General features: G+C 36.6%; 2 protein-coding genes across 2 annotated transcripts; both read right to left on the reverse strand.

The window, feature by feature from the left end:
- Positions 1-4,269: 4,269 nt before the first annotated feature.
- Positions 4,270-184,935, reverse strand: LOC128220330 (peripheral plasma membrane protein CASK-like). Its single transcript, XM_052928691.1, has 25 exons — positions 184,796-184,935; positions 182,308-182,370; positions 150,331-150,443; positions 134,147-134,252; positions 104,178-104,255; positions 101,389-101,564; positions 99,434-99,490; positions 96,559-96,734; positions 95,071-95,193; positions 93,516-93,596; positions 92,634-92,730; positions 86,146-86,267; positions 47,813-47,890; positions 41,346-41,423; positions 27,929-28,117; positions 27,271-27,435; positions 26,719-26,808; positions 20,816-20,914; positions 20,231-20,378; positions 19,718-19,858; positions 18,746-18,826; positions 16,433-16,635; positions 14,578-14,658; positions 12,473-12,574; positions 4,270-10,025 (listed from the first exon to the last, which is right to left on the reverse strand). The coding sequence occupies exons 2-25, from the start codon at positions 182,364-182,366 to the stop codon at positions 9,849-9,851; spliced, it is 2,820 nt and encodes a 939-aa protein (XP_052784651.1). The 5' UTR covers positions 182,367-182,370; positions 184,796-184,935; the 3' UTR covers positions 4,270-9,848.
- A 2,737-nt stretch (positions 184,936-187,672) lies between these two features.
- LOC128220274 (low-density lipoprotein receptor-related protein 4-like) lies at positions 187,673-217,599 on the reverse strand. The gene is made up of 23 exons (XM_052928607.1): positions 217,467-217,599; positions 215,279-215,378; positions 214,290-214,387; positions 212,057-212,219; positions 211,490-211,679; positions 210,473-210,731; positions 206,611-206,893; positions 205,173-205,323; positions 203,613-203,737; positions 203,105-203,264; positions 202,205-202,342; positions 201,623-201,740; positions 201,171-201,324; positions 200,464-200,817; positions 199,732-199,903; positions 199,245-199,381; positions 197,901-198,057; positions 197,553-197,653; positions 196,999-197,139; positions 195,352-195,528; positions 193,042-193,153; positions 192,533-192,682; positions 187,673-191,781 (listed from the first exon to the last, which is right to left on the reverse strand). Exons 2-23 carry the CDS (start codon positions 215,346-215,348, stop codon positions 191,211-191,213), a joined length of 3,981 nt encoding a protein of 1,326 aa, XP_052784567.1. The 5' UTR covers positions 215,349-215,378; positions 217,467-217,599; the 3' UTR covers positions 187,673-191,210.
- Positions 217,600-221,375: the final 3,776 nt, after the last annotated feature.

Raw genomic sequence — 221,375 nt, forward strand, 5'->3', positions numbered from 1 at the left:
TGAGACGAATATTTCATGTATGAATTTAAATAGTATGCTTTATGATATTAAATCTTATATTAAGCCTTTATTCATTAAATACACTTTCCTATCATTGTCATTACAAATGTTAAAATATGTTGATGATTCTTATTTAGGTACAGTGATGGTATTTATGTGAAATTGTGCAATTTGCATTTCTTTCTTCGCGAGATTGTGCAATGAAACATACCAAGCGATTCCACATAACAGTTGAGACACATACAAATCGTTATGATACACATAAGAACAATTGTATAAATTAGGCACACAATTGTTAGATATTCTTTTTCTTATGTACAAGTGATTCAAAGGTAATATTTCTACTATTGATACAACCTTATTCATTGTGATTTGACTATAATGTTTTCTGGCTTCATGTAAATGACCGCCCGATACTCGTATTGGGTATCATATGAATTGTAGTTAGAAATTTACATTATATCTGCCGCCAGGTATATATGTTTTGTATAGGACCTCATTTGCCATGTTTATGGTATGAGAGAATAAACCGTGTTTGACTTTGACTTGGAATATAATCAACTCCCGCTTGATACCAATTATTCACCTTTCTCGACACACAACTTGTTCACAATACGCAATTATTATTTATCGATTAACTTATACAGCACCATTTTTAACCACACGTTCAAAGGCGCTTTACAACGAAATAAACGGATAACTTATTACAGGAAATATCAATAACAAATAATACACCTTTAAAACATTCAATATACGATATACTTAAAATACGAATAGCAACCAAACACAATGAAATGTGATATTGAACTAGTCGTTAAAACATTAACATATATGAAATTAAAAGGACTTCCCGGGATTTAGCCATCCCCCTCGTCCGACTTCCACACACCCCTCCACCCACCAACAACTTTGGCATACAGGACGACCAAAATGAAGTATTAAATATCGGCGTACACACCCTCGCATACTTTTTTGTATACGGTAAGGTACGACCCTACCCTCCCTTACCTCTACAATTTGAAATGAGATATGTGAAAGTAGTATTTGAGACTTCTTCGTAGCCACCACCCCCTCCTCCGACTCCCCCACCACTCTCCAACCAACCTCAACCACGACATACAACCCACTTAAACACAATACAGTTTTAAACCATACTGCATACTCTTGTGTATGTACTTAGAAATATGAATGGGGTTCCCGGGGTTTAATCACTCCCTGCCCCACCCCAACTACTCCGACTCCCCCACCCCTCTCCAACCACCAAGTTATACAGCATACAACCCACTAAAACACAATGCAGTTTTGAAGGAACGGCGTAAGAACCTCCTCGCATACTCTTCTTTTGTACGAACTTTTGAAAATGAAAGGGGGTCCCGGGTTTTAGTCACCACGACCCCCATCCCCACCCTCCCCAGGCTTCCCCACCCCTCTCCAACCTCCAACAATTACGGCATACAACATTCGAACACAATAAAGTAGTAAATCCGGGCGTATTAAAGAAAACGCTATATACCTCAGAGAATGGAAGGGATTTTCGGTATTTACGGGGATTTTCGGTATTTACGGGGATTTTCGGGTTTTCGGTAATTCCACCGACCGCTAATTCATGTGATGTGTCATGTATACGGAAAAGTCGTCACCACTAGCGGATCCAGTTGAGCGGTGGGGGCACCCGGCGCGTACACCCTCACCTAAAAGCACGCGAGTTTACTTTTTATTTTAATACAAAAGAAAAAAGAGAAAAACAATACGCCCAAAATGCACTATTTCGAACTAAAAAGTATTTAAAAAAATGAGGGGAGTATCAACCCACTGGCAACATTTTCAAGCAAATAGATTTCTGTTCTGAGGGAGAGGCTCAAATCAACAGTTGCACCCTAACTTACGCCCCATTTACCATTAAATCCTGGGCTCGCCCCTGGTCAAAAAGCCATTTCGTTCCCCCGATTTTCGGTATTTCCGTACCGTTTATACAGGTATATCGTACCCGACATAAAACAGTTCGTAAACTGCATTTTTGTGTGTGTGTTTTTTAAAGCTGTTTTCCAGATGAAATATAATTATTAAGTGAATATCGAGTCATCAAGTGAATATATCTAATTATTTATGACCCCATCATGATCGTAGAAAGGCGCACATATGTTACTTGACTCGTGCTCTGTGTATTTTGGAACATTCTAGAGAGGTGACCGTTGCGTACATTAGTACTTGACTTGTGGATCCAAGGAGAGTGTCGTGTATAGCACGAAGTGGTTTAACTTTAATGCCTCTGTGGTTTAGCTTATGAATTAGATCGGAAATCCATACTTTGTCGAACGCGGCCTTGGTGTCCAGGTAACAGGCAAGAACGGGACTTTCTCTTTCTTCAATCATCTAGTTTTCTGATCGTCTTTCTGTCCACCACGGTTTCCAATCAATATCTGAAGAAAGGTTAGGCCATGGATACTTCAACTTTGTAGGCAGGTTGGTCATGACAAGCAGATACAGCTTATTGATCTTGAGGTCAGTTGATCAAAGGTCAATGTGGAGGTGACCTTAAGATTGCCTTCAGTTATATTGATTGTGAGTTCAGTGGGCAAAAGGTCAATGTTGTGGTCACCTTCATTTAAAAATCGGTTAACATTCAATATCCAAAGTATGCTTTGGCTCAGGGACCTCAATTTTGAACGTACGATTGGTCATGACCAGCAGCTTTAGATGACAATTGGTCTCTGATCAATATTTGAAGAACGCTATGACCCTGGGACTTTTTACTTTGTAGGCAGGTTGGTCATGACCAGCAGATGAACCATATTTCTTTTGAGGACAGTAGGCCGAGATAGTTGCGAACGTAAGCTGAAATAACGCAGTTTCATATCAATAATTGAAAAAACGCTTAGGCCTAGAGACTTGGAACTTGGTAGAAATCCTTCTAACATGATCAGCACCCTAACTTTTTTGACGTCAGTTAGTCAAAGTTCAAGGTCTTGGTTAGCTTGAGCTGAAAATACGATTTCGTTCAATAACTGAAGAACTCGTAGCCAGGTTCCTCAACTTGGTATGCCGGTGAACTGCATATGCTTACTCTTAGTCATGTTTCAAAAACATATGCGGCGTCTTTGAAGCGTTGCATCAAAATTAGTATTGTTTGGGATGTAAACATGCTGTGTGCTTTGGTTCGGTATCAGTGTGTGTATACCACGTGATAAATTACGTCATATATGCTACGTCGGAAGGCAACATTTTGCTTAAAAAACTTAAATCAAAGGTAACTTTTCCTTTACTACACCATTTTGAATAAAACAAAGGCCTAGTTTAAGGAATGTTTGGCATGATAATCCCCTGCTGTGCATTTTCTGCTAATTGAACTGGTGTCACATTAGGGGCCAATTTCCTGTGTATTCGTTTATTGGCTCATGGCCATTTAGGATCCATTTTTATAATAAAACATCCAAAACTACACAGCAGGATACTCAGATTGGAGATCTGATAAGACAATTAGGCAATAAGATTAAGATCAATTAACACAGAGGTTGAATGTGTACAAATACACGGCTTTGTGGGGTGGGGGGTCACTTATAGAAGGCTTAAACTAGGCCTTTAAATAACCCCGCCTTCGTTTTTATTACCGAAGTTTGATAAGGTGATTAGTTTCATCACACAATTCTACTTGTTTCTAAAATAATTTTTTGACAGTGCTGCGTCAGATGGCCGTATTGTGAAAAGTTTGTCGAAGTGTTTTAAGAAACTAAACTCTCAAACTCTGTAAAAATACCTATGGGGCTCCGTAAGCGGCATAGATGTTTCATTTAAAATGGAAAAGAAATAGTGAAGTTATCTTTGTTTAAAGTCTTCATTCAAACTTGGACCGATATTACTACTCCCAGATTCGAGGCAAAATATTGCCTTCCGGCATTCATTACGCAATTTATCATGTGATATACACACTGAATATGAGAGTTTTAGAATCTTTCAACTGACCAGCAGATTTTAGCTAAATAATGAAATGACTAAGACTTCTTAGAAAATTTGTCCATAAACACTGGAGGATGAATAAGGTCAAGCTACAAAGCGGACATAGCAATTAAGGGGCCATAACTTAAGAAACTGAGTAACTGAAACACTCCTGACTCCATTAACACTGTTTAACCAAGGCTGATAAAGATCTGCTCAAATAAGGTCACTGTTGATGGTGACAATTTTGGTGGACACTGCCTACTGACATGCATGATCCTATAATATGTGCTGTTAATTATCAGACTGGCAAATAAAACAGTAACCAACAACAAATCATTTTGCTTTGTATTTATTGATAAATTCATTATATTACATGTGTATCCTATCATTGGTCAAGTATGCAATAAGTACATATAATGATAAACTAATCTTACACTGGACATTCATAAATTTACAGAGTATGCTCTGTTTTCAACTACCAGGCTATTTACAAATTTTGATTTACTAAAAGCAAAGTTTCTTATTTAACAAAATTAAATGTAAAACTAGTTTCAAATCTTCATATGCAATATGTGTGAAATCATATTATGTTTGAAACATAGGCCATTTGGTATGACAGGTCAACCAAATTCCTAAGCACAAAGAACATTCTGAAGCCCCAAAAAGTCTTGGACTCTACAGTGCTAAATTATAAGTTCCCGACTAATTTGGGTCAAAAGTAACATAATGATTTAATTTTGGTTGGAACCGTTTCGTTTCGTTGAATCTTAGTCCCAGTTCAAAGATCAGGCCCCAATTTCTCAAAACAACTCCAGTCAGTTACAACTGGGGATCAAGCTCAGCACACTATTTTTGATTTGGTATAAATTGTGTAATATTCTATTTTTAAAGGGTTTTGATGCTTTTAAAGGAAATGATACTTGAGATTAATAAGATAAACTACTTTTTCATAATAGAAATCATATTCAAGTAAGTAATTTTGCTTAAAGAAATAAAATACTTCAGTGAGTAACCCTTATTAATTTTTGAGAAATTGGGGCTTGGAATCAGTAGGAACATGAAAGTAACAAATTTACTACATTGATATAATTTCAGCAACTAAGATCATTATTGAATGGGGCACAGGCCTGTGGGATTTTAAGAACAGACTGCACATATATCCTCCAGATTATTTATATAATATTGCTGGACTCTTAGTACGAGTTATTATATGCCTTTATTCAATAATGTATCTTAGTCGTATCCCTTAGTTGCAGCTTAAGAGTGCTTGGGACAGCCTTTAAGTTAAATCAATGCTATGTATGTGTTCTTATGATGTTTTTATTAGATGGGGTTTATGCCAAGAACAGGGTCATGCCTGAAAATTTAAGATCTTAAGCCTTACAATCTTGGTTGGAACGAGGCCCTGATAATGTTTTTAAATCTGTGTCATTTAAGGAAAATACAAAACTTGTGTTCATCTTCCAGCCACAATTCTGATAAAATATCACAAAAATAATGTCTGGACTTAAAATAGAAATAGTATTAGCTTTTATACACAAAAATGATACAATTATTCAATGCAAAGAAAAATTTAACAGAAAACAGTAAATGCAAAACGCCTGATGATTGACAATAGGAATGACACTTAACAAAATAAAGACAATTTATGATACCCTTTTCCTGTCTGCATTTCTATCTCTGTCTATATAAAAATAAAACTATGCAAACAAAACACACAACCATTTCAAAACGTTAAGTATTAGTAAGGTTTGCATATTTCTTTAATAAAAACAACTCCCAATACCGCAACTTCAAATAAGATAAAATAAAACTAAAAATCATAACAATTACATATTTGTACAGAAACAATACAAATATATATAAAATTTATGTATTATTCACTTCAGCACCTTAAGGTTAATGGATCTAGACCATCTCCTCGGTCCATATACACCTTCCAGGGGCTGACTGGCCGGTCCGTATAATGTCATGATGACCCTCAGTGCTGTGGAATATTTCTATAATTTAGTGCAAGCCTTCTATTTTTTTTATCCCAATCGCATATATAAGTCAAAAGTCAATGACTTCAATGAAAAGATTAAAAATTTCATAACAACTTATGACATGGTGCATTAGTTATCCGCAACTTGGTAATACTATGATAGGAAAATTTCCGGCAACAGTTGCCTTATACCAATCTAAGAGCCTGGGGCGGTATTTATAAAACATCTGAAGACATTTCCTAAGTTATTAGTACCGGTATTTCTCCAAACACTTTTCTTTTAATCTGATAATGAAAAATTTCGGAAATTGACTTAAATTAAAAATTGATTTAAAAGGTTTTATGTATACCGGCCCTGAGAACCGTTCAAGGTTCATCCCGCAAACAATTTACAAGAGACAGAGAAAAGAAAAGGTATATTCAAGTTAAAAAAGGAAAAATTGATATGGGAAAATATATGGAAAAAAATATAATGTATGAAATACAGAAATTCAATGTCAAATATATTAAATGTAAAAAAAATTGTACAAATGTTGTTCTAATTTAACTTCTTTTGACACTTCAGAAAAATAAGGCTATATATATATATTCCAGTATAGACTTAAGGTAAAATATAAATTGTAATACCATAATCTATAAATAACAATACAATAGATACTCAATTAAACCTTTAAAATGTAACTGTAACAGCAAGAAGACATCTTGAATCACAGCTATTTTTGTAATATGCGAGCTGTAGAATTTCGCATCCATTTGACCAGCAAAAACAACAACAACATAGGAAAATAAAAAAGGCGGAAATATAACACATTCGAGTTTTCATGATGAATGTATTCAGTTAACTCGTAACAAGATCTTCTTTGATTTAAAGTTGCTATGTCTCTGACTGTTATTGCTGACACTATTCTTAAATATCTTGACATATGTTATGAGATAATCGTTGCCGCTAAATGCTTCTATCAGCACATTCCAATTTTAAAAGTCTATGGTATAACATGTAAATCAATTGTATATACAACTAATACAATATAATAATTTAAAAGCTATATATTATAAATATAATACACGTCATTTCATTATTTATCTATCTATTTTCAACAGAATTCTGATTAATTATTACAGGAATCACTACTTAAATAGAGCTTCAGAAATTGTATTATCAACAGAAAAATAAGTGTATTTCACATGTAATTACACACATTGTATATTCACATGTATTTCATATGTAATTTATTCATGTAATATATTCACGTGTACTTCACATGTAATATATTTAATATGTGTATTTCACATGTAATTACATGTTGTATATTTATATGTATTTCACATGTAATTTCAAATGTTCTATATTTACATGTATTTCACATGTAATTACACATGTTCTATATTTACATGTATCTCATATGTGTTGTATATTAACATGTATAATTTCAAGTGTTATATATTTAAATGTATTTCACAATATGTGAATTAAATACACGTAAATATACAACATGTGTAGTTACATATTATGTAGTTACACATGTTGAATATTTATGTGTATTTCACATGTAATTACACACATATAACATTACATATGTTGTATATTAACATGTATTTTCAAATGTATTTACATATGTTGTATATTTTCTAAAGGATGTTATGTATCAAATACATGAAGATATTATTGCAAAAATAGAACATCACATACAACTTATAGCATTATACAAACATTCCAACATAGAATATTATCCAGGTTATAAAACAATTCTAGGGTTAATTGTTAGATTATAAGCAAACAAATAGAAACCACTTAAGGTGCTTGATGCACATTTTTTATGCCTTGTGACCCCATATCATTTGAAAGGGGTTTATGTATAGAGATAAAAATAAATAAACTTTCGGTAATTTGATCAAACAAATAGGCTTTATTGGTCTTCAACGATTGCCAAATATGTACATCTTAAGTGATCTTTTTAACATTTTAGTATCCAATACAGTAACTTATCTCTTTCAATTGATAACAGAATTCTATGGGGTCACCACTTTTCAAAAGTGTGTTAAATGCGCATTACTGCAGAGGTATTGGCACCATATTTAAGCCTACTCTTCTTACCAAGTGCACCTTTTCTGTGTTAAAAGCACATTCTTTTTGCATTTTAAGCCTATATTTTTTTTTTTGCATTTTAAGCGCATTTCGGTAAAAAGCATTTTCTTTTTTTGTACACCAGGCATTAATGAAAATAAACTGATAAGCAAATTTGTACATCTAATACCTATACCAGACTTATTTATTTATCATTTATTAATTGATGATTGGCTAAATTATGTGTTCTTCATTAATTATCTAAAAGTAACCTCCATGACCCAGGTTCATTTTATAGACATGAAAGTGCTTTGCCCTCCATTTTATGGTCGGCAAAATACACCTCAATATTCACTGGTCACACAGGTACTCAGGTTCCCTAATATCACAAACATATATAAGTAGTTTCTCAATCTCAACTCAATCAACCATGTAACAGCATAGCATGATAGAACTGTTTAAAGCAAACACATCTTCAATTGTTTTATGTATCATAAATGACTTAATTTGAATATAATATTACACACTTCATTGTAGAATATTGATAAACAAACAAATAAATCAATATTTTCAATAAAAATAATATTTCCTTTATTTTACTTTTCCGCTGTATACAATATTTTGTATACTGCATGAATTGGTTGGATAAATCTTAAGCATATTTGTGATTCAGGGGCCATTCTCATCAATGCATGTTTCATCACGATGATGATCGCTTTTTAAAATCTGTAATCCCTTGTAGGAATAATGCTTATTTCAGAAGCAATAATATAATAATGATAAGAATGAAAATGTGAGAAAACATTACTTGAATATGCAAGCTAAATTTTACATTCAATTTGTGCTGCTAATGAAAAATCCAATTAAAAATCATAATCTCACGATATTTTGACAGACGGTTCTTGATAAGGTGACCCCTTAAATGCCCTCAAAAGCCACTAAGTTCCAGCAAATGAGTTTTATCTTTGTTTTTGTTACAAGAATCTACCAATGTCAGCACCTCATCCCCTTGCTGTATTCTCCTTGTACAAGTAATAAATGACTGTGTAGCTGCATTTTAACATTAATTCCTTTTTTCACTATACAAATTCAAGGCGCCATTTGACGACAATGTTAAAAGTTCACCAATAGTGAAGATCACAACTTGCAACCAAACAGTAACACATGGTTTGATAAAGCATTTTTTATACAAACGATGTTGCCCATTGCTACCATGATTTAGCAAAAGTCAATTAATTAAAATTACTCCTTCAAACTTAAACATTCTCAATTGCATGCCTTTGGATTCATCAACCTTTTCACTTGACAACTAACCATTTCTTCTTATCATAGTGCAATGGTACTAGATCATGATAGCTGTGACTTAACAAGAGTCTTGCTTTTTATTTACAATTAAAACAACTTCTCTAAATTACAATCTAGACAAACACACAACTAAAGCTGCAATTTTGTCTTTCAGTAAACAATGAACATATCCCCTAGCTGCAATTTAACACTTGCTTTTCAATTCATACTTAAAACAATTCCTCCATGGTACAATCTTGATGACGGCATGGCTACTAAAACACCAGATGACTTCACGGATACCTGTGTATCTACGAGATGACTGGATGGCTACGTATATATACACAGATGATCACATGACTACTAATCCCCAGATGACTGCATGGCTACTAAAACACAGCCTCTAGTGTATCCACTTAAGATGAAAGCATGGCTATAAGCCTCAGATGACTGCATGGCTGCTAAAAAATGGCTTCTAGTGTAACGACTAAGATGACTGCATGGCTACTAATACCCCAAATGACAGCATGGCTACTAAAACACTGCTTCCTGTGTATCCACTAGATGCCAGCATGGCTACTAATACACCCAGCTAACAGGCACCCACTGGGGTGTGGAGCACACGTTGTCAATGGCACGTTCCAGCTTCTCTATAGTCTCAGATATATCGTTGTTCACTATTTTGTAGTCAAAGTAATGACCATAATGTTTTTCAAGCAGTTCACTTTCTTTGGCAAGACGTTCTAAACTCCCATCCTGAAATGATAACATGACAACGTATTAAACATTATAAATATGTCAAATATAAAGTCACTAATCATAATCTTTAAGTCTTAAAGGCTGTACCAATTATCCACAAATAAAATGTTTGTATCGATGTACAAAATTAATAAGCTGGTCATTTCATTGACCCATAGGTAACTATGTTGGATTTTGATGGCTGGTGACCCCTTATAATTTTGGTATTATTTTAAAGAAAGGGTATTCAGCTTACTTATTAAAGCAAAATAAATGACCGGAAAATCATTACAGATATTGTAATTGCAGTTTGTATTATGTTCTTTATTTCAACTGAAATCAGATGTGAACTGATCATTTCTCAAACATTCATGGCCAAAACGGCTTAATTGTAGTAAAGCTATCTATATTAGATTAACATATATTTCTCAACTCATAAAACCCTTTCAAGTAATATAAAAATAATTTGGGGTCACCAGAAATCACATAATTGAACATTATCAAAGAAATCAATACCATTAAAATGTTGACATTAAGTGTACCATAGATGTAAGGTATAGCTGTATATACTCTAGCAGTACTAATAACCTGACTTCAATACAAAATATCGAAGTAAATAGTGTACCAAATAAATTAAAATTATTTGAATGTTACAACTCATTTATTAAATATTCGATATCACTAATATCTAATATTCACTTATCATGCCATCACAAAGGATTCATTTCACAATATCACAAATGACCATTAGGATGTTTTGATGTTATGCCCATATCAATGTTTTGCCCAAATGTGTTGACCGGTGGATGGGGAAAGGCAATATGGCTTTAGACAGCAGGTGATGATTCCCAACAGGCAGGATTTTGACAGAAAGTCAAAGTGGCAAGACTTTTTTTTGAAGTTCTTAAGGCCTAGACCAACTCTGCCTGCTCTACAGTCGGAAATTTGACAAATTTCTCCACCTTTTCCCGCTCTGCAGTTGGTATTATGACAAATTTCACTACTTTACAGTCAGAATTTAGACGTTAAAGTTTGTGATTTGTTTAAATGCTGCGGGTGTACATTCCGCCTGCTGGAGGGGGAAAACATTGATAATTGCATAACCACAAGCTATGACAAGAACCATGGTTATTTATGCAGATGTAAATAACAATCACATCACATGCCATCAAACACACTTAGTTCAATCATAGACAGTTGACCAACTGTTCACTTACATAAACATGCACACGCGAGTTCACTTCTCCACAGTTGACAACACACTTAAAGATTGCGATTTTATGATTTTGGTGTTCCTCTTTCCCTTTAAATTATTTAGCGGTTGCTAGATTTGACTGTTATTCCTTCAGTATGTGTATACCACGTGATATATTACTTCATATATGCTACGTCGGAAGGCAACATTTTGCTCAAAATAAAGACTTAAATCAAAGATAACTTTTCTAATACTACACCATTTTAAATAAACAAAGGGGAGTGTATGCCCGGTCTTCGTTTTATTACCAAAGTTTCATAAGGTGATTAGTTTTATCAAACACTTCGACAAACCTGTTTCCGAAATAATGTTTTGACAGTGCTCCGTCAGAAAGCCGTATTGTGAAAAGGTTTTTCGAAGTGTTAAAATGAAACTCGCAATCAAACTCTGGTAAAAGACCGAAGGCGGGGCTCCATAAGCGGCGTAGACTGTGCTATGTTTCATTTAAAATGGTGAAAAAATAGTTATCTGTGTTTAAAGTCTTTTTTCGAAGCAAAATATTGCCTTCTGACGTAGCATTTATGACGCAATTCATCACAATGTATACACACACTGTCCTCGGCTTGTAAAAAACATTGTCAAGCTAAATGTGCCTCAGACTCAGCTGTTAGTTCTTATAAATCACTTGTCAGTATTTAAAATATTTTAGTATTATTGGTTTTGAATTAGGACACCATTTCTTTGTCTTATTCATGTCGTATTATGTATTATTCATGTCCTATTATGTCTTATTGATGCCATAATAATGTCTTATTCATGTCGTATTATGTATTATTCATGTCGTATTATGTCTTATTCATGTAATTTTATGTCTTATTCATGTCGTATTATGTATTATTCATGTCCTATTATGTCTTATTGATGCCATATTAATGTCTTATTCATGTCTTATTTATGCCATATTAATGTTGTATATATGACCCTATGAATGTTTTCATTATGCCTAATTCATGTCTAATTTATGCCATATTAATGTCTTCTTATGTCTTATTCATGCCACATTTACCGTATGTCTTATTCATGTCTAATTCTGTCTTATTCATGTCTTATTCCTGTCTACTTATGTCATATTCATGTATAATTATGTCATTATACATTGACTTCTTTGCTAACAAAAACAGATGACCAAATAAGATCTATTTTCTCAATAAATCCCATTTTCTCCCATTAATTCTTAGTCATTCTATGATACCTGACTATTTTAACTTACGTCAATTCCAGAAGATTTATCTAACTGAAGGTCGGCAGCTCGAGGGGCGGCAATAAACACAACAAAGGGGGCGTACTCTGCCGATCTCAACACTTTTAACGCCTGTAACAATCACAGTACAACACAATAATATAAGCATGCTGTATTAAAACTACAGTGGTAGAAGTTGAACAAAGAGTATACATACATGTACATACATGGTAAGGCAAATAAATTGTTTGTTTTGGGTTACATCTTCCTGTAGACAAGAAAAGATTTATCATGTCAGAAAATAGATCATTGAGCTAATGTTTCTTGTTATAATATACTGGTCTTTAAATAAAGATGCTTGTATCTTGTAGAACTGCAGCTTGAACAACAACGCTTGCTTATTGTTTACCAGTCAAACACTGCATAAGGCCTAAAAAAAAAATATGTCTGTTTCGGGTAACCCGACCCTACCTTTAAAAATGTGCCGACCCTAACTATTTTTTTCCATTTCTGAGCAAAAAAAATATTCGTTAGCGAATAGAGAGTTACGAAGGGTGGATAAATGCAGATTTTAATCAGAATTATTGTTTATATGATAAAACAAAGTCAGGCAATGACAGTAATGTAGGAAAGACTGCCATGTGCAAGAAAACACTCTGAACTTACGACAGATTTTGAAAAAAATAATATAAAAAAAATCAAAAAAAAATCCCTACCTACCCTACCTAGAAATTTTGGGAAGGTTACCCTAAACAAACAATATTTTTTTTTTGGCCTAACTTAACAATCATTACACTCAGATATAAGGGCTTTGTTGATCGTATGTGGATTGACAAAATTTCATTTGAATATCTTGAACAGTTTTTAAGTCATGGCCTAGGTTGAAGATTTTGCACATCAAAGCACTGATGTCGATGACAACAAAACCAAGACAATATATTTTTTCCCCTTAACAATAAATTATTAATGACTTGAGACAATTTTTTCTTTTTTCAAGAATTGTGGTCTCCTACACATGCAACATACACATGTAACTAACACATGTAACTTATACATTTAACCTACCGGGGTATTCATTTTAGACGTGTAACCCAAACAAACAATTTTAGAAGCCTTAAGTAACAAAACAAAATACACATACAGGATAGGGCACAAACATGGCAATGGTAGGTAAGTTTGGAGTTTTTAAAAGGGCATCCTGTACAAACATTTAACTTAAACCAGTAGAGCTTAAACTGCACATTCCCAAGAAGCACCAACCAAGACACTTGATGAAAATAGCTCCTGTTCTGTATTCATACAGCATAAACACAGGGGAAAATGTGAACAATCCTTAAACAAATTCATATGCATCATTAAATGCTGAAAACTCCCAATTTGGTGAGTTATTTTAATTAATTTGACAGCAATTTTTAACTATTTTTGCCAATTAATTATTTTTCTGTCCATTAATGCACTCAGGGATATACAGAATTCTCCTTTAAATGTCATTATAACTACTAAACATTGATTTCAAAACATCACTGAAATAAAAATATTCTGTTAATTCATGCTAAAAAAACTGAATAACAAATGTCACATTTACATATTACATTTAACAAATCAAACATCTGCAACTGTAGTTAAATCCCACATGAACCTTTTTTTTAAAACTCATTCTCAAGTTGAGAAAGTACCAATAGGCATGTCCTCATAGTTTCGATATGTTGCTTCTGTTATACGTGTACATGAGATGAAATTAAAGTGCTGAAGCATGTAGAAGCTATTTAACATCTTTTAAGTAAAATCTTAAGAGGTCAGATAGCACAAATGACCTCATTCATAAGGAGCTAATTTTTGAAGAGTCAGATTTCATGTTGGTGACATCTTGGGGGTTTATGACTGATGCCTCTATACTGAATGGTGACATCATACCATTGTTATATAATTAAGTTTTTTCACATTTAAAACACATTATTTTTTATGTTTAAACCTCTAAAATGTGATAAAGTCTCTTTGCAATTTGAACTGAGGCCAATATACTGAATAACACCCTTGGGAGAATGACAACTGACAACAACAAACATTCATAATGGTTTCAGGCATTCAAAGGGGGACAACCACTGTACAATCGGGCAACCTTTGGACAGAGTTACCTCCTGAGGTGGCCGTATGGTAGGTGCTGCTATAAATACTACAAACGGACAAAACTCTCTTGTCCGTAATACTTTTAGAGCCTGCAAAATTAACCAGACATTTTATATTATGAACTAGTTATTACAAATGACCATTAATGTATATTGAAATTAAAAATTTAGCAGTCAAAATCACACTTTGTCCAATTTCTCAAATCTCCCATACCTTTATTTTGCTAGATCAGCACTTAGCCATTATAAATTTTATTCAGGTGAATCAGTAGATTTAAACAAGCTGTGCCAGTAGACAAAATACAATCTTGACTACTAAGCTGGTTAAAGTATAATCAGTATGCCTTTACTAAAACAAGAGCCGTCGTAAGACAGCGCGCTCGACTACGCCGCTTTGACTTAGAATACAATAACGATGTAATAATATCAAGTTTGGTCTCTTTATGTCAAACCTAACTAAAATTATTCGATACATAAGGTGACTTTGATGCTGCCCTCCAACCAGCCTGCCCAAACAATGACGCAAGTCATTCAAAGAACTTGATTTCCCATTATGAAAATGTGGTTAAGAATATACAAATATGCCTTTCAAAGGAAATTTAAAAACAAATAAAAAAAATAATTCAAGGGCCATAATTTGTATTTAGGCTTAAAACGGAGTTATGCTTCTTTTTGTAAGTTGGTCGAAAATAATTTTGAATTTTATTAAGTGCATTTAATGAATGGTATAGAAGTTTTGTTTTATTAAAATCCCAACTTGCCCTTAACTTTTACTTGCCTAAAACTTTAACCTAAGTCAATCAGGGACCATAACTTGTATTAAGGATATGGAGTTATGTAACCTTGTTTGGTGATGGTCCTGAACAATTGTGTGAAGTATTAAGTCAATTGAATGAAGGGTATAAAAGTTATTAAACAATATCCCAACCTGCCCTAAAACTTTAACCTAAGTTCCATAGTCAATCAGGGGCCATAATTTGTATAAAAGATAATATGGAGTTATCTAACCTCATTATGTGATGGCTCTGAACATCTGTGTGAAGTATTAAGTCAATTGAATGAATGGTATTGGAGTTTTAAGTGAAAATCCCAACTTGCCCTAAAACTTTAACCTGCCCTAAAACTTTAACCTAAGTCAATCAGGGCCCATAACTTGTATAAGGATAATATGGAGTTATGTAACCTCATTGTGTGATGGTCCTGAACAACTGTGTGAAGTATTAAGTAAATTAAACAAAGGATATAGAAGTTATAAATAAATATTCCAACTTGCCCTAAAACTTTAACCTAAGTTCCATAGTCAATCAGGGGCCATAATCTGTGTAAAGAATGATATGGAGTTATCTAACCTCATCATGTGATGGCCCTGAACAACTGCGTGAAGTATTAAGTCAATTGAATGTAGGGTATTGGACTTCTAAGTGAAAATCCAAACTTGCCCTAAAACTTGAACCAGACGCCGACGCCGACGCTGGTGCGAGTAGTATAGCCCACCTATTCTTCGAATAGTCGAGCTAATAAATGGTTACCTGATGATATTTAGCCATTTATTTAGGTGAATACATACTAATAATCTTACTCAATGCACGTTTTTCATGATGTCCATGATACAATCTTTGAGATAAACTATATTTCTTATTTTGCCCATAACACCATCAAGGCTAGATTGTATCTCAATATTCATCCTGAAAAAAGGACAACCCAAAAAGTGATTCAAAAAGCATTCATATTTAACCAATTTTAATGGCAAAAATTCACCATAATGGTAGCATATCTCTAAATGAAGTCTGAAAACACAAATTAGACATGTATATTGATGATAAAAAATATGATATATTTCTTTAAATATGTGAAAGAATCCCACCTGTGGCTCGACATCCAGTATAGCCATAAGGCTGACCTCATGTATTTGTTTGATCGTCTCCAGCTTTGTGCCGTACATTGCGTCTTCATGAGTCCCGTATTCAAGGTACTGATTTGCTGCGATGTCCGCCATCATTTGCTCATGTGTCACAAAGAAGTAGTTCTTACCATCTTCTTCCGCTGGCTTTGGGGGACGAGTTGTGTCTTCAAGAAATAAAGTTTGAGCTTAAATGATTCAATTGTGCTCAATGATTTCGAAGATGGTGTTAATGGTGGCTGTTTAAATGATGATGATGATGATGATGATGATGGTGGTGGTGGTGGTGTTGGTGGTGATGATGATGATGATGATGATGATGATGATGATGATGATGATGATGATGATGATGAATGATGATGATGATAATGGTGATGATGGTGGTGGTGATGGTAGTGGTGATGGTGGTGGTGGTGATGGTGGTGGTGGTGGTGGTGGTAATGGTGATGATGATGATGATGATGATGATGATGATGATGATGATGATGATGATGATGATGATGATGATGAATGATGATGATGATGATGATGATCATGATGGTGGTGATGATGGTGGTGATGATGATTTTGGTGGTGGTAATGATGGTGGTGATGATGGTGGTGATGATGATGTTGGTGATGATGGTGGTGGTGATAATGGTGGTTGTGATGATGATGGTGGTGATGATGGTGGTGGTGGTGATGATGGTGGAGGTGATGATGGCCGTGGTGATGATGGTGGTGATGATGGTGGTGGTGGTGATGGTGACAGCGATGATGATATTTTGAGCTTTTTATTTTGAAAACTAAATTTTATATAAAGCCATTACACAAGCAAAACATAAAGTGAAGAAAGTCCAAAACATAAATGACAAGCTTAATGCAGTTCTACAACCACTCTGTCTACAGACTGGCGACGAGAAGGCAGTCTGGCTCTCCAATGACAAGAAACACTGCTCTCACTTACAAAATAAATAACAATTCTTTCAAAATAATGCCAGGAAAGTCCCCTTTCGTCCCAAAACATACAAATTATATTTTCTGTGAAATATAACTGACAACTGTAATAGACAGACAGACAATTGCTGAGTAAAATGTTACATATCCTAACTTCTCATGTCAAAAATGACATAAAACAGAATTAGAAACTTCATCATACTGTTCAAGTCTTGGCAAGGGATAATTCTGTCCATATTGATTTTGAAGAAAACCCCGAAAAATGTCCACATTCAAATGAAAGTTATAATAAACTGTGAAAAAAATATCAGCAGTGAATATACATTGCTTATTATTCAGTCTCCATCTTTAACCCTTAAATGAAATCTAAAATTATCACTATTTAAGTTTGTTAAATATATACACGCTTCCATTTATATATATATATATTTATTTTATTTTTTTCATATACATTAAATTAACTAAGATGTGAAAGCTTTCACTGCAGACTTTACCAAACTATCAAAATTAATGTTAAAAATCACAATACGTTTAAAGTAGTCATCGTAATTATGCAAGTTCCAATATAATCACTTGTACCATGTTCAAGGGGTGTTTTCTTTGTTTTCATAATTATATATATATTAACTCCAATATTTAAACAGTCACAAGCAGCCGGAGCTTAACCGTGCTATAACTATTGTGCAGATAAATCCCAACACCATTCACTGATACTGCACAGTCAGTATCTGCTGGATTGTAGCTGCTGTAAAGGTACCATGCTTTATAAAACAATAAAATGGTCTACTGAATACATGACTTCAATATCACAAATACACAAACTGTCATTGTGTAAAATAGGGTATGTTTTATTCCGCGTATGCGTGACGTCAGCAGGTGCTCCAAACTGGCAGCTGTATAAATACTTTTTATCAAAATTATCCCATATTTCGGAATTCATCACAGATTCGAAAAAAGGACCCCCAGCTTGTCTATTAGGGCATGCACATTTAATAATACAAAAAATGCACTATTATTTGTTATCTTTACATCATTTTAAATCATATAACATACTGTAGTACACTTCACTGCTCCTTCAAATATTATATAAGGATGAAGAATAAAATATATACTGTAGATCGCTTAAATCGCGTGTTCATTATTCACAATTTTTCTTGAAACAATCAGGAAACATAATCAAGGTCATGAGCTCAACAAGATATCAATTTAAAGATTTTTGCAATGAGTTAAACAAAGTAATTTTCACCAAGAAATCAAAAAATCATGAAAAATGGACATCGTAAAACTAAAACGATCTACAGTACCCTAGTACACCTTTCTTACCAGGCATATGCGACTTACGGGGGATGGGGTATGCATATCTGTCCGGGTGTGTAGTGATTAGTGTGTTCTTTATATGGCGGCGTCCCACCCCATGAGCACCTGTATGAACAACAAGATGACATTTATGTGGTTTATTCTTCTATCCAATTAAAACTTCATTCACAATATCATTAGGTATGGCTAGACGACAAATAAACAAAAAATTTAATGATCGTTCAGTAAAATATTCTCTATTTATCACACCTTTTAGAACCGATGCTCTAACAGTTATCGAGTATGAAATAAATATACAAAGAAACCATGATTTGACCTGAAAGCCCCCCACCCCAGTTTACCTCATTTACAAAATCCAAGTTTTATGTAAATATTGGATACATCACGAACATAGATATTATTATGATCTATTCACTTATTATTAAAAAAATACCATGATAATCTTTCCAGAAACTGTATGCTGGTATTTTTTATATTTGGAATCCGCAATCATAATCAAGTAGTGTATAAGTTTTCCTAACAACTAGGGTGGCAATCTTGCCACCTCCTGGCTTGCATGATATACTTATTCAAATTATTGCAAACCAGAAATTCAAGAAATGATGTAAAGAACGTATGAGCTTTATCATCATACTAGTTGTACAAAACCTATCCTCATAAATGCTAGCAATCTAACCAACTCCTTGTTAAAAGGTATTTGTTATCAGATATTCAAATACGAGTGCCGTGGAGCAAATACTCGTCTGTTGTTTTACACAGTCTAAAAAGGGGCATAACTGAAAAATGGTTAAAACCAGAGTTATAGATCTTGCTGTACATGTACATATTGTCTCCGGAAACATATGAATATCACCTTGAACAGTTTTAAAATTATGGCAACGTTCAAGTATTTGCCTTGTGGACACCCAAGACACCAAGGTAATCCCAATACCAATTCTTTTTCTCTTTGTAAAACAGATGTGCTAGTGTAATATAATATTGGCAGTATAAACTCACCAAGTAGAACCAGGGTTTTCCTAACAAAGGCGGGCAATCTGACCACCTCCTCGTAAGTGTTCACTTCCAACTGGTCAAAGACGGCGTTGTGTTTTGCCAAATACTTGTCCTTCTTCTTCTTACCAAACCACGAACAGTGCACTGTAATGGTGAACAAACATACATGGTTTATACATTCAGCAAGAGTTAGGAATGGTTCATGGCCTGGCAATTACCAGACATGACCTCAACTTACAAAAGGGCAATATGTACAGACCATATGATTAGATTTGATAATTACTATTTGTGGAATCTATTTATCAAAGAACCATATTGTAAGTTAACTCCAATTGGACGACCATTTTAAAGTCATCATATGAATCCTAGAATTGCAGGCAACTATAACTTATGTCACTTTGGCAACAAATCATGTAAGTCGTAAAGTGAAACTTGGTGGGATCAAGCCACAAGGAAGCCAACAGGCACGGTCAGACCTTTATAGACCCTATAAACCAACAACAACTATAAGTTTACCGGAGTGTTCTTGTCTTGCCCGTTCCTGTGCCAGAGTGGTGGCCCGACATTCCTGTAGCTCGGGGGAGGGGATGAGGCCCGCAGGCTCACTGGTGACCATCTCCACCCGCCGTGCTTGCCACCAGTTAGTGTCCTCCTTACTTATCACCTGGAAGGACAATGAAGCCATTCATATAATGATATGACTAGGTTTCTGACTTAGAGCCCAAACTCATGTGAAGCATCATGTTGAACATTTTTGCAGTTGTCCCCCTACAGTTACAGAGGGTGGTTTGCAGGTTTGGACCATATACATAATTATCATATCTTTTTTATTTATTTATTCAACTATTTCAGCATTCAGATTTATGGGAAAAGCTACAAAATTGCATCTTAATGAACATTTGTACCAAATTCTATAGTTATAAATGTCTTTGATGTTAATGAGTTATTGCTTAATGTTTAAGTTTTTTGCAAAACAGTAAAGATGATATAAAAGCTATTTGAAAATAACTTTTTCTTTGACAATGAATTAAAAATTGTAACGAAATTGAAAAAATACACTTAGAGAATTCATGAGTTACTGTGATAAAAAAAAATTACTACCCTGAGAACATCTCCAACACAGAACGAGATACCAGCTTGGGTACATGGGATCAGATCATCGTCATGGGGATTGTAGTCAAACAACGCCCGCACGTAAATCTGAAATTTAACAATAGCATCTCGAAATGTACCCAACTATAGTAATCAAGTGGAAATATTTGACAGTAAATATTGTTACATTTTGTTTAAATGAATTCACTTCGTATACTAACATTTCATAAAAATCATAGCAAAAATAGACAGAAGACAAAGGTCATACATGATTACAGCATAGTTAAGTCATTAGAAATATGAACGATTTCAACACTGAATTAATCTCAAACATATAATCTGCAAGTGAAGCTTACTGGAACAATTATTTGAAACTGTAAAGTTTATATTTTACTAACAATATTTCTAACTGTTTAAGTGCTTATAAGGGGACTTTCTCTTAGAATTGTGTTTAATACTTTCATTTTTTACTAATTTTTCATAGATTAATGGAGTGCCTTTTCTACAGGATTTCTGCAATTCTGCAGTGATTCTTCTCACTTGTCAATGGCCACAATCAGATGCCCATCAATAAATAATGCAATACAGATTTCATAATCCATATTTTCCCCATGATGGACTTCCATAATGTTTGTCATAGCTGATGGAATGTTTTCACTTTGAACAAAAGCAATTCTGACGCGTCATATTATATACATCTGTGATTGATGTTTTCTATATGAGATTAATTTCTCAATATTCAGTGAATCAATTATAGCTGTAATATTGACAGACATAAGAGTTCAAAATTTGAACAAAATTATCCAGTAAACAAGAGATCTCAAGAGATCTTAGGCAACCTATTAGCAACATAAAATAGCGCCATCTTCTCGTATGAGTTTTAACCAAACTGAATACTATATGGAACTGACAATTAACCACCCACTTTTAAGGTGATGCAACTCTAATGCACTAGTCATTTGTAACCACCCACCCCCCCACCTCCCCCTGAGGTCCGTGGATAGCGGGGACTTTGACTTTAGGTCCAGCAAGTCCAGGGTAAAATCCCGCCCTGAGGGAACCCCCGCATATTTTTGGAAGGTAAAAACACGGCCCATTTCCCCCACTATCCAGGTATACCCGGTAACCGGGGGGGGGGGGGGGGGGGGGGGGGGGGGTTTACAATTGACTGGTGCATAACTGACATGCCAAACCCATGGCATACTAATCCTATTCTCGCTTAAAATTTGCCCTCTTGTAAAAGGAACTCTGAAAAGCTCCATATGACTACAACCAACTAATTTGAATCCATTAATGTCTCATACAGATACATTTGCATTTCCGTGCAGAAAGAATATTGGAATAAACTTGTGCTGTAACACAATCACACACATGAACATAAAAACAAATAAATTATTCATAAAATAATACATGTTTTGGGGAGAATATAAGTATCTTCCATGGCCGAGAGTGTAAGAAAGGTTCATCACAACCCACGTGCACCGCAAAACACGGTGCGCGAGGGTTGGGCTGAACCTATCTTACATGAGCTGCTATGGTAGAAGCTTTTTCTTCCACCTCAGTTAAACAAAATAAAGTAAAAATGTATTTTTTGGCTGGAACTCTTGTGCGTAGTGAAAATGAATGCGTCTAGATATATGATAATTCGTGGTTGTCATGGATATGTGCGCAGTGATTAAGATTATGTAAATAGACAAATCTTTCTTTAAAAAGTTCTGAGGAGAGTGCAGCATTATTTCTTGAATGGAGCATGAAAAAAAAATTATGATGCCATTTGAAGTGAGAAATAATTGATTAGGATTCAAAATATTGCCACAAGACAAGGTTTCAATGATGCTACAGACGACAGTCCTCAACAAGGGAGGTAATTGTGTGATGACAATAAAAAAGGAGTTCCATACGAGTACTTGTTTTATCTTTGCCTGTGGGCAAGATAAGAATTTCTAGCATGGTCAAATTTTTGGATCTACTTATATGAGGTGGGAGAAAAGGTTATATTTTAATTCAAAAAAATATAATTATTTCTAAGAAACACGAAATTAAATGAAACAGATTTATCTCCATATCTTTGTAAATTAAAAAGCATGCTACAGGCAGTCAGGTTAAATTTAGGCTGTAGCATACATTTTGAAAATGGTTTATAATATAAGAAATAATTCTACAGCATCGCTTCATCAAAGCTTTACTATTATGTCTCAGCTCCCAATAAAAAGTACACTTTTTATCTAAGTAAGCCATACAAAAGAAAAATACATATTAAAATATATATATGAAATGATATACCGGTAAGTTTAATTTCAAATGAAAATTAAAAGGTCATTCATAATAATATCATCATTATTAATACCAGATGATGACCATCCAATTCTTGGGGCTATTCTCACTACAATTTTAATCCTGAAGCAGGCCATTGATGATCAATGTAATTGGACAATTATAATCTTTTTAGCTAAAAAATGCGCAATCATTTTACTAAATATTTTTATTCCTTTTATCTAATATAATTGATAATTATTTTCGGAAAAATTTGCACCCTATGATTTTGTCAATACAGTCAAAACCCGTTGGCCCGATATCGCTTGGCTCGATTTCCTGACATTGGCTTGAACTTGATGTAAAGGACCAATTTCTTTCACTTAATGCAAATATTCCTGCTTGGCTCGAAATTTGCTAAGCTAAAGTATTTTGGCCAGTCCGTGGGAGTTCCAGGCCAACAGGGTTCCTCTGTATACTGATCAGGATAACACGTACAACAGTCTCAAGTTCAATATTATTGTCAATTTCATTGATAGTGGATGGACTGCTTAAGACTAGTGTCAAAATGCATGAACAAAATGGGACATCACAAATACAACTAAAATGCTCAAGTTCACCAGGGTTAGTTTTTGGGTATATTCAGTACCTCGACTTGGGGTGTGCGACCCCTGAAACTAGGGGCCGCCTGCAGGGTACTTGACCTTGAATCACCCTGATGACAAAAATCATAGCTGTGAAAATTGCAATTAATTAATGTCGGGTTTTGGTGCTTACTATGGAAATTTTAATACAAATTAATGCTCAACAATAAAACACAGAATGGTTACACTCTAGTCTTGTCACACTGGCAGCACTCTATTAGTCTGAGGAGTGAAACTTGTACACTGGTAATATTCATTCTGCACATTTACAACAGTTCAATCAAATTAGACAATGATAGAACTATCAAGTTGATATTCGGAACAAGTTGATATCGGGAATTATACCATAGTACGATTTTCTTTTCTCCAACTTCAAGAAAGCACCCAGAGTTAAGTCATAAGAATAGTTCAACTATAAATTCTGCTTTTAAATTCTTGCATGAAAATTAATCAGTAATGACTTTACAGTACTGTGAAATCATTAAAGTTCGTGGGGCATTAATGTTCGTGGTTTTCGTCAGTTGGGTGATCCACGAATTCAAGATCTAACGAAATATAAACCCTTTATTCACTTTTTCAATTGCCATGTACATAGTCTAGTTTATTCGTTACAGAGGCCACATTATATAGCGTAAACATCCGTCTCACTGTATATCTTACTATCATGTTTTATTAATATATTATATCAGCCTTTATCAAATAAACCAAATCATTTTAAAGTGTTTTTATGAACCAAATAACTAAAGCATGTGCCAGGGTTCCCGCTGGCGATCGCCATTGTCGCCATTTGCGACAAAATCGCAAAAGTGGCGACAACTTTTCAAATTTGGCGAATTTATGGCGACAACGATTTTTTTCTAAAATATTTTCTTAAAATGACGTAAGTGGTGACCATGCGGCCTGCATGATAATCGATTCTGTCACTGTCATAAATCAAGCGCATCTGCTGGTGCGACAACAAAAATTAATCCGATAATTAGGGCAAGCAGTCACGGCCCAGTCAACACCTCGCTAATTAATGCAGAATTTTATTGCTTTCACGGATAAACAATGACATCCTTTAACTGATATGTCTCATATTAACAAACAATTTTAATATTTAGCTCAACAGCCTTGTTGTTGCGTAATTATTGTGTTAGTTTTAAATATGCAAATCATAGAATTGTCGGAAAGTCACGTGATATGCAAATTTCGTAATGACGTTTACGCGCTAAAAATAGACTTGCTTTCGGTTTTGTCGCAATTTGTAATTGCTATAAATGCAGCATTCTAAGAGTTCAAAAGGATTAACAGAAATCAAATAAATAGGATTAAACCCCATTTGATAAGGCTTCTAATATGTTGGCTGGAGTAAAGAGTAGGTAGACAAATTTCTATTAGGAAAGTTATGGCCCTAGTTTGACAATGTATATTTCTTTGAATTTCCATTTAATTTAAATTTATCTCATAATTTCACAAATGTATTCTTTTATTGTATGCAGGCATTAGACTGAAATCAACATATTGATGTTTATGTCACATTTTTTGCAATATTTTTTTATTTATATACTAGTCCATATACAATGAATTTTGTCAACAGAATAACAATTTGCTATTAATATCTTGTGCTTCATGTACAACAAAATGTTATGATTTGCACGACAATGTGCTAATTAAATGCAATTTAAGGCTCTTAAAATGCTTAAACCCCATGAGCTTCAGGGGGCTTCGCCCCCTTGGCCCCCACAAGGGCGCTGCCCTGGACCCGCGAAAAAGTGGCGACAACATTTTAGAACCCAGGGGGAACCCTGATGTGCCTAAACATGCGCTGTTCATAAAAATCTCCAAGTTAACAAGATGTGAGTGATGAGTGTCGGTTATCGATTTTTTTCTTTAATGAAATAATTAATTGATTACAATGGAGGTTACTGAGCTTTAAACGTGACAATGTAACCATACAACGCATTCAATATTAAACAAAAACGTGTGAATAGATATTGAAATGAGATCATATTCAAAAGTGATTGAATTTGTAGACATCAGCAATCTTAAGGGATTGTTTACTCAAATATACGGACCTTCTCGGTGTTTTTACAGTTTGCAAAATTCTTAATTGGCATTCAATGGCTTCGCCTATCTGTATTTATGATCAGGTAACATCTTCTTTTATGACCTTAATTTCCAATTAAATCGATAATTGACATGGGTATATGCACTAATTGGCATGTCAAACCACTTTAGCGAGTGTCATTAACCGAGTGACGTAGAAGACGGAAATCACGGGCCAGCGCATGGAGATAATGGAGAGGATATAGAACTATCACAGTTTCGATTATTTTTTTCAAAAACGAAAAACCATCAATTCAAGTACCAACGAAATTTCATGCCAACAAATATAAATGATTTCACAGTATCTGAAAATGCCAATGCCGTTAAGTTTTACAGAATGTATATACAATATACAATATGCATGTATGTGGCATTATAACAATACAGATATCCTGATTATATAAACTGTCACACAAACACACTATATTTAAGCACTTCAAACATAACATTCAGCTTCACACACATATGTAACAACATATCTAAGAGAATCTTATTATCATGTTGTGTTGAACACTTGTTTTATATTTGTATGAAAGAGAACAGCAGAAAAAGAATTGAAAGTTTTGAAATTGAAAATGGTTTACATCATCAAATAATGATCTTACCACTTACAAGAAATAGAGAGTGCATATTTTTAAGAATTATAAATGTTATGGTCATAATGGCCTCACACAACTTCCGTAACAATATAATCATTATCTTCATAGAAAACAGCAACACAACATTTTGAAGGCTCTAATTACAAAATACACAGTTATAAGGGTAAACTGGTGAAAAAAATATTATAATACAAGGACAAGACTAACTTTTACTTTTTCTACATTTTTCACCATTTACTCATAGTCCAATATTTTGTAATCAAGGTCTATAAATTGCTGTAAGCCCACAACAAAACTTGTTAAACGAAGAATTGCAACGCATAATTACCTCTTTGTGGTTGTTATTTTCGTATCTCTCTCGCGTCACGAGACCACGCTGGCTCGGTATCACCTTGAAACTCACAGTGCCTTGGACTTTCTGAAGTACAGGGAATAATAATAAAGAACACTGTTGTCATATTTTAAAACTTTTACATTAATGACTCTGTGTCATGAACCCATTGATAAGGAGGTCAACATCTGAAAAAAAATCAGTTTTCGAAAACTAAAATTGAAAAATGTCTAATTTAAATCAGTATTTTGGGTCACAATAAAACAGTATTGTTAATATTTATGCTTAAGGACAATTGCTTAATCCATGTAAGTTTAATTGCAATCTGACACAGATAATTAGAGAAAACCTACTTGTTTAAGTTATTTTGTGACAACCCTTATTTCAAACAGAATCAGAAAATGACAAATATAATTGTGAATTGATTAAAAAGTTAAAAGTAAAATCAGACCACATAATAGCATTAAAAGATTTGTAAAAGGTCTCATTAATAAGAATTGCTTTAGTTGCTATGGCTGCCTAAATATTTCCACTTGTTCATTAAATTACCAGCATTTTCTGCAGATTTTCCACGGTCTGATTGACGACGCTGATGCCGTTGATTTCCCGTATCTCGTCGCCGATGTGGAGCGTTCCCTGCCGATGTATCATTCCACCATGCATGATACGGGCAACCACACATCGTCCATCATCATTCAGCTTTAGCGTAATGCCCTGACAAAAGAAATAATTCCAGTTTTCACATTATACCCTAGCTGGCATTTTCATTGTAAATCATCGAAGTGTTGAACAACATTAACAGGAAATCTTATAACCTCATCATGAAGCCAAAATATTTCTGCAGTTGGTAAGGATGTTTAGTAAGATTCATGATTATCATCCCCAAATACTCAAGTTGCATCAGCAGATGTACGGCCATAGAGAATTTATTAAATAAGTTCCTAATATGATAAAAATTATCTTTGATGTAGTATGAATAAATACAACAATTTTATTTCATAATGGCGAAATTTATGAACTATAATGGACTATATTAGTAAGTCAATTACTCATTTTGGCAGAAAATAAGTTTTGCGTCAAAAACCCAATCATGCGAAAAGTATAAAAACAAAGTGATCTGTGTGTCCGCTTAATGCTTCAAAGTTGATACAAAAACAAGTAATTTGTTACTAAAGGGTCAACAACATAGGTAAAAACTGTATCCTACCATCGGCTCATCTGTAGATTTCTGGAACTGCACGAGGCGTACACGTGTAATTGTATCTGGTTCTGACATTTCTGGTGATTCCGGCTCAATAGTTCCGTTCAAGAAAGGCTGTACTGGGGACGGTGTTACTCTCAATGCTTCCTCCCCATATATCTCATGGGCCACAACATCATGTGCTTGGAGTAGGGCCTGTAAGAGCGAAAATACATATTGAGTTATTTCCCTTGTTTAACAAGAAAGGCTGTACTGGAGGGGAAGAGCGGCAAAACTCTCAAAGCTTCTTCCCCGTATATCTCATTGGCCACAACATCATGTGCTTGGAGTAGGGCCTGTAAGAGCGAAAATACATATTGAGTTATTTCCCTTGTTTAACAAGAAAGGCTGTACTGGAGGGGAAGAGGGGCAAAACTCTCAAAGCTTCTTCCCCGTATATCTCCTTGGCCACAACATCATGTGCTTGGAGTAGGGCCTGTAAGAGCGAAAATACATATCGAGTTATTTCCCTTGTTAAACAAGAAAGGCTGTACTGGAGGGGAAGAGGGGCAAAACTCTCAAAGCTTCTTCCCCGTATATCTCATTGGCCACAACATCATGTGCTTGGAGTAGGGCCTGTAATAACGAAAAGATATTGAGTTATTTCTCTTGTTTAACAATAAAGGCTTTACTGGGGCTATGGTAACTTGCTTTTTCCAGTATATTTTATGGACTAAAATGCCATGTGCTCAAAGATGGTCAGGTAAATACACATACACAAGGAGTTAGTTCCCCCTTTCATAAGTTATGTCTCTTCAAGTAAACTGTACACCAGGGTGGACAAAGATTTTTCTAAATAATATATTTTATTGGACACAACATCACATGAGTTAAGGGCCTGTTAATTATAGAGATTAACCATCACTATTTCGAAGTTCTTCAATATGTCTATGTATATCATAAATGTTGTTGTTATCATAAAATAATGTCGTTGTATATTTTTGATATATAACTAGTGTTATAACTATCCAGAAAGTGTCACACTACGTCATTTTTAAAAAAAACACATTGAAAACATTTTTATGTATTATGTTTAAGTGCTGCGTGTAAATTGGCACACAAGTTAAGCAAATACAAATTATAATGAATGTTGCTACAAGCCACATGCATGAACCACCAAATAACCCACCAAACAAAACATATTAATGACTAAATGCAATTTCAGCAGTTATTTTCATCTTTTGCTTTCTAAATGATTAAATCAGAAGTCGTCTAGCATGGACAAGAGGGGGTCTTGATCAAATTCTCCCCAAAACGCTCCAATAAATTAAAAAGCTTGTGGTGAATGAATTGAATCTCAAACAAGGATGAAGGCTGTTGCCTCAACTCTGGAAAGCAATTTATTTATTGTTGAAATTGAGAAATTTAAAAAAAATAACAAAAGCAATAAAAAAGGATATGATAAATGATCTCTTTGTGAAAGAAAGAAAAGCCTGGCCAATAATTCTTTCAAATCTATTTTTGGTGAAATATTGGAAAGAATATTACAAAAGCTATGCAAATTTGTAACAATGGCCATATCCAGAGAGAACAATTCGCATTTGAATCCGATGTGTTTACAAAATGTCCCCAGTGTCCAAATTTGGCGAGCATTGATAAATTGCTGCTTTCAATCCACAACAAGTATCAACATAAGCAGATGAATTACAAAATGAAGATCCATCTGCATCAATTGTAAATAATGTGAAATGATTGCAGACTGTGTTTCTAAAACATATTTTTGCTTTGAAAAAAACACCACACATGAAGTTTTAATGTTTTAATATATACATATATATATATAACATGGACGCATACTTAAGCCAGAATAACAAAACATTGATAAAATAAACCCTCTGCCTCTTACTATTATTAAAAAAAGTATATACATGTATGTACATAGCAGTTCTACATACAAAGCAGACCGATCATTTTTGTTCAGTTTTCACCCGGAACCAAACTATCTTTCTCTTTTTCTCCCATCTTTCTATAATTAACCTACCTTTAATATCTCTCTAACACTCTCCTCAACAGCATTAAATATTGTTAACATAACCTGTATATGTTTTTTGTAAATTGAATATATATATACATGGATATTAATAACATGTAACTTGTTCGACAGTATTATGTGTATGATATTTACTGATGTAATAATATATACAAAAGTTAATAAAAAAAAGAAGATAAAATGTTCATGCATTGTGTCTTCGATAAGATGTTTCCTCTAATGAAAGAAGTGTCATAAATAGAGAACTGACACCTATGAACTTTTTTATGGTGTTTAGGCTCATGTCTCTGCAAGTAGAAAATTGCCTGACTGATTCTGATGTAATCATTTAGAAAGCTTCCTAATGAAAACATTTAGAAAGCTTCCTATTGAAAACAAAGGGCATTTAAGTTCCATTCAGTCATTCTTGGTTTTATTTAAAGCATTTTATCCAGTGGTTCACGCATGCTAAATATAAATACATTCACACCAAAAAAAAGATCATTTATTGTTGCTTTACTTAACATTTAAATCGGCTGAAAATATCTATTTAATTGTTAATTGAAATTGATGTTTTTATTTGCAAAAATAGTTTACCTCATATAACCTTGAATTTGTCCTTCAAATTAAATTGTATCAAGTTCAAAACTCTCACAGATTGTTGATTGTTTTGTCTTGGAATGAGTCAATTTTTGCGTAAATGTCTGGAAACCAATGATATTTTTTCTAAAGACTGCTGATAAAAGGGTTGATCAAAGTTTTTTATATAAATGTTCGAAAATTGATGTTTTATGGCTATATATGAAACATTACTAGTGCTTTAAAAAAAGTGAAATTTACGGCAGTTTTCCACTTTATTGAGATCCGAGTTATCTTTTATGACTGAATGTAAGGCATTGATGCCGTAATCAGCTGATTCTGAGACAAAATAAATAAAAAAGGTCAGAACTGTCAATCTGTGAGAGTGCAGCGTACTTTAAAGGAACCTTAATGTTTTAAATATTAAGCAACACCATTAATAGAGAAAATTGAAATGATATATTCAGTTCCAAACCTGCATGAAGGCCATTTACAGAATCAGGCTTTTAAAGGGGCTGTACTCCATATGATGAAATAGCGAAAAAAAAGAAAAACTGACATAAACTTGGTATTGATGTGTACAATGCATTGAAACTTACTAACTGAAGTACCACATAGTTTACAATTAATTTAATTTTAGCAGTTATTTCGTATTTTTTCCATTAAAAAAGATTACTTAGGTATGTCTACCTAGTAGAATTCATTCCTTATGCGTGATTGGCTAGTCGATGTTATCACGTGATATTACCAAGTTAGGTATATAAAAATATATATATTAAATATTCCACTCTTTTATAGTAAGCCTTGGTAGCACAGTGGATACGACACTGGACTGCAATTTTGGCGACACGGGTTTGAACCCGGTCTCCGATTCAATTTTTTTTACATTTTGGTGTTTTTTTTTACAATTATGATATCAAAAAATAAAACATTCTATTAAATAATTGTCCTGAGATTCGTTACAGAAAAAAAACTATTTTTGGTGCCAATCTGGTGTACAGTCCCTTTAAGAGAAACCTTCATATCTTCTAATGCCACATGAAAAATTATTGAGCTAAATTCCTATCTCTGTAAGGTTTTGTCCATCACGATTTCCAGATCTTCTGGGATGGGTAATGGAATTGGAGCCAACATCTAATTAAAAGAACAGAAATTAAATTACCGACCCAAGCAACAAGGCCATTACGGAGGAAAAGAAAACTCCATTGCTTTTATTTCATTATTCTAAATGCTGACCTTTCTTCGAAAAATCCCCTTAGTTTGGCCATCAACATACGAATAAATATTCTCAAATTGTTCACGAAAAATATCCAAGAAATGACTACAGTAACATTTTGTTACATTGTTCATCATGCACATGGAACCAACGGAATGTGTTCTTTACTTACACACACAATATTTGAACATTTACCCAACACTCACAGATGGTTTCGTACCTTGGTTAGAATTTATTTCCCCAAATGAGGAACAAATTAAAGAAAAACAAATGTGGTTCAAACTCAATTTCTTATTTTAAACAGAAAATGGATCTTAAAACATTTCTTACTTTTGAAATGACCTACAAATATTATCAAGAATGTGGTGCCGATCATACAAAAATTTTACCAAGCATGTGATGCAGATAATATTTATAAGATATGTTTTTGCTGCTTTCTTAGAAACTGCCAATTTTAACAAGCATTATATGTGGTGCAGATTACGAAGGAAAACGGCCTTTAATTTCTGATTAACCTGCTGCTTTCTTAAAGTGGCACTTTCAAAGTACAAAAAGATACTTACTTTATTCTTTCTTTTGCAATAACTTCTTTAACACAATAAGAAAACACTACAAATTGTTGCTTTCATCACAGAAATCCCTACACAACAGTCCTTATATGGTCTTACCCAGCATTAAAGGCAATGAAACATGTCAGACACTAATCCCAAACATAGATCTATGACAGAACCCAGCAACTCTTCTTTTTTATCCTATAAACTGCTATGAAGATGTTATCTTCTGTTTTCCCGAAAATGGAAGTAGCTTGAAACTCCGGAAAAAAACTACTACATGCCGATACACTGGCACGAGCATTTATAGATCTTTCTGGGAGAGAAAGCAAAAGGCTCCGATGTTGTATTTTAAGCTTGCTTGCCTATCTGACAATAGCGCAAACCCGTAACTGATTTGTTTGTCTGTGGATTGGCTATAAGTGTACACTTGTAATTCATTGGCATCATGTCTCAGACGGCATCAGATAGAAATGTATTAAATATAAAGAAATCTTTTGTTTTAGGTCATGTTATCGACGAAATATTATGTTATTTTTATTGGCCTTTTAGTTTTTTATGGTGGTACATTGCTTCATAAAAGTTGAGTAGTGTTCACTATGCCGAGTTGAAATGACTTCACCAAAACGACGTCATGAAGTTATGTTTCACATGCGATTTCCCAATTAACATCAATCAAACTGACATTTTTCTTAAATTTTAACATGAAAGCTGGCAAGACCGACTCTCGCTGACCTGTTCATTTCCATGGCTATATGATTATGAATCCCATATGAGCAATTTTGATATGATTGTCTATGAAGAATATTTGTTGAATTTTGGTGCAAGATCAAAATTATCTTCAGTCACTTATGGCTATATGAAACTCGAGAATATATTTCTATTTGTGATTACATAGTCAAATAAAATGTTATCTTATAGTGAGTTAAATAAAGTGAAGGATCTCCCCTTATCATAATGTGGACAAACTGCACGAAATCTATTGAAAAACAACAACATTGTATCAATTATCATTATTCATAGGAGAAATCAATTGATGTCCTTTTGTAGAAATGTCACGTTTTCCCACTATAATCACCGGGGACATGTCATAATAATGTACAGCGTATATACTACTTTCAAAGTGTGAATATTCCATTTTATGGCGATACAATGATGTATATGAAAGAGACAAATAAATGACAACCAGTTCTCTGTTTTAATCCTGAGAGGATTGACCTCGTAAATATGATAGAAAATTGCAATTTAAGTTTGATATACTTCCATCTTTGATGCCAATGACAACACCACCAAGACAATCACATAACCTTGATACACTGTTATCTTTAATGTCAATGACAACACCACCAAGACAATAACATAACCTTGATACACTGTTATCTTTGATGTCAATGACAATACCACCAAGACAATAACATAACCTTGATACACTGTTATCTTTGATGTCAATGACAACACCACCAAGACAATCACATAACCTTGATGCACTGCTATCCTTGATGTCAATGACAGCCCCAACAAGACAATCACGTAACCTTGATACACTGCCATCCTTGATGTCAATGACAGTCCCACCAAGACAATCACGTAACCTTGATACACTGCCATCTTGATGTCAATGACAACACCACCAAGACAATGACATAACCTTGATACACTGCCATCTTTTATGTCAATGACAACAACACCAAGACAATGACATAACCTTGATACACTGTCATCTTTGATGCCAATGACAACAACACCAAGACAATGACATAACCTTGATACACTGTCATCTTGATGTCAATGACAACAACACCAAGACAATGACATAACCTTGATACACTGCCATCTTGATGTCAATGACAACAACACCAAGAAAATGACATAACCTTGATTCACTGCCATCTTGATGTCAATGACAACACCACCAAGATAATGACATAACCTTGATACACTGTCATCTTTGATGTCAATGACAACAACACCAAGACAATGACATAACCTTGATACACTGCCATCTTGATGTCAATGACAACAACACCAAGACAATGACATAACCTTGATACACTGCCATCCTTGATGTCAATGACAACAACACCAAGACAAATACACTGTCATCTTGATGTCAATGACAACAACACCAAGACAATGACATAACTTACACTGCCATCTTGATGTCAATGACAACACCACCAAGACAATGACATAACCTTGATACACTGTCATCTTTGATGTCAATGACAACAACACCAAGACAATGACATAACCTTGATACACTGCCATCTTGATGTCAATGACAACACCACCAAGACAATGACATAACCTTGATACACTGCCATCTTGATGTCAATGACAACACCACCAAGACAATGACATAACCTTGATACACTGTCATCTTTGATGTCAATGACAACAACACCAAGACAATGACATAACCTTGATACACTGCCATCTTGATGTCAATGACAACACCACCAAGATAATGACATAACTTGATACACTGTCATCTTTGATGTCAATGACAACAACACCAAGACAAATACACTGTCATCTTGATGTCAATGACAACAACACCAAGACAATGACATAACCTTGATACACTGTCATCTTTGATGTCAATGACAACAACACCAAGACAATGACATAACCTTGATACACTGCCATTTTGATGTCAATGACAACAACACCAAGACAAATACACTGTCATCTTGATGTCAATGACAACAACACCAAGACAATAACATAACCTTGATACACTGCCATCTTGATGTCAATGACAACACCACCAAGACAATGACATAACCTTGATACACTGTCATCTCAGATGTCAATGACAACAACACCAAGACAATGACATAACCTTGATACACTACCATCTTGATGTCAATGACAACAACACCAAGACAATGACATAACCTTGATACACTGCCATCTTGATGTCAATGACAACACCACCAAGACAATGACATAACCTTGATACACTGCCATCTTGATGTCAATGACAACACCACCAAGACAATCACATAACCTTGATACACTGCCATCTTGATGCCAATGACAGCCCCAACAAGACAATGACATAGCCTTGATACACTGCCATCTTGATGTCAATGACAACACCACCCAGACAATGACATAACCTTGATACACTGCCATCTTAATGTCAATGACAACAACACCAAGACAATGACATAACCTTGATACACTGCCATCTTGATGTCAATGACAACACCACCAAGACAATGACATAACCTTGATACACTGCCATCTTGATGTCAATGACAACAACACCAAGACAATGACATAACCTTGATACACTGCCATCTTTGATGTCAATGACAACAACACCAAGACAATGACATAACCTTGATACACTGTCATCTTTGATGTCAATGACAACACCACCAAGACAATGACATAACCTTGATACACTGCCATCTTGATGTCAATGACAACAATACCAAGACAATGACATAGCCTTGATACACTGCCATCTTGATGTCAATGACAACACCACCAAGACAATGACATAGCCTTGATACACTGCCATCCTTGATGCCAATGACAGCCCCACCAAGACAATGACATAGCCTTGGTACACTGCCACCCTTGATGTCAATGACAACACAACCATGATAATGATGTTACTTTGGTTTTTACCAATAATTTTGGTTGTGAATAATGTGAGGAAAGTTGATTACTTATAGAATTATGTTTAAATCAGTTTTTTGGGTAAAACCAGTATTGACAGGAATTGGCATATTGTAACTGTAATCATGTGTACTAAGCTCAAACTAATCCTCAGCTATAGGTATTTTCACAACTTGTTCAGACTATCAAAGGATATACCGTGTCAATTATTAAAGCCGGAGTTGTGGGCCTTGCTTAGCATGTACTTATTATTACAAGTAACATGTGAGTACTAATTCTTGTGTACAAGATTTTATGTCAATATCTTGAATGTTTTGTGAGTTGCGGCTAAAGTTAAAGGTTTTGGCATACAACAAAAAAGCTATGACAATTGCTCAACTTTTTTCTTCGAAAAACAGAAAAGCAAACCACTGTATCGCTTTTCAGTAACAAGATTCTAATCTACCCTAATCTTAAATTCATGAACTAAAACCACCATTGATGGAGATGTAGTAAAAGTTCACACGATCGAACCCAATTACACAACAATAAAACAGAAACCCTGTATTTGCAAGTGAAGCAGATTCCTATGCTTTTGCCTCGTGCAATTTGAAGTATCTGCACGTTTTATTTCATGTTAATATTTGCTTCCCCTGTTTTGAGCACTGCAAAGTAAATGAACATCCATAAAAGTCCTATTTCATGCAAATGTTTGCATGTCTGTTTATAGGGCACTACAATGTAAATGAACATCAATAGCAGTCTTATCCAATCTGCGTATCAATACGTCTCCCCTTTATGTGCAAGAAATCCAATTTTCCCCCAAAACTGAAAATTCTCTCAGAAAATAAACTTCAATCAAATTCTCTAGCTCCTTAAGGGAGAACTGGGGTAAATATTAGCTTGTCCAGATGCAGAAAATTTGGCTCATCCGAAACAACAGGTTCATTAACATACCAGTTCAGGTATAGGGCTACAAGAACTGCAAGTTGATGCCAAAATCATTGACCTGCAAATCGGTGCCAGACAAATTAACCAAGTCCTATAAGGGGCATAAATCATAAAATCGGGGGAGATGGAACATACACTATTATGCATAATGATAGTATTCAAATGAATACCAAGACTCTTGCCAACAGACACACCCAGATTCACATGCATATCAACATTAACTATCAACATGATCAACATGATAAATTGTCATTGTAAATATAAGTATCTAGATTTATTATCAGCATGAATATCAAAATTCATTGTCAACATAATTATATCAAGATTTGTTGCCAACATGTCATTGTCAATATGAATTCCAAGAGTCATTGTCAACATTAAAACTAAGAGTCATTGTCAACATGAATACTTAAGAGTCATTGTCAACATGAATACTAAGATTATTTGTCCTTGTAAACAATAATTCCAAAGGTCATTGTCATTGTCAACATGTATACCAAGAGTCATTGTCATTGTCAACATAAATACCAAGAGTCATTGTCATTGTCAACATGTATACCAAGAGTCATTGTCATTGTCAACATGAGTACCAAGAGTCATTGTCATTGTCAACATGTATACCAAGAGTCATTGTCAACATGAATACCAAGAGTAATTGTCATTGTCAACATGAATACCAAGAGTCATTGTCATTGTCAACATGTACACCAAGTCATTGTCATTGTCAACATGTATACCAAGAGTCATTGTCATTGTTAACATGTTTACCAAGAGTCATTGTCATTGTAAACATGAATACCAAGAGTCATTGTCATTGTTAACATGTATACAAAGAGTCATTGTCATTGTCAACATGAATACCAAGTCATTGCCATTGTTAACATGTACACCAAGAGTCATTGCCATTGTCAACATGTATACCAAGAGTCATTGTCATTGTCAACATGTATACCAAGAGTCATTGTCAACATGTACACCAAGAGTCATTGTCATTGTCAACATGAATACCAAGAGTCATTATCATTGTCAACATGTATACCAAGAGTCATTGTCATTGTAAACATGTATACCAGTCATTGTAATTTTTAATACCAAGAGTCATTGTCATTGTCAACATGAATACCAAGAGTCATTGTCAACATGAATACCAAGAGTCATTGTCTTTGTCAACATTAACACTCAGAGTCATTGTCATTGTCAACATTAATACCAAGAGTCATTGTCATTGTAAACATGAATACCAAGAGTCATTGTCATTGTAAACATGAATACCAAGAGTCATTGTCATTTTAAATATGAATACCAAGAGTCATTGTCATTGTAAATATGAATACCAAGAGTCATTGTCATTGTAAACATGAATACCAAGAGTCATTGTCAACATAAATACCAAAAGTCATTGTAAACATTAATACTAAGAGTCATTGTGATTGAAAACATGAATACCAAGAGTCATTGTCAACATGTATACCAAGAGTCATTGCCATTGAAAACATGAATACCAAGAGTCATTGTCATTGTAAACATGAATACCAAGAGTCATTGTCATTTTAAATATGAATACCAAGAGTCATTGTCATTGTAAATATGAATACCAAGAGTCATTGTCATTGTAAACATGAATACCAAGAGTCATTGTCAACATAAATACCAAAAGTCATTGTAAACATTAATACTAAGAGTCATTGTGATTGAAAACATGAATACCAAGAGTCATTGTCAACATGTATACCAAGAGTCATTGTCATTGAAAACATAAATACCAAGAGTCATTGTCATTGTAAATATGAATACCAAGAGTCATTGTCATTATAAATATGAATACCAAGAGTCATTGTCATTGTCAACATAAATACCAAGAGTCATTGTCATTGTAAATATGAATACCAAGAGTCATTGTCATTGAAAACATGACTGCCAAGAGTCATTGTCAACACGAATACCAAGAGTCATTGTCAACACGAATACCAAGAGTCAATGTCAACATGAATAACAAGAGTCAATGTCAACATGAATACCAAGAGATATTGTAAACATGAATACAAAGTGTCATTGTCAACATGAATACAAAGAGGCATTGTCAACATGAATACTAAGACTCATTGTCCTTGTAAACATGAATACCACTATGCAATGCCAAAATGACTACTAAAAGCCATTCCAACATCCAAAAGGTCATGGTTGAGTCCAACAAAAGCACTGGTTAAATTGAAGGCTACTGGGATTGTGTCTGTTGTTTTAGTGTTTTACAAATAAGAAGTGGGTTAATCTTGCTAGGGAAGCTCACCATTCTTGGCCTATTTCAAGGTTACACTCAAAGAGGACAATTTATCTGTTCCTGAATTGCTCTTGCTGTTTATTGGCAATACAAATATTGATCAATACCATACATTCTGTGATATTAAGTAATGTGACCATTTAAAGACACATTATTAGCAACAATTTCACTGTAATTGGTAATATTTCTCAGAAAATGCTTAAGATTTCTGAGATGTGAAGTGTTTCTCAGAAGATTCTCAGTAATTCTAATTACATTGTTGTAATTGTATATATGTACGCCCCACTACGAGAGTACAAAATTTAATGTACTATTGAAGAAAAAACTCAACCATTAATGTACAATAAACAGACATTTTCTTTATTTAGTTCATCCAAATTAATTTTAGCTTCACTATAAAGACAGTTGTAATCTACCAACATGGGCGCTGCACAGCTAATCGCACTTTTATCAGTTCAATCATGGGCATAACACAACAATCATTAAATCTAGAATTATGAGCCTTCCAGTTCATGTGCATTTTGCTCCTGGCAACACATGCCAAGTTTCGTTGGAATATCTTGAACACATTGCTAGTTATTGCCAATGTTCAAGTTTTTGCAAAATGACTCTGACACTGACAACCACACAAAGGCTACAACAATACCCCAAAAAGGCTACAACAATACCCCACAAAGCTACAACAATACCCCACAAAGGCTACAACAATACCACACAAAGGCTACAATAATACCCCACAAAGGCTACAACAATACCCCACAAAGGCTACAACAATACCCCACAAAGGCTACAACAATACCACACAAAGGCTACAACAATACCCCACAAAGGCTACAACAATACCACACAAAGGCTACAACAATACCCCAAACTGTTCAAACAGTCAAGCTAAAAATCATTCTCAAGTATGATTTTAATGCTAACAAATCACAGGCTTAGTACAAGATGGTTGCATCTCAATAGACAACTAAAAGTTGTTAAAAAACATTGTTGCGCTTAGCCCTAGAAGTCTCCTCTAATAGAAGCCAAGAGAATATGAGCCTGCCTGGGGCTTCAACACGCAGCCTCTTTGGTGAGAGCCGGAAACAATATCTGTGTCATTAGTTAATTAAGAGTTATTGGCTGATCACTGCCTGGCTGTGGGTTGTATATTAAAGGTAGACAACTTTACAACTGAAGGCAGTTTTTCTTCATGGAGTTAGTTCCCTTTTAAAATACTCCTTATTTGCATTCTCTTTCACAGATTCATAGAAAATGATAGAGAGGTTGAAAATGAGAATTGTATTGTGTGTATTTAAAAGTTGGAGTAGGGTTCAAATGTTGTTCACATTAAATTTGTACTTGTAGGCTTGCTGATACACTTTCCTCATGATTTTAGTGTCATTCTATGTGTACACTGTACACTTACCTTGATGATATAGTGCACAAAAAGCAGCCCACATGTACACATAACCGTTCAGGCAGTGTTTACAAACCATACAAATGTTTGTTACTTGCAAATTTTAACCAACAAAAAATACTCCAAATAAAAAAAGGACCTATGGGTGAATTTGGTTGCATTCCCCTGGATGATATGTCATTCAGGTATATAATTATATGCAATGATCTGATTTTGTTTGGCCGGTCAGTGCAGTGGTTAGTACACTTTCTTGTCACAAAAGTGTCACAGGTTTTATTCTCAGTCTGGGAGCATTAGAGTTTGTTTGGTGATCACCAAGCCTAACAAGTGGGTTTCTTGCGAATGCTCCATGTTTATGTCATGGCCATTGTTTGCCCAGTAAGCTCAATCACCTCCAACCAAGGTCTCCTTTGCTGGCTTGGTTCTGAACTTTATATATTTTACAACAATTGTGAACAAAGTTATGATTACTTACAATAATTCAACTCTTGGTGGCACAAATTTGGACAAGAGTGTAAGAGTGTGGTCTTGTGTTGTGGGGAAAAACTGAGTACTTAAATAAAACCCACTTGTCCGGCTTGGTGATCACAAACCAAGCTCACATGCGCCCAGGCCGGGAATCTTGACCTTGGCACATTTGAGTTTGGTAAGTGGTGACCAAGCTGGATTTCTCTGGGTTATACAGTTTCTCCCACAGCACAATACCATATTCATGTGAACCTCTGACAAACATTGTGTTAACAAGAATTATAGTATGATGTCAAGACATTATTTCTTGACAATCCCTGAATATGTTTTAAACTTTATGTCCCGTGTGACTGTGTACCTTAAGGTGTGGTTTATTGAGCAGGATACACAGTTCCTCAGACTCTGGTCCCTTCAATTGCTCCACAGTCGATATCACCTGGAAATACAAAACAGATACTGCTTATACTCGCACGATGACAATATATGGCTTGCACTTGCAACATGGCAATACACCACTTGCACTTACAACATGACACTAGATGATTCACACTTGCAACACGACACAACATGGCTAACACTTGCAACATGGCACTACACCACTTGCACTAACAACATGGCAATACATGGCTCACACTTGCAACATGGCACTACACCACTTGCACTAACGACATGGCAATACACCACTTGCACTAACAACATGGCAATACACGGCTCACACTTGCAACATGGCACTACACCACTTGCACTAACAACATGGCAATACATGACTAACACTTGCAACATGGCACTACACCACTTGCACTAACAACATGGCAATACATGGCTCACACTTGCAACATGGCACTACACCACTTGCACTAACGACATGGCAATACACCACTTGCACTAACAACATGGCAATACACGGCTCACACTTGCAACATGGCACTACACCACTTGCACTAACAACATGGCAATACACCACTTGCACTAACAACATCACAATACATGGCTAACACTTGCAACATAGCAATACACCACTTGCACTAACAACATGGCACTACATGGCTCACACTTGCAACATGGCAATACACACACTGCACTAACAACATGGCAATACATGGCTAACAATTGCAACATGGCAATACACCACTTCCACTAACAACATGGCAATACACCACTTGCACAAACAATATGGCAATACATGGCTAACATTTGCAACATGGCAATACACCACTTGCACTAACAACATGGCAATACATGGTTCACACTTGCAACATGACACTACATGGCTCACACTTGCAACATGACACTACACGGCTTACATTTGCAACATGACACTACATGGCTTACACTTGCAACATGACACATAACATGGCTTACACTTGCAACATGACACTACATGGCTTACACTTGCAACATTGCACTACATGGCTTACACTTGCAACATGACACTACATGGCTCACACTTGCAACATGGCAATACACACATTGCACTAACAACATGGCAATAAATGGCTAACAATTGCAACATGGCAATACACCACTTGCACTAACAACATGGCAATACACCACTTGCACTAACAATACATGCCTAACACTTGCAACATGGCAATACACCACTTGCACTAACAATACATGCCTAACACTTGCAACATGGCAATACATCACTTGCACTAACAACATGGCAATACATGGTTCACACTTGCAACATGACACTACATGGCTCACACTTGCAACATGACACTACATGGCTTACACTTGCAACATGGCAATACATGGCTTACACTTGCAACATTGCACCACATGGCTTACACTTGCAACATGATACTACATGGCTTACAATTGCAACATGACACTACATGGCTTACACTTGCAACATGACACTACATGGCTTACACTTGCAACATGATACTACATGGCTTACACTTGCAACATGATACTACATGGCTTACACTTGCAACATGATACTACATGGCTTACACTTGCAACATTGCACTACATGGCTTACACTTGCAACATTGCACTACATGGCTTACACTTGCAACATGATACTACATGGCTTACACTTGCAACATGATACTACATGGCTTACACTTGCAACATTGCACTACATGGCTTACACTTGCAACATGACACTACATGGCTTACACTTGCAACATGATACTACATGGCTTACACTTGCAACATGATACTACATGGCTTACACTTGCAACATGATACTACATGGCTTACACTTGCAACATTGCACTACATGGCTTACACTTGCAACATGACACTACATGGCTTACACTTGCAACATGACACTACATGCCTTACACTTGCAACATGATACTACATGGCTTACACTTGCAACATGACACTACATGGCTTACACTTGCAACATGACACTACATGGCTTACACTTGCAACATGACACTACATGGCTCACACTTGCAACATGACACTACATGGCTTACACTTGCAACATGACACTACATGGCTCACACTTGCAACATGACACTACATGGCTTACACTTGCAACATGGCAATACATGGCTTACACTTGCAACATTGCACCACATGGCTTACACTTGCAACATGATACTACATGGCTTACAATTGCAACATATCACATAACATGGCTTACACTTGCAACATTGCACTACATGGCTTACACTTGCAACATGACACTACATGGCTTACACTTGCAACATGGCAATACATGGCTTACACTTGCAACATGACACTACATGGCTTACACTTGCAACATGACACTACATGGCTTACACTTGCAACATGGCAATACATGGCTTACACTTGCAACATTGCACCACATGGCCTACACTTCCAACATGATACTACATGGCTTACAATTGCAACATATCACATAACATGGCTTACACTTGCAACATTGCACTACATGGCTTACACTTGCAACATGACACTACATGGCTTACACTTGCAACATGGCACCACATGGCTTACACTTGCAACATGGCACCACATGGCTTACACTTGCAACATGACACCACATGGCTTACACTTGCAACATGACACTACATGGCTTACACTTGCAACATGGCAATACATGGCTTACACTTGCAACATTGCACCACATGGCCTACACTTGCAACATGGCAATACATGGCTTACACTTGCAACATGACACATAACATGGCTTACACTTGCAACATGACACTACATGGCTTACACTTGCAACATGACACCACATGGCTTACACTTGCAACATGACACATAACATGGCTTACACTTGCAACATGACACTACATGGCTTACACTTGCAACATGACACCACATGGCTTACAATTGCAACATATCACATAACATGGCTTACACTTGCAACATTGCACTACATGGCTTACACTTGCAACATGGCACCACATGGCTTACACTTGCAACATGACACTACATGGCTTACACTTGCAACATGACACATAACATGGCTTACACTTGCAACATGACACTACATGGCTTACACTTGCAACATGACACATAACATGGCTTACACTTGAAACATGACACTACATGGCTTACACCTGCAACATGACACCACATGGCTTACACTTGCAACATGACACTACATGGCTTACACTTGCAACATGACACCACATGGCTTACACTTGCAACATGACACATAACATGGCTTACACTTGCAACATGACACTACATGGCTTACACTTGCAACATGACACCACATGGCTTACAATTGCAACATATCACATAACATGGCTTACACTTGCAACATTGCACTACATGGCTTACACTTGCAACATGGCACCACATGGCTTACACTTGCAACATGACACTACATGGCTTACACTTGCAACATGACACATAACATGGCTTACACTTGCAACATGACACTACATGGCTTACACTTGCAACATGACACTACATGGCTTACACTTGCAACATGACACTACATGGCTTACACTTGCAACATGACACTACATGGCTCACACTTGCAACATGACACTACATGGCTTACACTTGCAACATGACACTACATGGCTTACACTTGCAACATATCACATAACATGGCTTACACTTGCAACATGACACTACATGGCTTACACTTGACACATGGCACCACATGGCTTACACTTGCAACATGGCACCACATGGCTTACACTTGCAACATGACACTACATGGCTCACACTTGCAACATGACACTACATGGCTTACACTTGCAACATGGCACCACATTGCTTACACTTGCAACATGGCACCACATGGCTTACACTTGCAACATGACACTACATGGCTTACACTTGCAACATTGCACTACATTGCTTACACTTGCAACATGACACTACATGGCTTACACTTGCAACATGACACTACATGGCTTACACTTACAATATTGCACTACATGGCTTACACTTGCAACATTGCACTTCATTGCTTACACTTGCAACATGACACTACATGGCTTACACTTGCAACATGACACATAACATGGCTTACACTTGCAACATTGCACTACATGGCTTACACTTGCAACATGACACTACATGGCTTACACTTGAAACATGGCAATACATGGCTTACACTTGCAGCATGACACTACATGGCTTACATTTGCAACATGACACTTCATGGCTTACACTTGCAACATGACACTACATGGCTTACACTTGCAACATGACACTACATGGCTTACATTTGCAACATGACACTTCATGGCTTACACTTGCAACATGACACTACATGGCTTACACTTGCTACATGACACTTCATGGCTTACACTTGCAACATGGCAATACATGGCTTACACTTGCAACACATGGCTTACACTTGCAACATTGCACAACATGACTTACACTTGCAACATGGCAATACATGGCTTACACTTGCAACATGAAACTACATGGCTTACTTTTGCAACATGACACTACATGGCTTACACTTGAAACATGGCAATACATGGCTTACACTTGCAACATTGCACTACATGGCTTACACTTGCAACATGACACTACATGGCTTACACTTGAAACATGGCAATACATGGCTTACACTTGCAACATGACACTACAAGGCTTACATTTGCAACATGACACTTCATGGCTTACACTTGCAACATGACACTACATGGCTTACACTTGCTACATGACACTTCATGGCTTACACTTGCAACATGGCAATACATGGCTTACACATGCAACACATGGCTTACACTTGCAACATTGCACAACATGACTTACACTTGCAACATTGCACTACATTGCTTACACTTGCAACATGACACTACATGGCTTACACTTGCAACATGGCAGCACATGGCTTGCACTTGCAACATTGCACTACATGGCTTACACTTGCAACATGACACTACATGGCTTACACTTTACACTTGCAACATGACACTACATGGCTTACACTTGCAACATTGCACCACATGGCTTACATTTGCAACATGACACTATATGGCTTACACTTGCAACATGACACCACATGGCTTACACTTGCAACATGGCACTACATGGCTTACAATTGCAACATGACACATAACATGGCTTACACTTGCAACATGACACTACATGACTTACACTTGCAACATTGCACTACATTGCTTACACTTGCAACATGACACTACATGGCTTACACTTGCAACATGGCACCACATGGCTTACACTTGCAACATGGCACCACATGGCTTACAATTGCAACATGACACATAACATGGCTTACACTTTCAACATGACACTACATGACTTACACTTGCAACATTGCACTACATTGCTTACACTTGCAACATGACACTACATGGCTTACACTTGCAACATGGCACCACATGGCTTACACTTGCAACATGACACATAACATGGCTTACACTTGCAACATGACACTACATGGCTTACACTTGCAACATTGCACTACATTGCTTACACTTGCAACATGACACTACATGGCTTACACTTGCAACATGGCACCACATGGCTTACACTTGCAACATTGCACTACATGGCTTACACTTGCAACATGACACTACATGGCTTACACTTGCAACATTGCACCACATGGCTTACACTTGCAACATTGCACTACACCACTTGCACTAACAACATGGCAATACATGGCTCACACTTGCAACATGGCACTACACCACTTGCACTAACGACATGGCAATACACCACTTGCACTAACAACATGGCAATACACGGCTCACACTTGCAACATGGCACTACACCACTTGCACTAACAACATGGCAATACATGACTAACACTTGCAACATGGCACTACACCACTTGCACTAACAACATGGCAATACATGGCTCACACTTGCAACATGGCACTACACCACTTGCACTAACGACATGGCAATACACCACTTGCACTAACAACATGGCAATACACGGCTCACACTTGCAACATGGCACTACACCACTTGCACTAACAACATGGCAATACACCACTTGCACTAACAACATCACAATACATGGCTAACACTTGCAACATAGCAATACACCACTTGCACTAACAACATGGCACTACATGGCTCACACTTGCAACATGGCAATACACACACTGCACTAACAACATGGCAATACATGGCTAACAATTGCAACATGGCAATACACCACTTCCACTAACAACATGGCAATACACCACTTGCACAAACAATATGGCAATACATGGCTAACATTTGCAACATGGCAATACACCACTTGCACTAACAACATGGCAATACATGGTTCACACTTGCAACATGACACTACATGGCTCACACTTGCAACATGACACTACACGGCTTACATTTGCAACATGACACTACATGGCTTACACTTGCAACATGACACATAACATGGCTTACACTTGCAACATGACACTAGTTTACCTCTGTGGCCCTGGTGACAGCATCTGCAGGCGGGGGTTTGGCCGAGGCTACAGGTCTAGAACTGATCTTGTCATACAGCTGCAAATACATCAAGCAGTCATAAAGATTGATTAAATAGACAGGATGACACAACATCTAAGGAAACATGATCACCATAAAAATAATCGGCGTCCAAACTGATCTAGTGCCTTCATATCTACAGTTCTGTAAAACCTTATTCAGACCGCATGCTCAGAGAATAAGTGGGAAAAACACGCATACAAAATATATCAAAAGATATCATTTTCCTCTGGAATTTGATATAAAATTCTAAACCCTTATCCAGGTACTTTCACACTTAAAGCCTCTTATATCTACAAAGATCTGTTATCAGCTTCTTGCACTCAATTTGCTTATAGGCTCATCTCAAGTCAAAGACTTGTGCTATTTGAAACTCAACGCAGTTTTGTTCAAGTTCTTGACATGCTAGTTAAATTGAGTCTAGACGCCGTCATCAACAACAAAACACCACGGTTGAATTTGATAATACATTGACAAGTTAACATCTACAACAACAACAAGACTATGACAATACATCATGCTTTCTGTAGAAGACATTACCATAAGATTAAGCTAAAAATACCTTGTGACTGATTTCAATATTTGTACAACTGTGGTCTAGTCCTTCCACATGGTATAGTGTATCAGTCATGTCTCTTGTTTTAACAGAATTAACATCCCCTATGACATCATCACTGTCAACCTCAGTTTCAGTTACTGATATTCTATTTTTAGCATCATACGTACAGTGGTCACAGTCACTATTTTTATGTAGCTTCCTTTGTTGCCTTAGCAACATAATGTGTTGTTCATAATCGCTTTGTTGCAGTTTCATAATCCAAAGTAAAGCACAAATACGGAGCATTGACCTATCACTGCGCGCATGTAGGAACGACTGGACATGATCAGACATTGTCTATAATATATCATGGTGTGATATTGTCACAAATTGTATATCAACTAGCACACAAATACAGCATTTGTTCTAGTAAAAAGTGTCCTCATCAAAGTCTATAAGAATACAACCACAAAATAAGTAGAGAAGAACTCATTTCTATATTACTATAGTATTTGCTAGAAACATTCTTTATCCAAACATAGGAAACAAATTGTCATTTTATAATGTACTGCTCAGAAAGAACCAAAAGTCACAGAACATGTCAGTATTCCCAGGAAGACTTGGTTTGTAAAGAATCCTATTATGCCGTTTTTGTCACATACGTATTTAGCTGTCCAAAATCCCAGAGTTATTAAACAGACATCTGTCTCAAACTTTCCAATATTTTTCCTGTAAATCTTGTAATGTACACTGAATGACACGCACACTGAAACATCTGTTACATAAAAAACACCACTTATCTAATTTCAGACAATGTATAGACCTTAAACACAACAAATCCATGTTCAGCATCATTATATAACAATGCATTAAATTGTTGCCTGGAAATTCATACATTACGTCTACGTACTATGTCCAAGGTCAAATGTCACTAAAAACGTTTTCTGATATGAAAATCAAAGGCAGGAAAGTAAACACACAAATTTCACACGAGAAAATGCAGTTATTGATTAAGAAAGGGTGAGGGTTGGCGTTTGATTGTGGACAGGAGAAAAGTGGCTCAGATTCCCAGACTTTCAGGACAATGTATATAGTGGCGTCAAATGCATACAGAGAAGGTTTTAAGTGCTATATGTAGTATGAAAACATAGACAAACATTATTATTGTCATGACCATATCATTTAAGGAGAAATATCAGAGGTGCTCAAAACAAACAGCAATATGTGTATGTTTAGCCAGAAGAGGACAAATAATATCTTTAAGAACATAGGAATGTAATTTCGAGTAAACAGATAGAATCATCAAGCCATGATTGGTCATTGATAACATGTAATAACACTTGATCACAATGGGTGTCTTTGGATGCTTTACTTTAAATTGGGACCATATCCAGATGAGTCATGTCATTTGGGTAACTAGCCGTATGGGAACAGGAGGTGGGGCTGTATTACCATGGTAATGATCTCTTGTCTGTCCTCTTGGACACAGTGTGTAATTTTAAACAGACAACAGTTACTTTTGATAATGTTTTGGTGCTCATCTGGCTGCCAATCTAGCAAATGAAAAAGATGAAAAAGAACACAGCACTCTGAACAAGAAATCTGTTCCCAAGTTTCCATAGAACATGAAAATATTGTGTTCCAGTTAGAATGACCACAAAAAATGAATCTCTCACAAACACCCAATGTTGTTGAATGTGTCCTCTCATCCTTCAGCTTGATGCAGTGTATGGCATTCCAAGCCAGTGTATGGACAGTAAGCCGTTGGGAGAGCCTCAAAGCATGATCTAGAGTCGCTTGAGTGATCAATAAATATGGATGACACAGTGCTTCTTGACAAAGCTTACCGTACTTGTTCTAATGGACAAACATGGCGTGTGTCAAACTGAAATCACTGCAGGCTAATTATGAACTTACAATATACGGTATGCTATATGTGACTTTATTACCATCAATGTTCTAAAAGTGTAGCGAGTTTCTTACTTATCCAGCTTATCCCCTTATCAACAGCCAATAGCATACACTTGGATAAGTTGTCAACACTCTATCTATTGGCTAGTTTGCACATTCAAATTATTTTATTGGTTAACAGTTAGTTTTGGATAAATGTTGACTATCAGTTAGGTCTACTATGACCAAACCAAATAACTATTCAATTTTAAAGTATTGGCTGAAGGTAGGTGCCTCAGTCTGTTTTTTTCTGCAAGCTCCACGTTGAATGAATGCTGTGTGGGAGCTAAAGGCACCTTTTGATTCAATTTTTGGTTGTTCAGATATCAGTTCAAACATGAAATGCAATAGATCTTGTTCAGATTTTTTCATATAGTTGCTTCTTCAAATTTATCAACAGTTTATGTCCACAACAGAGAGTTGACTTGCAGAAAAGAAATGATCACAACAAGATGTATATTTATTATGTGTTTCACATGTTTTTGGGGCTGACTACTTGACTGGTCCCCGTGATTTTCATTGTATTAGTGATAATTTTAAGGATGCAATTCAAATCCAAACTCTTAAACACTTCAAATAATTTAAAAAATTGGAAATAATTTGGAGTAATTCTTGAACAGTGAGATATAAGAGAGCAACTTAAAACTTAAAGAATTATTAAGTTTAATGTATTGGAAGTACTTAGTAAATGATTCCTAACATCATATAAATGTCGACTCCGACATATACGTATACTTTCTCTGTCTTAAAATGAAAATGATATATATAATAATGATATATGTACCATAAAAGTAATTTAGCAGATAAGGGAGACAATTGGTCAATAGTTATTGGTTAATTTCCAAGAGTTGTCTGAAATTTCCACTATTTTCCATGTTCTTTGATTGCTAAATGATTAGTAAAGACATCATTTCAGGGATTTCATAAACACACCTGCATGGTATATTAAAATATAAAGGATTGTTCCTCATTTGCATTTCATAAGAATTAATGTGCAAAATAAGTATGAAATTTGACATTATTATTCCAGCATGTAGATGTTCATTTCGGGAGAATTTAATTTTAGCAGTTTCTGCCAATCAATCAAGAGCCAATTATATAACACTTTGGTTAAGTTGTCCAAAGGTAATATTTTAACCTTTTTGCACACTACAATGATTTGAATGGTAAATAGTATTTATTGGATAAATATTGACCAACCAATAAACAATTTGGCTAACTGACCAATGAGCTAAACCAGTTTTACTCGGCTGCAGGGTGTGATGGTTAAACCTGCAAAATTTGACCTTGCAAATTTGATAAAAACAAAACAAAAACAGAACCTCAGGGAATTAAGCAATCTACTGAGTATCTTTTTATTCACCAATTTTAACTACCTCCAAACTGCATATTTCTGGGTTTGAGGTTCTGATGTATGTTTTTTATAGTTCTCTGTGAAAAGCAACTACAATTGACTTCACTTTCAAAGAAATTCAGGAACACTAAAGACAGATGATCTTCAACAGTCTGCTTTTTTAATATTAAACCTATATATATATCGAGAGCTGAAAAAAGAGTGACCAATACCCTCCAAAACCACCTAGACACAAACATGTGAACCTCTGGCAATGTCAGAGAGGTCGATTTGAGTCTCCAAGGCAGTAGATTGGATTCAAAAGCGGAAGAATCTCTAAATTATAAATCTCTTGAATTTTAAGTAAAAAACAATGATGTAAGCAATGTGAACAATAATTCGATGGGTGTTACTATTTTTAGATTTTCAGAAAATAGGCCTAAATTACGTGATGGTTCAAACATTGGTGTTTTTGATTGAGAAAAAAGAAGGAACTATATGTCTGGCTTGTGAAAACTAAGGCTTGTTTTTAGTACAGCCGCTGATAAATCAGATCAGTACTGCCCAAACAGGTTTAGTGCAGAGTGTAAGTGCAGACGATTGCAGAATTGTGTTAATTTTCCCACCAAAATGTTGTAAAGTTTTATAAATTGAAGATAATTGATAACACTTTGGGAATTTTATTTTTATGTTTTGAATGCAATGTGTCTTGCCAATACAAGTAGATATCTATTACACTAAATATTAATTGATACTTAACCTTGAAACGTATTTGTCTCCATATTGAATTTCAGTGTCGTTATGATATGTATAAATTGACTATATCTGTAGTATGATTGATATTACCAAATATATGATTACCTTCACTTGTGTAACATGCAAATCTGATACTATTATCACTCTGTATAACATTGTACTTGCCAATGATATGTTTTCATGAAAAATTATATAGCCCGACAGAGCCCCTGGTGTTTTATACCGCGGTCTAAACAATGTAGTTGACACAGTGTGATTATGCCCCATTTTGTAGACGGGATAAAACAACAGTGGCCCTGCTAAGCTTTTATACATGTACATGTATATATGATTATTGTATTTCGTACTATTAATCAGTTATTTCGAATTCCTGTACCCGATTACCAATATTTTAACATGCGTTTTTTAGATATCCTATTCATGTCGTTGCATACACTGTAACCTGAATTAGTAAATAAAACGAGTTTTGAGTTGAGTTGAGTTGAGTTGTAATTTGTCTTTAAGATTAACAAAGAATGTAGGATGCCAATTAACAAAGAATGCTGGTTATCTAAGGATGCCAGTCTTGTTTATCACACCATTTTCTTTAAGGTGACAGATTATTGGATATTCTAGCATGGTTGATTGAATTTTGAGCGTTTTAAAATGAATTTTTTAGGTAAAAAAATGGTTTGGATTTTTATTCATGGGCGGTAGATTTCGTTGGAAGAGTGGTATGGTGGTCTCAAAAGCGGTAGATTTTACTACCACGGGCAGAGTTCACATGTCTGCTGGACACAAAAATGGTAACCAATTTTTTGAAAAGGGGATAATTATTAAACTCCCTCTTACATAAATGGATTGTAACCAAAGTTGAGCTTGATCTGTAGTTTATATTGTTAAACATGTGTACCAGAATTTGTTTAAATCCATTGTGCCTGTCATATGTGATTGTCAAAAAAACAAATTTTGCCAATACTACATTGAAAAATCCATAACTCCGTAAAAAAAGGTAGTTTGTAAACAATGTCAAATGTTGCCTTTATTTCATGAAGTTGAACATGTGCACAAATATTTATTCAAATATGTCAACCTGACACAAGTTATTGTCTAGTCCCTGCATAATTGACCAATTCTAAGTTGAAATATAGGGTCCATAACTCAGTCAAAAATTGGTGGTTTGTAACCAGCAAAGTCAAACTTGACAATAATTTTATGGTGTTATTCATGTACGTGTACCAAATATTATTTCAAACCGTCAACCTGTACACAAGTGAATGTTTGGACGTTTTTGGCAAATTCTAAGTTGAAAAGGGTAAACTACTCCATCCAAAATTGGTTTGTAACCAAAGCCAAACTTGATTTGCATTTTACTGTGATAAAATAATGTTCCAAAATGTTAAAATCTGACCACCCTTTCATTAGTTTTTGCCTGACAAGACGGTCGACAGACGGGGGCCGCCCCCACCCCAAACTTTGTTCAGTGGAGGTATATAATTATAACACAAAATTATCAGCACAGACTTGTAATACAGTTCCAAACAAGTGGTTTAAGAAATTTATGAAAATGGGAATTTTTTCTTGAGCTGCCAGACCATAATCAATCTACAAAAAATTGGCAGACTTTTGAAGTCTTAGGAAATATTACATGCCAAATCTTGCTCGGCCGGACAGAAGAAAATAATGACAGTTCCTTTTCTAAAGATCAATGCTCAAGTGAATAAAATTCCTATTTTTAACTCATAAAAACAATTATATATATCAAACTACGACAAAACTTCTCTTGACATTTAAGCAGGGAGAAAACAGCACTTAATTGATTATTGAATTATAACATTGCACTTTAAAGATTGACTAAGATTCTACAAACTGATTAATAAATGTTTTCAAAGTAGTGAAACACTTGCTTTTCCTGGTTGATAGAGTCTTGCAATAATCTCAATTTGTTAGATATACCAGTCATGGTCTCTGGAACTGAACATTGATAGAGACCAGTTGTGTTCTCTGGAACTGAACACTGATAGAGACCAGTTGTGTTCTCTGGAACTGAATATTGATAGAGAGACCAGCTGTGTTCTCTGGAACTGAATATTGATAGACAGACCAGTTGTGTTCTCTGGAACTGAACATTGAAAGAGACCAGTTGTGTTCTCTGGAACTGAACACTGATAGAGACCAGTTGTGTTCTCTGGAACTGAATATTGATAGAGAGACCAGCTGTGTTCTCTGGAACTGAACATTGAAAGAGACCAGTTGTGTTCTCTGGAACTGAACATTGATAGAGAGACCAGCTGTGTTCTCTGGAACTGAACATTGATAGAGACCAGCTGTATTCTCTGGAACTGAACATTGATAGAGACCAGCTGTGTTCTCTGGAACTGAACATTAATAGAGACCAGCTGTGTTCTCTGGAACTGAACATTGAAAGAGAGACCAGCTGTGTTTTCTGGAACTGAACATTGATAGAGACCAGCTGTGTTCTCTGGAACTGAACATTGAAAGAGACCAGTTGTGTTCTCTGGAACTGAACATTGATAGAGAGACCAGTCGTGTTCTCTGGAACTGAACATTGATAGAGAGACCAGCTGTGTTCTCTGGAACTGAACATTGATAGAGACCAGCTGTGTTCTCTGGAACTGAACATTGAAAGAGATCAGTTGTGTTCTGTGGAACTGAAAATTGATAGAGAGACCAGTCGTGTTCTCTGGAACTGAACATTGATAGAGAGACCAGCTGTGTTCTCTGGAACTGAACATTGATAGAGAGACCAGGTGTGGTCTATGGAACTGAACATTAATAGAGAGACCAGTTGTGTTCTCTGGAACTGAACATTGATAGAGACCAGCTGTGTTCTATGGAACTGAACATTGAAAGAGACCAGTTGTGTTCTCTGGAACTGAATATTGATAGAGAGACCAGCTGTGTTCTCTGGAACTGAACATTGAAAGAGACCAGTCGTGTTCTCTGGAACTGAATATTGATAGAGAGACCAGCTGTATTCTCTGGAACTGAACATTGATAGAGACCAGCTGTGTTCTCTGGAACTGAACATTAATAGAGACCAGCTGTGTTCTCTGGAACTGAACATTGAAAGAGAGACCAGCTGTGTTTTCTGGAACTGAACATTGATAGAGACCAGCTGTGTTCTCTGGAACTGAACATTGAAAGAGACCAGTTGTGTTCTCTGGAACTGAACATTGATAGAGAGACCAGTCGTGTTCTCTGGAACTGAACATTGATAGAGAGACCAGCTGTGTTCTCTGGAACTGAACATTGATAGAGACCAGCTGTGTTCTCTGGAACTGAACATTAAAAGAGACCAGTTGTGTTCTCTGGAACTGAACATTGATAGAGAGACCAGTCATGTTCTCTGGAACTGAACATTGATAGAGACCAGCTGTGTTCTCTGGAACTGAACATTGATAGAGAGACCAGCTGTGGTCTATGGAACTGAACATTGATAGAGAGACCAGTTGTGTTCTCTGGAACTGAACATTGATAGAGACCAGCTGTGTTCTATGGAACTGAACATTGATAGAGAGACCAGTTGTGTTCTCTGGAACTGAACATTGATAGAGACCAGTTGTGTTCTCTGGAACTGAACATTGATAGAGAGACCAGTTGTGTTCTCTGGAACTGAACATTGATAGAGACCAGTTGTGTTCTCTGGAACTGAACATTGATAGAGACCAGCTGTGTTCTCTGGAACTGAACATTGAAAGAGACCAGTTGTGTTCTCTGGAATTGAACATTGATAGAGAGACCAGTCGTGTTCTCTGGAACTGAACATTGATAAAGACCAGTTGTGTTCTCTGGAACTGAACAATGATAGACAGACCAGTTGTGTTCTCTGGAAGTGAACATTGAAAGAGACCAGTTGTGTTCTCTGGAACTGAACACTGATAGAGACCAGTTGTGTTCTCTGGAACTGAATATTGATAGAGAGACCAGCTGTGTTCTCTGGAATTGAACATTGAAAGAGACCAGTTGTGTTCTCTGGAACTGAACATTGATAGAGAGACCAGCTGTGTTCTCTGGAACTGAACATTGATAGAGACCAGCTGTGTTCTCTGGAACTGAACATTGATAGAGAGACCAGCTGTGTTCTCTGGAACTGAACATTGATAGAGAGACCAGTCATGTTTTCTGGAACTGAACATTGATCAAGACCAGTCATGTTCTCTGGAACTGAACATTGATAGAGAGGCCAGTTGTGTTCTCTGGAACTGAACATTGATAGAGACCAGCTGTGTTCTCTGGAACTGAACATTGATAGAGACCAGCTGTGTTCTCTGGAACTGAACATTGATAGAGACCAGTTGTGTTCTCTGGAACTGAACATTGATAGAGACCAGTTGTGTTCTCTGGAACTAAACACTGATAGAGACCAGTTGTGTTCTCTGGAACTGAACACTGATAGAGACCAGTTGTGTTCTCTGGAACTGAATATTGATAGAGAGACCAGCTGTGTTCTCTGGAACTGAATATTGATAGACAGACCAGTTGTGTTCTCTGGAACTGAACATTGAAAGAGACCAGTTGTGTTCTCTGGAACTGAACACTGATAGAGACCAGTTGTGTTCTCTGGAACTGAATATTGATAGAGAGACCAGCTGTGTTCTCTGGAACTGAACATTGAAAGAGACCAGTTGTGTTCTCTGGAACTGAACATTGATAGAGAGACCAGCTGTGTTCTCTGGAACTGAACATTGATAGAGACCAGCTGTATTCTCTGGAACTGAACATTGATAGAGACCAGCTGTGTTCTCTGGAACTGAACATTAATAGAGACCAGCTGTGTTCTCTGGAACTGAACATTGAAAGAGAGACCAGCTGTGTTTTCTGGAACTGAACATTGATAGAGACCAGCTGTGTTCTCTGGAACTGAACATTGAAAGAGACCAGTTGTGTTCTCTGGAACTGAACATTGATAGAGAGACCAGTCGTGTTCTCTGGAACTGAACATTGATAGAGAGACCAGCTGTGTTCTCTGGAACTGAACATTGATAGAGACCAGCTGTGTTCTCTGGAACTGAACATTGAAAGAGATCAGTTGTGTTCTGTGGAACTGAAAATTGATAGAGAGACCAGTCGTGTTCTCTGGAACTGAACATTGATAGAGAGACCAGCTGTGTTCTCTGGAACTGAACATTGATAGAGAGACCAGGTGTGGTCTATGGAACTGAACATTAATAGAGAGACCAGTTGTGTTCTCTGGAACTGAACATTGATAGAGACCAGCTGTGTTCTATGGAACTGAACATTGAAAGAGACCAGTTGTGTTCTCTGGAACTGAATATTGATAGAGAGACCAGCTGTGTTCTCTGGAACTGAACATTGAAAGAGACCAGTCGTGTTCTCTGGAACTGAATATTGATAGAGAGACCAGCTGTATTCTCTGGAACTGAACATTGATAGAGACCAGCTGTGTTCTCTGGAACTGAACATTAATAGAGACCAGCTGTGTTCTCTGGAACTGAACATTGAAAGAGAGACCAGCTGTGTTTTCTGGAACTGAACATTGATAGAGACCAGCTGTGTTCTCTGGAACTGAACATTGAAAGAGACCAGTTGTGTTCTCTGGAACTGAACATTGATAGAGAGACCAGTCGTGTTCTCTGGAACTGAACATTGATAGAGAGACCAGCTGTGTTCTCTGGAACTGAACATTGATAGAGACCAGCTGTGTTCTCTGGAACTGAACATTAAAAGAGACCAGTTGTGTTCTCTGGAACTGAACATTGATAGAGAGACCAGTCATGTTCTCTGGAACTGAACATTGATAGAGACCAGCTGTGTTCTCTGGAACTGAACATTGATAGAGAGACCAGCTGTGGTCTATGGAACTGAACATTGATAGAGAGACCAGTTGTGTTCTCTGGAACTGAACATTGATAGAGACCAGCTGTGTTCTATGGAACTGAACATTGATAGAGAGACCAGTTGTGTTCTCTGGAACTGAACATTGATAGAGACCAGTTGTGTTCTCTGGAACTGAACATTGATAGAGAGACCAGTTGTGTTCTCTGGAACTGAACATTGATAGAGACCAGTTGTGTTCTCTGGAACTGAACATTGATAGAGACCAGCTGTGTTCTCTGGAACTGAACATTGAAAGAGACCAGTTGTGTTCTCTGGAATTGAACATTGATAGAGAGACCAGTCGTGTTCTCTGGAACTGAACATTGATAAAGACCAGTTGTGTTCTCTGGAACTGAACAATGATAGACAGACCAGTTGTGTTCTCTGGAAGTGAACATTGAAAGAGACCAGTTGTGTTCTCTGGAACTGAACACTGATAGAGACCAGTTGTGTTCTCTGGAACTGAATATTGATAGAGAGACCAGCTGTGTTCTCTGGAATTGAACATTGAAAGAGACCAGTTGTGTTCTCTGGAACTGAACATTGATAGAGAGACCAGCTGTGTTCTCTGGAACTGAACATTGATAGAGACCAGCTGTGTTCTCTGGAACTGAACATTGATAGAGAGACCAGCTGTGTTCTCTGGAACTGAACATTGATAGAGAGACCAGTCATGTTTTCTGGAACTGAACATTGATCAAGACCAGTCATGTTCTCTGGAACTGAACATTGATAGAGAGGCCAGTTGTGTTCTCTGGAACTGAACATTGATAGAGACCAGCTGTGTTCTCTGGAACTGAACATTGATAGAGACCAGCTGTGTTCTCTGGAACTGAACATTGATAGAGACCAGTTGTGTTCTCTGGAACTGAACATTGATAGAGACCAGTTGTGTTCTCTGGAACTAAACACTGATAGAGACCAGTTGTGTTCTCTGGAACTGAACATTGATAGAGACTAGTTGTGTTCTCTGGAACTAAACACTGATAGAGACCAGTTGTGTTCTCTGGAACTGAATATTGATAGAGAGACCAGCTGTGTTCTCTGGAACTGAATATTGATAGAGACCAGTTGTGTTCTCTGGAACTGAACATTGATAGAGACCAGTTGTGTTCTCTGGAACTGAACATTGATAGAGACTAGTTGTGTTCTCTGGAACTAAACACTGATAGAGACCAGTTGTGTTCTCTGGAACTGAATATTGATAGAGAGACCAGCTGTGTTCTCTGGAACTGAACATTGATAGAGAGACCAGCTGTGTTTTTTGGAACTGAATATTGATAGAGAGACCAGCTGTGTTCTCTGGAACTGAACATTGATAGAGAGACCAGTTGTGTTCTCTGGAACTGAACATTGATAGAGACCAGTTGTGTTCTCTGGAACTGAACATTGATAGAGACCAGTTGTGTTCTCTGGAACTGAACATTGATAGAGACCAGCTGTGTTCTCTGGAACTGAACATTGAAAGAGACCAGTTGTGTTCTCTGGAACTGAACATTGATAGAGAGACCAGTCGTGTTCTCTGGAACTGAACATTGATAAAGACCAGTTGTGTTCTCTGGAACTGAACAATGATAGACAGACCAGTTGTGTTCTCTGGAACTGAACATTGAAAGAGACCAGTTGTGTTCTCTGGAACTGAACACTGATAGAGACCAGTTGTGTTCTCTGGAACTGAATATTGATAGAGAGACCAGCTGTGTTCTCTGGAACTGAACATTGAAAGAGACCAGTTGTGTTCTCTGGAACTGAACACTGATAGAGACCAGTTGTGTTCTCTGGAACTGAATATTGATAGAGAGACCAGCTGTGTTCTCTGGAACTGAACATTGAAAGAGACCAGTTGTGTTCTCTGGAACTGAACATTGATAGAGAGACCAGCTGTGTTCTCTGGAACTGAACATTGATAGAGACCAGCTGTGTTCTCTGGAACTGAACATTGATAGAGAGACCAGCTGTGTTCTCTGGAACTGAACATTGAAAGAGACCAGTTGTGTTCTCTGGAACTGAACACTGATAGAGACCAGTTGTGTTCTCTGGAACTGAATATTGATAGAGAGACCAGCTGTGTTCTCTGGAACTGAACATTGAAAGAGACCAGTTGTGTTCTCTGGAACTGAACATTGATAGAGAGACCAGCTGTGTTCTCTGGAACTGAACATTGATAGAGACCAGCTGTGTTCTCTGGAACTGAACATTGATAGAGAGACCAGCTGTGTTCTCTAGAACTGAACATTGATAGAGAGACCAGTCATGTTCTCTGGAACTGAACATTGATCGAGACCAGTCATGTTCTCTGGAACTGAACATTGATAGAGAGACCAGTTGTGTTCTCTGGAACTGAACATTGATAGAGACCAGCTGTGTTCTCTGGAACTGAACATTGATAGAGACCAGCTGTGTTCTCTGGAACTGAACATTGATAGAGACCAGTTGTGTTCTCTGGAACTGAACACTGATAGAGATCAGTTGTGTTCTCTGGAACTGAACATTTATAGAGACTAGTTGTGTTCTCTGGAACTAAACACTGATAGAGACCAGTTGTGTTCTCTGGAACTGAATATTGATAGAGAGACCAGCTGTGTTCTCTGGAACTGAATATTGATAGAGACCAGTTGTGTTCTCTGGAACTGAACATTGATAGAGAGACCAGTTGTGTTCTCTGGAACTGAACATTGATAGAGAGACCAGTTGTGTTCTCTGGAACTGAACATTAATAGAGAGACCAGCTGTGTTCTCTGGAACTGAACATTGATAGAGATCAGCTGTGTTCTCTGTAACTGAACATTGATAGAGACACGTTGTGTTCTCTGGAACTGAACATTGATAGAGACCAGTTGTGTTCTCTGGAACTGAACATTGATAGAGAGACCAGTTGTGTTCTCTGGAACTGAACATTGATAGAGAGACCAGTTGTGTTCTCTGGAACTGAATATTGATAGAGACCAGCTGTGTTCTCTGGAACTGAACATTGATAGAGACCAGCTGTGTTCTCTGGAACTGAACATTGATAGAGAGACCAGTCATGTTCTCTGGAACTGAACATTGATAGAGAGACCAGTTGTGTTCTCTGGAACTGAATATTGATAGAGACCAGCTGTGTTCTCTGGAACTGAACATTGATAGAGACCAGTTGTGTTCTCTGGAACTGAACATTGATAGAGACTAGTTGTGTTCTCTGGAACTAAACACTGATAGAGACCAGTTGTGTTCTCTGGAACTGAATATTGATAGAGAGACCAGCTGTGTTCTCTGGAACTGAACATTGATAGAGAGACCAGCTGTGGTCTATGGAACTGAACATTAATAGAGAGACCAGTTGTGTTCTCTGGAACTGAACATTGATAGAGAGACCAGTTGTGTTCTCTGGAACTGAACATTGATAGAGACCAGTTGTGTTCTCTGGAACTGAACATTGATAGAGACCAGCTGTGTTCTCTGGAACTGAACATTGAAAGAGACCAGTTGTGTTCTCTGGAACTGAACATTGATAGAGAGACCAGTCGTGTTCTCTGGAACTGAACATTGATAGAGAGACCAGCTGTGATCTCTGGAACTGAACATTGATAGAGACCAGCTGTGTTCTCTGGAACTGAACACTGATAGAGAGACCAGTCGTGTTCTCTGGAACTGAATATTGATAGAGAGACCAGCTGTGTTCTCTGGAACTGAACATTGATAGACAGACCAGCTGTGTTCTCTGGAACTGAACATTGATAGAGACCAGCTGTCTTCTATGGAACTGAATATTGATAGAGAGACCAGCTGTGTTCTCTGGAACTGAACATTGATAGAGAGACCAGTCGTGTTCTCTGGAACTGAATATTGATAGAGAGACCAGTCGTGTTCTCTGGAACTGAATATTGATAGAGACCAGCTGTGTTCTCTGAAACTGAACATTGATAGAGAGACCAGCTGTGTTCTCTGGAACTGAACATTTATAGAGAGACCAGCTGTATTCTCTGGAACTGAACATTGATAGAGAGACCAGCTGTGTTCTCTGGAACTGAACATTGAAAGAGACCAGTTGTGTTCTCTGGAACTGAACATTGATAGAGAGACCAGTCATGTTCTCTGGAACTGAACAATGATAGAGAGACCAGCTGTGTTCTCTGGAACTGAACATTAATAGAGACCAGCTGTGTTCTCTGGAACTGAACATTGATAGAGACCAGTTGTGTTCTCTGGAACTGAACATTGATAGAGAGACCAGTCGTGTTCTCTGGAACTGAATATTGATAGAGAGACCAGCTGTGTTCTCTGGAACTGAACATTGATAGAGACCAGCTGTGTTCTCTGGAACTGAACATTGAAAGAGACCAGTTGTGTTCTCTGGAACTGAACACTGATAGAGAGACCAGTCGTGTTCTCTGGAACTGAATTTTGATAGAGAGACCAGCTGTGTTCTCTGGAACTGAACATTGATAGACAGACCAGCTGTGTTCTCTGGAACTGAACATTGATAGAGAGACCAGTTGTGTTCTCTGGAACTGAACATTGATAGAGACCAGCTGTGTTCTCTGGAACTGAATATTGATAGAGAGACCAGCTGTGTTCTCTGGAACTGAACATTGATAGAGAGACCAGTCGTGTTCTCTGGAACTGAATATTGATAGAGAGACCAGTCGTGTTCTCTGGAACTGAATATTGATAGAGACCAGCTGTGTTCTCTGAAACTGAACATTGATAGAGAGACCAGCTGTGTTCTCTGGAACTGAACATTTATAGAGAGACCAGCTGTATTCTCTGGAACTGAACATTGATAGAGAGACCAGCTGTGTTCTCTAGAACTTAACATTGATAGAGAGACCAGTCGTGTTCTCTGGTTCAGAACATTGATAGATAGACCAATCAAGTTTTGACCACTAACAATGACACAAAGACTATCTGACTTCTCAGGCATTTTTAACTACAAATAAACAGCCCAGTTTAGTCAAAGTTAGTATTTATTTCTGGGCTTCTTAAGCATTAATTCGGAAGGCTGGCCAATTTAATGCTGTAGAAGACCCAAAATTACCAACAATTATCTTAGCGTTAATGCGAAAAGCCTCTTTACTATCCAGTGTGCATGCACGATCTCCTATATAACCCCCTCATTATAAACAATCAAAGGCTTAATGGAAATTTGGCAATTGTTATCATCATAGTCTAGTCGATGATATAATCAGAATACCTCCAGGATCCCATTTGTAAAGGCATAAGAGAAGACACCAACAAAAAGTAAGAGTTATATGTGTTTATATCCATATGGAAATCAGGATAACTCTACAATCATTAGGATGGTAGTTAAGGGACTTCTTCACATATTGTAACCAGTAACTTTTTGTGCGTACAATAAAAAAAATTGTGTGTGTTTGTGTGGGTCAAATTGTTTTAAAGTTATTAAATGATTCTGCAAGAGATTATAACTCAATGTATTTGTAATAAAATAGAGAAGATATAATATTTCCTTGTGTCTTGGGCCATTAAATATTCCAACCAGACTTAGTCTTCAAGCTTATGTCTCTGCCAATGGATCACCCGTAGGCTTCACGTTTAATTATTTACAAAACCTCTGACAAAACAACCGCCTTAAATTTCCAATTTAATCATTCATTGGTTTTATTAAGTCAGTTACGCAGAACGTTGTGCACGTGGGCCTGCTAGCATGGAGGCCTTTCTCACTGAACACTAAGAAAATTAGCATAAATGCTGGTCTCGTAAATGCTTTCCAACTTCAACATTTACAAGACAAAAAATACATCAACTATAATGAATTTTGATCTTCTGCCCAAAATAGCTGCAACTCAGGCCACACTGCAACTCAGGCCACATTTGCAATTATTACAGCACACACACAGTTTTTGGCAACCCAAAATGCAAACTGTGCTGGAAAAATTCACCCAATATTATCTTCTGGAGCAGACATGTTTATCTTTATGACATAAGATATAAGACATTAATTTACAGGAAACTGACTGTAACATGTAAATTCAGTAAATGGGCAATTTGAAAAAGTTGTTATGCCAAAAATATGGTAATAACACATTGCTTTATCCCAAAAAAGAAACAATCGCAGACTGATTAATGCATTTGATGTTCTTACACTTTTGGTTGGTTTCTCTAAACTACTTTTAAGCACCATACAAACAGAGCATATCTCTATGAACATGTGCTCAAACTAGCAGTTAAAGACCATGCTCTTAAAAGCAAAATGTTATCATTAAAACTAAATGGGCAAAAATAATGGTAAAAACAATATTTCCGAAGTGTTTTAGCTGTCAGCTTAAGATAGGTCTGTAGAAATTACGAGTTCTCAAGGGATGTACTGAAGCAATTTCGTGAACAATAAAAAAGATATAAACATGGACAAGGTTATAATTATAATGTTTCAGCCAAGAGAAATATCTGTCTGGCAGTAACTGTAGTCTATAGAGGAGACTGGATCAGGAAGAGACTGGAAGATGAAAGTCTAAACAAATCTGTAGACATGACCAGTGAAAGGGTAAAACTTTCTAGCTGCATATACGGTGGTGGTTGGTATGGTGTAAAAGGCTGGTTGTAAGTAAGAGGAGACTGAAGTTGGGGGGAAGAGCCAGTTGGAAAGTAAGGGGAGACCTTGGTAGGGTGTAAGGGGCAGGTGACCAGGAGGAGGAGACTGAAATAGAGAATTAGAGGCAGTTGGCCATCAAGAGGTGACTGAAGTAGGGAGTAAGGGGCAGGTGGCCAGGAAGAAGAGACTTAAGTAGGGGGTAAGGGTCAGTTGGCAAGGAGGATGAGACTGGGGTAGGGGGTAAGGGTAAAGTGGCCAGGAAGTTGAGACTGAAGTAGGGAGTAAGGGGCAGGTGGCCAGGAAGAGTAGACTTAAGTAGAGGGAATGGGGCAAGTATCAAGGAAGAGGAGACTGAGGTAGGGGGTAAAGGGAAGGTGTCAAGAGAGGGGAGACTGAGATAGAGAGTGAGGTGCAGGTGTCAAGAAAGATAAGACTGGGGTAAGGATAAGGGGCAGGTGGCAAGGAAGATGAGACTGAAGTAGGGGGTAAGAAGCAGGTGGCAAGGAAGATGAGACTGGGGTAAGGATAAGGGGCAGGTGGCAAGGAAGATGAGACTGAAGTAGGGGTATGGGGCAGGTGGCCAGGAAGAGGATACTTAAGTAGTAGGTGGTAAGGGGCAGGTGGCCAGGAAGTTGAGACTGAAGTAGGGGGTAAGGGCAGGTGGCCAGGAAGTTGAGACTAAAGTAGGTGGTAAGGGGCAGGTGGCCAGGAAGTTGAGACTAAAGTAGGTGGTAAGGGGCAGGTGGCCAGGAAGTTGAGACTAAAGTAGGGGGTAAGGACAGGTGGCCAGGAAGTTGAGACTGAAGTAGGGGGTAAGGGGCAGGTGGCCAGGAAGTTGAGACTAAAGTAGGTGGTAAGGGCAGGTGGCCAGGAAGTTGAGACTGAAGTAGGGGGTAAGGGCAGGTGGCCAGGAAGTTGAGACTAAAGTAGGGGGTAAGGGCAGGTGGCCAGGAAGTTGAGACTAAAGTAGGTGGTAAGGGGCAGGTGGCCAGGAAGTTGAGACTAAAGTAGGTGGTAAGGGCAGGTGGCCAGGAAGTTGAGACTAAAGTAGGGGGTAAGGGCAGGTGGCCAGGAAGTTGAGACTGAAGTAGGTGGTAAGGGGCAGGTGGCCAGGAAGTTGAGACTAAAGTAGGTGGTAAGGGCAGGTGGCCAGGAAGTTGAGACTGAAGTAGGGGGTAAGGGGCAGGTGGCCAGGAAGTTGAGACTGAAGTAGAGGATAAGGGACAGGTGGCCAGAAAGTTGAGACTGAAGTAGGGGGTAAGGGGCAGGTGGCAAGAAAGATGAGATGGGGGTAAGAATAAGGGCAAGATGGTAAGGAAGAGAAAACTGAAGCAGGGGTTAAGGGACAGGTGGCAAGAAAGAGGAGACTGAAGTAGGGGGTAAGGGGCAGGTCGCAAGGAAGAGGAGACTGAAGTAGGGGATAAGGGGCAGGCAGCCAGGATGAGGAGACTGAGGTAGGGAATAAGAGGCAGGTGGCAAGGAAGAGGAGACTGAGGTAAGGGGTAAGAGGCAGGTGGTCAGGAGGATGAGACTGAGGTAGGAGGTAAGAGGCAGGTGGTCAGGAGGATGAGACTGAAGTATGGGTAAGGGGCAGGTTGCCAGGAAAAGGAGAATGAGATCCAGGGTAAGGGGCAGGTGTGACATTAAGGTGAGGGGCAACTACAGCTTTAGCAAAAACAAGCCTAAAAATTAAAGCACGCAGTAACTGCATTCATTACACTGAAAGAATATGAAACCTGGCATTACATTGATATTTAAATGATTTTTTTTTATGTATTTTTTATAGCAAAAAAATAGTATATATTATCTAATGAAATCTTAAACTGATACTTCAGGTGGTATTGAACCTCTATTTGCAGCAGCTCAAAGGCTTATAATGGCCACTCAGGGATTAATCTGGTCCCAACACCACTAAAGCTTTTGACCTTTGATGTAAGCTCTTTTATGAGTGTATAAGAACATATAAATTGCTCCAATTTCCTTGATACCAGCAGTGTAAATTAGTTATTGATGTTGCATTTGTGATAGCATGGAACATGTCCACAGAGAAATAAGACAACCAATAATAGATCACACTTTCTCATCAAAGGTTTTTGTGCATCCCTGAAAGGCTTATAATTGGAAGTAAAAAAACACATTAATTAACTTTAGACTACCATGTTATGGTCTTTTCTAATACAAAATATTAATTTATACAGTTTCATGAAAACCTAAATAATAACCTGATCCTGTCTGAAATAGATTTTTTTTTTATTTAAGCAGCTCTTTGGATCACACAATTATTTATATCACCAAAAGTCTGGCAATTGCAAATCTTACAAAATGTCATTACAAAATGATGGATAGGCTCCTGGAGTAAATAATCTTAGTCTGTAATATAAAAAAAAAAAAAAAAAAATTATACTTAAGATGGAATACTGTCTCGAGAAATAAGAGCTATCACATGAGTGATGAATCATTTACCCAGACAGTGCATGGGCACAGGAACTGTTACATGTAGTGTTTTGGAAATAACAACTTGAATATTTGCTATAATTAAAACTGACCAACATTCCTACCAAGTTCCATGAGTGTACATGCAATACTTTTACATGCGACACCTGATTTTTCAGACAATGTTTACTACTTAAAAGGCCATTTTTAAAACAAGAAAAATGTTACAAAATCACAGGCGCAAAACTGCTTAACAAGATTCTATTAAGTTTCATGAGGGAAGGTGCAATTTATTGGTAACATGAATTTTGTTGCAAAACCTTTGGACAAACAGTATGTTTTTGTGACTTGACCGTTGCAACATCGATATTGGCCCCAGATATATCTTTCTTGCATACTGGTGAATTAGCTCATGCTCGAAAAAGACTGTCTGGCACCTCCCTCTTAATTAACAAGAGATGTTTGTCAAACATTATGCCCCCCCTGGGCGCCATGTTGTCAGGATTATATGGACAATTGAATGAAATATGCATGGACCGAAATGACAGCTGATTTGTCACTGACATTGGATGCTGTTGAGGCAGTTTTAAGATTATGACCATTCAATGTGTGAGGATAGTGTGTTATGACCTCGACCTTTGACGCTATGACCTCAAAATACATAGGAGTCATCAGCTGGTCACCAAAAATCTAAATGTCAAATTTGAGGGCCATGGGTGCATGAATTGACAAGTTATCACACAGACAACCTTTTACCATTCAAGGTCATTGTGACCTTGACCGTTGGCCTGATGACCCCCAAAAACAATAGGGGTCATCTACTGGTCAGGCCCAACCTCCAAGTCAAGTTTGAGAGCCATGGGTGCAGGCATTGTCGAGTTATCACACAGACAACCTTTTACCATTCAAGGTCACTGTGACCATGACCTTTGATCTGATGACTCCTTAAATCATTAAGGGTCATCTACTGGTCAGGCCCAACTTCCATGTGAAGTTTGATTATCATAGATTCAGGCATTGTTGAAATATCACTGGGAGACGATTTGTTAACTTTTTTGTGTTAAAGGTATCTGTGACCCTGATCTTGGCCTGATGACCCCCAAAGTCAAGAGGGGTCATCTACTGGTCAGGCCTAACCTTCATGTCAATTTTGATAACCATAGGTCCAGGAATTGTCAAGTTTGCTTTCAAGGTCACTGCGACCTTGACCTTTGACCACTAAAATCAAGAGGGGTCATCTACTGGGCAGGCCAAACCTCCAAGTCAAGTTTGAGGGCCATGGGTGCAGGCATTGTTGAGTTATCACTCGGACAACCTTTAACCATTCAAGGTCACTGTGACCTTGACCTTTGGCCCAATGACCCCCAAAAACAATAGGGGTCATCTACTGGTTCGGTCAAGTGTGAGGGCCATGACGGACAGACCCACCGACCGACCTACCAATTGAAATGTGAAGGGGGGCATAAAAATGAAAACAAGAGATGTATGTCAAACATTTTTCTCCACTGAGCACAATGTTGTCAGGAATATTTAGACAATTGAATAAAATATGCATGGATCGAAATGGCAGCTGATTTGTCATTTCACATGCCAATCAGGCAGTTTTAAGATTATGACATATTTTCATTCAAAATTTGAGGATAGTAGGTACAGTTCCTTACTACAGACAGCAGGGACGAAATACATATGATGTTAATTTGAATGTGACCTTGACATTTAGACCTGATGACCCCCCCAAAAAAATATGGGTCATCTACTGGTCTTACCCATCCAACCATTGTTTAAGGCATTGTCTTGTTATCAGTCAGAAAAGCTTTTCACATTCAAGGTCACTTTGACCTTGACATGATGACCTCAAAATCAATAGGGATATTCTACTAGTCATGCCAAGCCTATAAGTCAAGTTTGAGGACCAAAGGTTCAGGCATTGTCTAGTTATCACTCTGGCAAGCTTTTCTAATTCAATATCACTGTGACCTTTGACCAGACAACCTCAAAATCAATAGGGGTCATGTTCTGGTCAGGCCCAACCTCCATGACAAATTTGAGGGCCATAGGTCCAGGTATTGAAAAGTTATCACTCAGACAAGCTTTTTTTCATTCAAGGTCAATGACCTTGACATGCGGCCCAATGACCTCAAAATTAATTAGGGTCATTTTCTGGCCACACCCAACCTCAAAGTTTGATGACCATAGGTCCAGGTTGTTGTTTTTTATTTATCACTAGAACAAGCTTTTCATGTTCAAGGATATTGTGACCTTGAACTTGGCTCTAATAAGGGTCATATACTGTTCAAGCCCAACCTCAGAGTCAAGTCTGATGACCAAAGGGACGTTCACTTGCGACATAATTACCTTTAAATCAATTGGGGGTCCTCTACTGGTCATGCCCAACACACAAGTCAAGTTTGAGGACCTTAGGTCAAGTCATTGCTGAGTTATCACTAGAACAAGCTTTTTGTGTTCAAGGTCACTGTGATATTGACTCTGACCTCAGATGACCGCAACATCAATGGGGTCATCTACTGGTCAAGCAAAACCTTGAAGTAAAGTTTTAGGAACATAGGTCCAGGCACAGTCGAGTCATCACTCAAACAAGTTTTTATCTACTGAATGACCAACAGATAAGTGCAAAGCAATAAATGTGATTTTTAGCAACTATCTGGTGTGAACATAATGATGTGATATTAGTAATTGCCTCATGACACCAGATAACAACATGTGTACAAGCATTTTGTGAAATGTGCAAAAAATGTGTTTTCTACAAAAAAACAAATACAAATGAGATAATTTTAAGTATGCAAGAACAAAATCAGTCATGTGTTTCCGGTCCAGAGCATAACATTTGCATGGCTGGGAACTGTGCAAGCATCATTATCAGCTTAGCTGCATGCCCTCAGTCAGACTTTTCAATCCTGACAGGAAATACATGATTTATATAATAAATATGGGGGTTAATTGTGAATAATCAAAACATATTAGCAATACATTATTAAACTGCATCATAATCATTTGAAGATGCATCTGTGTCACCTAACAAGATGTTACCAAACTTAATAAACTTGTTTAATGGAAACATGTTAAAATTTGTGAATAAGTAATACATTGAAGTTTCTATCCAGCTCAGTGGCATGTTATCAATTCCAAGAATTCATAAATATTTCATAATATGAATATTTTAGTTTGAGGTGATAATGGTTGGGTAAAGGAAGATGTTAACATTCCACTACCTAGTGGGAGGCCTGACATATCTCTGTATGTCTAGTTATCTTTTATAAGGCTGGTAATCAGAACATCCCAATTATTGCAGCTCATATTGCTTTTCGGATCATCAATGACAGTTTACGTCTTTCAGTCTATACCATCAGCATTTAATAGAAATTAACAAGAAACAGTTTTGGTTATAAAACTCCTAGTAAACAAGACACGAGCAGGGACCAACTCTTCAATTGTTCTAGGTTGGTAAAGAGCCAGAAAACAAGACCATTCAAGCCTGAGTAATGGAGCTAATGTGTGTACAGTCATTGTGAACACGTGTACCAAGTTTCATGCAATATCTTTCATAGCTTTGTAGTAATGGCCAACCATTAAAGTACGCGTATGTCCACAATGGTTGCATCTAATGATGAGGGTATCATCCCACTCTCCCCTTGCGTACCAAATTCAGCTTCATTTTCTATCAATATATATTTTGTAATAAATTATACTGAACTTTTTAAAGGGTCTGCCAACCAAATAATGCCCAATTTTGAGTTTGTGCATACAGCATAGTGCTTGAAAATCAGACTCCATTTGCTATCAATAATGGAATCGAATCACACCAAGCAATTCGATTTACTATCGGATAATAATCGAAAGTTCATAATATCAGTAAGGAATACTTCTGTATACATAGTATCACCATGATCATTAAAATGATCAAACCTGGAATCAGTACGTGTGACGCTTAGTGGTCATGCATTTTGCAACAGTAAGTAAATTTCCATAACCTTTTTCTGTCTTTAATAACATAACAACACAACACAAACTTGATAGTTGCACATCAATAGCAAAATGATGCACACCGCATCCAGTAAGTTATCTTAGCATTTTATCCATTTAAAAGCATATTAAATAGTTGTGAACCAGCTCAACATTCAATACCCTGTTATATTGAACATTTCATTAGAATATCCTAATTCATAAAACTTTCACAAAAAAGTAAAAACAAGTTAATAACAAACGATACCAAAACAGGTTTCAAATACAGAATGCTTCGAGCCGGGATCCCCGGTATTTGCAGGTAAGACCGGACCCACTACACCATAGAGACAGGTTATTGAAAAAAGGCAAAAGCAAAAGTGTTCACATTCACCGCATTTATGTAAGAGAGTGACCCCACTTGTTAAAATGAACTCAACAAGAATCTACCGGAAAGAAAAAATGACATTTACTCAACTTTTACCACAAAACAAAAAAAATACGTAGTTACCGGAAGTAACATTAGCGACATCGATTTTGGACAACCACCATCGATTGTCGCCGACATAGCATCGTCAGCGACGATTTATCGATTGTACTTGATAATCATTTCATCACTAATACAGCATACATCAGAACAGACTCTTGACTCTTGAGTAATCAGTAAAAGCCCTTAAATACTGCATACCAAAAAGGGGTGTGATGAGGTTACTGAGCATGATGATCATACATCACATCCTCATTGTTTAGTTTTCTCTTTGAAATATATATCAATAAATAAACCAATTCTTAGCATAAAGTAACTGTTGTATGGAAAAACAATTATGTTTGAAATACATCATGGAAATTCCACCTATAATGAGAGTGTAATATTGTAGGTATGGTTAAAAAATGAAAATCCTTGGGTGAAATATACTGACTTAGAAAGAATAAAAAAATTATGCCAACCCTAAAGTATTATATAAGTGCAACAAAATTTATAAATCAGATCAAACAGACCATACCAGAAATTTTCCTGTTGATTTCAAACAAATAAATGTACATACCCAACAGTTATATGCATAGAGGTCATAGTTGAGCAGACGGGCCGGATTATTAGGCTTGACCCAGCCGCCTAGAACAATATCTTCCATCTTCTGTGTCCCAATCTCAAGACTAACATGTTCAGTCTCGAGACTTGCATCTCGAGGAGAATGTAAACTGATCCCTCCTCCCCCTTGAGAAGTGTGAGACCTCCTTGAAAACTGTGAACATTTTGACGTTGTTGAAGCACTGTGCCCGGTAATGTTTCGCTTCCATAGCAACGGTGATACTCCTATTGAAGGCTGTACTTGGTGACCTTGACCTTTCTTGTTCTTCACACTGCCTTTCAGCGACAATGCTGGTGACAACCCACCAGGCGAGAAGGTTTGTGACCTTGAACTTGACCTTGAAGCTGGTGTCACATGGCATGGTGATTCATGGGTTTGCCATGAAGGCCTAGAATGCACTTTCGTAACCATGGCAAGTTGGCAACTTTATCCAATGTTGTTTTTTTAAACTGAATCAAATTTTACGGCAGAAATTCCAATATTGATGCTTACAAATTCATTAGTGTAGCAGTAATGTAAAAACTGATTTTAATGAAATACAGTCCCATGGTGACACAATATACTCGTAGCTGATGTAGCTATCAATTTTCATCATAAATATGTCTGCTGTGCATGATTGTTGATATATGTCACCATCCTCCCCCGCAGACAATCTGTTCTGGAAACCCCCAAGTAGACTGCTTCCGTAAACTGGTAAACTGGCATTAAAACAACCCACCAGCACAGTCGGCTAAATGTCACATCTCACTGTTTTGCAGATATCATGGATTTAATTAATGAAAGCCATTCTGAGAACACATTATATTGCAACTTCTTAAATTGTATACTTGTCTTCACAGTTGCGATTCCACAGCCCTTATTTCTTAGATCTTGGTGGATCCAATCTCATTCAAGTTTTACCTTAATCATTTTTGTTGATATCTGTTGCCATGGTAACCTTTTGATTTATTTCCGTAACAATTGTGATCTCAAAACTTGTTTGTAATCCTACATGATTAAATTCACTATTGTTAAATGTCCTTTTCATAAAATCCTTCAACTAAGGCAACATTTTATGGAACCTGGCAAGAAACAAATAAATGTTGTGAAGAGTTCCATGTTAATGTTGATTCAAAGTCCATTAGAGTTCAATCAAAGTTTGTCTAGTCATTACAACATCTTTTATTCTGAATAAAGACCATACAACCTATTTCACACACAAAAAAGTGAAACAAAAGTAAAAGCCAGGCAATTGAATATCAATTTATGAAAATCCTGATATTTATATGCAGACTGCAGACAGAAGTTAGAATAAAGCTGAAAACCTTTGGTTTAAAGAAAAGAAACAGACAAGTAAAATCAGCCAGCCAGTTAGCTGTAACTCCTTCAGAGAGAAGCTAAGTTTCTCCAATACATACCAGTCTAGGGACTAATAGCCCTCCTTTGATATAGTATCTTTATCTCCTGTTTTATTGCAGGTCTTTGATATGACATACATTGTGATTAGAGGGTATATCCTATAAGATAAAATTCAAAGATCGATGATGAAATTATCTTTGTCATAACTTTGCTCTTTATAATTCATGGCAAGGGGTCTATGCTGAAACCACATTAAAACCATATTCTTGATTCTGACAATTTAAGTGGCAGGATGTTTGTTTATGGTGATAAAGTAAAAGCTGTTAACCCATATTCACACTCGTATGTTACCTAGTTTGGGGTTTTAGATGACTATGATAATCACCCTGGTCCTAAATATCATGCTAAGAAATATTTTGACTGAGTTTCTTGAAGATAAGATGAACACTGATGAATTTGGGAAAGGAATAAGAAACTTAATGTCACAAAATATTTGACCTAGTGACCTAGTTTATGACCACAGATGACCAATATTCACACAGGTCTTTATTATTTTACTGACAAAGATTCTGATCAAGTGTCATGACGATCAAATATAACTATTGTTTTAATGACAAAGCAATAAACTTTTGATACAAATTGTTAACAATTTCCTAGCCCATACTCCACTAGAAAATTCACAACTTTGAATGGAAAACATCTGTAAGTACAAGAAATATCTCCCAACATTTCATCAGTTGAAATTAGCAGGCATGTAAACAAGTAAGCTTTCCAAGAGAATCTATCTGAAAACTCAATTTCACTGGGATTTGAGCCTTTCTAAGGAGCACTCTTACTCCCAAGCATGATATACCACAAACATTATTATTTGTTTTAATATTCCAAAAACTTTAGGATGAATAAATGTCAAAAACAATTGTTTTTGTAAAGGATTATAACCGAGTTTAATTTCAAAGAAATGAGCATAAACACGGTATTTCTAGCTTATGAGACTATAGTAGACCACAGAAAATCTTTTAGCATATTTAATATTTTTGCGCTTTCTGCTATTAAATACAAGGTTACAATCTTGTTATCAGAAATTAATATTTTCCATAATTTAATATATTGCATTATTTAGTAAATAGTAAAATAGGTATTAGTTATCTGAATAGAGGTTATAATTGTTACATGAAGAATTATAAGATCTTTTAAAGACATCTCATATTTTCCCCACTTGAATATTATTGTCAATTCTTTCTGTGCCACCAAAACTATATGCATGCCACAAATAACCCTAGCTGGACTGTATGATATGAATATTGCCTCAGCAATGAAGTCAAAACCTATTAAAACTCGGCCATATTTGGTCCCATGCGAGCTGTCTAGAATTTCTTTCAAATCAAATCAATGAATACATAGCACATATATCCCGAGGGCTTTCCCCTCGAAATTGCATGCAAAACATATATTTTATTGGTCTGAATAATTGTATAAACCAAAGATGAAACAAAACATTGCTTCCATGTTGGTGCTATCTTTTGAATAACCATACAGTATCATTTAAGTGCAGCATAATTTCCTGATACAGACAGAAAAAAACAAACCAAATAACTTTAAGCAAACACAATCAGTTAGACAAAACAATACCGTAACAGCTTCAAGTAGAGGAAGCAACAGCAAGCAGCTTCATAGAAATTGCAGCCTTTAAATTTTATCTAAATATTTATTTATTTGCATTTTCAGGAAAATGTCCTCTCCTGAGATATATAGAGCACATAATAATCAAAACAGAACCTGCTTTTAAAGTAAAGGTAGCAGCTGAATAGAATTTGCAGCCATTTGTGCAGTAGAAGTAGCAGCAGCAAGTAGCTGAGTAGAATAAGCAGCCATAAATGGAGCAGAAGTAGCAGGCTGCAACAGAATAGAAAGCAACAGAGTAGAAGTCACAGCCATGAATTGACTAGAAGTAGCAGCTGCAAGCAACAGAGTAGAAGTCACATCCATTAATTGACTGGAGGTAGCAGCAACAACTGTAGCTGAGTAGAAGAAGCAGCCATAAATGGAGTAGAAGTAGCAAGCTGCAACAGAATAGAAAGCAACAGAGTAGAAGTCACAGCCATGACTTGACTAGAAGTAGCAGCTGCAAGCAACAGAGTATAAGTCACATTCATAAATTGACTGGAGGTAGCAGCAGCAAGTAGCTGAGTTGATGAAGCAGCCTTTAATGGAACAGCAGTAGCAGGCTGCAACAGAATAGAAAGCAACAGAGTAGAAGTCACAGCCATGAATAGACTAGAAGTAGCAGCTGCAAGAATACAGAGTATAAGTCACATCCATAAATTGACTGGAGGTAGCAGCAGCAAGTAGCTGAGTAGAGAAGCAGCCATAAATGGAGTAGAAGTTGCAGGCTGCAACAGAATAGAAAGTAACAGAGTAGAAGTCACAGCCATGAATTGACTAGAAGTAGCAGCAGAAAGCAGCTTAGTAGAAGTTGCAGACATTCATGGTAACAACAGCCAGCAACTGAGCAGAATAGCTACAGCAACCAACTAAGCACAAGAACTGAGCACAAGTATCAGACAGCAACCAACTGAGCACAAGTATCAGGCAGCAACCAACTGAACATAACAGCAGCAGCAAGGAACTGAGTAAAAGAAATAACAGCAAGCAACATTACTGAGCAGAATTAATTACAGCAACCAACTGATAAAAGTAGCAGACAGCCACCAAATAACAGGAAAAAGCAGCATCAAGTTATCAGCTAGATTAAAGAGCAGCAGCAACCAACTGATGGAAAAAGCAGCATCAAGTTATCAGCTAGATTAAAGAGCAGCGGCAACCAACTGATGGAAAAAGCAGCAGCAAGTTATCAGCTTGAAGAAGCAGCAGCAACCAACTGATGGAAAAAGCAGCAGCAAGTTATCAGCTAGAAGTAGCAGCAGCAACCAACTGATGGAAGAAGCAGCAGCAAGTTAACAGCTAGAAGTAGCAGCAGCAACCAACTGATGGAAGAAGCAGCAGCAAGTAAACAGCTAGAAGTAGCAGCAGCAACCAACTGATGGAAGAAGCAGCAGCAAGTAAACAGCTAGAAGTAGCAGCAGCAACCAACTGATGGAAGAAGCAGCAGCAAATAATCAGCTAGAAGTAGCAGCAACAACCAACTGATGGAAGAAGCAGCAGCAAGTTATCAGCTAGAAGTAGCAGCAGCAACCAACTGATGGAAGAAACAGCAGCAAGTTAACAGCTAGAAGTAGCAGCAGCAACCAACTGATGGAAGAAGCAGCAGTAAGTTAACAGCTAGAAGCAGCAGCAGCAACCAACTGATGGAAAAAGCAGCAGCAAGTAAACAGCTAGAAGAAGCAGCAGCAAGCAAATGAGTAAAATAGCAGCAGCAATAAATAACTGAGTAGTAGTAGTAGCAGCAGGAATCAACTGATGCAAGTAACAGCAGCAACATGCAACTAATTTGAAATTAACAGCGAAATCTTGCTGAATGGGCTTTGGTAGCAGTAGCAACCAACTAGGTGTAAGTTCACCGGCAACCAGCAACAAAGTTGATGTAACAGAAGTAACAAACTGGGTTGATGTAATAGAAAACAAATATGATAAAATGGCTATAATAATTTGATATATTAAACTCAACTCATATAACCACTTAAAAAAATAAGTCAAAACAGCACCCACTGCAACTGTGGCAACACTATAAAGTATTAAAGGATATTTAAAGATATATCAATAACAATTGAATGTGCTATATGTGTTAAATAGCAACAACCCAATTTAGGTGATAGCCATGGTGTAATAAGGCCAGGGCATGGATGATTGTTTGTGTCAATACTGGAACCAGGGGTCTAGACTCCAATAAATAATCAATGTCTAAGACAGCTACTTCCAGTGTTTTCCAAATTGTAGCATCAAATGTCTTTAACCATCCTTCAATAGGGAATTTCCATATGAAATTGCCCAATTTTCTCAGTAAATAGAGCCAATACAGACTTTTTTCTGTAAAACATGGTTGCACATAACCGCCATGCATGTTGTTAAGAAAGCTTGAAGGTTTAGAAATCAATGCACGGATATTCCAAATTGAGTTTAAAGCAATGAATATAATTAGAGCTATCTGCATATTTTATCCAATTTTCTTGCAGAAAACATTACATGTAGCCTTATTATATTCCAATTTATTTCTTCAACTTATTATATTCCAATTTATTTCTTTAACTTCAAATTCAGTCTCCGTAAATAAAACTTTAAGAAAACAAGAGCAGTCGTAAGACACTCGACTATAAGCCATGTCAAATACATATGGCAAGTTATTTTAAATTGCCTCTGAACATAAAAGAATACCACCCATACTTGACAACCTACACTGTTATGTCCTTATATTCAGAATTCCCTTGTGAATAAACACTGTATCTTTCACCTTAGAGGAAGGGACATGGGTCTTGCACAAGACATGTCGTCTTCGTATGTGGAACACATGTGGCAAGTGATTTTAAAATCTGTCCTTACAAGGGAAAGTTACAGCCTGGACACGACAACCTATACTCTATGTCCTTATATGCAGCACTCCATTGTGAATAAACACTAAGTGTGACCTTGACCTTTGAGGTAGGGACACGGGTCTTGCATGTGACACGTCGTCTTGGTATGTGGAACACATGTGGCAAGTTTTTTTAAAATCTGTCCATACAAGGGAAAGTTACAGCCCGGACACGACAACCTATACTCTATGTCCTTATATGCAGCACTCCATTGTGAATAAACACTAAGTGTGACCTTGACCTTTGAGGTAGGGACACGGGTCTTGAACTCGACACGTCGTCTTGGTATGTGGAACACATGTGGCAAGTGATTTTAAAATCTGTCCATACAAGGGAAAGTTACAGCCCGGACACGACAACCTATACTCTATGTCCTTATATGCAGCACTCCATTGTGAATAAACACTAAGTGTGACCTTGACCTTTGAGGTAGGGACACGGGTCTTGCACGCGACACGTCGTCTTGGTATGTGGAACACATGTGGCAAGTGATTTTAAAATCTGTCCATACAAGGGAAAGTTACAGCCCGGACACGACAACCTATACTCTATGTCCTTATATGCAGCACTCCATTGTGAATAAACACTAAGTGTGACCTTGACCTTTGAGGTAGGGACACGGGTCTTGCATGCGACACGTCGTCTTGGTATGTGGTACACATGTGGCAAGTTATTTTAAAATCTGTCTATACAAGAGAAAGTTACAGCCCGGACACGACAACCTATACTCTATGTCCTTATATGCAGCACTCCATTGTGAATAAACACTATGTGTGACCTTGACCTTTGAGGCAGGGACACGGGTCTTGCACACGACACGTCGTCTTGGTATGTGGAACACATGTGGCAAGTGATTTTAAAATCTGTCTATACAAGGGAAAGAAACAGCCCGGACCCGACAACCTATACTCTATGTCCTTATATGCAGCACTCCATTGTGAATAAACACTATGTGTGACCTTGACCTTTGAGGCAGGGACACGGGTCTTGCAGGCGACACGTCGTCTTGGTATGTGGAACACATGTGGCAAGTTATTTTAAAATCTGTCCATACAAGGGAAAGTAACAGATCGGACACGACAACCTATACTCTATGTCCTTATATGCAGCACTCCATTGTAAATAAACACTAAGTGTGATCTTGACCTTTGAGGTAGGGACACGGGTCTTGCACGCCACACGTCGTCTTGGTATGTGGAACACATGTGGCAAGTTATTTTAAAATCTGTCCATACAAGGGAAAGTTACAGAGCCGGCCGTCTGACCGGCCGGATGGACGGACGGACGGTGCGATTTTAATATGCCCACCTTTGGGGGCATAATAAAAAATTTAAACAATGAATCAAGGGCCATTATATGTATTTAGGGTTAAAATGGAGTTATGTGACCTTATTATAAGATGGTTGTCATTAATTGTGCAAAGTATGAAGTCCAATGAAAGAAGGATATAGAAGGGTTTTTTATTAAAATCCCAACTTGCCCTAAAACTTTAACTTTAACCTAAAACTTCCTAAGTCAATTAGGGGCCATTACTTGTATTAAGGATAATATGGAGTTAAGTAACATCACTGTGCAAGGGTCCTGAACAACTGTGTGAAGTATTAAGTGAATTAAATGAAGGGTATTAAAAATCCCAACTTGCCCTAAAACTTTAACCAGACAACAACACTGATGCTGGGGTGAGTAGTATAGTCTTCCTTATTCTTATAATAGTCAAGCTAAAAAGATTAAAAACATTTAAACAATCTGATCAAAAAACCCTGAATGTATTGACCAATTTGTATGATGTATGTGTGTATCAAAACAAGAGCACTACAAATGAATGCCAATCTTCTTTTCAACATTAAACCAAATTGCATAAATCAAACATGATAACACCCTTGCTTAACAAATACGCATTTTCACTGGTAACACAGGGTTACCCCATGCTACACATACGCATTGTCACTGGTAACATGGGGTTAAACCTTGCTACTCACATGACCATAGTCACTGGTAACATGGGGTTACACCTTGCTATACACATGACCTTGCTTAATAAATACGCATTGTCACTGGTAACATGGGGTTACACCTTGCTACACACACGCATTGTCACTGGTAACATCGGGTTACACCTTGCTACACATATGGGCATTGTCACTGGTAACATGGGGTTACACCTTGCTACACATATGCATTGTCACTGGTAACATGAGGGTTACACCATGCTATACACAGGCATTGTCACTGGTAACATGGGGTTACACCTTGCTACACACATGCATTGTCACTAGTAACATGGGGTTACACCTTGCTACACACACAAATTGTCACTTTTAACATGGGGTTACACCTTGCCACACACACTCATTGTCACTGGTAACATGGAGTTAAACCTTGCTACACATATGGGCATTGTCACTGGTAACATGGAGTTACACCTTGCTACACATATGGGCATTGTCACTGGTAACATGGGGTTACACCTTGCTACACCTATGGGCATTGTCACTGGTAACATTGAGTTACACCTTGCTACATCTATGGGCATTGTCACTGGTAACATGGAGTTACACCTTGCTACACATATGGGCATTGTCACTGGTAACATGGAGTTACACCTTGCTACACATATGGGCATCGTCACTGGTAACATGGAGTTACACCTTGCTACACATACCCATCGTCACTGGTAACATGGAGTTACACCTTGCTACACATATGGGCATCGTCACTGGTAACATGGAGTTACACCTTGCTACACCTATGGGCATTGTCACTGATAACATGGAGTTACACCTTGCTACACACATGGGCATTGTCACTGGTAACATGGGTTACACCTTGCTACACACATGGGCATTGTCACTGGTAACATGGAGTTACACCTTGCTACACATATGGGCATCGTCACTGGTAACATGGAGTTACACCTTGCTACACCTATGGGCATTGTCACTGATAACATGGAGTTACACCTTGCTACACACATGGGCATTGTCACTGGTAACATGGGTTACACCTTGCTACACACATGGGCATTGTCACTGGTAACATGGGGTTACACCTTGCTATACACATGGGCATTGTCACTGGTAACATGGGGTTACACCTTGCCACACACACTCATTGTCACTGGTAACACAGGGTTACACCTTGCTACTCACATGGGCATTGTCACTGGTAAAATGGGGTTACACCTTGCTACACACATGGGCATTGTCACTGGTAACATGGGGTTACACCTTGCTATACACAAGGGCATTGTCACTGGTAACACAGGGTTACACCTTGCTACACATATGGGCATTGTCACTGGTAACATGGGGTTACACCTTGCTACACCTATGGGCATTGTCACTGGTAATATGGAGTTACACCTTGCTACACCTATGGGCATTGTCACTGGTAACATGGAGTTAAACCTTGCTACACATATGGGCATTGTCACTGGTGAAATGTGGTTACACCTTGCTACACCTATGGGCATTGTCACTGGTAACATGGGGTTACACCTTGCTACACCTATGGGCATTGTCACTGGTAACATGGAGTTACACCTTGCTACATCTATGGGCATTGTCACTGGTAACATGGTGTAACACCTTGCTACACATACCCATTGTCACTGGTAACATGGAGTTACACCTTGCTACACTTATGAGCATCGTCACTGGTAACATGGAGTTACACCTTGCTACATCTATGGGCATTGTCACTGGTAACATGGTGTAACACCTTGCTACACATACCCATTGTCACTGGTAACATGGGGTTACACCTTGCTACACTTATGAGCATCGTCACTGGTAACATGGAGTTACACCTTGCTACACCTATGGGCATTGTCACTGGTAACATGGGGTTACACCTTGCTACACTTATGAGCATCGTCACTGGTAACATGGAGTTACACCTTGCTACACCTATGGGCATTGTCACTGGTAACATGGGGTTACACCTTGCTACACACATGGACATTGTCACTGGTAACATGGGATTACACCTTGCTATACACATGGGCATTGTCACTGGTAACATGGGGTTACACCTTGCTACACATATGCATTGTCACTGGTAACACAGGGTTACACCTTGCTACACACATGGGCATTGTCACTGGTAAAATGGGGTTACACCTTGCTACACACATGGGCATTGTCACTGGTAACATGGGGTTACACCTTGCTATACACATGGGCATTGTCACTGGTAATACAGGGTTACACCTTGCTACACACATGGGCATTGTCACTGGTGACATGGGGTTACATTTTGCTACACACATGGGCACTGACACTAATGACATAGGGTTACACCTTGCTACACACATGGGCATTGCCACTGTTGACATGGGGTAACACTTTGCTACACACATGGGCATTGTCACTGGTGACATGGGGTTACACCTTGCTACACACATGGGCATTGTCACTGTTGACATGGGGTTACACCTTGCTACATACATGGGCATTGTCACTGGTGACATGGGGTTACACCTTGCAATTCACATGACCATTGTCACTGGCAACATGGGTAGTTATTTTAAGTGTATATAATTATTAACACTCCTACAGATATGACATATTTCTTTGCACAATGTCGCTGTCACACTGAAACAGCATCAAGGCAAATTAACCCCTGCTTTTTTCTTTGAAAAAAGTCAAACTGTTAAAAGTGACAACTTCACAACATGAAAATAATAGTAACCATTATTCTTTCTTGTTAACAATTTCTGCATGTGGTGTCGAGTCTATGAGATAGATCAATTAGAATTTATCTTCATATACAGATGTTGTCACAAAATGTTTGGAAACCATGTGGCTAGTAAGACAATGAATAGAACTTGATGTCATTACCATTGACAACAAGCTTAACAAAATACCTTCAATTTCATTTCAAAAACCAGAGTTCTAAAGCCTTACATGCCATAAAGATAAAAAATAAACATTATACTTGTATCAACATGCCAGTATATCAAGCTGAGTGGGTGAAACTGCATGGTGAATGATTATTTCCCCCAGAACATGCTTGAAATGTGAAATCTTAATTACAGTATTTCTATTAGTGACTGATGAGACCAGAAGACAATCAATGATTTATGGAATACAAGAAGCTCCCAGTAGTAACAATGTTCAATGCATGAACATGCACCAGGAGGGCTACTGGGCCAATGTCACCTTTCAGCAGGAAACTATGACTTTTAAATTAAAAAAGATAGAAAAAATACATGGCACATGTTCAACAATGAATTTATCGAAACACAACCAACAAAATTCGGGTCAGGACTTTGGTTGCCTCGGATTACCAGGGACAAACCATTTTTCAATGCCTGTTGACATCTTGAAAACAAGAATGTTGGATTCAAATTCATGTTTTCATGTGAATCAACCTTATTTGCACAGTCTGTTACTATTTCCTGTCATACAAATTCTTGAAGGCAAATATCCCAGAGATTGTTTTGTCTTCTATATCTGATGAAATCAGTGAAGGACAATTGAGAGGATATTTGTCATTCTCAATATAAGATAACATATTTTCACCAGAGGCGAAGCATAAATATAGTTTTTCTATGATCACGAGTGAAAATAAATACTGCAATCAACAAACATTCGGTTTCTTTTATTTATGCTTATTTTAAGAGTTTTGTTGGTATTTTAATTTATTTTTCTGAATGCTTTTTTAAAAAAAGAGGCCCAAAAGGGCCTATGCTCTACTGGCATGGCTTTTGTGGTCATATCAATCTACAGCATGTATGTATGGGTAAAAGGCAACAGACATAATATAGTTTATGTTTTGTGTTTGGGTTACCTGAAAACGTAGCACGTTCAACATCTGAGCCCAGAAAGTATTGTAAGCAGATTAGTTGCATGAACTATTTTAATATGTGCCAAGTAAAAGTCATCTGACAAAAAAAAAATGCTTTCAAAACTGTACTCATAGTAAAAATTTCTGTAGTTTTAAAAGTTAAAAAAAGTTGGTCAAAAGGTCAAAGTCAAGGGCATCCTAGGACAACATTGATCAATTTGAACAAACGTTCACAATCAATTGTGCTGAGATGGATGCACGAACACACAAAAAGATTTTCAAACCTTTCCAGATTTTTGTGAACCCTGGGTGTGGCCAGTAATGACACCAGGTGCATAACTTAAACATTCACAACCAATTTTCTTAAGATGAATGCGCAAACTACAGAACTTAAAGCTAAAAAATGGCCTTTGGGCTTTCAACAAGAACAAGGCAGAGTAATTCACAAAATCAACTGTAGAAGCAAAAAGCAAATTGTCTCTCAAAATCCTAGACTTGCAACTTGTCTCCCTTAACTCTAGACTTGAATTTACATGTACATGTAAACTTGGCTAAAAATAGAATTCGCTCATGCAGACCTGGCTAAAAATAGAGTGCATTTTTTTAAAACTTTCATGGCCCATAATCTAGGCATTTATGGGCGGATCTGGCTGGTTTTCGAAAGGAACCGAGCTCTAATGGATATCTAGATACTGTACAAGTTTCATCAAGATACAATCAAAACTGAAGACTGTATAGTGTTCACAACCAATTGTTTACAGACGCACAAACGCACGACCGCACGGATGCACATACTACGTACACATTACCATCGCATAAGCTCTTCTGGCCTTTGGCCTGTAGAGCTAAAAAAAGAGTATTTGTTATTCCATTACCCTTGGGATGCCCATCACGCAAAGTTTTGACAGCTGATGATGTAGCTGTCTTTTCTATTTCTGGCTGGTGGAGAAATAGTTCTCTGGTTTTTGTTATTGTCTATCATTTACTTGTGTTTAAGTGTAAACATTTTATGATCATTCATCAATTAACTTTAATGAATGCATCTATGTTCAAAAAAAAATAACAGTTAATGCACAAAAGTATGTTTGAATAAATAGGGCATGAATACATGACTAAAATAACACTGGTTGACATTCACTGAATAAAAAAAAGATGGTTGAAGGCATAAATAATACAAATGTGAATAAACATTGGATATAAAATTATTGATGTTCTTTAAGGATACATGAATATTCAATCACTTACTGTTAGTGATCAATATGAGTCACATGAAGATTTTCCAGATAAAGAGCCATTACCATGCTTGGTTGTTGACAATTTTTGGGGGCGGTGGGGTAAAAAATAGATCAGTTAATTGTTGTGTGAACTTTGCGGCTTTTTTTTAATATCAAACTATTATTTAAGGCAACGTTTACTGTTTCAATATGTCGAGTTTAGTTTTGATCAAGGGGTTTTGATCAAGGGGAAATAACTAGACTTAATTTCAAAAGTAGTTCTTTAAGTTGATATTTCACTCCTTATTTTGCATTGGAAGTATCAAATTGATATTTTCATTGTTATTTCAACCCATATTTCATCAAAAAGCATCAAAGAAAAAGTGTTCGCTGTGTTCGATGCAAATTCCATGAACATGACATCATGTTTTTCTTGCCTGTTAATAAGAACCTCAGATATTTGTATCAGTGAAGAGTGAAAGTAACTTCTACAAGCCATGAGACATCCTTATTTCATATAATAGCAGGGATATTTGCCTTTAAAGCTGATGCCTGTAATCCATCCTTCCCAATGGTGTATAAAACATTATGTTCTGGAAATTACTCCTGTAATTACTGTACGGTTTAAATTTCTCAGCATGTTCTTATATAACAAACACATCACTCCTAAATCAGTTATATTTGAAAGGGAGACAAAAACAGTATTGCCATACAATAAAGAAACTGTAGTTAGCTTTTCTTGTTTGGCGAGGGAAATTCCTATGAAATCAATGCATTTATCCTTCAACCAAATGAAAGATATTTAGTATATGTGCAGATATGAAGGCACAGACCAATACATTGAACTCAAAGTGCATTAATATAGGTTTTAAAACTAACTTTTGATATTCCTTTTGTAATAATTCAATGTTAGTCGTGTAATGGTACTAGGGTAAAAAGTAAAAGTAACACAAGGATTTGTCACAACTTACATTTAGCAACAAGTGAAGTCTCGTGTCCTCGAGCACGTGCATCAGGAACTCCTCCTCGTTCCCCGCACAGTCGGTCAGGCACGTGATCTCCTCCAGTGAATCCAGCACGTGCGACACAGCTCCTTGGCGCAAAACAAAAGAAGAGTGCACATCTTAAACCTGAGGCATGCATCTAGCTATATGGCTTACATAGGCATGGGGGTAGTTAAGTCATTAGCACGGGCGCATGCACAATGATTAGCAATGGTTAATTAAGGATCAGGGTATATTCATATTGTATAAACTGGACTTACAAAAGATGCTTTTTACAGAGGTTAAGTAAGTTTAAACTTGAACTTATTTAATATCCAAGATTTTTCGGCGACACAAAAAGTAACTTAAACATAAATATTAACTTTAATAACCCATTTAAAAATGTGTGGAATTTATATCTATAAAAATAATTCTTTTTCTGGACCACGATAAGCCAGTTTTATATGGGGAAAATTATTACACAAGATGGAATACAACACATATGTGTAATGTAATGTAAATATAGTAATAATATCAGAATTTGCCATGGAGGTTGATTCTAAGCATATACTGTTAACCTGAGAAAGTTATTGTCAACCGAGGCGTTAGCATTAACACAACATTTTTCATTTCACAAGTCAACAAGAATATATCAACTACGAAGTGATTCAAATTTTCTCACATTATTACAACATCATCAGATAAACTGTTTTCGGTTTATCTAAATTTCTATTTTATATATTTTTTTTTAGATTTTTGTCTCTTCTAACACGTATCTTCAACAATATGTTTTAGGCGACTATTGCACCCAGGAGCAAGAAAGAGCAAGAAATCATAGACTGCATAAGAATACAACGGAAATATCTAATGATGGCTATAGGTGGTTTCATAAAGACAAGGTTACTTGAGGTATCATAATACCTTATATGCACTTATCTTAATGAAATCCCCTTTAAGTCCCTCAACTTTAGTATCTACATTTAATAAGTCAAATTTCAAACCTATTCAAGATTCTCTCCAACACTATTATCCGAATTTGACTGCAACCCAGAAATAGCACAAGTAAAATTTTGCTGATTACTCTGTTATGTAATTAAGCAAAATAAAACACTCATTCTAGGCCTAACATGACACTTGATATGTGAGAAACAGGCAATTGATAGGGAGGCATGCTTAGTGGGGCAACAGAAGGTTTTCAAATCAAAATCCTTAACAAAATGTTCAATCTCATAATTTAAACTTTCATTTAAAATATTATTAGAATACATGTGATATGGAAAGATTTTTTTTAACCGCAAAGCTGTCATTCTCCATTTTCTAAAGTGATACTGACTAGTGAAACTTGACCGAAATGTATATGAACAAGAGTGCTGCAGAGCATATGCCAACTCTTGTATATGTTACACTGCTCCAGCCAGGATTTGAAAAAGGCAGGGTGCTCCGCTGTTCCTGGTCCACCTCCAGGTCAGAAAGGGCACTTTTGATGTACATTGAATGAGTCTTAATGGGGCACTTGCAAGGACAAATGTTCACTTTCCATTGTGTATGTGTTGTAACTACTTTTAATACTACTAGTTTGTTGTGAATACTTAAGCTGTATCTTTACTTTAGTGTCAAAATTATGTATTTTTATTGTTCTTTTAGCAATTTTTGAAAATTGACTCTTTCAAACAAAAGGGCACAGCAGGGTGTAGTAAAAGGCAGCAGGGTGCTGGCAAATGGCAGCGGGGTGCCCAACCCTGCATTGCAGGGTTAGATGGAGCACTGCATATAGTTACACACATGTGCATATTGTCTCCGGCAACATGTGTACCGAGTTTCAGGTGACTCTCTTGAAAGGATATTGGGCTATGGCTATGGTAAATGTGTGTACACAACAAGGCTGATAATGACACCAAGGCAATGACGATACCTCATTTTTGTTCGTTTGAAAAACAGCGCAGCTAAAGAGTCGTGCCATTGCTGGACTGTCCCAGCTCATTTGTTGCAAGAATTTTCTTTGTTTTGACAGTAGACAGGTAGGAATTTGGGCTTCCACATCAAACAAGAGGGCCATGATGGCCCTGTATCGCTCACCTGTAGCTTTGCTAAATAAAGTGAACATTCTGACCTATCATCATAAAGATCCAATGAAAAGTATGGCCCCTAGAGGCCACTCTTTTATTTGTCCCACTGACCTAGTTTTTTACCCCACATGACCCTATCAGTAGGCAATGCTTCAAACCAAATATTTAAGACCTAGTCCTTGTGGCTTCAGACAAGAAAATTTTAAAGTTTTTTTCCTATATAAGCCTATGTAAAACTTGTGACACCCAGGGTGAGGCCTCTTTTCACCACAGGTGCACAAATTGAACAATCTTGGTAGCGGGCCACTAGGTTATGCCACATATAAAATGCCAATGTCTTGTTGGTTTAGACAAGAAGTTTTTTGTTCTATATAAGCCTATGCAAAACTTGTGACTCCCCCCAGGATAGGGCCTCTTCTCCCCAGGGGCATAAATTGAACAATCTTGGTAGAGGACCACTTGGTTATAGTGACCTAGTTATTGACCGCGGATGACCCAATATCGAACATGACCCAGATTTTATAGAGATGATCATTCTGACCAAGTTGCATTAACATTAGGCTAAAATTGTGACCTCTATTGTGTTCACAAGGTTTTTCTACTAACTGACCTAGTGACCTAGTTATTGACGGTAATTGACCCAATATCGAACTTGACCTAGATTTTATAGAGATGATCATTCTGACCAAGTAACATTAAAATTAGGCTTAAGTTGTGACCTCTGTTGTGTTCACAAGGTTTTTCTACTAATTGACCTAGTGACCTAGTTATTGACCGCGAACGACCCAATATCGAACTTGACCTATATTGTTCTAGAGATGATCATTCTGACCAAGTTGAATTGAGATAAGCCTAAAATTGTGACCTCTATTGTGTTCACAAGGTTTTTCTACTAATTTACCTAGTGACCTAGTTTTTGACCTGGGTTGACCCAATATGGAACTTGACCTAGCTTATGTTAAGATGATCATTCTGACCAAGTTTCATTAAGATTAGGCTAAAATTGTGACCTCTATTGTGTTCACAAGGTTTTTTTACTATCTGACCTAGTGACCTATTTATTGACCGCGGATGACCCAATGTGGAACTTGACCTAGATTTTATAAAGATGATCAGTCTGACCAAGTTTCATAAAGATTAGGCTAAAATTGTGACCTCTATTGTGTTCATAAGGTTTTTCTAATATCTGACCTAGTTGACTGCGGATGACCCAATATCGAACATGACCCAGATTTTATAGAGATGATCATTCTGACCAAGTTGCATTAACATTAGGCTAAAATTGTGACCTCTATTGTGTTCACAAGGTTTTTCTACTAATTGACCTATTGACCTAGTTATTGACGGTAAATGACCCAATATCGAACTTGACCTAGATTTTATAGAGATGATCATTCTGACCAAGTTACATTTAGATTAGGCTTAAGTTGTGACCTCTATTGTGTTCACAAGGTTTTTATACTAATTGACCTAGTGACCTAGTTATTGACCGCGAACGACCCAATATCGAACTTGACCTATATTTTTCTAGAGATGATCATTCTGACCAAGTTGAATTGAGTTAAGCCTAAAATTGTGACCTCTATTGTGTTCACAAGGTTTTTCTACTAATTGACCTAGTGACCTAGTTTTTGACCTGGGTTGACCCAATATGGAACTTGACCTAGCTTATGTTAAGATGATCATTCTGACCAAGTTTCATTAAGATAAGGCTAAAATTGTGACCTCTATTTTGTTCACAAGGTTTTTCTAATAATTGACCTAGTGACCTAGTTATTGACTGTGTATGACCCAATATCGAACTTGACCCAGATTTTATAGAGATGATCATTCTGACCAAGTTGCATTAAGATTAGCCTAAAATTGTGACCTCTATTGTGTTCACAAGGTTTTTGTACTAATTGACCTAGTGACCTTGTTATTGACCGCAGATGACCCAATATCGAACTTGACCTAGATTTTATAGAGATGATCATTCTGACCAAGTTGCATTGAGATTAGGCTAAAATTGTGACCTCTATTGTGTTCACAAGGTTTTTGTACTAATTGACCTAGTGACCTAGTTATTTACCGTGAATGACCCAATATCAAACTTGACCTACATTTTATAGCGATGATCATTCTGACCAAGTTGCATTGAGATTAGGCTAAAATTGTGACCTCTATTGTGTTCACAAGGTTTTTCTACTAATTGACCTAGTGACCTAGTTATTGACCGCGGATGACCCAATATCGAACTTGACCTAAATTTTATAGAGATGATCATTCTGACCAAGTTGCATTGAGATTAGGCTAAAATTGTGACCTCTAATGTGTTCACAAGGTATTTCTACTAATTGACCTACTGACCTAGTTTTTGACCCCAGATGACCCAATATCGAACTTGGCCTAGATTTCATAGAGATGATCAGTCTGACCAAGTTTCATAAAGATTAGGTCAAAATTGTGACCTCTGTTGTGTTCACAAGGTTTTTCTAATAATTGACCTAGTGACCTAGTTATTGACTGCAGATGACCCAATATCGAACTTGACCTAGATTTTATAGAGATGATTATTCTGACCAACTTGCATTGAGATTAGGCTAAAATTGTGACCTCTATTGTGTTCACAAGGTTTTTGTACTAATTGACCTAGTGACCTAGTTGTTGACCGCGGATGACCCAATATCGAACTTGACCTACATTTTATAGAGATGATCATTCTGACCAAGTTGCATTGAGATTAGGCTAAAATTGTGACCTCTATTGTGTTCACAAGGTTTTTCTACTAATTGACCTAGTGACCTAGTTTTTGACCTGGGTTGACCCAATATGGAACTTGACCTAGCTTATGTTCAGATGATCATTCTGACTAAGTTTCATTGAGATTAGGCTAAAATTGTGACCTCTATTTTGTTCACAAGGTTTTTCTAATAATTGACCTAGTGACCTAGTTATTGACTGCGTATGACCCAATATCGAACTTGACCCAGATTTTATAGAGATGATCATTCTGACCAAGTTGCATTAAGATTAGCCTAAAATTGTGACCTCTATTGTGTTCACAAGGTTTTTGTACTAATTGACCTAGTGACCTAGTTATTGACCACGGATGACCCAATATCGAACTTGACCTAGATTTTATAGAGATGATCATTCTGACCAAGTTGCATTGAGATTAGGCTAAAATTGTGACCTCTATTGTGTTCACAAGGTTTTTGTACTAATTGACCTAGTGACCTAGTTATTGACCGTGAATGACCCAATATCAAACTTGACCTACATTTTACAGCGATGATCATTCTGGCCAATTTGCATTGAGATTAGGCTAAAATTGTGACCTCTATTGTGTTCACAAGGTTTTTCTACTAATTGACCTAGTGACCTAGTTATTGACCGCGGATGACCCAATATCGAACTTGCCCTGATTTTATAGAGATGATCATTCTGACCAAGTTGCATTGAGATTAGGCTAAAATTGTGACCTCTAATGTGTTCACAAGGTATTTCTACTAATTGACCTACTGACCTAGTTTTTGACCCCAGATGACCCAATATCGAACTTGACCTAGATTTCATAGAGATGATCAGTCTGACCAAGTTTCATAAAGATTAGGTCAAAATTGTGACCTCTGTTGTGTTCACAAGGTTTTTCTAATAATTGACCTAGTGACCTAGTTATTGACTGCGGATGACCCAATATCGAACTTGACCTAGATTTTATAGAGATGATTATTCTGACCAACTTGCATTGAGATTAGGCTAAAATTGTGACCTCTATTGTGTTCACAAGGTTTTTGTACTAATTGACCTAGTGACCTAGTTGTTGACCGCGGATGACCCAATATCGAACTTGAGCTACATTTTATAGAGATGATCATTCTGACCAAGTTGCATTGAGATTAGGCTAAAATTGTGACCTCTATTGTGTTCACAAGGTTTTTCTACTAATTGACCTAGTGACCTAATTATTGACCGCGGATGACCCAATATCGAACTTGACCTAGATTTTATAGAGATGACCATTCCGACCAAGTTGCATTGAGATTAGGCTAAAATTGTGACCTCTATTGTGTTCACAAGGTTTTTCTACTAATTGACCTAGTGACCTAGTTTTTGACCCCAGATGACCCAATATCGAACTTGACCTAGATTTTATAGAGATGATCAGTCTGACCAAGTTTCATAAAGATTAGGTCAAAATTTTGACCTCTATTGTGTTCACAAGCAATTGTGAACGGACGGACGGACGGACGGACGGACGGACGGACGGACGGACGGACGACGGACGAAGAGTGATCACAAAAGCTCACCTTGTCACTACGTGACAGGTGAGCTAAAAATCGAATTCAGTATTGAACTTATATACTTCAATACTATATAAGCAAATGTTTCCTTGAATCCATCCTGTTAATCTATGGCAGATCTCACCAGTGCTGGTAACATCCTCGTCCATTGTCTCGTTCAGCGGAGGGTCATTGTAAAAACTGGTCCACTTCGAACTGGACACAGCAGCCATTATAGCACCCTACAATTTATTCAGAATTAAAGTTATTTATGAATCATCAATATTACAACTGTGACATGTACATTTTTTTTTTAAGGGAAAAAAGCTTTGACAGATTCTAGCTAGTAAGAGCAGGCAGAATAGGCATCGACTTATGGATGCTTGGAAGATACCTGGAAATAGAAGGCCATTCCATTAATTCAACAATTTCCTTTTAAAACTGTTCTCTTGAAGTGGTCTTCCTAGAAAGGGTTATGTTTAATAGCTTATTCTGTAATTAAAGGGCCTAGACACCAGATGGGTCCAAATTTGGCAATTACATTATTTCGTCAACACAGACAAGAATTGTCAATACGAGTTAGTTTGAGCTCATAATACATAAGTTTACATGATGAAAATAATATTTTGTCGCTGTCTAAGCTGAGTTTACCTGTTTAAAAATAGCGCATAATGGTTTCCCAGTTTATAGAGTGTATATTTAGCATTTGAAAGTATTGTGACTAGAACAAATAAATATACCTACGCTATTTTTAAATTAACTAGGATTTCAGTGGTTGACAAAAAATTGCCAAAAAAATCAAAAGATACATGTGTCATAAGGAATGTGATGCATCAGTAATTAAGAGAAAAAAAGTTAATTGTGCTTAAATCATAAAGAAAATTTCCATTAAATGTCGAAACTTTCTTCGAAATGTGGACATTACATGAATTATACCAATCCAAACATTAATATGCTCTGCTTGATCCTGCTATAATAGCCTAGATTGGTAGAGAAATTGGGGTCTCATTGGAGCTAGTATACACACTTTGAGTTTTCTCCTGGCATTGAATTTTCTCAGCTCTTCAACGCTTTCTGTGAGATGTGACTTTGACACTTTGGCCCGATCCTGAAATGACAAAAACAGATATTGACATGCAGCTAACAAGCCTTATTCATTATTAAACCAATCAAGGGGCATAACTCAAAATGAACATCATTTTAAACAAAAGATAATATTTTGATACTTTATTCAGTTTTTATAGTGTGTGTTTATTTCAATTATGAGCATAAAATGATCTTTTGGATGTGATATGTATATGTTGTAAACAATAATTTCATTATGATTCATCAATGAAATTTCCATGAATAAAATGTGGTTGTGGGCTTTACCAGAACATTATACAAGCCAGAGTTATGGGCCTTGCTACACCAAGGCTTAGTTGAAACATATTATTTTCAAGAAATATATCAAACATTGGAACATTGTATGTCATACTTTTATACACTTGAATAATTTAAACAGATTTTGACTTCTTTCCGGGAGGCTTATTGACACTGGTAACACATGGTTTAAGGTTTTGCAAAGCATCTGGCCCCAATTTCTTGAAACTTCTTAAGTCCCTTATAACAGGATTAAGCTAATCTCACTATTTTTGTTGTTCTATAAAATGTGTTATATTAACTTTTTCAAGAATTTTTAGAAATTATGTAGGAATAATCTGTATTATTATCAGAATAAACCATTTTTCATTTATCAAAATCCATTTTCAGTATGTAATTTGGCTAATTGAAATAAGCGACTTAAGCCTGTTAAACTTAAGAAGTTTCGAGAAATTGGGGCCTGTTTAACACAGAGTGAGCATCATCACCATATCCATCACATACTGCAATTTCTACCATGCATTAGACAAGCTATTGATGACAACAGATCTTGGAAAATCTAATTCAGTAAACTCCTTTCTAAAGTCTGGAACTTGGTACATAATGGAACTAATCTTGTCAGACATTTCCCAATAGGCCCAAACTAAACTTGTTTAAACTATTTCTACATAATGTCTAAGAAAATTATATACAACTTTAACTTAAAGTGAGATTACCCTCTTACCTGCTGGGAAAATGTTCGTGAGCTAATTTTTTACAGGAATGTTAACTTACAAATGGTGTAAAGTTGCTTTCATTTAAGAAAATCTTGTTTTGCTGTTTTCGATCTTTATAATAATTTAAATTCCACAAAATGCCAAAGTTTACAAAAGTCATTAAGATGGGGCTCCTGGGATGGTTGTGCAAATAATTTAAAACAGTTCCTTCTTTGAAAGCTCATCCTTTCTAATGTAAAATATTAAATTGAGTTTCCATTTTGTGATGAATTTTTTGAACGCTTACTGATTGGAACATTATGCTCCTTTAAAATCTTTATCTTAGAGGAATTTTCCTAAGGAATGAATCTACCATTAACATTCTGAAGTGTCAGAGGTAGGCTTTTACCTCAAATATCTTATTTGGGAATCTCACTCGACCATTCTCTAAATCCCAACCCCTATCTTTCAAAAACTTCCAATCATTGTAATTATATTATTCTCATCCCCTCATAGGGGCCTCACCCTGATCCAGGGGTGCTGCAGGGCCTCTTCCACAGTGATCCGCTGTTCCTGGTCTACCTCTAACATCCGTGACACGAGGTCCTTTGCCTCGGGGGAAATTGTGATCCACTGTTTCTCCCTCATCTGGAGGAAAAGGTTTTGTATTTCTTACATTTATTTAAAGATGCACTCTTACTACCAGATAAGATTAACCACAATTAAAGATGTACTATTACTCCCAAATAAAATTTAACACATTTAATAAAATTGTCTTAATACACCATAAAGGATGAACAAATGTCAACAAAATGATGCTTATGAAGGATACCGAGTTTTTAAAAGAAATGTGCAGAAAACACGGTATGTCTACCTTATGAGACCATAGTAGATCGCAGTAAATCTTTTAGCATTCACCAATCATTTAATATTTTTGCATTTTCATCTATTGAATGTTTCCTGCCTTTCTCTTAAACCGTTAGAAATGGTTCAAGCCATAAAACATTAATTTTCGAACGGAAATATGAAAATCTACGATCCGATTTTTTGTCAGCAATCTTATATCATTGGTTTGCAGATATTTACCCAAAAATTTGCTCTTAAATCCTAGACAAAAAATAAAAAAGTTGTTAAAATGGCCAATCTGTGAGAGTGCAGCTTTAAATACACTCTTATAATATTGTTAATACTAATAGTAATTGATATTTTCCATGAATGCATAATTTAGTAAGTAGTTGAGGGTGTATCACTCAAAAGTTACATTTGTTTTACATGACTGTGTATGTATTGATTTTGAATAACAGTGTCACTTTAAGGAACAAGAAATTCGAAACAATATTGCTGCCCTCCAACATCACCAGCAGATTTTTTAATTATTTCTGCTATTGTGCTAGAATCATTTCTGTTCCAAATAAATTTTGCTTTAATATCTATGCATTATATGTAAGGGCCCTGAATGTAAACACATTTGAAAGATGGAGACATTTGAAGGCATTTGAAAAACTTATTTAATGGTTTAAAATTATTAAGAAAATACCTTAAAAGTGTTGCCGGACTGACAGATGGACAGACTGGGTGATAACTATAATCCGCAAGGACATTTAGGGCAGTATTATTACTGTATTGCATTGAGAATTTCATAATTGCGAATCTAAGTAATAGTTTGAACTTAATGTGTAAAATCGTAATAATCAAGGAGGGCGGAGCAAGTGAAGTGATAACACAATATGTTCTGACTAAGTTTAGAACATGGTTTTGCACAGATGCAGCACCAAATTAAGACCTTCGTTATGTCTGTTAAGTTAAAACTGCTATTCTTAATAAATACTCGAGGTAGCTATTTGAGGGTAACAGGTGATCTCATTGGCTGTAAAGTAGGTCATAATCTCATGTACATTACATAAATGAACAAATGTTTCACTGTCTTTAATATGCACCTCAATGTTTTCATGTTGTAATTTAATTTGAGAGAATGAACATATTGACTTGACTTGACTAGAAAGGCACCCTTACATGGTATCTCCCCTGCACAATAAGTTCAATAAGGCGTTCCTTGGTTCCCATGAAGGGAGGATAACCACACAGCAGTATAAACAGCATGATGCCACACCCCCAGATGTCCACTGGCTTCCCGTAGGCTTCCCGGTTCACCACTTCAGGAGCCATGAACTGGGGAGTACCTATACGACCTGCAATGGAAGACACACAGCAGTATAAACAGCATGATGCCACACCCCCAGATGTCCACTGGCTTCCCGTAGGCTTCCCGGTTCACCACTTCAGGAGCCATGAACTGGGGAGTACCTATACGACCTGCAATGGAAGACACACATCAGTATTAACAGCATGATGTCACATCAACCGATGTCAACTGTTTTTTTCATAATATTGAATTTTGTGAGTATATTTATTTTGCTCCTGGTTCACCACTTCTGGGGCTAATGTGAACTGGAGAGTATCAATATCACCTGCAGTGGACAGGAATTGGTGACTGAATTTAAAAATGTTTATACTCCCTGTTCAACTCTCTGGGGAGCAAAACCTATACATGCAGTGGACGGGGAAAGTTCCTTCATTCACTGAGTATGTCAACTAAGCAAATTAGGCATGTCTATTTCTGTAATGCATCTATTCTCTATGTGCAATACACTAATAAGTTACGGCATTCTCTATGTGCAAGAAGACATGCATAATAAGTACAGGCATTCTTATAACAAAATCCTACAAATCAGTGAAAACCTAGTCCCCATGACAAATGAAAGGCATGATGCTGTTAGTAATAAGTATTATTCACTTTTGCTTTACTTAACCAGTAAATCAGCTATAGTCAGGCTAAGTCATTATACTGCCAATTTAATTTTTCAGTAAAAATATAATAACAATATAAAATAACTATCTAAAGTTTGGTGCGAATGTCTCTATACTTCAAAGCCAGCCCATGCATGCACAATCCATTTAAAACCCCACTTAGTATATTAACCATTGAATTTATGACTAAAGGGCACTTTCGTGGTGTTTTTTTTTGTCAAAAGTGTTCTTAAAATCCGAAGCACATTGGCGAACACATGAGCATGAACACATGAGCATGAACACATGAGCATGAACACTTAAGTTATGTAAAATGTTCTTAGGTTGCATCATTATCCAGCAAGATATGAAGAAAAAAAATCAAAATCTTTCAAAAATAATTCATTTTACCAAAGACTTACTTTATAGTCAATATTCTATAATCAATACAGAATCCTTTGTCATATCTGCCATGGACAAAGTTTATACATGACAGACGAGGATCAATAAACAAGGCCACATTACCAACATGAAGGTTTAACATGAAACATATTTCTAACATTTTACAACAGAATTAGTAAGCTTTCAAAACTTAAAGCATTAACAGGAATTTCAAAGCTTGGTAGCCCTGCAGAATTTTGAGAAAACCAGTAATGAATGTCAAAGCAGAAATCAACTCAATAAGTGAACTCAATTTATGTTAATCAAAATAATACTCTGCCACCAATCATTGGAAGAAAGTGTTAGGGGTTATATGAGGCCAAATAGACACTGAAAAGTGCTATCATAAATGCAGACAATGCCAACTGCATGCTTTAAAAGAAGAACTCCACTTCAGCCATTCATTTTGCAAGCACAAATAAAACTAAACATAAGACTGTTGGTATTTCATTTAAAACATGCCTTATGCAATTTTTAGAAAGTTTATATTTTTTTCAGAATCATTACGTTATCATAATTTATAATTAACTCTTTCTTATCATACTTTTTTTTCTCCAATTAATGGAAATAGTATAGTATCATTTAACATATAGGAAAATATAACAAGAATTATTGAAGAGCAAAAAGTAAGCTTTAGTAATGATACAGATACATGTACATGATAACATCCACTAATGACTTCCAGCTCATACATAACTCTTTTGAATGAATCATTGTCTTAACACCTTTTCAGAAACACAAAAACATGATAGAGAATTATAAAGAATGTGAACAAGCTGAATGAATCTGCATACATGTATATATTTAAAGGTTGACAGGAATCAGGAAGTAGTGGTGATGCAGTACTCTTGCTAGGTGCTAGTCCTATCAATGTTTTGCCACCCAGGGGCTAGGTGCTAGTCCTATCAATGTTTTGCCACCCAGGGGCTAGGTGCTAGTCCTATCAATGTTTTGCCGCCCAGGGGCTAGGTGCTAGTCCTATCAATGTTTTGCCACCCAGGGGCTAGGTGCTAGTCCTATCAATGTTTTGCCACCCAGGGGCTAGGTGCTAGTCCTATCAATGTTTTGCCACCCAAGGGCTAGGTGCAAGTCCTATCAATGTTTTGCCACCCAGGGGCTAGGTGCTAGTCCTATCAATGTTTTGCCGCCCAGGGGCTAGGTGCTAGTCCTATCAATGTTTTGCCACCCAGGGGCTAGGTGCTAGTCCTATCAATGTTTTGCCACCCAGGGGCTAGGTGCTAGTCCTATCAATGTTTTGCCACCCAGGGGCTAGGTGCTAGTCCTATCAATGTTTTGCCACCCAGGGGCTAGGTGCTAGTCCTATCAATGTTTTGCCGCCCAGGGGCTAGTTAGCAGAATTACTTTGTGGGCAGATTTAGACAAACTAACCATTTAATAAATGAATTGCTTGTAAATCCTATCCTTGATTGAGAATGTTCCAAGTATAAATAATCCTGAGATATTTGGTTGCAAAGACCATCGACTCTGTTGGTCAAGTCCTGCCCATCAGGTATAATCCACGGCCTAAAGTCCTCTCCATATCAGCCATGACCCCCTCGCAAAATGTTTAGCAAACTATTGATAAAGTTACTATTTGAGCAAAAGTGAAAAACAGTTCTTGGCATTGCCTGCTCCTCAACACTAAAGTGAAGCATCTTACCGACTCTGTCTGCACGAAACTCTACCAAGGGTTCAAGCCCATGCTTAAGGTCATAATCTGTAAACAATACACACCCACAACATTTAACATGCATGGTACAAACTGGGAATCTGTGTGATCGAAACAGTACTGGGATATAAGGATATTTTAAGACGTTTTCAATCATCTCATATACTGCACCATGAGGGGTAATAGAAGATTTTTAATCGTTTTTAATATGCTCATAAACTGAACCAGGGCCGTATGAGGATTATTTAAAAGTAAGTTTTTATATGCTGAATAAAATGTACCAGAGCAATATGAAGAGAATTAAATGACTTTTAGTATCCTCTTAAAAATGAACAGAGAATTTTTATTAAGTCAAAAGTATTCTTTAATTTAAACACACAAAAATGATATTTGTATAATTTTAATTGAAAACAAAGGGAAATGAATATAAGGCTCTGCTGGCCTGTTACAGTCTTGTTTCCACACCGACTACATTAAAAGTGTTGCATTAATTTTCAGTAATTACACTTTACACAAAACACATTCAAATAAATTTTTGTTCTTTAAATATCTTCAAATAACCCAGTTCTGTTTCATACATTTTATATCAACACCAAAAGCCAGAGAAAAATATTTTAAATTTTCATCCCACCTGCCTCTGCCCAAAAACCTGTCAGACAACAACGTTGTTTTCTTCTCCAAGGTATAATAAAAGTTCTACATCCCTTAAGCTAAATAAAATAATATATGTGCACTTTTAGCAGCCCCATTCAATATTTTTTTCAATTTGGATGAGAATCTAATTATTTTATCTGGCTTAACAACAAAAGCACGGGGAAATGGGAGTATAAAATGTATACAAGCGGCATTATAAATACAACAAAAATGTTTTGCAATAATAATGTGAAAAACATTCAGTTGATAAGGATAGTAAAAGTAACTGTACCCACTGCCAGATATTTGACATTGTACATGGTAAACAATTTAAAATACTATTAAAACAAAATTTTAACATTATCTTAAAACATTTCTTCTTTGTTTTCATCTTACAAATTTTTTATGATGGTTAGTAAATAGGCTCTTCAATCTTTCAAAATGATTTGTGCACTTGGATTTACCAGCCCTACATTTCTGTATTATCATGTTGTTCTCAACTGTTCTACAAATGATTTCTGACCATAAAAATACTAGACATCAAAAAGGTCAACTGTCAAGAGAAAGCTATTCTGCTAAAAGGCTTGTATGTGAGGAATGCTGTGTATATATTTTCTGGTTAATATATCATTATTAAGGATTGACATTTCTAAATAAAGATGAGAACTAGAGACATCACAGAAGCGATGACTACCCAGGCCATGACCACCAAGTTTTAGGCAGAATGTAACTAATATATATATTAATATTTACAATTTATGATTACAATAATGCAATACAGACGGACAGAAGATAAAAAGACTACCATACATCTTCAAAGATAAATGTTACAAGGGTATAATAATAATACATACTATTTCTTCTATACAACGTATGGTTATTCTCATTAAAAATGTATAAAAATTTATGTTACCATGAATTTTTGTTTATTTTTCTCGCAAGAATTTGTTGTAGGAACATTGTCACGGCAGACATAAAGATATAAATTTCAATTGTGCGCGCCGAGTCTGACCTTAAGATGGCTGCATGACACCCCCTTTCTTGGTATGCATTCAGGGGCTGTTTTCAGACTACTGCAGATTGAAGAGGCTGGTATGTGGTATGAAGAAACTCAAAATTTGGAATTATTCAGTATGCTGCCCTCATTCAATTAAATTTGTTACTTAGGGTTCTGGTAGGACTTAAAGTAGTACTTAGTACAGATCAGTGGAGAGGAAGGTAGGAGGGGTGGGGTTAAACCTGCCTTACGGCCATAGTTAATAATCCCAACACCTCTCATAGATTTCAAATTCCTATCCACAATTTGTCCGCACCTCCTGTGATTTTCCCTGTCTCCGGCAGCTGCACGGCCACGCCAAATCCCCCAATCTTCACAGGTGCGGAGTTTTCAGTGGACGCGAGAAGGACACAATGTGGCTTTAAGTCTCGATGTATGATGTTGTTGGCATGGCAATAGCGAACGGCCTCAAGGATCTGACGAATGTAGTGGCTGAAATAGAGAGGAATCTTTGCATTTATTTTGGATGGTATTTTGTAGTAGTTTTCTGCATCTTTCTAAAGGATAAGTTTTTGTTTTTATCTAAAATGGCTGATCAAACAATTAATATGGCCACATCATACGTGTAACACTTCCAAGGATCATTGCTTGTATTGAGTTTCTTTTAAAACAGTTACTATCCTGGCTACCTTTTTTAATCTCAATATCCATACACACACTTCGTCTTGACATTACAAGAGACAAACTTTCTAACAAACAGTTTCATGAGAATAAAAATTGGGCAAAAACATGAGGTCTGACTTGACTATGATAACAGTTTTTTCAAATATTGACCAACTTTTTAACTTAATTGACACACAATCAAACTTCACCTCAACTTCATATAGACACCCTGGATAATGATTTTGACAAAATTTCATACAGATTATTGCAACACAAATATATCCATATTGTCACTGTTAACATGTGTACTAAGTTGTCAATATTTTTTTTTAATTTATGGCCAAGGGGAATTACTGTAAAATCATAAATATTAGTCGAGATTAATTGACGTGGATTTCCTGGGTTGGCTTATCCATGAATTCAAGATCCCGACAAAAACTTGACCTTTAATTCTGAAAACATACTGGCTATGCAAAAGGGTATACATGTATTCACAGAATATACATGGTCGCGGTTTACAACTTGTAAGTACCTTAATCATTGTTTATTTTACTGTTAATATGGTTTATATTATATATTATTTACCCTCAATGATAAATTAATGTCAATTATTAGTACTTCCATTCATTTTTTTTGTATGACATTGCTGGAACATTAAAATAAGCTGATTGTCAACCTCCTATATGACACATGTAAAACGTGCTGATTATTAACCTTGTTTGTGTGTTGAGCGTTGCCACTTGATTTTGTCTCTTTGATAAAATATTTAATCGACTTTTTAATTAAAAACCCTTACTTTGTTTTCACAGTTTGCAAACGCACTTAATTGATATTCAATGAATTCACTATTGTATATCCCTGATATGTTGCATCTTTATTTATGACCTTTGAATTGTCGATGAAGCGATAATTCACATGGGTATCTGCGCTAACTGGAATATTTTCTGATTGTAGAAACTGCGTGACGTAGATGATACATAGCACAAGATCGGTGCATAGTGAATTCTGACAGACAATTTAGGATTGCAGATTTGATTATTTATTTAAACAAGAGCTGTCACAGTATGTGACGAATGCCCCCGAATGTGACATTGACCTACGAACAAGGTCAGTACATGAAAAGTTGATCTTGCCTTTACGTGTCAAATACATATGGCAAGTTATTTTAAATTGCCTCTGAACATAAAAAAATACCACCCATACTTGACAACCTACACTGTTAGGTCCTTATATTCAGAATTTCCTTGTGAATAAACACTTAGTGTATCTTTCACCTTAGAGGTAGGGACATGGGTCTTGCACACGACACGTCGTCTTGGTATGTGGAACACATGTGGCAAGTTATTTTAAAATCTGTCCATACAAGAGAAAGTTACAGCCTGGACACGACAACCTATACTCTATGTCCTTATATGCAGCACTCCATTGTGAACAAACACTAAGTGTGACCTTGACCTTTGAGGTAGGGACACGGGTCTTGCACGCGACACGTCGTCTTGGTATGTGGAACACATGTGGCAAGTGATTTTAAAATCTGTCCATACAAGGGAAAGTTACAGCCCGGACACGACAACCTATACTCTATGTCCTTATATGCAGCACTCCATTGTGAACAAACACTAAGTGTGACCTTGACCTTTGAGGTAGGGACACGGGTCTTGCACGCGACACGTCGTCTTGGTATGTGGAACACATGTGGCAAGTGATTTTAAAATCTGTCCATACAAGGGAAAGTTACAGCCCGGACACGACAACCTATACTCTATGTCCTTATATGCAGCACTCCATTGTGAATAAACACTAAGTGTGACCTTGACCTTTGAGGTAGGGACACGGGTCTTGCACGCGACATGTCGTCTTGGTATGTGGAGCACATGTGGCAAGTGATTTTAAAATCTGTCCATACAAGGGAAAGTTACAGCCCAGACACGACCACCTATACTCTATGTCCTTATATTCAGCACTCCATTGTGAATAAACACTAAGTGTGACCTTGACCTTTGAGGTAGGGGCACAGTCTTGCACGCCACACGTCGACTTGGTATGTGGAACACATGTGGCAAGTTATTTTAAAATCTGTCCATACAAGGGAAAGTTACAGAGCCGGCCGGACGGACGGATGGACGGTGCGATTTTAATATGCCCACCTTCGGGGGCATAAAAAATAAAAGAAAATCCAGGAATTAAAGTACACACAAAATTTTCCTTTTTCAACAAACCAAAAAATTTCAAGCCCTCGAATATAAATGATTTCACAGAAGTTGCACAAAAGGACATTGCAAAGGCTTTGACAGTACCTTGACAATTTGTAACAAACGACAATGCGAAGGCTCTGACAATACCTTGACTTGAAGACAATACAAAGGACAACAAAAAATCTGTGAAAATACCTAGATTTTCATTTGCCAAACAACAAAATGACTGGCATTTTACAAATAATACCTGGCTACAGCCTCACTGTAGACGAACCCCTGGTTTGCTCGTTTGACGATCTCAAAACACAAGTCTGCCCCATCCATACTGAAACAGAAATACATTGTAGAGGTGAAACATGCTAACATACAAGATGTTTTGATATTGTTGATGGTTTTCAAGCTCATAAAGGCCATAAAAAATAACAAACACAGTCAAACCTAAAAGGCCACTTGCCTTATCAGACCAAATTCCGCCATACATTTTTACTAGTAAACTGTCTACAGCAGCAGTGTTCATTATTTTTTTTACCCCAATGAAGCCATATAAACACTAATTAGTGGCCACTAATACCGTGCTACTGACGCTTCAGCTAAGAAATTTCCCATTACAGTCTGCTTTCAATATATATTGAAGTTAACAAAAAAATAACTTGGCCTTGGAATTTTCCGGCATCAAATCGAAATGCATATTACTGAACACGATTGCCCTGTATTTTTAAAAGTTACATGAAAAGAGGAACTCATTGAACTTGTGTATTCATGGTTTATGGACACGTGTGTACGTCTTGTTTAACTGTTTCTGGACCGTTAGTTGTAACTGTGTATATATTTCTGCACTTGTTTATTTAATGTTTTGCCCTTAATTTTATACATGTTTGATTAACATTTATCTACTGTAAAAAAAAATCTATTCATACTTTTGGAATAATTTTACCTACATTTGTATTTTAACTTCCTTAATGATGATGGCAATGATGGTGATGGTAAAGCTGGCCAGTTGTCATTTTAATGATATGCATGTATAATAGACCTCTGTTTAACAAAGCTTAAGTGGCAGCAGTTTCCAACCTGCATTAAGTGGCCACCTGTCTTAGGCAGCCAATATGACCTTTTCCTAATGGTGGCCACTTAATACAGGTTTGCCTGTTATTTGTTTAATGTCTCCGAACTGACTCACAATATTACCAATGACCAGGATTCTTTTCCAGCCTCTCTGGTGGTCATGATTGTTTCTTTTGTCTTCTTTTCCTTAATAATTTCATTATACATTCATGTAGTTAGAAAGTAAAACTACACTTTCATTGGTCAATAATGTCTCATTCATTAGAATAGACACCTAATATCCCTGAGACTTTAGAATATGATAGTTTATTCTTTCTTATACATTATCCATCCAGATGTTCTCACTAGGAATACAGTACTGATCTAAGATTGCAGAAGTCATCAGGAATACTGAGTACTGTTCTAATTTTGCAGAAGTATTAGAATGCCAGAAAAATATCCTCAATAAACAGGAAGGAGAAAAATTGACTTTTACCCTGCAACTCTGATAATAATCCTTCATAATGTTCATCGGAAATTATTTTAATTAACAAGGACAGCAGATGGATTAAGAGATCAAGGATATGAGGACAATGACAAACAAAAGCCATATTAATGCTCTTCCGCTTATCAACTCAGTGGAATTACTTGACAATTATCAAAGCCAGTGTTATGGGCCTTGCAAGCTACATGTATGTGTAATGCGTGACAGGTTCACTTTATTATGTGTGAATGTCTTTAATGTTGTTGTTTTTAAGATTATGGCCATGGTGAAATTTACAAACCCTTAATTTATGAAATGACACCAAGTCGAAAAAATTAGGCTGATTGTTTTGAACTTTGTTGAAGTCAACAACACTGTTAACATCATCGTTGTTAACTTTTATCTCTTAACCATTCTGGAAGTTCAATGGATAAACTTGTGATCCGCAGTACAGTCGAACCCCAGAGGCTCAAAAACGCTTAGCTCGAATTCCTCATTGGCTAAAACTGGATTGATTTCTTTATACTGAAGTAAGCATTCCCGCTCGGCTCGAGGTATTTCGCCGCTTCCAAGGAGTTTGAGCCAACAAGGTTTGACTGTATTAGTCACAAGCTTTGAGGCAGATGTTTTATCTGTATTTGTTTAATTTAAATAAATGAGCACTTTATAGAATATTTCACCTTAAAAAGTTAACGAGGATATCGTTAAGCTTGTTGTTACATTCAACAAAGTTATAAACAATCGGCCAAATACCTCCTTTTTTCCTTCGAAAAAAATAGACAAGCTAAAATCACTTACTGTTTGATTACATTTTTGTAAAAAACACGTACATTACAGATTTGATTGTAAAAAATTGTCAGGATAGACCAAATTACCACATCCACGTTTGTTTTGAAAACTATAATGGAACTCCATCCATTAGCATGTCACTGTCACCAGACTAAAATGTCACTGTCACCAGACTAAGGAGATTTCTTCATATCATTAAATTTGAGGTCCCCAGGTACCTTTCTGAATAATCATCTCAAAATAATAAAATTTACCAGAGACTGACTTAACTTTAGCTAATGGACTCATTTGCAAGTACATAGAGAAATGGAGTTAGAACTCAGAGAAGCCAGAAAATGACATATTACTTATATTATGCAAGAGAATTAAAACCTTTGGCAGAAACCTGACATTCATTAAGTTAGGATATGATCGATATGTTTATTTTGAGGCCTATTTAAAAACTAACAAATGAATTAATTTTCATAAAGACCTCGATCCCTATAAATGAGGGTGTTTTTAATGGTAAAAAAAAAAATGTAACTGAAAATTAAAGTCATTTTTATACTTTGCTAATATCTCTAAACATGTGTTTGTGCATAAGAAACCATATATATGCAACAAATCAAATGTAAATATTCTAATTGTCAATTAAAAATATCACTGGTCTTTCACATGATAATCATCTTCAACAATACAGAATTTCCCCATATACTTCCTAGCACTATGATATATATGTATTTCCGCCGCAAACTGTAACAGTGTCTGATTGTATGATATTGTTTAAAAACAAACACAAATTTATTAAAATATCTCATTGTATGATACTCATTTAAAATCACAAATTAATTAAAACAAACTATACACCGCGCAGTTACATTTTGCTTAAGAACTCCCAATATGTTGTTGAATCAAGTATGAAAAACATTGATCAATATAAATATTAAAATACTGTTGTCCTGTGGTCCAAAAACAATACAAACCATTAACATAATTATGTAATGGACGTATTTGCAAGAAGACAGAGAAATGAAATATAGATTTAACTGAGGGAAGCCATAAAATGACACTGTCAAAAAAAAAAAAAAAATTAGAATGCAAGAGAATAAGAGACACCTTTGGCAGAAACTTAAATATAGGTTTCCGAAATTCAAAATATAATTCAGTAGGAAACATCAGGAACATATTTGAAATTTAAGAGCACTATAATAAACCGGCAATTGATAATGTCCCTTCATCTCATTGCTGGACAAGCATAATTCAACAAATAACCTCAGCCAGAGTGATGGGACTTGATGCATAAAAGGTCATAATTATAATAAATAATATTTTGTCATTATGTACTCAAGAGCTGTACCTAGTTTTATGAAAATAACATCATTTACAGTTTTCCAGCCATGTATGAAAACATGCAATTAAGTTTGTTTTTGCTCATATTTGTGTTTGAAGCAGCAAAACATTCTGTAAAATTCTTTCATTGAAATCGATGAATTATAAATAAGAATTTAGAGATTTTCTGTGCCTCCTGTCTTTAAAACATACAAAAATAGGTATGATTGAGCACAATTTGAGACAAACCGTTCCCACGATGAAAGAAATCTGGGGCATGCAGACAGAATTCCTCCAATATGTCACCCTATGAAATGCTTGCATCCCTTGGGTGGGCGAAAATTCAATTATGCTGACAATTTTCAGCAGTAAATAGACGACTTAGCCCCAAAGGTAATATTAAAAGATGGCATTCTGTGGAAGCTGGGCTTTTCTCAACACTTTCTCTTTAGATTCATAACACCCAAAGCCAAGTAAATTCTACACATGTTTTGGTGTATTAAAGTTGCTTTTGGTTATAAACTGCAGTATTGCAATCTCAGAGTTAAAACAGTAATTATTTAAGACTTCAACATTAATCGTATCAACTGATAAAAGTATAGCAGTATTGGCAAACAATGCATAGCAGTTATTTTTATTCAATATTCAAACTGAATTACTTCTGGAAAACAATTAAATGTCCAATGATCCTTCGAACAAACAGCTAGCTTCCACAAAGCTAGATAAACTGTAATTCCTTGGTGCAGAGAAAACATTATCGATGTTATTAAAGGGTGTTGGCCTGAATGTGCCATAATTGCCCTATTTAAGTTCAAGATAATTATCAAGTCCCAGCTGGTGATTTTATTCTAGCTGCTGTAGCTTTTTAGTATAATACCAATAATGTTCATTTCAGCTGGAAAGTGAGCATCACTCTTATTCACTAGAGGTGCAACGATTCGCTCAAATGTATCGAAAAACCGGTTTAAAACTCGCCGAATCGATTTGATACAGATAAGCATGCATGCCACAAAATGACCTGTTATATACGCATTCTAAACATGTTGACTTTTCATACGTGGTGTACGATTGGTTAATTATGAGTTAATCTGGCATCCAATCAAAAAAAATTAATAGAGTTTCATTCTTACTAGTCTGTTAACATGGCGTCTCCCTCATTTAAAAGATGCTTCTAAAAAAATACAAGAGGGCCATTATGGCCCTAAAACGCTCACCTAAGCAAAGGGCCACAACTTTGTGATAAAGCATTAATAAAAATGTTGCAATTTAAACATATCTTTACTGATGACAATGACTTGTTTTATTTGTAAAGGGTCACACAATGAAGCTATCTGTAAAGTTTCATTGAATTTGGCCTGGAAGTTTTAGAGATTTTTTTTTAAAGCAAATCCGGTAGTCAGCCATTATGTTGTTGTTGATCAATCTCAATGCCTTGTTGTATTATTGTAGAGGGTCATGCAATGAAGCTTCCTGTAAAGTTTCAGTGAATTTGGCCTGGTTGTTTCAGAGATGTTTTTAAAGCAAAACACGAAGTTGGCCAGATTACTGCTGTGGTTGATCAATCGCGACCCCTTGTTGTATTTTTGTAGAAGGTAAACCAAGAAGCTTCCTGTAAAGTTGCATTGAATTTGGAGTGGTAGTTTTAGAGGAGATATTTGTTTTAAAGCAAAACAGGAAGTGATCAGCCATTTTGTTGTTGTTGCTGTTGTTGTTGTTGTTGATCAATGGTGACCTCTTGTATTTCTGTAGAAGGTTACCCAAGGAAGCTTAGCCATTATTTTGAGGCCAAATAACCTTTAGATTTATTAAAGCCCGCCAATACACCGTTTTAACAGGTTATCTTTAAGTCAAATAACTTTAAATAAAAGCTTATTAAGCCAACACCAAGTTTGATCAGGTAATCATAAAACAAACAACCTTTAGTTCTAAGCTCGCCAACACCCAGTTTTGTCAAGTAACTTACAGGACACCTTTAGATCTAAGCATAACAACATACAGTTTTATCTGGACCTTTAGATAGATATAAGCTTGCCAACAACCAGTTTGATAAGGTTATAGTTAGGACAAATAACATTTATATCTAAGCTTATTAGCACCATTTTATCAGGTAATGCCTACCAGCCAAATCCCCTTTAAATCTAAGCTAGCCCAAACCCAGTTTTAACAGGTAATTTTAAGGCCAAATAACTTTATATCTAACCTTGCCAACATCAATCTTTACCAGGTAATCTTTAGGCCAAATAACTTTAAATCTAAGCTTGCCACCACCCAGTTTTCAAGGTAATCTGTCGGCCAAATACTCTTTATATCTAAGCTAGGCAAAACCCAGTTTAAACAGGTAATTTTTAGGCCAAATGACCATAAATCTATTAGCTTAATTGCCCAGTTTTACCAGGTAAATTTTAGGCCAAATACCTTTTCTATTTTAGCTTGCCTACATCAAGTTTTCATGCCGGAAAATTTTGAAAACCATGTTGCAATCTGGTGCATTCTGGGCGTTCTGAGGTGCTTTATTTAGTACTAAAAATTGGAAAGTTTTAGGATCATGTAGTCAAATACGCATACTGCAACTTTGGCTGTTTTTTTGTCAGAATCATATGGATTCAGCACTACCTGCTTATGGGCAGCTAAGCGCCTTGTTTTGTTAATTGAGTTACCTTAAAGCTTGCACATGTGGCTAAGTACCTATAGGCCTTTGTGAGTACTTTCTGCTGAACACTGAGGAAGTTACATATTTGCCCAGCTCAGGCAACTTAATTGCCCAGAAAATCCAAATTAAACACTTTTACTAGGTATTATATATATGAGGGAAAAAAGTAGCAGATAAACTCTCATCCATGTACGATTTATACCAAAATTATATTGCCTAATGCACCTTATCTGATGTGACGACCTCACTTCTTATTTCTTGTAAGTTACAAACAAGACGCCAATGCGGCAACGCCGCATTAAAGCCGGATTTTTTCTTTGACGATGCAAACCTAGGATTTGAGGTAGTGACCTAGTATTTTTAATCAAAAAGACCCATATTTATACTTATCGGAGATATCCTTCATACAAATAACCTGATCAACAGAAACTATTCCATTTGTGTGTGGAAAAATCAACATTCTATAATTACGTCAGCTTTTCTAATAAGATCTGTTCCAGAGACCTAGTTTATGACTCTAGATGACACACTTTATCATCTAAGATTTCATTTTTTTATGACATCAGGGAAATAATTTCTAAGATTTGACCTAGTGACCTAGTTTTTTTATCTGCGGTGACCCATATTCAAAAATGTTTAAGACAACATGTAGACAAATATTCTGACCAAGTTTCAAAAAGATTTGACAAATATTAATGAATTTTAATGACCGTGGAATTCTTTATCCTAAGATTTGAACTTGTGACCTAGATTTTGACTGGGGATGACCCATATTAAAGAACTTAAAAGATATTATGCAGACAAAAAATTTGACCAAGATTCATAAAGAATATACAAAAATTGTTGAATTTATAACGTGGAAAAATTTTCCTAAGATTTGACCTAGTGACCTTGAATTTGACCCGGGATGACCGATATACAAAATAAGCAAGATACTATGCAGACAAATACTCTGACCAAGTTTCATCAAGATATGAAAAAAAATGTTGAATTTATTACCTTGAAATATTTCTTCTAAAGATTTGACCTAGTGACCTAGTTTTTGACCCAAGATGATCCATATTCATATATATTCAAGATAACATGCCAACAAATAATCTGACCAAGTCTGATAACCATTGGATAAAAACTCTTGATATTATTACATAAAATTAAAACTTTAACGCAGAATTGTTAACACCCGTTCGAAAAAAAAACGCCCGCCCGCCCGGTTAACGCCAGTCTATAACCCGTAATTTTTCATTGAAAAATCTGCCTAAAAATAAGTTCAACACTATTTTTCATTTTGCTAATTCTAGATCATAATAGAACAAAGTGCCAGGTGATCATCCTGTCCAAAATTTATCCAAATACTAAAAGGAACAGTTATTATAGAATTCTACAAACTTCTTGAGCAGCTTTCTTATACTATCTTAAAGTAAAATGATAGGTCGTCAATATGAAATCGTATATATGAAGGAGCCATCAAAGGCATTGAAACAGGCTTGGGCATTTATTTATTTTAATGGATATATAACCTTCAGAATTAAATGAATATGAATTCATAATTATTACTAAGCATGGTCAACTAGCAGTCATACAGAAATCCAGATTTAATCATCTTTACCTGTTGTGTTTTATATCCATGACAGCTTTGTAAAACTCAAAAGTCACATCCTCTACATTTCCTTTAATCCATTTTATATGTCTACAAACAGTTGGAACATAGTTGACTCTTTCATACATGCAACAAACGCTTTATATATACACATCAATAATGATGACAATCAATAGTTTTAACTGCAGATCTATCTATTCCGGGAGGATCATAGTTTGATAAATCACATATTTTCTGGCAAAACACACTGTTTCAGTAAATGGTAATTTTGCGACATTCTTTATAATTCCCAATATAGACATCAACCTTACAGTGACTGGCGCTATCAGCGTACTTCCAACAGGCCAGTAATTCCCAATGTCTCGGAATTATCAACATAAAAACAATAGCTGTCTTTTGTGTTAGGGATTAACATGTACTGTCGCTTTTTGTCCCTACCAATAATAACAATGGGGAATTAGCCCATGTGATGACAGACAAAATGCTGAGTACATTTCCCTATTTACATCCAAGCCTTTTTATTTATGGAAATCAATACTATGATACCACTGTCAACTGTAGTATAACATAGTTTTTCCCAATGGCATATAATTCATACTCATTCACTATAAAATTCCTTTTCTTTTAAACTTGACTAGATTGTATGAAAGTTTCTATTCCTGAATAAAACATTAGGTCTGAAATGGCAATGAGCTTTGGGCTTGATAAAATATTAAACACCACTGCCAGTAAAGCCTCTGTCACAGTTATTCAAATATTTAAGGACATCAAATGCACCATAATTATTCTCTTGAGCATTGACCTTCTAATTAATCCGATGCAGATGTCTTAAATCAACCCTTTAACTATCATTGTTCCTAGTAGTTTAATAAGTGCAGTTTCATTTAGCCAAGTAAATTCAAAAGTCATATGAGTTTAATGTAGTTACCATTTTGGCCAGTAAATATGCCAGCCACATAGTTACCATTTTGGCCAGTAAATATGCCAGCCACATAGTTACCATTTTGGCCAAGTTAATATGCCAGCCACATAGTTACCATTTTGGCCAAGTTAATATGCCAGCCACATAGTTACCATTTTGGCCAAGTTAATATGCCAGCCACATAGTTACCATTTTGGCCAAGTTAATATGCCAGCCACATAGTTACCATTTTGGCCAAGTTAATATGCCAGCCACATAGTTACCATTTTGGCCAAGTTAATATGCCAGCCACATAGTTACCATTTTGGCCAAGTTAATATGCCAGCCACATAGTTACCATTTTGGCCAAGTTAATATGCCAGCCACATAGTTACCACTTTGGCCAAGTTAATATGCCAGCCACATAGTTACCATTTTGGCCAAGTTAATATGCCAGCCACATAGTTACCACTTTGGCCAAGTTAATATGCCAGCCACATAGTTACCACTTTGGCCAAGTTAATATGCCAGCCACATAGTTACCACTTTGGCCAAGTTAATATGCCAGCCACATAGTTACCATTTTGGCCAAGTTAATATGCCAGCCACATAGTTACCATTTTCTAGCCCAATTAGAACAGTGCACATAGTTACCATTTTGGCCAAGTTAATATGCCAGCCACATAGTTACCATTTTCTAGCCCAATTAGAACAGTGCAGGGACTATATAAAAAAAGTATCTTGACGCCCTCGTACATTTCCAAGTTATAAGGTAGGTTCGCCTACGAAAGCCAATTGAAGTTTAAATTAAATTTCTCAAAAGCTCTAATAAAGGTATCATAATTTGTGTTTTACAGTTCCATCTGGCCAAGTAAATCATAAGTTATATAAGTTTAATGCAGTAACAATTTGGTCAAGTAAATACCCTGCCAGTCACATAAGTTTGATGCTATACTGTGTTGCTAAGGAAGTGTCAGAGCCACATTGATTAGTTTAATCCAATCACCGTTTGGCCAAGTAAATGCACTGGCCATATACGTTTAATGTAACAACCATTTGGCCAGGTCAATGTCACAGTCACATAAGTTTAATGTAACAAGTTTATCTTAGCCAAGTGGCCTTGACCCTAGGGGCTCCCAACACACACACACATGTACAGTCTCCATAAACTCTTCCCATATACCAAGTTTGGTCACAATATGTCAACCTTAACCAAGGTATTTAGTACCAACCATTTTTCTATTTTTACTAACAGTGACCGTAGGGGCCACAAAAGCAATCCCATGAATGGTGTTGATAAACTCTTCCTATGTACCAAGTTTGGTCGCAATATGTCAACCCCAACTTAAGTTATTCAGTACATAGCATTTTACTCTTTTTTAGTAACATTGTGACCTTGACCTTCACCATGACTCTCAGGGCCCCAAACACAATTCCATGAAAGGTCTTAATTTGTTTTAAGAATAATTTGGAATTAATTGTTACCTCATTGTGTGATGATCCTCAGAACAACTGTGTGAATTTAGTATTAAGTGAATGAAATAGGATCTTGTTATAAGTAAAAATGCCAACTTGCCCTAGAACTTTAACCAGATGGCAATGCAGATGCTGTGTGCCAACAAAAGGGTGTGTTTGTAAAGCTTGACCAGCTAGAAATCATTGACAGAACTCTTTAAGATAAGCAAAAATCTTGAATACAATCTTAAGGTTTTCACAAATACTCAAGGAAACCATAAAGTCTAGCATTCATTCACTTTATTATAGCATGCCATAAAAGTGTTAGCAGGAATATTTACAAATCATGTTCCAGAACAGAGCCTAGGATTTTTTTTGTAATTTCCAATCAAGCCAGCAGGCTGTTAATCAAATATGTAGGAAGTTGAGCTGACAGGTCACTGGAGCCAAATAGCATAATTAAGTCATCCTTAATAGGCTGCAGTTTCCTGTAAAATGCCTCAGGCATAGAGAGCTACCAAGCTTTAAACAGGGCAATGTTTAAACATGGACACGAAATTTTACAGTCACAATAATGTTTCATATGATCATATATAATGCACCAGTCAATTGTAACCACTGCCCCCTTGGTTCGGCCCGGAAATAGCAGGGACTTTGACTTTCGGTCCAGCCAATCCCGGGTAAAATCCCCGCTCTGCGAGGACAAACTGCTGGTAAAATCCCCGCCAAATGCTCCTGCCCCCCTTTTGGCACTGAAACATAACCCCTGACCACTACCTCCCCCCCCCCCCCGCGCTATTCATGGTATACCCCCTGAGCTGCTGACCTGTGGTTACAATTGACTGGTACATCACTTCAAATGAACTTTGTCAACACAAGGTTGGCATGGATGACATAATTAACACATTACGAAATACATATGCAAAAGGATATTTCAATCAAAAACTTGTCTTTTGAGCTTTTTCCTTTTTCTTTCATGATTAAAACACATACTTACAATGCTTACATGCAAAACCCTAACCAGAGTTTTTAAGTAAAAAAATAAAGGGCAATTCTTTGCATTAATTCATAGTTATCTATCTTTATTAAGTGGGTTGGGTAGCTGGGGACCCATAACCATGGGAAACATAATTCAGTTGTAAAACTTATGATTAGGTAAAATCCTAACAACGCTTAGCGACATTAGTCAGACCGTCACAGAGAGCACCAAAAACATGCAATATAAGAGATTCAGAGACAAAACTGCAATAAACCAGCATTAGAACAGTTATCTCTGCACTTTGAACATTCTGGACCCTAGATTATAGGTTTTCCTGCAACATTGTCCATTATTTCTCTCCTTTTTCCGGAACAACTGGTGGCACCAAAGCTCTGTTAAAAAACACATTCCGTATCTTAATTGACATCTTTTGGCAAAGCCAACATTTATTATCAACTTGCTGTCTCCTGTATGGACGTTTGTCTGTCACCATAAACCAACACTGATCAGTTTTGATAGCAATCTTCAATTAAGAAGAAAGAATCATTACTTTCTACATAGAACCTTTCAACATACAACCTTATTATGACTACAAATCTTCTGAAATAATGATCCCTAACAATTAACTGTGAGGCATTATTTTGAAATGCATTTTCCGTAATCTTCCGGTTTTAGTTTGTTATATGCCCTAACTGTCGGGCAGCGTTACACTTAGTGATTTGTTTTAGTAAAACTTAGGGCTACATTTTCAGTGTGTTCTTTCTGCCAGGCATTCCTGAGAGGCAAATTGTGGGCTGCCTTTTATGTTCTTTCCAAGATCTGAACTGTTGACTGAATTTTCAGCGGCGTCTTTCTGAAAAGCTAGTTCTTTGTGCGAGGCAAATTGTTGGCTGCATTTTAAGTGGCGTCTTTCTGAGAAGCTAGTTATTAGTGCGAGGCAAGTTTTTGGCTGCATTTTTAGTTAAGTTCTTTATGATAGCAGAGTTGTGGGCTGCATTTTAAGTATGTTCTTTAGCCAAGGCAAATCGATGGCTTCATTTTATGAGGTCTTTGTGAGGGGCCAACAGTTGAGGAGTGTATGCGAAAAAGTTCAAAGTGACTTTAAATAAAGTAGCATATAGAACCTTTTCGCTTTCATCCCTCAATTTTACTGTTGACTGCCTTTTCAATGAAGTCCCTCTAAGAGGCAAACCATTGGCTGCATTTTCAGTGAGGTCTTTCTATGAGTCCAACCATTGGCTGCATTTTAAGTGGTCTCTCTGAGAGGCAAATCATTGGCTGCATTTTCAGTAAGGTCTTTGTGAGAGGCCAACTGTTGGCTGCATTTTTAGTGAAGACTTTGTGAGAGGCAAACTGTTGGCAGCATTTTCAGTGAGGTCTTTCTGAGAAGCCAACTGTTGGCAGCATTTTCAGTCTTTCTGAGTGGCCAACTGTTGGCAGCATTATCAGTGAAGTCTTTGTGAGAGGCCAACTGTTGGCTGCATTATCAGTGAAGTCTTTGTGAGAGGCCAACTGTTGGCTGCATTATCAGTGAAGTCTTTGTGAAATGCCAACTGTTGGCTGCATTATCAGTGAAGTCTTTGTGAGAGGCCAACTGTTGGAAGCATTTTCAGTGAAGTCTTTGTGAGAGGCAAACTGTTGGAAGCATTTTCAGTGAAGTCTTTGTGAGAGGCAAACTGTTGGCAGCATTTTCAGTGAGGTCTTTGTAAGAGGCCAACTGTTGGCAGCATTTCCAGCGAAGTCTTTCTGAGAGGCAAATCATTGGCTGCATTTTCAGTGAAGTCTTTGTGAGAGGCAAATCATTGGCTGCATTTTCAGTAAAGTCTTTCTGAGAGGCCAACTGTTGGCAGCATTTTTAGTGAAGTCTTTGTGAGGGGCCAATTAGGCTTTTTTTCAGTGAAGTCTTTGTGAGAGGCCAACTGTTGGCAGCATTTTCAGCGAAGTCTTTGTGAGAGGCCAAATGTTGGCAGCAGTTTCATTGTGTTCATTCTGGGCTGCATTTTCAGTAAAGCCTTTGTGAGAGGCTAATAATTGGCTGCATTTCACTGAGGCCTTTCTGAGAGGCCAACTGTTGGCAGTACCTTCAGTGAGGTGTTTCTTAGAGGCCAACTGTTGGCTGCATATTCGGTGAGGACCTTGTGAGAGGCCAACCATTGGCAGCATTTTCAGTGAGGTCTTTCTGAGAGGCCAACTGTTGGCTGCATTTTCAATGAAGTATTTTAGAGGGCCAACTGTTGGATGCATTTTCAGTGAGGTCTTGCTGAGAGGCCAAATTTTGGCTGCATTTTCAGTGGGGACCTTGTGAGAAACAAACTGTTGGCAATACTTTCAGTGAGGCCTTTCTGCGGGGCCAAATGTTGGCTGTATTTTCAGTGAGGTCTTTCTGAAAGGCCAACTAGTTGGCTGTATTTTCAGTGAGGTATTTCTGAGGAGCCAAATGTTGGCTGTACTTTCAGTGAGATTTTTCTGAGGAGCCAAATATTGGCTGTATTTTCAGTGAGATATTTCTGAGGAGCCAAATGTTGGCTGTATTTTCAGTGAGGTTTTTCTGAGGAGCCAAATGTTGGCTGTATTTTCAGTGAGGTCTTTCTGAAAGGCCAACTAGTTGGCTGTATTTTCAGTTAGGTATTTGTGAGGGGCATACTGGTGGCAGTATTTTCAGTGAGGTCTTTCTGAGGGGCCAACTGTTGGCTGCATTTTCAGTGAAGTCTTTCTGAAAGGCCAACTAGTTGGCTGTATTTTCAGTTAAGTTATTGTGAGGGGCATATTAGTGGCAGTATTTTCAGTGAGGTCTTTCTGAGGGGCCAAATGTTGGCTGTATTTTCAGTGAGGTCTTTCTGAGGGGCCAAATGTTGGCTGTATTTTCAGTGAGGTCTTTCTGAGGGGCCAAATGTTGGCTGTATTTTCAGTGAAGTCTTTGTGAGAGGCCAACTAGTTGGCTGTATGTTCAGTGAGGTTTTTCTGAGGGGCCAAATGTTGGCTGTATTTTCAGTGAGGTATTTCTGAGGGGCCAAATCTTGGCTGTATTTTCAGTGAGGTATTTCTGAGGGGCCAAATGGTGGCTTCATTTTCAGTGAGGTATTTGTGAGAGGTCAACTGTTGGCTGTATTTTCAGTGAAGTCTTTCTGAGGGGCCAAATGTTGGCTGTATTTTCAGTGAGGTATTTCTGAGGAGCCAACTAGTTGGCTATATTTTCAGTGAGGTTTATATGAGGAGCCAACTGTTGGCTGTATTTTCAGTGAGGTCTTTCTGAGGGGCCAAATGTTAGCTGTATTTTCAGTGAAGTCTTTCTGTGGGGCCAAATGTTGGCTGTATTTTCAGCTTGGCCTTTACTGTTGGCTGCATTTTCAGTGAGGCCTTTCTGAAAGGTCAACTAGTTGGCTGCATTTTCAGTGAGGTATTTCTGAAAGGCAAATGGATGGCTGCATTTTAAGTAAGTAAAGAACTTACTTGCAGAGGTAATCTGTGCGCAACTTTTTCAGTAAGTTCTTTTAATTTGAGCTTCATTTTCCATAAAATGAAATTGAGGCTAATTTTTGGCTGTGTCTACAACAAGTTCTTTTCTCCTGATTCAGGGCTGATCATTCTTGTCTTACAGTGAGTTAAATCCTATTGAAAAGCTCTATACCTCAATACTTTGAAGCATTTGAACTGGTCTCCATGGCTATTTATAGACAAATCCAGTGTAAGATCCATGACTGTGCCTTGCTGATTGATATAAAAAAATGTATTTCCTGCATTTGACCATGGTTTACTGAAATGTAATGATTGTTGTGGTGTACCTGACACATGAGAGACCTTAATCTTTAAAGACAGTTTCTAATTACAAGTGACCCCCAATGATGCTAAGGTAATGTCAAACATTCTCGTTTCCTTTTCCTGCACATAAAGCACTATTGATTTCCCTGATAGGGAACGTTGACAAACAGAATTTATATGTAGCATTAATGAAGCATGAAGGAGACCTTAGTTAGGATGTACAAGGCAAATTACTAATGGCAACATTCTAACAAAGTATTAAATCCTCCGTGTCACATGCCTGACATGCAGAAATGCTTTTTTTATCATACTGTATTGCAATATATTTGTAACAGATCACAAGATGTTTATAATTAGCTGCCTGTCATTTTGCTTTTCTAATGTTGCTGATCCAGAACTTCGAATAAAATATCGAAGAATTTAAAGTCTCATTTTCTCTTTCATTAAATAAATAATTCAATTGGCATAACTCAGGTGAAACGAACTATAACTCGTTGATTTAGATTTTCACCAAAGAACAATATAAAATACTTCACGACCTTATGAATTCTTTAGTTTAAACTTAATTTATTCTGCAAAAATTGTGAAGAATTGACTAATACTAAGTCACTTATGTTAAATGCATGATGTTGGGCGAGCGTGTGGTCTTGCATTATAGTGGGGAAACAGGAGAACCCAGAGAAAACCCACCTGTCGGGCTTAGTGACACCAACCAGACTCACATGCACCCATGTTCAGATCGAGGTCACATTAGTGAGAAGTAAGTGCGATAACAAATGCCCTATTATAATGGACTAGTATGAAAAATTCTTGACAAGTTAAGATCCCTGTACTGTTTCAAGGAATGATGACAGTCTCATGGTAAGTGTCTTCTTATGGTTGTAAGCAAACCGAGCACAAGAATTTCGAGTAATCCAACTAGCCGATACATTGTATTAAGAAAGGCCATGAAAATAATCTCGTGTTTGTCTTTGGAAAAAATGTTTCTATTTATCTGTTTATAAATCTGTATTTATTTACTCAAACTGTATCTTATTACTTAAATCATTTCATCCATTATTGCACTGATTCATATACTTGAGGTGCTCACAGTTGATATAACAAGGTATCTGTTTTAATCAATGGTGACATCATTTTCAAACAAGATGTGCCACAGGTATTATCTGGTACTAGATGTGCATCTAGCAGGGAAAACTATGTAAACTGTGCTGCTTTATTAGATATAGAAGGAAACCAAAATGTGTAAGTTTTAATCAACATTGTAACATCATTGAAGCCTGGCACTTATTTCTCAACCATAGAGACAACAGCAGGCAATCAAAGTGCTGCAAGATTGCCACTCCATTACATGCAACTTTTATTTGATATCGATTTCACGTATTGATTAACCATCTTTGCTCTGTCTTTTCTAACATTAAGTTTTTAACTGTTTCGTAGAGGTTATAATAAAATCATTGTTATTCAAATTAAAGGAATTTGTTTTTCAATAAATGTTCAATCAGGCAGCAATGGTATCAAATCTATTCTTTTAAAGGGACTAGACACCAGATGATACAACAGCAAGAACAAAAAATTGTCAAAAACTAACATGAAACTGATTTCATTGTGTACAGCGCATTGAATCTTAATTACTGATGTATCACATCACTTATGACACATGTATCTTTTTGAAGTTTTTGCATATTTTTCCATTTTGAAAATATTCTGGGTCTGTCTTGTGTCAACGAAAAAAACCCAAAATTTAAAAAAGCATCAGTGTATGTATCTGTAATAATCAAGTGACTTTCACATGCTAAATTTACACTATATAAACTGGGAAACCATTATACAATAATTTTATGATGTAAAGTCATACTAGCTTATATTGACAGTTCTAGTATGAGGAAATACAGTAAAACTGCGATCGCTCGAGGACACCGGGGCCGAGCCAAAACCTCGAGGGAACTGATGTTTAGAACGACACAAGTTTCAATTTTCCAGTCTGTTATGAAATATCTTTCAGTGTATTTTAAGCTTGAAGTCGTCAAACAGACTGTTTATTACGATAGCGATTATGTGTTGCATTGTGGAAATCGCTCATATGTTCAAAGCCTATTGTATACGAAAGGTAAAAGGAAAAACAATTATAAATGAATAAATGAATATAATTTATATTCATTTTTGTAAAAAACACATTTTCTAAACAAACAACATTTAAATATGACATAAAATATTATGGCATTAGTCAGATTTAAGTTTTGCAAAATCAAGGATTAATGATTTAATCCTTGATTGGCGCATCTTGTCTGTTCAAACTCATAATTTATAATCTTCTCAAATGCCAAAACTATCATCGGTCATGCGTAAACAGTGATAAACGTTTTTTTACACCTTATCAAATTTCCTTTTAACTTTTAACTGTCATTGCAATTTTTACAACTTGCGAAAACACCTAGCAATTGTTTGTTTATTTTGGGACACGCGATCGAGATAAAGAGTGAAATTATGACTTCGAGGGAGCCATAAGGTTTTGTGCATGATTTGTGTATTTGGGACCAGCTATAGCACTCGACTCCTCGACTTATTTAGGTTTACATGCAACTTCAGTATATTTTATATGAAAATAGAAGAAAAAATGTTCGGACCAAGCTCTGACCTCAAGTGACCGCCGGTTCTCGAACGACCGCCTGTTCGAGTGAACGCAGTTTTACTGTACTGTAATTGATGATTTTGGAAGCATCTGGTGGCAAGTCCCTTTAAGAGGCCATCTATATTTCAGTGTTTGATAAATAGTGCAAATCCTTAATAAGACATGCACTAAAATAATTCTCAAAAAACACAAACCAAGGCAAAGACAAGAATTTCGCAGCATCGTTCAGACTCTAATTACCGGGAGCCATTTCCTAAAGCAGACATATCACATTTAAAACCAACATCGCGCCAAATAAGCTAAGGCACTTGAAAAATAGTGAATTATTCATGCTGATGAAGTAAATGGCAACAGCTAGTGTAATTCAATTACTGAATAATAACATGAACACTAATGTCCTATCTCGTCCATAGAGAAAAACATAGATGAAAATTACACGCCCAAGCTTTAATACTTATTTTATTATAATATAACATCATTGATCTTCACTCACAGTCTTGGATATTTAATTGATATACTTGTGATCTGCAGGTTTTACTTAACACAATAAGAGACACCCTTCTCAAAAAAGTGCGGAAAACGCGCGTTTAACGCGCGTTAAACGTGCAGAAAACGCGCGTTAAACGCAGCGGTATTGGCACTGCGTTTGAAGCGTATTTTTCTTACCGAGTGCGTAAAAAGTGAATAAAATTGAACAGAAAAGCGCACTTAAGCGTATTTTTTCTGCGCTTTTTACAAAAAAACGCACTAAAACGCACTTGAGCGTATTTTAAGTGCGTTTTTTTAACAAAAAAAAATACACTTAAAACAAACTTACACAAAAAAAACACACTAAGTGTGTTTAAACCGCGTTTTTTTGGATAAAATGCGCACTTAAAACGCAGTTGAGTGCGTCTTTTCTGAAAGTGCGTTTTTTACCTCCAAAAAGCGCAGTTAAAACGCACTTAAGTGCGTTTTTTTTAGAAAGAATGCGCACTTCTTGAAAGTGCGTTTTTAGTTCGCTTTTTGGAGGTAAAAACGCGCTTCTAGAAAAGACGCACTCAACTGCGTTTTAAGTGCGCATTTTTGGGTTAAAAACGCAGTTAAACGCACTTCAGTAAAGAAGTGCGTTTTGATCCCTAAAAAACGCGCTTAAAACGCACATCCATTTTTACTGATTAAAAGTGAATCTTTTGCACCCAAATTTTATGAAAAAAAAATGCGTTAAAAGTGCATTTTTTTCTGCATTAAAAGAGCATTTTTCTGTGTTAAAAAAGAGCACAAATTCACTCAGGTACATTTTACCTGCATTAAAAGTGTCCATTTTTGCAAAAATAAAAAATGGACACTTTTAATATATTATATATATATATATAAATATATTGAACCATCAAAAATAGAACACATTTGAATAAATAAATACTGATTTTGTTTCATTTAAATTTCCTAAACATGAGTTTGTGTTACATATATAAAAAAAAATCTCATAATTAATTTAACATGACACCTTGTAACTGGACATAATGTATTTACAGTCAGACAAACAAGTACATATTTGTAAAATTTAGCAATAATAAAATAACCTTTTACTCAGTGGCAAAAATAATTGATAGAAAATCATGAAACTGTAAGCTACAAATTGGAAAATGACAGTCTCAGGAATCTTTTGTTATATTTTTGTCAAATCTAGAGATTCCTGACAGCTCTGGAATAAAACAGGGTATCATATTTTAAATAAGTAATGACTTTATTAGTACTTAAATTGTTGACCCAATTTGGCCAGTTTCCAATAACTGGTAAGCCATGTGGAAGATGACAGTTTTATGACCCCTCCAAAAACCAACACTGTAATCATTTGTATAACTTTAAAGGTGCTAGTGTGCATATTTATGGAAACATGGCAATTTCTGCTTAATATGTTAATATTATATTAACATATATAAGGATAAAAACAAGTGCATCTTCATAGAGTTTTAAAACTGCATCTACTATCTGGGACCAATAATCCTACTTCCAGCTACTATCTACACCAGCATTGTTATTTATTAAAATATGTGCACTAGATTGAAAGTTGACAAACAAAAGTCCCACAAGTAGTCAAGTGTCATAACAGTGAAATTAACAACTGAAATAAAGAATACATACCATGACCTGAGTGCTTTCACATGTCAGTTTATCACAAATCATCCAATAGTGGTATTGTCATGTTTCTAATCATAGTTCATATTTACCTGATCTAATGATCATTATTTTATTTCACTAATCCCTTTAATATTAATTTGTTTTAATTGGTGTAAATCCATTTATTAATTAAAACATCATCAATATTCTTTTAATGAAATCCCAACAAAATGGCTACCAGTAGCTTTGATTTGAAATTGGCTCCCTAAATGCTGAGATTTAATTGGTCCTTGGTACAATCAGATAAGATCAGGCTTATCATGCATGTTGTAAAATTGGAAAAGAAATGACAAAGAATTTGGTACTGGCATTACAAGAAACTTAAGGAATAATAATTCTATAAATGTTATAATTACATGCAATTGATTCTTGCCTATAAGTAAAATGTGTTCTTTTGATTACACAATAAATAAGAAATTATAATATATTTTTGATTTTTAAAATAATCTTTCTTTTTATTTCATTATTTTATTTTTTTTATTTTAAAGGTATATTGATCAATAATAAAATGCTTATTTACTGGTTGATTTATTCATTCATTCATATTCTTGTATTTATGTGTGTATTTCATAAATGTTATTTTGAGAAGGGCATGAATCACATTAATATTAAAAAAAGTAAAAGATTCACTTCTTAACAAAAAGACACACTTAAAACGCACTTACTGGTAGTCAGAAAAATATCAACGCACTTTTCCCTTAAAAGATTCACTTAAAACGCACTCTGCTGAAAACAAAAACCTAAAAGATTCACTTTTAACGCACTTCTGTTAGAAAAGACGCACTTATTCAGACAAAAAACGCACTTCTGTTAACAAAAGACGCAGAAAAAATACACTTATTTAGAAAAGATACACTTATTACGCAGTTATTCATAAAAATACGCGTAATAAATACACTTTTTCAGAAAAACGCAGGAAAAATACACTTTTTAGTGCGTTTTAAGCGCGTTTTGGTAAAAAGTGTATTTTTTTTTGAGAAGGGCAACTACCTGTTTCAGCTGTACTTATTTTATTTTAATAAACACATCAGGAAATATTTCATGTTTTAAAGTAACAAAGATCTCGTTAATCACGTTTGTTAACTTTTACAAGATTCTGAACAATCCGCAAAATATGTACAAAATGAAATGAGCAATTGAGGTGGTCGCTTGCATTTTATGACTAAATTAAATAACGAATTAACAAAAAGTCAAATTATTTCAAGAAATGTGTTTATCCATGAAATCCCCCACCCCCTTCCGGTAGGACAGGCATTATATCAAATCTTTTATAAGTCCCTGGTCCAGCTATGCCGCTGAAAATATTTGTTACTAAATATGACTCATTATTCTTTGAAATTTTACATTAAAGGTTAATTACATTATTATTAAACAATTTTAACAAAATTAACTCAATTGACATGTTTAACAGGAATTGCTCAATATGCTACATTGTAACATGATCTCCTATATAAATCACATGTCAATAGTATTATGCTCTTTGACCGGTCAAGCTGTCAACAGTCCAGAACTTTATTGCAGGAATATAAGCTTTTCTATTGGGTAATTTCCTCTACATAAACAAATTTGTAACAAAACTAGTACTGAATTATTCATATCTTATATTAATTGAAGATAAAGATTAGAAACTAGAGATTGCTTTTTTGAAAAAGCGCTGTCTCCCCTATTGTGTTATCATAGCTGAGAAAAAACAAATGATGGACATGACAATGGTAGTTTTGGACTGGAGACGAACAAACAGTTAAGTTATGGTTTATTCACCCGTATTAAATAGTGAAGAGAAAAAAGTGTTGTTGATTAATCTTGGAAAATGTAAACGAAGTTTGCATTGTATGAAGTTCCTGGGCACAAGCGTTATTAAATTATTGATCAGAAACCATTTTTCAGCTGAAGGTCATCGTGATCTTGACCTTTCACCAACTGATCACAACATCAATAGGGATCATCTACATGACCAACTTACATACCAAGTATTAAGTTCTTGGGTGCAAGTGTTCTTTAGTAACTGAGCATTAACTGTTTCTTCACCTCAAGGTCATGGCAACCTTGACCTTTGACCAACAATTCTCAAAATCAATAGGGGTCATCTACTAGTCATGACCGACTAGCATACCAAGTATGAAGTTCCTGAGTGCAAGCGTTCTTTATTTTTTGAGCGGAAACAAAGTGTGACATACAGACTGACGGACAGACTGACTGACTAATGGACTGATCAAAAAATCAATAGGGGTCATCTACTAGTCATGACCAACTTGCATACCAAGTATGAAGTTCCTGGGTGCAAGCATTCTTCAGTTACTGTGCAGAAACCGTTTCTTCACCTCAAAGTCACAGCGACCTTGACCTTTGACCTAGTGATCTCAAAAACAATAGGGTTCATCTACTAGTCATGACCAACTAGCATACAAAGTATGAAGTTCCTGGGTGCAAGCGTTCTTAAGTGATTGAGCGAAAATCATCTCTTCACCTCAAGGTCAGGGTGACTGTGACCTACTGATCTCCAAATCAATAGGAGTCATTTACTAGTCATGATCAAATAGCATACCAAGTATTAAGTTATTGGGTACAAGCGTTCAATAGTTATTAAGCAAAAACCATTTTTAAGCTTAAAGTCAATGCCAACATATCGTTTTTAACCTGAAGGTGACCTTGACCTTTGACCTTTTGATCTCAACATCAATAGGGGTCATCTCCTAGTCATGAACCACAAGCATACCAAGTATGAAGTTCCTGGGCCCAAAGGATCTTTAGTTATTGAGCGGAAACCGTTTCTTCACCTCAAGGTCAGGGCGATCTTGACCTTTGACCTAGTGATCTCAAAATCAATAGGGGTCATCTTCTAGTCATGACCAACTAGCATACCAAGTATGAAGTTTCATGGTGCAAGCGTTCTTTAGTTGTTGAGCGGAAACCGTTTCTTCACCTCAAGGTCAGGGCGATCTTGACCTTTGACCTAGTGATCTCAAAATCTATAGGATTCATCTACTAGTCATGACCAACTAGCATACCAAGTATTAAGTTCCTGGGTACAAGCTTTCTTTAGTTATTGAGCAGAAACCATTTTTAAGCTTAAGGTCACTGCAAACATGTCTTTTTTTACCTGAAGGTAACCTTGACCTTTGACCTTTTGATCTCAAAATCAATAGCGGTCACCTTCTAGTCATGACCAACTAGATACCAAGTATAAAGTTCCTGGGTGTAAGCGTTCTTTAGTTTTTGAGCGGAAACGAAGTGTGACGTACTGACTGACTGACTGACTGATGGCCTGACAGACTGACTGACGGACAGGGCAAAAACAATATGTCTCCCAATGAATGGGGGAGACATAATCACTAGCAAGTGTTACAACTTTCATTTAATCTAAAAACCTGGTATAATTTGAATCTGTGCATAGACATCAAATTTAGGCAGTATAATAAAAATGTACTTTTTGTTATATGAAACAGATATTTGTTTACATTCACTTAATAGTTTAATGTCATGTTATACAACCTTTTTGAAAGGCATTGCATTCAATAGCGAAAAAGATTTGCGCTTTGACAAGTAAGGTCCAAGTTATCTTTTGCCCTAATCCTATCCGCTTCATGCTAATTGCTTGACCTTATGCAAATAGTTTTTATCAATGACAAACATGTCATTCAATATAATCTAATTGCAAACACTTCATGTGGATGCTGTTTTTTTTTCTGGAAAACAAAGCTGTCAGATTCTTATGCCTATAAAAAATATGTAATATTATTGAAAACATTCGCCAAGATTTGCAAAGGGACAGAAATCAGACAATACTCAGCAAAATGTTAACGGAAGTAACAAAAACTTGCAAGAAAGACAACTAAGATTTACTGAGCATAAAATCATTCCCAGTTGCTTTCCTGTTTCCCAGGTTTTCTGTAAAATCCTTTTTGCTCCTTTACTGTTTAGACATACTTCTTTCTTATACAAAGTTTGAAGCCCCTTACACTGACTATGTTTGGTGGCCTTACACTGACTATGTTTGGTGGCCTTACACTGACTGTGTTTGGTGGCCTTACACTGACTATGTTTGATGGTCTTACACGGACTATGTTTGATGGCCTTACACTGACCGTGTTTGATGGCCTTACACCGACTATGTTTGGTGGCCTTACACTGACAATGTCTGATGGCCTTACACTGACACTGACTGTATTTGATGGCCTTACACTGACTGTATTTGATGGCCTTAAACTGACTGTGTCTGATAGCCTTACACTGACTGTATTTGATGGTCTTACACTGACTGTATTTGATGGCCTTAAACTGACTGTGTCTGATGGCCTTACACTGACTGTATTTGATGGCCTTACACTGACTGTATTTGATGGCCTTACACTGACCCATGTGTGATGGCCTTACACTGACCGTGTTTGATGGCCTTACACTGACAATGTTTGATGGCCTTACACTGACTATGTTTGATGACCACACACTGACTATGTTTGATGGCCTTACACTGACTATGTTTGATGGTCTTACACTGACTATGTTTGATGGTCTTACACTGACTGTATTTGATGGCCGTACACTGACTGTATTTGATGGCCTTACACTGACTGTATTTGATGGCCTTGCACTAACTATGTTTGATGGTCTGACACTGACTGTGTTTGCTGGCCTTACACAGACTATGTTTGATGGCCTTACACTGACTATGTTTGATGGTCTTACACTGACTATGTTTGATGGTCTTACACTGACTTTGTTTGATGGCCTTACACTGACTATGTTTGATGGCCTTACACTGACTATGTTTGATGGCCTTACTGTATTTGATGGCCTTACACTGACTGTGTTTGATGGCCTTACACAGACTATGTTTGATGGCCTTACACTGACTATGTTTGAAGGTCTTACACTGACTATGTTTGATGGCCTTATGACTATGTTTGATGGTCTTACGCTGACTGTGTTTGATGGCCTTACACGGACTATGTTTGATGGTCTTGCACTAACTATGTTTGATGGCCTTACACTGACTGTGTTTGATGGTCTTACACTGACTGTGTGTGATGGCCTTACACGGACTATGTTTGATGGTCTTGCACTAACTTTGTTTGATGGTCTTACACTGACTGTGTTTGATGGTCTTACACTGACTGTGTTTGATGGCCACACACTGACAATGTTTGATGGCCTTACACTGACTATGTTTGCAGGACTTACACTGACTGTATTTGATGGTCTTACACTGACTGTGTTTGCTGGCCTTACACTGACTGTATTTGATGGTCTTACACTGACTGTGTTTGCTGGCCTTACACTGACTATGTTTGCTGGCCTTACACGGACTGTGTCTGATAGCCTTACACTGACTGTATTTGATGGCCTTACACTGACTGTATTTGATGGCCTTAAACTGACTGTGTCTGATGGCATTACACTGACTGTATTTGATGGCCTTACACTGACTGTAGTTGATGGCCTTACACTGACCCATGTTTGATGGTCTTACACTGACTATGTTTGATGGTCTTACACTGACTATGTTTGATGGCCTTACACTGACTATGTTTGATGGCCGTACACTGACTGTATTTGATGGCCTTACACTGACTGTATTTGATGGCCTTGCACTAACTATGTTTGATGGTCTTACACTGACTGTGTTTGCTGGCCTTACACAGACTATGTTTGATGGCATTACACTGACTATGTTTGATGGTCTTACACTGACTATGTTTGATGGTCTTACACTGACTATGTTTGATGGCCTTACACTGACTATGTTTGATGGTCTTACACTGACTATGTTTGATGGCCTTACACTGACTATGTTTGATGGCCTTACACCGACTATGTTTGATGGTCTTACACTGACTATGTTTGATGGCCTTACACGGACTATGTTTGATGGTCTTACACCGACTGTGTTTGATGGCCTTACCAGACTATGTTTGATGGTCTTGCACTAACAATGTTTGATGGCCTTACACTGACTGTGTTTGATGGTCTTACACTGACTGTGTTTGATGGCCTTACACGGACTATGTTTGATGGTCTTGCACTAACTTTGTTTGATGGTCTTACACTGACTATGTTTGATGGCCTTACACTGACTATGTTTGATGGCCTTACACTGACTATGTTTGCTGGCCTTACACTGACTGTGTTTGATGGTCTTACACTGACTGTGTTTGATGGCCACACACTGACAATGTTTGATGGCCTTACACTGACTATGTTTGCTGGCCTTACACTGACTGTATTTGATGGTCTTACACTGACTGTGTTTGCTGGCCTTACACTGACTGTATTTGATGGTCTTACACTGACTGTGTTTGCTGGCCTTACACTGACTATGTTTGCTGGCCTTACACTGACTGTGTTTGATAGCCTTACACTGACTGTGTTTGCTGGCCTTACACGGACTATGTTTGCTGGCCTTACACTGACTGTGTTTGATAGCCTTACACTGACTGTGTTTGCTGGCCTTACACTAACTATGTTTGATGGCCTTACACTGACTGTGTTTGATGGTCTTACACTGACTGTGTTTGATGGCCTTACACTGACTATGTTTGATGGCCTTACACTGACTGTGTTTGATGGTCTTACACTGACTGTGTTTGATGGCCACACACTGACAATGTTTGATGGCCTTACACTGACTATGTTTGCTGGCCTTACACTGACTGTATTTGATGGTCTTACACTGACTGTGTTTGCTGGCCTTACACTGACTGTATTTGATGGTCTTACACTGACTGTGTTTGCTGGCCTTACACTGACTATGTTTGCTGGCCTTACACTGACTGTGTTTGATAGCCTTACACTGACTGTGTTTGCTGGCCTTACACGGACTATGTTTGCTGGCCTTACACTGACTGTGTTTGATAGCCTTACACTGACTGTGTTTGCTGGCCTTACACTAACTATGTTTGATGGCCTTACACTGACTGTGTTTGATGGTCTTACACTGACTGTGTTTGATGGCCTTACACGGACTATGTTTGATGGCCTTACACTGACTATGTTTGATGGCCTTACACTGACTATGTTTGCTGGCCTTACACTGACTGTGTTTGACGGCCTTACACTGACTGTGTTTGATGGCCTTACACTGACTGTGTTTGCTGGCCTTACACTGACTATGTTTGATGGTCTCACACTGACTATGTTTGCAGACCTTACACTGACTATGTTTGCTGGCCTTACACTGACTGTGTTTGATGGCCTTACACAGACTATGTTTGATGGCCTTACACTGACTATGTTTGATGGTCTTACACTGACAATGTTTGATGGCCTTACACGGACTATGTTTGATGGTCTTACACTGACTATGTTTGCTGGCCTTACACGGACTATGTTTTATGGTCTTGCACTAACTATGTGTGATGGCCTTACACTGACTGTGTTTGATGGTCTTACACGGACTGTGTTTGATGGCCTTACACTGACTATGTTTGATGGTCTTGCACTAACTATATTTGATGGTCTTACACTGACTGTGTCTGATGGCCTTACACTGACTGTATTTGATGGCCTTACACTGACTGTATTTGATGGCCTTACACTGACCCATGTTTGATGGTCTTACACTGACTATGTTTGATGGCCTTACACTGACAATGTTTGATGGCCTTACACTGACTATGTTTGATGGCCTTACACTGACTATGTTTGATGGTCTTACACTGACTGTGTTTGCTGGCCTTACACTGACTATGTTTGATGGCCTTACACTGACTGTGTTTGCTGGCCTTACACTGACTATGTTTGATGGCCTTACACGGACTATGTTTGATGGCCTTACACTGACTATGTTTGATGGTCTTACACTGACTGTGTTTGCTGGCCTTACACTGACTATGTTTGATGGTCTTACACTGACTGTGTTTGATGGCCTTACACTGACTATGTTTGATGGTCTTACACTGACTATGTTTGATGGCCTTACATGGACTATGTTTGATGGTCTTGCACTAACTATGTTTGATGGCCTTACACTGACTATGTTTGATGGCCTTACACTGACTGTGTTTGATGGCCTTACACTGACTATGTTTGATGGCCTTACACTGACTATATTTGATGGCCTTACACTGACTGTGTTTGCTGGCCTTACACTGACTATGTTTGATGGCCTTACACTGACTATGTTTGATGGCCTTACACTGACTATGTTTGATGGCCTTACACTGACTATGTTTGATGGCCTTAAACTGACTATGTTTGATGGCCTTACACTGACTATGTTTGATGGCCTTACACTGACTATGTTTGATGGCCTTACACTGACTATGTTTGATGGCCTTACACTAACTATGTTTGATGGCCTTACACTGACTATGTTTGATGGTCTTACACTGACTGTGTTTGCTGGCCTTACACTGACTGTATTTGATGGCCTTAAACTGACTGTGTCTGATGGCCATACACTGACTATGATGAATGGTGTAGAAGGTCTTAATTCTTGAGTTTTGTAGTTTCAAAATGTTTACAAAAACTGCTTGAAAGTTTCAAAAACAACAACAACAAAAACTTTAAATCCAAATAGCATGCAGTAGGAATCAGAGATGAAAACACATTGAGTACACAACAGGATTTCATTGTTTGCATGTTTTGGCAATTTTATCATTATTTTGCATGCTATAGAGGTTAAAAAAAAGAAGGCGTAAGCATATCTCAGTTTTCAACCAAAATAAAAAAAGTATAAAATAGAAATGAATCAAATGAGAGATGACTAGCAGAACCAGTGGTGTGCACATTATTACCCTCTTGCACAAAATAATCAACAAATAAAATAATTATCTTATTTCTGATTAATTTCCACTTGAAATGAAATTGTTTATGTCTGAACTTTTCTGCCAAAAATTATTGTGTGCGATCAATGCATGTGACTTTGAGGATGTTAAGTCCCTCCATGTAATTTTGATGTCCTCGGGATCTCGGAACACTGTTAGTGTGTCAAATGCTGGGAACTCTTTAGAAGGGTCTTAGATGCCAACATAGAACAAGTAAGTATCCATCCATCTTCTCTACAATGATTCTTTCAAAATCTGTGAGTAAAATGGCAATAATGTTGGTCCATGGACTGTTATGAGTACAAGAATCTGAGAACCCAAGGTTAATGTCGATGAAGCCTGTAGACAAAGGACACAAAGCTACAATGATTTCTGTTTAGTTTAAGCAATGAACTGAGGCAAGCCCCTGGTTTTGCATAAACTGTGCAAGAAATTTGTAACTCACTGACCCTGCATAATGTAACACATGTAACGCACATTTTATTAACTGCAATACAGAGAAATATAATTTATAAATCAATTTTTGTCGCCTTTCCACAGATTCAAGTTCTGATATTGTTAGGCGCAAAACATAATAGAAAACACTGGAGACAATGAATTCAATTATTCAGTGTTACCTGAAAACAACAAGTCACCTACAAAAACTTTAGATTAATTGATGCTGCATTAATTGCATCTGTAACATTACATTGATAACTAAGTGCAACATGAAAAAGAAATAATGGGTATTCATCTTATTGTTATGAATGTCTGGATGGGCACTTAAAAAGTGGTTTTAAGTTATTTGGATTATTTTTATTCAGCATTATATTCTGTTGACTAACTATTGTTTGACTTACAATCTGCTTATAAAAATACCTTACAGAACCTGCACACTTATTTTAAAGACCATACTATAAAATGTATCTTCCAACAACCCTCCTCTCCTCCCCCCTACCTCCACCCAATCCCACATCCCCATTATCACCCACACATACACACCCACCCACACACACACACCAAGAAATAAGAAAAGTCTTCCTCATTGAAAGGATGGATTTAATTCCATAATTTCATAAAATAATATGTGCATTTTTTTGTTTTATTTCTCACATTATTGAAATTCACAGGACAAGTCAATCAAGGTAATTTTCAATCCAGCTGATATTTTACTGAGAACCGTTACCATGACAACATTACCATATGCAGAAATTGTCTATCTGATCTGGTTCACATCATACAAACAATAAACCAGTTGTTTATTAAATCAGAGGTCACAGCACAGGAAAATTGCCATGTAATTGAAATGTGTTCACTCTTTGGAAAACAAATTGGCTTACAGGAAAATGATCTCTCCCAACGGTCTAATTTGGTATCATTGAAGGAACATGGATGCTTCGCCATCTCTGTTGTAAAAACCGAACATAATCTCTCATTTTATAAAAGACATTTCAACACAATATTTCCCCAAGACTTTGATAATGAAAATGTTCCATTCTGCAGATGACAAATCAAGTTGCTTAATAAATGTACTATTATCCAGCAAAAATCCTTAATGCTGTAATGCTGAATAATAATTATAACTTAGTGATTGGTACAGTTAATACTAAGGTAGTCCTCAATGTACTGGAAAGAAAACTTATTTAGACTCAATGTATAGAAATATCTGCGAAAAAATGCTTGGTTGGTATTGTATGCAACAAACAAAAAAAGTACTCACTACTCAAAGACCATGTAGAGCATGCCATCTGAGCTGTATGTCTCGAGCAGTTCCACTATGTGAGGATGCTTCAGCATGTGACAGATACTGGCCTCCCTCTTCAGGTCTGAAATATAGTTATATATTACACATCTTATATGTAGACACAATGCTGATTGGTCAATTAGTGTCACATGATGCAATGCTGATTGGTCAATGAGTGTCACATGACGCAATGCTGATTGGTCAATAAGTGTGACATGACGCAATGCTGATTGGTCAATAAGTGTCACATGATGATTGCATAGTCCACAAAATGTGGCGTAGACCACAATGTGGAGGTAAGTTCAGCATGTGACACTTATTGTCTGCCTCCTGAAATACAGATGTATCTTACATACATTATAAAATAAGTGTAACTCTGATTGGTTCAAATGTCGAATGGTGATTGTCATGTGCCCAAAATGTAACATAGAGCACAATTTTGGGATGCTTCAATATGTGACAGATTGTAACCTGCCTCCTTCTCAAGGTCTGAAAATTAGACACATTGCAAATGTTAAAAGGGTAAAGGTAATTTTCAAAAAGCACTGAAAAAATCAAACCCTTATAAAAGACACACAGCCAGTAAGATGTGCTATAAGATGACAAGACGTCTGATGTTCTAGGGTGCATATTTTGGAAAGTGTTAATATGTTATGCATGGTTGTGCCCATTTTAGAAAATAAATATCATGACATTTGAAAAATGCTGCAAATGAAAATGCTTGCCTGCTTAATAATCTGAACTGCCAGTGCTTGCCCATTCTGTCTCCGTCAAACAGGGGACATAATTCAACAAACATTTCAGTGACAGTTGTGGGGCTTTTGATCATGGTCACTTATTAAAAAAGCGCATTGAATAACAAACTACCAATTAACAAATAAATTTATATTCCTGGAAAAAAATGTATATCTCTAGGTAATATAATACGGAAGACATTATTGGTTATGGGGTTATGGAATTGAAACCCTATGTGCACTGTCTGTTACATGTCACCAGGGGAAATAGCCTAATTGAAAAGGGATTGATTTTGCATTACTGATCTTTTTGTCATGGTCACATCAAATATCCATAAAAAAAAAGAAAATCACAGCCAGTCACCATATTCTGGTCATCTAAAGAATTGACCAGGCGCCAGCAAAAATACAATATATTGAGCACTTTATTTTTGCTAAGGTTTTATCTTAGGCTAATTTGGCCATTCCAACACTTGGATTTATATGTACGAAGCATTTATTAAATAATGGCACAGGGTAAGAGGCTGGTGCTGATATTCAAATTAAATCACTTTGTCAAACATGGTCAGTTAAACAATACAGTGTCAATACGGATAATTTAGGCATTATTAACTTTTTTCTCCTCCATCCATTAGCCTCAAAGATTCATCTTTTTAATTCTCTACTCCTAGCATCTAAGATACACCTTTTACTCCTCTATCCAAGGCCTCATAGATACGGATTTTACCCTCTATCCATAGCCTCTTAGATATGCCTTTTACACTCTATCCATAGCCTCATAGATATGCCTTTTACCCTCTATCCATAGCCTCATAGATATGACTTTTACACTCTATCCATATCCTCATAGATATGCCTTTTACACTCTATCCATAGCCTCATAGATATGCCTTTTACCCTCTATCCATAGCCTCATAGATATGCCTTTTACCCTCTATCCATAGCCTCATAGATATGCCTTTTACCCTCTATCCATAGCCTCATATATATGACTTTTACACTCTATCCATAACCTCATAGATACAGATTTTACCCTCTATCGATAGCCTCATAGATATGCCTTTTACACTCTATCCATAGCCTCATAGATACAGATTTTACCCTCTATCCATAGCTTCATAGGTATCACTTTTAATCCTCTACTCATAGCCTCATAGATACACCTTTTTACTCGTCTATCCATAGCCTCATAGATACGCCTTTTTACTCATCTATCCATAGCCTCATAGATATGACTTTTTACTCGTCTATCCATAGCCTCATAGATACACCTTTTTACTAGTCTATCCATAGCCTCAAAGATACACCTTTTTACTCCTCTATCCATAGCCTCATAGATACGCCTTTTACTCCTCTATCCATAGCCTCATAGATATGCCTTTTACACTCCATCCGTAGTCTTATAGATATGCCTTTTTACTCCTCCATCCATAGCTTTATAGGTATGACTTAATCCTCTATCCATAGCCTCACAGATAAGCCTTTTAACTCCGCTATTCATAGCCTCAAAGATACACCTTTTACTCCTCTATCCATAGCCTCATAGATACGCCTTTTTACTCCTCTATCCATGACCTCAAAGATATGCCTTTTTCATACATGCCATATTTTCTGGAGACCATTCAGGGGGATTTGTTCAAAAGGCTGATATTCAGGGGGATTTTGGTTGTATTCAGGGGGATTTTTTTAGCAGATCTAAGTTGGCGAAATATTAAAGTATTTTTAGACGCAAGTATGAACAAATGTATTCACATATGATATAGTTTGCTTTGAAAACCTCCTAACTTTTTCATTATACTGAATTATTTTATGTCATGATTTATCATATTCTTATGATACACTGTTATGTCATACTGTAATGCACTTGCAGAACAAAATATGTCATTGCAAAAATATGTTTTCGAAACAATTAAATTAAATTTACCTTCCTCCAAAGCCTTTTAAAAAATTGTACTTAATTCTATCAGCATTGATGACTTTCAGACAATAAGAGAATAGAATTAATATTATTAATTTCTTCCTTCCAAAATAGTAATATTTCTTTGCCTTTGATAATTACTACAAAGTAATTGATCACTTGTTGTAAAAGTTTCCTTTTGGCATTTCACCCTTGTGGATTTGTACATTCAGTTACACTCAGATACTGTGGTTTCACTTTGTCATTATTGCCTGATGTAAAATTTCAAAAAAAAAAAAAATATTTTTTTTTTTAAATTCCGTGGGATTTTTATCTCCCGCCGGGAGACCGGGGGTTGGATCGAAATTTCGGGGGATTTTTCCCCCCGCCGGGGGATATGGCATGTATGCTTTTTACTCCTCTATCCATAGCCTCATAGATACAGTCAAACCTGTATTAAGTGGCCACCCTTGGGAAATGATCAAAGTGGCTGCTTAAGACAGGTGGCCACTTAATCCAGGTTTGACATTTCGGCCTTTAACTTTATTCAGAGATGGAGTATGTATCTTAACCACCACCTCACACCACAATCAGTAACATCTGTATCAATATTATTGAAGAAGGTTGAATACAAATACGTTTGTATAGATAAAATAAATTTATTTCAAATTTATAAATAAAATACAATAGATAAATGTTGATACAAGGCATAAACAAAACACACCACATATCAGTCTACACATTTCACGCTTACGCTTAAGTAAGAAATTGATTTGAGTCCTTCCACAGTTAAATTCCTTGGCAACACTTTTTGCACTACGGCCGTTTTCTCATAACTTTATAAAATCGACACGTTCTTTTAGAGTCAAACACTTTCGATTAGTCTTAGTTTCAGCCATAATTAAAGGTAAAAAAAATATCAAGAACAATGCATTGTAAATATCCGTGCGTAGAAATATAAATCCGTGCACTTTGAAAAATAATATTAAAGTGCATAAAATCGTAACTCGTTTAACGCCTTCGAATGACAATGCAAACTGTGAACTCATAAAAAACGGTGTTTTTGTCGGTATTTAATAATTATCTTTGTAATTATTTAATTATCTTATCAATTGTGTCATTAATTGTGTCAATTCTGATCAAAACATTCGCCGACGTGTAATAAACATGATTTCTTGATGAGTAAACACGCATGGCAATCGTGTGATGCAATATTCATTTTCATTGGATGACGGAGATCCTGAGGCCGTCGTTCTTTTCCGTAAACTTCTATACGCAATTACAGCTGTGTATTGGAAAAATTTATAAGCGGAAGTGTCAGTGACAAGGGATTTAAGTGGCCGCTAAATAGTGTTAATATGGCTTCATGGGGACAAAAATAAGTGGCCGTGGCCGCGTTAGACAGTTGGCCGCTTAATGCACGTACATTATATAGTAAAAACGTACGGGGGGGATTTGGAGTGGCCCGTCAAGGCAGGTGGCCATTTAAGGGAGGTGACCGTTCAACCAGGTTTGACTGTACGCCTTTTTCTCCTCTTTCCATAGCCTCAAAGATAAGCCTTTTAACTCCTCTACCCATAGCCTCATAGATACACCTTTTACTCCTCTACCCATAGCCTCAAAGATAAGCCTTTTAACTCCTCTATCCATGAACTCATAGATACGCTTTTTACTCTTCTCTCCATAGCCTCATAGATAAGCCTTTAAATCCTCTATCCATAGCCTCATAGATAAGCCTTTTACACCTCTATCCATAGCCTCAAAGATAAGCCTTTTAACTCCTCTATCAATGACCTCATAGATACGCCTCATAAATACGCCTTTTACTCCTCTCTCCATAGCCTCATAGATATGACTTTTACTCCTCTATCAATGACCTCATAGATACGCCTTTAACTCCTCTATCCATGATCTCATAGATACGCCTTTTACTCCTCTATAAATGACCTCATAGATACGCCTTTTACTTCTCAATCCATTGCCTCAAAGATACATGTTTTACTCATCAATTAACAGCTTCATAGATATGCCATTTTACTCCTCTACCTATAGCCTCAAAGATTCATATATGAAGATATAAATTTGGTAGATTATTAGATACACCGTATTTTCTCGACTATAAGACGGGGAAATTGGGTCCCGATTTTTATCCCCAAAGTAGGGGACCCGTCTTATAAGCGAGTCGATAAAATATGAAAAAAAAAAGATTCAAGTCAAAATCAGTAAAATTTTACATAGGGTATTCGTCTATCCAGTATATCGTCTGCTGATACAAGTATGGGGCGATTAAGTAAACAACAACACAAAATATCTTCACCGCGTGTGCTCTTACGTCACACAGTGTACCGTTTGATCTGCATTTTTCTCATGGCGCGTGTCAGTATAATTAGTTTGACAGATATATCAAATCATTAAATTGGAATCTTAATATGATGTAGGTACCTAATTGTCAATTTGATTAAGCAAATAAATGAAAATGTGAATATGAATCCTTTATGTTCGTCGGCAATCAAGGGGCACTATTGCTAAACAAAAACATTTTCATTCACTACCTCGGTTTTCGCAGTTATGTTATTGAAGCCATTTATTTTCATGGTGTTATTTGTGGTTTATTGATCACAACAAAATGGTCAATCTTTTGATTTTAATTGGGTCGACCATTCAAAAAGGTTAAGATAGGCAAACTTATGCAGGTTTTAGACACGACAATACAGTTGATTGGCTTATTTGATATTACGAATTAAAAACATAAACGTAATTCTTTTATAATATTTATTGATGCCGAAGAACTTCAGGGGTGTCTTCACTGAAAATAATAAACAAAAACAAACATAAGTTGTTATTGATTAATTATAACAATTCCGATAAGTAGCGACCTGTCATGCAAATATAAACGCGTAGCCATGTACTAATTTTTAACCTACCTCCAAATAGAGAGCTCACAGTTGACTGCCATTTTCTTTGAGAAAAACAAAAACAGTTACCGTGAAAGTCGATAATTGTCCATTGAGCTTGAACATTTTTACCCATTCGGAGGAATTCAAGCATTTTAGATTTGCTGAAAAATTGACCCCGTCTTATAAGCGAGTCGAAACAAAAAGCACCAGATTTCATGAGCAAAGTTAGGGGGTCGTCTTATAAACGAATCGCCTTATAGTCGAGAAAATTCGGTAAAGGTGATCATATCTTGAAGCGCTTTGAGTTGTATGGCCAAGGTTATAGGTTTTGCACAACAACATCGACAGGGACACCAAGGCTATAACAATGGTACAGCTAATAGTATCCTTAATAGTATCTCAGATACTGTTTTATTGACTATTGTAAACTACTGCATCAAGACATGACAGAAAAATCCTGCTTCACACTCCTAAAAATCAAGAAATAGTTTTTTTTTAAAGGTATAAATTATTGTTGAAATTAATGAATCCCTATGACTATTCAAGTTCAACCCTTCTGGAGATAATAATGCCTAAATTACCAGTCTGTTCATTTTTCAAGAAATTCTTCAAGAGAATCTGTCATTTCAATTTCATCAGTGTCACTGTGATCAATGCCTTCAGACAATGTTGAATAATGGGAATATGGAAAACACCTCATCAAAATATCTTTAAAATAACAGTAAAAATTGAAATCAGAAATCTAAGGGCACCCTGGCTTCATGGTGCTGTGAGAATGGTACATTCATCATAACCCAGGCCAGGGCTGGTGTGTTTTAAGTCTGATTACCGCCAGTTCAAGAACTTTGTTTAAAGCTGCACTCTCACAGATTGACAGTTTTTTATTGTTTTTTTTCTTAGAATGGCCGATGTTGGCATCAATGCTTTCAATTCAGTCATAATTGCTAAATCGAAAAATGGGACAGATCTAAATTGCTTGGTAAACTGCCGAGTATTTCCATTTTCTTAAAGTGTAAGTAACATCATCAAACATCAATTTTCGAACATAAATATGATATAAACCTGCCATCTGATCTTTTGTCAGCAGTCAAATATTACTGGTTTCCAGACATTTGTACAAAAATTGGCTCATTCAAAAACAAAAAATAAACAAGTTGTCAAAACGATCAATCTTCAGCTTTAAACTTTGAGAACTTAAGAGTTTAATATTCTTATAAACAATATAAGATACATGTCAAAAACATAGGGCTGGAAAACAAGACTCATTGACACTTATATAAATTACTTTCCTGGGACAGATTTACATTAAACTAGAACTTGCATGGCATATTGTCAAGTGATAACATAAGTAAATAGATAAGTGACTATTTGCAAGAAAAACCTCTTATCATGCATCAGTGAAAAACTTACAGGGATTCGCTCATGCTTTGGCACCATGTTATAGTTAAAGGGATTTGCTCAAGTTTTGGCACCAAGTTATAGTCTAAGGGATTTGCTCATGTTTTGGCACCAAGTTATAGTCAAAGGGATTCACTTATGTTTTGGCATGAAGATACAGTTAAAGGGATTTGCTCATTTTTTGGGACCAAGATATGGTCAAAGGGATTCACTCAGGTTTTGGCACTTAGATAAAGTTAAAAGAATTATCTCATCCTTAATGGCACCAAGTTATAGTTAAATGGTTTCTCTTATGCATGAGCACCAAGTTACAGTCAAAGGGATTCGCTCAAGTTTTGGCACCAAGTTATAGTCTAAGGGATTTGCTCATGTTTTGGCACCAAGTTATAGTCAAAGGGATTCACTTATGTTTTGGCATGAAGATACAGTTAAAGGGATTTGCTCATTTTTTGGGACCAAGATATGGTCAAAGGGATTCACTCAGGTTTTGGCACTTAGATAAAGTTAAAAGAATTATCTCATCCTTAATGGCACCAAGTTATAGTTAAATGGTTTCTCTTATGCATGAGCACCAAGTTACAGTCAAAGGGATTCCCTCATGTTTTGGCACCAAGTTACAGTTAAATGGTTTCTCTTATGCATGAGCACCAAGTTACAGTCAAAGGGATTCCCTCATGTTTTGGCACCAAGTTACAGTTAAATGGTTTCTCTTATGCATGAGCACCAAGTTACAGTCAAAGGGATTCCCTCATGTTTTGGCACCAAGTTACAGTTAAATGGTTTCTCTTATGCATGAGCACCAAGTTACAGTCAAAGGGATTCCCTCATGTTTTGGCACCAAGTTACAGTCAAAGGGATTGGCTAATGTTTTGGCACCAAGTTATAGTTAAATGGTTTCTCTTATGCATTAGCACCAAGTTACAGTCAAAGGGATTCCCTCATGTTTTGGCACCAATTTACAGTCAAAGGGATTCCCTCATATTTTGGCACCAAGTTACAGTCAAAGGGATTCCCTCATGTTTTGGCACCAAGTTACAGTAAAAGGGATTGGCTAATGTTTTGGCACCAAGTTATAGTTAAATGGTTTCTCTTATGCATTAGCACCAAGTTACAGTCAAAGGGATTCCCTCATGTTTTGGCACCAAGTTACAGTCAAAGGGATTTGCTCATGTTTTGGCACCAAGTTACAGTTAAATGGTTTCTCTTATGCATTAGCACCAAGTTACAGTCAAAGGGATTCGCTCATGTTTTGGCACCAAGTTACAGTCAAATGGATTTGCTCATGTTTTGGCACCAAGTTACAGTCAAAGGGATTTGCTAATGTTTTGGCACCAAGTTATAGTCAAAGGGATTTGCACATGCTTTGGCACCAAGATATAGTCAAAGGGATACGCTCATGTTTTGGCACAAAGTTATAGCCAATGGGATTTGCTCATGTTTTGGCACCAAAATTATAGTCAAAGGGATTCGCTCATGTTTTGGTATGAAGTTATAGTTAAAGGGATTTGCTCATGTTTTTGGACCAAGATATGGTCAAAGGGATTCGCTCATGTTTTGACACCAAGATATAGTTAAAAGGATTCTCTTATGTTTTGGCACCAAGTTACAGTCAAGGGATTCGCTCATGTTTTGGCACCAAGTTATAGTCAAAGGGATTCGCTCATGTTTTGGCACCAAGTTACAGTTAAAATGATTTCCTCATACTTTGGCACCAAGTTATAGTTAAATGGTTTCTCTTATGCATTAGCACCGATTTACAGTTAAAGGGATTTGCTCATGTTTTGGCACCAAATTATAGTCAAAGGGAATTGCACAGGCTTTAGCACCGATTTACAGTTAAAGGGATTTGCTCATGTTTTGGCACCAAATTATAGTCAAAGGGAATTGCACATGCTTTAGCACCGAGTTACAGTTAAAGGGATGTGCTCATGTTTTTGCACCAAATTATAGTCAAAGGGATTCGCTCATGTTTTAGTATGAAGTTATAGTTAAATGGATTCCCTCATGTTTTGGCACCAAGTTATAGTTAAATGAATTCCTCATGTTTAGGCACCAAGTTATAGTGAAAGGCATTCGCTCATGTTTTGGCACCAAGTTATAGTGAAAGGCATTCGCTCATGTTTTGGCACCAAGTTATAGTTAAATGAATTCCTCATGTTTTAGCACCAAGTTATAGTGAAAGGCATTCGCTCATGTTTTGGCATTAAGTTATAGTTAAAGGGATTTGCTCATGTTTTAGTATGAAGTTATAGTTAAATGGATTCCCTCATGTTTTGGCACCAAGTTATAGTTAAATGAATTCCTCATGTTTAGGCACCAAGTTATAGTGAAAGGCATTCGCTCATGTTTTGGCACCAAGTTATAGTGAAAGGCATTCGCTCATGTTTTAGCACCAAGTTATAGTGAAAGGCATACGCTCATGTTTTGGCATTAAGTTATAGTTAAAGGGATTTGCTCATGTTTTGGCATTAAGTTATAGTTAAAGGGATTTGCTCATGTTTTGGCACCAAGTTATAGTTAAAGGGATTCCCTCATGTTTGACACCAAGTTATAGTCAAAGGGATTCCCTCATGTTTTAGCACCAAGTTATAGTGAAAGGGATTCAGTCATGTTTTGGCACCAAGCTATAGACAAAGGATTTAAGTTGAAATTATCTTTGTGTCAAATATTTTATTATTTCGCTTTATTTTCCCAGAAATTAAACTTTTAGGCAAGTATTTAAATTGAAAACAAAGTTGAAGAAATAAAACAAATGAACATGTAACCATTTGTGATTTTAATTCAGATATAAGATTTTAAACAGGCCCAGGGGTTTAATTTCTCCAAGTTAGCTATATATTATAACCTCAACAATTTTCACAAAATGGATAGCAGCAGGATTTATATCATCATCGATGGAACATCTCCACCAGTTCAAACATATTTTATTTTACAATTAATTATGCCTTTAATCTTACAAGTTTGGTAAAAAAATACTATATTTGTTTTAATATATTTATTGGACTACTGCATAACTTGTTTCACTTGTAACAATTGTTCTCAATGTATTATTGTACACCAAAAAGGTCAAACAAATATGTTTTGTGAACGATATGTAAGTGTGCTGATTGGCTGAATATTCAATACATTGTATTATACTTTTTATTAAAACAAGCTCAAATAAAAGAACTTCATCAATCAGAAATAACTCAACAACAACACCAAGGCTATACAACATAAGGTAAACTTTTCCTTTTTAAACAGACAACCAAAAAATGATATCTTTAACCAATAAACGATTTAAGCTGTTCTTTACCGGAATAGCAAAAACCATTACTAAGAAATCACCATAATAACTGCTATAATGGTGAGTTATGAAGTCAGTTCTACAGGGAATGCCAGTGCCATGTCCCCGAGTGAGCTCACCAGAATGTTAAGCATCTACATGACAAATGATATTTGTCTGATTGTAAAGTACGACAGTGTCCGACAATGGCCAGTGGACTCAGCAGCGTTAATTGTATAATAATCACTATTGCCCACCAACTATATTGGTTCCTTCATTCAGGCTGTCAGCATAAAGAAGCTGTGTTGACTTCTTTTCTGGAAAATTACATATTTTTAGAAATGGCCTGGCTTTTCTCTGAGAAGCTGGAAATGGCTTAAAGATAGGGTATAAATATTAATGTTTTATGATACAGCATCATTCACATTCATTCCATTACCATCCTACATCCTAGGCCTAAAGAACACATAATTCTGGTTTAGGTAACCAGACTCTACTTTCGAAAAAGGCACGACCCCCCATTTTCAAAGTCTATTAGATAAAAACAAGTATAAAAATAAATAAATTGTATGTGTGTTGCAATGTAGTTTAAGAAGCTTTATACTGATAAATACTGATATACTGATTACTTTAAACCATAACCAAATGATGACAATAACAACGATCTTACATAAAGCCTAAAATTAAAATAATAAAATGCATAGGCCAAAAAAAGAAAAAATGGTTTGGTTAGAGTTACATCCCTTTCCAGAAAAGGTAGGGATGGTAGGCTTTTTATTTATTTTATTTTATTAAGCTTTAGTTAAGAAAGTTATAATCATCATTGGACATTGGTGTTTAACTAATTTTTGGTTTAAACCTTAACACATATATCTTATTTTAATCTATTTATTAGTTTTCAACAACTGAAAATGGTAGCGTCGGGAAACCCGAGCCATATGAAAAAAAATTCTAGGCCCTTAGACCTTAACCCTAGCTGTTTTGGGACAAGATGTAGCCCTAAACCACACATTATTTTAGGCCTTATATAAATAGAATGATACATTTTGTGTGGGACAATTTATTATAATAAATGCATTAGCTAATGGCATTCTTGTCTCAATACAATAATGCACGCTGCATCCATATTTCATATGAAAGGAATCATATGGCTACATTTCCAGCAATGCTGCATGTTAATATAATATTGCAGAAAATACAGACATTTGAAAATATAACAATCAACGTCATAATTATTTATTGCCATATAACATTCAACAAAAAGAAATGAGTGCATAGTGCCGGCCATTGATGGTATCAAGTGAAGGTTGGTGGATTAATGATTCACAACAGGCAATTATAAATACTCAGAAATAAACATAACGGTCTGGATAAAATTCGATATCTATTATTAAAATAATGAAAATAAATCTCAATTTCGCGTGTCAGTTTCTTTCAAATGTTCGCTTGATGCATTGCTTTTTAACTGAAAAAGTTTGGCTCAGAGATTTCAGAACTCCTAAACAAGAACTCCTTTCCATGTGGGGAAGAATGTTTATGTAACAATGCCACCTGTCTATACATGTATGAGCCCCAAAGGGAGTCAATTTAAGTCTTGTAGGATAGAGAGGTATAGAACACAGACTTTATACAATCCTGGTATGAGCTACCCTGGTTCTTCAACACGTGCCAGCGTATAGCACTGTCACACTAGGGACTGCTGTCTAATGTCTCCCCAGCGTATAGCACTGTCACACTAGGGACTGCTGTCTAATGTCTCCCCAGCGTATAGCACTGTCACACTAGGGACTGCTGTCTAATGTCTCCCCAGCGTATAGCACTGTCACACTAGGGACTGCTGTCTAATGTCTCCCCAGCGTATAGCACTGTCACGCTAGGGACTGCTGTCTAATGTCTCCCCAGCGTATAGCACTGTCACGCTAGGGACGGCTGTCTAATGTCTCCCCAGCGTATAGCACTGTCACACTAGGGACTGCTGTCTAATGTCTCCCCAGCGTATAGCACTGTCACACTAGGGACTGCTGTCTAATGTCTCCCCAGCGTATAGCACTGTCACACTAGGGACTGCTGTCTAATGTCTCCCCAGCGTATAGCACTGTCACACTAGGGACTGCTGTCTAATGTCTCCCCAGCGTATAGCACTGTCACACTAGGGACTGCTGTCTAATGTCTCCCCAGCGTATAGCACTGTCACACTAGGGACTGCTGTCTAATGTCTCCCCAGCGTATAGCACTGTCACACTAGGGACTGCTGTCTAATGTCTCCCCAGCGTATAGCACTGTCACACTAGGGACTGCTGTCTAATGTCTCCCCAGCGTATAGCACTGTCACACTAGGGACTGCTGTCTAATGTCTCCCCAGCGTATAGCACTGTCACACTAGGGACTGCTGTCTAATGTCTCCCCAGCGTATAGCACTGTCACACTAGGGACTGCTGTCTAATGTCTCCCCAGCGTATAGCACTGTCACACTAGGGACTGCTGTCTAATGTCTCCCCAGCGTATAGCACTGTCACACTAGGGACTGCTGTCTAATGTCTCCCCAGCGTATAGCACTGTCACACTAGGGACTGCTGTCTAATGTCTCCCCAGCGTATAGCACTGTCACACTAGGGACTGCTGTCTAATGTCTCCCCAGCGTATAGCACTGTCACACTAGGGACTGCTGTCTAATGTCTCCCCAGCGTATAGCACTGTCACACTAGGGACTGCTGTCTAATGTCTCCCCAGCGTATAGCACTGTCACACTAGGGACTGCTGTCTAATGTCTCCCCAGCGTATAGCACTGTCACACTAGGGACGGCTGTCTAATGTCTCCCCAGCGTATAGCACTGTCACACTAGGGACGGCTGTCTAATGTCTCCCCAATGAAAATGTGATACCTGGGTGGACAGTCAACTGTTTTGCCACTAAACCACAGACCCAGACTACATGAACCTCCATAGAATGATATTGAGGAACGCCCCACACTGCCAAGGAGTCACACACAAACTTATTACGACATGTAACTGACATAATAACCTTATTGGTAAAACCCACCATACCAACATTTTTATTAACACTAAAAATTGACCCTAGGTGACTTAACTGATAAAAGTTGTATTTAAAAAAATATTACTTTCATGAAAGTGGATTGATCCATTTTGGAAAAAAAACATTATCAAAGTAATAGGTAGATCATATTAAATAAAATCTAAATGATATAAGAAGGGCCATTGCAAGCCATGCAGTCTCAGTCATTAAGATTTTACCTAATATAAAGTCTATGAAATGAGATTATAACTTAAGCTCACTTCATAATGTGGAAAAAATGCAATCAATTTTACCACAAAAATCTTGGCAGACTTAACTTCCCTCATCTCAAGAGAGATTCTAGTTTAATTCCAAACCACTGGCAATTTTAAAGAAAAGAAATTGTATTTGAACAAGGGTCACTACTAAGTTTTTTGGGGGAAAAAATGTGTAATATTTTTAATTAAAAAATAAACTTTATCACATTCTTTTATATTTTTTGTCAATTTTTTAATAAAAGCATTCTTGTTCTATTTTCTTGGCAAACTGGTGGGAAAAACCACTGGTATAAGATAATGGTTCCTAAAGCATGACAGTAAATTTAATAATAAAATAATAAATCTTCTACCTTCTTCTTTAATTAATGTTACTTAGAACCTTTTCGCATTTACCCCTCTATGTATAATATGCACAATTCAGTACCATGTATGCTGGTCAGATGTAGCAAGCATGCAATGGCACCCATGCAAAAAAAGCTTAAAGCTTAAAGCAAGTGTCAAACAATTACGAGGATTTGGGCTCATGCAATGAAATACCATTTGCATCACAGTGCTGAAACTGTCTTCCCTTTCACTAAAGGAACAATATTGCATCATTAGTTCAGAGCTAGAAAATCCATTCTGCAGTTTCTAATTCAAAAAGCATTAAGGCCATGCATTCGATCAGTCTTCAACATTTTATCAAACCCCAGGATCAAATTAAATTACTTATAAAGCAGCACATGGAAAGTTCCTGAAGAACTGTCGCGGTGAATTGTTTTTGTGTTTCAGCCAGGAGATAGGGGTTGTATTGGGGACTGGAGTGTGTCACTGGGGACTGCAGGACTGCAGGGATATAACTTAGCACTCGCCCACTCCCCTAATGCGACCTATTTTCAATCTGGGCGAATGAAATTTAAAAGAAGTTCGCCCAGGTGGCCAGTCCAATTTTTTCAAAGTGTTCCCAAATAATTTGCTCCAGGGCGCCAAAATGTCCCAGCCCTTGTAGAATTCTGTGGAAATAATTGAGTCACTGGCTGCGAATCGTATAAACTTGACAGTATTTTTTTAAAAAAACCTTGAAACTAGTGATGCACACAAAAGGGCACTGGCTATTCAAACAGGTAAAGAAAAACCTTTTGAAAATTGTGAGAACCTTAACAAAGCTGCCTACGATAAATTATGTGTAATTTTTAGAGCCTGTCATGCACTTTTAATAAACAAAAGGGGAGTCAGTGATTTTAATTGGATGTGTGATTTGGATGATTTCCAATTCTTAAAACATTGTTTATAGACATGAATGTCAATAAAATGTGTATGATAAATGTTGGGCAGATGGGTTTGATGCTGGGCTCCTTGATTTAAAAAGCTACGAGCCCAGCTGGCTAGTGGTCCGGAAAAGTTAAGTTATATCCCTAGGATTGGGGAGTGATTGGGGACTGTGATGGGGGTGAAATTAATTACATTCTGATAAACAAAACATCCTAGCTTGTCTAATTTTAAAGAAAAAATGTTTTAATTTTGATACAGCCATTGTATCATTGTTTTTCTCATCATTGGCATGGAACAGCCTTAATGTTGATCAAAACTTGTTTTTAATTTGCAACTTTGGCTTTGACATGAATGTAACGTGCCAGCTAGCTGTTATGAATAAATTTGCCATTAAGATCATTATAAAAGTTAATGTACAGCACTTAGTAATATAGAATGACTTCATACTGAGTAATCAGAGTTGCAATATTCTATTTAAATGAGACATTCATAACATGGCAAAGATAAAGTAATAAATTATCAATTATCAGCCTTAATAAATAAGAAAACATGACATTAAAGCTGCACTCTCACAAATTGAACGTTTTGACAACTTTTTTTGTTTTTGTCTTGGAACGAGCCATTTTTTGCGAAAATGCATGGAAACCAGTTATATAAGACTGCTGACAAATAATTAGATCGCAGATTTTTATATTTAAGTTCAAAAATTGATGTTTTATGCATTTTTCTTAAACCGTTAGTAACGGTTTAAGCCATAAAACATTAATTTTGAACAGAAATATGAAAATCTGCGATCGGATCTGTTGTCAGCAATCTTTTATCATTGGTTTGCAGATATTTAAGCAAAAAATTGCCCTTTCCAAAACAAAAAATAAAGAAGTTGTAAAACACGGTATATTTGTGAGAGTGCAGCTTTAAGCCAATATTATGTAATCAAATAAGAAGACCTTCAATCTTGCAGCATTCACACAGGTGTTATGTAGCAAGTAAGCTCGCAAGCGGTATCAATTTTGTTTTTGTTGTTGTATTGTGGTTGTTGTTGTTGTTTTTTCTTCAGTCAAAAACAGGAATTACTCAATATTTAAAGCCATAGTTGCGGGTCTTACTACACGTAATGACATGTGTATACTGTCGCTGTACTTAAAGCTTCATTTGAATGTATGAATGAGTTTTGAACATTGGCCAAGGTCTAGAATGCCATCAAGTCTATCCCAATATTTCTTCTTTTTCTTAAATGAACAGACATGCTTAAAATGTCAACTAATTAAACTGTGACAGAAGTGTGAGGCATTATAATGACAATTACGGTAACAAGTAAAAGTTTTGGAAACTGAGCTTGATCAATTTGTTGTTGCAACAACCATCAGCCTTAATAAATAAGAAAACATGACATTAAAGCTGCACTCTCACAGATTGAATGTACCTTACCTTCGGTACTTAGTCCAGGACTGGAGGTGAACTTGGCCACATCTACAATCTTCACGGCAAACTGGCGCTGCGTGTCCCGGTGCAGGCATCTTCGCACAATGCTGAATGGACCCCTGAAATGGACAAAAACATATGACGTTCTGAAACCAGTGAGTATAATTCATTAGTTAGCCATCAAGTGGACATAGCAATTTCTACAATCTTCTGATCTGAGTGCCAACTGGCAATGACCGTCGTCGTGCAGAAATCGTCCTACAATGCTTAATTGACCACAGAAATGCCCAGCAAAGTTATAGAGTTTAAAAAGGGGGGAATCAGTTTTGATTTTTCTTCGCCGGGTTTCACACAGTATATTTTTTTTATATACCTTTTTTATTTATACTTACATTTCAGGCTGAAATGGCAACAAAAATGTTTATACACATTTTATATAATATAAGGTGAATGTATAAAGGGACTAGACACCAGATGGTCCAAATTGTCAATAGGAGCTTTATTAAGTACCCTGGGGCTGATAATACATCATTTTAACAGATTTAAAGAAATTATTAAACGCAACAATGTTGCAGTCTCATCTGATTTAGCCGTTTAAAGAAAATGCATAATGGTTTCCCAGTTTAAATCATATCATTCTGTTTATGAGCACAGATAAATATATCGATCCCATTTTTAAACTTACTGGGATTTACGTGGTAGACAATTTCAAATTGGAAAAATGCACGAAAACTGTGAGAGAAACACACGTGTTGTAAGCGATGTGATACATCAGCAAGTAAGATTCAATGTGTTGTACACAACGATGTCATTTTTATGTAAGGTTTTGATTATTTTCTATTTCATGCAATTTCATCCTCTGCTGATGCCCCTTTCACATCAATGCATTTTTCATGCTGTAATAATGATTTAAGATCAAAGTTATCCTATACAACTTACAGTTACTGGTTTCCTAAGAAGTTTTCAACCAATGCTTCAATTATTCCATGAGAGGAAGTTTCCTTAGACCATCAAGCTGTTTAACATGCCTACGGCGACAGGCAGATGAGAATTTATTCCCAAAAAATATTTTCGGAAAATTAAATTACATGGCTAACAATATCTGTCTGCATGATAGTGTGATATGATTCACTTAATCAAAACATCAATAAAACCAAAACACTGACATGAAAGAAGTTCATATTTTAGTTGTCGTCAATTTTCTTTTGCCAGTTATTGATGGACAAAAAACTTGGAAACCCTCCCTGTCCATGACCTTGAGCATTTAAGGACAATCTTTTCATAGACCAGCATAGGGCATTCAATACTGAATTATTAAACAAGCTTTCTAAAACTATAAAAAATGAGCATTGGCAAGATTTTATGCAAATGCATATAGTAAGGCAAATTTAAGTGATATCGATTATTTGTGAATATTTTTAATGCATAAATCAATTCTTCATTTTGCTAAAATAGCTAATTGTTTATAAACCCGATTGATGACCCGCCCTGTGACACAAATACTATTGAAATGATTTAATACACTTAATATATAAAACCTAACAGTATTATTTCATACAGTTAATAAGACAGTTCATTTATGATGTCATGGCAAAAGTAACAAAAAAATTAATTTATCATACTCCAAATATAAAGTTAAGTTCATTCATAAAATAATATTTCTAAAACAATTCTTATAAGTCTTAGGGTAAAGCCTGAGCCACATATAAAAAGGTTGTTGGCATGGAAGTTTTATAGCATTTTGGTCAGCTCGATGATACCTTATGCCAGCTTCACCAGGCAGAAAGAATTATTTGTCTGAAATCAGTTGCCCTAAGTCCTAACAATGCCTTATTGATTCGCAGTGATTGAAGGCACACAAAAATACAAAGGGCCAATTGTCTACCATTTACCAAACATTCAACCAATATAATGCCTGCAATCTGCATCTCTCCTAATGACAGTGTTCACCTATGATTGCTGGCTTACTGAAAAAAAATTGAACTGACATCACAGATCACATTAAAGGCCATTATCATCTGAGGCAAGTTGCGCAGGCAGAGCGCCATTATTATCTGAGGCAAGTTCACAGTGCAGGCATAGCGCTATTATCATCTGAGGCAAGTTCACAGGCAGGCATAGCGCTATTATCATCTGAGGCAAGTTCACAGTGCAGGCATAGCGCTATTATCATCTGAGGCAAGTTCACAGGCAGGCATAGCGCTATTATCATCTGAGGCAAGTTCACAGGCAGGCATAGCGCTATTATCATCTGAGGCAAGTTCACAGCGCAGGACACCATTATCATCTGGGGCAAGTTCACAGCGCAGGCATAGCGCTAGTATCATCTGAGGCAAGTTCACAGCGCAGGCATAGCGCTATTATCATCTGAGGTAAGTTCACAGCACAGGCATAGCACTATTATCATCTGAGGCAAGTTCACAGCGCAGGCATAGCGCTAGTATCATCTGAGGCAAGTTCACAGTGCAGGCATAGCGCTAGTATCATCTGAGGCAAGTTTACAGTGCAGGCAGAGCACTATTATCATCTGAGGCAAGTTCACAGCACAGGCATAGCGCTATAATCATCTGAAGCAAGTTCACAGCACAGGCATAGCGCTATAATCATCTGAAGCAAGTTTACAGTGCAGGCAGAGCACTATTATCATCTGAGGCAAGTTCACAGTGCAGGCATAGCGCTAGTATCATCTGAGGCAAGTTTACAGTGCAGGCAGAGCACTATTATCATCTGAGGCAAGTTCACAGCGCAGGCATAGCGCTATAATCATCTGAGGCAAGTTCACAGCGCAGGCATAGCGCTATAATCATCTGAAGCAAGTTCACAGCGCAGGCATAGCGCTATTATCATCTGAGGCAAGTTCACAGTGCAGGCATAGCACTATTATCATCTGAGGCAAGTTCACAGCGCAGGCATAGCGCTAGTATCATCTGAGGCAAGTTCACAGTGCAGGCATAGCGCTAGTATCATCTGAGGCAAGTTCACAGCACAGGACACCATTATCATCTGGGGCAAGTTGGGCAGGCAGAGTGCCATTATTATCTGAGGCAAATTCACTGTGCACACAGAGCGCCATTATCATCTGAGGCAAGTTGCGCAGGCAGCTGGCTCTTATCATCTGAGGCAAGTTCACAGTGCAGGCAGAGTGCCATTATCATCAGAGGCAAGTTCACAGCACAAGCAGGCGGCTATTATCATCTGTCAGGCAAGTTCACATAGCAAGCAGGTGTCTATTATCATCTGAGGCAAGTTCACAGCGCAAGCAGGCAGCTATTATCATCTGAGGCAAGTTCACAGGGCAAGCAGGCAGCTATTATCATCTGAGGCAAGTTCATAGGGCAAGCATGCAGCTATTATCATCTGAGGCAAGTTCATAGGGCAAGCAGGCAGCTATTATCATCTGAGGCAAGTTCACAGGGCAAGCAGGCAGCTATTATCATCTGAGGCAAGTTCACAGGGCAAGCAGGCAGCTATTATCATCTGAGGCAAGTTCATAGGGCAAGCAGGTGGTTATTTTCATCTGAGGCAAGTTCACAGGGCAAGCAGGCAGCTATTATCATCTGAGGCAAGTTCACAGGGCAAGCAGGCAGCTATTATCATCTGAGGCAAGTTCACAGGGCAAACAGGCAGCTATTATCATCTGAGGCAAGTTCACAGGGCAAGCAGGCAGCTATTATCATCTGAGGCAAGTTCACAGGGCAAGCAGGTGGTTATTTTCATCTGAGGCAAGTTCACAGGGCAAGCAGGCAGCTATTATCATCTGAGGCAAGTTCACAGGGCAAACAGGCAGCTATTATCATCTGAGGCAAGTTCACAGGGCAAGCAGGCAGCTATTATCATCTGAGGCAAGTTCACAGGGCAAGCAGGCAGCTATTATCATCTTGGGCAAGTTCATAGGGCAAGCAGGTGGCTATTATCATCTTAGGCAAGTTCACAGGGCAAGCAGGTGGCTATTATCATCTGAGGCAAGTTCATAGGGCAAGCAGGCAGCTATTATCATCTTAGGCAAGTTCATAGGGCAAGCAGGTGGCTATTATCATCTGAGGCAAGTTCACAGGGCAAGCAGGCAGCTATTATCATCTGAGGCAAGTTCACATCGCAAGCAGGCGGCTATTATCATCTGAGGCAAGTTCACAGGGCAAGCAGGCAGCTATTATCATCTTGGGCAAGTTCATAGGGCAAGCAGGTGGCTATTATCATCTTAGGCAAGTTCATAGGGCAAGCAGGTGGCTATTATCATCTGAGGCAAGTTCATAGGGCAAGCAGGCAGCTATTATCATCTTAGGCAAGTTCATAGGGCAAGCAGGTGGCTATTATCATTTGAGGCAAGTTCACAGGGCAAGCAGGCAGCTATTATCATCTTAGGCAAGTTCATAGGGCAAGCAGGTGGCTATTATCATCTGAGGCAAGTTCACAGTGCTATTATCATCCCTTTGTTTTACTTACAATTTGCAAAAACAATACAGTTGACACTGGCATGATTATTGCCCTTGACCATCAAAGGTTGGCAGTTTTATTGACAGAGCCATTCACCAATTTGAAACCTACTGGTGCTAGGCATTCCTCTACATGGAAACACCACCTCTTTTGACATATCATGTTGTTAAAATACCGACTGATAAGGCAGGTCACCAATATCCATTCAGTCAGCTTAGTAACCTGTGTGTTACATTATGTTCAGACTTATTTTGACATGGTTTAATGTTTTTATCAATTTTTAATTGCTGATACAATGCTATATAGAATGAGTGCACTTGTTGACATTTCAGTTCCTGCCACAATATCTTTGCAATTTGTTTATGCTGTCTAGACAAAGGAGAGCACACAAGCAAATACCTGAAGGTGCTATCTGTTCTTGGACATTGTATAAACATATCTCCCTTCCTATTTTTTCAGCATGCACATACAGTGTGTGTATACCACATGATAAATTGCGTCATAAATGCTACGTAGGAAGGCAATATATTGCTTCGAATGAAGACTTTAACCAAAGATAACTTCACTATTTCTTCACCATTTTAAATGACATATGGCACCGCGCACCCCAGTTATGTTGTGCAGCGTCGGGAACGGGCCAGTATATACACTCCGGTATAGTAGGGGTGGTCACCGAGCCCAAGCCACACTGTCTAAGGGGCACGTGCAGTTGGCCATTAATTTGGGGAATTAGCTGGCACAACTGCGAGTTACCGTTTAAGTTCAGATCACGTTTAATGGTTCACTTTGATTAACAACTCAAGTCCAATTAAGATGTTTAAAAGTTGGTTCTTTATTAATTCCACATTTAAGTTGAATAGTTAACAAAGATAAATCTAAAGACTTATTTAACAAGAAACATTCAATAGTCCATGTGATATATTAAGTTATGAAAGTAAGTGAATTAATTATATAGTCACAAAAAGTGAAGTAGTTCAAAGATATTTCCTTAGTAAAAGAAGAAGTACAAAGTTCCTAGTTTATATGTATCTCTAATGTATATATTTCTCTTCCCTAAATGAAAAATGTACATACTTATATACTAACTTAAAGAGTAGAAGTTACCAATCAGAATTAAGTGATAAAAAGATAATGATCGAAGATTTTAGAAAGTGTCACTCAAAAATAATTATTGTCAAAAATAAAATTTACAATTAGATTAAGTCTGAGATAATTGAGAAGTGTCAAAGTCTCAAAGAGTAAGGTTTATGATTATGATCTGAGATAATTAACTGATAATAATTAAGAAGAGGAAGCAGTAAAATCTTATCAGAAATGTCAAAACACTCAATTGCAATTAGAATGACAAAAGTCTTTGTAGGAAATTATGAAAGTAAATATTATAGAAAAATAGATGGAACCAAAAAAACAAAAATAAAGAACAATAAAATTTTCTAACAGAATTTGAAAGAGAAAGTCACACGGTGACACATAGCACAGTCTATACGTCGCTTATGGGGCCCCGCCTTCATCCTTCTACCAGAGTTTGATTGAGAAATTAACACCTTAACACTTTTCACAATATGGCTGTCTGATATAGAATATGGCTGTCTGATATAGGACTGTTAAAACGTTATTTTGAAAACAGGTTTGTCGAAGTGTTTGATGAAACTATTCTCATCAAACTTTGACAATGAAACAAATGCGGGTTTTCTTTTGAGCCGCACTGACTGCCCTTTGTTTTATTTAAAATGGTGAAGTAAAAGAAAAGTTAGCTTTGATTTAAGTCTTTATTTTAAGCAAAATGTGCCTTCCGATGTAGCATATATGACATAATTTATCACATGGTATACACACACTGACATACAAAACATATAATAGTTAATTATTATGATTAACAACAGGCCCAAGAAGGCCTATACTCTACTGGCATGGCTCTTGTGGTCATTTTCAATCCAGAGCATGTACGAATGAGTAAAAGGCATTAAATATATAGTTCACTTTTTGGGTTAGCTGAAAACGCTGCACGTTCAACATCTGAGGACAGAAAGTGTTGTAAGCAGATTAGTTGCATGACCTATTTTAATAAGTGCCAAGAAAAGGTAATCTGAGTGTAAAAAATATTAGCTTTCAAAACTGTACTCATAGTCAATATTTCATATCTGTAGCTTTAAAAACAAAAGGGCCAAGATGGCCCTATATGCTCACCTCAGTAAAACTTTGTGCTATAGACTTGTTGATAATTAAAGGGAAATAACAGGGATTTGGCTTCTCTGATGTATGAAAATGTTGTCTCGAGAGTGTTAACAAGGTATTTCCATATTTGGGCTCTGTGACCTAGTTTTTGACCCCAAATGACCCATGTTCGAACTTGAGCTAGAAATCATCAAAACAACCTTTCTGAAAAATTTCCAGGATATTTGGGCTGAAAATGTTACCTCGAGAGTGTTAACAAGGTAATTCCATATTTGGGCTCTGTGACCTAGTTTTTGACCCCAGATGCCCATATTCAAACTTGAGCTAGAAATCATCAAAACAACCTTTCTGACAAATTTCCATGATATTTGGGCTGAAAATGTTACCTCGAGAGTGTTAACAAGGTTTTTCCATATTTGGGCTCTGTGACCTAGTTTTTGACCCCAGATGACCCATATTCGAACTTAAGCTAGAAATCATCAAAACAACCTTTCTGACAAATTTCCAGGATATTTGGGCTGAAAATGTTACCTCGAGAGTGTTAACAAGGTTTTTCCATATTTGGGCTCTGTGACCTAGTTTTTTACCCTAGACGACCCATATTCAAACTTGAGCTAGAAATCATCAAAACAACCTTTCTGACATATTTCCAGGATATTTGGGCTGAAAATTTTACCTCGAGTGTAAACAAGGTATTTCCATATTTGGGCTCTGTGACCTAGTTTTTGACCTCAGATGACCCATATTTCAACTTGAGCTAGAAATCATCAAAACAACCTTTCTGACCAATTTCCAGGATATTTTGGCTGAAAATGTTACCTCTAGAGTGTAAACAGGGTATTTCCATATTTGGGCTCTGTGACAGTAAGTTTTGACTCCAGATGACCCATATTTGAACTTGAGCTAGAAATCATTAAAACAACCTTTCTGACAAATTTCCAGGATATTTGGACTGAAAATGTTACCTCTAGAGTGTTAACAAGGTTTTTCCATATTTGGGTGCTGTGACCTAGTTTTTGACCCCAGATGACCCATATTTGAACTCGTCCGAGTAATTACTGGAACAAACATCCTGACCAAGTTTCGTGACAATTGAGGCAAAAATTTGACCCCTAGAGTGTTAACAAACTAAGTGTGGACGGACGACAGGCGACGAACGACGGACAATCATCGATCCTAAAAGCTCACCCTCAGCCTTCAGCTAAGGTGAGCTAATAAAAAGGTTAACAAAATTTCATTGCTGTAGCTTTAAAAATTAACAAGAGCGGTCACAGACAGCTATATTCCCCGCCTCATGGGGGCATTTTTTGTAACGAAAGCCAATCAATGGTAAGGGTAGTTTCTCAGGAACATAAGAAATGTGTAAAATTAAGGAAGGGCAATAACTCTTCCTTAAATGGTCGAATTGGGAAAGCCCGACAAAATCTGCTACGTCACTATATAGTCATCAATCTGTGAAAGTTTGGTAGAAATTGCATGAAAAACGTAAGAGGAGTTGTGAAGAAACCAATTTTAAATTTTAAAAAAAAAAGGGCAATAACTCTTTCAAAAATGGCCGAATTGCGGAAGCCTGACAATATGCGCTGCGTCACTATATAGTCATCAATCTGTGAAATTGCATGAAAAATTTAAGAGGAGTTGCGAAGAAATCAATTTTAAATGTAAAATAAGCAAAGGGCAATAACTCTTTCAAAAATGGTCATATCGCAAAATCCGACAATATGCGCTGTGTCACTATATAGTCATCAATCTGTGAAAGTTTGGTAGAAACCGCATGAAAAATGTAAGAGTTGTTGCGAAGAAACCAATTTTAAATGTAAAATTAGCAAAGGGCAATAACTCTTTCAAAAATGGTTGAATCGGGAAAGCCCGACAATGTGCGCTGCTTCACTTTATGATCATCAATCTGTGGAAGTTTGGTAGAAATCGCATGAGAAATGTAAGAGGAGATGCAATGAAATGAATGAGGGACGGACGGACGCATGCACGTACAGACGCAGGAAATCGTGCCTACCATTATTATATCCCCTCGCCTTTTCAAGGCCGGGGATAAAAAGTAAGTCAAAAGGGGTGGGGCCAGCTTTTGCCCAAGGGGCATAATTTCAAATGTTTTGCTAGACGGTCATCATATGATGCTCCACAACAAATATCAATGGTATGGGCCTTGTGGTTTGAAACAAGATGATTTTGAAAACATTTCTTAAATAAGTCCCTAGGAAACTTGTGACCCCCGGGGCAGTGCCAGTTTTGACCCAAGGGGCATAATTTGAACAACCATGGTAGTGGACCACTAAATTAAGCCTTGTTCCAAATAGCAAGGATCTGCATAGCTGTTTCAGACAAAAAGGTTTTTAACATTTCCCAATTTAAGTATACCAAACCTGTGAACCCAGGGGCGTGGCCAGTAATGACCCCAGGGGCATAATTTGAACATTCAATTGTGACTTGACATGTAAACTTGGCTAAAAATAGACTTCACTCATGAAGACTTGGCTAAAAATTGACTTAGCTAAAAATAACATTTTTTTATACTTTCAAGACCCATAATCTAGGCATGCATGGGCTGATCTGGCTGGTTTTCAAAAGGAACCGAGCTTTAATGGATATCTAAATACTGTACAAGTTTCACCAAGATACAATCAAAAATGAAAACTGTATCGTGTTCACAAGCAATTGTTTACAGACGCATAGATTTGTTTATACTTTCAATACCCATAATCTAGGCATGCATGGGCAGATCTGGCTGGTTTTCGAAGGTTTTCGAAAGCCAAAGAGCTCTAATGCATATCTAAATACTGTACAAGTTTCACCAATATACAATCAAAACTGAAGACTGTATCGTGTTCACAAGCAATTGTTTACACAATAACATTTTTTTATACTATCAAGGCCCATAATCTAGGCATGCATGGGCGGATCTTGCTGGTTTTCGAAAGGAACCGAGCTCTAATGGATATCTCATCGAGATACAATCAAAACTGAAGACTGTATCCTGTTCACAAGCCATTGTTTACAGACGCACGGGCGCTTGGAAGCACATACTACGTACACATTACCATCTCATAAGCTCTTATGGCCTTTAGTCAGTAGAGCTAAAAACTGAAATAGAAATCAACATTGTTGGCCTGCAAGAACAATATTGCGACAACAAGAGAGAGTTGGACAAATGAGGTGAACAAACATGTGTCAACTTGTAAAGGGAGAGCGTGAGACAGCTGGGGGAGAATGTGGGTCAACTCGGGAGGATGTGGGACAATTGGAGGAGAATGTGGGATAACTTGGGGAGAATGTGGAACAACTGGGGGAGAAAGTGGTATAGCTGGTGGAGAATGTGGGACAACTGGTGTAGAAAGTGGGATACCTGGGGGAGAATGTGGGTCAACTGGGGGAGAATGTGGGACAACTGGGAGAGAATGTTGGACAACTGGGGGAGTGTTAGACAGTTGGGGAGAATGTGGGACAATGGGACAACTAGGGGAGAATGTGGAACAACTGGGGGAGAATGTGGGACAACTGGGGAGAATGTGGGACAACTGGGGGTGAATGTGGGACAGCTTGGGAGAATCTGGGACAACTGGGGGTGAATGTGGGACAACTGGGGAGAATGTGGGTCAACTGGGGGAGAATGTGGTATAACTGGGGGAGAATGTGGGATAACTGGGGATAATGCGGGACAACTGGGGGAGAATGTGGGACAACTGGGGAGAATGTGGGACAACTGGGGGTGAATGTGGGACAGCTGGGGGAGAGCGTTAGACAGCTGGGGGAGAATGTGGGTCAACTGGGGGAGAATGTGGGTAAACTGGGGGTGAATGTGGGTCAACTGGGAGAGAATGTCGGACAACTGGGGGAGAGCGTTAGACAGCTGGGGAGAATGTGGGTCACCTGGGGGAGAATGTGGGGTAACTGGGGGAGAATGTGGGACAACTGGGGAGAAAGTGGGACATCTGGGGGAATGTGGGACAACTGGGGGAGAATGTGGGACAACTGAGAGAATGTGGGAGAACTGTGGGAATGTGGGACAACTGGGGGAGAATGTGGGACAACTGGGGAGAATGTGGGACAACTTGGGGTGAATGTGGGACAACTGGGGGCGAATTTGGGACAGCTGGGGGAGAATGTGGGACAACTGGGGGAGAATATTGGACAACTGGGAAGAATATGAGCAGTCTTCCTGAAATGTGTCAGCCCGCTGGATATGTATGGCAAATTTTCTACCGGTTTGACAGCTCTTTCATAAATGACCGTCCAGATGACCAACATATTTTGAGAGGACTAAAGTGCAAAGGTACCTGTTAAAGTGAAATGTCTCTAAAAACTATTCACTGATTTTTTGCCTTAGCAGAAGTTAGTCGATCCCATATTGAAGTTTGACATAACAATGCCAAAAGTCGGCCATTTCCGATGTGGATCATGATTTTGATTGCAGGGGATACACAAGTATTTAATATGATGCATCTGTAACGGCATTATATAACAACTGTTTTGAATGGTTGTTGGTTTGCAACAAGGCACAATCAAAATCCTCAGCACTCAATATGCTTCGGTTCACAGTCAAAATGGTAGCAGCTGGTGCAAAAAAACAGAAAACATCTAAATGGCGGTGTTGAAATATTTTTTGTGAGACTTAAAGAGTGTTTAGTATTACTTAACGATATGTCCATGTAGTGTTTATATGGTTGTTTTTGTGAATTAAATCAGGAAAGCATTAAAACCAGTTGATATTCATTTTTTTTCTCTTTTCGTATACTATTTAATGACATATTAGTTTGGACAGACATTTTTTTTCCGGATATTTTGTCTAGCAGACAGGCAGAATTTTTTTATTTTAGGGAAGACTGTATGAGACAACTGGTTAGAATATGGGGGGTGGTTATAATTATCATTTACGTATCTTATACTGTGCTCACTCGGCAGGCAACATGTAAAATATGTCACTAAAAATTGAGTACAGACACATAAACAAAAAATATATTTGTATTTGAGCTTTAATAATAATAGAAGCAGCAAATAAACTCACCCTAGTGCATAATGGATTGGTTGGGTGCACGAACATATCGGTCGTTGCCAGTACCATTCACGAGGATCCATGACAACATCACACCGTAAGTATTTATATTTATCCTTCTTAACTGCTTTATGACAGTAAAATTCCTCCCTAGACCGTAAATTTGTTCCTTGTTCCTTACATTCTTTTTTCTGACAATTAAGTCCGACAGTAATACTGAGACAAATATATTTAAATGGGTAAAAACAAACAAAGCTTTTTGAGTTAAGACTGTCACAAGTGTTTTTATCATTCAGGTGACTGTTCCTCACACTATTACAGTGCTCCAGTCTGCTGAATGTCAGATAAAGCAGTTAGAAGTACTATTTTGACAAATTAAGTCGGAAAATACTTAGAAATGGTAATCAGGTATAATTATATTCCATTCCTTGTAATGCTTTTACATGTACCACTTTTCCTCTCACAAAATTGAAGGTAATCACCGAGAAATCCTCATTATAAATCACAGAGTTCCATCACCTAATAATTATATTTAGTATTTTTAACAATTTGAACACACTTTTCTGTTACAATTTCACCCTTTATTCTAATACGTAAGATATATACATATGTGTATATAATAATTTATTTTGTTTCACTTCAAAAATTATTGTCAGCTTTGGCTATTCAAGGTAATATATATATATATATATATACACCACTAAGTAGTGGTTTCCCATATACAAATCTAGGAAATTTATTTTAATCCCAAATAAATACCAAGACCACAATTAAATCCCATCAACAATATGTATTGAACAACCTTCAATATTTGAAGAAAACTTTCCAAGCACCATGAAAGGAAACAGTGCTATAAAGAATGTTGACTTGAGCAACAGTGGCTGCTATCCATTCAAATATTCCTCTGTGCATAATCTAATAAGCTTAATAAATGAAGCATGAAGCAGGCACATGGGTCATCTCTCTATTCCATGGATAGATACATTGGTTCCAGTTTTTGATAATTTCTAACTTCCACTAAATAATTACAACTTTTTGAAGTTCTGTTGAAACTTAATTTTCCACAATTTTAATTTTTTTTTTTCATCATTTGGTTTATTTAGTCCCCTTCCATTAATCAATCCAATTTTGTCACAGGAAATTGCCTTAAATTTCAATTAGCAAAATTTATTTTTTTCCCAATTTTATCCATTAAAATAAATTCCATTTTTGAAGCATAACACTGGTAAATGCTGTGACACTTTTTTATTTCTGAGATTGGAAAATGAAAGGAGCTATCCCGTAAGTGCATAACACAAAACCCATTTAAGTTTTCCAGCAAATTGCCACAAAATGTCCCCGCAGACTGTTCAGTGCCACCTATGGCGTTAGACATACATAGTAGGTAATCAATTATCTCTGCATTTAGACCTAATGACAATGCCACTGATTTCTTATAAGCATGCGAATGAACCGGATCACAAATGCCATTGATCAGTATCAGTGGAAAGCTTGACGTTCCTTTAATTATCATCACAATCAGCTTTACACCAAATACAGGAAAGTTATGGACACCTAACAAAGTAAGAATAAGTGTTAGAAGTTTTACTTTAAACTTAAGGGAAAATTTGATGCTTGTCTTGTCAGTCAGTAAAACAAATCATGTTTACATTTCAATTCTTCGCTGCTGACATGAAGTTATGTTGTATCAAACTAAAACAGTCAGATATAACATTGCAAATAGGCTAGAAGTCACATGTGCCCCTCCAGTCATGACTGAGTTAGAATTAGTATTGTAAGTACCACTGTGAAGGTATTGCCAAACCAACGGACACAGGATGCTTATGACAAATAAACAATTATCCATGGAATTCAGGCAATAAGGACTGGAATATTATTTCTATAAACAATTGTTTTCCCCCTGGAATATGAGCATGGAAGCATACAGCGTCCAGAAACCAGATTTCTGAGTTCTATTAATTGTTTCAAAACTACTATCATTCTCAAGCTGGATAATATGGAGTAAGAAAAACAGAGATGTCCAACTAGCATGATTATGGTAAATAACCAACCACTGACTTCATAATTATACTGTTTGCATAATTCCTAGGAAACGTATGTAAGTCATTCCAGCATAATTTCACAGAACTTCTTCCAAGGCCATTACATAGATAATGTTGTGTTTCCGGTAACCAAACCGACCCTAATAATGTTGTGTTACCTGTTACCCAACCGCCCCAAATAATGTTGTGTTTCCTGTTACCCAACCGCCCCAAATAATGTTGTGTTTCCTGTTACTCAACCGCCCCAAATAATGTTGTGTTTCCTGTTACCCAACCGCCCCAAATACCGCCCCAAATAATGTTATGTTTCCTGTTACTCAACCGCCCCAAATAATGTTGTGTTTCCTGTTACTCAACCGCCCCAAATAATGTTGTGTTTCCTGTTACCCAACCGCCCCAAATAATGTTGTGTTTCCTGTTACCCAACCGACCCAAATAATGTTGTGTTTCCTGTTACCCAACCGACCCTAATAATGCTGTGTTTCCTGTTACCCAACCGCCCCAAATAATGTTGTGTTTCCTGTTACCCAACTGCCCCAAATAATGTTGTGTTTCCTGTTACCCAACCGCCTCAAATAATGTTGTGTTTCCTGTTACTCAACCGCCCCAAATAATGTTGTGTTTCCTGTTACTCAACCGCCCCAAATAATGTTGTGTTTCCTGTTACCCAACCGACCCAAATAATGTTGTGTTTCCTGTTACCCAACCGACCCAAATAATGTTGTGTTTCCTGTTACCCAACCGACCCTAATAATGCTGTGTTTCCTGTTACCCAACCGCCCCAAATAATGTTGTGTTTCCTGTTACCCAACTGCCCCAAATAATGTTGTGTTTCCTGTTACCCAACCGCCTCAAATAATGTTGTGTTTCCTGTTACTCAACCGCCCCAAATAATGTTGTGTTTCCTGTTACCCAACCGCCCCAAATAATGTTGTGTTTCCTGTTACCCAACCGCCCCAAATAATGTTGTGTTTCCTGTTACTCAACCGCCCCAAATAATGTTGTGTTTCCTGTTACCCAACCGCCCCAAATAATGTTGTGTTTCCTGTTACTCAACCGCCCCAAATAATGTTGTGTTTCCTGTTACCCAACCGCCCCAAATAATGTTGTGTTTCCTGTTACTCAACTGACCCAAATAATGCTGTGTTCGTGGTCACCCAACCAAACCTAATAATGTTGTGTTTCCTGTTACCAAACCGACCCAAATAAAGTTGTGTTTCCTGTTACCCAACCGACCCTAATAATATTGTGTTTCCTGTTACTCAACTGACCCTAATAATGTTGCATTCATGGTTACCCAACTGACCCTAATAATGTTGCATTCATGGTTACCCAACTGACCATAATAATGTTGCATTCATGGTTACCCAACCAACCCTAATAATGCTGTGTTTCCGGTAACCCAACCAACCCTAATAATGCTATGTTTCCTGTTACCCAACCAAACCTAATAATCTTGTGTTTCCTGTTACCCAACCGACCCAAATAAAGTTGTGTTTCCTGTTACCCAACCGACCCTAATAATATTGTGTTTCCTGTTACTCAACTGACCCTAATAATGTTGCATTCATGGTTACCCAACTGACCCTAATAATGTTGCATTCATGGTTACCCAACCAACCCTAATAATGCTGTGTTCATGGTCATCCAACCGAACCTAATAATGTTGTGTTTCCTGTTACCCAACTGACCCAAATAAAGTTGTGTTTCCTGTTACCCAACCGACCCTAATAATATTGTGAATCCTGTTACTCAACTGACCCTAATAATGTTGCATTCATGGTTACCCAACTGACCCTAATAATGTTGCATTCATGGTTACCCAACTGACCCTAATAATGTTGTGTTTTCTGTTACCCAACCGACCCTAATAATAGTATGTTTCCTGTTACTCAACTGACCCTAATAATGTTGCATTCATGGTTACCCAACTGACCCTAATAATGTTGCATTCATGGTTACCCAACTGACCCTAATAATGTTGCATTCATGGTTACCCAACTGACCCTAATAATGTTGCATTCATGGTTACCCAACTGACCCTAATAATGTTGTGTTTCCGGTAACCCAACCTACCCTAATAATCTTGTGTTTCCTGATACCCAACTGACCCTAATAATGTTGTGTTTTCTGTTACCCAACCAACCCTAATAATGTTGTGTTTCGGGTAACCCATCCGACCCTAATAATGTTGTGTTACCTGTTACTCAACCGCCCCAAATAATGTTGTGTTTCCTGTTACCCAACCGACCCAAATAATGTTGTGTTTCCTGTTACCCAACCGACCCTAATAATGTTGTGTTTCCTGTTACCCAACCGACCCTAATAATGTTGTGTTTTCTGTTACCCAACCGACCCTAATAATATTGTGTTTCCTGTTACTCAACCGACCCTAATAATATTGTGTTTCCTGTTACTCAACTGACCCAAATAATGTTGCATGTGTGGTTACCCAACTGACCCTAATAATGTTGTGTTTTTTGTTACTCAACCGACCCTAATAATGTTGTGTTTCCTGTTACCCAACTGACCCTAATAATGTTGTGTTTCTGGTTACTCAACCGACCCTAATAATGTTGTGTTTCCTGTTACCCAACCGACCCTAATAATGTTGTGTTTCTGGTTACTCAACCGACCCTAATAATGTTGTGTTTCCTGTTACCCAACCGACCCTAATAATGTTGTGTTTCCTGTTACTCAACCGACCCTAATAATGTTGTGTTTCCAATAACCCAACCGACCCTAATAATGTTGTGTTTCCTGTTACCCAACCGACCCTAATAATGTTGTGTTTCCTGTTACTCAACCGACCCTAATAATGTTGTGTTTCCTGTTACCCAACCGACCCTAATAATGTTGTGTTTCTGGTTACTCAACCGACCCTAATAATGTTGTGTTTCCTGTTACCCAACCGACCCTAATAATGTTGTGTTTCCTGTTACTCAACCGACCCTAATAAAGTTGTGTTTCCTGTTACCCAACCGACCCTAATAATGTTGTGTTTCCTGTTACCCAACCGACCCTAATAATGTTGTGTTTCCTGTTACTCAACCGACCCTAATAATGTTGTGTTTCCAATAACCCAACCGACCCTAATAATGTTGTGGTTCCAATAACCCAACCAACCCTAATAATGTTGCGTTTCCAATAACCCAACCGACCCTAATAATGTTGCGTTTCCAATAACCCAACCGACCCTAATAATGTTGCGTTTCCAATAACCCAACCAACCCTAATAATGTTGCGTTTCCAATAACCCAACCGACCCTAATAATGTTGCGTTTCCAATAACCCAACCAACCCTAATAATGTTGCGTTTCCAATAACCCAACCAACCCTAATAATGTTGTGTTTCCAATAACCCAACCGACCCTTATAATGTTGTGGTTCCAATAACCCAACCAACCCTAATAATGTTGTTTTTCTGGTTACTCAGCCAACCCTAAAATCAAACAACATATTTTTAATACAAACCATGTTGCACTATTTTTTAACAAGGTGGTTCAGCTTGTTGGCAACGTTTAAGTCAGATTGTGTATGTATATATGAAAATACAATAGTTAACATAATTATGTTAACTTGGTATACAAAAATATAATTTTCACAACTCCAATGTTTTTCCCTTTCTAAACAGCCTTTCTTTGACAACATGTAACAGGAACCACAGATGAATGTTTGAATGGCCGAACATTGAGCCCTGCTTCTGAATCTTAAGTGTAATAAGGCCTAAAAAAAAAAATTGTTTGGTTAGGGTTACATCGTTTTCAAAAATAGGTAGGGTAGGTAGGCTTTTTATTATTTTTTTTTATTAGGCTTTATATAAGAATGTCATTTTCATCATTGGAGAATGGTGTTAAAGTTATCTTCCATATAAGCAATTAAGGTTTTAAGCTACATATTGAAAAGCAAAAAAAAAAAAAAAAAAAATTTTTAATTTTTTCATTTTTTTTTCAAACTGACTATAAAAACGTTAGGGTCGGCGCCTATTCCGTAGGTAGGGTCCGGTAACCCGAACCAAATGTATTTTTTTTTTAGGCCTAAGCACTTCATTTCCATCGCGGTTGTTGCCGTGTCTTATATTATTATGAAACAATTAGTGGTAGTTGTATAAATTTTTACCATAATTATAGTACAGAATACATTAATAATTCTGACACATCATCAGTAAAAAACCCAGATTCCATACCAAACTATCTCGGAAGTAGTCTTCAGAATAACTATTTCGGAATAAGTGTTACGACATGTCAGACTTCCTGAACGAGTGTTACATTTCCAACTGTTTCAATTTTCTTTTCATATAACTGATAACATTATATTTTATAATATATAATATATATTTTTTGTATTATAGAAAAAGTTCCCAATTTATGCCTCATATAACATAATCCACCATAAACAATGAATACACATGATACAATATATATATCATTCAGACTGGAGTGCACAAGATCTGATTTCATTTTGGTTGCATTTCCTGAAACTCAGATTTAGTAAATGAATTCAAAGAAAGCCTGGAGCAACGAACACAAGATTCCATGTGGAATGTACACATTGTCACCATGTTGTATATGTATGTGTGTCAAATGGCTAGAGGAAATTTAATAGAACTTATTTAAAAGTGCTAAAAGTCCCTAAATGAGCAACATGCTCTCCAATTTGAAGCTTGAATGTAGAGTTGAGTGCCAATAATATTAATCCAATTTTGTCACTATCAATAATTTGGTGGAGGTTATATGGAAATAATGTTTCGCAATATTTAGATGAAGTAGGGGATTCAGCGAAAATAACCGTAACCCTAACAGTTTACCTTACTGCAAAATTGAATCCTCTTATTCCTCTATTTTGTTTTGCACATAACTCTTTTATGTCAAAAATCAGCCTTAATTTCTGAGTGAAGGCACTTTTTAAAGACGATAAATATCCCAATACATTGAAGCTGTCAATGTTTACATCTTGGATAACCCAACAGTAATGGAAAAAGGAAAATCTTTTTAGCATGAGTCTAGGAAATAATGAATTGCTTTAATTTCATTTACTTCGAAGAAAATTAAATAAACATGCCACATTTAGGACTTAAATAGCCGCTTATAGAAAATGTAAATTGAATTGTCTGTGGATTTAAAAGGATTTTAATTAGATAAAAAATCTTTTTTCAACGAGAAAAAGTTCCTATAAAATAGTTACAACACCCAGATAAAGTAGTCTCGTCCTACAAGAGGTTTATAAGACGTATTGCTAAACAAAGACATCAAAACAGCTTTGAACAGATCACCAAGCAATTGCACTGTCAACTAAATCCCCTACATTTGCAGGATATTTTATTGGGCGCATGGTAGCTGATCTGTTGTATGATTGGTCTACTGTCATTCAAATATAATTTAATTGTGATGGAAGTTTGACAAACTGATGTGTGACATTTGAGTAGTTTATTGTCAGCTATTGTTTGACTGCTACAGCAGCAGAGAAGTGGTCATTATTTTAATAGTGCTAGGTTATCTCTTAAGAGGTGTCAGTGGCCTATTGGTAAATTGATGTTCTCTTCTGGGGTAACCCAAGAGGTTGTGGCTTAGAGCCCCATAAGGGGGTGATAGGTGGTATACTCTGGTGTCCATCTCTGGTGTCGACCAAGAGGTTGTGGCTTAGAGCCCCATCAGGGGGGTGATAGGTGGTATACTCTGGTGTTCATCTCTTGTGTCGACCAAGAGGATGTGGGTTGATATGTTCCATCAGGGTGACAGTGGTCTAGTGGTATAGGTGTCCATCTCTGACATCACCAAAGAGGTTGGTGGTTGGAGTTCCATCAGGGTGAGACTGGTCTAGTGGTATAAGTGTCCATCTCTGACATCACCAAAGAGGTTGGTGGTTGGAGTTCCATCAGGGTGAGACTGGCCTAGTGGTATAGTTGTCTGTCTCTGACATCACCAAAAAGATTGGTGGTTGGAGTTCCATCAGGGTGAGACTGGTCTAGTGGTATAAGTGTCCATCTCTGACATCACCAAAGAGATTGGTGGTTGGAGTTCCATCAGGGTGAGACTGGTCTAGTGGTATAAGTGTCCATCTCTGACGTCACCAAAGAGATTGGTGGTTGGAGTTCCATCAGGGTGAGACTGGTCTAGTGGTATAAGTGTCCATCTCTGACGTCACCAAAGAGGTTGGTGGTTGGAGTTCCATCAGGGTGAGAGTGGTCTAGTGGTATAGGTGTCTATCTCTGGTGTCGACCAAGAGGATGTGGGTCGATATGTTCCATCAGGGTGACAGTGGTCTAGTGGTGTAGGTGTGTTGGAGCCCCACCAGGGAGATGAATGGTTTAAAAGTAAATGGTTGGTCTCTGTGATCACCCAAGAGGTTGTGGGTTAGAATTAGGCAGACTTCGGTAGACCTTAATAAACTATACAACAGGAATCATGCAGCTTATGGGTGCGAGCAGACCTTTAATTTTAACTATTAAATCAACATTCAGCAAGTGCTCCAATGAAGAAAACAATTCTTATGAAAGAATGTTTTAGACTTAGAGCTTATTATAACAGCACAACTAATTTAGCTCAATACATAAGAAGTACACAATGTCTGATACCCCTGTTCACTGTTTTGGAAATCATGGGCTAGCTATTGGTGAAAAAGTGCCTCTTTTTTACTTAACTTGGTAACTCCAACTTCGCCTACAACTGAACAAAAATGTTTCACAATAGATGAAACTAGGTAAAAAGATTAAAAATGTTTAGGTTTGTTTATTTTAGAAACACCAACTCTGCCATTCAAAAAGAGTTTGGGAGGGTCTAAATATATTTTATTTTCAAAACATTTTGAACAAAAACCTCACATGTGGGAAAATAATGTTTTAGTTTTGCCTGAGCTCTCAGCCTGCTTTATCATGCACTTGCACTTGTATAGGCTAACAGAATGCCACCAATGGAGATGTACAATGCAACTCGGTATAACCATTACCAACCTAATTGAATCTTACAATTACATATTGAAAGACTGCTCAATCATGCACAGATTTGGACCTTATGCAAACGTCTATACATAAATAATATTACCCGGCAACAGAAGATATTACATTCTGCATTATTGATAAGGATTAAGCAATACCAATTCTACAGTTCCTAATGAAATTGACAGTGCTTATTTTCCTGCCGGAAAATAACTTATCCCCGATTTCCTCTCTTTTGCAATTCTGTCAGGCTGTCTGGGTTTTCTTTTTCCAACAAAGGAGACGTGTCTTAAAATAAGTAGGGAAATATTAACAAGATTTCAAGTAATAGACCATGCTTCGACAATAAGCTCATAAAAAGCAGAATTTCAAAGGAAGATAATTACTACCATTCATATAAATCAGATTATTAATATGTCCATCGAAGAGTGGGAATTAGATATTTCTAACAAATTCTTAAAGAAGTTTAAGCAGTAAAGGTTATAGTTCATGCACTACCAATTAAAACAAAAGCACACTAACATTTACATGATCTTGATAAATTTATGCACCAGTCAATTGTAACCACAGCCCCCAGGTCTGGGGGTATGCCAGGGATGTTGGCTGTGTTTTTTCCTTTCAGGTAAGCCCATCAGTGCTGAGTGAATGAAAAATAGCAGGCATGGGCCTTACCCTAAGGGTGTGGGGGCATTTGGCAGGGATTTTACCAGCAGTTTGTCCCCACAGGATGGGTATTTTACACGGCATTGGCAGCACCGAAAGTCAAAGTCTCTGCTATTCCTGGACCTGTGGGGACTGTGGTTACAATTGACAGGTGCTTTAATAAAACACCTTCATACAGTTTCAGATAATTTATGCAAACACAGTTGACATTTATAGGGTAAGAACTTCCATAATGGCAAGAACTAATTTCATTTTGAGGCTGCTCAGATGTGGAACAACCTTCCAAATGAATTTAGACAAGAAGACAATTTTAAAAAATTCAGACTTATAAACACCTAGTCTGACGACCAAAATGCAAGTGTTCCATGTGTCGTTTTAAATAACACTGTACACATAGGTGCTTATCTATTTCTTGTAAAATTAACACTTTCAGCATTATCTATTATCAATTGTCTTCGCACAAAATATTGCGGGTAATGGGCCTTACCTAGGGTACCTTGGGTGCGGGGGCATTTGGAGGGGATTTTACCATCAGTTCAGTTTACCCGGGGTTAGCTGGACCGTAAGTCAAAGTCCCCGCTATTCCCTGGACCTGGTGGGGGGGGGGGGCCGTAGTTACAATTGACTGGTGCATAAAAAATTTAACAACCCATCTATGGATTTTCAATAGTGACTTCCTGAATTTTCTACAGGCAGGATGCAGTTCACAGACAAAAGGTTTGTTTCAATATTTCAGTTACAACATTATTTTAGTAAAGATGATGTTTGACATCAATAAACAGTCGTTGGAAAGCGGCACCAAATATTGTACATGTATGTACACGACTGCAGGTTTACTGTAGCAGCAACATATTGAAACTTGGAAAACAAAATAATTGATATATATTTTATTTACAAATATATCTTTATAATCTATCCATCAGATACAATTATGTCATAAATGGGCAACAATGGAATAAGAGAGAGAAATCACAGGCCTCATAATTATTGATTAGAACGCAGATATAGCACCATTATTTTAATTAACAATGCAAAAAAAAGGTCTAAATGACTCTATTTCCGATGACATGCCTTGCCAATGGAGGAATTAACAATGTTGCTTTGTATCATAATGACACCCGCAGGAAGTGAAGCGAACGCTTTTCCTAGTTGATGTTGCTTTTTATTATCTAGTTCATAATGCACAAAATAAGAAATGTCAAATAGCAATTATAAACTATCTATAACTGTCTGTGTATTGATATGGTCAATTTCTTCTTTAATAAATTATTTACTACTGTTTGCAACTTAATAATAGGGAAACAATAATTGCTTGAATAAAGAAAGCATGTTTACAATGCAATATTTTGCTGCTTAGACTTTTTGAACAAGCTCATGTTTTGTTGATGCTCCACGAGACAACATTGCAACAGACTTGGAGTCCCTGCTCCCAAAAATGGAGCAAACATATTAAAGATATGAATATACCTACACATATGCAATTTAATGCGATCGAAAAGCCCATGAACTTCAAAAATCACCATTTTTAATTGAAATCCATGGAAAACTTTCCATTTCTGAATCCTCCAAAGGTTAGATTTGAAAAATGCAATTTGTATAAAAGTGCATTAAGTAGTGGTATATATATTTCTAAAAAAAAAGAAAAAAAATGGCATCAGCTGATGTCTTTGCTGTGAGATATGAAACCATCAAGGACAATTTCAACTGCAAAACAACGGGAAAACAATCAGCTAACAGCACGTTCCAATCAGCAAATCATCAAAAAATCAGGCAATGGCCAATTAGATGAATACCAAATCAGAAGAATACCAAATCAGAGGCTACCAGAAACATATTGAATCAAGATTGTTCGACCAGGGTCAAAGAAAACAAACAAAATTAGCTGACACAAGAAGAAATATAGGAAGAATAATCAGTGTGGTTCTCCGTCTGGCCATAATCCCTCCATCTTCGATGATAGGGAAATATATATTGGTAAGAGCATGGTTAAATAGGTGACAATGACAGGGATGGAAATCTTTCACAGGACTAATTTTACAATCAATATGAACATAATCAAAGTATCTGAAATGAAGGCCACTGGTTATATTAAATTCCCGATGAGTTTTGTTACTAGGGAGACAGATTTTTGTTCACTGCATGATGCAGATTCAATAAGATGTTAGATGGAAAAACTTACAATGTATTTTAAGCTTATATGCTTCTATAATATCATCAATTATACCATAAATATCTTACTAAATTTGCAGGATGTGCGTCTTTTTGAGAACCCTGCTCACTATTAAGAACCATTTTTCCCAATTAAGAAAACATTTTATAACTTGCTTAATTGGTGTGTAAGCTTATTTATACTTGCACTCAGGCCTTGCCTATGTGGAGATTGAGATTGTTTGTTATTTTAGGTTTTTGGAGCTTATGTGCTCAGAGAGAATGTAACCCTGGTAAGAGCTTCCCTGGTTCTTTAACGTGCACCAGTGTATTGCACTGTCAAATGGGACCCCCATTTAACGTCCCTACCAGATGACAATTAGTATTTTTTAGTGGTGCAGCGGGAAATCGAACCTACAGCCCCTGGATTGACAGTAAAATGTGTTACCACTAGACAACCGCTCCGCCACTTTGCTAAATTCAATGATAAGTCATGTTTAAAGTAAGAAGTATGAGATACCAACTTCTCTTACCACAATAGCCCATCACCAAAACAGTAGGCGGAGTCGCCAGCCAGATGGTCCAATGAACACATCATATTACATATTCATTATCATGTAACTTATTGCCATTGTTTACAATAGTGTACATGTATGGGTTTACAGGGGCGTAGCTAGGCCGTTTCGAAGTATACGCACAATTGCTGTAGCAATGGGCAGAATGTCCTTATGGGGGGTCAGTGGGGCTCTGCCCCCTCTGGAGCTCTCGGTTTTGTCATATGTCAGAATGATACTGTATAGCAAAATAAATTTCTTAGTACAGGATCATCAGCATTTAATCAACGAATATTCAATTCAAAAATTGAAACAGCTTTGTAGGAAATTTAAAAATGGTAATTGTCTTAAATAAGGAAAATGTATGTTTGTTAAAAGGTTTTTTAAGCTCACTTAACATTTTTAACACGAAACAAACTTCTATTTCATAGCATAAGGTCGTTCAAAGTATGCACTGAAGGAAATTGTCAACGATTACTACAATATGTCAATCCATCTTCTGGGCAGCGAAGATCTCTATTACCCGTTGCGTTTCGATTTCCCGTTCAGGGTAAACGTTAAGCAGTCCAAGACCGGACAAGTGACGACAAATTCAATTTGGGAGTGGGGGTGTATTTAAAAAAAGATCCTTCACATTGTAATGCAATGTTACAGAAGGTATACTCGAGAAAGAGTCAAGGACAATTTCTGTGTTATTCATAAGTATAAACACAAGCTGCAGTGAGCCATTAAAATGTAACAAGTCGTGAACATTCATGAAGCATATTTTTTACCCACAGTATATCCGACAATTTTGAGAAATGGGTTTTGTCAATATCTGTAGAGAATATTTGTTTATCTGATATATGAAATAAATAGCTATCAGCACATCTTTAAAATAAAAATATATCATGAATTACAACAGTTAAACAGACACCTCTATCTTAAATGTGTGCTTGATCGTCCTCTAATATCAAATGCTACGAGGCACTACACATTTAATTATGCTTCACAAATAACCTAAACAAAAGGAAAACTCATAAAATGTTTCCATTTTGCTGCTAAGATGTTTAGTTTATCAGCATTGTCAACTGTTTGAAGATTATCTTTGAACTTGTCAAGATGAGGAGGTTCAAGGTTGGCGTTTGACATTTTGAAACTTGCCGCTTTGTAAACATCGTTCGAATATATATTCAGTATTAATCGAGGATTCATAAAAAGGCGTTCCTTCAACTAAACGGTAAACGAGGCTCTTACTGAATAATAAGATTTTTTTTTAGATTTTATTGTCTCACATATTCAAAAAAGGCGGCCCGTGAACGCTTCACCTCCCTTACCCTTTAGTTTTTATTGCATTTTTGGCCCCAAATATTGCCTGACTTGTGCGACGAATTGTACGCACGGGCGTATTGTGCGTAACGGCAGCTACGCCACTGGTTCACTGTTACACATGATGTCAGCAGCCTGAGGATGTGCTCTACAATAGCACTGATGGAATGCTTGTTATCGCATATGCTTCATATCACAGAGTCGGAAAATAAACCAACGATAGTAAAAAACGGACGTCTATTTATAAGAGAATGAACATTTATTAGGACATTTATAGTTTATCATTCAAACAGTCAAATAAGTTTTGAATCTTTTTGAAATAATCATGAGGAATAATTATTACTGCATGTGATACCGGAAGTCCATAACCAACAATCATTCTAAATCTTATCCTTTTAGAAAAAAAAATTGTAAAAGACTCAATCAACCCAACCACTAGGCAAGCAGTATAATAAGTATTGAATCTTTAAAACAATTGTGAGGAATAATTATGACTGCATGTGATTTTCCATGTCAATGATTCAATCAACCCAACAACTGGAAGCAAACAGTATAAGAATTAACAAAATTGTCACCAGATTGTGCAACAATGGTTGACCAACACTCTCCCGTGATATATGTCAGTCAAAACCAAACATGTGTATATCTTATGGCCACAAATATGGTGGGTGTTAATGAGAATTAAGACTCAAACTAACAGTTTTAGCAGTTGTGGGATGATATTGCAGGAGGAATAAAGACTGCTGAAGTTACAGCTATAAAAGTAGCTCACCAATTAAACATGACTAATCCACTGCTATGACTATATAGTTTTCGGATACGAGACTTTTGGCCTTATTATTGGTCTCACATGTCAGTGAGGCTTTATACCACTTAATATACCCATAGTACAAGCAGTCACCAATACACCAGGGATGATATGGGATCCTTGGACTCCTATAAATTATGAAGTATGAAGGATTCAATCAGGCCCAAAGATTAACATTTAGGCCACTGTTGAAACGGTTCCCAATTATGTCCATATCTCTGCAAAAAAACATAGCTAGCTGTCAAACCTGAATTCAGAATAGGGATCCCAAATTCAGCCATGCTAATATGAACTGGACTCTAAATGCTTCAAGTTCCATCAAAACAACTGATCATCAAACATTTTTGCAAATTACAGCTTTTTATTTCTACATTATATCACCTACAATTGAGCCGTAAAGGGATGTAAATCAATAAACCCTTTTCTTACAAGGCATGAACCATGTAAGAGTTACGCGTCAAATAAGCACTCTGTAAATTATTGCCAAGTTTTCAACATTGTCTGATAATCCTAATGGTAACAATTTTATAGTTATTGGGAAATTTTAACCCTTTCCCTGATACATACGTCATTCTACTCCTCTATCGATAGCCTGATAGATACGCTTTTCTACTCCTCTATCGAAAGCCTCATACATACGCTATTCTACGCTCTATCGATAACCTGATAGATACGCGATTCTACGCCTCTCATTTTCAATTGTCAACATAAACATCATCAACGATCAAAAACGCCTATTAAATGTTACTTATATCACTAATGATACAGAATAAAGTGAATTATGCAATAAAATAACCTTGTCATTATGTAAAGTTGTTGAACAAATTAATCCATTCGCGACATGAGTAAAATCCATACAACAACACTAAAACATCACGTGGCAAGGTCACATGGCGAGGTCATAATGACACAGGTAGTCTGCTTTGGGTTTCAGAAGCGACCTAAACGAAAAAAATACGCTGGCAACTTCTATTCTTGATAAAGGTTTAGCCGTTAATTGTTTGTTATTCTGATATAATCTGATACATTTATGTTAGCACGTACAGTAATTAAGGAAGAAAGCAATTTAAAAATAAAATGCATATAGATTTAAACTATTCTGCATATAGATTATATACATGTACGTCGTCAAGTACGCACTAATGATGTTCAATACGATCATTTTCATACTGCCTAAAAGTAAATTGTTCTTAATTTGACAATATGCATCTGCTGTGAATTCAAGTCATATATATATACCCATAAATATACCCATAATGATATTTACAGGATGAATATAAGATCATTAAAATCCCTGAATAAGCTCAGATGTAAGAAGCTTGTGCATCATAAATATTTAAGGGGTCGGGTCAATGAGGGGTGGCCGTAAAAACTACATTTTACAGGTTGACGATGACAATTTTAGGTATAAAGCGGTAGGGGGCACAATTATTTATAAAGCTGGATTACTACACCTATGTTTCGTGATAACGATCGCGATCAAATAGAAAATAAATCGAGTGGCTTTTGTTCTAGCAATTTGACAAAGCTATCATAATTATTCGCTCCAAAATAGGTCGCCTAACTGTTTATTTTATAATTTAAGATTAATTCTCCAATCGGATTCTGTGTAAAATTAAGTCAAATGATACTGCATTATTTTATTCTCATTGCATTATATTATTCTTATCTTTTTAAATGAATAGCCCAAGCTTTACGCTTTTGATCGGCGGGAACTTGAACAGCATGTGCTACCTTTTTTCGCGCCAAAAATAATCATGCGCTTTATCGTAGTAAGACAAAAGTGCAATACTGTAAGTTTATTCAAGAATAGTAAATAATGTGTAAACATTATTGATTTTCAGTTTGTTACATTGCAATTGAGCATTCAATAAATAATATTTTTTTACATAATCTTGGTATTCTTCACTCGTCGTAATAGGTTGTTTTTTTATAGTTATATGATATACTGCTTCTTATTTCGAGTTTATAATTGTCCGTCCGCTATTATACTACATCGCTTGACTTATTTTTTAAACACGTGTGCATCTTTTATTACGTAATGGTAGCTTCCAGATGTTATAACCATATTGCCCAAAGGGTCATAACCATATTGCCTACAGGGTCATAAATCACATCTCGCACACGAGTTCAAAGCCCAAATCGTCGCTTGTGCAGACGACAGATGACATATCAAGCTGGGGAAAGGGGTTGTGGTTTGGAGGGGTTGGCATTTATGACCCTGTCTTGGAATGAAACAATTAAAAGTCTTTGAATTTAGAAAGTATATTTGACGATCCAATGGTATTGCATATACTAATTTGCATATTTAGAATTGACAAATCAGAACATACACATAAATACTAATTTGCATAAATTTTCGACAGTAAAAAAACTACCACAAATTAAGCCATTGCAGATTTGATCTCAGTACAATAAACAATTATCTATAATAATTACAAGCACTTAGACATAATTATGGCACACATTTTTGAGAGTGACACTGACTCAGGGTCAGAGTTCTCAGGGTTTGGCTCGTCTGACATTGATGTTCCCCTTGATCATCATGATGAGCCTGACTAGCCTGTATCTTCCGACGAAAGTGATGTTGATGAATCGGCCCACGAGGCCAAATGGACACAGGACTTCACACCTTTTGTGGTATGCAAAAAAAAAAAAAAAAAAAAAAATCTAAAATAAAGCAAGTGCAAAGATAAATAACTGTAATACATTTTATTGCATGATATAATAAAAATAAATATCAAATAAAATAATAACATTTGTCTAATATAATACTTTATGATTCCAGATTGATGATTTTCATGGAGAACCAGGCCCACAGCTGCCAGATGACTTCGACACTGTGACTGCGACACCCCTGGAGTACTTCCTCCTCATATTTCCTGTCCAGTTGATACAGGCCCTGGTTGCGCACACCAACGCGTACTCCGTGTGGAAGATCGCACAGAATGGCCCTGATGACCGCTGGGATGACGTCACCTTTGCGGAGATGAGGGCCTTTCTTGGGATCAACATACTGATGGGGATCTCCCAGTTACCCCACACGGAGATGTACTGGTCCACTAACCCGTTCTTTGGTAACGCTGGAGTACAGAGGGTTATGACCTGCAACCGATTTCAGAAGATCTCGCAGTACTTCCACGCCTCAGATCGAAGTGCAGAGGTTGGGCGAGGTCTTCCTGGATATGACAAACTGTACAAAGTTCGGTCTGTGATGGATGTTTTACTTGGCACCTTCCGGAGGTATTACACCCTGTCACGCGTAGTAGCTGTCGATGAAGCCATGGTGAAGTACACAGGCCGACTTTCGTTCCGGCAATATATGCCTGCCAAACCAATCAAGCGTGGAATTAAAGTTTGGATGTTATGTGACTCCGCCAACGGGTACTTGGCCAAGCTAGAAGTATACCTTGGTCGGGAAAACAACAGGACCGAACATGGATGGGGTCATAATGTTGTCACTCGGCTGACCAGTTTCCTGCGGAATACATTTAGATGGGTGTTTTTTGACAATTTTTTTACTGGCCTTCCACTTGTGCAAAGTTTATTTCAAAATGGATTGTACTCGTGTGGGACTGTAAGAATGAACAGGAAAGGACTTCCTCCTAGACTTAAAAAAGCCCGGGAAGTGCGCGAGAGGGGGGATTTCAAAGTGATGCAGCAGGAAGATACAAATGTGACCGCCTCAGTATGGATGGATCGTAAACCCGTGCATCACTTGTCCTCCCTCTCAGACCCTGAAGATGTTCGCCAGTGTACAAGGAGGAGTGGACCGGGTATTTTGAACCTCATGCAACCCCACAGTGTGTCCGTGTAAAACCGGTTCATGGGCGGTGTTGACCTCCACGACCAGTTGCGTGCCAAGTACCCAGTGGGCCGATCGTCAAAGAAGTGGTGGCGCCATCTCTTTTGGTTTCTTCTGAACAGTGCAATCGTCAATTCATTTATTCTGTTCAAGACGTTAAGTACAAGGCCAACCAAGAAGAAGAGATATACACCCCTGGACTTTCGAATGGAATTAATTAACGAACTAATTTCTGGCCATTGCAAGCGCAAGAGGTCCACATATGAAATTGCCCCCCACTAGTCCTGGCAGCTGAGAACGTGGATAAGCACAGGAACGTACGAAGGGAAATGAAAAAGTCAACGTGCAAGTACCATTCGCATGTGTTGCGGCAACTTGGAGAGACTGTATATGGGTGCAATATATGCAACGTGCATCTTTGTAAAGATTGCCACTTGAACTTTCACAGCCACCCTATTGCTAGGCAATTGGGTGGTGTTGTCTAAAAGTGCACTAAATGGACCAAGTGGATTTACTTGTATATATTGTAAATTGTGTGTAAATATTATAAATATGTTATTTATTGCATTTGATTTATAAAATGTATGATGTACCTTACCAGATGAATTATTTTTTTGCTTTTCAATTTATAATAAATATATATATTCTATTTTAAAAAAACATCTTTGCATTCTTAGTGGCCTTTTAGCTATTTTCTTATAAAATCTTTCAAAAACCTAAAATTATATCATTTATTAATCTTGAAGTCAGTAACCAGTTATATAAAAATCCTAGAAACATCATACCTTTTTTATTGAAGTAATAATGCTCATTTGAATAAATTTTACTTGTAGTAAACGTTTTTATAGTTTTAAAGTCTTGTTCCTTCTTTTTCACCCATGGTCAATTATGTAAGAAACCCCAAAAATACAGCTCAGTTGTATTTTAAAATGTTTTAAAAGCAATATTTACAGTCTTATTAGTCTGAATTATTCATCAAATATGCAGTTATATATAGCTAAACATCCCTGTAAGTGCAGATTTGTGATAGAAATTGGCTAAAAAATATGTTTGAACAAATGATATTATGGAACTATACATCTGACAGAAATAAAATTTATATCATAACAAAGATAATGTTATGCTCTAAAAATCATACACTCACATCAAATTGATAAAATGATTCCTTCTACTTCTAATTATGATCTTAGCAGAGCAGGTATCAATTTTTTACTGCATTTTCCAATACCTCTAAGGGGCCAGCTCCCTATTAGGTACTGATAAGCATTTTACAGGTAAGAGCATGCACTAGTGGTAGCTTATATGGTCACTTATCTATCAGGGAAAGGGTTAATAGAGTTCTTGGGCATAATGCACTTTGTGGAATTACAAAAAAAAAATTTTTTTTTAAAAACCAGTATCAAAAATACTTTTTGAAATATGCAAACACACAATTGTTTTATATTCAAAGAGGTGTCATGCAAAATGTGCTTTATGTATCAAGTTCAAACAACACAAGTTATTAACGTAAGCCTTCTGAAATGGGATTTTTTTACTTTTAGCTTGAAGCTTAAACTTGTGATTAAATGCAATTTCATTATATTTGATATGAAGGCAAAATATTAAAATAAAATGAAAGGGCTCCCATGTTACATGGTTAAGCAGTTGACATGCAAGGACAAATATCGATCATTATGGAGTTAGAAAATAAGCTCTTCTAACTTTGAAACAACAGTTTCCAGGAAAGAGCTCAGGGTATTGCACCAGAACGTTCTTCAATCTCATTCTGTTTCTTCAAACTCAGTTTAATCACTTAACAATTATTGAAAAGTGCTGCGACCTGTCATTCTTCGGCAACACCCTTCTGCCCTTATGGAGACCAGCACGGGCACTCTTCTGCCCTCAGGGAATTTTAAATTAATGATTGAATTGTTAAACATTTTGTTTGTTTTAATTAAAACTTTTAATATAATTATAAATACATACAACCAATACATATATTGAAGCAAAAAAAACAATAATACTTCAATTTAACACAGATCCTAAGGAGACATGCTCAAGACTGGTAAATATCTGCTATATTCCAGCTGACTAACAAAAATAAGTATAAACTATATCAACTTACTTTCCAATGACAGCCTGCAAATCGTACACATCATCAAATAGAATCTCTTCATCTGCCATTCCTCTGAAATCAAAGAAGAATCTTGCATTGGATATTATCAAATATGAAAAGATAGAAAGCAGCTGCAAACTCTTTTATTCGAGTTATGGGCTTTGCTACTCAGAACATATTGTCACTGGTATAAACATGTAAGTCACTAGAGTAATATTTTTTTATGTTTGCAAAGGTTATTTTTGCAAAGTTTTCTTCCTAGATAAAATTTTAACCATGCCATATTTTGACACTTGCACTTAATTGTAATTAATGAAAATTTTGATTGGTTGATCAGTTCGCAATGTATATTTTTGAGACCGCTCCGTTACCAATTTTGAAATCGAATAACATGCTGCAAAGGATAAGATTTTTGTTTGGAACATTTGGAACTATCCTTTAAAACATTCCAAAGTACATGACAAAAGGTTATAATTTAAGCGTTTCAAAACATCAGGTTGTCTGGTTAGCGCAGTGGTTAGTATACTCGCTTCTCATCAAGGCTACCCAGGTTCGATTCCCAGCCTGGGTGCATAGGAGTTTGGTTAGTGGTTACCAAGCCGGACAAGTGGGTTTTCTCCCGGTACTCTGGTTTCCTTCAAAACACCAGACCACACTCTCGCGCAACATCATGTCAACGAGAGTAATTAATATAAGTTGTAATTATAGCTTGTTTCACAATTATTGTAATAAAAATTAAATAAAGTTTAAAATTTAACATCACATGATATATACACAGATATACATTATTTGGTAATGTATTGCAAAGTGCAGCAAATGCTGCATGGCGTTTGACTTAGTGCAGTTAGCTTTTTGACATCTACACTCCCAAATACAACATCAGATTTGTAAACAAATGGTTATTTGACAATTTCATTGATACTTGTAACGCTATTTTCTATTAAACAATTTTTTTTTTACTTTTAAGAGGTGTTTAATAATAGATGAAGATTCAAGTTTCATTATTTTTTACATCTGGACGTGAAAACTGTCCATCAGATGTACCAACATGATTATAAATTGACTCAGACCATGTCAGCATGCAACATTTACCAGTCAGGACCGTCAGACAGACAGTTTTCGCGACATCTGTTAATGTATCCCTGGGCCATAAGCATTTTGCAAAAGATAATACTTTTACCTTTGTTATTTTTTGTTCAAGTTTTGCCTTTAAAAAAGAGGAAAAAATGAAGTGAATGTTGGCACAAAAATGAATGAAAATATATTATTTATAGGGTGAGAATAGAGGCATAAAAACAAGTTGTTCAAAAAAGCATGAGCAAGGCAGCTCTGCTTATTATATAATTATTTCATTGCTTCTCCTGAAGGAACAATTAGCAAGAGTTTAAACTTATAATAATTTCTTTTATTATTTATTCTATGTAAAAGTGGTAGCATATCAGCACTTAATTTCTTTTATTATTTATTCTTCGTAAGAGTGGTAGCATATCAGCACTAAGTAAACAACAGGGGGTATGAACGACGCAAGTCTGTCATTACCCAAAACCGTTAAGACTTCTGGCATCTATTACCAGTAAATAATGGCATAAATCGAACAAGAAAAAGAGACTTGAAACTTTTTGATGTCCCATGTCATAGTTCTCACTACACTACCCCTTACCGTAGCTACAATAATGAGCGATCAGGGATACTTTATTATTTTGACATTTCTTATGATTGTATCCCTGTAACGCTACATCTCTCCACCATTTAACACCGGGAGAAAGAATGTTCAATATATACCCGACAGTGACCTTTAGAATCGTTATTTTCACATAAATATATTCTGGGTGGAGAATACCCTTTTATACATGTACGCAACCTGTCAGATATCAGGATACTTGATTAACAATTGACACATGTAAGTGTTTTATGATATCCGAATATGTTTGGCATATTGACATAAATAAATATGTGTTTAATAGTAGGCAATTAAATTTTCGTAGAAATTTGAATTTATAACAGAGATAATTTCAAAATTGTGGCCGCGAGGATTTTCTGCGCAAGGACTGTTCGCTACATTTTGCTGGAATAGTGGACGTTACGAGTCTGCCATAGTAAAAAAATCGTCAAGACTTGTTGATGGCCATTTAGGTGGACTACCCCTTACCGCTGAATTAACAATGCATGTGTACACAGTTTGGACATTCATGGTATTTGGATACTCACAGTTATGGAGGCATAGACCATATACTTCCAACTGAGAAAACCTTGCATGACGTTCTCCCTAAAATACCCCTGAATGCTGAAGCTCTACCAACTGAGCTAACAGACAGGATGACTATAGACTCGCTTCATTCAACTTCATGTACTAATAATATATGTAACTCAGTTTTTGACTTTTTTTAATTGAATAAAAGTACAGCATTCATCGACATGTGTTGTTTAGTTTCTTTTTGACAGCAAATTCCTGCAAAGTCAACAAGGTAAAATTGGCCTCACGTTGTCATTTGCGTACCTGCTTTATAGAGCAATTGTATATCATTGACCAGAATGATGAGGGATGGGTGTTGACATCTGTCACCCGTATAAACTCGAAAATTTGACAAAATAATGTCAAAAACTACAAAACCCGGAAGTTAGCAAACTATCGGGAACGGTGTTTCCGGACAAAACTCCTCGCGTATTTTAAAGGTTACATACTACTAATATTGTTTATTTAAAAAAAATGTATCAAATACCAGTACGGTTACATTAAAATTTTCCTTTTTTTAATGTAAAATGTTATATATATTTCGAACAATACTCCCAGTATTAAAAAAAAAATACCGCGGTGTCCCCACAAGACCTCTCACTCACGTCACATCTTGCCGATGAGAGTTTTTAATAAGTTTCAAACTTACTTTAAAGGGACCCTTACTTGTTTTCACCACTTGAATTTGTTTTCCCGGTAATGCATCTTAAAACACTAATATCATTACTAATTTACTTTTTACTACCAAAATAGCTGAAAAAATATACTAACAGTATAAAAAAAAATGGTTTTAGTGGGGAGCGAACCCACCCCGGTGTAGTCAATGTATATTTTTTTTTAGAAAACTGGCAACAAAACTTTATATGCACACTATGACTCGTGCATAAACACGATGAAAACTTAATAACGCTATTTAAAATCGTGGACTTCAAAGGTAATTAATTAAAATATATGAACATTTGTTGAAGGGTTCCAATCATCAGAGCCTTAAATTAGTTTTAACACTCCGAACGATTTGCCACACTAAAGGAGTTAAACAAAGCAATGAACTAAAATAAAAAATAAAATAATATTGCATCTATTAAGTGTAACCTATATTATGCCCCTTTTACTATCGGTATGTGAACTACTCTGCCATACTCATTTACAGCGTCAACGCGTATTTGTTTGATGTTGGAAAGGGTCTGGCCTCAAAAGCCGGCGACAAGTTTCGCAATTTCATTATAAAAAAAAAATCATGAAACTTTGATTCATGGTTTTAATGGTCTCGATTTAAAAAAACAACAACTGTTTTGTGTATTTTTTGAAGATGTTTCTCGTCTTTGTAGGTTTTGTGGATACTTGAAGAAATTATTTTGTTCCTGTTACGCCATGTCATTTACCTTTAACATTACATGGAACCCTGATTTATACCGTTTCTCCATTAACGTATGGTGCTTGTTCGCTTCCGTAGTCGGCGTCCGTGAGGGGCCGTGAAAAATGGTTACAGTAGAAATCTGCATGGGCGTTTCCATTGGTCCATTCATCCTTGTATTGAACATTTTAATAAGCGTCCCATCCACGATCTAAAAGTGTCAATAAATTATCATATGTTGAACGTGAGCGGGAAATATTCAAGACTTGGTCAAAATATGAACAAAATCAGACAGCGCGAATGTTCATCCGCTGCTATAGAATGGTTTCTGAAGAAAAAATAGAAAGTATCAATAAAATGCATTTTTTTTGTGGCAAAACAATATTTTCAGTTTTATTTAGTTAATATCTTTGCCAATTTTGTTGGACATAGATCGACAAACCAGACCTATATTCGACTGGAACATTTAGCATAAATTTGCGGGTCGTGTTAAACATTTACAATAAAATGGAAACTACAGGGACACGCCCAGGAACCTTTATATTCACGAAGATCACCTTTAACAACTAGGCTAGAGCTGGCCCAAGACTATATTCAATAAACAACCAACTTTTAACTAATTTTAAAATTTAAGAGTAAATTTCTCATTCACAGCGCTCAATATATGTACAAAACTAAAACATGTGAAAGAAATATGATTTGATAAATTGTAAATTGCAATTAACGGAAAATTAAGAGTAGAATCTTTAAGTTTTGATTGAGCTGTAAAACTTATTGTCCAATCTGTGAATGAATGTTATCATTGAAGCACGTCTATAAAGATATGGAAATATTGAATACGGTTTCAGACGTCATTCTCATTCATCAGAGGTTTGATAATGATAAATCTATCAGGTACGATCAGCATCATCACTCTGGTGTAGGAGAATGTCAGACGGATACTGAACGAGAGACACATAACGCACACATCACAGACAGATCACACATGCATCAACATATCTATATTGGTACCTCGATGCCCTGGAACGGTCAAAGATACAGAAGTTTCACTGGAGGATTAAATAAGTTCATGAGTTCTCATATTTGTCCAAACATTTACCGATAAATGCTAAGTTAGAGATATAAGCCTAGTCGGAGTAAACGTCAATGTAAGACTTTATACATGCACGGTTAGAATGACAATACTATGTCATATTCAAGTCATAATTGCAATATATACTTCTTAAATTTCAGAAATATCGACCAATTAACAGACTCATTCGAGATGCGAGAGATCATTAGTATGGAATTTAAGACATGTAATATATGCGGGGGCGTATCAAGGAATTGACTTAGAGTGGGCGTATTTAAGGGGCGCAACCTTTTGACATCCGCCTTTCCCTCAGATCCAAAATAAATATGGTTAAAACTGTTGTCAGCGGGGCGGGGGTTGGATGGACTACCTCAAGATTATTTAACAATTTAAATCTGAAATGGTGCATTCTGGGCGTTTTGTATTACTTTTATTTTACATAAAAGCAAACCTGGACGATTTTAGGTGCATCTCCTCCTCCTGAAGCCGCTAGATATATATTATATATTTATTATAAGCATCTACTATAGTAACGCGAGTTTGTCTTTAATATACTAGTATGTCAATAAAAAACGTAAAAATATATACTCATATATAGTTGATATTACTAGGTGATAACCTGTACCAATCATCGACTGAGGTCCGAAGCGGATCATGAAGGATGTCGGTCATCGTAACCAGGAAATGGTACAAAGTATTAATGAAGGACGACATGTGTGTTTTATAGAGTGTTTTTGATGGTTAAATTATACAATATAACAATTTATACATACAAGCATAGAAATGCATCTGTTTAATGGAAACAGGAGGAATACAGTTTAAAGGAATCGTTTTCTAGCCAGAAGGAAAATCCCAGTTGAAGACTTTATACATGCAAAATTAGAATGATAATATGTCACATAGCAGTCATATTTGCAATACATACATGTATATATTATATATAATGTTACATTCAAACAAACAAACACAAATATATACGTGTGTAATTCGACCACATCTTTTTCAAGATCAATATATATATATATACATTTTCAAAAACATTTCTATCACAATTAACTGTTTTACAGTATACACTGTAATATGATAATGCAAAGATGTATGATAAGAACACAGTCAACACCATGGCCAGATGATATCGCGTATGTCTTGAGTACAATCTGCATAACACTATACTAGATTATCTATAATATAGAAGCTGGTTACCATGACGATTATGGATTTAAAGGTTTCTAGAAATTGGTCCTTTTCAATCCTGCTTATGTTTTCTACAGTATACTAGTGTATTGCTGTGATCCCTTTGTTCCCTTTTTGAATGGCCGTACCCCAAGCGATTTAAACGGTAGTACGACTTGTAAAAATGTAAGCGCTGTGGATTATTTTGTGTGTAGTCCAACTTTGTTTGAGAATGTTGTAGATTTGTGTGTCAATGATTTCTGTTGTATGTACTCTGATGTTCATTGTATAAAACTTATAAAGGTTATCAAAAGGCAAATGCAGATAAATTGAAGAAAATGAGTAAATCTAATCCAAAACAATTTTGGAAATTTTTGAGCTCTAACAAATCTAATAGTTGTAACGCAACACTAGGCGAAATGTATGATTATTTTAAAAATATCAACAGTGATTCAAATGCTCATGGAGATGGCGAAGGTAATGAACAAAACATAAATAATACAAATGCAAATATAAACATTGATGACAATATGCTTAACGATGAAATTTCCTTTCAAGTAATAGAAATGGCAATTAAGAAACTGAAAAATAGCAAAGCGTCAGGTGCAGACAAAATTGTAAATGAATATTTGAAATATTCTTTCGATCTTATGAAAGATATGTATCATAAATTGTTCAATATTGTGTTAAGCACAGGCATTATTCCAGATGATTGGACTGTCGGTGTCATTAATCCTATATATAAGAATAAAGGAGACGTGTCTGACCCGGCCAATTATCGCCCAATAACGCTGCTCAGTTGCTTCGGGAAGTTATTTACATTGATACTTAATAATAGACTTTTGAAATATGTTGAAAAACATGATCTGATAAGTAAAATTCAAGCTGGTTTCAGACCTACGTTCTCGACAGTTGATAATATGTTCGTATTAAAAATGCTTATAGATTATCTGCATGTCTCACGCAAAAAGCTATTCTGTGCGTGCATAGATCTGAAAGCTGCATTTGATTCTATTAATAGAAGTTTGCTATGGTTAAAATTAGAGAACTATTGTATTCATGGAAAGTTTTTTAATGTTGTAAAAAATATGAACGAAAAGGCCAAAAGTTGTGTTCGAGTAAATGGAACATGCTCGGACTACTTCCCATGTTGTATAGGGGTCAGACAAGGAGAAAGTTTATCCCCCTTATTGTTTTCGTTTTTTGTAAATGATCTACATGACTAATTTTCAAAATAGCACAGTTGTTAATGGCTTGATTATTACAAAACACGACGATGATCAAAGATTAATAGATTTCTTAAAATTGTGTGTACTGCTGTATGCTGACGATACAATTATCATTTCAGAAAGTGCTGACGATTTACAAAATGCTCTACATGTATACGAAAATTATTGTAACGAAAATAGACTCACAGTCAATACTTCAAAAACCAAAATTCTTATTTTTTCCAGAGGTTGATTGCCTAGATACGAGTTCACTCTTTGTAATGCTAAAATTGATGTAGTGTCTGAGTATAAATATCTAGGAGTGATATTTGGTAGAAGTGGTTTCTTTTGTAAAGCTAAAGAACATATTGCAAAGCAAGCAACAAAGGCCATGTTTAGTCTATTTAAAAAAAAGCAAAAACATTATGTGTACCTATTGACCTAAATATTGATTTGTTTAAGAAAATTGTAAAACCAATTTTAGTATATGGATGTGAAGTGTGGGGCTACGGAAATAATCATATTTTAGAAAAAGTACAGTTTAAATTTTATAAGTATGTACTAAATATTAAAAGTAGTACACCAAACTGTATGGTATATGGCGAAACCGGTGTAAAGCCATTGCAAATAGATATTGATACTCAAATGATCAGTTATTGGTCAAAGCTGATAGCCCCACACTGTACAAAACTTCCAGTATCTGTTTATTATGTTATGCTAAGTAGATATATGTATGACAATAGAATTAGAAACAATGAATTTCAATGGATAGAACATATACGAAACATATTTATTAAATGTGGTATGAATAATATTTGGGAAAGTCATGAGTTCCCAAACATATTATAGCTTAAAAGATCCGTTCAAATGAAATTATCTGATCTTTTCAAAAACGAGTGGTATTCTACTTAAAATACGTCAAGAAAATGTTGTAGCTATAGACTGTTTAAAGAGAATTTTGAATTCGAAGAATATTTAGTTAAAACACCTGCTAAGTTTTTAAAATATTTAGTAAAATTCAGAACAAGAAATAATAGACTACCAATTGAAGTAGGAAGCTGGAAAAATATAGAACTGAATGATAAAAAATGCGAACTTTGTGATAAAAACAGTATTGGTGATGAATTTCATTATTTATTAGAATGTAGCTATTTTGCCGAATATAGAATAAGATTTATTGACAGACAATTATACCGATATCCTAATGTTTTGAAATTTAAAGATATTATGAATATCAATCCCAATGATTATATGAAATTCATAAAATTATGTAAATTCTTCAAGTGTATTGTTAACAAATTTAGTATAAGAATGTAACACTATGTTCTCCTCCACATATATTTATATATGTTTGATATTAAAGTCTCAATAACATAAAAAATACTCATATTTAGAAAATCTGTATTATTATGTCCAATATATTTTGTAATGCCTCATTATGTTGTATTGTATATGTACCCATGCTCTTTTTGTCATGTACTTATGACATGAGTGATGTTAAATAAACTTGAAACTTGTTTCACAATATGATTGTTGGCATGGAAAGAATGATGATTCAATAGTTCATGTAAGTAACATTACAGGTCAGATGCAAAACCAGTAACTTCTTTTGTATGGGTTTAGCAGGCCCCAGTTTCTCAGAACATCCTTAATCCCTTATTTCAGAATCTTGCTAATTCACTATTTTTGATATGGTTAAATTTGTGTAATGAATGTTTTGACATTCTTGCATTTGTTTCGACCTTAAAATAACAAACAGCGTGTGCACCGTTTCTGGAAGCAAGTTATATACGCATCCGTTTAACCGAGTAGTACACAACATACACACAATAAACAGACCCACATATAATTTTGTTTTGGATTGGTTTCTGATTATGGCCGCGAAATAATTCGGGTGTTATAAGCAGAAGCATCACTACTACCGGATCTACTATCGGATCGATCGGACCATCCTGTCCACCCACTTCCTGTTCCAGTATGGAATCCACGCGCATGCGCAACAGGTGCTTCACCGTTAAGAGACACGTGCGTGTGTTGGCCATTACTGGGATCGAAATACACTGCCCCGTTTTTCGACATTCTTATTGGATTTTCAATGGCCTCCTGCCAGCCAATACTCATTTGTCGGTCTGATATTCCAGCACTAGCTCTTGAACCACTGCTTGGCAAAAGGTAATCGTCAGCATCACTTGCAGGACCCTTCGGTCCATTATAAGGATACCCTTTTGATGGATAAGGATAATCAGGCCTCGGAACGCCATTTTCAAGCGAAGCGTGGAGATATGTGGCGTCCGCGGATTGAGGAAAAGCCTGATAGCTGTTTTTGCGTCGATGCTTTTCCACAGTACTTTTATCAGGGAGTTCAACCGTCTTGGCCGCCATTGCAGCCTCATCCAGGTCATGATACACACCGCCATCTGCTTGCTCGTCTTCGGTGAGTCGCCTGAAAGAAATATTTAGTGTTGATGCATTGTTTCTAAATAAATAATTTTTATTTATTGACATTACATGCGTTATTAAAGATTCACATTTGTGACGGAGCCTGGAAATGTCTTTATTGCTAAGTGCTATGCCGATATTTGGATAAGTATGTCAGCAGTGTTTTCAAGTAGCCCAGGATATTCGAATGAAACATTAGTACACGTAAAGCAATTTGATATCGTTTCTATATCTGGTGTGACAGTAAAAAGTGTATATGCAGCACCGATCATGTGAACTCATAGAAGCTTATAGCAATTGAAGAATCATAGGACTAAGGTCCTTAAATGTTCTGTACACGTTTAGTTTTATAAAAGGTAGGACGAAAAATGACCCTAGTAAGCCATCTATACAAACAAATATCACTGTCTTTGACGTGTCTATTGCATAGATATTTATGATTTCCAAGAGTAAAGTCATGAAGTTAAACAACTATTGAAATTTTTACGCGATATATTTGCAGCGTAGTTATACATTTTAGATTTACTGACATGGTTGACCGTCCATATGGATCGAGGTTGTTTTCGATGGAAAATGGTCGAGGAGTCCCGAATGCTAAATTTTGAGTAGATGAATATGGCGGTAAGTTGAATTCATCTTCCGGATTGAAAAAGATAGCAAAGAGCCCTTTTAATAAATCGCTTTAAAAATCGGACAACATGAACGCCAATATCTGCCTGCTTTGTTTTTGCGTAAATGTTTCATGAGCTTAATACCTGGGAGGTTCTGCCGTGCTTGTCGGACCAGCAGTGTCCGCCGCTGTGCTGTAACCATGACGGTCGCTATCCATGACCAGCTGACCATTACTGACAGTGCCAAGGCTGGTTGTGGTCGTGTAGCGAGAGTCGTCATTGTCTTCCTTTAATCTGAAAATTTTGTTATACGCTTTTGTAACCATCTCCTAATTGCTAATATCATTTAAGGTATCCGATCTTAGGTAAAACTTTTATCATCACTTACTAGGTTTTTTTTTTTAAACTTTGAGGCCTATAATATGAAAGGGTGTCGATTGATAATTACAAATATGTTAAATAAATGGCCAATCATACAAGGTATATTAATCTATGTTTTGGGTCTTTATTTAAATTGGACTTGAGCTTATCTATTTAGCAATCGTTCAAGTTTACAAAAGTTTTTTTTTCATGTTGAGGAGACAGCAAGAATAAGTTCGCCTATATCTCTCGCCATTTTACCTGATACTATTTCAAGCATATTTGAACTTTACCGTTTGCCTTTCCTGCGGCAGATGCATACGACGACGATTATAAAGACAATTACTGACACCGCTCCGCCACCACCCGCTGCTATGGCAATGAATGGTAGTGGATTTGGAACCTCTTAAACAAATATTATCTAACGTAAAGATATGGAACCATTATTTTAAGTTATTAAAATTAAAATATACTATACACTATTCAAATAATACTAATGAGGTCATTTGTATTATATCATCAAGTAAGAAGAAAACGGGATGCATTATGCAATCTTCTTTCATGCTTTACGATGAAATATGGGGTTTTAACAGTGAAATAACAACAGTGAAAATATCAATTTGATATTTTCACTGCAAAATAAGGAGTGAAAATATCAATTTTCAGAACTACTTTTAAAATCCTTTGTTGTTACATGTACTTGCCTTGGTCAAAACAGAACACTGGACTTCAGTAGATTATGTTAAAAATGTTAAAAAAAATAAAGAAATATTTTATAAATTTAAATAAATATATAATTGGAAATTAACAACTTACCGTTTATTACCGGTTATCCCGTTTATCAAACATTTACCTGATCTTTGAAGCTGAATGTTCGAACATTTGCTTTCATTCCAAACAAATTACAGACAAAAACAACTGTTCGAACATAAATGAAATTGTATAGCATCGTTCAAATGTATTTTGAAGTGTTAACCGTTGTAGTACGTAAAATGAGCTTCTTGGAGAATTCACACAACAATTTACAGATAGATCGGATATATTTTACCCCACCCACATCTCAAAATGTGTCAACAAACTAGCGTGGCATTTACTCTTCTGGAAAACAAACATTTTAAAGCGAAACAGACTGGTCTCTGACAGTAAGATGACTGAATATTAACTTACTATAAAAACACGCGTATATGCAGTCTTAAACTAAGAAGAATGGTTAAAATCCAATGAGTATCCACATTTGTTTTGCTAACACATTTGACCTTTCAAATTTTCATTCTATAAATAGCTGTGTAGTAATTTGGTTAAAACAAAAAGTGTTTTCATTATTTTTTGGAACATTTTTGCACTAATACTACTTCATTTTTTACTGTTCATAAAACTTTGCAATAAAAAAACGAGCGAATATTAAGCTATAAGAATGAATAGCAGAGACCTATTTCTCAGCAAACCGAAAGTGGAAAAGTTGACAGCTATAATTATGCATATTACGCATGAGGGGCGCCCCACGGGTAAAGCCCACCCTTTTCAAAAAAGGGGGTAATTCAGAAATAAATAAAAAACAAATAAAACTCCGAAAATAAGCATAAAAGAAACAGAAAATTTGTTTATTTCAGTGTAAGATCGTATTTAATTTCACTCGTGATCATAAAACAACTACATTTTCACTCGTGACTTCGCCACTCGTGAAAATATATTTTTCTATGACACTCGTGAAATAAAATACGATCTTACACTGAAATAAACAAATATCCTCTATATGATTTAATATTTACACCTCAACTTCCATTCCTTAAATGAACGTCATTTCGGCAATTGCGTTCATCAATCGCAACATCTTCGGATATGTTCGGATCGCAATTCATTGCATAACAATATACATGAAAAATATTTATCTTGTTATTTTTTGTATTGTGTCAGAAGGTCCCGTAAACTATAAATCAACATTTTAGAAAGTGTTAGTTTTTTTTTAATTTTAAATGTGTAGTCGCCATAACTGTTTGAATTTTACGTTTAAAAGTGATTTCAAGTTGTTGATCTTTTCCCGCGATATTGTGACGTCATTAAAAAATGCTTCCGGGTCGTTCTATTTACAGAATGGGTAGGAATGGGTTACTGAAAGTTTTTTTTTAATGAAATATAAGGGTTTTTTTAACAATTCTTGAATGAAATAATGAACTATTGAAGTAAATATAAGTAATGAATTGCGGGCTTGATGTCATTATCGGGGATATGAACGCAATTGGGCTGGTCAAAGTACTCGTCGGACTCCACACACCAGCCGTTAATACCCCGATAATGACATCAAGCCCGCAATTCATTCCTTAATACAATAACAGCAACGCGATATATTATTGTTGTACGTTGTCTTCTCTTCTCAGCATGATAATCTGCTAATTACTCTACTAATTACCCACTATGGTTATATGATTTATACACCAATACCGACTCAATGCCTTACTGTGGCACGGTGTCTACTGAACTTGTCATGATAATATACTAATTACTCATTATAACATACATTCTTTAATTTCCATGAACATTCTGTATTATCAATAAAAACATTCGTTTGAATAGTTTTTGACAGTTTGAAAGTAATATTTTCCTACCTGAACAAACAGCACCTAATGACGCATTCCATCCTGTAGGTTGACATTTGAGTTTGAAGGGAGACGCAGGTATGAACCCGTTTGCACACGTGACTAAGCATAGAGCGTCTGGTTGTTGGGGGCAACAATCCGTCAGAGCGGATATAGACTCCTCCTTCATGACAGGACATCGGGAGGCTTAACAATGAAGAAACGAACGTATAACGAAGGCATGCAACGAGAGCGATTAATTACCCGAAACATAGATGTAAATAGTTATTAAACAAAACGCTAATTTGCTATATGCACGAGTCTTTTAGAATTAATATGGAATCCTCCCTCTTCCACGACCGGATCTTTACAAGTCTCAAAAAGGCTACAACTTCATCACAGAACACTGAAATAGCAATAGCAGTATACAAGAGGAACCTCAGAAAACACATGTAAAACAAACTGCATGTATATTTATTCCTGGATGGATAGATTTAGGCTTAAAGTGATTATGAGATCAAGATACAACATATAAATGAATAACACCACAAGTACTATGCTAATAATACTAATAACCATAGCTATCACATAAGGTGATGCCTACCCGACGACTTGACATAGTATTGAAATAAATATCAACCTAGAGATTGCTCTTTTGAAATGTATCCCCCATTGTGTGGATGTAGCTGAGATATAATCAATGATGGACATGATATTTTTACTTTTGAACTGGAGACGAACCAACAGTTACCTTGAAGTTTGACCTATTCACCCCTGACGGTCACCGTGACCTTGTCATTTGACCTACCGATATCAAAACCATTAGGGATCAACTACTGGGCATGACCAATCTGCATACCAAGTATGAAGTTCCAAGATTCCAGCTTCAAGCTTTCTTAAGTTATTTAGCGGAAACGGTGTGTGACGTCCGGACTATGATCGACATATCGTTTTCCATATGAATGTCACTGTGCCCTTGACTTAATGACCTCCAAAACAAAAGGAGTCATTTACTAATCATGACCAACTTGCATACCACATAATGTCTCTTGGTGCTAGCGTTCTTTAGTTATTCGGCGGAAGCCGGGGTTTTTACCTTAAGATCACGGCGATCTTGGCCTTTCGCTCCACAAGCATATTCAAGGGCACATGACAAAATGACCCTGGATCATGTAAAATATGCCAGAAACTATTACCAATCATGGTAGTGTTGTGTATCAAACATCAGAGGGAGTCCTCTTAAACTGTTAGATAAGTTTGCTCAACAAAAACCAATACAACGAAAAGTGTTTAAATCCTATTTAAGGGCACATACAATTAAGACGAAATGGTCAGAAACAATATCAGGCTCTACGACCTATCATGCTTGCAAAGTGTACCAAGAATCGGAAAACTGTAGGAGAAGTTCGCTCCACAAACCCTTGAAATTAGACCGACCGACAGGATGGTGACTCTAATATACCTCTTTTAAACGTTTGATGCAGGGGCACGGGTATAAACATATGATGTTAATCCTGAACGTTATCCTCTGACATATTATGTTGTTTTTTTTTATAAATTAGCATGTATAACGTTGGACAACAGTATTGAAATGGTGTTCATTCAGTGGTTTGACTTATACAAGTGTGTCGGACTAGAACAGTAAGCAATACATTATATTGATTAATTCCATCTTACTCCTTTTACAATTTGTGTCATCCGTTTGCTCATCGCTGTCGTCACACGCGCAAGTGCGTCCATTCGGACTGTCAGGCAGACATATATCGCTGCAACCGCCATTGCAATCGGCGCAGCTCGAATGAGGTTGTACTGTACCGGCTGTAGATAGTATGTTAGGTATAATAAGAAATAAACTATAACATGTATAAGACTTTTTGGGGAATTGATTATTTCGGTTGTCTGAGGTACTTGAATTACCTTTGAATAACTCATATGTCACACAAAACCGCGACCAATCGGACACCAAACAGTGTTTAGTCATTGACATCGTATGTGATATATATATATATATATATATATATATATATATATATATATATGCTTAACATAAGAAATGAAGGATTTACTAGAAACATTATCAAAGTAAATACGAAGTACTCGTGTTATAATGTATTATATATATTAAAAATATGTTTGTTAAACGCTCGATTTAATGAACGAAACATATGGGGCTTTTAAGATGTGTTCAGCGAATGCTAAAAGATAATTTCAAAATGATTTCCATTCTTTACCCGAATGCGAAACGAAGAAATTATTGAGAGACCCAAGCAAAGGATTCTCGAACACGAGTTGATGACCACTAGAAGAGGCATGTGGGATTCGATAGATTTTCCTGGAATATGAATATCGTAGTGTGAGGAAATATGCAGCTTGACCTAGCCCTGTGACAAATATTTTTGATAATTTAATTTAGTGTTTTAAAGATGAGTCCATTTGTTTCAATTCTAGTATATCATGGATATTTATAAACCCGGTGCCTTTACACAATATAATTTTATTAAGAAATAGCCTATCGTAGTTATATATTTCAAGGGCAACTTATAAATCTCGCTGCGTTTGAGTGGTTTTTGTCTACCCACCTTCCAGCTCGTGGAACAAAGTACACAAACTCTCCCGCCACATCCAAAGCAATAGGATTGAGACCTCCTGCCTCGTAAACCGTTTCCTGTGTGCCGTCTTCTAGATGAACTCTTCTAACCTTATCTACGGTTTCCTCAGACCAGTATAACCAATCACCTGGGGACGTATTCAATATGAATATTAAGTCTTATGGTAATACATCATTGACTTCATTCACTCTATTATTAATAAAAGATTATCCGATTAGCTACATCGTTCATAGATCCAATTAAGACCAATATTGCATATCAGTCCAGCATTTTATCATATACAATGAACAGAAAAAACAACAACATTAGTCTAAGAATCTGTTACTTTACGTGTATGGAGAAGGAACTCTCAGGTCTATAACACTGTCTTGGAAACAAAAGTTCCAATATAAATTCGGAATAAAAATTCCTTAAGTTTTAATAACATATTATAAACTGTTCATAAACATGATGTTAACAACCAAATTAAAACGAAAACTGAGCTCAAAGTTTACAAAACGTATACTAGTACATGCAAAGAGGAGGATAATTTGTTATTTACCCGTATTTATAAGGCCTAGTAGGAGGGAGACATACTGTATTTGTCATTATAGTGTTTCTTATTATTATACTTATTTTTTTCTTTTTCTTCGACCACATTTTGTCCAGAGCAGAACTCAAAAGGTACTGATGAAATGATTGAAATTTGGAACATAAGTAGATACTGAGGTAATGTTGTGCATATTGCAAGAATTATAATAAAATTGGGGCATTTTTTGCAAAGTAGTCCACTTTTTTCGTTCACTTATTTAACAACTGCTGGAAAAAATTGATTAAATTTGGTACATAGATAGATAGTAATAAGAAGTTGTGCACACTGCAGTATGTATAACTGCGAGGCACTTTATTGCAGATTTATCTCCCCATGTTTATTTTTATAGTGCATATATTGTCCACACACATACTAAAGCTATTTGAAGGAATTGATTGAAACTTCAAATTTAAATGGTAATTCGTAGTTTTGCACCATTCAAGAATTTTAACTCTGGTTTACTTTATTACAGAGTTATCTCTTCTTGATTGTTTGTTTATAATGCTTATGAAAATCTATTTTACCGCCGTTCTAGGGAAGCCATCAGTTTACGAAGCCAGCGATTCAAAAATAACGTTTCTAGCTACTATTGGTCCCAGATATAATATATAAAAATATGTAAGGGAGAGACACCCGGAAACACAAAATGCATTAATAAACGTATGAAAATAACAGTCTAGCGTTCAATGAAAGCAATAATACGAGACACAGATATTGACGAAATTAATTTGGAATGAGCATACCTGTCTCTGTATCAAAAGCAATGTCTGTAATTATCCCCGACTGAATGACTTCGCGAATTTTTGTACCATCCATATTTGCCCGGTTAACCGTTCGTTTTTGTCTGTCCGTACGCTTCTCCTCAATCCACGCCATTTTTCTAAAAAAAGTACTTGAATTTCAAATGAAGTATGAAACAAAGAAGGTAAATGCTGAATTAAAGAAGTAGTTCGATTAACAGACGTGTAACCTTGAAGTAACTTGAACCAGATGCAGTACTAGTGAGGGTGTAAAGCAAAACTGTTGAATTCAGTTATTAAAGTTTCATTAGATACAGAAACACGGTCCACTTTTCGCCATCGTCCTTTGATAGGATTGGGCAATGTTAAATACTATATCGATGTGGAACATGGCTAATTTAACTACACCCAATATACAACAACACTCTACTTGTTCTAAACGCGTGCTGGTTCCCTCAAACAACATCAACAACAACTAAGAACACTATACCCTTGTGACGAAAGAAGAGCAATAGTTTTCATTTCGATGGACCTGTCTGCTGACTTGTCAATAAGGATGTGTGTTTTCCCATGCTTGTTCACTACGGATATTATGTTTCCCGTCAACACGTACACGTTCCCAGTTGAAGAATCAATGGCTAAGTACCCGTCACTTTTGACAACTGTGAAAGAAGATAGCGAAATCTTAAAATGACCATTGTATTAGTATTTATACGGTTAGTCAACGTCAGCAATTCTCGTAACTGTCAATGAACCATATGATCCCGCTAGAGAAGTTTTCCTTCTGGGCCCGTTTCAATGAATTCACAGATTCTAATGCAAATGATCGCATATTTCCAGGCCTTTCCGCGTTTTTAACCTCGCTTTGTTTCAATAAAAAATATCGTATGGAAATTTATCCCATTATATTCTGCCCGTAAATTTACGGTGTACCCGAGCCATATAATATGTTTTAATGAATATTGGAGATAGAATACTGCTGAAGACGGAGCCAGTTGGAGTTGACAGCGTTGTTCTTTTTATTTCTCCCAATGAACAGTTCCAATCAAACCGAATTTACTAACTTCCAGAATGTATGTACATCCAACATGATGAACCATTTGACCCCTTTCATTCACAGTTATGATAAATGGCACTCTGTCAACACCCTAGCTGGGAGTTTGGACCATTAAGAAACACTTTGCTATATCCAAAGCTCCAAAGGACAAAAGCAAATACTTACGAACATCCAAATTTCTTTCCTCGGTTCCCCCAATAGTCATTGTTCGCACCGTCTTTGGAACAGAATTATCCACCCATGCCATTGTGTTGGTGTTGCTGTCAAACGCAAGGGCTGCCGGAGAATTGTTTTCGTTGATCTCAAGAGCGAACACATCTGAAGGGCCGGTTGCGTCGTTGGTTGCCTGGTAGAGTCTACCATGAACCTGGTCAAGTACTATGAAAAAATCTGATTTTAAAGCACTTGTAATACACTCTTTTCCGTTCGATAAAGTGTAGCCCAACTTGCAAGCGCATTTTTCGGTAGAATGGGGAAGACAGAAATGTTCGCATCCACCATTATTTACATCACAAGGACCTGAAAGAATAAACAATTATCATAATGTATGCAATACATGAATTTAAAAAAATCAATTACACTTTTATTAAACAGTGACTGTCATAGAAATATATTAAATGAAGTAATGAGGTTTAACTGAATACGGTGCAAAAATAATAAAAACAAAAACCAAAAAAAAAAAAGTTTTAAAATGCACACGAGAGAAAATACTGATTTATGGCATCAAATAAAACATCGTTCGTTTGGCAAACTACTATTTAAAGGAATATTTATTATTTCAAACAAAAACCTGAAAACTGTCGTATACAAACGGCTGAACATAATGGCATGCACTACATGTAATGTATGTTATTGTAAAGTAGGTTAATAACCTGTTTCAGAGGGTTGTAAAGTTTCATCATACACATGCATATCATGGACAAAAGTGTCATATATCCCTGTAAATGACACGTAGATAAGTGAGTTGTCGCCTTCATATAACACGTCGAATTGGCGGTCCTCCTCGGTGGAAGAAAAGACAAACTTCTGAAAGAACACAACACATGGAAAATGAAACAGCAACACAAGCGTTGAATGTTTTGATTACATTGCATTGCAATTAATTGATATTGGCGACTACTGGTTGCCAGTAATCATATGTATTATCCAACTTATCATCGCAAACATCTGTATAAAAAGACATGTAGATTCTTGACCAATGTGCTTGCTTTTTGAAATTTAAGATTCTATACAACGTTACGTAACAAAATTATGTATTGATATATTGTTCATTTTTGATGATGAAATCGTTCTTTTAAAACATTCTTAATTATGAAGTTAGTACCTTGTAAGGGATAACCGCATGTCTTCTTTTGTCCCCAGCCGAATTTTGAGTGGGGATCTGTTGTTTATCACCCAGTGCCAGAAATCCAATAAAACCCCCATCATCGTTCCAAACTAATCTGCAATGTTCCATTTGAATACATTGAATACGGAATTAAAATAAACACCACAGCATTTAAGTCTTAAGAATCGAGTATATATATTTAACGATAGCTTGATATATTTCGATATATGATTCTTGTTTATGTCGGTCATGTTTTATTGGTACATGTATGTTCGTAGTGGTTTCTATGGATAATCAAAAGGTACGTTGCTTGCTACAATAATGCAATGAAAACTACAGGGACAAGCAAAGTTTTAAAATAACAAAACAAATATAAACCCCCTTTAGAGGCGCAATCAAAGGGCCAAAACAACAGTGATCGAGAGTCACGCACTACAGTAAACATATAAATAATGGGACTTCCTCCTTGAAACAGTAATTGGAACACGAGCTAACTGGAAAAAAGTCTATATTAAAAATGATACTTTCATAAGAAATGCGGCCTAACACACACATAATAAAGTTTATTTAGAAGTATACCTCTCTTGCAGCCGGTCGTATTCAAGATCAGTAGGCATTTGTAAATGGCTAGCTTCAACTTGACTGACGGCCTCATTCGCTAAATCGTAAACGTAAAGGTATTGCCCATTATTCCCTCTCGTAACGAAATAAATGTTTCTGGAAATGAAAATACGATATTTTACTGTGCTTTACTAAAGAAGACAACGGGACCCTAGTCGTCGTTGAGAAAATAATCTTAGAAAAACACAGAGCAAACAGTCGCTGATGTAAGGAGTAGACTCCGTGTTCAACTCTGGTGGTCACTCTGGAGCGGCAATCTGATACTCGACGTTCATTCTCGGTAGAAGGGACTGATATATCTCGTATATGTTTTAAAATACATTCAACACTGATAATAATAAAAAGTCATTGTACGCACAAGCAACATAAAAAGTTTATATTTATCTTGTTTTTTCTCGTTTTTATCCTTTTTAAGTAAGGTGATACTCTTCATTATTTTTATTTAATTAGGAACCGTCAGAGAAACGATATGTTTTTAATCTTAATGTCTTATTATGTTTAACCTATTTGACTTTAACGATCAAAACCATACAAGCATGTAAATTGTGTACAGATAAAAAAGATGTTTGCGATATGTTGGCGCTTTTTAAACAGGGGAATGTGTGGCCACGTAGCTATTGATAAAAAAGGGTGCTATTTTTATATGAACACAAAACATATTCGTTCTTTTGGTCTTGATCATTTAAGGCAAATGAGTTAAACATGATTGTGTATTCATTTTTTCCATTCACCTATATTGTGCGTATTAAACTACCTCACACCTGCTACCATTTATCAATAATTAAACAAACCAAAATATAAAGCTTATCGCCTATTACCCTATTCATTTATATTTTAGATATCTTAAAACATACGAACCTTTGATGAGGGTCAACAGCTAGATTTGTAATTATACCATCACTTGAAAGGGTCTTAAGTGAAACGGTGGAGCTACTTTCGTAAGGCTGAATCGAAAGTAATGCGCCGGAACTACTTTCAATCCAATACAAGCGGTGTAATATCCAGTCAAAATCCATATCTGGAATGACAATATTGTACTGTATTTGTATGTTCGATGGGTATTTTTGAATGGAATCAGCGTATTCAAAACGTTAAAATCGTTTAAAGTAAAATCGTCTTATAAAATAGAAATACTGTCAGTTAAAACATAGTCATAGATGAGTTAATAAGTATGTTACGCTGATATATATAGGACAATAGGACTCGACACTGACCCTTTTACTAGACTTGAAAATTACTGATGGAAACTGCGGTGTAAAAGGAACGTTTAATACTTTTGCCGCCCATGTCATAGTATACTCTGCATACTATCAATACATTGTATGAGCTGATATCTGTCTACTATCACCTATTAAATACTTATTACCTGTTACCGCTGTTGATCCTTCAGTCGAGTAAACGATGCGAAAATCATTGTGAAATGGGGTTTGCTCGAAAATATGTGTACCGTTCGAGAAGAATATTTTCCTTCCCGCCATATCAAGAGAGAATCTAAAACACATGTATGCATCTAAATAATTCTTATAAAACATATGAACAAATACTAAATTCGAAAGTCTAAGCTAAAAGGAGCTATATTTGCAATACAATATGTCGTTTCTCAAACGTTTAAGCTAACATTGTCAGCCGTTATATAAACCAAGAGAGAATCTAAAACACATGTATGCATCTTAATAATTCTTATAAAAGATATGAACAAATACTAAATTCGAAAGTCTAAGCTAAAAGGAGCTATATTTGCAATACAATATGTCGTTTCTCAAATGTTTAAGCTAACATTGTCAGCCGTTATATAAACCAAGAGAGAATCTAAAACACATGTATGCATCTTAATAATTCTTATAAAAGATATGAACAAATACTAAATTCGAAAGTCTAAGCTAAACGGAGCTATATTTGCAATACAATATGTCGTTTCTCAAATGTTTAAGCTAACATTGTCAGCCGTTATATAAACCAAGAGAGAATCTAAAACACATGTATGCATCTTAATAATTCTTATAAAAGATATGAACAAATACTAAATTCGAAAGTCTAAGCTAAAAGGAGCTATATTTGCAATACAATATGTCGTTTCTCAAATGTTTAAGCTAACATTGTCAGCCGTTATATAAACCAAGAGAGAATCTAAAACACATGTATGCATCTTAATAATTCTCATAGGAAGAGATAAAACAACAAACTTTTAAAGTCTAAACTTAGGTAGCTGTCGTTTATCGAACTGCATTGAATCTGTTCTGGTTTAAACATAATGGCTCGACAAACAGGACTTCCGAAAACGTGATATACGTATTGTTCAACTCATTTTTATCATGAATTAAGTCGGTTAAGTCATTGCACCCTTTAAGTTATCCGATGTACAACTGTTGACATATGGAAATCTGGTTGCCCAATATTATTTTGGTAACATTAAAAAGGGCCTCATTTGTAGATATAGAATATTTAAAAAAATGTGCCGAAAACATATTACAAACAAGCGTTTTGGTCTTGAAGGATTGCAAATCGGTCATTTCACTTCCAATTTCAGTTGAAATATAGACCAAACCAAACTGCGAAATCTTTATTTCTAGTGAATTTTCGGTCTGTTATTTTGTATATCTTTATGCAATCGGCTAACGATAATCTTTCAAATGATATTTACATTGTATATGGTCATCAGGCTTCAAATTCTAATTGTACGGCCAATTGCATGAAAGAACGAAACTCTCAATGAAGCATCGGATACCTTAACCAAAATAGAACATACTAATTTGAAAACGGCGTCAGGAAAAGTAAAGCAATGGAGACTAAATTATATTTTTAAAACTAAAACGCTTCACAAAAGTTCGGTTAAACACAGCTAATTAAGTTTAGTTCCGTCAATAAGAATTTATCGGGATTTTGTTATGAAGTCAAGGAAGGATATTATACTATTCTAACTGCTTACCTGGTAATATTACCGTGCGAATTTTGGACAACACTGCAGTTGTAAGGAAAAGATTTAAATTTGTCGTGGATGGTAAAAGCGTTGATGGCGATAGCGCAAATAGAGTGATAGTTTGTGAACAACAGATGCCTCTCGACGTTGTAGCCTCTATCTGCAAACATGGTTCAGCAAAAACACTTCTTTAACATATGTTATGTATGTAAATAACGTTTTAATAATGACAGGAACACTCGCCTGATAAATTGTATCCTCATAACATACAGATTAACCATGATGACTAAAAGTAATGTTAAACGGTAACATATACTATTATTTTAACATTTTTAGATGAATATACATGCGTATAAGTGCTGAGCAAATGATCTTTAGGAATTCCAAAATACTTGCACAGTACTATGAAAATAAATTATCTGTATAATTGCGACTGCGCATTAAAAGCAGATGTATATGAGCCACCATAACAACGCCCAATACTAACAAAACTCAGCAACCGATTGTATAAACGTGTTTCATTCTTTGGTTAGGTCAAAGGTTGCCGAATAATGTATTAATTGGTCAATAGCAAATAATAACTATCAACCCATCAAAAGATTTGAATGTGCTAACTAACCAAAGGTTATCCTATGGAGAACTTAACCAAGGTTTATACAATACTTACCAAAGGGTATTCTATGGAAAACATAACCAAGGTTTATACAATACTAACCAAAGGGTATCATATAGAAAACTTAACCAAGGTTTATACAATACTAACCAAAGGGTATCCTATGGAAAACTTAACCAAGGTTTATACAATACTAACCAAAGGGTATTCTATGGAAAACTTAACCAAGGTTTATACAATACTTACCAAAGGCTATTCTATAGAAAACTTAACCAAGGTTTATACAATACTAACCAAAGGGTATTCTATGGAAAACATAACCAAGGTTTATACAATACTAACCAAAGGGTATCATATAGAAAACTTAACCAAGGTTTATACAATACTAACCAAAGGGTATCCTATGGAAAACTTAACCAAGGTTTATACAATACTTACCAAAGGGTATCATATAGAAAACTTAACCAAGGTTTATACAATACTAACCAAAGGGTATTCTATGGAAATCTTAACCAAGGTTTATACAATACTTACCAAAGGGTATTCTATAGAAAACTTTACCAAGGTTTATACAATACTTACCAAAGGGTATCCTATGGAAAACTTAACCAAGGTTTATACAAAACTTACCAAAGGGTATTCTATAGAAAACTTAACCAAGGTTTATACAATACTAACCAAAGGGTATCCTATGGAAAACTTAACCAAGGTTTATACAATACTTACCAAAGGGTATCCTATGGAAAACTTAACCAAGGTTTATACAATACTAACCAAAGGGTATCATATAGAAAACTTAACCAAGGTTATAACAATAGGCTGCTGAAAACTTACCTGAACATAGTTTTCCTCGGGTATTGTCAAGCTGGTAGCCATCTAAACATAGACATGCATGGTTTCCAACATCATCTTCGTGTATACATATTTGGCTACAATTAGTAAAAGAGCTATCGCATCTTTCTCCCGTTTCTTCACGGGGCTGGGATGCTTTGTCATAAACCGACAGGTGGTACATTCGCTTGTCTAATGTCCTGTAAGACTGTGTGTCCGTGTTATTTATCTTGATATATCCAGTGTAGTTTGAACTTTGTGTGTAAGCTGTATAAAAGACAACTCCCTGTAAAAATAAAACAAATTGAAAAGAGATTGAAAAATAATAAATAGTATGAATAACGTCGCCATAATGATTATGTGGAAAAATACGTACATGTTCACTTTAACTTGGGGTAACATCAATGACAGCCAAGTATATAATGTTTATCTCGTAAGCATATATACTTAATGTATCATTCATTCTCAAAACACTTAATTATAAAACGTATCTCACAAACCATATTCTCGTATAGGAATAATATAACTGCATGCAATAAAGCGCTGCATAAATATAAAATCGCATATACTCATTATAACGTTATTATAAAGTTTGGGTTTGACCGTTGGTCTGACAAAACGAACCTTTTTGCATTTCCGAGATATTGACAGAGAACCCGAACAAATTCCTAAGTCAGGCTAAGTTAAAGGACACAAATAAGCGACGTCAATCGGTTAAACAATTGAATTTTTGGAACAGAAGTTATAGAGGAACCGACTTCCTGTTTTACAGTGTGTGTATACCACGTGATAAATTGTGTCATATACATGATACGTGAGAAGGCATCATTTTGCTTAAAATGAAGACTTAAATCAAAGATAACTTTTCCTTTACTACGCCATTTTAAATGAAACAAGGGTCAGTCTATGCCACTTAAAGAGCCCCGCCTTCGTTTTAATACCGAAGTTTGATATGGTGATTAGTTTCATCATTGAACACTCGACAAACCTGTTTTCAAAATAATGTTTTGACAGTTCTCCGTCAGACGGGCGTATTGTGAAAAGGTTTATCGAAGTGTTTTAAGAAACTAAACTCTCAATTAAACTCTGGTAAAAAGACCAAAGGCAGGGCTCCGTTCGTTTAAAATGGTGCAGAAATAGTGAAGTTATCTTTGTTTAAAGTCTTCATTCGAAGCTATATATTGCCTTCCGACGTAGCATTTATGACGCAATTTATCACGTGGTGTCAGGGTATGAAAAAATAGACAGTTAAGATGTAAGTAAAATCGAATTTTTGAGGTTTTAACCGAAATTTGTTTTTATATTTTGTTTTGATTCGTCTGCAAGTGAAAAATAATATGTTTACCTGCAAGATTAGATATGATATCTATGGTTGCATATTACTGCCGTAAGATAACCTGATAGCGTTCGTCTTAACCACTTAATTTTCGAGATAATTATCTAGCTATCTAGTTAATATTCGCGATACCTTATTTGGTTAGATAAATATCATAAGTTTAAAAACAGGCTTGAAAGTGCAAAGATCTGCCGCCTATTACCCTTTTTAGCTATACAACACTACCAGGTTAACTAGTTAAGGTTGAATTCCACTTAATAAGTAACATTATAACTGGTTAACTAGATAAGATTCGTGTTAGACATCCACGTTAACAGGTTTATCTAACGGCAGTTATATGCCACCATTGATGTTCATTTCTATTGGTAAGATATATTTATCTTTCATTATCTTTTATAACACTGATTTATCGTGATTGCTATGAAAACGATATGTTAAAATTGTTTAAATTTAACGCGCCTTGGAAACTCCATTGTCCTAGCGAATCGTTACCATTTATTTATTCTTTAATTTGATTTTCTGTAAAAAATATGTTTTGATTACTGCGAAAATTAATACAATAGTAATCGCGTTCGTCAATCGGAACACCTCGGCCAGTATCAAACAGAATTGACAGTCTATCTCGAAGCTTGCCGGAGAAGGCCGAGTTGTTACGATTGCGCGTTCGTATGCGTGCGCATTTGATAGAATGCCTTTATGACGACCACAATTCCGTTTAAAGGAATGTTAGTGAAGTTGCCTCAGCCATCGGCAATCGACAATCGACTATCGAAATTATATAACAAATATTCAATGTCGAGCTGCAATGTCGAGCTGGACGGAATTCTAGCTCGACAATCGATATTATATAGCAAATTTTCAATTTCGAGCTGCAATGTGGAGCTGGACGGAATTCTCGCTCGACATTCGATATTATAAAGAGAATTTTCAATGTCGAGCTGCAATGTCGAGATTGACAGAATTCTAGCTCGACATATGATATTATAAAGAGAATTTTCAATGTCCAGCTGGACGGAATTCTCGCTCGACATTCGATATTATATAGAAAATTTCAATGTCGCGCTGCAATGTCGAGCTGGACGGAATTCTAGCTCGACAATCGATATTATATAGAAAATTTCAATGTCGAGCTGCAATGTCGAGCTGGACGGAATTCTAGCTCGACAATCGATATTATATAGCAAATATTCAATGTCGAGCGGCAATGTCGAGCTGTACGGAATTCTAGCTCGATATTCGATATTATATAGCAAATTTCGTGAACTGAATATTTACCATTCATTATAGCAGAGCAGTATGTGTAGAAACAGAATATCAATATAAGTCTTCATGACGTATCATAAACAGGAACTTTTCTGACTTTAAATATATGGAATTTGAAAACTCTTGAAACATCAAAATGTCAGTTTGTTAAAGTACATAGTACATCTTAACCGCTCAGAAACACTTATTGAACGCATTGTTCTGTTTTTGGACGTAAAGCGAGGACGTTAGACATTTTTGAGCCAATCTGTCAGCCCCCAAAAACGGTTAGATGACGTGCATGATTTTGGATATACGCCGTTATTCAATAAAGTACTAATTGTTATGAGTAGAAATCCAGATGTTTGATCGAACGAATGCTTAAAAAATTTTGCGATTAAATTATCTATGCCGAAGCTTTTGTTATTATTTTGTGTAAGAGCTGCGTCTTAAAGTTCATCGTAGTTTATACCAATGTCCTATTAGTCGTTATAAATATGAATCGGATCATGCATATCATTGTCATCATTTGTAAATGTTTAGTACCATATATTGTCTCAAAGTGAGAGTATAAGTCGTCAACAGTCAGATTACTATCATTACGTGATATATTCTTTTCTCTAATCTTAGATTTAACTCGGTTATAACTAGCTTTTGTGTTTACAAAATGTTGTTGCCTATTTTCTTTTAATTTATTTTTTTAATACCGAAGTCACATTTCTTGCACCAGTATAAAGTGTTCAAGCGCTGTAACATTCATCGTTAAACCAATATTTCTTTATGCATGATTAGCTTTGTTCTTGACAAAATTTCGAGGCAATTTTATAGAAAATATTCAATGCATTTTCTTGCAAAAGTCAGTAAATTGTAAAACAATATTATCCAAATTTTCATCTGAAGTGCAGTTTTCAATACGCTTTGTAAGAGTTTGCATAGTTTCAACATTGCCTCTATTTAAAAGAAGATCATTTTTCATTTATCTTTGATTCATCACATTTATTACATTTTTCGGTATTTTTGGCGCTTGGCGCAGACTGTTTGTAAATAAAACGACATAAATGTATTTAAATTTCATTATGATACGAAAATATATTCTGAATGTAATTGGTTCGCGCATTACCAAGGCAGGCAACCCACTCACGCTTTAAAATCTACAACTACAAAATATTCGTGGTTACTCTATACCTTGAAATTGAGAAAATGTCACTATGTAACTATTCTCTTTTCACTACTTCGCACAATTCTACATATAATCACAGTATGATTATATAATGTAATTTACCTCACCTGGAAAATATCTAGACCAAAGAAGCGAAATAAATCAATCGAAATTAATATATTCCTCCCAGTGCCATCAAGGTTACAAAACTCGATGGTTCCCCTGTCCTCATCCGTCCAGAAGAGTTTGTCACCATTACCATGCTGGTGGATGGCAAGTGCCCGCGGGGTTATAAGGCTCTGCCAAATAATTACACTCCTGTTATTTCCGGTCAAGTCTGACCTCTCAATTTTTGGCCGCTTCCCGGCGTCGGCCCAAAACAGATAGCTGAAAAAGGTGAACAAGCAGATCACCTATTATTTTTTAACGCATCCAATTGTAAGGCTGTGCTGGAAACGAAGTGATTGTTGAAACTATTAACCATAAAATGTCTGCCTGGTCAAGCGCAAATGTGCAACACCCCAAAGGACCATAATGAATTTGCTTAAACAATGTTTTATCGCCCTTGGCAAGCATCACTGACGTTAAGATCTACATTTACTTTATACTAATTTATTTTAGGTCGATTAAAAAGACAGTTGAAAGTTGGTATGAATCACTATTGAGCTCGTTTTCTTGAGATCTACCAGTCTTTTTCAAGTGCTATGAGAAAGTGACCCTGGTGGGGATCGAGCCCATAACCTTTTGGTCGAGAGGCGGACACCTATACCACTAGACCACTCTCACCCTTAGATTTAAATGTGGCGATTGTGTCTGCAGTCAGCTAAGACTGGAACATCGAATTGGACTTACATGTACGTTATTTATATTGTATGCGTTTATTTCTATTGACACAATTGATTAATTAGGGCAAACCTTTTTTTGTCATAGATTTACATGTGACGGGTGAGTCTGCGGTCAAGTAAGATTGGAACATCACAACATACTAATGCCACTGATGTTGTATGCGTTCATTTTCATTTACACAACGGTTTTATTAATTACATTCTTTCGTTTCTATTAGAACAAGTCAGCTCCATAGTTATGGCGAAATTATAATACCAAATATGTTTAATGCATACAAACTTGTGTATTTTCAGACTCACTAGGCATGTGGGTGGACAACAATCCCTGTTGGAGTGTCGAGCTGTTGGTCAACGACCACTTTCATCGTGGTATCCAGTGAGTTGTGTCTAGATATGTCTTCAGGCAGCGGTTTCATAGCTATCCAGCCGTATCCGCCGTCTGCCCAGTATACGTTACGCGCACGCCAGTCTATCGTCACTTGACCCACTCCTACGGAAGAAATACGTCCAGTGACACATTGCAAGAGGTTGGAAATAAGAGAAATGTATTTCATTTTAAATAGTAAGCATCGAATGCATTTCAAGTGTTTGATTTTCGATATAGTCTTATAGAAATGATTATAAGTGCTAAGCATCACTTCAATCGAACGCACAATTTTAACATAAATACGATTAATGTTTTTCTGTAATTTACGCCTACAATGTATTTTTGCTGCTCTTTTTGTCATTGTTGTTTCTTCTGTTGTTGTTGGCGGTGTTACGAAACAGAAATGAGGTATTAATTTAAAATAATGCTTAGATGTGACGTATGCAGTTCTCGGTGGTGTTAATTACGAAACATATTTAAATGCATTGTGTATATTGTACCTTTTGATGTACCGACGTAGAAAAACGATGCAGTTGTATTATCGGGTTTAAATATCGCCAGAAATGTGTCGCCTGGATCGCTAACAACCACTTGTTGGGCATGCGTATCTACTGCCAGGCCATACCCTGTGATCAGCCCATTCAACCGCACACTACTCAGGTTCTAAAAATGGCATCAGATCATTAATGTTTTGATAATAGTTTATCAGGTAAACGCACTCGCTTCTCATCATGGCGACACGGGTTGATTTACGCCATATATATATTCGTAACCTTATATGTATCCATTATATAAACGCACGCAATACATATATCGGCAAACTAATGTAGTCCGTATTCCTCTCCAGTGCATTATACGACCTAAATACATACGTTACTAAATGTAGTAAATAGAAACATGTTTGTGAAGGGTTTTCGCGATTATTTGCATAACTCAGCGATTATCAGTTTTGCAGCCCGTAGAACGTTTGCACGAGATTTCCATTTTCGTTTTAAAATCAAACTGGCGACTGTAAAGTAATGTCTTCACTAAATAATCTCAATGTATTAATCTGCTTGAAGCGATTTATTATGAAGACCGTAAAGGGAGCCACATGCGAACGCAGTTATGCTCCAGTCAATGGCAACCACGCCCCCCCCCCCCAGTCCGGGGATATAATGGGGGTAACGGGGGTAAATGTTTTTTACCTTCCAGGTGGCATCGCAGTGCCGTGAGAATGCGTTGGTGTTGTTTTCGCGTCGAAAATAGCGGGGAATCGGCCTTACCTAGGATGTCCCGGGGTGCGGGGGCATATGGCGGGGATTTTACCAGCAGTTTGTCTCAGCACTGCGGAGATTTTACCCGGTATTTGCTGGACCGATAGTCAAAGTCCCCGCTATTCCCCGGTCCGGGGGTGGGGGTGGGGAGGGGGTACACTTGACCGGTGCATTAAAAATATAAGAATGTACAACTGGATTGCAGGTAAACTTCAATGTATTAACCCCAAATTATTTCACTCTGCTGACGTCGCTTCATAACAAGTATCATTGCGCGATGTAAAATGACGTCATAAAATAAAAAAGTGCGTCGTCATTAAAATGAAATTTGATATGAAATGAAGAGTCTTTTAACTGATTAAAACAAGTAATATATTAAATAAAAGTGTTATTCGAGTCCGATAATAAATACAACTCGAGTCGAATATAAGCTATCAGATTTAAAAGCAGTACTAATAACCAGTGTGTGTATACCACGTGATAAACTACGTCATATATACTACGTCAGAAGGCAAAACTTTGCTTAAATCAAAGATAACTTTTCTTTTACTACACCATTTTAAATAAAACAAAGGGCAGTCTTTGCCGTTTAAAGAGTCCCGCCTTAGTTTTATTACCGGAGTTCGAAAAGGTAATTAGTTTCATCAAACACTTCGACGAACCTGTTTCCAAAATAACGTTTTGACAGTTCTCCGTCAGACGGCCTTATTGTGAAAAGGTTTGTCGAAGTGTATTTAGAAACTTAACTCTCAATCAAACGCTGGTAAAAGACCGAATGTGGGGCTCCGTAAGCGGCGTAGACTGCGCTATGTTTCATTTTAAATGATGAAGAAATAGTAAAGTTATCTTTGTTTAAAGCTGCACTCTCACAGATATACCATAGCAAATTTTTACGCTTTTAGATTTTCATATTTCCGTTCGAAAATTAATGTTTTATGGCTTAAACCGTTGACTTATTCCAAGAAAAGAAATAAAACAGTTGTCAAAATGTTCAATCTGTGAGAGTGCAGCTTTAAAGTCTTCATTCGAAACAAAATATTGCCTTCCGACGTAGCATTTATGGCGCAATTTATCACGTGGTATACACACACTTATAACAGTATTGTATGATTCTAACAAATCTAGGACCTGATTCAATAAGATCTTAGTCGATTTAAGTCGTACATGGAGACAATCTTGGTTTCCTATTTTCATGACTCTGCTACGTATTTGTGAATTGAACTTAAGTCAGTACTACAAAGGAACTCAAAGTTAACGAAAAAACACAATTAACGTGTTGCCATGTGTTACGTTTTTATAGATTTAAGCTTATTGAAGCCGGTCATTAACGGCACGTTTACTTAATAACGCACGTTTTCTACATATAATGCCAGGTTTTTGCTCGTTAACACACCCCTATAACAGACCGTAAAACACATATTACATGCCATACTATAGATTAAAGTGATTAAAGATTATTCAAGTTACGACTACTCACGAAAGATAATCCGGGATCCGAGATCCATCCTTGTGTCTGATTAGTGCTGTAGATGCTGTTACTGTTGTCAGTCCATAATATACTTCCGTCTGGGAAAACTGGACATGAATAGAGGAATTAAGATGGGTTGATGCATTCTGTTTCATGTGTTAGTGTGAACGGTATCGTAATTTGTTTAATATTAATAAAACTCCCATATTATAATAAAACATGTTTCATAAACAGAACACGGAATAAGTTTAAGGTGGACATTTTTTCCAATTTCCATCCTCTTCTTTTTCTTATATATATTTCACTCGATATTATAGAAAAACTACATTTTCGATTGTGGCCTCGCCACACGTGATCAAATGTCCTTCTATGACACCCTGAAGTAAAATGCGATATCCCACTGAGATCAACAAATATCCTCTCTCTCTCTATATATATATATATATCAGACATGTGAAATACAGAATAATATACCTGATGGTTATAGTAAACCGAAACGGAAACAAGGTATCAAATTTGATTAAACTTTGATATCGCAACCGTGGCCATGTAAAACGATTTGTTTTAACATCGTTAGCTAAAATTGTACAACACTTGCCTTCGATCGCTTAAAGGCACGTTCCCTGTTTTGACCTGTGTATTTGTAAGCGGTGGGCCGATAATCGGCGATTGTCGATTAATGGTTGCCGCGACATTTTGCCGACATCGATAAATCGAATAATGGTGTGTTTGTGTGTGTGTGTTTTTTGATAATTTGATATATATATATATATGAGCTATTATTTGTTGGAAAAGTTACAAAGTTACTAAATTCATAAATATTTCACTTCTTTATTTTATTTAATTCTTGACCCGTGCAGTAAATGTGATTTTTACCAATACACACTAACTTGATGCGAAGTGACACGAAATGTATTCTTTAGAAAAATATCTTAATTATCAATTTAATATGACTTTGTTCCAGTTGCATTCAAGATGGTCCACAACCAAGATCTTACCGCTTGCTCTAGTATAAGAAGATACTCTTAGGATGAACAAAACCACGACGAACTTCAAAATGCTCATCATGTCTGGTTTGAAACCGAAATGTAACGAATTCTGTAAAATTAATAAAATACATATCCATGAAACAGATGGATATAATGTAAATGATTTTTATGAAGTATACTGTGCATATTTTGAACGAAATGTGCAGAAAGCACGGTAATTCTACCTTATGAGACTATAGTAGATCACAGTCAATCTTTTAGCATTCACCATTCATTTAATATTTTTGCGTGTTCAGCTATTAAATACACGGTTACAATCTTGTTATCAGTAATTAATATTTTCCATAAATGCATTATGTATTAAGTACGTTAAGGTTTATCACTCAAATTTTATGTTTGTAATACATGTTTATGAATTGATTTTGAATAAGAGTGTCACGTTAAATCAGTATGCCCGATGACCCAACATATTTTTTTGCATTATTTAACCGCATATTGATTGATATTTCTCATATATAAAACCAATTACCGAAATAACATTAAAGGGACTAGACACCAGATGATACATTAACAAGACAAGAATAAAAAACGTGAACAACTTTGACATCGTTGTGAACAACGCATTGCATCTTACTTGATCTATTACATCGCTCACCACACATGTATCTTTCTCAGCTTCTGCGTAGTTTTTTTCGAAGTTTTCTGGGGTTGTCTACCGCGTAAATCCCAGTAAGTTTAAAAATAGCGTCCGTATATTTATATGTTCTCCTAAACAGATATAATTTAAACTGGAAAATCATTATGCGCTATTTTTAAACTGGGAAACACAAATGAGACAGCAACATTATTGTTGCGTTTATTATTTTAACCATGTAAAATGATGTATATTTGGCTTCTTACTAGCTCGCATTTAGTTCTAGGCTTGTTTTGAGGAAGTACTGTATTTGACTATATATGGACCATCTGGTATCTAGTCCCTTTAAAGATAAGTATATTGCAGTTTGCATTTCTTCTTTCTATCCTTTTTCAACTGAAAATGTATTTTACTATTTTTCACAGCCCAAAAAGCTTCTTTGTGATATTTCATGTGTATACATGTAGTTTCAGAAGCGCTTTCTATACTCATAAAGCCCTTTTTAAATCGAAAAGTTATCACCCTGATATCTGATCACCCGCTATCAGCTATTCACCGTGTTGAGCACACGGTACCTTAAATGTAGCTGTCCCAGTTTTAAATCATATCAATAAAGCTATAAATTCACTTTTGTTATAGCGACCTTGTTGTGATTATCTTAGTCTTTGTATTGATTATCAAAATAAATACCAGTACCGATAAAATTTGAAATTAGAAGAAAATAGTGCAATAAACGTTCAACGGCTTATCTTTACTTCCTGTTACTTTAAATGGCGCTTTATTGGCTGATGCCAAAACTTCTTCTGTTTTTTATTTTACTTTTAATTCAGTATTATGTTGTATTCATTTGACTGAAATAATCAAAACAAAAAAAAACAAATTAATCATTTTTTCTGTGTACTGATTAAAAAACATATTAGCGATATTTTGGCGCTTCTTAAACTGAGGTATTTGTGGCCACGAAGCCATTATTTCAAAAGGCCAAATTATAAAGGCAGATATGTTTTCACCTTTACACAAATCATTGCTTTTTTGCTTGATCATTTGAGTTAAATATAACAATTACAATGCAATAAAACAACATTTTTTCCATTACGATGCATATCTTCAAAACTAATACACATCATTTCGCTAAATCATTTAACAATAATGCTAATTTTCATTCGTATAATGTGGTTGTTATATAAAACATGCATATTTGAATAATTCAATGTCTGTCTATTCCACATTAATGTTTATGTCAGACGACGATGTCTCCAAACTGCGACAATTTCACGACCATTTTTCTTCAAAATATTTAACTACACTGGAGCGACACAAATAAGTGCAAACTCTCACGCAAGATTTCAATGAATTGTACTATTAATCTAGGCTCACAAATTATAAAACGTATATTAAGTTTTCATGAACATATACATGAACAAAATATTTGCGGAGCTCTAGTATCTTTTCAAACTGACTTAGTCTCCGTATAATTCAAAGTTAAATGGATGTTATTATTAAACGGAAAACATTAACAAATACACAAAAGGCATTTGCTTATCATACATTTGCCATAATTACCTTATCCGCATTAAACTCCGTTTAGAAGAATATGTGCTCCTCGATAGTATTACTAGCTTCTGCACTCTATTACATTAACTGGAGACATTGGATTTAATAAGTATTATAATAAATAGACTAATATAGATCTAACCCCGCTTCTTCCCGCTACCCGATATCTTACTCTTCCTGGTCTCCAATGTAGATAAACTACGAGCGGCATTATGCCAAACTTTACGAAGTTTAATATTTCAGTAGATATTTTATAGATCGACCATGACCATGATGAAGATGAATCAACAGAAACAAACATTGCCAAATGAGTCATTAAACAATCATAATTTATGTAAAAGGAATGCTTTAGATTTTTGTAAATGTCATTCTGAATTACTTCTTCATATACAATCACACAAAAAGTCTTAAGTTTAAATATTTAATGATGAAAGGCGACTTCTCTTTGTTTTTTGGTCTCTTAAACGTTCGATTGATCTTCAAACAAACTCAATACACCCTGAGCATAGATTTGTAACTTTTATTTCGTTTAATTTTATTCTCAAAATCATTCCATTCCTCTTCAGGTATCACCACAATAAGTCTAAGTCAATACATATTTGATGATTAAATGATAATTCTCTTCCGTTTATCCTGGTCTCTAAATATTTGATGCACCAGTCAATTGTAACCACGCCCCCGCCCCCCCTCTCCAGGTCCGGGAGTATAGCGGGGATATCGGGGGGAATGGGCCGTGTTTTACCTTTCAGGTGGCCCCGCAGTGCCGGGTGAATGCGGTGGTTTTGTCTTCGCACCAAAAATAGCGGGGAATGGTCCTTATTTAGGGTCCATGGAGTGCGGAGGTATTTGGCGGGGATTTTACCAGCAGTTCGTCCCCGCAGTTCGAGGATTTTATCCGGGCTTGGCAGGACCGTAAGTCAAAGTCCCCGCTATTCCCCGGACCGGGGGGGGGGGCTTGGTCATAATTGACTGGTGCATTAGTTCTTCTATTCTTGTGTGCGTTTTAGAAGCTTCTTCTTGCTGGTGTTAGATGGTTCAAATGTTGTGTATGGTATCACCGAAGTGACTTGTTGCTTCCAGACTGGCAAGTGTAGGAGAGTTCAGTCTACTATATTTTATATATGTAGTTATCGAGTTGGCAACGACACAGTTTTTCAACCTTTTATTTGTAACGTTGGAATGAGACAAGGGGCCGTAACCAGTACAATAATGTCTAAGCTACATAATTATGAGTTATCTTTCTTCATACGGACAAAGGGACTACGGGTATTTTCATTACTGAACAAATCGCCGATATAATATGCATACATTTTACAGATGACGTGGCGAACTTGGCTCTCACTGCTATTACCATTAACAACAATTACAATTCAATTATATTTCGGAATTCTATGAAAATACGGGTATGACTATTAAAAAAGCAAACAGAAATAATTGTGTTTCGAAACGGTGGGCCTCTGCGGTCATACGAGCATTAGTCTGCTAAAGGCGTCCCGGTAGATGTTACATCAGTATATAAGTACACATGTACATGGTACTTATCTTCACGCCTAAATTGTCCTGGACAAAGGAAAACTGAAAACTAGATACACAGACCCGGAAGTCGATTTATGCTACAAAGGCTAATAAAAAAACATTTGGACATTTTTCCCACACTGAATATTTTAACATATTTTATTCTATGGGTAAGCTTTTCTGATTTATGGCGCTGAAGTACATGTTCAATGTATATGGTACGGAATATCTGATATTATTAAACAAGTCCAAATTCAATATTAAAAGAATTCGTGTGTGTGTGTGTGTGTGTGTGTGTGTGTGTGCGGGGGGGGGGGGGGTATAATTGTGTTGACGACTGTGTTGCATTGGGAGAATGCAGAAGGCTACCTTTATATATTAATCCTCATTTATTTAATAAGTACTGGTGCACATTAATATACATGTCTAATGAACGTTATCCAAGAAACTACTAATGCACCAGTCAATTGTAAACACGCCCCCAAGGTCCGGAGAATAGAGGGGACTGGCTTTCGGTCCAGCCAACCCCGGCAAAAATCCCAGCCCTGCGGGAACGAACAGATGGTAAAATCCCCGCCAAATGCCCCCGCACCCAAGGGACCCTAGATAAAGCCCATTCCCTGCTATATTTATAGCGAAGACAAAACCACCGCATTCACCCGGCACTGCGGGGCCACCTGAAAGGTAAAACCACGGCCCATTTCCCCGGCTATCCCCGGTATACCCCCGGACCTGGGAGAGGCCGTGGTTACAATTGACTGGTGCTTAATGAATGCTAAAACGACATGATGACATTAGAAGGAAAAACTTGGTGACATATGTAAAGAATTTATTATTGAAATACGGTTTTGGTTTTGTTTGGCTAGGTCACGAAGATGAAAATGTTTGATGTGATTTTTTATTACCATTTAAACAAAGGCTAGTTAATTGTAAATGACAATAATGGTTCGGAAATTCGAGAGACGTAACACGATTTAACACATATAAGCATTTTAAAACTTTGTTTAACCCAGAAAACGGTGACCGGTGTGAGATCGGGTGAAACAGTCCGTTACGCTATAGTGTCTGTGTGAGCTGACCACGGTGACAGGAGTGCGATCGGGCGAAACAGTCCGTTACGCTTTAGTGCCAGTATGAGCTGACCACGGTACCAGGTGAGCGATCGGGTGAAACAGTCCGTTACGCTATAGTGCCAGTATGAGCTGACCACGGTACCAGGTGAGAGATCGGGTGAAACAGTCCGTTACGCTATAGTGCCAGTATGAGCTGACCACGGTGACTGGTGAGAGATCGGGTGAAACAGTCCGTTACGCTATAGTGCCAGTATGAGCTGACCACGGTGACTGGTGAGAGATTGGATGAAACAGTCCGTTACGATATAGTGCCAGTGTGAGCTGACCACGGTGACTGGTGAGAGATCGGGTGAAACAGTCCGTTACGATATAGTGCCAGTATGAGCTGACCACGGTGACTGGTGAGAGATCGGGTGAAACAGTCCGTTACGATATAGTGCCAGTATGAGCTGACCACGGTGACTGGTGAGAGATCGGGTGAAACAGTCCGTTACGCTATAGTGCCAGTATGAGCTGACCACGGTGACTGGTGTGAGATCGGGTGAAACAGTCCGTTACGCTATAGTGCCAGTATGAGCTGACCACGGTGACTGGTGAGAGATCGGGTGAAACAGTCCGTTACGCTATAGTGTCTGTGAGGACTGACCACGGTGACAGGTGTACTGATAGTGTTTGATATAAAATAAGTTTGTATAACTTCCACCTATTAACCATATTTCAATAGACGTCGCACACCGTGACGAAGTTTACTTCCTCTAACAATTGAGAAATAAAAATATTGAAAATGTAGAAATGATGGCAGGGGCGGACAGACACTGGCTGTTTCACTTCTGTATGAGGAAGGCGCCCGCTTACGTGAAGCTGGAAGCTAACCAGAAATGTTTTGGCAGCAGTCCGACAAAAAATCAACAGCGACACAAAAATAAACAAACATTGACAATACCATATTTGTCTTCCGTATGAGAAGTATAACAAGGACAATATTTTTTTTATTGCATAACCTAAAAATGTGCTGCCTTGAGCAGGACATGGTCGTTTTCTACATTTCTTGTGGCGTTGTGGCCTTGGTGATATAAAAAGAAAACAAACGTGTGTGTTTGACTGATAAGGTACATTCTTGAACGAAGGCCTCTCGAAAACCTTAATTACATCCAGTTTGTGTTTGAGTCAAATTGCTCACTGACTTTAATAAAATGTGCAAAACTGCCAATGACCCCATAATAATCGTCTTAAGCGGTATTCCATTTTCAAATATTGAATTTAATCATCCCGATGGACCAGACAATGGATGACTTTACTGTGTGCGAGGTACTTGGCAACCTCTCGAAGC

The sequence above is a fragment of the Mya arenaria genome, chromosome 15, assembly GCF_026914265.1.
Source record: "Mya arenaria isolate MELC-2E11 chromosome 15, ASM2691426v1".
Taxonomy (NCBI): Eukaryota; Metazoa; Mollusca; class Bivalvia; order Myida; family Myidae; genus Mya; species Mya arenaria.

Coding starts and splice junctions, on each gene's coding strand:
- LOC128220330 (XM_052928691.1), bottom strand. CDS start 182,366: ATGGCAGATGAAGAGATTCTATTTGATGATGTGTACGATTTGCAGGCT. Junction 86,268..92,633: donor CGAGGATGTTACCAGCACTG/GTGAGATCTGCC, acceptor TTTTGCGCCAAG/GAGCTGTGTCGCACGTGCTG. Junction 19,859..20,230: donor GGCAAGACAAGAACACTCCG/GTAAACTTATAG, acceptor TCACCATTACAG/TGCACTGTTCGTGGTTTGGT.
- LOC128220274 (XM_052928607.1), bottom strand. CDS start 215,348: ATGATGAGCATTTTGAAGTTCGTCGTGGTTTTGTTCATCCTAAGAGTA. Junction 200,818..201,170: donor TTTACAACCCTCTGAAACAG/GTTATTAACCTA, acceptor TTATTCTTTCAG/GTCCTTGTGATGTAAATAAT. Junction 193,154..195,351: donor ATTAGGTGCTGTTTGTTCAG/GTAGGAAAATAT, acceptor TATTTGTTTAAG/AGGTTCCAAATCCACTACCA.